Genomic DNA, 288,358 nt, shown 5'->3' on the forward strand with positions numbered 1-288,358 from the left:
CTGCCCGCCGCCCCCTGACGAACACTGACAAGGTAATGAACGCATGTGATGCCGCATAACAACGCATAAAGCTTCACTCAGTACTGCAGAAGTCTCATCTGTTACACCCCCTTTTTGCGTAATACTAGTGTCGATCGTCAATTAAAGCTCATGGTGTTCACATTTGCCACTTGAAGTAAAAATCTGAAACGCGATGATTTTTCTGTTATATAGTTACTGAGAAGCCACATCAGCCACTGTAATTTACGACAAGTGAGATAAGTAATTAAAGATAATTGAGGGTCACTGTAGACCATTTTGATAGTTTTCTCTTTTGTGAAACTTAATTTAAACCTATATTATAGATGTGATATGGCATAGGTCATCCTTCGATCCATTGTAGAACTTGGAAACCCATTCAGGGAATATTCGTTCACATTTTTGTTGAACGCAGTTGGTTTTTACCATCCTGTATTAAAACATTTGCTTTCATCAATAGTGCAATTTATAAACAATGTTTTGTGAGTAGAATAAAATTTCCAGTGGTAAACTTAACTGCTTTTTCGACGTTATTTTACCAGCTAACTAAAAAAAAGAAAGTCTTGAACGCCTTCCACTTAATTTAGTTAGTATTAAGATTATTTTACAGGGAGTGCAGTGGAGCTGACGCTGAAATCATAAAGTATTTAGTTATATCATCGCTAGTCTCAGTGAACTCTTCTGAACTCTACATGTCATGTGTGGTATGGCGTCTCCTTACTAGCAACAGTTCCCAGGTTCAAACTAATCAATTCCCTAAAAAACACGCTCAGAGCGTCGTTGTGCGAATGTGGTAGGGCGACACGACTTAGAACAAGCAGAAACCACGCAGAATGTTAGAGAATGGCGACCCTGCCAGGATGGTAAAATACCATGATTGAAGGTCGACCACATGCCTAACTAGGTCAGAAAAATATCCTGTTAAAATTTTTCGTAATAAATTTTTTTTTTAAAGGCATAAAGAGTTGAAAATAGTAGCTGCAGCGATAGATACTGAGACATTCTAGCAGAGACAATAGCATAATTAAGTTATGAATTTTAAAAATTGTTAGAATTAAGATTTCTCCTCAATGCAAGCGCACAGGTGGCGGATACATCGTTGACAAGTTGGTTCTGACCCAACAAGTAAGTGAATGGATTGTCAGTCCTGGGTATAATATGTGTCAAGTCGTGTGGACAAAAAGTTTATGAAACGCGTGAGATCGTATGAGCGCATGTTGACTCGAAGTAGGGCGTGTGAATTGCTTTTAAAATAGAAAATAAGGGATTCGGAAAGATTAGCAATGGCAAATCGAGACCTTGACCGAATTGAGGTAGAGACCCAGCGTGAAAATGGACAGAGAATAGAGGACAGTACAACAGACGATGCAGTATCGCGAGAAATAGCACAGATAACGCACCATAATGAGGATAATGTACGTCAAGGCATAGAAAACGTAAGTCAGCATACGACAGAGGAGCAGGAAAGTAGAGAGACAGTCGATGACGGTTCTAACTTGCGTCTAGAATACGTAGAACCCATAGTACAAGTAATCAGAGCTCCCTCACCACAGAGTACAAGGAATGCGAGCAGAAACGTGTCACAGCACAGTTCAATGCAATCGGTTGCGAACCAACACTTGGGCGTAAACACAGAGTGTAGGACGTCGGAAGAAAACGCAATAGGACCCACCAATCTGGCAGAATTTTTACAACAAATTACGGAAACCATGACGAGGCAAAATAAAGAAAATGCGAACCAAATTAAAATTCAGAATGCAGAAACCACGAGACAAATGCGTGAGATTAAAGAATAAAACAACAAAATTCAGTTACACCTAAGTCATATTGAAGACGAGGCAAAAGGATCTCGAGAAGTGATAGGAAACTTAATAACAGCTCACAATCAATTGAGAACAGACATTGACAAGGTACAAGCGGACGTACAAACATTGCGTAATGACACTCAGGACGAGATCAAAACATTACGTAACAACACCCAGGGAGAAGTCAAGTAACTAGAGAAACAGATAAACGTAATTACTAGAGAAGCAGCAGGTACAGCACGTGAAATTGTTGAAAACAGTGTGTTACACAAACGTATCACAAAAGCAGCGCTGAAAAGATATGATAACCGCATAGTCAAAATAGAAGCGCAAACGAAGCGACAATTTCAGAAATTGCGAACAGAGTTGTTGCAAACCATTGAAGAGCGTAGTGAACAGGATCGAACAAGCACAGACTCTGCAACCACATCCGTATCTGTAACAGCACCGGAAAAACAAGCAATTAACGAAGATATTACGCATTTGCGATTCCAATCACAGGCGGAAAGTAACATACGTGAAATCAGACAGCCTGCACAGCAACAAACACGTTTCGAAATTCTTGATGTACAAGCGTCATCACAAACATATGCGGAACCACAAATGTATGTGTCAAGACAGTTTGGATCGTGCAATGAAGCGGCAAGGTTAGCCATACCAGATACCGAACCAATACCTGACAATGGAAAGCCAGGTCGCGAAGAGTACAGTGCAATGCATTCAGCTACACGTTCACAACCGATGGAAGAAAATTATTGCGTACCACTCCAACGATACTACGCAAGGGTAGTCGAAAGTTACAGTGGACAATATCCAATGGATCTACCACAACCGGAAAGAACGACGGGATAAATGATCAGAAACAAAAGTGGCGAAGAATCGCGAATTTCATATGGAACTATGACGAAGTACAACGATCATTTCCTCACAGTCAGAAAATTTCAACACTTTCGAGAAGGAAACTCATTACATCCACGAACTTTTATTGATCAATTCCGAGTAGGATTACCAGAACACTGGACGCTAGCACACAAATTAGACTTTATATGTGCACACATGTCAGGAACAGTCGCAGAAACCATGCAAAATGCTGCAGCGACATGCCGATCGTACGAAGATTTCAGAGAGAAGTTACTCTCACGATACTGGTCCAGCGAAGCACAGAACAGAGTGAAGTACGAATTATTACAGAACCCATATTTTGAAAATTCAGGAGAGAAGAGCCCCTTAAATTTTTCGAATTAATGGCAAAGAAAAATCAATGCTTAGATGTACCATACAGTGACGGAGAGTTGATTAAATTATGCGCGATGAAGCTACCATTGAAATACCAGCAATCGTTAGTAGGTCGGGGAGGCAATGACGTCGAAGCATTTAAAGGTATTCTAAGGGAACTAGAGTTCATATTTTCGGAAGATGACGCAAGAAAAAGACGTAGCGCACTTGAAAACGAAAGCAAAAAGCAGTGGAATCCACAAGACACAGTACGAAGAAACCATAATTACGAACCACGTGATAACGTCGCACCAAGAAACGACAACAGATTTCAACAAAGTACCGGTTATGGATTTAGAAGAGAATACGGCAGTAACTACTGTATAATTCACCCAGGAACGGCAACAACTATTACAGAGGGAATAACGACAACCGGAACGGGTACTGGAGAACCAATAGACCGACAAATTATCAACAAAGAAACCACTATCAACAAGCTGAACAAGAAAAGAGAATACAGATAGAAAAGGTGGAGGTAAGACCATCAAACCCCGATAAACGTTCGAATTGACAGCTAAGCGCCCATGCCAAATAGAATGACGCACCGACCCAGGACAATTGCAGCACCTTGAATAGAGAAGTAAAAATCTTATCACGAGAAGAGAAGAAGGAAGAAACAAATCCGCAGGGACTAGATGAAAACGAAGACAAGAAAATAACAATATCGTGTTGGGACGAAATTAATTGGGAGAATACTGACGAGGAAGATGAATTACCAGAGGCATGCACAACGAATGTAGGAGGAAAGGACGAAGTAATGAGTATTGCAGAGCTATTTGAGATGGAAACCAGGGAAAGCGAATTCAATGAGGATAATGCGCAGTCGACAGAAGTTGAAAATAAGTTACGAGTGGGCACACAACCCTACGTACATAATGAAGGAAGTTATGAAGCGATAATTAGAACATTTAGAGGCGATTATGTGGAAGTAGCGACGAAGAAGGAGAAGATAGACGAGGATGAGGAAAAAGTAGAGGATGTTGAAGAAAGCGTAAATGAAGGACGAAATAGAGAAGAGGAAATAAAAGAGAGAGAAGTAGCAGTCGAAGCTTATCCTACAGAAAGTTCGAATTCACAAGGGAAGTTCCTAAAAAGACTCATGTATGATTCAGTGGAGGATTCGTTGATGCAAGAAGAAGAAGAAGAAGAAGAAGAACAGAACCAACCCTTTCAAATTCAACAAATTGTGAAGGCCATGGTAAAGCATATCCCAGTCAGTATTGTAATTGATAGTGGAAGTGCGATCTCAGAAAATTTATTCATGCAGTGTAATGCCAATGAGGAATTGCCAGTTCTGAAAACACGTTAAGATTAAAGTAAGAGGTCCTATTAGAAACAATGCTGCGGAAGTTACGAGACAAACAAGGTTAACTCTTTCGTGCCAAGGTCAAAAGATTGAAGCCAACTTCGTGATTATACCTAAACTAATTGTAGATTTGATTATAGGTGCAGATTTTTTAAATGAGAGACGAGCGATAATTGATATGGGGAAAGGTAGCGTAACATTCGGGAATGTCACACTTCTCTTTGAGCAAAAGCTAAAATTAGAAGAAATACCAGTTATAAACAAACAATTAAGAATCACGCGAGATAAAGCGGATGAAGAATTAGAATGGTATGCACAAAAGGGGGAATCGCCTCAACTCATGTTAGAAGTCCATAAAGAAATCGAAGAAACATTGCAAGAAGTTCAAGGTATTTTGGAACACAGTAAAAGAGAATTAGAGGGTATTTTACGAGATAAAGCAGAGGAATTTTTACCTAAGACTGGCAGTATTAAACACTATCAGTACAAGTTTGAATATTTATTTTATTTTTATTTATTTATTATTATAATCAGCACAATATTTCAAGATTATGTTGCAGATAAGATCGTCAGGAGAAAGAAGAATGAAGAGAGAGTAAGGTGGGAAAAAGAAAGTAGTTTCAATAAAAACAAAAACAAAAATAACACCAATAGGACCATAGATTAAGGTGAAGGGATAAAGTGTAGATAGTCTAACAGCATGAAATACTAAAATGGTATACACCACAACACTACACAAAAAATAAAAAACGAATTTTAGGATTCTTTTAGAAGTTAAGACTCAAAATATCTTAGAATTGTAACATGGAAAGGGCGCCAAAAATTGTAAAGCTTTTTGAGAAGGCGTAAAACAATGTAGGTACTAGACATATGTTAGATGCTTTTAAGTAAAACTTTTTGTAAGAACCATTGTAAAAACTCCAGCAAAGACCAGATGCAACGACCCACAAGTTGCAATGCGAGAAGTATCAAGAAAGAAAAGGACGTAATTAGCAAGACACGATTCCTACAGGGCAGAAACGTCGAGAGAAGGGAAAGGACAGCGAGACCAACAGAAGGCCCTTGTAGCTGAAGTGGGCTGTATATCTGCTGAACCACAGGGTGGCGGAACCCTGCTGGGACAGAACACGGAACCACAGAATGGAGGAACACGGAAGGGACCGGTGCAGGGACTGACAAGCAAACACCGGACTATCACTGCTCGTAAACCCCGGGACGCACCAACTCAGCAGAGCGAGCAAAAAACGGCCCGACGAGAAGATGGCTTGGCAAGCCACCACTGGCAAAAAAAAAAATATGTGTGAAATTCATACTACCGCTATTAAACAGCACGCTGATGCACGAAACTGAAGAAAACGTCAACAAAGTAGAAATGACGTGTCCAAACAATTTATCAAACTGTTACTAAGAGGAGAACTTCAAAGCGACTAGTTATCAATAAATATTTCTATATCCTACCCAGTGAAGAACCAAGAAGCAAATAAGAAGCAGAGATAAAGCAGGAAGAACAGAAGTTGAAAATTCGCAAGATTGAGACCAAGAAAGAAGATGGGTGACGAATAGAGACCAAGAAAGAAGATGGGTTACGAATAGACGACATACCTTCCCAAATCCCTATCCTATTGTAAACTAGTCGTCTGCGAAGTATTACAACGAAAAACGACCGCTTTCAGCGACACATAACGATGACTTTCACGCATACAAAGCCAGTAAACCACGAGATTCTGCACTCACAGCTCCATTCCATTATGGGACCTCCACAACAGCAACACACACTTGCAAAGCCAACAAGGAACGAGAACGAAGCTGTACATCAAATACTTGCCCACATCCATCTCGCTCAAGTCCATCACCTTCGTGCAAAAACATTCGCCAACCTCATGCTTAAACATTCATAGGATTGTGTGAATGTGTGAAATCAAATTATGTGATGTAGGAATTGTGCAAAAGAAACGTGTGAAAAACTAAATAAGTTAAGCACACCAGACAGCTAATAAACTACAAAATAACAGTCATTGACTATGGACTTAAGTAAAAAATAGACTATCGATAAAAATAAGTCATTAGTTCTGAAATGGACAGTATATAAAGAACAAAAGTAAGTCATAATAAACACTAAAACCATATGCCACTTATTTTCTCCTCATACAAATAAAAGAATAAATATATTTTACTTATTTTCTCCTTATAAAAACAAAGAATAACATTTGCACCATTTGTTAGGATAATATCTCAATACTTGTGTATGTATATTTCTTTGTCAAAGCAGTTCTTGGAAATAATTCTTATTTGTTAGTGTAACAATGTTGAAATGAGTGTCTCGGAACAAAAACATTTTACTTCTACATGATATTTAGAAAAGGTGTTAGGAATATATTTTACTTATTTACTACATTTATAAAACAATATTTCTAAGAAAATCGATGTGAAGGGCTCCTCACTTTCGATAACCAACTTCTTAAAAAACAAACTTCGCAATTAAATAAAGAAAGAAAATAATTAAAAAATAATAATTATAATAGAATATAATATTCTTCCCTTGTCAATATAAACATATTTTTGATAATAATGTGGAAGAATATAAAAATATAAATTAGTAATACAAACTAGCATAGAACAGAATAACGTGGCTGAACAGTAGGTAACAAATTTTAGGTAACGGAATAATTTTTGACTGACTTACACAATGATTCAATCATTGCCTAACTTCAGTGCAAAAATTAAGTTCGAAGTGTGGTGATATGTAAGGTGTCAGGCAAATCCAACACCTTTCATGAAAACCCTGACATGATAAGCAAATCCAGTAGTATGTCACATAGCTCCGAATAAATCGTGACATTAAATTAACCAAAGTAATACGAGTAACTAGTGAGCAAATGGAATACCACAGACTAACACAAGAATGCCTAAATGCATGTCATAACTTCCCACCGTGAGACAGACGCAGTTCCTAGGGGAGAAACGAGATCAGAAGCCGAGAGCAGAACCGTGTTAAGCTGGAAGGCCCTACTATAAGGGACGGACTCCCATGTCGTCAGCTAACCGCTAGGACCACCTCCAGCCCATGTTAAAAGCTAGAGCCCTCCAGAAGAAGAGTATAGATCTTACGATAACACAAAAAGGGCCACAAGTTTTAGCGTGAGACTTTCTCGCGTCTCTGTTACGTCAGGACCACCCCCCAGCCCATGTTAAAAGATAGAACCCTCCAGAAGAACAGTATAGATCTTACGATAACACTAAAAGGACCACACCAGCTGCAAGTTTTAGCGTGAGACTTTTTCGCGTCTCTGTTACGTTGCAAACTTTAAAAACATTGCCCCATCACGAAAAGTATAACGTTTCTCATTGGATAGAAAGAATTTTTGTAGGCAAGTTTAAGGTTAACATTGAGACCCTGATTGGTCAGATGAAAACACAGCCAGAAAGTTTTTTAAACCAACTTCGGTAAATTGTAGTAAGGAAAAGTTAGAAGAGAGTTGCTTCTGAGACGGCGAGGTGAGCGGAGCTGTGCTGCCCGCCGCCCCCTGACGAACACCGACAAGGTAATGAACGCATGTGATGCCGCATAACAAAGCATAAAGCTTCACTCAGAACTGCAGAAGTCTCATCTGTTACACCCCCTTTTTGCCTAATACTAGTGTCGATCGTCAATTAAAGCTCATGGTGTTCACATTTGCCACTTGAAGTAAAAATCTGAAACACGATGATTTTTCTGTTATATAGTTATTGAGAAGCCACATCAGCCACTGTAATTTACGACAAGTTAGATAAGTAATTAAAGATAATTGAGGGTCACTGTAGACCATTTTGATAGTTTTCTCTTTTGTGAAACTTAATTTAAACCTACATTATAGATGTGATATGGCATAGGTCATCTTTCGATCCATTGTAGAACTTGGAAACCCATTCAGGGAATATTCGTTCACATTTTTGTTGAACGCAGTTGGTTTTTACCGTCCTGTATTAAAATATTTTCTTTTATCAATAGAGCAATTTATAAACAATGTTTTGTGAGTAGAATAAAATTTCCAATGCGAAACTTAACTGCTTTTTCGACGTTATTTTACCAGCTAACTAAAAATAGGAAAGCCTTGAACCCCTTCCACTAAATTTAGTTAGTATTAAGATTCTTTTACAGTGAGTGCAGTGGAGCTGACGCTGAAATCATAAAGTATTTAGTTCAAAAATGGTTCAAATGGCTCTGAGCACTATGGGACTCAACTGCTGAGGTCATTAGTCCCCTAGAACTTAGAACTAGTTAAACCTAACTAACCTAAGGACATCACAAACATCCATGCCCGAGGCAGGATTCGAACCTGCGACCGTAGCGGTCTTGCGGTTCCAGACTGCAGCGCCTTTAACCGCACGGCCACTTCGGCCGGCCAGTATTTAGTTATATAATCGCTAGTCTCAGTGAACTTTTCTGAACTCTACATGTCATGTGTGGTCTTGCGACTCCTAACCAGCAACAGGTCCCAGGTTCAAACTAATCAGTTCCCTAAAAAACACGCCATAATAAAATCTTTAAAAGCCAAGCATTCTAGTGGGTACGATGAAATATCAACAAAGTTAATTAAGGCATGTTCTTGTGAGTTTAGCACGATTCTAAGTTACTTGTGTAACCAGTCAATTATAACTGGGACATTTCCTGACTGGCTAAAATATGCAGATGTTAAGCCTCTATTCAAGAAAGGGGATAAAGAGATACCATCAAACTACAGACCGATTTCACTTTTGCCAGCATTCTCAAAAATTTTAGAAAAAGTAATGTACAGGCAGCTGCTCAACCATCTGACCACAAATAACATATTATCAAGAACACAGTTTGGATTTCTGAAGGGTTCTGATATCGAGAAGGCTATTTACACCTACAGTGAAAACGTACTTAATTGATTAAATAACAAATTACAAGCAGCAGGTATTTTCTGTGATTTGTCAAAGGCATTTGACTGTGTGAACCACAACATCCTTTTAATGAAATTAGAATTCTATGGTGTCACGGGCAGTGCTGAAAAATGGTTCAAGTCATACCTCACTAACAGGAAACAAAGGGTGTCAGTGCAAGGGACTAGTTAATTAAGTCATCAGTCATCATCAGAATGGGAAGAAATTACATGTGGTGTCCCACAGGGATCCATCTTAGGGCCATTGCTTTTGCTTGTGTACATTAATGATCTCTCATCAGTTACACTGCCAGAAGCAGAGTTCGTTTTGTTTGCAGATGACACAAGTATTGCAATAAATAGTATGTCAATTGTAGTTCTACAAAGATCTGCTAATGATATTTTCATGGATATTAAAAAATGGTTTAAAGCCAACTCACTGACATTAAACTTCGAAAAGACTCACTATATGCAATTCAGAACCTGTAAGAGGTTTCCACCCAGCATATGCATAAAATAGAAAGAAGAGCAGATAGAAGAGGTTGACAGTCTTAAATTCCTGGGATTACAAAAAAAAAATGGTTCAAATGGCTCTGAGAACTATGGGACTCAACATCTTAGGTCATAAGTCCCCTAGAACTTAGAACTACTTAAACCTAACTAACCTAAGGACATCACACACACCCATGCCCGAGGCAGGATTCGAACCTGCGACCGTAGCAGTCCAGCGGTTCCGGACTGCAGCGCCAGAACCGCACGGCCACCGCGGCCGGCCCTGGGATTACAACTTGATAATAAATTCAGTTGGGAAGAGCACACCACAGAACTGCAGAAACGCCTTAACAAATCTGTATTTGCAATTCGAGTGTTAGCAGACATAAAAATGAAAAAAACTTGCATACTTTGCCTACTTTCATTCCATAATGTCATATGGTATAATATTTTCGGGTAACTCTTCAAGTCAAACAAAAGTTTTTAGAGTCCAAAAGCGTGTAATACGTATTATTTGTGGAGTAAATTCACGGACGTCCTGTAGAAACCTCTTCAAAGAACTGGGTATACTAACTACTGCCTCTCAGTATATTTACTCATTAATGAAATTTGTTCTAAATAATATATCTCTTTTTCCAACAAACAGCTCAGTTCATACATACAATACCAGGAACAAAAATGATCTGCACAAGGACTTAAAAGCACTTACTTTAGTTCAAAAAGGGGCCCACTACTCAGGAACACTCATCTTCAGTAATTTGCCAGTAAACATAAAAAATTTAGTTATAAATAAAGATCAGTTTAAAAGGAGCCTGAAAGACTTACTAGTGGCCAACTCCTTCTACTCCACTGACGAATTTTTTAATAGAAACAATTGATGTATTGTATATATTCATACTATTAGTATTGTTATTTCAGCTTAAAAAAATTGACATGTTCCACATCCACGAGGATCTCCTCAGCACGGATCTATGGAACGAAAACTAATCTAATCTAATCTAATCTAGCGTCGTTGCGCGAAAGTGGTAGGGAGACACGACTTACGAACAGACACAACGCAGAATGTTAGAACCTCCTTAAGTTAGGCAGCATGAGAAAATACATAGTCATTGCTGGTACGAACCCATGACAACGAGAGAGGTGTTAACAGTATTAAAACCGAAATAACTATTCCAGTCAGAGAGCAGTTAGTTAACGACTCTGAAATTAATCTGGAAATATTTCTAGCCATCATGGATTCACTACATTTGATGCACGTAGATAGAAGAAAGGTTAGCTCTAGTAACGATACCTCCCCTACGTAGAACGGCGGAAATAACAATACTAAAAACGGCAATGGTAACGGAAACAGAAAAAGGAATTATTAATATAACAACAGTGACCATAATAACGGTGGTTATAAGCAACTATAGCAGAAAGCGGCGTACACGAACTTAAATTGGAGCGGGTACTTCAATAATCCGCAAGGAAATAATAGTAAGATAAGCGGAGTGGTTATGGGACACGTTAGTCCCAACAGCTTATAACTAGTCGACCTAATTCCGACAGGTGGGCTAACAAATCGGCGGCTCAACCGACGCAGAATTGAGGGCCACCTGACGGAAACATTCAGTACGGAAGTAATTCCGAACGCAGTAATGAGCAGCAGCATCAGGACAAACGAGGTATGACAGGAGAGGTTGTGGACGAAAGCCCACCAGGATCGTCCAAGCCTTTGAACTAAAGTCGAGAACTCCATGCCTTCCGGCAGTGGTCATGGAGAACACTGAAGGCACCTCTACAAACTCTGTAAACATGTTACGCTACAACGACGGTAAGATATGCGCAGTGAACTAGAACATTGACCATCTGGCTTTCTTTTGTCGTAATATCGCACAGGTGGCCAATACGTGGAATTTAATTAAAATATTAATTATTGGACTTCACCCTCAAGTTAACGTAATAAATACTTTGAATAGTGATAATAATTTTCAAGCATTAATATCTGCAGAGTTCATTTTATCAGAATTTTTACGGAATTGTAGTAGGCAGTAGGCAACAAGGCAATGAGGCTTGCTTCGCGATATCTGAGTTCGCAATTAAATTTATTTCTATTACGTAAACCTTAACGAAACTGAAGTCAGTAATATAAATGAAATTATTTATCGTGAGTAAAAATCCTTACCCTGCGTCGGTGATTATCTCGCCTCTCTCTTCGCAACGCAACAATTAATTTACCGGGCAATAACAATAATAGTTTCATGCCACTTCTGATTATCTTTGAGCTAGCCGCGAGTTTGTATAACGCCATTAATCCATTGCAAGCTAAACTGTAGCCATTTGTACTAATATTTTAGCCTGCGTAGCAACTTATATGTAAGCCGTATTTACGAGCCGGCAGGATATAGGCGACGCCGAGTATAATAAGTAGCCTTAACTTTTTTCAAACCATCCCGACTACATCTTAGATTAAAATCAAAACACTTAAATATCAAAGGAGAGAGAGAGAGAGAGAGAGAGAGAGAGAGACGGTGTAAACACTGATATCTACTTCACGTAGTGATGCGTGTATTGAATTGATTTAGAACTTCTGCATCGTCCTTTGTAGAAGCATACGTCAAAACGTAGATAAGAATTTGTGCTTTTTTCATTCGTAGCATCTGATGAAAGTTTATTTGGGTTTAGTGAGGCCACTATTGGGAAGGCGACTATTGGGAAGGTGTGGGTAGAGTTGGTTCTGTGTCAGGAAGCACTCTCCAAGTTCGCTCCTGGCCATTTTTTCTCGAAAGGATGGCAGTGACCTGTGCTCGCCGGTACGCGCAGTGAAACACGATTCAGAATTGGTCATTTATTTCCATAAAAATACAGGTAGCGTCTTGACTAGTGGTTGGCATCGTCTGTCAATGCTGAGGAATCGCGTCGTAAGCGACCATCAGCCCGCTCGAAGCAGGTGACACCTCACAGTTCGTTGCGGCCTGCCGCTGCACTAGGCGGTTCGCCGCTTGCAGTGGTCCGGCTCTATCTGTACCGCCACGCTGCGGCAATGACTGACGACGGCGCACGTATTGAACTTAACACACATCGACTTGTCAGGTGCTCTATCCCCTCTTCCCCCCGCTCACCAATGTTCGTCATCTGTCGTACTGCGATGACGGTTGCCGTGTAGCCGTGCAGTTCGGCAATACTGGCCAGCCATTCAGGTAGACCCTATTCAGTCCGCCGGAATGCCAGGAACGCTGGTGTCCTGATCGTGGTGGGGAGGAAAGACCTCCAGGTCCTTCCATCAGCGACAGAGATCGACTCGTTCGACTGGTGTTGAACTCTGCGACTGGCAAGTATGGCGAGGTAGCCATCCCTCCCAGTAGCGGCCGTTGTTGTCTGTTGCGTGCAGGAAATCTACAACAGAGACACGTTACTTCGCTGCAATCAGAGAATCAAGTGCGAACGTCATGTACGGCATCGATCCGTCTCACCGACTGCCTTACTAGCAAAATGCTGGGGTATTTATGGAGCGAAGTAGCGGCTAATGTTTACGTCATTCGTCATGAATGCATAGGGCTTGCTACTACGAAGGTATTAACGGTTTCCCGTCTGTAGCGCTTGCTTAACGAAGCATAGAACTGGCTCCTGGTACAGTTTATTGAATTCGCCTTAGCCTTTTTTTCGTCACATAACGAAGGTGACGTGACCCTGTTTGCCTACTCTGACCCACTACATTCTGCTGAAGTCTGCTGCCTGGTTCGCCAGAAACGCCGAAGTTGTGTTTTGCCCTGACCCACTCTCGGCGGCGAAATGTTTTCATTGCGGCCGCCTCGAGTCGGCATTGCTGTGATGTAGTGAGCTAGCTTCATACTAGTACTTTGAAAATTTTACGCGTTTTACTGCCCTATATAAGATTGGCATGCAACAATACGGAGAGTAATCAACAAGTTTTCCAGCGTTCACCACGAAAGTCTGATCGTAAGCCGCCAAAAGAACTACGAATCCCTCGTACAACAGCACCGGGTACTCCGAAAGCGTCTTCATATGTTTCTCTGAACTTGAATGTATGACTTCGTTTTAATAAACCAAGCCATACACTGTGCCTTTTCCTGTGCGTACTACATTTTACGACTCATTTATGGTGCTCCGGGCAACGTGCAACAACCAAGAAAAAATTTTTTCAGTTACATAGCTTTTGTCACCTGGAAAAGCAAAACATTTATTCACCATATTATACAAAAAATCTGAGGTGGTGTATCGGACAAACTTTCCATTTTTCTCTAAGTTAATTACAAGTTGATTTTGTGACAGTGAAGTTGTAGCGTCCATTTTGGGGCATCCTGTACATTGCTTGAAATACAGCGGAACGAAAACGTTTTATCTGCAAGAAAAGCATGGTTTGTTAGGATTACAGAGGGGATATATTAAAGTGGCAAGAAGAAATTTGTTGTCCTACATGACGAGATATAAATGTTGTTGTTGTTGTCGTCTTCAGTCCTGAGACTGGTTTGATGCAGCTCTCCATGCTACCCTATCCTGTGCAAGCTTCTTCATCTCCCAGTTCTTACTGCAACCCACATTCTTCTGAATCTGCCTAGTGTATTCATCTCTTGGTCTCCCTCTACGATTTTTACCCTCCACGCTGCCCTCCACTGCTAAATTAAATTTGTGATCCCTTGATGCCTCAGAACATGTCCTACCAACCGATCCCTTCTGTTGTGCCACATACTCCTCTTGTCCCCAATTCTGTTCAATACTTCATCATTAGTTATGTGATCTACCCATCTAATCTTCAGCATTCTTCTGTAGCACCACATTTCGAAAGCTTCTATTCTCTTCTTATCCAAACGATTTATCGTCCATGTTTCACTTCCATACATGGCTACACTCCATACAAACACTTTCAGAAACGACTCCCTGACACTTAAATCAATACTCGATGTTAACAAATTTCTCTTCTTCAGAAACATTTTCCTTACCATTGCCAGTCTACATTTTATATCTTCTCTACTTCGACCATCATCAGTTATTTTGCTCCCCAAATAGCAAAACTCCTTTACTACTTTAAGTGTCTCATTTCCTAATCTAATTCCATCAGCATCACCCGACTTAATTCGACTACATTCCATTATCCTCGTTTTGCTTTTGTTGATGTTCATCTTATATCCTCCTTTCAAGACACTGTCCATTCCGTTCAATTGCTCTTCCAAGTCCTTTGCTGTCTCTGATAGAATTACAATGTCATCGGCGAACCTCAAAGTTTTTATTTCTTCTCCACGGATTTTAATACCTACTCCGAATTTTTCTTTTGTTTCCTTTACTGCTTGCTCAATATACAGATTGAATAACATCGGGGAGAGGCTACAACCCTGTCTCTCTCCCTTCCCAAACACTGGTTCCCTTTAATGCCCCTCGACTCTTATAACTGCCATCTGCTTTCTGTACGAATTGTAAATAGCCTTTCGCTCCCTGTATTTTACCCCTGCCACCTTTAGAATTTGAAAGAGAGTATTCCAGTCAACATTGTCAAAAGCTTTCTCTAAGTCTACAAATGCTAGAAACGTAGGTTTGCCTTTCCTTAATCTTTCTTCTAAGATAAGTCGTAAGGTCAGTATTGCCTCACGTGTTCCAATATTTCTACGGAACCCAAACTGATCTACCCCGAGGTCGGCTTCTACCAGTTTTTCCATTCGTCTGTAAAGAATTCGCGTTAGTATTTTGCAGCTGTGACTTATTAAACTGATAGTTCGGTAATTTTCACATCTGTCAACACCTGCTTTCTTTGGGATTGGAATTATTATATTCTTCTTGAACTCTGAGGGTATTTCTCCTGTCTCATACATCTTGCTCACCAGATGGTAGAATTTTGTGAGGACTGGCTCTCCCCAGGCCGTCAGTAGTTCCAATGGAATGTTGTCTACTCCCGGGGCCTTGTTGCGACTCAGGTCTTTCAGTGCTCTGTCAAACTCTTCACGCAGTATCGTATCTCCCATTTCATCTTCATCTACATCCTCTTCCATTTCCATAATATTGTCCTCTAGTACATCGCCCTTGTATAGACCCTCTATATACTCCTTCCACCTTTCTGCTTTCCCTTCTTTGCTTAGAACTGGGATCCCATCTGAACTCGTTCATAGAAGTGGTTCTCTTTTCTCCAAAGGTCTCTTTAATTTTCCTGTAGGCAGTATCTATCTTATCCCTAGTGAGATAACCCTCTACATCCTTACATTTGTCCTCTAGCCATCCCTGCTTAGCCATTTTGCACTTCCTGTCGATCTCCTTTTTGAGTCGTCTGTATTCCTTTTTTCCTGCATTTTTATATTTTCTCCTTTCATCAATTAAGTACAATATTTCTTCTGTTACCCAGGGAATTCTACTAGCCCTCGTATTTTTACCTACTTGATCCTTTGCTGCCTTCACTGCTTCATCCCTCAGAGCTACCCATTCTTCTTCTACTGTACTTCTTTCCCCAATTCCTGTCAATTGTTCCCTTATGCTGTCCCTGAAACTCTGTACAACCTCTGGTTTAGTCAGTTTATCCAGGTCCCATCTCCTTAAATTCCCACCTTTTTGCAGTTTTTTCAGTTTTAATCTACATTTCATAACCAATAGATTGTGGTCAGAGTCCACATCTGCCCCTGGAAATGTCTTACAATTTAAAACCTGGTTCCTGGTTCCTAAATCTCTGTCTTACCATTGTATAATATATCTCATACCTTCTAGTATCTCCAGGACTCTTCCAGGACCTTCTTTCATGATTTTTGAACCAAGTGTTTGCTATGATTAAGTTATGCTCTGTGCAAAACTCTACCAGGCGGCTTCCTCTTTCATTTCTTATCCCCAATCCATATTCACCTACTATGTTTCCTTCTCTCCCTTTTCTTACTCTCGAATTCCAGTCACTCATGACTATTAAATTTTCGTCTCCCTTCACTACCTGAATAATTTCTTTTATCTCATCATACATTTCTTCAATTTCTTCATCATCTCCAGAGTGAGTTGGCAGTAGTACATACTGTAGTAGGCGTGGGCTTCGTATCTATCTTGGCCACAATAATGCGTTCACTATGCTGTTTGTAGTAGCTAACCCGCACTCCTATTTTTTTATTCATTATTAAACCTACTCCTGCATTACCCCTATTTGATTTTGTATTTATAACCCTGTAATCACCTGACCAAAAGTCTTGTTCCTCCTGCCACCGAACTTCACTAATTCCCACTATATCTAACTTTAACCTATCCATTTCCCTTTTCAAATTTTCTAACCTACCTGCCCGATTAAGGGATCTGACATTCCACGCTCCGATCCGTAGAACGCCATTTTTCTTTCTCGTGATAACGACGTCCTCTTGAGTAGTCCCCGCCCGGAGATCCGAATGGGGGACTATTTTACCTCCGGAATATTTTACCCAAGAGGACGCCATCATCATTTATCCATACAGTAAAGCTGCATGCCCTCGGGAAAAATTACGGCCGTAGTTTCCCCTTGCTTTCAGCAGTTCGCAGTACCAGCACAGCAAGGCCGTTTTGGTTAATGTTGCAAGGCCAGGTCAGTCAATCATCCAGACTGTTTCCCCTGCAACTGCTGAAAAAGCTGCTGCCCCTCTTCAGGAACCACACGTTTGTCTGGCCTCTCAACAGATACCCCTCCGTTGTGGTTGCACCTACGGTACGGCCATCTGTATCGTTGAGGCACGCAAGCCTCCCCACCAACGGCAAGGTCCATGGTTCATGGGGAAGATATAAATAGGCCACGGAAATGCCATTAAAATACGCAACGACCTCATCGACACGGCAACACGTTAGCTAAGTTCGACATTTTTTTGTAAAATGCAGCTTCTCGATGACTTTTTTCTTCGTGTTTTGGAACTTGAAAACTAAATTCAGTGAAAAGAACTTGCATCTGTTATTGATTTCGTTACAACACATCAGCACAAAGTTATACTGGTCGTCAGTTGAAGCTTTTTACTTAAATGTAAAATCGCTTCAGAAACATCCACAGTATCACTTGGATTAATTTCAGTGCTGTTTAGTGTGTGAATAGTAGTGTAGTTGTATGAATGGCTATGAGTGATTTTTTCATTGTTATTATTATTGTTGTTATTATTATGTCATAATATTATATGATTCAGTGCTGCAGTGTATTAAATCATTAGACCTACATCAAGCTCCCAACTATCGTCAATGTTTTCTTTGTTTCTAATTTCAAGTTGTCAGTAAGTTTCACGTAAAAGTAAAATATTAGCATCGCGTCTACTTAAAATTTTGTTATAACGCTGCATTGGGTAGTCCTATGCATTCACGGTCACTTTTCTTAAGAATGCAGAATAATTAAATAGTGAATCCTGACGGCTGCGTTATAAGAGGAGGAGATTTATGCATCCTAACAAAGAAAGACTTCCAGGAAGCGTTTCAAAAGCGGCAGAATGGCCAGGACAGGTGTATTCGCTCCCAACGGGACTACTTTGATGGTTATCGCGCAGAAAAAGACCTGTGTAAGACGCAATAATTTTAATTAATACATTTCGGGAACTTCTGGATACTGCCGAAACAGGTTTTGAAGATTCGACCCTACAGGCGACCATTCGCCGATTTAGCAGACTTTAAAAAGGACGCCGCTTTTTAATAAGCAGAGGCACCTACCGAATAGTCGGGCAGACACAATAGCTTTAATACCGCGCTCGTCTGTCTGAAAGCGGCTCCATAAGAAGCCTGCGTCCCTGAAACAATTAATCGGGCGCACAAAGAGAGGCAATTGTCTTAGGAGCTTCCTGTCGGCCAGTTCAGCCAGCGGCGGCTGTTGACTTCTGGGAAGCACGGTACTCGGAGGAGCTGGCGCATGATGGCTCCGGCAAGTGACTCCGCTGATATGGGTTTAGCGACCTCTGCAGAGGTCGGCCTCTCCCTGCACGCTTTGTGTTGCCCCGCAGCAATACTTGCGCGCTCTCCTCCTATCTCCTAGATACTGCGACTAGGTACGCGCTCGTTCCTCAACGCTTGCGGAAGCTTTTTATTAGTCTGCCGTCAAGGTTCGTTTTACGAGACTAGATTAAGGGGGATAGCGGTGAGTGTTTCTCGATAACTTTACGAATCGGGGTCGGCCGCAGAATAATCTCTCTCAGAGTGTCATTCTGTGTGGGATGTTTCGAGTGCACCAGCAGCTTCATAGTTGCGCAGACGGTGCAGCAATGCACCTTCTAAACTTTGTTAGCTTGGCTCAATTTTTCGTCGGAGGGGTCGGTCCTGTATTGTCACTTTTAAGCCCAAGAAAATCACAGAAATATTCCTCAACAACTTAAACAGTAGATACACAAATTAATGAAAACTGAATATTTATATATATAATACAGGGTGTTTCAAAAATGACCGGTATATTTGAAACGGCAATAAAAACTAAACGAGCAGCGATAGAAATACACCGTTTGTTGCAATATGCTTGGGACAACAGTACATTTTCAGGCAGACAAACTTTCGAAATTACAGTAGTTACAATTTTCAACAACAGATGGCGCTGCGGTCTGGGAAACTCTATAGTACGATATTTTCCACATATCCACCATGCGTAGCAATAATATGGCGTAGTCTCTGAATGAAATTACCCGAAACCTTTGACAACGTGTCTGGCGGAATGGCTTCACATGCAGATGAGATGTACTGCTTCAGCTGTTCAATTGTTTCTGGATTCTGGCGGTACACCTGGTCTTTCAAGTGTCCCCACAGAAAGAAGTCACAGGGGTTCATGTCTGGCGAATAGGGAGGCCAATCCACGCCGCCTCCTGTATGTTTCGGATAGCCCAAAGCAATCACACGATCATCGAAATATTCATTCAGGAAATTAAAGACGTCGGCCGTGCGATGTGGCCGGGCACCATCTTGCATAAACCACGAGGTGTTCGCAGTGTCGTCTAAGGCAGTTTGTACCGCCACAAATTCACGAAGAATGTCCAGATAGCGTGATGCAGTAATCGTCTCGGATCTGAAAAATGGGCCAATGATTCCTTTGGAAGACATGGCGGCCCAGACCAGTACTTTTTGAGGATGCAGGGACGATGGGACTGCAACATGGGGCTTTTCGGTTCCCCATATGCGCCAGTTCTGTTTATTGACGAAACCGTCCAGGTAAAAATAAGCTTCGTCAGTAAACCAAATGCTGCCCACATGCATATCGCCGTCATCAATCCTGTGCACTATATCGTTAGCGAATGTCTCTCGTGCAGCAATGGTAGCGGCGCTGAGGGGTTGCCGCGTTTGAATTTTGTATGGATAGAGGTGTAAACTCTGGCGCATGAGACGATACGTGGACGTTGGCGTCATTTGGACCGCAGCTGCAACACGGCGAACGGAAACCCGAGGCCGCTGTTGGATCACCTGCTGCACTAGCTGCGCGTTGCCCTCTGTGGTTGCCGTACGCGGTCGCCCTACCTTTCCAGCACGTTCATCCGTCACGTTCCCAGTCCGTTGAAATTTTTCAAACAGATCCTTTATTGTATCGCTTTTCGGTCTTTTGGTTACATTAAACCTCCGTTGAAAACTTCGTCTTGTTGCAACAACACTGTGTTCTAGGCGGTGGAATTCCAACACCAGAAAAATCCTCTGTTCTAAGGAATAAACCATGTTGTCTACAGCACACGTGCACGTTGTGAACAGCACACGCTTACAGCAGAAAGACGACGTCCAGAATGGCGCACCCACAGACTGCGTTGTCTTCTATATCTTTCACATCACTTGCAGCGCCATCTGTTGTTGAAAATTGTAACTACTGTAATTTCGAAAGTTTGTCCGCCTGAAAATGTACTGTTGTCCCAAGCATATTGCAACAAACGGTGTATTTCTATCGCTGCTCGTTTAGGTTTTATTGCCGTTTCAAATATACCGGTCATTTTTGAAACACCCTGTATATACATAGTGGTCCATTGATAGTGACCGGGCCAAATATCTCACGAAATAAGTGTCAAACGAAAAAACTAAAAAGAACGAAACTTGTCTAGCTTGAAGGGGGAAACCAGATGGTGTTATGGTTGGCCCGCTAGATGGCGCTGCCATAGGTCAAACGGATATCAACTGCGTTTTTTTAAAAATAGGAACCGTGAAAGGTGGCTACACTGAGCCACAGCGCCAGAGATCGCGCTAGAGAGTATTGTTCCGCCGCCTCCACTGGCAGTGATTATTGAGATGTCGTAGTGGGCAGTGCTTGGAGAGCTCGTGGTAGTGAGTGCTGAGATGTCGTAGTGAGGAGTGTTTGTTGAGATGAGCTAGTAGGCAGTGCTTGCTGAGATGTGATACTGAAAAGTTCTTGTTGAGATGTGATAGTAGCGAGCCGGTGTGGAGAGGTTGTAATGTCTAGAGTGCTTTTCATCAATATAAATTAAGGTAACAAACTACTTTTCTTTTCTTTCTCATTATTTCAATGTCCTGAATAATGCGTCATTACAGGTTCAGTCAACAAAGCATCTGGCTTGTGTTCTTGTATTAGAGTGTAATTCTGGTTTTCTTGAGTAATTATGGTATTTCTATTTTCTTTAATTAATTCAGTATAAATGATATTTAAAATTTCTTGTGTTGTTGAAGAAGAACCGTGCCAGATGCGTACGTTGAGTCATACTTCCACACACAGAACAATTACACTTGTGCTTTGGTTTCGTAGGTTTTATAGTTGCTGGGGACTTAATTAATTAATTGTGTTAATGAAAATTTCCATTTCATTCTTTGTTATTGTTCTATGCAGTCAGATAGCGTAATAATACTAGTCAGGGCCAACCGTTACGAGACTACGTAATCGGACAAAGGGCTACTAAATCAAAAAAATTAAAATTATTTGCATTATATTTTAATTAAGCCCCCATGCACGTGGCGACCGCTGCTTCGGATCGTCCCTTGGAATTCTTCTGATTGTAAAAATAGTAGACAGTAGTATTGTTGTAGTAATTTGTAATTTAGAAATTGTAGTCTATATTGCATGTGTAGATTTGGTAATTGTCATTCTTCTAATGGTATTTATTTTGCAAAATTTCATTTCTGTTGTCTTGTCTACGGGTTTGACAATTAGTGCAATTATTTCAATTGTTCGATTAATCGTGTTTGAGGGAAACATTTCGTGTGAATGGTATTGTTGGAGATAAAGTGGCATTGTGTGTAATTTCATATAGTGACGAGTTTTGTATGTTTTGTAAATGATTACGCGGTCGATGAAAAAGGCAAAAATGATGGACAGTGAGAATGACGAAATTGTTGACATGGCGAACTCGCCAACACAGGACAACAGTATCATGAATAATGAAGTGGAAAACAATTTAATAAGTCGGGAAAATAGTCCGGAACCATTTCAAAATTTTTCTCAATCAGAAAATTCACAGAATACGAGATTAACGATAGAAAATTCTGGAATAGTATCGAACACAGATAGCTTTACAGCTATGACGAATGAAACTGGTTTTGCGGGAAATGTTAGGGGCGAAAAGAGTTTCGAACCAGTTACTATGGAGCAGTTGATGAGTGCAATATTAAATTTGGTATCTGAATTAAAAACAGAGATAGGAAGAATTAACACGAAGAGTGAAATTACGACAACACGGATATGTTCAAAAATAGAAACAATTAAAACCGAATTAAAAACAGTGGGATCACAGTTACGATCTGAAATTAAAACCGAGATGGAGACAATGGAAACACAGTTAGGCTCACGAACAGGGACATGTTTCAAAATCACGAAAGATGAATCAAAGAAAGAAATTAGAGAGGAAGTACAACCGATTTTGAATTCTCACAATAATAGATTAGTTGCAGTAGAGATTAGACAAAGGGAACAGGATAGAGAACAGGAAGAAAGAGATCGCGTGATAGTACAAAAATTTTCAGAGTTAAATTTACAACGTGCACACGATAAGGAAGAAATATTTGAGAGAATCGAGGAATCCGTACCAAATGACAGATTAAATAACCTAACACAACAATATGAACAGTTAACTACCAAATGTGTCAACACTGAAACCCGAGTCGCAACACTTACGGAAGACGTAGGTAAACAGAAAGAAAAAATAGGTGACTTATCGGAAAGAGTTGAGGAGATTTCAGACAAATTGACAAATCTTAGTTTAAATGGGGACAGAGATTCGGATGATACAGCTCCATTACCATTTGCTGAAACCGAAGAGTACCAGAACATAAATAAGCATGTTGAAATTCAGGGAAAATTTAATGTTCGCGTTAAAACGGAAGTTGAGGCATTACGAAAGCAAGTCAAACAAATCGAAGGCGAAATTATAGGAAAAGACAGCAGAAGAAATTTAGAATCACAGATAGCAGAGGGCTTTGAAGAAAATAATTTGTTTCATTTACGGGACGCAACAAGGGAGCGCCAGGCGCGCGAACTTGACAATAATCAACATTGGGACTGGAACAGACGCGGTAGGTCTTTGTCGCCGCGAGGCGGAAGCTTTGACTGTAAACACTTCTTGACTGTTCGGAAATTTAAGATCTTTTGCAATTCTAGGAATGACATACGTCCATGTTCATGGTTGGATCGATTTACGTACGCACTTCCGCCAGATGTGCCACAAAGTCACAAACTGAAATTTATGTGCAGCTATTAATGTCCTCAGGGGATTCACTACACTAAGTGAATATGTGCCGTAGCGTTCACAGGGCCCCGAGCTGTAGTGGTGCTATTTCCCTTTTAGTTTTCTGCACCGCTGCCTATTCTTTCACTATTCTTTGCATCTATAAAAACAACTCTTCTACTATCAATCTATCTAGACAGTAGGTAAAGATTAACCGGATATGACGATTTTACCCAAAAGTGACTTTGGAAATTACCGTTTGGAATTACTGTACCTTCAGCAGCATTCATTCGTAATTTAAACGAAATTTTACCTGTTTATCTTCGTGACAATATTACTTCATATGTTGACGATATTCTTATTGCTAAACAATTTTGGAGTGAGCATAACAAAATTTTGGATTACTTATTACGTATTTTTGCAAGAGTTGGCATTACAGTGAACTTGGAAAAATCTGAATTTGGTCGTTCCCAGGTGAAATTTCTCGGTCACATTATTTCTACAGAAGGTATTCTTCCTGATCCAGAGAAACTAGATGCTATTCGTAATTATGCTGTTCCTTCCACAAAACGTGATGTTCGTAGTTTCCTTGGTGTCTGTAATTTTCTTAGACGCTTTGTTAGATTGGATGATTTGGCCACACCTCGTTTACACATTTCAGTTATGCACATTTTGGTCCCAGAAAATGCTTTCATAAATTACGAGAAAATTGCTACTTCAGTAATATGGAAAAACGTATTCGTTCTGTTCTTGCCAAATGCAAATTATGTCAACAGGCTAAGCCGCCAACTATTTCTCACAGAGCACCGTTGTTTCCTATCATCCAGCGAAATTAAAGGAGATGGCTGCAGTTGATTTGTTCGATCCAGTGGTTCGTTCTACTAATGGTTTTGCGTACATTTTCGTAGCAGTGGAATTGACATCAAAATATGTGTGTTTTACACCTTTACGCAAAGCAACAGCTCGTTCAGTATCTAATGCTTTCACCAAACATTTTCTTAAAGAAGTTGGTCATGTTGATAAGGTTATATCAGATAATGGATCACAGTTTCGCTCTAAAATTTGGCTTCGTACTCTACGGCGTCGTAAGATTAAACCAATTTTCATTTCACTTTTTCACCCTCAATCTAACACTTCAGAGAGATGGATGAAGGAAATCAATAAATTGTGCCGACTTTATTGTCATCAGAATCACAGAACGTGGGATCAGTATCTTCATATTTTTCAAAACATTCTGAATGAACTCCCTAATGACTCAACTTCTTTACCGCCTCTATTGATATTAAAAAAATAAAGTACCAACAAATCGCATTTCTGAAATCGTTCCTTTTCCGCCTTCACGGAAACTGCGGCATTCTGAAGTTGTCAACCTGGCTCTACAAAATATTGCATCTGCGGCTGCTAGAAGAGAGAAATCAGCGAAACGTCCTGGTCGTTTAAAAATTTTGTCAGTTGGTCAAAAGGTGTTAATTAAGTCTCACCGTTTGTCTCATAAAGGAAAAGGCTTATGTCGCAAATTTTTTCTGCTTTATAACGGTCCATATAGGATTCGCAAAATTATCCATGATAACACTGTTGAAGTAGAAACTCTTAAATCTCGACGCTCTAAGGGAATACATCATATATCGAACGTAAAAATTTTTGTGGAATGACATACTTTTGAGAAACCAACAGTTATACGTAAACATGCAGAGAATACAAGGATACCGCGCCGTGTTCCGGCGGCGGCAGATACTCAAAAGCAACAGTGAAGTCTGAGCGCCGCACAAGGCAGTCGTTGACCGCAAACAATCACTTTCTACGTCACGCGTCTACAGCTAATCGAGCGCTCAGTGCAAATGCCCTGACAGACGTAAACAAATACACAGTCTAATTTCTCCGACTAAATTCTGTATAAAGCTATGGTGACTTTATAAATTATGTTATTAACGTTCAGTATTTTTCAGGATACGGTTGTGTAAAATATTTAAGACCTTCAGGTAAATTCTGTGTGTGTCCGACGTGAAGAGGACTTACTATCGAGAAAATTTCAGGAAGAATGTAATTTCGAAGATGTAACTAATAAACTAAAAAGGTAATGATTAACTGAGTTTATTTTTCAGGTAACATATTTCCACTTAGGTACGTACTTTAGACGTAATTTGCTGCTTGCGATTACGTGATTCATACTTTGTGCTAAATTTCATGTTCTATGAATTTACTTGTGAAGCGACGTGCTTGTGTACATTTGCTGATTTTGACAATTATTGATTAATGAACAGGCTTGTTATTTGTATATATTATGCATCGCTTGGCTGCACTGCTCTTTTACTGATGTCATATTTTTTTTTTATTATGTGCCTGCTGTGCTTATTTATTTAAATTGTAATTGACAACTGATTAATTGTGCTGACTGTGGTTATGTATGTAAGATATACTTTGTGATTTATCTGCTTGCGCCTTCATATTTACTTATTAAGGTTACGTATGAACATTTATTTGCTTATGCTGATATGATGCTAATGACCTGCTTATTATGTTAGATAACATATGTTTGCTGCTGTGTGTATGGATTGCATATTTACACATTTCTGTTTTGTTGTCATAAGTACTCTTTAATTTGGTATGTAGAAATGCTGATATACTGTGTACAAACGTAGAGTTTAGGTCACACCATGGTATTAATTATAGATTGTTCGCTTGGCAGAGCCTCGTTGTAGGGATTGTGCTACGTCGATTTGTTGACATTCTGTTCTCTACTGGTATATTTACTCGCTGTTGCATGTTTTGTTTACGCTCAGTGCCTTATATTTTTAAGATAAGAAAATGAACTGCTATAATGCTACGAACGACATTAGTACAAGAAACTTCATAGAAGTCACATGAGCTGAAGGTTTTATGGAAGCTGTATAAATTTATGCTAATAGGAAGGAAGCTAACGACATGACATACCAACACTGGGTTTAGACCATTGACAGTTATTACACTGCATTCTTCGTGAGCAATTGCAATAGGAAGTGACACTTGACACAAGAAATACTCCACATGTTTGCTTCTGCCATGATTCTTGAAGTGGTGTACACACTGTGAAATATTATGATCATTCACACTCCGTAATCGTAATTAATTACTGAGAGTTATTCGAACTAAGTATGTTAGAGGTCATGTACGCATTTCTTTTATTTAATGATGGACAAGGTAAACAAAATGCATCTTATAATTTATAATGAGTAGCAGATTTGGATCAGATGGATTACACGAGAGGTTATGTGTTGACATTGTGTCTTCGGATTGTATGAGATGATGAATTGAGGTTTGCATTAGGATTTTGTCTGCACTTGTTCGAGGAGACTGACTAGAGGAAAGAGTTGTTATGGAAGTGAAATGATATTGGCAATGAGGCTTATATATATCGACGTATTGAAGAGGTATGATTGAGGTATTGAGATTATGTGAAGTTGATGATTATTGGAGTTTTCGTGGACAAGAGGTAAGGTAAATGATATTGATGATCGACGTATTGAAGAGGTATTATTGAAGTATTGAGATTATGTGATGCTGATGATTATTGGAGTTTTGGTGGATAAGAGGTGAAGTAAGTGAGGAGCATATTTTTTTTTGTTGGTCTATATGGAACAAGGAGGATAAAGATGGCAGACTAGAACACTAAAGTAGCAGGAAGATTGTCTACACACACACTTTGTTAAATCACTAAGCAGTATATACTTTTTTTTTTGGAGAGAGGAAGTAATTGCATATCTTGGCTCACTGACAGTTGTTCAGCAACTGTACAATTTGATCTGGCTTGGCAAACATTGATCTTGACATGATGACTATGACGCTGACTAACTATTATTGACTGTTATACATTGCTGCCACTACTACTTGATACACATGATGAACATAAAATTTTGACAGAATTGCATTTACACAGTTAACACTATTCAATTACACAGTAGCACTAATGTGGATGAAAGATGAGTGAGTGTTTTTTGTGTGTTTTCCTTTCCCTATCCCAAATTGGTACCAACCTATCTCCTAAATATTATTTTACTTGTTATTGTGGCTTGCACTGACACCCATAAAAATTATAGGTTTACTGATATTTGTGTATTTGTAATATTTAATATGACAATTATCTGATATCATTTGTGTGTTTATTATGATTTGTATGTTTAGTGTAAAAGCATTGTATGTGTATTCAAACTATTGTTCATGCCTGAACTGTCTGATTAGTGATGGTGCTGCACTTTTCAACATGATGTGTGACATTTAGTCATCTTTAATTTCTGCTGATGAACAGTGTGATTAGTGAAAGTGAATATTATGGACTGCGGTCTGCACCTGCTCACCATTGCTGGGTGCCACTGATGGACTGCTTCTACTGAAAAGATGTCACCTGTTGATGTCTGCACCTGCTCAACATTGCTGGGTGCCACTGATGGACTGCTTATACTGAAATGGTGTTACTTGTTGATGTCTGCACCTGCTCAACATTGCTGGGTGCCACTGATGGACTGCTTCTACTGAAATGATGTCACTTGTTGGTGTCTGCACCTGCTCAACATTGCTGGGTGCCACTGATGGACTGCTTCTACTGAAAAGATGTCACCTGTTGATATCTGCACCTGTTCAACATTGCTGGGTGCCACTAATGGAACTGCTTATACTGAAATGGTGTTACTTGTTGGTGTCTGCACCTATTCAACATTACTGGGTGACACTGATGGACTGTTTCTACTGAAAAAATGTCACTTGTTGGTTTTTGCACCTGTTGACCATTGCTGGGTGCTACTGCTGGAACTGTCAACTGCTTATTCTTGAGCTATGGAAAGCGTTTATGTGAATATTTGTATAAACTGATTTTTTTGTGTATTACTGTTTGTGAAAAGTTATGAGATTCTTACCTGCACATATTCGTCATTGCTGACGCTATTGATTGAACTGTTTAACCACATAATACTTGTGTAAACTGTTATGTAAAGTCACATGTATGAAAGAATTTGTATTGCTTACTGTATTTTATATGTTAGGTTATTGAAAGGTCAGTGCAAAGCCAAAATTTTATCTAGTATGTGATATTTACGTATTAATATTATCTTTTATTTTTGTCTGTATTTTTTTGACGAATTTGGTGGTATTTTCACCACCAATGCTGGCAAAAATACCATCAAATTCTAGCCTGTGGAGGAAGGGCATATGAAAGGTGGCTACACTGAGCCACAGCGCCAGAGATCGCGCTAGAGAGTATTGTTCCGCCGCCTCCACTGGCAGTGATTATTGAGATGTCGTAGTGGGCAGTGCTTGGGGAGAGCTCGTGGTAGTCAGTGCTGAGATGTCGTAGTGAGGAGTGTTTGTTGAGATGAGCTAGTAGGCAGTGCTTGCTGAGATGTGATACTGAAAAGTTCTTGTTGAGATGTGATAGTAGCGAGTCGGTGTGGAGAGATTGTAATGTCTAGAGTGCTTTTCATCAATATAAATTAAGGTAACAAACTACTTTTCTTTTCTTTCTCATTATTTCAATGTCCTGAATAATGCGTCATTACAGGTTCAGTCAACAAAGCATCTGGCTTGTGTTCTTGTATTAGAGTGTAATTCTGGTTTTCTTGAGTAATTATGGTATTTCTATTTTCTTTAATTAATTCAGTATAAATGATATTTAAAATTTCTTGTGTTGTTGAAGAAGAACCGTGCCAGATGCGTACGTTGAGTCATACTTCCACACACAGAACAGTTACACTTGTGCTTTGGTTTTGTAGGTTTTATAGTTGCTGGGGACTTAATTAATTAATTGTGTTAATGAAAATTTCCATTTCATTCTTTGTTATTGTTCTATGCAGTCAGATAGCGTAATAATACTAGTCAGGGCCAACCGTTACGGGACTACGTAATCGGACAAACGGCTACTAAATCAAAAAAATTAAAATTATTTGCATTATATTTTAACTAAGCCCCCATGCAACCGCCATTTTTTATTAGATACTCATGTAGTACGTAATATGAATGTTTTAGTTGGACCACTTTTTTCGCTATTTTAGACGAACAGTTGGTAACAGGTAGGTTTTTTAAATTAAAATACAGAACGTAGATACGTTTGAACATTTTATTTCGGTTGTTCAAGAACTTAGCATTTCTGAGAACGTGATTACCTGTAAATACCACATTAATGCAATAAATGCTCAAAATGATGTCCGTCAACCTCAATGCATTTGGCAATACGTGTTACGACATTCCTCTCAACAGCGAGTAGTTAGCCTTCCGCAATGTTCGCACATGCATTGACAATGCGCTGACGCATGTTGTCAGGCGTTGTCGGTGGATCGCGATAGCAAATATCCTTCAACTTTCCCCACAAAAAGAAATCCGGGACGTCAGATCCCGTGAACGTGCGGGCCATGGTATGGTGCTTCGACGACCAATCCACCTGTCATGAAATATGCTATTCAGTACCACTTCAACCGCACGCGAGCTATGTGCCGGACATCCATGATGTTGGAAGTACTTCGCCGTTCTGTCATGCAATGAAATATCTTGTAGTAACATCGGTAGAACATTACATGGGAAACCAGCATACATTCCACCATTTAGATTGCCATCGATAAAATGGGGGCCAATTATCTTTCCTTCCATAATGCCGCACCATACATTAACCCGCCAAGGTCGCTGATGTTCCACTTGTCGCAGCCATCGTGGATTTTCCGTTGCCCAATAGTGCATATTATGCCGGTTTACGTTACCGCAGTTGGTGAATGACGCTTTGTCCCCAAATAGAACCCGTAATTTCTTTTGCGCCCAGTGGCAGAACTGTGCACGACGTTCAAAGTCGTCATCATTCAATTCCTGGTGCATAGAAATACGGGTGCAATCGATGTTGATGTGGCATTTTCAACACCGACGTTTTTGAGATTCCCGATTCCCGCGCAATTTGTCTGCTACTGATGTGCGGATTAGCCGCGACAGCAGCTAAAACACCTCCTTGGGCATCATTACTTGTTACAGGTCGTGGTTGACGTTTCACATGTGGCTGAACACTTCCTGTTTCCTTAAGTAATGTAACTATCCGGCGAACGGTCCGGACACTTGTATGATGTCGTCCAGGATGCCGAGGAGCATACATAGCACACGCCCCTTAGGCATATTGATCACAATAGCTATACATCAACACGATATCGACCTTTTCCGCAATTGGTAAACGGCCCATTTTAACACTGGTAAAGTATCGCGAAGCAAGTACCGTCCGCACTGACAGAATGTTACGTGATACCAAGCACTTATACGTTAGTGACTATTACAGCGCCATCTATCACAAAGCGAAAAAAGTGGTCCAACTAAAACATTCATATTTCTTTACATACTACACGAAGACGTAATAAAAAACGGGGGTTCCTGTTTTAAAAAAAACGGAGTTGATACCCGTTTGAGCTATGGCAGCGCCATCTAGCGGACCAGCCATAGCGCCATCTGGTTTCCCCCTTCAAGCTAGAAAAGTTTCGTTCTTTGTAGTTTTTTCGTTTGACGCTTATTTCGTGAGATATTTGGCCCAGTCACGATCAATGGACTACCCTGTATACACTGATGGAGAAAAAGTCGCAACACTAAAAAACAATTAATGCAGGGAAATGAAATTTCGGAAGTACATTTGCTTGGGTAACATATTTAAGTGATTAACATTGCAATATCACAGGTTAATGTAAAGGCGAGATAAGCCATTGCAAATGTGAAATGCTGCTACATTAATAATAGGTGTAAACGCCAGAATGTTAGATGCAAGGATGCAAACGTGGATGCGTTGTGTTGTACAGGCGCGGGATGTCAGTTCCTGGGACGGAGTTCCGTGTCTGTTGTACTTGGTTGGTCAATACAGGGACGCTTAGTTCTGTTGGATGATGGTGGAGTTGTCGTCCAATGATGTCCCATATGTGGTCGACTGGAGACAGATCTGGTATATCGAGCAGGCCAAGGCAGCAATTCGATACTCAGTAGAGCATTTTGGCTTATAGTACCGGTACGTGGGCGAGCGTTATCCTATTGGGAAACACAGCCTGGAATGCTGTTCAAAAATGGCAGTACAATAGGTCGAATAACCAGATTGACGTACAAATTTGCAATCAGGGTGCGTGGGATAACCACGAGAGTGCTCCAGCTGTCATATGAAATCACGTCCCAGACCATAACTCCACGTATAGGTCCAGTGTGTCTAGCACACTGACAGTTTGGTTGCAGATCATCAACTGGCCTCCTTATAACCAACACACGACCATGACTGGCACGGAGGCAGATCTAAAGTTCATCAGAAAACACAACAGACCTCCACCGTGTTCTCCAGTGATCTCCCCCTTGACGCCGCTGAAGTCGCAAATGGCGGTGGTCTGGGGTCAGTTTAATGCACGCTACAGGGCGCCAGGCTCGGAGATATCCTTGAAGTAATCGATTTGTAACAGTTCATTGTGTCACTATGGTGCCAACTGCTGCTCAAATGCCGGCCAGTGTGGCCGAGCGGTTCTAGGCGCTTCAGTCTGGAACCGCGCGACCGCCACGGTCGCAGGTTCGAATCCTGCCTCGGGCATGGATGTGTGTGATGTCCTTAGGTTAGTTAGGTTTAAGTAGTTCTAAGTTCTAGGGGACTGGTGACGCCAGAAGTTAAGTCCCGTAGTGCTCAGAGCCATTTAAACCTTTCTCCTCAGTAGTGGCAGGTGGCCTTCCGGAACCCGCTCTTCTCGCGAGCGTACGTTCTCGTGACCACCGCTGCCAGCAATCACGTACAGTGACTACATTCCTCCCAAGTATTTCTGCAACATCGCAGAAGGAACATCCAGCTTCTCGTAGCCCTATTACACGAGCTCACTCAAACCCATGGAGGTGTTGGTAATTGAGTCTTTGTCACCTTAAAAGTACTCTCGATTAACATCAACTCACCAGGCCCAATCTCAAAGTTAACCAACAGTGACGTCCGTTGCAGCTTGTTTTTAAAGAAAACCTGATTTTCATCCTAGAAGTGGCGCTACAGGCTCCACTCTTATGCGAATGGGTCGAAATTTGACCAGAGATCATCTTTCAGATGTAGAAACACACATACCAACTTTCGTTGCGCAACTCCTTCTTGGCGTTACGATTTTTTTCCTGGGTAAAATCCCTTGGATTAAACTAGACAGCTGTAGCTCAAAACAAAGAATATTTATTGAATACAGTTTGGACAAATATGGGTTGGGCCTACGGTAGATTTGCTATTTCAAATGAAAATAAAACATTTAAACAATAATAAATTATGCAGTGTAAATTATGTAGTTATGCAGTGCGAACAGAGTGTTGAACATTTAACATGCGCAAATAAAGTTCATATAATAGCAAAGCAGATCTCGAAATTAGCAACGCATACTCAAAGTTTGGTAGCACCGTTATCAACTTACAGTCGGTATCTAAAGTGCGTTATTCTCAGTAGCTAGAGAGAAAATATCCAACAGATTCTTCACACATGAATTTACACGATAACTACAGCGAAATATCACGGTTTACAGCTGCCTCAAATCCCGTAAACCAAATTAAAGTTCGAGTCTCCATGCAAAAAAATCTCTGAAACATACACTCTCACTAAATTATTGCAAGTCCCGTCAAATTTAAAAATATTCAGCCCGCACACTCGTGAAATTATTCAAAGTCCAACGAACGTTAATCTAAGCCGTGACACAACTTGGCCGCACAGTCCACCCACCTATCCAAGTTCAGGGTTTAAACAATCACTACCATTGACTATTATAGTTAAGAACACATAAATACAATACACTGGAACGTAAAGAGAATTCTTACGGGCAGTATGCAGCCTCTTATTAAAATGTTAACTCACAAGGGGACAACCTGGCGATCCGACTTCTGTAACTTTTTATGTTTATGGTATGTAAAGTTCAGAACTCAGATACACCTCTAGCAAAGTACTTAGATGCAGCTTCCAAAAATACTGGCGAAAAGTGACTTTGAAGTTTTCCGACCATTTTTAATATGCTAAACCAAGGCAGTGTTTTTCACACGTAACGTGGCCATGTGATACAGCGTACAGATGGGGAGTCTGAGTTCGAATTCTGGTGGAATCAAAGTTTTAAACAAGATGCATGTTTTACAAGCATTTACGTGAAGCGCAAAACACGAAAGGTATAAAAAATTGTAAATTTTTAGGATTATGCAATCTTGATTAACAATCTTTTGTAAAAGATGGATTGTTAACAATTTTTGTGCACAATGAAAACCGGATTTTTTATGGAATGCATAATTACAAATTAGAAGACGTGCAATTTTCATAAAAATGACTATTAGATGTGTTAATTTTCATATATTTGATGTATTTTATATTTAAATGACCTAAATATTCGAAATAGACGGAAAACGAAAAAATAATTGAATTAGACTCAATCTAGCGATTAGCGCTTTATCTGTTCTACGCCAGACGGAAATGCTTATAGAACATGCATCTTAGTTTAAAAATTTGATTCCTAATGCAATGGAACCAACGTGCCCCACACTTCAAGCGACAACTGTACCACACAGCCACACTGCTCGTCGCCGACCGAAGTGGCCGTGCGGTTAAAGGCGCTGCAATCTGGAACCGCAAGACCGCTACGGTCGCAGGTTCGAATCCTGCCTCGGGCATGGATGTTTGTGATGTCCTTAGGTTAGTTAGGTTTAACTAGTTCTAAGTTCTAGGGGACTAATGACCTCAGCAGTTGAGTCCCATAGTGCTCAGAGCCATTTGAACCACACTGCTCGTCGAGAAATGTGAACCTTACTTCAGCATACTAAACACGTTGAGAGAGCTTCAAAGTCGATTTTCTCAAGAATTTTTGAGAGTTGCATCATCCCCTTTTTGAGAGATATATTTGAGTTCTGAACTTCACGTACCATAAATATAAACAATCACAAAAATCCTGTTGCCATGTGGCCCCTTGCTAGTATTAAATACACTATGAATAAAGTTCATTAATACATGACTACGTCATGCCCTGAAACGTCTTCTGCAAACTCAACTTAAAAATACAACTAATTCTTAAATAACAGGATTGTGGCTGCTCAGCCACACAGAATAATAGATGATGATCTGAGACACTCATGCTGCTTTCACGTTACATATATCAGTGAAGAACTTGTAGTACTTGTACGGTTTGCATATTAATTTAGCAAAATTGTTAATAAATGTCTGATCCTAAAAGTATTAGTCTGTTTTGATTACTGACGTCATCAGCTTTCATATGATGCATCATACGTACAATACGAGCACGAAGAGTCTCTACATTTTGGTACCGGGGTTGCGTAGACAAGAGCTTTCAAATACCCCCATAAATGTAAGTCAAGAGGGTTGAGGTCAGGAGAGCGTGGAGGCCATGGAATTGGTCCGCCTCTACCAATCCATCAGTCACCGAATTTGTTGTTGAGAAGCGTACGAACACTTCGTCTGAAATGTGCAGGAGCTCCATCGTGCATGAAACACATGTTGTGTCGTACTTGTAAAGGCACATGTTCTAGCAGCATAGGTAGAGTATCCCGTATGAAATCATGATAACGTGCTCCATTGAGAGTAGGTGGAAGAACATGGGGCCCAATCAAGACATCACCAACAATGCTTGCCCAAACGTTCACAGAAAATCTGTGTTGATGACGTGATTGCACAATTGCGTGCGGATTCTCGTCAGCCCACCCAGGTTGATTGTGAAAATTTACAATTTGATCACGTTGGAGAACATACTGACGAAACTAAAATGAGCTCTAAGATGGAAATTAATCGTTTCCGGACACATGTCCACATAACATATTTTCTTTATTTGAGTGTGAGGAATGTTTCCTGAAAGTTTGGCCGTACCTTTTTGTAACACCCTGTATACTATCATGTGATGCCATTTAATTTATCTTGTGGTGCATCTGAAGCCAAGGAGTAAACAGGCAAGAACATCTGACAGCATATCCAATGAGGCAGCTCACTCAGTAAGGCAGAAAAAATTATTCAACTACGGAGAAATGCTATCATCAATATATGGAGCAATTTATTTCCACTGTTCAGTTTATATTGGTAATCTCTTCTGTCATTAATTAACACTTGTATTTTCTATGAAATTCTAATCATGCAGCAAGATATTTTAGTTTCCAGTCCTAAAGCGTACAATTTATTTCTGAAAACAAACGGTTATTATCAGACTTCAGTTCACGTAACGATCACTAACAGATGTAGGGATGACTTTGGTCATTACTTGCATGGAAGTAAATTCTCAAATTCAGGAGATCAAAAAATATATATGTAAGTTAAAAATAGGTAACTCAAAATTAATACTTAGAACTCACAAATTATTTAAAGTGATGATAGGCAAAATGAAAACTGGTCCGCATCCAGCATCATTTTTCCAAATAAATCTTCAGACAGCAGTAAAACATACGGGGTTTTGTTATGACTACCGTTATTTAAATAAGAAAACAGTTATAGACGCATTCCCCATGGATTACAGAAGTAAGCAATATGATAACAGTGATGAGGTGTATCCTTACTATAATCTTTACTTTACGAATTTTGGTAGAAAAACTTTTAGACATACTTAAAATTCACTCAACATTATTTCATTTCAACGTTAGTTATTTCAGAGTAGTAGTAAAATATGAAGATGATGCCAGAATACGACATCCAAGATATCGATTCATAAAATTATTGTTGTCTTCCGGATTCAATGGTTTCAACATTACTTTAAAATGCTCTGTTAACTTCAAAAGTCAGTCGTTATTGTTGGAAATGTTACATAACGAATTTCCTTAATTAGCAACGATATGAACTTTTAACGCAAGAAAAATTTAGTTTTACGTTCTAGTAAGTTATTGTCCCCAACATTAAACAAATTATCATTCATAATGTGACACTTGGAACATAGAATAAGAGGACGTAGATCCAGTTCCAGATAACAATCAACTGGCATAAAAATGGTTCAAATGGCTCTGAGCACTATGGGACTCAACTGCTGAGGTCATTAGTCCCCTAGAACTTAGAACTAGTTAAACCTAACTAACCTAAGGACATCACAAACATCCATGCCCGAGGCAGGATTCGAACCTGCGACCGTAGCGGTCTTGCGGTTCCAGGCTGCAGCGCCTTTAACCGCACGGCCACTTCGGCCGGCCAACTGGCATAATGGCGACTGTTGGACTATAATTAAATTCACACAAAAATATAGTGTAAATCATTTACAATACTGGAAAGCCTTTTACAAAGCTGAAAGTCTGAACTGATTCGATCAGGGGCAGAGTAGAAGCTCGGTGGCAACGATAATGTCTTATCTCCAGGCACAAAATAATATTCCGTATACGTGCCGTGGCTAAACAGTACTCTTCCTATTTTTACTGTTGAAATATCATTTTCAGTCACTAATACACTGTTGGCCTTGGAGATAACAAGGCCTCCCGCAACCCCAAGAAACTGCTGCACACAAATTCGCTGCGTCAGGATCCTCTCACACTTGTGTCCTTACTCACTTTTAGCTACAGGGAGCCCTGTTACGGTCTGCTGATGTGTGTCAGAGACAGTTTGTACTCCAAAGAGATTCTTTTAACCAATCATACACTTTCACATATGACTTGACATAATTTGAAGTTCCTAGCATTACCAGTATGTCTACTGTACAAATGTTATGAAATTGTTTTGAACAGTTTCAGATGATAATCCATTTACAACAAATTCATTTCTCAAGTTCATTTCATGACGTTTACACATAAGTGAAAATGATCATACGGTACAAAAAATAAAAAACACTTTCCTGAAAGGAATAAAATTAAATATTTCACCAGTAATGCCGCATGATGGCGTTACATACTGCATTGTAGTGTCACAAGATGACATAACCTAACTGTAGTGCCGTTCTTTTACACGTGGTACTTCGTGTACCAGTACTTTTGCAACATGTTATTCACCTTTCAAGTTAGTTGTTTCAACTCCTCAAGTTAGTCATGTATTTGTAATTTGTTAGTATTTTATAGAAAATAATACACATTCTTGTAACGTCTACACAGGATTGAAGTAAAAGATACATGTTAGAAGCAGTGTGAACGACACACGGTTCTGTGATCTGCTTCGCCAACATGTGATTCTTGCTCTACAGGAGAGAGGTGCTTTGGACTCAGCTGTTTTAATGCACTAAGGAGCTCCACCTCGCGCTGCTCGCGAGATCACGTGCTTCTTGTCTAAACGCTCGGGGATCAGTCCCCAGTTAGGGATCAACGAAGTAAAAGATACATGTTAGAAAAATTTTTATTTGTATGGTACAATTCCCGATCAACGCAACGCCGTAACAAATGAAACAACAAACGTAGATTACCTCCTTTACACCTCCGTTTCGTTACCTGATTTGGCATAACGAGAGTGGCTCCACCTAATAGCTGAAAACAAGCGCCTCTGTACCAGGGAGGAAGGTGTTAGGAAATTGTTGTTAAGCACAGTCCAGTCTGAATCTCCTCAAGACCTTCTTTCATATACCTTCACCCCCTTCCCATTTTAGTATCCTCCCATCCATTCCCTTACACTTGTTCTTTTTATTCCCCTCTTACTACGCCCTCGCTCATCCTCTTTTCGTTTACCATTTATCACTTTTTTCGCCTTCCCAAGACTGGACACCCATGGAAAGGTCGCCAGTGCTCCAGCCCTGCTGTCGTACCCTAATTACGCCAATACCTGGAAACGATTAGTATTTGTAAAAAATGACAAGCAGCACTATGGTTCAGAGTCCCCTATACATGGCTGGGTCATTCAAGGCCGAGAGGAAGGCACTGCTATACCACCCCCAATAGGATCGCGCCCAGTAAATCACTCTGATGCTCAAACCAAACTTTCAGCTGAGACCACCCTTATACTTTCGCTACGGCCAGAAATCACAAGGGTTCAAATCTGGGGATGTTGATAGCTACGCAGTTTGGAACGATCTACCCGTGACTCAGTTTCCTCCAAATGTTTTACGGAATAAGCACGTGATCTCGCGAGCAGCGCGAGGTGGAGCTCCTTAGTGCATTAAAACAGCTGAGTCCAAAGCACCTCTCTCCTGTAGAGCAAGAATCACATGTTGGCGAAGCAGATCACAGAACCGTGTGTCGTTCACACTGCTCCTTGATGTCAGCGTTCCTCGTACGACGCCGTACCAGTACCGTTACCTAACGGCAAGTCGTGAGACTCATATTACTAACTACGTAAATCCAGCAGCACACAGTCGGAACATAATTCCCATAAAATTGGGCACTCATACGTAAATAGTTTTCCATCTACACTGGCACAAGTAGCGAAATGCTAAATATCGCCCTGTATTTTACGTAGTGTTATCATAAATGAATATTTGCTGCTCCGTACGGACCATTTTCTTACAGCAAATAATTCGATGACAAGTTCGGGAGATGGTCAAAGCCTACGCTTTCCATCTTCTGAAGCAGATAGCAGTCACTGCAACGCGCAGTCATTGCAACACGCTACACTAATTTCCGGCTGCATCGCCCTGTAATAAGTAACATGACTGCCAAGCGCATTGTGACGTTATGAGAGACTGGTTCAAGGATCGGAAGGCAGTGGTGTGCATTTGACAGCTGGTAGAGTCGCAGCCCAGAAAGGTAAGCAAGCTAGTCAGGGCTGGCCAGAGCGAGGCGCGAAGACAAGGGAGGTCGGTGGTCATAAGCGGCGGAATCGTAGAAATTTCCCAGAAGGCAGGAACAAGTCTCTGTTCTCCTCCAGGACACAACAAGTGCATCATACAAACATGCCACGAAAAAAACTAATACAGCAGAGAAATCGCAGCGATGAGAAATAAAATGTTGTGAAAATTATAATTGTTTCAATTATAATAGTTATTAAAATTTAACACAAATGATCAAATGAAGCATGCCAGGTCTGCATCAGCGCATCAAAGATTCCATGCGACGGAGGGTGGATGCATGTATCCTCGCTAACGGAGGACATTTTGAACATTTCCTGTAACAAAGTGTTTGAAGTCACGCTGGTACGTTCTGTTGCTGTGTGTTTCCATTACATGATTAACGTGATTTGAAGAGAAGTAATAAAATGAGCTCTAACATGGAAAGTAAGCGTTTCCGGACACATGTACACATAGCATATTTTCTTTCTTTGTGTGTGAGGAATGTTTCCTGAAAGTTTGGCCGTACCTTTTTGTAACACCCTGTATATTGCTTTCAGTAATCTATAAAAGCGAGAACTCGACTAGAGGTTTTCGAGTTTTGCAAGTTTTACAGTCTGGCAATTATTGAAACTCCTTTTTTCAATAACTGTGTCAGGGTTATTGCATTTTTACCGAATTGGGAATAAATTTTCGCCGGCCGCGGTGGTCTAGCGGTTCTAGGCGCGCAGTCAGGAACCGCGCGACTGCTACGATCGCAGGTTCGAATCCTGCCTCGGGCATGGATGTGTGTGATGTCCTTAGGTTAGTTAGGTTTAAGTAATTCTAAGTTCTAGGGGACTGATGACCACAGATGTTAAGTCCCATAGTGCTCAGAACCATTTGAACCATTTGAACCAATAAATTTTCCATAAAAATTGGCTATGGCTAGATATGGTTACAATTCCTTTTCTGTAGTGGTCGTCAGAAATTTTTTTTGCAGCATCAGAAGGTCGCAAATTGTGCATATACCATTCAAGCAGATAGTATGATCGAAGTAACCTACTTCTTGCGACACTGAAATTCTCCAAGATGTGGGTAATTGCATTATATGGTCCTGGATATTCTTGGAGAACAGACTGATACTGCCTAGATAGACCATGCATTGCTACAGTTTTAATCATCGCAATGCACCATCTAACATGCATTACAAAGTTTCTGGCACGTTTTATCCCAAAAGGCATGTAATGATACTTTTAATGACCAGACTGAACTGAAAATATTTTTTTCGATGATCTTCAGGCGCTCTAATTGATGGAACCAACATCATAAGTCTGAACTTGTAAAATAAAGACAACGAACTAGATTATCTAAGGGCTCTCTGTTATACTATGTGTAGGATTGGCGGCTGGAGCTGTTTTCTGCTTTAAATAACGGAAGTCATTACAAAACGTATGTGCTTTACAGTCAGCTGAGGATTTATTTGGAAAAGTGATGATGAGTGTTGACCAGGTGCTGTTACTCTGATCTGTAAACTGTTCCATGACAGTTTGCAAATGCTGCGCGAATCATACAGTTTCTTATGGAAAGTGACCAATTCCCCGTGGGAATAAGATGTTTGGCTGGTGACAGGCAGACAGTTGTCCAGGAGGATCAAATAAGGTAGTATATTCTTCCAACGATCTTTCGATGTCCTTATTCTGTCTCTCTAGACTTCCTCTTCAGTGCAGGTAAACTGACCAATGTGACATTCCTATCTATGACCAATGTGACATTCCTATCTATGTCATCCTTGTCCAATATCTACCAGAATACCACATGCTACCTTTATCTCTTTGGAACTGAAGTTATCAGTGCTGACAGGCATAAATCTGCTTCCATCAACTTTCCGTATGTAGGACAAACTGCATTGTATAAGATATATTTTTTATCTAATTCTTCTTTCCCAGACATAGGCTCAACTCTACACGAGGGGTTAACTGGCTGATCAGCTCCTATGTCAACCGATATTAATTTTACAGAACCTTTTGGTATGATGTCCCTTTAAGGGACTTGGAAAGCAGTTTCGGTGGCTACCCCAGGCCTAGGGCAATCCTTGTGACAGTAATGGTTTTCTGGCCATAAAATTAAGATCAGACTGTGTTACATAAAGTTCTATTGTACTCTGTTCCTAATCAACTTTGGTAAGATGGGCAACTGTGGTATCTAAGCCGAGTATGATTTCATAGCCACTGCCAAGCATAGAGAGAACTTCTGCACTAACACTTCCCCCACTCAGAATCCTATCGCTGATGAACCGAATGAATCATCCTGAGCCCCACCTACGCTGCTTAATCTATAGCATGGCAGATCCATTTCTAGTTTACACAGTATATTTCTGTTTGCCACAGATACTAGAGTCTACCATTGATTTCACGTAGAGCTGACAGATTTTAGCCTTCGCCGGGAGCATTGTACATTGGATGTGATATAGTGGAAGTGGAAGATTAGGGAAGGTAAACATTTCCTAGTTGATGTACACCATCATTAAAATGATCAGTGAGAGATTAAATACTATGTTTATGATGAAGAAATGTATGATATTCTGCATGATGCTCGTGTAATGACTGGCCACGGTGGAGGCGACCGAATGATGAAATGCTTGAAGCCAAAGTTCTGTAATATAGCACACAGAGATGTCCAAATTTATCTTAGCTTGTTTGAACCTTGTTTACAAAAGAAAAAACGTCAGAACAAAGGAACAGTAGTGAAGCCAATGCTGTTCAAGGAGCTAAATTCCGGATGTCAAGTTGATCTCATCGACTTCCAATCGCAATCAGATGGAGATTACAAATTCGTAATGGTTTACCAGGACCACCTCACTAAATTCAGTGTTCTCAGGCCACTGAAGTTCAAAACAGATGAAGAGGTATGCGATGGCATTATTGACATTTTTACGTTGTTAGGCGCTCCCTCAGTATTGCAGTCTGACAATGGTAGAGAGTTCGTTAGCAAAACAATGAGAAGCTTAACTGAACTATGGTCTAATTTTAAGATAGTCCACGGTATACCTGGACACAGCGTAGAGACAGCAAATCAAGACACGGAAAATATTCTAACTACTTAGATGCAGGAGCACAACACCGCGGAGTGGAGCCTTGCATTAAGATTTGTGCACTTAATGAAGAATAGCGCTGTACATTTTGGAACTAAAAGATCTGCGTACGAAGCGATGTTTGGCTGCCCTCCTAAACATGATTTGTCTTTAAGAAGTTTACCTCTTGAAGCATTGTTGAACGTTCACTCTGTGGATGGCTTTGAAAATGTAATGAGTAAAGTGAGTGTTAGCAGTGAGACAGGGACTGAAACGTTGCAGATAATGTTTGCGGTAAATCTCCATTACCAGAGGATAACATACCAACAGGAACACAGGTTGAGAACAGAGAGAAACAAAGTATTCCTGACAATAATGGCTAATGTCTGGCTGATGGGAAGCGGCCAGAGATTCATCAAACGCAACTGCCAGCAAAAATGTGCAGCTCAAAGTGGCATGGTGCACGTCCTTGCTGAAATAAATGAATTTCACATAATAGGACTATGTTTCGTTATTACAGCCATGATTCACATTCCTTACCTCTTGGCGACGAACGCATGTATTCACTAGTGACAGTGCACTATTCTTAGTCAATGTGCATCGTTTGACGTAACTGGAATCGGCAGTCCACTTTCACTAAATGGGCCAGTGAAGGTGCACTATCACCAGTGATGGTATACTTTCCATGAAACTTCCACTATAACAGATACATCGGCGGCTTTCGAGATCCATTCTGTGACCACCTTCCCTCTCTTTGCGAATTTTTCTTCATACAGTCCCGCTCAAAACGTTCTAAGCATTCACATGCCTGATACTGTTCTTCGCTACAATTACGCTTCATATGACCTATACAGCCCTCTCTAACGCATTTAATATCGGTATTAAACAACGATTTCTTTTTCCATGTCTCGGAGACCACACCAATTACAGCTAGTGCTGCCTCTGTTTCTACTGCTTCATTCAGAGCCTTTAGGAAAGCCACACGAAACCCTTGTGACATTTCTGGCGGCAAACGCCGTACAAACGCATCCAGTGCAATTTATGTTCGGTTTCCTGTAATACAGCCTTGTAGCATTATAATAATCAATGAGGTCATGTGTATGGAATTAATTTTGTTGATGTGGTATGCAAAATTCTCTGGCCGTGTTTCTGAAACATCCCTTCAAACTTCTCATGGTAACATCTCCATATATAACAACAAGTCGTTCTTTTAAATGTTGGTAAGAACGAACAATCCACGCAATAATGTCGCTCAAGAATGTATTGGTCCATGCTGAAAATAAGTTGATAGTTCATCTGCTTATTGTCATTGTCATGTCATTTACTACTGTTAACGTTTACCTGGCATTATTCGAGCATTCCAAGCTGCCACTCGGTGTGTTGGCTGATGGAAGTGACAGTAAATGGGCAATGCTTTAAGGTCGTTCGCATTAGCTACCGTGCATTCAGCTTGCAGTGTTCTAATAATAATTGTACTGAACCAAAACTATCGATATTTTGTGTCGATGTTGTACCAAAAATTATGTCAATTTGTGAAACATCGATATTCGTGTGTTAATTTCTTAGATTAGTTTTTGAATGTAAAGGAAAATATCAAAGTGCACTCCCCACTGTTTCAGGGAATGTTGAAAGATTTTGTAATTATAAGCACGATTTGCCTGACAACAGACGCTCTTTCATTTTAGAGAACATCTGCATGCTGACCGATACACTGCAATAGCTCACAGACGCTTATAAGATAATTTTCGTACATCTTCAAAGAATGAGATTTCTTAAAGAAAAGCAGTGGTTTTCAGTTAACTATCGTTTAGGTAATCTCAGTACCAACCTTCTATAAAATATTTCACTACACTACTTCATTTCTAACTCAGTTTATGTATGTTTCATATCATTTTCTATCGATATTTTCAAGTCATTTTAGTGACAATTCTCCAGGTATTTTAGGTAATAAGATCTAGGCTCTGCGATTATAGATCTTTTCGTACTCCTAAACTAAATGAATTCTCACTATAGTCGAAATAAGCGTCTTGTATACGAGTAGATATGTAAGATAGTTCTCATTTATTGTTCCATCTCACTTGCACACTTTTTTAATTCCATTACATGTTTTGATCACTCTGGATCATCTTCTGTTCTGAGTAATTGCATCAGCAACCCGTCTTTTTTTCTACTCAGAACAACATATCACAGTTCTGTGACAGTTCTGTAGTCCTGAATTTTCCTGAACACCTTTATTTCTTCAATTTTTGTAGTCCTTTCTTCCTCAGTCGCTTGTAATGTTACAGTAATTTGATAATTTTTACTTTTGGACCGTCTAATTACAATGAATTTATTCTCTGCAAGGAATCTTCAGTAGCCTGGAGTATGTATGATTTTTGCTATTTAGTTTACATTTTGTGGCAATGTACCTATAGGTTATAAACAGTTCTGGTGGTTCGTTTTTTCCTATGACGTAGTAATATTTTAAATTCTGCTTAAAGGTTGCGTGGACGATTTTCTCACATGTTATGTTTTTGTTTCATTTTTGGTTGTGTTCCTCTTCTTATAATTGCCACTTGGGGTTTTGTTTTCCACATATCACAGCACTAGGAACTGAACACTTGTTTTGATGCAGTGTTTTGGTTTGTGTTTCCGACTGTCGGATGTTATCACCAAAGGCAGATTATTGAGATACCTTTGATCTGTTTCTGTATGGATATATGGGTATGTATGTGTGTGTGTTTGTGTGAAATAGTATTTGTTTTGGTTTCTTTTATTATTATTAATATTTGTGTGTGTGTGTGTGTGTGTGTGTGTGTGTGTGTGTGTGTGTGCGTGCGTTCGACCAGAAGGCGAAGGGAGAGAGAGAGAGAGAGAGAGAGAGAGAGAGAGAGAGAGAGAGAGAGAGATGGAGGGATTGGGGGGGGAGGAGAGATAAAGAGAAAAAGATACGTATGTATTTATTTATTTATTATTCGTGGCTGCATGTGCGACAGGGGTGATTTTTGTTTTATCATTTCTTTTATTAAGTGTGGTGGGGAATATGTACTAATGTGTGTTTGCTCATTTTTCACATGCTTGTTTTCAGCGATGACTTTCTGGATGTGGAAGTTTTCTTGCATATGTGTAAGGTATTTGTCATGGTTGTTTATTGTGTTTCATTCAGTTATAGGTAGACGGTTCAATAGAAAAAATTATCAATATACCGTAATTTTTTTACTTCTTTCTTTCGTCGATCATGTGAAGCATTTCTTCTGTTACCCAAAGTTTATTCGCAGTTCCCTGCACCTATCTTTGACTGTCCAGCTTCTGTGACAGCCCTTTTCAGAGATGTCCATTCCTCTTCAACTAAACTGCCTACTGTGGTATTCACTATTGCAATTTCTGTAGCCTCAAACGCATCTCATCATTCCTCAGTACTTCAGTACCCCCTATGCTTTGCACTTTGATTCTTCAGAATAATTCTCTTAAACTTCAGTTAGCTCTTCGTCATTACTAAATTGTTAACCCCTTTTCCAAGTGTATCTCCTCATATTCTGATTTTCGAATAATTTATTCGCTATTATTAGTTGAAACTTATTGCAGAACTCAATGAGTCTTTTTCCTCTCTCAATCCTACAACCAAGCCCATATTCTCCCGTATGTCTTTCCTCTTTTCTTTCCCTAGCTATTACTTTTGAATCCCTCATTGTTATTAGCTTATCGTCTCCCTTTGTACACTGCATTATCCTTTCAGCATTATCATATACTTTCTCTGTGTCTTTATCTTCTGCTTATGACTTCGCCTTGTTCTTGGAGTTCCTTTGCTGTCGATTCTGATAGCAATAACCCTATCACTGAAACATTCGTTCATATTCATAACAAGTGCTATTCCCGTTATACCATTTTCTGATATTGTTGATAAATATTCATCTGATCATAAATCCTTATCTGTTTCTCATTTCTTGTCATCGAACTCGATTACATCTGGACTGAGCGTTTGCGTTTCACTTTTCAGGTTTTCTATCTTCCCTACCACGTTCAAACTTCTGACATTCCACGATCCAACTCGTGGAATGTTACCTATTCGTTGGTTATCAATGATACTTTTTCCTCTCTCATTCCTACAACCATCCCCATATTCTCCCGTAACTCTTTCCTCTTTTCTTTCCCTTACTATTAGTTTTGAATCGCTCATCGTTATTAGCTTATCGTCTACCTTTACATACTCAAACCTCCATTTGGTAGTCGACTACCGGAGGTCCACTAATGTTATCCATTATCCACTTGCTGATGCTGACGACTATTCTACGAGGGTAATCCAAAAAGTAGTCTCTTATTTTTTATTAGTACATAGACCTGTTTATTTCTACAATGGCTCACATCAGTTTACAGCTTGAAGATTTAGCTATTTTTCAACATAATTACCATTTCTGTCGATGCATTTTTGCATACACTGCGGAAGTTTTTGTATGCCCATGTCATACTAGCTCGCCCTCATGCTGTTCAGAAAGTAGTGAACCTCTTCTTTCACTTCGTCGTAGGAGCTAAATCGCTTTCCGGCCAAACGTTCTTTTAACTTAGGGAACAGGCGATAGTCACTGGGCGCCAAGTCAGGACTATGGGGTGGGTGAGTGATAATGTTCCACTAAACTGTTTCAGGAGAGCAATGGTTTGCCGACCGATGTGTGGGCGAGCGTTGTCATGGAGAATGTGTACGCCCTTGCTCAACATTCCTCTTCTCCGGTTCTGAATTGTCCGTTTGAGTTTCTTCAGAGTCTCACAGTACCAGTCAGCGTCAACTGTGGTCCCAGCGATTCAGCTCCTACGACGAGGTGAAAGAAGAGGTTCACTACTTTCTGAACAGCATGGCGGCGAGCTGGTATGACATGGGCATACAAAAACTGCCACAGCGTCTATAAAAATGCGTCGACAGAAATGGTGATTATGTCCAAAAAATTAGCTGAACGTTCAAGCTGTAAACTGATATAAATCATTGTAGGAATAAACAGGTCTATATACTTATAAAAAATAGGATACCTTACTTTTGGGAATTTCCTCTTATTAGTTCGTTCACAGTAACAAAACAACGCATGTACACAATAAAACTTGTACGATCTGTTAGGAGAAAATTTTTTTACTCAACTGTAACATTTACTGGCATACCATTGATATACATCAGCAAAAGCAATAGATCCGAAACGGAACCCTGTTATAAACCCTACTTCACATGACCCCCTCATAATTCTAATGTTTTCCATATTTCTTCACCCTGAAGGACAACACTCTGTTACCTTTTTTCCATAAGTGAAGAGAACCATTGTCGAACATTTCTGTAATCCCTTAATGTTCCCACTTGCCCAAAGATGTCACACAGAATTACTATTGACGTTGAGAGTGTAGTTCTTGTTCTGCCTAAACGTTTTGTATTGGCTATTGTTGTCATATGAATTACTGACTAAGCAATGCTCTAGTCTTTATTTCCGTTCAGTGATTTTGAGACATAAGCATGGGTTACATTCTTCACTTAAGAAAATATCATTCGAAAAGAATACAGATATTTTATTTTTGGACTTGCATACACAGGTTTTGTCATTCTTTAAATAGTTGTCAACGCTATCAGTCTCAGAATAAATTTATTATTTCAGGAAAATTATTGTCTTCAGTCCATTCCAGTTTGTGAATAGTAGTAAATTCTGCGAATATAATACTAGATCAAAATTCAAATTTAATAGACTTTGTATAATGACAATATTATTAATAATGCTCGAAATGCTCACTACGTTGAGAACGTTAGCCGTCAAAATTGACATCTAAATCATCAGTTGCTCATATTATATAATATGCTAGTCAGAAGACTCAAGTGGTTAACCCTCAAAGCAAGAGCTCCTTTACCGAATGACAAAACTTGCCAAGAGTTCTGTTTGTACAGAAACCAGATGACAGGTAAAAGAGTCGAGGGACATGAAAGGGAAGCAGTGGTTGGGAAGGGAGTGAGACAGGGTTGTAGCCTCTCCCCGATGTTATTCAATCTGTATATTGAGCAAGCAGTAAAGGAAACAAAAGAAAAATTCGGAGTAGGTATTAAAATACATGGAGAAGAAATAAAACTTTGAGGTTCGCCGATGACATTGTAATTCTGTCAGAGACAGCAAAGGACTTGGAAGTGCAGTTGAACGGAATGGACGGCGTCTTGAAAGGAGGATATAAGATGAACATCAACAAAAGCAAAACGAGGATAATGGAATGTAGTCGAATTAATTCGGGTGATGCTGAGGGAATTAGATTAGGAAATGAGACAAAGTAGTAAAGGAGTTTTGCTATTTGGGGAGCAAAATAACAGATGGTGGTCGAAGTAGAGAGGATATAAAATGTAGACTGGCAATGGCAAGGAAAACGTTTCTGAAGAAGAGAAATTTGTTAACATCGAGTATAGATTTAAGTGTCAGGTAATCGTTTCTAAAAGTGTAGTCATGTATGGAAGTGAAACATGAACGATAAATAGTTCGGACAAACAGAGAACAGAAGCTTTCGAAATGTGGTGCTACAGAAGAATGCTCAGGATTAGATTGGTAGATCACATAACTAATGAGGAGGTATTGAATAGAATTGGGGAGAAGAGGAGTTTGTGGGACAACTTGACTAGAAGAAGGGACCGGTTGGTAGGACATGTTCTGAGGCATCAAGAGATCACAAATTTAGCATTGGAGGGCAGCGTGGAAGGTAAAAATTGTAGAGGGAGACCAAGAGATGAATACACTAAGCAGATTCAGAAGGATGTAGGTGGCAGTAGGTACTGGGAGACGAAGAAGCTTACACAGGATAGAGTAGCATGGAGAGCTACATCAAACCAGTCTCAGGACTGAAGACCACAACAAAACAAAGATATATTCTCAGCTTAAGACAGCTGTTACCACTTGTAAAAAATAACAAGATTATTTACCATTAAGGTCGCTGAGAGTGAACTATTGAAAATAGTCTCATGTAATTACATTTTTCTGAAGACATACTAAGTCTCAATTTTGTCTTCAATGAAGATAGAGAAGCTGAAGCAATGAATTAAAATTTTTACCAAGACCAGGACTTGAACCCAGGTGTCCTGCTTACTATGCCTGAGGCACAGACAAAATTTACCCCTTATGTATGAAGCTAGTGTGCTATTCCAATATCAGAGACCGACATCAATATTGACTGTTTAAGGAGAAAATCAAGATGTGCTGAGATGTTCAAAAATCAAATGGCTCTGAGTACTATGGGACTCAACTGCTGAGGTCATAAGTCCCCTAGAACTTAGAACTACTTAAACCTAACTAACCTAAGGACAACACACACATCCATGCCCGAGGCAGGATTCGAACCTGCGACCGTAGCGGTCGCGCGGTTCCAGACCGTAGCGCCAGAACCGCTCGGCCACCAGCGGCCGGCGTGCTGAGATGTGAATTAAAGTTTGTGTTAGGGAGGACTTTGCACTAGAGTATTCCATGCAGCTGTGTTAGTCACAGTGCCAGGGTGTTGTAGATGATAGCACATCTTCCTAGTTACCAGGAGACCTGGGTTCAAGTCCACGCCTTTGCACAAATTTAAATTCATTGCTTCAGCTTCTATGCGGATCAAAGTATTGAAAATTCATTGTAAACATATATAAAGTAATTGTGTAGTCTGTAAACACATCAGATAATTATGTAGATGGTTGAATATCTTGGCAGCTGGAGGTCATGTAAGAAACAATTATGTCACTAATAGGAAATATGATCTACACTGTCCGCTAGCGAATGTAAGTTTCAGCAAAAAACTTATCGAGAACACAACATAACTGAATATGGGTGCGAATTAAAATTGTTTTTCGTAGGGGGTCCATTCCTGAGCAGAAATAGGGAGCCGTATCATAATTCTTATCAGAATGCATCCACGTAGGTTTCAGTTTAATAGAAATATGTAGCTGTAATATGAAGACAAATTACTCACTGCAGAAAATTACTTCCGTCATGCATTCCATTTATGGCTCAAATGGCTAAGTCACAGGTACTGAACCCAGCACCTCTGGTATATAAATCTGCTACTTAGCCCAGGAAGGGCACACAAGGCTATAACTAAACCATAGTCTGTCACTCATACCTAGAATAGTGTCTCATAAATTCTTATGTCTTGAATAAATAATTTTTTCTTGTTTGAGGTGATAAGTATAAGTAAAAGTGTAGCTATTAATTTTCATTGGAAGCCAGTTACTTTCTGGCTACTTTGTGATAGTACAATATTGTTTGAAATTCATTATTTAAAAATTTACGAAAACAGAGAGAAGTGTTAGTGATTTACACTCACATTTTTTCGGTATTTGACCTATATCCATGTAGTTCCCACCAGTGAGGACACTGATGACGTAGCACAGGGCTTTAATCATGAAACCAGTGAAGAATAAATAAACAACTCACAAACACTATCTTAAAACTTTTTATATTTACAGATGAATGAGACATTGAAATAAAGCTCTCATATGTATACATACTGCATGCTCAGTTGGTCTTAATTAGTAGTGAACCTACAAATGCTGCAGTTATAAGAGCAATTTGGTGACAACATACTGCTAGTTGTGAAGATTTAAATGTGAGGTTTACATGGAACTTAATGATAACACATAAACTGTTGTAAAACAACATGCTGTATTAAAGTACCAAAAAATATGAATAACATATAACACAACATTTATTACTGTATTTTATTTTTCACATACGTTTTTCGAGTAGTTTCAGTCTTTCTAATGTCACTTTGAAAACAGCAATCTTATTTTCTTTGATGAGTGCCTTCCCACAGCGCACATAATCTACAGATCATGGCCCTTTAACAGCTCACAATTTGCGCGCTACTACCCTGTCCCAGCTCATGTAAAACAAGTTGTCACTTTGTGAAGTATCTATGATTAGAAGAATACAGTACTTGCTGAAAGACAGCAACAGTAGTCTCCACTGTATTCAAAACACAGAAAGTAAACACACACAAAGGCACATGAGAATCCTCAAAAATTCAATATAGTGTGATGTATGTGTATGTACATTTAGGAGAGTTAACTCCATGGACGGAAAAGAACTTAATAATGTCATGGTATTCTATCAAACGTTTCAGAGGAAGTCTGTGCACAGATTATCCACTGTCCATGTGCAGTTTCTTTCTCTCAGCTGGGGAGTTGGTGTGGTCTCCTAGAAGTCTTCAGTCAGGGTGGGATAACTGACACAGCATGTGGCTGCAATCACATCCACAAGCAGACGGCTGTGCCCCCAGCTGAACACCCAAATTGAGGATCATTCATCACCAAGGCTCGAAAGAGGACTCACGTCCTGATGCTGGCCATGGTGCTGCCAGCAGGCACAGCTGCTGGCTTTGAGTCTTCCGGAAGTCCAGGTGATGTATTGCTCTTTCCTGCACTTGTCGCTGCCCCATTGCAGTCAGAGGCCTGCAACCAGAGAAAAATGATTTTAGTATCACGCAAAACGAAATTTTGGAAAGTCCAGGCCCAGTGGCGAACAGTAGTTCAATTTGCGCCACAAAGTCGTCTAGGAAACTGCAACGACTCTAACAATACTGAGTTCATCTTCATCGCCACCCTATGGCCACTAACAACAACAGTGCACTTGTTATTGAAACTTTATTTGTTTATGTGTTTTGGGCATAGTGCATCATTAGAGTATCAGATAAATGAACTTGATACGGAGCACAGTATCCAGTAGTTTCAGTTCTAAACATCGGTCCTGAAATGAGTAAATACATTGAGTATTAACAATAAGTGGACTGTTGTTACTGGCAGCTGAAAAGCTGTGATGGATATGTGCTCACATGAGAAATGTTTTTGAAATAAATAATGTCGAAATAGAGAGAAGAGGCTTGGACCTAATGAAGAACTGTACTAGAATACAGACTGAGAGTTGATGTAATACAATAACATAAATGTCGTATAAATTTATAAAATTCCTTTTCTTCCCCTTTTAATTTTTATAGTATAGCATATACGTCTATTTTGGATGATGTAATATGCACCACACTCATGATAAGTGTGTACTACACATGTAGAACAAGTAAATGTCTTTTCTCCAAATCCACACTAATAAATATAACTATAATACATAATTAGGCTTTCATGTTTTTTTGTATGATACATTTGATTCCAGAATAAAATTAAAAATAGCTCCCATACCCCACTGCTGATCAATGGTGTTCCTTGGATGTAAGGCAAATGATTTAACTTGTAATCCTGTCCCAAACTACCATCTCATGTGGTATTCGACTGGATAGGGCCTGCCTCTGTAGTGAGCCATTACTCAAACAGTCCACTCTACCTTTAGAGGAAAGGGATGAAAAATACAAAATTTTTAAATGTTGGACTCCACAAGTTTCCCTTTCTGTGCAGCGAGCGTGAAATACAAAATTATAAAGAATGTAGCAACCAGTTACGGAAACATAATTTATTTATCTTGTTGCAAATCGATTTCGACTGATATCGGTCATCATTGTTGCATTTTTCGAACCGATACATGCTATAAGTAGAAGTTCTGTCCTTGGCAGATTACTATCATGAAGTCAGGCTACTTTTACATCTGTAACTGACTCTGCATCAGATAACATGCTGCTTCCTGCCTAGTAACAAACGCCTAATCTAGCCAGAATTTTTTTGATATCCCCATACGATAGTACTTATTAGAAAAAAATAAGGCTGTATACTTGGCCGTAAATCAGGTACTTGACGTGAAGAGCTGAACACTAGGACCATATAGAAGAACAGTTATCTGTGTTGTAGGTAGACCTTTCTGGAGCCAGTGTATAAGCTGCAGGTACTAAGTGAAAACAGAATATCGAAGCACTGGTATATTCGTTACGAGGCAATGTGTTTGACTCCACTGTAGTTTCAGTTCCTTGCTTTCTATAGCATATCTTCGTCGGATGATAAAGACAGGTAGCGGCAAAGATATTAACACATGAAACCCATTCAGATGACATTTTGACTTCCTCAGATGAATTCATTGTAGTAGCCTCTAGAGAACAAAATCTCCAATACAATATAACGACTTGTTGGTAGAGTTGAGGAAATTAGAAAATGAGATTGCTGTTGTGGTCTTCAGTCCGAAGACTGGTTAGGTGCAGCTCTCCACTTGAAGTGCCAACACTTCCGTTAAAGTGTCAGCAAGCGTTATGAGTATCATCTGAAAGTACTGTAACGAATCACGTTTATTACATTATTCTTTCCAACACACATTTCGGAGGATTATACCTCCATCGTCAAGTATATTTATGTGAATTAATAAGGCATGGATGTAGTGTATGTACGAGATTTGTGTAACCTGTGGCACCTACCAATAGACGCAGGCACCTTTGCCAGCCTATCTGCGTCACGTACTGTACACTGAACTCAAAGTTTCTATATTTCTACCAAATTTTCGCAGTAAAAATCAATAAACCTAAAGCGGAAACAAACAATATAGATACTAATTCAGACCTATTATCATCCTTGTCTTAGGTCAACTATGTTCTGAGTAGAGATACTTTATCGTCTTTCTCAGTGAAATGTATTTTTTAAGGCACTGAAGTACTCAAAACAGATAGAAACCTTTTCTATTCATTATTACATGTGGCATTGTGTTCTGTTTTAGAAGGTATACCGATAGCATTTGTGTTACGAAACTTAGAACGTGTATTGTAGGCAACAGAAGTTCTCTGTACATTTCGGGGTTTGTAACTTGGAAGTTTCATTCGAGGTAAAGTGCACAGCGCCATCTGCGAGGAAGGAAGAGACGGTGCCCACTGCTAGAAAGGGCGTGGTTTTCTCTGATAGGAGGTAATAGCTTTCGACAACTGCGAAGCAGCAGACAGGGACACTATCTTATCTCCTGTGGCAAAAGGACGTTTTATCTTTCCTGCAGAGAGTCGAATGACTTGTTTCCTAGCTCGCATGACGTGGAAAATATGTTTATGCATGGAGACGATACGAACATGTTCGCAGAGCAGTACTTGGCTACGCGTTTGATCAGAGGAAACAGTAAACATTCCATGTACAATTGAGGCAACTGAAATACGCAGTCACTAACACCAACCAGAATATTATGAGCAGATTTTCCTAGTCCTCAGTTCAAGACGTATTAATGTCGATAAATTCTGTGTTATTGTGAGGAATGTCTGTGTTAGGCATTTACACTATAGTTACCACCGCTGAAACAGGAAGTAATCCAGAAAACTACTTATTTACGACAACTGTTAAGAGCACTATTGGTTACCTCAGAGTAACACTGTAACTGAAAGTACTCGAGGGAACTAAATTTTGTTTAAATAGTTGTAAAGAGCAGTCTTGGTTGTCCTAGGGTACACATTCGTGAATTTGCTTTAAATTATTTCTTCCTCTTTTTCTTCTTGTTTACTACGTTATATAGACAGATTCGAAGGTAGTTACAAGTAATTGCCAGATTTTCGAGTTTGTAATGCCTCAGGGTGTGTCTTGTCATCAAATCACCTTTATTTATCATCGGGGGGCCATCGGTTTCGTTTCTCCCCAGTTCCATTCACTACCTTTTTTTTAGCTGTCAAATATACTCACCGACGTTTTTTACAGCCTTTTCAATCTATTGGGTGCTTTATGTATGCACTTGTAGGGCTAAGGCAAATAGTGTCAGAATTCTATGTGGACTAAAATTGAACATAATATTTTAAATCAGTAGTCGCATGTGAGTTATCTGTTCAGCACATAAATACACCCATTCATTTTATTGAAAAAGGATACGACTGTATATCGGTTGTAAAACAAAATGCTTTGTGATGCTGTTGTAAGAATTTTTTTAGCGTGTTGAAAAATGCATCCGTCTGTTTACAATGGTTCACGGGGAAGACAGTCATGTAACTTGATTTCTGTCGACATGTAACAAATGTTGACCTGTGAGTTGCGTGCTCTATCTGTTATGTATTGACTACCATTTTACTGTTTTCGACAAGCATAGTAATAGCGATTTAGTTCTTTTTACTAGGAGTGAAATACGATAATTTAGAGGACATAAATGAAAGGAGAAAATATAAAAATGCAGTAAATGAAGCAGGCAAAAAGGAATACAAACGTCTCAAAAACAAGATCGACAGGAAGTGCAAAATGGCTAAGCAGGGATGGCTAGAGGACAAATGTAAGGATGTAGAGGGTTATCTCACTAGGGGTAAGATATATACTGCCTACAGGAAAATTAAAGAGACCTTTGGAGAACAGAGGACCACTTGTATCAATATCAAGAGCTCAGATGGAAACCCAGTTCTAAGCAAAGAAGGGAAAGCAGAAAGGTGGAGAGAGTACATAGAGGGCCTATACAAGGGCAATGTACTTGAGGACAATATTATGGAAATGGAAGAGGATGTAGATGATGAAATGGGAGATACGATACTGCGTGAAGAGTTTGACAGAGCACTGAAAGACCTGTGTCGAAACAAGGCCCCGGGAGTAGACAACATTCCATTAGAACTACTGACGGCCTTGGGAGAGCAAGTCCTGATAAAACTCTACCATCTGGTGAGGAAGATGTATGAGACAGGCGAAATACCCTCAGACTTCAAGAAGAATATAATAATTCAGATCCAAAGGAAAGCAGGTGCTGACAGATGCGAAAATTACCGAATAATCAGTTTAATAAGTCACGGATGCAAAATACAGAAAGCAGATGGCAGTTATAAGAGTCGAGGGGTATGAAAGGGAAGCAGTGGTTGGGAAGGGAGTGAGACAGGATTGTAGCCTATCCCCGATGTTATTCAATCTGTATATTGAGCAAGCTGTGAAGGAAACAAAAGAAAAATTCGGAGTAAGTATTAAAATCCATGGAGAAGAAATAAAAACTTTGAGGTTCGCCGATGACATTGTAATTCTATCAGAGACAGCAAAGGACTTGGAAGAGCAGTTGAACGGAATGGACAGTGTCATGAAAGGAGGGTATAAGATGAACATCAACAAAAGCAAAACGAGGATAATGGAACGTAGTCGAATTAAATCGGGTGATGCTGAGGGAATTAGATTAGGAAATGAGACACTTAAAGTAGTAAAGGAGTTTTGCTATTTGGGGAGCAAAATAACTGATGATGGTCGAAGTAGAGAGGATATAAAATGTAGACTGGCAATGGCAAGGAAAGCGTTTCTGAAGAAGAGGAATTTTTTTTTAACATCGAGTATTGATTTAAGTGCCAGGAAGTCGTTTCTGAAAGTATTTGTATGGAGCGTAGCCATGCATGGAAGTGAAACGTGGACGATAACTAGTTTGGACAAGAAGAGAATAGAAGCTTTCGAAATGTGGTGCTACAGAAGAACGCTGAAGATTAGATGGTTCAAATGTCTCTGAGCACTATGGGACTTAACTACTGTGGTCATCAGTCCCCTAGAACTTAGAACTACTTAAACCTAACTAACCTAAGGACATCACACACATCCATGCCCGAGGCAGGATTCGAACCTGCGACCGTAGCAGTCGCGCGGTTCCGGACTTCGCGCCTAGAACCGCTAGACCACCGGGGCCGGCGAAGATTAGATGGGTAGATCATATAACTAATGAGGAGGTACTGAATAGGATTGGGGAGAAGAGAAGTTTGTGGCACAACTTAATTAGAAGAAGGGATCGGTTGGTAGGACATGTTCTGAGGCATCAAGGGATCACCAATTTAGCATTGGAGGGCAGCGTGGAGCGTAAAAATCGTAGAGCATGAGATGAATACACTACACAGATTCAGAAGGATGTAGGTTGCAGTAGGTACTGGGAGATGAAGAAGCTTGCACAGGATAGAGTAGCATGGAGAGCTGCATCAAACCAGTCTCAGGACTGAAGACCACAACAACAATAATTTGGATTACCTCTATTAAGCATATTGCGGGCCTGTAGTCAGCACGGGACACACGAGGTCACTCGTAACTTAATTTCAGTCCTCATAGTGACCGTGAATAACAGTTCTGCAGTAGATTCTGCAGATTGCTGACTGCAGATTCCTCGTATCGCTGTACATCACGATGTTATGTTTAGGCTATGACCTGGGCTTAGCTCAGTGAGATTAATATTTACGTTTCCGTAAGGTGAGGTTCAAAAGCCGTAAATTGTTTGTAAAAAGCGTTTTAACAGTCAGCTGTTTATTTGTCCCATTTGTTATCTACCGATTTCGGTTATCAACCATCATCTAGGACATAGGGTGCAACTGAATAGTTAAAAGCACCCCATATTATTTTCGAGATTGGTCAGCCTGAAAAGAATGTGGGATGCTTTTAACTAATCTGTTGTACCCTACATCCTGGATAATGTTTAATAACCGAAACCGGAACATGAGTAATGGTACAAATAAACAGCTGACGGTTAGAATGCGTTTTATCAAAAGATCGATATTAAGCTGGAAGGATTGCTCACAGGTATCTCTGCCGGGAAAACTGTGACGGTTAGGGGTATTTCTGAGATGTCAGCAGTCATTATAACTTTCTAGTGACACATTCTCATGTACCTGAAACCAAAATGGTCAAGAGTGGTGTATCAAACGGATGCAGTAATGAATAGATGAAGGAAGTGGCGTTCGGTTCTACAATTTACTTGTGCATGCTGTGTTATTGACACAGAACGACGTGTGGAAAACACAAGTAAATGTAAAATCTTTATAGGTTTCTTCGCTTGCGGCGCCAAAATTTCTTAAGAAATGAACAGAGACGGTCCGCAGTGAACATTTGATGCTGGTGAAATGTAGTGTCATTTGTAGTCATAATTTTGCAAAGGACTCTACCAGGAGTAGATAAACCGTTACTGAAAGGCGACGGGGCACTAAGTTTATAAGTTTTGTCAACCATTTATAATATAAGATCAATCACAGAAGCTCATTAAATTTACCAGTGTTTCGCATGTTTTGTAAATAGTCATGTGTTGCAATGCAACAAACATGTAAATACAGAAAGGAAATGCGTTACAGGTTATGTTATAGATTCGACAGTGCCATTCTTTCCAGAAAATTCTTGTCTGTGAACTGTTAACGCAATTTTGCGTATTAAGTGAAGCGTAGCAATGATTAAACTTGGCCGGCCGGAGTGGCCGTGCGGTTCTAGGCACTACAGTCTGGAGCCGAGCGACCGCTACGGTCGCAGGTTCGAATCCTGCATCGGGCATGGATGTGTGTGATGTCCTTAGGTTAGTTAGGTTTAATTAGTTCTAAGTTCTAGGCGACTGATGACCTCAGAAGTTAATGTTGGGGTTGTTTTGTGGAAGGAGACCAGACAACGAGGTCATCGGTCGCATCGGATTAGGGAAGTACGGGAAAGGAAGTCGGCCGTGCCCTTTGAAAGGAACCATCCCGGCATTTGCCTGGAGCGATTTAGGGAAATCACGGAAAACCTAAATCAGGATGGCCGGACGCGGGATTGAACCGTCGTCCTCCCGAATGCGAGTCCAGTGTGCTAACCACTGCGCCACCTCGCTCGGTGCTTCAGAAGTTAAGTCGCATAGTGCTCAGAGCCATTTGATTAAACATGTTTCCTATTTTTGTACGTAGATTGATTTAGTATTTATAGTGATGGATAAAGGAAGCAATTGCTGAAAACTTTTGTCGCCTTATGACGTCTACAGTTCCACCCCATGCCCCGTTAAGCACAGAGAGACATACACTCCTGGAAATTGAAATAAGAACACCGTGAATTCATTGTCCCAGGAAGGGGAAACTTTATTGACACATTCCTGGGGTCAGATACATCACATGATCACACTGACAGAACCACAGGCACATAGACACAGGCAACAGAGCATGCACAATGTCGGCACTAGTACAGTGTACATCCACCTTTCGCAGCAATGCAGGCCGCTATTCTCCCATGGAGACGATCGTAGAGATGCTGGATGTAGTCCTGTGGAACGGCTTGCCATGCCATTTCCACCTGGCGCCTCAGTTGGACCAGCGTTCGTGCTGGACGTGCAGACCGCGTGAGACGACGCTTCATCCAGTCCCAAACATGCTCAATGGGGGACAGATCCGGAGATCTTGCTGGCCAGGGTAGTTGACTTACACCTTCTAGAGCACGTTGGGTGGCACGGGATACATGCGGACGTGCATTGTCCTGTTGGAACAGCAAGTTCCCTTGCCGGTCTAGGAATGGTAGAACGATGGGTTCGATGACGGTTTGGATGTACCGTGCACTATTCAGTGTCCCCTCGACGATCACCAGTGGTGTACGGCCAGTGTAGGAGATCGCTCCCCACACCATGATGCCGGGTGTTGGCCCTGTGTGCCTCGGTCGTATGCAGTCCTGATTGTGGCGCTCACCTGCACGGCGCCAAACACGCATACGACCATCATTGGCACCAAGGCAGAAGCGACTCTCATCGCTGAAGACGACACGTCTCCATTCGTCCCTCCATTCACGCCTGTCGCGACACCACTGGAGGCGGGCTGCACGATGTTGGGGCGTGAGCGGAAGACGGCCTAACGGTGTGCGGGACCGTAGCCCAGCTTCATGGAGACGGTTGCGAATGGTCCTCGCCGATACCCCAGGAGCAACAGTGTCCCTAATTTGCTGGGAAGTGGCGGTGCGGTCCCCTACGGCACTGCGTAGGATCCTACGGTCTTGGCGTGCATCCGTGCGTCGCTGCGGTCCGGTCCCAGGTCGACGGGCACGTGCACCTTCCGCCGACCACTGGCGACAACATCGATGTACTGTGGAGACCTCACGCCCCACGTGTTGAGCAATTCGGCGGTACGTCCACCCGGCCTCCCGCATGCCCACTATACGCCCTCGCTCAAAGTCCGTCAACTGCACATACGGTTCACGTCCACGCTGTCGCGGCATGCTACCAGTGTTAAAGGCTGCGATGGAGCTCCGTATGCCACGGCAAACTGGCTGACACTGACGGCGGCGGTGTACAAATGCTGCGCAGCTAGCGCCATTCGACGGCCAACACCGCGGTTCCTGGTGTGTCCGCTGTGCCGTGCGTGTGATCATTGCTTGTACAGCCCTCTCGCAGTGTCCGGAGCAAGTATGGTGGGTCTGACACACCGGTGTCAATGTGTTCTTTTTTCCATTTCCAGGAGTGTATGTTTCGATCAAATGTAATTAGCAGGGTCTAAATGCGTTTACGTGAAACTGCTTTATTGCTTGAATGTTCACCACACATCTGGTGAAATATATAAAAATAAGATCAAATTTCTTCCATTCCATCGCCGCGACTGGTTAAATAACCAGTGTAAGATCTGAGATAAAAATAAGCTCTCACGTCAATTCTGTGTCGGCACATGGTCTCATCAATCAGTTCGTTAGATAAAAGAAGTGAAAACATAACATCTGCTGTACAGAAATAACATTTTTAAGATGTTTGATTTCGGTAGATCTTTCACGACGATATATAAACTTCATATGCAAATAGACAGGACAGTTGCGACGCGTAGTATCAGTGAGCAGTAACTGCTTTTATACTGTCAAGCAGAAGAATTTAAGAATTTGCCCTAAGTATCGTGATTTCATGCGCCACAGCTGACTTCACTGTGTGCAGTGTCTGTATTTTAGTAAGTTAAGTGCTACAGAACGCGTTGTTTGTTTGCTGCTGATTCATGTAAACACAGAAACTTAAAAAAAATTTAAAAAAATAAAAAACTTAGAATCACCTACCGAAGCAGTATGTTGCTTTCCCGTCACACCTCACAGCGGATGGATCAAACATTGCTCCGGGGAACACAAAAGTAACTCCCATAGTAACAGCCGACAGGGGTTGTAGCACCACTGAAGCGTCACATGACAGAGTTAGTTACAGCCGGCCGGTGTGAACGAGCGGTTCTAGGCGCTTCAGTCTGGAACCGCACGACCGCTATGGTCGCAGGTTCGAATCTTGCCTCGGCCATGGATGTGTGTGATGTCCTTAGGTTAGTTAGGTTTAAGTAGTTCTAAGTTCTAGGGGACTAATGACCTCAGATGTTAAGTTCCATAGTGCTCAGAGCCATTTGAACCATTTTTGAACTTAGTTACAAATTTACTTACGAATTAACTTAAGACAGGTCGAGTAGTACAGGAATTCATACAAACAACAAATTTTAGTAGAGAGAAAATACACATTCTTGGCCATACATACTTGGCCAGCACGCTGCTATCAGTCTGCCTGGTTCATATTCTCGGAAGCTTGAGATTGCATAGGTATGGCAGCGTGAATGAGATCGGGCGCGTTAGCCAATGCGTGTGCAAGGATGTGGGCAGGCAAGCAGGCGGAGGATACAGCGGCTTCCTGGCCTCGAGGTTACGAAACGGGGCATCGGAAAACGGAGCCGAGCTCGCTGCGATAACTGCCCGCCAAGCTCTTTAGCCGTCAATTGCGGCCGTGTCGCAAGCAGCGCCCTTCCTGCGCAGTTCCTCCTATTACTTCCTCTGCCTTTCGCAAGACGACGAACAATTTGGATAGTGAATACAGAGCAATGTCCTAGACTCTGAAATTCAAGCTCCACCCAAAAAAATTAAAATCATTTTCAGTAAATTTTAAGGTGTTTGGAACTGGTCTCTTTCAAAGTACTTCGGCAGTCTATTTTTCCTTTTGTCCTAGCTGTATTTGCGCCCCGTCATGCCGCCATGGAAAGCTTAATTTTGAATGCCCTTTGCTGACTGTGTCTAATTGCCCATAAAGTCATCAGTAGTGTCGTTAGTGCATCCTGTCAAAGGTTAATTTAATTTTGATAGCAATAAAAAGTCCCATGGAAGAAGAAAGTGACCAGCTGAAATTCTGAGTCAGCCTGTGAGGCGTACTGCGACAGCGTGGCTGGAAGCGCAGTATCCGCCGTATCACGGACCGGGATGTGAATTCTGGTCCATTACGTGGTTTAAACTATTAACAAACGTTTGTCGTAGCGTATACTACAATAAAGATTACGAATTTGGCATATTAGTACATTGTAAAAATTTTAAGGTGTTTGGATCTGGTCTCTTTCAAAGTACTTCGGCAGTCTATTTTTCCTTTTGTCCTAGCTGTATTTGCGCCCTGTCATGCCGCCATGGAAAGACGCACACAGTAACGGCGCATTAAAAATCGCCAACTATTTCCGAAGCGCGACCTGAACCCTCCCACCTTCTCGTTCTCTCCCTATCTCGTTTTAGTGCTACATCACATTACAGGAAATTGGTGAGAAATGTGGAAAGGAATTCCTAAGACTTCAAGTATTGCTTCGATGAAATTGACCTGTCGCTCTTAACTAACTATAAACGGCCTGTAATACTATAAAACCTTAAAAAAGTCTAACATACGAGCGACAGTCACAAGGATTAAATTGTCACGACAAAAAATTTCAGTTGCATAAATATTTTCTTTTTGTTTATAGGTACACGTCTGCAGTTCTGGTAGCCGAGGGCCGGGTATAGTGACGATGGCGGACAAAATGGTTCCGAGAGCTATCAGGGTCAGCATCGCGCGAGAAATGCCTCACCTTCTCCCTGGAGGGCCCGGGGCTTCTATGAACTGAATTTGACACTAACCTAATCGGCTTTTCATTCCATTACTTGCCAATGCCAGAATTTTGAAAAGCCTGTTTATACGTTTGTATACAGATAAACGGCAAATATATATACAAATATAGTTTGAAAAACCGGGCGTGTCTTTGAATAAAGATTTCTAAGTCTCAGCGATCCTTTCTATTCAACATGAAATACTCCGGCCCATGGAACCCTAAATACCAAGTGTCTGGTCTCCCTTTTTAACGGGTGAAAATATCATTATGTGGCAGACATTATTGGGCTGACGATGAGGTGGTTTTTGTGGTTGAACATTTCCTGAACAGACGACTTCTGCAGCTAAGGTAGTCGAAAAATCATCCACCATTGGGAAAATGTGTCGTACTGAAGCTATAGGGAGAGACGGGTCATATACGATATGTACAACAACCAAGAGGGAATAATAAGAGTGGACGATCAAGAACGAAGCGCTCGTATTAAGAAGGGTGTAAGACAAGGCTGTAGCCTTTCGCCCCTACTCTTCAATCTGTACATCGAGGAAGCAATGATGGAAATAAAAGAAAGGTTCAGGAGTGGAATTAAAATGCAAGGTGAAAGGATATCAATGATACGATTCGCTGATAACATTGCTATCTTGAGTAAAAGTGAAGAAGAATTAAATGATCTGCTGAACGGAATGAACAGTCTAATGAGTACACAGTATGCTTTGAGAGTAAATCGGAGAAAGACGAAGGTAATGAGAAGTAGTAGAAATGAGAACAGCGAGAAACTTAACATCAGGATTGATGGTCACGAAATCAATGAAGTTAAGGAATTCTGCTATCTAGGCAGTAAAATAACCAATGACGGACGGAGCAAGGAGGACATCAAAAGCAGACTCGCTATGGCAAAAAAGGCATTTCTGGCCAAGAGAAGTCAACTAATATCAAATACCGGCCTTAATCTGAGGAAGAAATTTCTGAGGATGTACGTCTGGAATACAGCATTGTATGGTAGTGAAACATGGACTGTGGGAAAACCGGAACAGAAGAGAATCGAAGCATTTGAGATGTGGTGCTATAGACGAATGTTGAAAATTAGGTGGACTGATAAGGTAAGGAATAAGGAGGTTCTGCGCAGAATCGGAGAGGAAAGGAATCTGTCGAAAACACTGATAAGGAGAAGGGACAGGATGATAGGACATTTGCTAAGACATGAGGGAATGACTTCCATGGTACTAGAGGGAGCTGTAGAGGGCAAAAACTGTAGAGGAAGACAGAGATTGGAATACGTCAAGCAAATAATTGAGGACGTTGGTTGCAAGTGCTACTCTGAGATGAAGAGGTTAGCACAGGAAAGGAATTCGTGGCGGGCCGCATCAAACCAGTCAGTAGACTGATGACCAAAAAAAACTGAAGAATGAAAGTGAGGGTAGAGCTAACACCATCACTACTTTACCGGTTGCCAATACGATTTTTTTCGAGTTGATAATTAAAACTTCATGAGTACCCTCCGTAAAGGTAGATGAAAGAAAACTAAATTACTGTAATCTAATTCTCTTCTAGCAGGTAGTTTGTTAGCTACAAATAATAAGCAGCAGTATTCGTTTATGATTAAGCTGTCGTAAACATTGGCTGTGGCCAAGCTTAGGAGGTTGTTATTAATAGTGCGAGCGTATTTGTTATTAGTGGTGTAGAGCATAAATTAAACTCTTACCGCATAAAAAAGAAGACATGGGTCCTCAGACGCTGTGCTCCATTTGAGTGAAACACTTTATTCGTTACAAATTGCCAATTTTAATCTCATCACCTTTATCAAGTGGTTGAAATTGAGCAATAGTGATAAATAAAATATTTCATTAAAATACGAGGGCGTGCTGAAAAGTAATGCCTCCGAATTTTTATGTAAGGTATCCTACAGCTTTTTAAATAAAAAATACGTTATTAACATTCTACATTTTTAATCTTCATCTCTGCATATCTTTTCTCAACTTGCTCACTCTGGTGATGAACACATTTCTCTCAACGAGAGATCAGTTTGTTGATACCGTTCCTGCAGAATGTTTCGCGTTGTTGACGGAGCTGCAACATCTCTGCTTGCAACGAGTCATCGTTATCTGAGGGTAGTGCTCGAAGGTAATCATTTAAGTTTTGGAAGCAAGTGAAAATCAGATGGGGCCAAATCGGGACTGAAAATCACATGTATGAAGGATGCTCGATGACAGTGAACTCTTTGAATTCGAAACTCGATATCTGCACACTGTTTCTCACGCACCGACTAGTTCCCTTACACACTGTCATGTTACACGCTACTATTAGGACCCTTCCAACGGAAAATACATAGAAATAGATAGAAATGAAGAATAAGGATGCAGAATGTTAATAAGGTTTGTTTTATTTTAAGACTTTTCACATTAAAGAATCACAGGCATTACTTTTCAGCGCGCCTTCATGTAACACAGCGTCTTCGGAACCAAATTTTCTTTTAATCGGTGTTTGGCGGCTGTGGAGTTGAATATAAGAAAAATAGTTTTAGCATGTACTAGCGAAATGTCATCTCGGAAGAACAGATCGAGCAATTTAACAGGTTCAGACGTGAGAAGTGCACCAAATCCCAGTCAGATGTATTGTCAGACCTAACAATATTCCTTCTCGAGATTCTTTCACTTTAAAGGTAAATCAGCCATCAACGTCAAGTTATTTTGAACACTCTGGTACTGGAGAGTATAAGCCTACTATAAGATTTACTTATTGTACAAGGTGGGGTAAATAAAAGTAACCCCGAAAGCAGAGTTCCGAGATACAAAGAAACACAGCAGAGGGAAGGAAATATAGCACTAACCAGACTGTAGCAGAGTGACTATCATTCATCTCTTGGCATTTTTGGGCCCTGTTCAGTAAGTTGCTGAAGGCGGATCGAAGCTGGACTGCTGGAATTATATGAAAATTGAAGATGGAGAGGGGAAAACAGGAAAGGAAAGAAAAGGTAGGGAATAACTGCTGGAATTACCGCAGTCTCATGCGAAATGTTCTGCTGCAGTTCTTGAAGACTGTGAGGGTTGTTGCGGTACACTTTAGACTTGAGGGCTGCCCACACAAAGTAACAGGCAGATCAGGTGAACTGGGTGGCCAGCAGGGCCGTGACCAGACTGACTGCTAACAATTTTTTCAGAGGTGAAGACTTGTGTAAATGTGCTCCAAAGAACAGGTGTGGATCACATGGCAGGCGTAGACATGGTGTGCGTGTCACGGGTTGTGGTTATATGCATACATTCACGTCCAATCGTATCCACCTGTCTGGGCCACTTTTATCTGACGCGTCCTGTACTATCGCAATATTGGCATTGGACTGTTAGATGACAGTGCTTAACTAATTGTATATCAGATAATTATCATTGTCATACACGGGATCGTGCCTATTACTGGTGACAGATCAGATTAACAAATGTTTCCCGAAGAGAAAATAGTCTGTACGAACACTGCATTTATTGGATTCACAGTTCAAGTCAATAGCAATACCGTCTCTAATGATCTGAACGTTGATGGAACGTTAAATCTTAATCATTTTTCCTTTCTGCAACAGCAGTTGTTTATAACACTCTGTTTAATTTTTATCACAGTTCTCCTTTCATTCTGGTATAAGCCGCGTCACTATATAATAATTTCCAAATTATAAGTCAGGTTCTAGTCCCCCTCTCATGAATCTTAACACTTAACTATTTATCGTCTGTAGCCTAGGCCAAGAATTAAATGTGCTAGTTCTGCTCACACGTGCAGTTTATCAGACATACTACTTTCCTTCATTCATAGCTCCTACCATTTACATCTCTGGACCCTCAGGCATTAATCTTCATTTAAAAGTATGACTCAATACAATACTTCACAAATACGTTGGTCAATGCATTTCGTTCCTCCCACATACTCGATAAACGACGCTCTACGACAGTCGATGGCAGGTAATACCACGTACAGCCTGAAGCATTATTACGCGTTTTAGAAAGCATTCTACAATGTCCTGTTTAAGAAGGACACGTAACCCACCGAAGATCCTCCCAGGAATGCACAACACTAAACAAGCCAACCTACCCAGCATAAAGTAAATATCGTTTGACGGTGTATGTGACTCAACACTTGCAATGGATTGACATTGTAGTACATAATATAGATCATTCAGCATCTATGCTTTGTCAACACAGGCGAGCGTCGTATTACTAGTTAGAGAAAAACTTAAAACTAATCCGGAATCGAAATTTCTTTAGTTCTAACAATCTGCGTAACTGCGTAACTGGGTAACTTGCAACGTGCTAGCATGAGGGACAGGAAGGTGAGCTAAATGTAGATCGAATATGTGCGGCAAATTCACGACCATTTGCTTCAAACAAAGGCCAATTTGAGTGCGATTTTTAGGGGGTTATCCATGTCCATTTAAGCTGATCCTAAATCTCTATGCAGCTAAAATATTATAGCAAATAAAACAAAATTTATACGATTCACAGGCAGCTGGAGCACACGATTTGCCATACTTTACTGGCTATTGTGATTACAGAGTCATCCGGCAATAGTCAAAATAAAAATAATATATTCGCAAAATGACTTAACATTCGGCCCCGTTCGACGGGAAAACACTAGGAAAGACAGAGAGGGATTAAAAAAATCTCTGAGAAAAATTTCTTAGGCGCTTCTGCAGTACATGGGAATTGTATGAATATCTGGCCGACGAAAGATTTTCTAACATGACTGTTATGACTGTATTAATATTAAGGCACACGGTGAAAGGTGGAAGCTATTGCCTATATGTGTGATTCGTGGCCTTGATATTAAGAAATGAAAGAGAGCCTAGAGGAATAAAGTAATACATGTTCCACCTGTTCACAGATTTGCTGTGGAGTAATCCGTTGTTCCCCGAAAAAATCTTCTCTCTGCAGCCTAGTTCACGCAGTTTTGGAAGTTCCTGTCGGATTAAAACTTCTTGCCAAACCGGCAGATAAGCCTCGAGCCGAACGGCAAGGTTCGAGGTTCGTATCACGACCGGGCACACAGTTCGAAGCTGCCAGGAAGTTTCAGCACGCACGGTGTGTGTCAGCTATGAGGGACATTCAAATGAAACTCGAACACCCGCCACAACGGAGCCATGGAATGTTTCATTCAAAAGTAAACATCAGATGGGTTAGGATAGTTACCCCACTGGGAGACGACACAATCAATTCCTGTTTCGTAGCCGGCCGCTGTGGCCGAGCAGTTCTTGGCGCTTCGGTCCGGAACCGCGCTGCTGCTACGGTCGCTGGTTCAAATCCTGCCTCGGGCATGGATGTGTGTGATGTCCTTAGGTTGGTTAGGTTTAAGTAGTTCTAAGTCTAGGGGACTGATGACCTTAGATGTTAAGTCCCATAGTGCATAGAGCCATTTGCACCTGTTTCGCAGAAAGCGCTCGGTCGCTGACGGACTCATTCTTGCATTTCCTCGTCCAGCAGAATCCGATGTCTATGTAAGTTCTTATGCAGGTCGCCAAAGCTATGATAATGACACGGTGAAATATCCAGGCATTACGAAGGACGATACAATGTTAGGTTGTTCAGGCAAGTTCCGACAAGGTCATGACCACCTTCAACTGTAGGGGCCCTCTCTCGTCAAGTTCCTAGAGAGTGGAACCACAAGCATTGTGCAATGCTATAAAGACACGTTGCAGAAACTGCATAGCGCCAGAAAGTCAAAAGATGCAGGAGTGCTGTCGGACAGAATCATCCTGTTGCACTGTAACGTCCACCTCCACAGTGCCAACACTACTTCAGTGATTTGGTTGCGAAAGACTGCAACATCCTCCTTAGAGCCCTGATCTTTCACCGTGTGATTTGCACGCCTCTGACGACCTGAAGAAAGACATCGTAGACGTCGGTTTCAGTCGGACGAGGAAATGCAAGAGTGGGTCTAAACAGGTATTAATCGTCTCGTCTCTCAGTGGGATGAATGTCTTACAACCTGTGGGGATTACTTTAGAACGGAACTGTTTTATGGTCTTGTTGTGTGCGCCCTTTATAAGTCAGCAATAACTCAACGAAAATCAAGAAATTAGGTTAGTACATCCTTTATAATGATTTCTAATTTTATTTTGCAGTAAAATGGAATATCAAATGTTAATACTACTAGGGTACTATACTTCTCAATTTGTGTAGTTGCAAATGTTGGACTGATGACTTTACTTACTTGGCTCGCCCTCCTCCATTTTGCCCTCCTATTCTGGAACCAGGTCTTCACCTGAAACAAAATAACTACAATTAATCTATGGAACTGATCTTGTCGGACAGAAGTAGCTTATCATTTCCCAAGTATATCAATACGATTTGGTTACGCTCAATGTAGAAATGAATTGTATCTCTTTTTTGTGTGAAACAGAAGTATAGCTCCTAATCATTTGTGAAACGTTTTAGTCTCAATTCTTTGCTTTTTTCTTCGATTATGATCAATAATTACATTCTTTTCCGTGTCGTGGAAAGTTGTGGATAAAGAAGCCGCAGTCGTTGCTATTTCATTGAAGTAGATTTAAACACAGCGGTTGAAAAGAGCAAATTGAAGAGAGAACCAGGAAATAAAAGATGAAAGACGTGATTGTTAGTGTGACAGTTCTCGTCACAACGCATCAGGCATTCTACGTTTTTCAGTGCTTTTATTATAAGAAATATTAAATTTAGACGCAAGTTACAAAATCTTGGAGTGTAAGGGATACGAGCAGCCGAGAGGCGCAGCAAGTGGTCGTTCCCGCAGAAAGACGCGGCTGTTGCCACAGATGCTATCGTGACGGAGCAGCGCGGTACGGGGTACGGTGATCCCGAGCGAGATGATCGCTTGGCGCTAGTAACGGGATGGTGGAACGTGTTCTTTGTTTGACCACCAAAACAGAAAACTTGGATAACGATATTAAACCATGGAGACCGCGAAATAGTAGACGAAAAGTAGACAAACTGAAGGTACTCTACTATCTTCGAAACAATATGACATGTGATGGATGAAGCAAGAACGACATAAAAAGAAGACTAGTATAGGCAAAGAGAGAATTTCTGACCAAAAGGATTCTACTACTATCAAACATTGGCCTTCATCTGAGGTACGAATTTTTGGAAATGAACGTTTGGAGCACATCAGTATATGAAAGTGTACAATGGACTATAGCAAACATTGAAAGAAGGGAATCGAAGAGTTTGAGATATGGCGCTACAGAGAGATGCATAATATGAGGTAAACTGATATGGTAAGAAATGAAGAGGTTCTCCGCCGAACTGGCGAGGAAAGGCTCATTTGCGAAACATTGATCAGAAAACTGGACAGGATAATATTGTGTATGTTATCAAGAAATATTTTGCATGATATTCGAAGTGTAATGAAAATAGTAGAATGTTTATAGGACATAAGACGAAATAATATTTTATGTAACAAAAATGTCAGAGGAGCATCCTTTCTCCGCTAAGGTTTCACGAAGATTGTGGCGCTAATGATGTTCAGAGGCGGTGTTCAAACAGCCCTCTGACGAATATTGCTTTAGAGATGCTGTGGGAACTGTCTCTTTGGATTAATGCACAACTACACTGCTGGCCACCGTAAATGCAACACCCTGAAGGAAGCATCCAAATCAAGTGAAATTTACACCATGGGTTTGCAGCGATGAGATATGCAACTGATTAGAATTTCAGCGCAGACGCACATCACGCGCGCCTGTGGCGCCACCACATAGCGCCATTTAAGACTTGGCGATTTCGACGAGTGTACGTTCGGCACGTGTGTTTACCTTGTGGTTGTTTCACAAGACGATCAGTTATGCCTCGTAGACAACAGCGAACATCGTTTGATCAAGTATCCGAGTTCGACAGAGGAAGGATAGTGGCTTACCGAGATTGTGGATTATCATACAGAGAAATCGCTAGTCGTGTTGGACGAAACCAAACAACTGTAATGTGGATATGTGACCGTTGGATGCAGGAGGGTACGACGGACCGACGTGGTCGATCGCATTCACCTCGGTGCACCACTGCACGTGCTGATAGGTAAATTGTGCGCATGGCAGTGACGGATCGCTCAGTGACATCCCGAACCATAGCACAGCACATTGCGTCTGTAACGCATCATCCAGTGTCTGCGCATACCATTCGATGCCGTTTACAGCAGAGTGGTCTGTCCGCAAGACGTCCATTGCTTCGTCTACCATTGACGCAGAACCACAGACGTCTCCGTCGCCAATGGTGTGATGACAGACTGATGTGGACGGCAGAAAGGAATGACGTTGTCTTTACTGACGAGGCACGCTTCTGTCTGCAGCACCACGATGGTCGGATTCGAGTGTGGAGACACTGTGGAGAGAGGATACTGGACAGCTGCATTATGCACCGCCACATTGGTCTTGCACCAGGTATTATGGTATGGGGCGGTATTGGATATTACTCTCGCACGCCTCTAGTTCGCATTGCCGGTACTTTAAATAGCCGGCGCTACATATCCGAGGTGCTGGAGCCAGTTGTCCTTCCTTACATTCAGGGCTCGGCCACAGCCATATTTCAACAGGATAATGCGCGACCACAAGTGGCACGCATTGTCCAAAGGTTCTTCGTCAATAACCAGATTGAATTGCTTCCCTGGCCGGCTCGCTCTCCGGATCGTTCACCGATAGAAAACATGTGGTCCATGGTTGCTCAACGAGTGACCCAGATTACATCCCCAGCTGCCACACCAGATGATCTTTGGCAACGTGTGGAAGCTGCTTGGGCTGCTGTACCCCAGGAACACATCCAACATCTCTTTGACTCAATGCCGAGACGTGTGGCAGCGGTGATCTCCAACAATGGCGGCTACTCTGGCTACTGATTCTGGCAGGAACCACATGTCACAGACGTCTGTAAACGTAATAATTTGATACTTGGTCAACATGTTATCTACAACATAAATTTTGTTGTGCTACCTCTTGTCTTTCTTGGTGTTGCATTTACGGTGGCCAGCAGTGTAGTATCTGTGTGCTAACGATGGTCTAAGCCACTCAGAACAACCAGCTGTTTCACCAACGATGACTGCAACGTCAGCCAGACGGGCAACCTGTTCTTCGGTATCTCGTATACAAATCCATTGGAGCTCAGCAGCATCTCTAATACAAAATTTGTCACATCGTAGTTTGAACACCGTCTCTGAACATCGCGTCGAAACTTTCATGGAGCGGGGAAACCGTGCACCTGTAACGTATCTGTCACATAAAAATGTCTCTTATCCTCCTCTGAATACAGTAAATTCTTTATACGTAGTTTTTTTCACCCTATTCATCCAAGATGTAACTGAGGACATTGGGTATAAGTGCTACTCTGAAATGAAGAGCTTTCCACATTGAACCAGTGACAAATATTGTGGGGAAGGCCAACCAAAGACTGCTTTTTAATGTCAGAACACTTAGAAGATACAACAGGTCTACTAACGAGACCGTCTTCACCCCGCTGGTCCTTCCCCTTTTGGAGTACTGCTGCGCCGGCCGCGGTGGTCTTGCGGTTCTAGGCGCTCAGTCCGGAACCGCGCGTCCGCTACGGTCGCAGGTTCGAATCCTGCCTCGGGCATGGATGTGTGTGATGTCCTTAGGTTAGTTAGGTTTAAGTAGTTCTAAGTTCTAGGGGACTTATGACCACAGATGTTGAGTCCCATAGTGCTCAGATCCATTTGAACCATTTGGAGTACTGCTGCGCCGCGTAGGATCCTTACCAGACAGGGTTAGCGGAGTACATTGACAAAATTCAAAGAATTGCAGCACTTTTTGTACTATTGCGAAATAGTGTCGCATATATGGTACAGGAATTGGGGTGGAAATCAATAAAACAAAGGCGTTTTTTCTTGCGGCGGGATCTCCTCACGAAATTTCAATCACCAACTTTCTCCTCCGAATACGAAAATATTTTGCTATTGTCGATCTCGGTAAGCAGAAAGGAACATCATTATAACATAAGGGAAATAAAAGCTCGCATGCGGGTTCCGCGCGCACTGTTCGAGATTGGAATAAAGCACTCCGTCTTCAGGCCACAAGTGGCCCATCTATTGGAATAATAGAGAATTATTGTGAATGTGGTTCGATGAACCCTCTGCCAAGCACTTAAGTGTGATTTGCAGAGTATCCATGTAGATGCAGATCTAGAAGTAGGCGAAGTCAAGAGAATTAGTAGGAATTGCATTAAAGATGACAACACATTTGACTGCCTCGATATACATAAATGAGTTAACAGATCCCTTTTTATTATTCAGAAGTACTGCACTACACCATAATATTAATCTCGTCCCCCACATGCAAATAAAGCTGTTTTCACCCGATAAGCACTACATCTGCGAGAGATAACAAACGAAGTGGTACATACGTTCCCGAGACCACAGCAATGCCTCCTAGGTTTAAGGACACCTAAGTACCACGTGGTTTCAATTAAAGATCAGCAACTCACGGAGGCCAAAAGTGGGCTGAAAGCATCGCATGGCAGTGAAACATGGTAGATATTCTAATGCGTTAATGCGAAACCGATTTACTCTGGAAAAAAATTAGTTTCAATTTCGGCCACGAGGTGCAAATCTGGCGCTGTGCACTATATATATGAAATTATGACATACACGTTGTCATGGGGCAAACCATAAGGTCAATAAACAGTATGGCTGTCGAGAAGGGAGACTATGCGCTGTTAGTGAAACTGTTTTATGTGAACGGCAGCAGTTACAGTACTGGAATGAGAGAATATCGCCGACTGAAAGGTCGGAGGAGAAGGCCAGTGTCATTAAATGGTTTCAAGAACATTATAACGGAATTCGAAAACACGGGAGAGCTTGGTGTGGCACTTGGAAGGCGTCCTAACCCGGTGGAAGTTATTGACGAGATTTCTGTTGCTGTAACTGACCATTATGCATATGCCGCAGGCAGTGCTAGTGCTCGCGCAGTGTCACGAGAATGGCCCATCCAATGGTCAACAGTACGAAAAATTGTGCGGCCTGTACAAGATCAAGGCGGTGCAGCAACTGAAATATTGTGATCCCCAGAAGAGTTCTAAATTTGCTCTTAGGTTTCAGCCACGGATCGAAATCGGTGACACGTGGACGGGCAGTACTTTATGGGGGAGTGACGAGGTTCGTTTTCGCTACAGGGTCCACTGAATACATGGAACTGCCGAATTTAGGATACTGTTCAACCGTGTGTTGTGCACGAAGACCCACCGCATTCGCCAAGTCTGATTGTGTGATGTGGATTCGTGAGCACCTTTACTGTTGGTCCATTCCTCTTTGAAGAGAGCGCACTCAGGGGTCCTGTCAGGTGTAGCGTGGCGTCTGCGCGCTATCGACACGACCTCATTGTTCACCATGTGAGTTCTGCTTTGGAGGAGCGCAATTGTGCAGAAACTACTGTTCTTACGCAAGGTGGGCAACACGTCTTGTCACCCGCCCAGTGAAAGATCAGCTTGATGCAACCTTCCACGAACGTACACTACTGGCCATTAAAATTGCTACACCACCGTCACACGTTCGAATCCTGCCACGGGCATGGATGTGTGTGATGTCCTTAGGTTAGTTAGGTTGAAGTAGTTCTAAATTCTAGGGGACTGATGACGTCAGCAGTTAAGTCACATAGTGCTCAGAGCCATTTGCAGTTTGCTACACCACGAAGGTGACGTGCTACAGACGCGAAATTTAACCGACAGCAAGACGATGCTGTGATATGCAAATAATTAGCTTTTCAGAACAGTCACACAAGGCTGGTGCCGGTGGCGACACCTACAAAGTGCTAACACGAGGAAAGTTTCCAACCGATTTCTCATACACAAACAGCAGTTGACCGGCGTTGTTGTGATGCCTCGTGTAAGGAGGAGAAATGCGTACCATCACGTTTCCGACTTTGATAAAGGTCGGATTGTAGCATATCGCGATTGCGGTTTATCGTATCGCGACATTGCTGCTGACGTTGGACGAGCTCCAATGACTGTTAGCGAATATGGAATCGGTGGGTTCAGGAGGGTAATACGGAAAGCAGTCGAGATGACAGGCATCTTATCCGCATGGCTGTAACGGATCGTGCAGCCACGTCTCGATCCCTGAGTCAGCAGATGGGGACATTTGCAAGACAACAACCATTTGCACTAACAGCTAGACGACGTTTGCAGCACCATGGACTATCAGCTCGGAGACCATGGCTGCGGTTACCCTTGACGCTGCATCACAGGCAGGAGCGCCTCCGATGGTGTACTCAACGACGAACCTGGGTGCACGAATGGCAAAACGTCATTTTTTCGGATGAATCCAGGTTCTGTTTACAGCATCATGATGATCGCATCCGTGTTTGACGACATCACGGTGAACGCACATTGGAAGCGTGTATTCGTCATCGCCATACTAGCGTATCACCCGGTGTGATGGTATAGGGTGCCATTGGTTACACGTCTCGATCACCTCTTGTTCGCATTGACGGCTCTTTGAACAGTGGACGTTACGTTTCAGATGTGTTACGACCCGTAGCTCTACCCTTCATTCTATCCCTGCGAAACCCTACATTTGAGCAGGATAATGCACGACCGATGTTGCAGGTCCTGTACGGGCCTTTCTGGATACAGAAAATGTTCGACTACTGCCCTGGCCAGCACATTCTCCAGATCTCTCACCAATTGAAAACGTCTGGTCAATGGTGGCCGAGCAACTGGCTCGTCACAATACGCCAGGCACTACTCTTGATGAACCGTGGTATCGTGTTGAAGCTGCATGGGCAGCTGTGCCTGTACAAGCCATCCAAGCTCTGTTTGACTCAATGCCCAGGCGAATCAAGGCCGTTATTACGGCCAGAGGTGGTTTGTTCTGTGTACTGATTTCTCAGGATCTATGCACCCAAATTGCGTGAAAATGTAATCACATGTCAGTTCTAGTATAATATATTTGCCCAATGAATACCCGTTAATCATCTGCATTTCTTCTTGGTGTAGCAATTTTAATGACCAGTAGTGTATTATCTCTGGAGTTTTTCTAATTGCATGGACTGCAAGATCATCTATCTGAATCCACGTGACTTTTGGCTCTTTGGGATATCTTAAAGTACGTGTCTACCACGGACACGTTCGGTCTCCATTTGATCTGAAGGCCAGCATACAGGAACGTGTTGCTCGTATTCCACCAGAGCTGCTGCGTCCTTTCATGGATGCAGCATCTCGTCGGCGCCGCCGGTGGTCATGCTCAACAACTTGTGTGAGCGGCGGTTAATAATAAAATCAACATTATGCCTTACTTGTGTGGCCTTTTCTGTTCACATCCCGCTCCTAATCCATTATACATGGGAACATTTCTATACGTTCCTCTTGCATTCACGAGGTGACCAAAATTTGAACAAATTTTTTTCCAGCGTAAATAGTTCCCACATTAATGCATTAGAGTAACTACCAGTTTTCGATGTCATACGATAGTAACAGCCAATATTGGACCTCTGAGTGTAGCTGTACTTTATGTGTGGCGCATTAAGCACAGAAATTCCACGATTTCGTCAATACCGCCTACATGTAAAGTGGTAGATCTGTTACATAACCGACAAACAGAAATAATACGTAGCACAACTCTTAAGAACGTAAACTAAAAGTATGCATCTCCAAGCAAGCTGCGCGCAGCTAGTGGTCTGGTGGCTAGAGTTGCTGCCTCTGGATCACGGGATCCTGGGTTCGATTGCCGATCGGGTTGGGGATTTTCTCCGCTCGGCGACTGGGTTCTTGTGTTGTCCTCATCATTTCATCGTCATCTGGGAATGTGACGAGACGGGACAGTGAAAAGATTGGGAATTTGTAGAGGCGCTGATAACCACGCAGTTGAGCGCCCCAAAAACCAAATACTATCATCTTCATACAAGCAAGTCGCTAGAGACTCCTCCCCTACTTCTCCTAAGAGCTATGCTTACCTAATGCTTGGTCGATAGATTCTTTTTCAGCAGTTCGGGGAACAAATGGATACCTCGGGACAAAGGCCACAATTACTTGAATAAATTAAATGGCTCTGAGCACTATGGGACTCAACTGCTGTGGTCATTAGTCCCCTAGAACTTAGAACTACTTAAACCTAACTAACCTAAGGACATCACAAACATCCATGCCCGAGGCAGGATTCGAACCTGCGACCGTAGCAGTCGCACGGTTCCGGCCTGCGCGCCTAGAACCGCGAGAGAATAAATTACATGGTATGAGGAATGTTTTGAAATTGCCAAAGTTGTACTGGATGTGTGACCTGTCCTCTTCATTAACTGGCTCTCGCAGATGCATCATGACCCTCAAAGAAGTCCAAAATGTAAAAAAAGCCAGTGATGGGTTACGTACTCATCAGTATAAAGAGAATATTGTCGAGTAAAAATGTTTAAGCGTTTCAGAAGTGAACATGAAGATGACTTGATCGGCTGTTAAGCTGCCGCATTAAACGGGATTACATAAGGTGGCAGTTGTTTAATTCCTGTGAATCAACTGAGCATGTGAAGGTTATTTAGGCCCCTATGCCCCTCCTACGCGTCTTATCGACGGGCGCTGCTTGGAAGCCGTGCCCAAAAAACCTGATTGCTTCACGCTGGCTGTTTATCTTAATCCGCGGTACGGTCGGAACGAGGGAATAACATCTCTGACAATGACGCCAAGATTTACGGCCGGGGTTTCACAAAGGCTGCCGATCAACGTTATCTGCTCGGCCATCGCCGCAATAACACAACGATGGAAGAGCCAGAGAGATCGCCTTAATTGCGCTTGTCAACATAATCCCTGGTCTGAAGGGTGTCTCAGCGGCGGCGCCGCAGCAGCGAGTGTTGCGGTCGCGTGATTCGGACTACACAGCTGATTCTCAGAACGCGTAGTAACGGGAAGGATGGCCGTGTACGGACAATACTCACGATATGCAACTTTTGTGATCTGACTTGTACGTGATATTGAAATACTTCACCAGGAAACACTGTATGTCAAAGTATGCAGAGGTATGATGCAATATGACCGGGTTATTGCATGTATTCGATACTTCAACCAATAGTCAATGCTGCACCATATACTGCTGAGTTGGTGGTGTTGGTGTAGATGGAAGAGCTGGTGATTAAAGGAAGAAAGTAAAAAATTACATCTCTAACGATGACGGATGGGCCATACCCGATTAATGTTTGTCTTGATTCTCCGTACATTTGGCACTTACTAGCCTAATCTCTTATTATATTGACCTAGAACATCTTTGTTGCAAAGAATGTGGATGCTGTTCTTTACTAGGTCGTGGGTGCTTATTTCTAAAATGAAACCAGTTTTTGTGACACGTTAGCCTCTATTAGAATCCTTGAAAACGCTGCATGTAGCTTACTAGCCGACAATCACGACATAGCCCCGGTATCCATTTTGTCATTTTTCTATTAGAAACGAAAAAAAAAACTGAACTGTGTTTGAATACAGTTTAATATCGAAACAAAAAATCATTTCCATGTCTTCGTGAAAACACCTTGAAACTTGTGAAACAGTCGTACAAAGAAATAGGCGTAATGTGCAAATGTATAAGTGCAGTATCCAAATCAAGAAGCACAGCATGCAAAATACAAATTCTCTGTCGTGATTATTTCTGCACGCTGGGCGTAGCTGCTTCGCGTGTCTGCAACATGATTTTGTAAACGGCTCTGCGGCAACGTCCCTTCATAGCTCTATAGACCGCTATTGTTTCCGCCTATAGCCGTTGGCGCTTCGCAGTTAAAAGCTGTTAAAGGCGCTACGAGGTCTCAGGGATTTCCGTAAGTTGACGCGACTGTAGGAGTGTCTTAGTAGTAAAGAAAAAAATGTGTTAAAACTTCATGCACGATGCGGTTCACGCATTTCACTGTTTATGACGTCATATCTTTTGAACAGTATGTCGTACAATAATATAGGTACATTCAGATGCATGAAAAGTCACATCTTGCGTAGCATTTAAATTTATTACTTGTTTGCTACTAACTCTATTCGCAACATATTTTGCAGACGGTAATAAATTTAAACGCCATACATGATGTGACAGATTTACTTGGATCTCAGTATTTATGACGCCATATCCCGAGATATATATAAAATGGTATAATTTTGTAGAAACATTCAGCAGCATATGTGGATACTGGGTGCAAAATGTGTTGCGAACGGAATTAGTAGCAAAGAAGTGATATCTCCTAAATTATCTGTGGTAACATGATATGATATTGTGGTTGCATTTAGCGGCGTATGTGGATATTGTCTGAGAAATTTATTTCAAATAGAATTAGTAGCAGAAAAGTAATAAATTTAGATGTCATCCATAATGCTCTAGATCTTCACGCATATCGCTGGTTTTGACCCCATATCTTCTGAACTATGATTTTTTTAATTTTATTTATTTATTTATTTATTTATTTATTTTTTGCGTTCTGCCAGTTGTTCCAAGAGCATGTCATTTTACCAGATACATGTAATTCGTAGGCTGCCGTAAGCATTTACTAAAATCGTCATTTAATGAAACCTCCGTCAGGTACAGATTGGTTCAAATGGCTCTGAGCACTATGGGACTCAACATCTTAGGTCATAAGTCCCCTAGAACTTAGAACTACTTAAACCTAACTAACCTAAGGACATCACACACACCCATGCCCGAGGCAGGATTCGAACCTGCGACCGTAGCAGTCCCGCGGTTCCGGACTGCAGCGCCAGAACCGCTAGACCACCGCGGCCGGCTTCAGGTACAGAAATTCTGAAATTATACCTATATTTATGAAAGCTGAACAGCCGCCAAAACGGGACCATGGAACGGTTCTAATAAAAGTAATCACCGCTATCATTACGGTATTTATCCCAGTAGGAGACAAGACAATCAATTCCTTGTTTCAGAACGCTATCAACTGCTGAGATTCACAACCGCATCCGTGCTTGCAGTTCCTAGTCCGATCGAAAAGGTCACCAAAAATGTGAAAATCACACAGAGGAGGACCGGGGCTGTATGGAGGATGTTGCAATGTTTCCCAGCCAAATCGCTGAAGCGTACCCTTCATTCAGTCGGCCGTGTGGAGGTGTAAGAGAATGATTCCATCGGACGGCATTCCTGGGTGTTTAAACTTTTGGTGTGTCACAGCTCACTTATTCCATTGCCCCGTTGAAACGGTTTTCCGGTTTTCGTTTGCCCATCCGTTACCTTTAGGACTTGGAGGAACTCCGTGTACATTGTTTTTTGTGGAGATCGCAATACGCCGAGAGTAAGAAGGAGAAACGCCTACCCCCATATGTCTGAATTCGACATCGTCGGTTGTAGAGACTGCGCTCTAGGACCGGTGATTACTGGTGTGGATTCCCGTACCGCGGCAACAAAGAGATGCGTCGTTACAATGGTGAGCCCAAATAACAACAATGGATACAAGAGTGGCAATACGTCGTCTTTTGAGACGACTCGATCATCGCAGTGCGTGGAGGCTTCGAAGAGAACGAACGCTGCCAGACTGCAGTGTCCATCGTCATAATGAGCCTAGCATCTGGTGTAATAATAAGGAATGGTATCGGATACACAACACAATCATCAACGATTCGTATACCCGTCATTTTTGACGGATTAAGGTCTGTGGTTGCACGCTACCTTCGAGGTCCCCTCAATGTTATGTTTCAACTAACAATAAGTAATGGAAGGACACGGGTTGCCGTTGTTGCCCTTATGAACCTCGATACTGAGAGTGTTCGACTGGCGAGAGCGTTCTCTAGATGTTTCAAGAAAAAATGGCTCTGAGCACTAAGGGACTTAACATCTGAGGTCATCAGTCCCCTAGAACTTAGAACAACTTAAACCTAACTAACCTAAGGACGACACACACATCCATGCCCGAGGCAGGATTCGAACCTGCGACCGTAGCGGTCGCGCGGTTCCAAACTGAAGCGCTTAGAACCGCTCGGCCACTTCGACCGCTGATGTTTCACGTCTTTTTAAACATCTTGTCATGGCTTTCCGAGACATTAGCTGCCACCATTCGCTAGCCACCAGAATTAATGAACTCTGGCATAGAAGTGAAGTGCCGGGTGGTTATAGTTAAAGTGCAGTTACTCACAGAGTTCCAGTGTGGGCTGTAATTATCGTATGACAGCGAAACTTGGTAGATATTGTAATGCGTTAACGTTGAACTTATTTACACCGAAAGAAGTATTACTACCAATTAGGGCTACCAGGTCCAAATCTGGCCCTGAGCACTCTTTGTATGACGGTGTGACATCCACATTGTCATCTGGCAAACCGTACCGTGAATGAGCACTGTGGTTACACAGAAGGGAGACCGTGTGGTGGTAGTGAAACTGTTTTATGCGAACAGCAGCAATTACAGCTCTGCATTGAGAGATTATTGCCAACTGAAAAGTCTGTGGCGAGGACTGATATCATTAAATGGCTTAAAGAAGATGGTTATGAAATTGAAAAACTCAGGTAAGCTTGGCGTGGCACCTGCAAGAGGAAGGCGGACTGTCCCGATGAAAATTATTGACGAGGTTGCTGTTGTAACTGACCACACAGCATGTACCCTTGGGAGTGCTAGTGCTCATCCAGTGTCAAGTTTTGCGGACTATTTTACACTGGTACCTCTATAAGATGCAGAAGGTGCAGCAACTGAAACCTCATAATCTGCAACAACGTTATGAATTTGGTCTTCTTTTTCTGGGGTGGATCGAACTTGACGACATGTGGCTGGTCAATATTCTATAGAGTGATGAGGCACATTTCACGCTACGGGGTTCAGTGAATACACAGAACTGCCGAATTTGGGGTTGTGCTAAATCGCGTGTTGTGCACGAAGAGCCAATGCACTCACTGTATGTGAGTGTGTGGTGTGGATTCACGAGCACCTTTATTCTATGTTCGTTCTTCTTTGAACAGAATTCACCCAGAGGGCCTGACAGTGACCCGTGACGTCTGCACCTCTCTGTACAGCATGGGATTCCTGCTATCGCAGAGCGTAACTGTGTGGAAACCACAGTTTTCATCAAAAATGGGGAAATACCTGACGTCTCTCGCCCAATCATAGATCTGCTCAATGCAACCTTACACAGACGCAATACCTGCAGAGGTTTTCTAGATGCATGGCTTGCACGAGGGTTGCCCAGAAAGGAATGCGCAGAAATTTTTTCTTCAACAGTTATTTATTGAACATAATGAGAATTACACACACGAAAGAATGGTATTTTATCTAGACCCTCTATTTTTCCACGTAATCTCCATCCCGCTCTATGGCCTTTCTGCAGCGCGAAACAGGGGAGTGTACGCCCTGTCGGTACCAATCCTTGTCCTGGTGGCCAGTGCTTCACTGTGTGAACTTTGTTTGCTGATTGACACATGCAGCGCCAATTGCCGAGTCGTAATGCGTCTGTCCCCGCGAATAACACAGCTCGCTGCAACATGTCAAGTGTGACAGCCGTGGATGGTCTCCCTGACCGCTGCAAATCGTGGAGCTCCGCCGAACCGCCTTCTGATGACCTCACCCTCGGTGCCCACCAACTAGCTATACTTCTGCCGACAGCAGATATTCCGTAGCAATTGTGAATATTCCCCACAGTTTTTTTCTTTGCAGTGAGAAATTCAATGACGGCACGTTGCTTGTAACGTACATCACCTACAACCACCATTCTGAAACTGTCCTGCAGCTACGCGATCTCGAAAGTGACGGAAACATGGTGCTCTCACTCAGGAGACTTCAAGTAATACATACGCAACGTTTCGCCTTCGAAGCATTGGTTTCGACCGAAAGAAAAAATGTGGGCTTCACTTTCTGGGCAACCCTCGTAGGATCACTTTATCTGAATTTGTTAGTTTTGGCCGGCCGGTGTGGCCGATCGGTTCTAGGAACCTCGCGACCACTACGGTCGCAGGTTCGAATCCTGCCTCGGGCATGGTTGTGTGTGATGTCCTTAGGTTAGTTAGGTTTAAGTAGTTCTAAGTTCTATGGGACTGATGACCTCAGACGTTAAGTCCCATAGTGCTCAGGGCCATTTGAACCATTTTTGATATCTAGAAGAACGCGTTTACCAGGAACACATTCTGTCTCTACCAGATGTGAAGGCCAGTACACAGGATTACGTTGCTCAGACTCCACCAGAGCTGCTGCGAGCAACTGTTGATCACGTCTTTTCACAGATGCAACATCTAGCCGATGTCTTCGGTGCTCATATAGAACAAACTGTGTAAGCGGCGGTTAATAATGAAATCAATAATATGCCTTTCGCACTTGTTTGAGCTTTTCTGCCCACTTCCTGTTCCTCATCCATGCAAGTATTTCTACACGTCTTTCTGGCATTCACAACGCCACCTTTGTTCGTGGTGACCAAAATTGTAACTAATTATTTTCAAGAGTAGGCAATGGCCTTGCCGCAGTGGCTACACCGGTTCCCGTGAGATCACCGAAGTTAAGCACTGTCGGGCGTGGTCGGCACTTGGATGGGTGACCATCCAGGCCGCCATGCGCTGTTGCCATTTTTCGGGGTGCACTCAGCCTCGCGATGCCAATCGAGGAGCTACTCGACCGAATAGTAGCGGCTTGGGTCCAGAATACCATCATAACGACCGGGAGAGCGGTGTGCTGACCCCATACTCCTCTATCTGCATCCTCGTCGGAGGATGACACGGCGGTCGGATGGTCCCGATGGGTCACTTGTGGCCTTTAGACGGAGTTGTGGTTTTTCCAGAGTAAAGCGGTTCCGCATTAACGCATTAGAGTAACTACCGGTTTTTGACGCCATATAACTACATCCCGCATTGGACATCTGCGAGTATCTGCACTTTAATTATAACCACCCAGTAGCATGGAATGACTTACCGGTGTCTGTCATCCAAGCTCAGTTCGACTCTGCCATTATATATCTCCAGATAACTTACAAATCTAACCGAGTGTTTCCCACTGTAACGTATCCGCACAATAAATGAAATTTATCTGCCATCCTTGCTTGCTGGTGCTGTCAGATGTGCAGGTGAGCTGACCTGCCTGTCGGAGAGGCTGAGCTGTGCCGCGAGCACTCGCCGCTCCTCGGGGCTGAGGTACTTGTGTCCGCAGAACCTGCGCTCCAGTGCCGCCGTCTGCTCCGTGGTGAAGCGCACCTGGCCGCCCTTGCGCTTGGCGTGCACGTGCTGGTGCTGGTGATGGTGGTGGTGCCTGGACAGCAGCCCGCCCAGGTGGCAGCTGGCACCCACTGGGCTCCAGAAGCGGCCGCCGGCGTCTGCAACAGACGTCCACACTCAGGCACTACACTGCATCACTACGTCTACAGTTACGAAGGTGATTTGGTAAGTCTGATAATTTCCACCAAAGAACGCAAAATTGCACCTTCATGGTTGGTAAGCTTGTTCCTATAAATTTTAACAATGTACTGCGTGCAGTTCGTTGTTGACTGCCATCTGAATTAGTGTGTCAACTGCGACTGCAAATGGAGAGCCGGCCGGTGTGGCCGAGTAGTTCTAGGCGCTTCAGTCTGGAACCGCGTGACCGCTACGGTCGCAAGTTCGAATCCTGCCTCGGGCATGGATGTGTGTGATGTCCTTAAGTTAGTTAGGTTTAAGTAGTTCTAAGTTCTAGGGGACTGACGACCTCAGTAGCTAAGTCCCATAGTGCTCAGAGCCATTTGAACCATTTTGCAAATGGAGAAAACAGACTTTCCTACTGTTATGAAACATTTTTATTCGAAGGGGTTGCCTGCCACCTAAATCATAACAGAAGTGTATGAAGTTCACACGGACTCTGCACCATCATTGAAGACCATTTACTTTAGGATTAATAAATTTTAACGTGGTCGGACAAGTACCGATGACGAAGCGCGCTCCGGCCGTCCCAGTGAAGTCAGCACAAAGGAAACCACTGACAAAATTCTTGATACGGTAACGCAAGATCGTCGAGTAAAAATTCGTGGACTGATGAGACTGTAGGCATCTCAGCTGAATGAGTACATGGTATACTGCATGCAGAGTAGCCTATGAATAAGCTGTGTGCGAGGTGGTTGCCGAGACTGCTCACAGTCGATCAGAAGCGCACTCAGCACAACATTTCGACACACTGTTTGCCGTGTTTAATCGTAGCCCATAAGACTTTCTGCAGCGGTTTGTGACTGTTGATGATAACTGGATCCATTATTACACATCAGAGTCAAAACAGCACTCAAAACTGCGGATAAAGGCTGGTGAAAAACACCGAGAAGGAAAAGATCATTTTGTCAGCTGGTAAGATGGTAGTCATTGTTTCTTCGGATTTCCATAGATGGATATTTCTCATAGATTATCTGAAAAAACGCGGAACCATAACTGGACCCTACTACGCGTCATTGTTGGATCATTTGAAACTTTGGTTGGCTGAAAAAACGCCAAAGTTGGCATGGAAAAAGTGTTCTTTCTCCAGGATAATGCACCAAGCCGCACATCAGCGACAACAATGACGAAAGTGCATGAACTGACTTTGAATTGGTTCCTCGTCTACCCTACTCACCAGATATAGCCCCAGGTGACTTCTTCATCTTCCCTAATTTGAAACTCTGGCCTGCTGGGAAGAAATTTTCATCAAATTAGAAAGTGATAGTTCCCAAAAATCTCCGGAAAAGATAATCAGGATAACAGTTCAACGTAAACAGGAAAATAGTCACGCACAAAAACACTACACTCAAATTTCCACTGAAGCAGTTCTAATTTGTTGAATTTGATTAAAACTCGCTAAGTTCACTTGGTTTGTTGAACCTACCTCTAGCTAACTGTTGGATGCATTTCTGATAAAAGACCTCTTTCTGCCTAAGGCCGACATGCACACTCACTAAATCGCCCCACTCGCTCAGAAAATCGGAAGAGTCTCGATCACAATTCCATTCCCGCACGCTGGAATGCACTTCAGAATATGCAAAATAATTTGGCTGATCAATAACTATAACTGAATATCGACTTCTAAAGCACACTTGGAGACACCATCTCCACCAGAGATGGAAGAAGACCAGCATCCTACAACTGACGAGGGCTGTTGACCAACTCCTTGATTCGTGAGCTTCTAATAGCAGCAAACAAACAAATACTCACTGCGTAACAACAACGTATAATTACTTATCAGTACCCGGAGATGGAGATGTAAGTGGTGCACAGTACTGGGGCACTGGTTACAAGAGGTGCAGGTTGGGGGAAATGCTGAGTAGGCGACCTATCATTAAGCTAATGATATGTGCAAATATGGTAATAAGTGAATTTCTTACAAGATGAAATTTTTTTGAAAATCCTGAAACAAAATGAACATCCCAATGAAGTTTTGAGGAATAAGACTGGTTTGGCTAGTCACCGTAACTTCAGCATCAACTGGGGCCAAAAAGTACCGCTCCCACCCAGGGGATGATAGATGTATATCATATTTCATGTTAACAGATTTCTTAGAGGAACTATGATTTTCTGCTCTTCGCTCTTTTAATAATTTTACAGGGGAAGATGACGCAGTATTTCAGCCACTGGACTTGCAATTGGAGGGAGCAGATCTCAAGACCCCGTTGCGCCATCCAGATTTAGGTGAAGTCATCCACATGTTGCCTGCGGATCTTGTTGTGATGAAGAACACCTCCACAGTGCACTGTAACTGCTCGCTGACTGACGCACTCTTTATTTTTTTCCGTTGCTTCAACCGCATCGAGTCGTAGTTCCATTCCCATTACCGAGCGAGGTGGCGCAGTGGTTAGACACTGGACTCGCATTCGGGAGGACGACGGTTCAATCCCGCGTCCGGCCATCCTGATTTAGGTTCTCCGTGATTTCCCTAAATCGCTCCAGGCAAATGCCGGGATGGTTCCTTTTAAAGGGCACGGCCGACTTCCTTCCCCATCCTTCCCTAATCCGATGAGACCGATGACCTCGCTGTCTGGTGTCCTTCCCCAAACCAACCAACCAACCATCCATTTCCATTTGTCACTAAAGTCACGCTGATGTCACGGGACGTGACGTCCCACACTCTATGCAGGACTGGGAGACGTCTGGCAGCGTGCTCCCGCACTTTCATTATTTCCACCAAGTAGTTAACATGTTATGTTATTTTATCTGGCTCGTCCTTTAAGTTTTGCAGAGTCGTGTATATATAGAAGATAGGGCGGTGGCTGCCCAGTAGGATTCAGTCTTTCGAGGTACTCCCTCCTGGACAACATCGGTGGGGGCCTTTCTATAAAACTGTGCGCGCAAAATGCCGTGGCTGCTGGGTGCGCAGTCAGTTGGGGAAGTGTGGGGAGAGCGACAGTGGTTGGGGGATCGCTCAAAGCGCTGTAAGGGAAACGCCGGGCGCTGGAGAGGAAAGCGCCGTTCTAAATTGAAGCCTACACTCACATTTTTTGTAAAGATAGTTGCATGGTGACCATTCAAAAAGACCTACTGTCACCTCTGCTTTCGTTAGTATCCGAAAAGAATTCGGCCAAAAATGCAGCTGTTTATTTTCGCCCGGTCTGTTAACCATTTATAACTTTCAGAGAAATATCATGAGTGGAAAATTTTGAGCAAAAACTACTGATTTCTCTAGTTGCTATGTCAAAATTTGCTTCTTTTGCCAAAATACAGCGAAGTTTACACTGTCTCACGTCACTAGTATGTTGTGCAGACAGAGATGCAGGAGACTTCTGAAACAGTGGTTTATTAAGTGAGAAACTGAGGAAATGGGAAGTCAGTAGCTTATGAAACAGCACATACGTGGTACAAAAAAACTTGTTTGTTGTTCCAAAACCCATAGCATTTCTCCTTTCACCAGCTATTGGTGGTCCTTAAAAATTACATTCTTTCACCGAAAAAGTCCGTAGATATTGGAATAAAACGGTAGATAACGAAGTTTTACATAATAACGATATGGTAAAATACTCTCCCCTTTGCCTGCAATTATTTGCCAAAATCTCATTTCGATATCTGAAACCGTTTATGAAATATGGGGAAAGTCGTGGGTATTTCACTCTGGCTTTATCACTGGCGTGGCACGATCGCAAATGAATGTACTACATCAGATCAATTTTCTCGAGATTGGTGACAGATAGACACCTCTACATATCATACACAGCAACATACATTACTGGGCATTAAAATTGCTACACCATGAAGATGATGTGCTACAGACGCGAAATTTAACCGAGAGGAAGAAGATGCTGTGATACGCAAATATTTAGCTTTTCAGAGCATTCACACAAGGTTGGCGCCGGTGGCGACACCTAAAACGTGCTGACATGAGGAAAGTTTCCAACCGATTTCTTATTCACAAACAGCAGTTGACCGGGTTTGCCTGCTGAAACTTTGTTGTGATGCGTCGTGTAAGGAGGAGAAATGCGTACCATCACGTTTCCGACTTTGATAAAGGTCGGATTGTAGCACATCGCGATTGCGGTTTTTCGTATCGCGACATTCCTGCTCGCGTTGGTCGAAATCCAATAACTGTTAGCAGAATATGGAATCGGTGGGTTCAGGAGGGTGTTACGCAACGTCGTGCTGGATCCCAACGGCCTCGTATCACTAGCAGTCGAGATGAAAGGCATCTTATCTGCATGGCTGTAAGGGATCGAGCAGCAACGTCTCGGTCCCTCAGTCAACAGATGGGGACGTTTGCAAGACAACAACCATCTGCACGAACAGTTCGACGACGTTTGCAGCAGCATGGACTATCAGCTCGGAGACCATGGCTGCGGTTACCCTTGACGCTGTATCACAGACAGGAGCGCCTGAAATGGTGTACTCAATGACGAACCTGGGTGCACGAATGGCAAAACTTCATTTTTTCGGATGAATCCAGGTTCTGTTTACAGCATCATGATGGTCGCATCCGTGTTTGGCGACATCGCGGTGAACGCACATTGGAAGCGTGTCTTCGTCATCGCCATATTGGCGTATCACCCGGCGTGATGGTATGGGGTGCCATTGGTTACACGTCTCGGTCACCTCTTGTTCGCGTTGACGGCACTTTGAACAGTGGATGTTACAATGCAGATGTGTTACGACCCGTAGCTCTACCCCTGATTCTATCCATGCGAAACCATACAATTCAGCAGGATAATGCACGACCGTACGTTGCAGGTCCTGTACGGGCCCTTCTGGATACAGAACATGTTCGACTGCTGATGTGGCCGACACATTCTCTAGATCTCTCACCAAATGAAAACGTCTGGTCAATGGTGGCCGAGAAACTGGCTCGTCACAATACACAAGTCCCTACTCTTGATGAACTGTGGTATCGTGTTGTAGCTGCATGGGCAGCTGTACCTGTACACGCCATCCAAGCTCTGATTCACTCAATGCCCAGACGTATCAAGGCCGTTATTACGGCCAGAGGTCGTTGTTCTGGGTCCTGATTTCTCAAGAACTATGCACCCAAATGGCATGAAAATGTAATCACATGTCAGTTATAGTGTAATATATTTGTCCAATGAATACCCGTTTATCATCTGCATATCTTCTTGGGGTAGCAATTTTAATGGGCAGTAGTGTATTATGTAATATGCACCAAACGCAATATCATAGTGACCTCTATTTTTCATTGTCTTACTTTGACGTAACTAACTATGACCATAATGAAATGATGGGCACATCATCGTGAACCTGACATATATAGCTATAAGTAAAGCAAAAATGAATAGTTTATGTAAAATCGTTTGAGAAAGTTTGCAGAGTGCGCGCCTCTGTTCTATTATGGCTGTCCTGCCGAAAGGTGGAAAACGCATATCGGGCTCCCCTTCCGAACAAACGAATGAACTCTCCCAGCGCTTTCGACGTAAACTGGTCATCGCTTTTCGGCCACTGCATCCTGCGCGAGCTATATCTCCCTATTTTCTGGTCCTATTAACAAACAAATTGTTAATTTTAGCCGTTGGTTAACTATTTTTAAGTTTCTTGGTATTTAAAGCTGCCAACTCTGTTAAAACTTCGTAACAATATTGAGAAACCAAATAAGCTTAATTTTATGTGCAATGTAATATTGTGAAAGTAAAACCTGTCTTAGTCACTAGGTGCGATGTCACACGTAAATGGCTCCCAAAGGCAGTGCGTGCGGTGGTCCCTAGGCTGGTAGCAGCGTACAGGCGAGCGCGTCTCGAGAGAGTGTCCGCTTAAACACGGCCTGCGCAGACCCGGCCGGCAGGAAGCGCGTCCACGGCTTGTGAGCGAGAGCGGCGGGCCCGCGCCGCCGCAACTGCTTCCAGCGTCCGCCCCTCCAAACCGAGAGCCAGCGTTTGCGCGAGTCTGCTGTCGAGCTGGGGATGGGAAGCGAGTGAGCGGTGACAGCACTGCGGATGACACAGTTTGCATCTACATCTGTGCAGTGCGAATCCAAAGTCCACCCACAAAATTTCGGAGGTTGTCCAAGGATAAAAGGAACCCGGGGTCTTCGGTGCCTCGTTACAAGGGAACTGCATTTCGTTTGATTTCTTAATCCCCCTTTTCTCACTGTATCTATGCTGCACTGACGAAAGTAGTGCAACATTGCAAATGTCGACGGTATGCTCCGTGCTTCTTATTTGAAAACAGGCTTGTTCCTTTCAACTGATGCTGCTTGCTGCTGAAAACAGTAATGGCGAATTTATTCTTCACCCTCATTCCGGTATTCAGTTCTCCTCGGTTCTGTCTTGGATTTGATTTTCTGGCAGTGTTAGTTGTACATTAATAATGATAAACAAAGGTACACATAGTAAGGATATGGCCACGCGGAGTGGCCGCGCGGTTTAAGGCGCCATGTACGGATCGAGCGGTCCATCCCGCCGGAGAGTCGAGTCCACTCTCAGGCATGGGTGTCTGTGTTGTTAAAAAAAAAATGGTTCAAATGGCTCTGAGCACTATGATGGGACTTAACTGCTGAGGTCATCAGTCCCCTAAAACTTATAACTACTTAAACCTAACTAACCTAAGGACATCACACACATCCATGCCCGAGGCAGGATTCGAACCTACGACCGGAGCGGTCGCTCGGTTCCAGACTGTAGCGCCTAGAACCGCTCCGCCACACCGGCCGGCGTGTGTGTTGTTCTTAGCGTAAGTTAGTTTAAGCAGTGTGTAAGTCTACGGACCGACGATCTCAGCAGTTTGGTCCCTTAGGAATTTACACACATTTGAACATTTTTTTTTAGTTTATTGGTGATGAGTTGGCTGACATTCACCTCATGGATTCACTAAAATTGACCCTAGAGCACAAAAGTGGGGGGGGGATGTTACGTTACATCTAAACCATTGTAAACTTCAATACTCAAAAGTTCAATCAAAGGAAGGCATAATTTATAGGTTGCGCACGAGTAAATAACAATTATTATTAGAATTTGAGTGGTACTTCACATACAAAATAAGTATAAAATGTCCTGTTTTATTCCCTTTACTCTTAAACCTATTAAATTTTGTGAATATTCCTTAGAAATACAGTACCACACCAGAAGATTGACAAACTACAGTGCTTATCCCATTAATTGTTAAAGGGAAACGCAGAATGTGTGACAATTATCAAAATATTAATCCTTTGAAGACTGGATGTAAAATACATGCGAAACTAATAACAAACAAACTAAAGATACTTTCAGAAATATTTCTTACAGAAGAACAGAATGGTTTTTGCATGGGAAGATCTTTAGTGTTTTTTCAGCCCATCAAATAATTTAAAAACACAGAGAATACAACCCTCCCACATACACAGTCTTTATTTGCTATAAGAAAGCTTTTGATAAAGTTAACAGACATGAATTACGGGAAATTTTAGAAAAGTATGGTATACCTCAGTATCTAAGAAGTGTATTTCTAAATATACAGGAACAAGAATATCCTACTACAACAAGAAAGTCAGTTTGCGAGAACCACCCCTCAAGGAATGAGGAACAGGTATCCTTAGTCACCTACATTATGTAATATGTGCGAAAACTAAGTCGTAAATACTTGGCAGAAAAAGAAGTGCACCATTGCTTAAGACTAAAGTTATAAATACACTTTTGTCTGAAGATGATCAAACAATCTTAGCGAACTCTGAAGATTAACTACAGAGCGCAATTTCGTCCTTGCAAAGGTAGCATATAATTATAATGTGACACTATCTAACGATAGACCTACGAGTGGCATTGCATGGGAAGAAGGCTTTAAGAGCAAAGATCATAACTGACGATAAATCATTGAAAGAATTAAATACTTCTAAATACCTGGGATGTAATATTAGACACAATGATCAAGAATACAAATTGCAAAAAATTAACATTTTATAGGTACCGTAACTTACTTTTTCCTCAAAGTTAGGAAAGAGACAGTAGTAAAATTTTATGTAATGGCAGTAGCAGTTCTAACGTATGGGTCAGAGACTTGGACTCCAACCACTAGTCGACGAAGAAGGATTGAAACAGTAGAGATGAGACTCATAAGATCATTTGCTGATTACAGTGTCTTAAATGAGACAAAGAACAGTGAAATTAGAAATGAATTGCGCGTACTTCAGAAACTAGAGGAGTACAGAAAGAAATGGCATGTACAAATTCAAATGGGGTCAGATGCACGAATACCTAAATTACTGTGAAAATATATAACTCAGGGTAAAGAAATGTTGAGCTTCTAGGAAGAGATGGAAAGATGAGCTGCAGTCTACCTGAAATTGGAACAGGCAAGGATGCTTAAACCAAAACTAGATATGATGATGACTGTACATAATAACTGTTGCCACCTAGAATAACTCCGAAAGTATGATAGTAAGTGAAAGGTTTGTGGGACAAATGTTGGCCGGCCGAAGTGGCCGTGCGGTTAAAGGCGCTGCAGTCTGGAACCGCAAGACCGCTACGGTCGCAGGTTCGAATCCTGCCTCGGGCATGGATGTTTGTGATGTCCGTAGGTTAGTTAGGTTTAACTAGTTCTAAGTTGTAGGGGACTAATGACCTCAGAAGTTGAGTCCCATAGTGCTCAGAGCCATTTGATTTGACAAATGTTGCATGGGACAACGGGGGCCATAACATGACGTTGATTTCCTGTTGCTAGGTGGGGTTGCGTCCGAAATATGTAGGTAAGGTTTGTTTCTTTATTTTTTTTTTAATGGGACGTTATAGTCTGGTACTTATTTTCTGATAGCGGCTATCGAGACGAATCCATTGATGCGTAACAGTAAGGTCTTTGAGGGTCAACGAAGGCAAAAACGTGGCATTAAGTCCATTTACAGAAGGTATTCGATACCACTGGTATCAGGGCAGTGCTACAATGTTTTAATCATGGATTGAGTGGTATTCCTTATCACATCGGCACTTATTGTAGCACATGCTCGTATGTCCTGCAAATAGTAAATATTCGCGGAATATGGTGTATCCATCTAACGTGCCATTGACATGTAAACACCACTCCACGGCCTCCCAGTGCAACACTAATAGGAACGGTAAGACTAGTATCGTCGAATCAAGCGAATGTGAATGATGTATTCCTTCGAAGAACAAGTCGATATGCTTCTCGTTTACGGAGAATTCCAACAAAATTAAGTGAGAGCTTGAGACTTATACGCTGAAAGATATCCTCAACGTACTTACCCTTAATGTCGTACACTTAAATATGTCTATGATAAATTGAGAACAACTGGATCTTTACAGCATCAGAAACATATCCGGCAAATGAAAGTTACTAACGAGGAAACGGAAATTTTACTCTTCCCTCTGTGGTTCGAGATCCTTGTGTTGGTGCGCGTCAAATCGCAAGGGAATCTGGCATGAGTCAGAGTAGTGTTGTTTTTGTTCTGCATCGCCATAAATATCATTCTTACCATATCAGTCTCCACCAAGCATTAACTGGTACGGACTGTATGCGTCGCATTGAATTCTGCCGATGCGCTCAACCTCAGATTCAAAGGAATGACACATTTATTAATTTGATTTTATTGACTGACGAGGCTACATTCACGAACCATGGAAATGTTAATTTGCATAACGTGCACTATTGGGCAACTGAAAATCCATGTTGGCTGCGGCACGTTGCACACCAAAAAGAGTAGTCGGTGAATGTATGGTGTGAGATTCTGGAGGACAGAAGTATAGGCCCCTGCTTCATCGAAGGAAATCTTAATGATAGGAAGGACACCACATTGCTGCAAGAAACATTAGGTCTGTTATTGGAAGAAAAACCTTTAGGAACAAGGAACAGAATGTGGTACCAACACGATGGGTGTCCGGCATGTTTTTCGCTGATGGCTAGAAATGAGTTGCAGAGACAATTCTCAAATCGTTGGATTGGACGCGGAGGAGATATGTCGTGGCCGGCTGGTTTGCCATACCTGACGCCTCTGGACTTTCACTTGTGGGGATTCGTAAAAGACATTGTTTATAAAGACGTTCCAACTACACCTGAAGACATGCGAGAGAGAATTGTCAGAGCATGTGTTTCGATAAGTGCCGATGTGATAAGGAATACCACTCAATCCATGATAAGAAGATTGCAGCACTGCATTGATACCAGTGGTCATCACTTCGAACATCTTCTGTAAATGGATGTTTATGCCACCTTTTTGACCTTCGTTGACCATCAAAGGCCTTACTATTACACATCAATGGATTCGTCTCGATAGCCGCTATCAGAAAATAAGTACCAGACTATAGCATCCCATTTACAGAAAAAAACAAAGCTGACCCTCATATCTCTGACGCTACCCCACCTAGCAACAGAAAACCAACGACATATTATGGTCCCCGTTCTCCCATGCAACTTTTGTCCCACATACTTTTCAGCTCCTATCATACTTTCGAAGTTATTCTAGGTGGCAATAGTTAGTGACTAACCCTGTATACCATATTCTGCACTGGTGTTGTTTGATTGAGCTTTTCATTTTCGCTATTTCGTGAACGCATTGTTTACATTTGAAAATTAACAGTTATTTGGTGGATAGTAATATATGAAACATGATAACGTGGTTGCCAAAATGACAAATATCTACAAATGCAAATCGACTGCTCGACCTACGAACGTGTTTCTTTTGTGTCACGCACCAAGATCAGCTATAAAATGGATTATGTCTCTGGTCTGGTTATTAGAAGTAGGTTTATTCTGTCGAGAGAGCTTGTAAGTGACGTAGTTCCGTAGCTAACGTCTGCTGCGTCAACACGGACTTGATTCGACGCAGATACACACTATCGAAACGACAAACAAATCAGTCTGGCATCAAGTGCAGGATTTAAAACTGGATAACCTTTTCTTTGGAAAGTATGCGTCAAACATACTGTGGTGATAAGGCGCATTCCTACCCTCTCGGTGCAAGATTGATGGAGCGGTGTAATCCCGATAAAATGAAGCATCTGCTTGCATTCCGTCAAAATCCGCATGATGGACGAGCTTCGTGCGCGCAGAAGTCACGTACACACGGGGCAAGCACTCGGTCTATATTTAGCGCTTAGTATTCAGCGTATTTGTGTATAGTGAAGGCTGACACAGGACTTCTGGACTCTCGTTTATCTTTGCTCTTTTCCTCCGGGTAGTTGTGAGTTTAGAAATTAATTTTGAAAGCTTCATTTTATATGTATACGTCTTTTGTTAATTTTACAACAGTTTTCTTCAGGACCTTCATATTTCTGCCGTCAACAATTCTCAAACAATTTGGCTCTCTTTTTGACCACATGATCTACGGCGGGATGCTTTAGTTCACTTCACACCAACCTACACATTTGGTGCTATCCTACATCGTGTTTTAGTGTGGTTATGACTAATCCAACGGCATTGACTAATTACCAATATACAGAAATTTATCACTACAGTTATTTGGTATTCATGCGCATGTTTTGACATACACATCTGCTAATTTTTGCTTGGCGTTGATTTCCCTCGTATTTTGAGGCGAATTATTCGATTACTGAACTGATCATATCAGTTCATTCTGTACATAAAAGTTACTTTCATAATATTACTGCGGTGGCGTAGCGAAAGACATCTTTTCCCCTCATTTAATTTGACTCTAATTTTAACCAATTTTTCACTCGCTACAGATTCTTTGGTTCCTGTACGTACGGTAATTTGTATTTACAAAATTTAACGTTGCTAGTAGAAAACACGTGGCTGTATACTTTAAATTGGCATTTACCTGAAATGTGCTGTGTTATGTTTTATATTTTCCTACTGAAGACAATAGATGATCATTACAGAGACAATAGATGATTATTAAGACTGTGGGACACTTTCCTACCCCAAAACTTGGCCAGAACGAAGGTTGGTGTATTCTGCGACAACTGCTAAGGTGGAAGTGCAGAAATAATTATGCAAGTATCAACGTCTACATCTACATAATTACTCTGCAATTCACATTTAAGTGCTTGGCAGAGGATTCATCGAACCACAATCATACTGTCTCCCTACCATTCCACTACTGAACAGCGCGCGGGAAAAACGAACACCTAAACCTTTCTGTTCGAGCTCTGATTTCTCTTATTTTATTTTTATGGTCATTCCTACCTATGTAGGTTGGGCTCAACAAAATATTTTCGCATTCGGAAGAGAATGTTGGTGACTGAAATTTCGTAAATAGATCTCGCCGCGACGAAAAACGTCTTTGCTTTAATGACTTCCATCCCAACTCGCATCTGCCACACTCTCTCCCCTATTACGTGATAATACAAAACGAGCTGCCCTTTTTTTGCATCCTTTCGATGTTCTCCGTCAATCCCACCTGGTAAGGATCCCACACCGCGCAGCAATATTCTAACAGAGGACGAACGAGTGTAGTGTAAGCTGTCTCTTTACTGGACTTGTTGCATCTTCTAAGTGTCCTGCCAATGAAAAGCAACGTTTGGCTCGCCTACCCCACAATATTATCTATGTGGTCTTTCCAACTGAAGTTGTTCGTAATTTTTACACCCAGGCACTTAGTTGAATTGACAGCCTTGAGAATTGTTCAATTTATCGAGTAATCGAATTCCAACGGATTTCTTTTGGAACTCATGTGGATCACCTCACACTTTTCGTTATTTAGCGGCAACTGCCACCTGCCACACCATACAGCAATCTTTTCTAAATCGCTTTGCAACTGATACTGGTCTTCGGATGACCTTACTAGACGGTAAATTACAGCATCATCTGCGAACAACCTAAGAGAACTGCTCAGATTGTCACCCAGGTCATTTATATAGATCAGGAACAGCAGAGGTCCCAGGACGCTTCCCTGGGGAACACCTGATATCACTTCAGTTTTACTCGATGATTTGCCGTCTATTACTACGAACTGCGACCTTCCTGACAGGAAATCACGAATCCAGTCGCACAACTGAGACGATGCCCCATAGGCCCGCAGCTTGATTAGAAGTCGCTTGTGAGGAACGGTGTCAAAAGCTTTCCGGAAATTTAGAAATACGGAATCAACTTGAGATCCCCTGTCGATAGCGGCCATTACTTCGTGCGAATAAAGAGCGTTGTACAAGAACGATGTTTTCTGAAACCATGCTGCTTACGTATCAATAGATCGTTCCTTTCGATGTGATTCATAATGTTTGAATACAGTATATTCTCCAAAACCCTACTGCAAACCGACGTCAATGACATAGGTCTGTAGTTCGATGGATTACTCCTACTACCCTTCTTAAACACTGGTGCGACCTGCGCAATTTTCCAATTTGTAGGTACAGATCTATCGGTGAGCGAGTGGTTGTATATGATTGCTAAGTAGGGAGCTATTGTATCAGCGTAATCTGAAAGGAACCTAATCGGTATACAGTCTGGACCTGGAGACTTGCCCGTATCAAGCGATTTGAGTTGTTTCGCAACCCCTAAGGTATCTACTTATAACAAACTCATGCTAGCAGCTGTTCGTGTTTCAAATTCTGGAATATTCCATTCATCTTCCCTGGTGAAAGAATTTCGGAAAACTGCGTTCAATAACTCCGCTTTAGCGGCACAGTCGTCGGTAACAGTACCATCGGCAATGCGCAGCGTAGGTATTGACTGCGTCGTGCCGCTTGTGTACTTTACATACGACCAGAATTTCTTCGGATTTTCTACCAAATTTCGAGACAATGTTTCGTTGTGGAACCTATTAAAGGCATCTCGCATTGAAGTCCGTGCCAAATTTCGCGCGTCTGAAAATTTTAGCCAATCTTCGGGATTTCGCGTTCTTCTGAACTTCGCATGCTTTTTCCGTTGCCTCTGTAACAGCATTCGGGCCTGTTTTGTGTACCATGGGGGATCAGTTCCATCTCTTACCAATTTATGAGGTATGAATCTATCAATTGCTGTTGCTACTGTATCTATGAATTTGAGCCACATCTCGTCTGTATTTGCATAGTCAATTCGGAAGGAATGGAGATTGTCTCTTAGGAAGGCTTCTAGTGACACTTTATCCGCTTTTTTAAATAAAATAATTTTTCGTTTGTTTTTGGTGGATTTGGAAGAAACAGTATTGAGCCTAGCTACAACGACCTTGTGATCACTAATCCCTGTATCAGTCATGATGCTCTCTATTAGCTCTGAATTGTTTGTGGCTACGAGGTCAAGTGTGTTTTTGCAACCATTTACAATTCGCGTAGGTTCGTGGACTAACTGCTCGAAATAATTTTCGGAGAAAGCATTTAGGACAATCTCGGAAGATGTTTTCTTCCTACCATCGGTTTTGAACAAGTATTTTTGCCAACATATCGATGGAAGGTTGAAGTCCCCACCAACAATAACCGTATGAGTGGGTTATTTCTTTGTTACGAGACTCAAATTTTCTCTGAACTGTTCAGCAACTATATCATCGGAGTCTGGGGGTCGGTAGAATGAGCCAATTATTAACTTAGTTCGGCTGTTAAGTATAACCTCCACCCATACCAATTCGCACGGAGTATCTACTTCGACTTCACTACAAGATTAACCACTACTGACAGACACAAACACTCCACCACCAATTCTGCCTAATCTATCTTTCCTGAACACCGTCCGAGACTTCGTAAAAATTTTTGCAGAACTTATTTCAGGCTTTAGCCGGCTTTCTGTACCTACAACGATTTCAGCTTCTGTGCTTTATATTAGCACTTGAAGCTCAGGGACTTTCCCAGCACAACTACAACAGTTTACAACTACAATTCCGACTGTTCCTTGATTCAAGCACGTCCTGTATTTGCCATGCACCCTTTGAGATTGCAGCCCACCCCGTACTTTCCCGAGGCCTTCTAACCTAAAAAACCACCCAGTCCACGCCACACAGCCTCCGCTACCCGTGTAGCCGCCAGCTCAGTGTAGTGAACTCCTGACCTATTCAGCGGAACCCGAAACCCCAGCACCCTATGGCGCAAGTCAAGGAATCTGCAGCCAACAAGGTCGCAAAACCGTCTGAGCCTCTGATTCAGACCCTCCACCCGGCTCTGCACCAAAGGTCCGCAGTCGGTTCTGTCGACGATGCTGCAGATGTTGAGCTCTGCCTTCATCTCGTAAGCAAGACTGGCAGCCTTCACCAGATCAGATAGCCGCTGGAATCCAGAGAGAATTTCCTCAGATCCAAAGCGACACACGTCATTAGTGCCGACATATGCCACCAGCTGCAGCTGGCTGCACCCTGTGCTCTTCATGGCATCCGGAAGGACCCCTTCCACATCAGGAATGACTCCACCCGGAATGCACACGGAGTGCACACTGGATTTCTTCCCCTCCTTAGCCGCCACATCCCTAAGGGGCCCCATTACGCGCCTAACATTGGAGCTCCCAACTAACAATAAGCCCACCCTCTGTGATTGCCCGGACCTTGAAGACTGAGAATCATCCTCTAGAACAGGGCAGGCAGCTGCATCTGGCTCAGCCAGAGACAGAACCTGAAACCTGTTTGTCAGACGCACCGGGGAGGCTTTCTGATCAGCCTCCGGGGACATCTTTCGCTGCCTGCCACGCCTTGGAACGACCTCCCATCAACCACAGGCGAGGGCTCAGCCCCACTGCGGGCAGCAACCGGGGCAATGCAATAAAACTGCAGTACCTTGGCCGTATCCTTGCTGATTGTTTTATTTCGACAACTATATGCTTCTTTCTCTCCTCTCTTATTTCTCTCTACTACTCATCTGTTCATAAGCACATTTTAATTACCGCTAATTTGTGGCGTACACGATCACTAAGGGTGTTCGTAATTGAAATTACGTTTTACAAACGACAACTGCAAGTGTAAAAATCATAAATCCACACGCCGTCTATGTCTGATTTGCTGTTGTTTAGGGGGAAAACAGCAACTCTGAAATGGAGAAATCACTGAATAATTAACATTAACGCAAGGAAAAGAGAGAGAAAAAATGTTTGAGAAGGGTTTTATCTTTTTGTAGATACAACTGTTTAAGTTCATTCCCTTTGTGAATCTGATGGATAATGGATAACAAAATATTTATGAAAAAACCTTTAACTTTTTCCACTGGCCACAAAGAGGCTGGTGTTTTTTTTTTTCTTTTTTTTTTTTTTCTGTTCGGCGAACAGCCACTTCTCAGTGAACGAAGACCATATCGATCTCTAAACATCCCTCGCAACTTAGAAACCTCCTTACTGAGTGCTCCTGTATTCCATACTTCCGATGTTTCCTTTCTCTGCAGATAGCATTATCTCAGAATTACAGAAATATTACAATAGATTCGCAGATAGTGAACGTAGAAAGGGACAATGTTAAAATGTCTTAAGGTATAAGACGTTTGTTTATTGTCGTATAGGGCCTCCACAACGATTACTCATTTCTAGAAGCTGCGGACGGACACAGCAGATAATATTTTACCTTCTCTGGAAAAGATCCGTTGCAATGCTTCACTGAAACGAAATTGACTATTCCCTACTCTTGAACTAGTGTTCACATTTCTTAAGTACTGCGGAAACATGTATGTGGCACAAATGGAACCTGCACAGTAAGGTGTAATGCAGCGCGGCAAAAAAAAAAAAAAAAAAAAAAAAAAAAAAATCTGCTGGACTGAAATTTACGGGTACGTAACAACACGAACAAGTCGAAACTTTATGACGACCCGCTTTATAGCTTATTGATTCTTCTTTGGAATGAAAGGCACCAGCGATTCTGCGTGGCGTGGATTCGATGAGTTCTTGATAGGTTTCCGGACGTATGTGGCACCAGACGTTTACCGTCAAGCCAAGCAGTTCGGTAAATCACGGACCAGTGGCTTGTAGGCGCGTAGCTGGCGCCCGATAGCGTCTCAAATATGTTACATCGGGTTCAGCACGATTCTAACCTTCTAATACGGACAGCTATCCTTCTCGAAGATGCCATCGTCGTCGGGGAACGCATCGAACAATAAAGGGACGCAGGTTCAAATGACTCTGAGCACTATAGGACTTAACTTCTAAGGTCATCAGTCCCCGAGAACTTAGAACTACTTAAACCAAACTAACCTAAGGACATCACACACATCCATGCCCTAGGCAGGATTCGAACCTGCGACCGTAGCGGTCGCGCGGTTCCAGACTGCAGCGCCTAGAACCGCTCGGCCACCCCGGCCGGCCCAAGGGACGCAGGTGGTTTGCAGTAGTATTGTCTTGCACCACCAGATGTCATAGTCCTTTCGATACAAGGTCCAACGGAAGCCCACGTGAATGTCCCTCCTTGTACAATACGTTTCCCACTGGTCTGTGGCCGTGGCGTGTTGAATGTTTCGAGCAGACGTTCTCTTGGATGACGGCGTAAACGACCACGACCATCAACACGGTCTAGCAAGAAATATAATTCATCGGACCCGGCGATACGTTTTCAATGGTCTACGGTCCAATCTCGATGACACGGCGGCCATTGCTATCGTGACTGACGATGCTGTTGGGTCAGCAGGAGAACACATACGGATCGTCAGCTGCGAAGCAACCGAGCGAGATGGCGCAGTGGTTAGCACATTGGATTCGCATTCGGAAGGACGACGGTTCAAACCTGCGTCCGGCCATCCTGATTGAGGTATTCCATTATTTCCCTAAGTCGGTTAAGGCAAATGCAGGGACGTTTCCTTTCAGAGGGCCTGACCGATTTCCTTCTCGTCTTTAATGACCTCGTTCTCGACCGGACATTAAACACTAATCTCCTCCCCCTGCAGCTGCGAAGCGTTATTTCAACAATATTCTGTGAAGGGTGAGCTCCACACACTTGAGTCTGTACCAGTATTGCACCCTGTCGTCAGATCTGCCACAGACCGTCGCCTAGCCTTCAACAAAATCTTTTCGGTATGCAAATCGCGTCATATCGAATAAACACTCGAGATTTCGATAGCTGTCTCCACCGTCGTCATCAGGAGTTGATTCAGTGATTTCAAATGCTGACGACGATGACGCAGACAGCTATCGAAATGACACAACTTGTAAACTGAGAAAATTTTATTGAAACATGCCACCACGAAAGACTCCGAGGACATGTCGCCTATCCTGCCCTGCAAACCTCCGACCCTGAGGTTTTGTGATGAGACGTGAACATGCCTTGTCACGTACTCGTGGTTTGACTGACATTCAGCCACATTCCATTGATGCTCTCGACAGTAGCACAATAACAACAGACGAGCTTCGCCGTTTCGGATATGGTCGTTCGCAGACGCCGACCGTAGCAATTTTCCCTTTGTCAAAATTGGTTACGATAGTGTATGTATTCCTCCATTTCGAACCGTATTATCACTAGAAGTTTCTCATTGGTCTCTGCTCCACTTATACATGGTGTAACAGATATAAGTGCCGATATTTCTGTTGCTCACAGAGGACGGTGTACTAAACAACATTACATCAGTATTTGCCTTATTTCAGACTAATAACTACATCTTTTAGGAGTAGTACGTTTTTAGGTTCGTAACTTCCTCCAAGAACAGGTAGCCAGAGCAAGTCATTAACGCTTATTTTTCCCTGGGCAAATCAGGTGGTAAAATGTGGACGCAAAACGATTAGTCTATACTGACAGGGGTAGTCCAGTTAGTAGTGCAATTACGACCGTGCAGAAAACCTCAGGAGTAAATTACGACACTTGTTTGTAGGAAGACTGTTAGATACAAAGACTGAGGTGTGTAAAAATTGGTATTCTTTCTTTATCGTGACACGTGTTCACAACGCCAGCAGGAGACTTTGAGTGCAGTGGTGGAGACTGTTCTTAATGTTTTGGTTCACCAGTTACTACTCAGGGAGTAGCGGAGGAACTCGATGTAGCCATTTTTGTCTCATTGCATTTGCATACTCAGCGACAGAAAAAAAATTACGATCTCAGTTCGTCCACCAACGTCTCCGAACTCACTAAGCGAGGCACACGACGACAGGGAAACAATCTCACATTCCCCGAATACCAGTTCATCTAACAGGATTTGGCGACGAGAACAACGTCTCTTCCCTTCCAAAGATTCCCATTCAAGTTTCCGTGGCATCACTGTTATAATTTCAGAAGGGCTACACTGTGCTCCTACAGTAATCCTAGCAGCGCGTCTCTGAATGCTGTCTCTGTTGCCTAATTCATATGGACTCCACACGCTGAAACAATGCTGTCTTTCGTGTAGTTTGCTATAAGATGCACTTCACCTTCGCTGAAGCCTTCCAAGAAATTTGTCTTCAATTCGCCTTACCTAACACTAATTTATTATTACTGTCCGCTTTCATATGGTCTCTTAGTATTAACCACAAGTAAGGATGTGAAGTATCTGGTAATCGGATGCTTCTGTATTCTTTCTATTTGTTATGTACATTTTTTGCCTTATCCACATTTAAAGAGAGCTGCCATTCATTGCACTACGTGGAAATTTCTTCCACCTGTTTCTGCATTTCGCTACTATTGTCCGACGATGATACATTCTTGTAGGCAACCGCATCGCCAATGAGCTATTTCATGATGCTTCTGACAATATATAATAAATAATTTATGTATATTGACCATACTGGACATCCTGTTCGCTTCTTTGCGGAAAACCTGTTGCTACTTTGGTTCCGTTCAACTACCGCCGTCCAGTATAACTCACTGGTTTCTGACTAAAACTGAGCGACACAGGTTCATACACAAGAATTACGAAGTGAATCGTATATCAAAAATCCATCGAGCCAACCGCATCTGTGTAAAGATATTGCCTATGAGCATGCCTTTGGTTGTTATTTGACTATTGTCTCACACGCAGCAAATGTATTTCCAACGTAAAATCTTAAGGAGGGAACTACAGAATCCTTGGCAGCCAAGCATGCGGTCTGTCTCGACCTATCCAATTGCCCCAAAAGTGGGAGGGAAATTGCAAACTGATCAGGCACGCCGTCGTGTACAAAGCGGGGGGCATTACGTGTCATCAGGTGATCGTACCAAGCTAGCTTTCGGTGTAGACAGCCCGTCATACAGGAAAACTAGATGAGGTTCATAAACATTAGCGGGAGAGATAAAGATGTGGCTCGATACAGTTTTCCTTGTAAAGAGAAAACGAATCTTTCCTAACGTATAATTGTGTGTCAGATTTTATCTTGTAAGACCTTCTACAACAGCTATCTGGTTATCTGCGTTTTTCCTCTCAATAACGGGATGGAATGGGGCGGGGGAATAATAATGACAGCTGAAATAAGAAATGCAATCAGTAATGTTCCTTAGTATCATCTACCATTCGTTACAAGAAAATTTGTACACTTACTGTATATACTGCCTAGAAGAGATTAAACTCTCGTGGGTGAACACCATATATTACTCGTACTATTTGGTTTGTGCAGTCAGTACTTTCTAAGTGATGAGTTATCCAGAAAATTGTTCCAGAAGATTTTATTGAATGGAAATATGCCAAACATGCCACAAAGTTGAGTCAAGTTTCGAAGATCAGCAATTATACGAAGAACAAAATTATGTGAACTTATTGGTTTGAGAAGCTCAGTGATACGCTACTTCCTGTTCGACTTTTCATCAATATGTACACCCACAATTTTAGAGCATTCCCATTTAGTGACACGTGCTCATGTGCTACTTCAACAGTTAATATGAGTGTTTGTTGTACAGAAATGAGTATAGTGCTTTTTTTTTATTTAGGAATAATCTCTTTCTTGAGAATCATTTTATAATTCTTTGGAAAATATCATTTACCGTCTCTTCCATTACTTTCTCTCTTGTGGGATTTATTGTGCCACTAGTATCTTCTGCAAAAAGTCCACAAACTTCCTGTGTCAAATCATTTGTCTCGTGTACAACCAGCGTAAGTATACAAGGTGTTCCGAAACTATTCGTTCAAATTAATACAGGAGGTAGAGTAACATCAAAATAAATGTATTTCGATAAGGGACATACGGTCTCCGAAGTCAGCTTATAATGTTAGGGAACATTTTGTTAGTGGTGCTGACGTAAGCTGTTGCGTCGCTGTCGGTGACTGGAAATGTGTACCGACACTGAAAACTGCTCTGTGTGCGGATGACTGGCTCAACTGGGTGGACGTGCCTCGCAATGTTAAACAGAGCATGTACTTCCAGTATGATGGGGCGCCAGCCCATTTCAGCACTGATGTGAGGAATAATTTCGGAGCCGCCTTCTGGAATCGATGGATCGGTTGAGGTGGTCCTATGACATGGCCACCAGGATCACCGGACCTCACGTGTCTGGATTTCTTCCTCTGGGGGCATATGCAGCAGCTGGTCAATGAAACCATTGTGGAAACAGAAGAAGATTCGTCGCTAGAATTGCCATCTCTGTGGGTTGTTCCGTTGCGGGTACAACAATCAATCGACAATGTACTGCATGCATACGTAACAGGCCAAAGGTCGCACATTCGAGCAGTTCCTCTGAATGCTATTTCTGTAATTAGCATGTAAAATATTTTCTGTGCAAATCGTCCCTAGCAGCAGAAACTGCCGTCAGAGACCATATGTCCCTTAACTAAATATATTTCTTTTGACGTTCTCTGCCTCCTGTATTAATTTGACCGAATAGTTTCAAAAAAATGTTCAAATGTGTTGAAATCTTATGGGACTTAACTGCTAAGGTCACCAGTCCCTAAGCTTACACACTACTTTACCTAAATTATCCCAAGGACTGACACATACACCCATGTCCGAGGGAGGACTCGAATCTCCACCGAATAGTTTCGGAACACCTTGTATACATAGGCGCGTTGTAGGTATCACAACAATTGTTGTATCACAATAATCGGTGTTTGCGGTTTCTGTGGTATCAATAAGGCTGTTTATATTTATCAGTAGCTTGGAAACTGAGATTTTTGTACATTCTGTTGCCTTCCGAGGTGCTGAATGGGACTTAACAATAGATTGGACTGACGAGTTTTTTAGACACTTGGCTCGAGAAGTATTGGGGGGGGGGGGGGGAGGGGAGGGACATTGTGATTGTAGCAGACTCACAGCAGGATTCTGGAGGAATTATTAGTGCACTGTGAAGGTGGGTTTTCGATCCTTTAAGTGCTCTCGTGTTCATCAGTGAGGAGTAAGAGCGGTAGAAAGAAGAATTTTCATTACGAAAAGAAAGGTCCCAAAAGAAGTAAGAATCAATTATCGACGTTATTGAAAAAACTGTGGCTCAGTTGACTGAGTGTAGAGGTCATGAGGAAAGTGGCGTTGTTGCTTTTTAGAGTGTGTAGATGCAGTCAGTCCCTATAAACAGGCAAGAGTGTTATACCTACAGAACAGCGTAGCTACGAACACACGATGTCTTCTGGTCGGTAGTTCAGTTCAGCGACTGCTGTTAGAGTCACTGGAAGGAATGCGCACTAGAGACCGCCATAATGTGTAATGCCATAATGTATAGTTTTATTGTTGTTAGACGTGAGGTTGTTTTTTCACAGCATTTGTAAATATTTGGCTTTCTACACATTTGGGTGATGTATAATATAATCTAGCTATTTGCAATATATTTTTAACTCTTGGAGTACAGTACTATACAGTGAGTAAAATGCTGTACATTTTTCGAACTATTTATGTAAGGTGCGTTCAGTTAAGCCATACATCGTCGGTCATGCTCCACCTTGATCCTTGAAGCAGAAGAACATCTTTGACCATGCAACATCTACTACTTTCAAATGAACTGAGTTTCTTTAATGTCTTACCAATTTTACCAATGTTGAAAATAGAAAATTGTGTTAGCTTCCAGTAATGTGGACTTCAAAAAGTACTTAACATGTAATTGGTTTTTATAGTATTTCTGCTTAATTTGATTTCACTTCCTGATTATTGTTGTGGAGCAGACACATAATGTATCAGATTAAGTGTTGAATGCAGTAATTCCAAGATTTTATGGATTGCAACGCCTTTAAATTTCAGTCGAATATTACTTCCTAGGATCGTGACAATTTTGCACATTGGAACATGTTTTCATGTTTGGAAATATCTCAATGTCCCGACGCAATTTTTATAATTTCAGAAAATGCCTATGCTACACAAAAAGTAAAAGCCATCACTTAAAAATCGAATAAGAAAATAAATCAAACTTCTACTACAACGCTGGCTACGGGTGTAAGTTTCAAAAGTGTATGGTCATCATGTATTGCATGCGACCTACAGTGTTGACAAAAAATTTCGGTTTGTTTCTCGTTAGAAACAAAGTTCTTCTTTTTCACAGTCAAATTTTATGTGCCCTTTCGATAGGAAGTATAGTCGATATTCGATTTAATAATGTGTTCTCCAGCGCTTGTCGTATCTTTACACATAGAGACATTCATAGATGGGAATAAAACAAATGTTTATTCATTAGGTGACCCGTTAATACCTATTTTAGAACCAGCCAAGGATAGAAAAGTTAAATATAAGTCCGACACTAAATTAAATAGTCTTCGAACCGGAAATATACATATCGGCATTATCTAATGATGTTTTGGACGTACATTAAACTCTGCAAGCCTTGGTTGATTCTAAAATAGGTATTAACCCCAAACCGGTGACCTACTGAACAGACATCTATTTTATTCGCAACTCTGACTATATTTTTTCATAAAAATTTCAGATTCCTGCTGAAATACGAGACAAAATGGTCCTGATGACTCTTGGGAGGCACACCTAGAATATTGCGGTTTATGCATTTCAGAGTTCACAAGTGAGCATATTTTTATGCCAACACTTTTTTAAAGTGTGTGATAAACAAAGAAAGACGAATTAATCGTGACGTATATTGATAACTTAATATTTGTGAATAGTAAATAGAAATCGTTTCGCTTTGGTTACGAAATTGGAAATTTCCATAATCTGAGTGGGCGTAGTGACTCTCATGTGTTACAACGCACTCAGAGTCTTAATTGTACAATGGTTCGATGTCATTATCTCATATCTTCTGTGTAATAGACAGGACAATGTGTGTCTGACGTGATAATCATCAGTTATAAATTTAGAGCTGTTGATAGATATAGAGTCCACCAGTGTGTTTGACAGATGTGTGGAGGAACCGGTTCAATCATTGGTACTGCCAGGGATTTTTCCTTGGTTGGAAACTGGAACGGAGTGCTCTCGGCTTCGTCACGTCAGCTGAGGAGCCACGTGAGTGAGAAGTTGAGGCTGCAAGGTCGGGTAACTGACAATGCCACGAGAGAGGCACCTCGACATATTCCATTGACGCTGTTGCCAGGGGACGACTGTGCGCGGTCACTGCTAACTGGGCTATTGGTGCCAGTATGCGGAGCTGGTTGTGGGCGTTCCAGAACTGTTGCGACGAACTTCGATGGTTGGTAGAGGGTGTCTTGAGGAACAAATCGAGGACAGCAACCTCTGTCCGAAAACGCTATCCAACGACGCGACAGAACGTAGAAGTTATTGGCACCGGCACCTGCCACTAGGTCACCCCTTCGGCAGTAAACGTGCCTTTGTACCCCGAGGGACCGTAGATGGAATGTCTGGCTATGTTGATTGTTATTCGGTGATTGCGGCTGATTGTTACCATCGATAGTGGAGGTGATGGAGCTAGTTGCTGCGAAGAAAGGCTTTGTCCCCTGTGAATGTGATGCCCTGCTGGATGGCGTTCTCGGACACGGTTTCCTATTCTCGGTTTGTTCCTCCAGACGCCCTCTACAACCCCTCGAAGTTTACTGCAACGTTTCTGGGACACCCTGTATAATGATCAGGCAGATGCAGTAAAAAGTGATATCAGGCCTACCTGATGGTAGCTGTTCAGCAGATCGATACAATTTTCGTGGTTCTCCTCAGCAATCTGACCGAGGGAAATCGCGCACTTGGGCGAAAATGGATTCATGTTCCGGAGGACGACGGTTCGAATCCCCGTCTGACCATCCACATTCATGTTTCCCTAGATCACTTAAGGTGAATACCAGGACAGTTCCTTCGAAAAAGTTACCTCTGCTTTACTTCTACACCCTTCCCCAATCGGAGCTTGTACTCCTCTACTGACCTCTTCTCGACAGGACGTTAAACCCCAATATTTTTTCCCAAATACCTTTTTTCTTTTTGTCAGCCATCTGTCTGGAGGAACGTTTTCCTCAAAATGGCGGGAGTGTCTCATTCCTATTGGGATAAGACGCTAACGATCTACATACATAAATACTGAATACCCTTCCTGTTCCTAGAAACGGATGTCTCATGTCGACCTTGCCCGTCATCTATAGCGGAGTGAGTTCTGACTGGCAGTACGCAACAACAGTTACGAGTCTGTGATTGACAGCGTTGCTAACAGTTGGTGCTTGAATGTAGTATTAATAGTGGAAATTCAAATCAGAATCCATAACTGCACTTATATCTCTAGTTGGGAAAGGAATTAGGGATTTTCACTTAAGGTAGCGATAATACAAGAACAATATTGTCCACTACGTCATTAATTTAAGTGAATTACCTCCACATGACATAAATCAGTGTGTCTAAAGTACACCAACATGGGAAAATAGGTTTTTTTTGTGGAGGAATCAAATCGGGGTCGAAGACCTGTGGCTGATCACTAACATCCACAAAATCTAGTAAAGGGCTACTGAAATTTAATATTAGTGTATACTACACACTTTATTGAGTGCTAGTTAAGGATTTGCTTGATCTCTCCTACTTCTATTGAGTAGATCCTTCCGTTACCGCTTCCAAACGTTTGCGTTTCAACATCAGATCTCGGAAGCGAATGCCTGTACTGTGGTGGCGATGTAAAAAACTCGAGTTTATTGAATATAGCCATGTATATTTCTGATATATTGCTTTTGGGCTAAAAGCATTCCGTGTGACTGACCTGAACCGACCGAACGAGATGGTGTAATGGTTAGCACACCGGGCTTGCATTCGGGAGGAGGACGGTTTAAACCCGCTTACTGCCATCCTGATTCAGGTTTTCCGTGATTTCTCTAAATCACTTAAGGCAAATGCTACTATGGTTCCTTAGAAAGGACACGGCTGATTTCCTTCTCCCCACTTCCCTAATCCGAGCCTGTGCTCCGTCTCTAATGACAGCGTTGTCGACGGAACATTAAACACTTATCTCCTCCCCCCCCCCCTCCTCCTCCTCGTCTTCCTCCTCCTGAATCGAGCCGCCCTAACTTCGTGTGCCATGTGACATAAAGGAATGCAACTACAGCACGTGAAATGAACAAGTTTCAAGGTATAATTGTTATAGACTATGAACAATAACCTAATCATCAAGGCAATTCCATAACATTTCTGAAGGGTTATGAAAGGTATTCACAAATTGCGAATATGACCGTACACCGGTTATATAATTTACAAGTAACATATAAAAAATCCGAAGGAACTTTGAATCGAACGGTACAGACACTGTAAAATACAGTGTAGAATACACTGCAAAATACAGGCACTGTCCTACTGTACATCTGAAAGAGTTTGTCAATATGTGCTATCTACGAGAACTCATTATCTGTACTCACACCCAGAAATGTGACGCGTTTTGCCTTGTGTAATCGTGTGCCCATTGTAGAAATGTTGAATGTCAATAAGATCAAAATCGAGTGTCAGAAACAGGATGTGTTGTCATTCACTGCAATCGAGAATGACTATTAGTTGTCAATCAAGATCTGCTTCTCTGCAGGACACATTCTGTTACCTTGGTTCTTGATCTCAGTGCTGGCCGCGGTGGCCGAGCTGTTCTAGGCGCTTCAGTCCGGAACCGCGTGACTGCTACGGTCGCAGGTTCGAATCCTGCCTCGGGCAAGGATGTGCGTGATGTCCTTAGGTTAATTAGGTTTAAGTAGTTCTAAGTTCTAGGGGACTGATGACCTCAGATGTTAAGTCCCAAAGTGCCCAGAGCCATTTGAACCTCTTGATCTCAGTCTGTAACCGTTAGATATCTATTATCTGAAAACAAAGAAGATTTAGTTGTACGCTATAAACCAAAGAAAATCGTTAATGTGTGACGTAAATTAACGTAATCATTGGCTTTGATGTGGCTCATGGTGTGGGTTCCTGTAGTCATGTCCTAGTTCATGAACCACGGGCAACGTATGAGTGGCCAAGTAAGTGGTCCCGACAGTCGGGATACCAGTTACTTTGGAATAAGGCTGGGCATCTCGGACATATTCTGAGTCGTGGTCACCTTTGTGCTCATACGGCAAAGACTACCAAATCCACCGGTTAGTCCCTCAGCCGTTAGGGGTAAAACCCAATGGGACTCGGGGCAAGTAAGGCTAGCAACCTGCTTCCCTGCTACTTTAAATATGATGCTGGCAACAATCAGAGCAAAATGCCTCGGACCTTTGGAGGTGACGGAGTCCCACCTCTAACTGACAAACCAGGGACTCCTAAGATACGACTTGGAAAACAAATGGTAATGAGATGGGGAGCTATTAATATCAATGGGGGCTACTCTGGGAAGAAGGTAGAGCTGGAAGAGGCTGGACGTTTTAGCTGTTAGTGACAATTGGGTAAGGGGTGAGAAAGAAGAGGAAGTTGGAGAATACAAGGTCTACCTGTCAGGAGTCAAAGCAGGAATAGCACAATGAGGTGTAGGGCTTTACATCAGGAAAGAAATGGAACCCAGCGTAGTTGCAATAAGGTATGTAAACGAACGACTGATGTGGATAGATTTGACAGTGTCTAGCAAGAAAATTAGGATTGTGTCAGTATATTCGCATTGTGAAGGGACAGATCAAGATAATATGGATAGTTTTTCTGAGGCACTCAGTGATGTAGTTGTTAGAGTAAAGGACAAGGACAGTGTTCTGCTCATGGGTGATTTTAACGCCAGGATTGTAAATCGAACAGAAGGGTATGAAAAGGTTGTGGGTAAATTTGGAGAGGATATGGAGGCCAACAGGAACGGGAAACAACTCTTGGCTTTCTGTGCCAGTATGGGCTTAGTAATCACAAACTCCTTTTTTTAAACATAAGAACATTCATCGGTATACTTGGGAAAGCAGGGGAACCAGATCTGTCATTGACTATATAATAACAGATCAGGAATTCAGGAAGGCTGTGAGGGACACATGTGTATTCAGGGGATTCTTTGATGACGCTGATCATTATTTAATCTGCAGTGAAATTGGGATTGTGAGGCCGAAAGTGCAGGAGGTCAGGTCCATATGTAGGAGGATAAGAGTGGTGTAACCTCCCCACAGAAATTTAAATAAATAATACGAATAATATGATTATGATTCTAATTTAGTGTAACCTCAAAACAGAATTCTTCTCCACAAAATTCGTTCCCATTTAATGTAAGCTCAAAACAGAAAAATTCCTAAACCTCTCAACAGTAAAAATTATAATTATATCATTCACATTCAGTGTAACGTCCCAATAAAAAAATGAATTCAGTAACCTGGTAATAAAACAATGTAACTAACCTCTCAATTAAATTGTCACTCACTTATGACATTTCAATAATTCACTGTGAATTTAACCTGGTAAATTTTGGACGACAGCAGTGCTGCGTCATGGCCCTGAAAGCACAGAGAATAGAGTAGGTAATATTGGCATGGATCAAGTTATGGCATCAGTGCTACAACTTAATGAAAATTTCAGATAACAACTTAATGAAAATTCCAGACAACAGAATGAAAGACAAGACACTACTTCAAACAACTTAATGAATCGTGCAAACAACTCAATGAAAAATATGACAGGTCGATCAAAAAATTTAATGAAAGTTTCAAACAGACGAATAAAATACACGACAATCTTAATGAGCAAAACAAACAACTTAGTGAACAGATTACAGCCGTTACCGTGCAACGCCTTGATACTAAAGGACAATTATGTGAGGAAATTAAGGCTTGTGCCAGTAACAATAGTGAAGAAATTAGATCTGTTGCACAAGAATTAAGTAATACACATGCAGCCACAACAGAATCACTTAGAGATGAAAGTAGTGCAGTCACTGAACAATGTTCAGAAAACGCAACACAGATACGCGATGAGTTTAAATTAATGTCAGCAGAAGTTTCACACACGCTGGATACGGAAGTCGATAAGAAATTTGACCAACAGATCACCCAAATTGACGAACGTTTTAAAGTGACAGAAATGAAAAATGTTTCAGTCACTAACACGTCACAGCTCTGTGCAATGCTGGCCGACCTATCTGTCATTTATGAAAGGAAGCAACTGATTTTTCTATTTCAATAATCGGGATGATCATGGATGGGAGAAATTAGTAAATTCTTTAAATTGAAATGAATGGTTGTTAAAAGTGACTTTTTATGAGAAAGATTATTATTACGAGATTTTTAAAACATTTACATGGGACTTACATTAATACTCAGGCTCCGACATCGCTGCACCGCGACCGGCCCAGCCAACACGATACACCATACCAGACCAGAGCAGACTCCAGACTAGCAACAACTTACTGCTACAGCTACACAGTTCCTATTGCAGTCAACACTGCTCTCTGGTCAGAGATTTTCTTATACCTTGCATATTGCAGGAGCAATACACCTCTTACAGTGGAGAAATTTCAGGATAAGGAAATCAGGCACAAGTACATAACAGCGATCTCAGAAAGGTACCAGTTAGTTGAATGTAGTCAATTACAGTCATTGGTAAAGGAATGGACAAGGTACAGGGACACAGTACTAGAAGTGGCTAAAGAATGTCTTGGAACAGTAGTGTGTAAAAGTAGGAGGAAGCAAACAGCTTGGTGGAATGACACAGTCAAGGCAGCCTGTAAAAGGAAAAAGAAGGCGTATAAAAATGGCTACATACTAGAACTCAGGCAGACAGAGAAAGTTATGTTGAAGAAAGAAACAAAGCCAAACAGATAATTGCAGCATCCAAGAAGAAATCTTGGGAAGACTTTGGAAACAGGTTGGAGACATTGGGTCAAGCTGCTGGAAAACCATTCTGGACTGTAATTAGCAGTCTTCGAAAGGGAGGTAAGAAGGAAATGACAAGTATTTTGGACAGGTCAGGAAAAGTGCTGGTGAATCCTGTGGATGCCTTGGGCAGATGGAGGGAATATTTTGAGGAGTTGCTCAATGTAGGTGAAAATATGATCAGTAATGTTTCAGATTTCGAGGTAGAATGGGATAGGAATGATGATGGAAATAGGATCACCTTTGAGGAAGTGGAGAAAATGGTCAATAGACTGCAGTGCAAATACAGTGGAATGTCAGATCTTAAATGGCTACACAGGATAATTGAAATGGCCTGGGAGTCGGGACAGGTTCCATCAGACTGGACAAAAGCAGTAATCACACCAATCTTTAAACATGGAAACAGTAAAGATTGTAACCACTACAGAGGTATCTCTTTAATCAGGTTGTGGGTAAAATCTTCTCAGGTATTGTTGAAAGGAAAGTGCAAGTATTAGTTGAGGAGCAATAGGATGAAAATCAGTGTGGGTTTAGGCCTCTTAGAGGTTGTCAGGACCAGATCTTTAGCTTACGACAAATAATGGAGTAGTGTTATGAGTGGAACAGGGAATTGTATCTATGCTTTATAGATCTAGAAAAGGCATATGACCGGGTTCCTAGGAGGAAGTTATTGTCTGTTCTACGAGATTATGGAATAGGAGGCAAACTTTTGCAAGCAAATTGACGGTAAACTGAGTTCATGGTTCAGAGTAGTTTCAGGGGTAAGACAAGGCTGCAAGCTGTCTCCACTGTTGATCATATTATTTATGGATCATATGTTGAAAACAATAGACTGGCTGGGTGAGATTAAGATATGTGAACACAAAATAGGCAGTTTTGCATATGCGGATGACTTAGTTGTGATGGCAGATTCGATTGAAAGTTTGCAGAGTAATATTTCAGAGCTAGATCAGAAATGTAAGGACTATGGTATGAAGATTAGCATCTCCAAAACGAAAGTAATATCAGTGGGAAAGAAATATAAACGGATTGAGTGCCAAATAGGAGGAACAAAGTTAGAACAGGTGGACGGTTTCAAGTACTTAGGATGCATATTCTCACAGGATGGCAACATAGTGAAAGAACTGGAAGCGAGGTGTAGCAAAGCTAATGCAAGAAGCGCTCAGCTACGATCTACTCTCTTCTGCAAGAAGGAAGTCAATACCAAGACTAAGTTATCTGCGCACCGTTCAATCTTTCGAGCAACTTTGTTGTATGGGAGCGAAAGCTGGGTGGATTCAGGTTACCTTATCAACATGGTTGAGGTTACGGATATGAAAGTAGCTAGGATGATTGCAGGTACTAGTAGATGGGAACAATGGCAGGAGGGTGTCCACAATGAGGAAATCAAAGAAAAACTGGGAATGAACTCTATAGATGTAGCAGTCAGGCCGAACAGGCTTAGATGTTGGGGTCATGTTACACGCATGGGAGAAGCAAGGTTACCCGAGAGACTCATGGGTTCAGCAGTAGAGGGTAGGAGGAGTCGGGGCAGACCAAGGAGAAGGTACCTGAATTCGGTTAAGAATGATTTTGAAGTAATAGGTTTAACATCAGAAGAGGCACCAAGGTTAGCACTGAATAGGGGATCATGGAGGAATTTTATAAGGGGGGCTATGCTCCAGACTGAACGCTGAAAGGCACAATAAGTCTTAAATGATGATGATGATGATGATGATTGGCTTTGATTTTACAAGAAGTCACTCCAGTTGACACGAGGTTTCTCGTTGCGCCGCAGGTGACGGTGGTGCTGTTGCTGCTGAACATGACAAAGAGGTACAGAAGGGTGATATTCTTGTCTTGGCGTTGGCAAGAGTGTAACAGGGCCACTACTTGTTACCGATGTTCAAAGAATAGGATGATGATGGAAGATGTATTAAATACAGTGATGTGTTTACCTAAGTTAAAAAGGAAGCATATGAGGAAGCGATATGATGATTTTACTGGTAAAGAACATATACGCATCCCAGCAGTAAGGATAAGGATACAGACAGAGTAGGAAGAAAATCACTAATGTGGATTTAACCTGTCGATACACAGCAAAATGGCTGCTCGCATTACTCAGGACCGATTGTCAAGGATACTGATTGCGTGGCTGCTTTATGACCTTTAATTGTATCCCTCTCTTTTTGTCTTTCTTTTAGCATAGACGAATGGGGAATCATTCTAGTGAAGATACGAGAGAATAATGGGGAAATGCACTGACGCAACCGACTTTGACGAAGGGAAGAATGCTACAGTCTGGCGCCTGCGAACGAACGTCCCGAAATGCTTAAACTTGTTCTGTTGTCCACCTGTGCTGTTCTGATCATCTTGGGAAAGTGATGGATGGGCGGAGAAGCCACGAGTGGGCGACAATGTGCTGGACGTCCACGCCGTGTCACTGACCGTGGAGGTCTGCCCACTTTGTTAAGCAGAATAACGACGGTCTGTGGCATGCCTGACAACAGTGCTGGTACGGGCAAAAGTGTCTGGATCACCCTGTTCATGGCACATTGTTGAACATGTGACTATGATGCCGATTGTCTCTTTGTGATCCCATAGTAACCCAACGACATCGTCAGTTAAGATTGCACTGGTCACGGGATCATCGAGACCGAATAGTAGATCAACGGAAACGTGTCGTCTAGTTGGATTAATCGCGTTTCTTTTCACACCACGTCGAGGGTCATGTCCACGTACGCTGTCATCCTATCGAACGGCTGCTAAAAATATGTCCAGATGCGTACTAACTCTTGCCTCTGCACGATACACCACTGATTGGAGGAAACGTGGTTTTCCCAAATGAATATACGGGTTTTAAGGGTTTGTATGGTTTGTTACATTAAACTTATAATTATAAAGAACACGTCAAATGGGAGAGCACCTCAAAGCTTTCCTTACAAGTGTTCATTGTGAGCACCATTCATCACACATAGAGTCGATAGGTGAGTTCTTCCCCAACGTTGATCAGTGTTTGTGAAGTAATTGTTGCAACACTGTTGTTTCTAAAGTCCGGTAGATCAGCTGGTAGTGGAGCCACATAGACGTGATCCTTTATGAGCCACCAAAGGTAAAATAGTGTGGCCTCAGATCGTAAGTGAACGTGGATGTCATCGAAAACAAGCTGTGTCATTTGACCACTTGCTGCTAATCTACGGTCGGAAAAAAACGTCGTTTAACCAATAGGATATTGAATTATTCCAGTGAAGTGGCCAATAAAAGTTCTGTGTTTCAGTTTCTTCCAATTGTGGAAAGAGTTTTATCTCATCGGGATGAGTCCACCAATTACAGCTGCTTCGTCGAAAAAGCATGGCGTGTAAAATTTCCGTCGGGATATGGTACAAAAACATTCAGTTTAGGGGAGTCCCAATGCAGCCGTACCACCCTGAGGGGATTTTCTGACCCCCAGATGCGTTCATTGTGTGTCTTCGGATTTCCATGCAGGTGAAATGTCGATTCATCGCTGAAGACGATACGATCCATAAAAATCTTCATTGTCACGCAGCAATATTTAGTTTGCAATGTTGACACGTAAACGTAATCTGTAGGCTTTAGGACGTAGCTATAACAGTATTCTTAAAAGTCTCCACACAGGAATTGCTAATTCTGGACCAGCCGTCCGAACTGACTTCTTTGCGCTATACGTCCTTCAGTCACTCTTGGTCGTTCCATATTCTTCCCTTTGCGCACAAGTGTACAAAAAATCTGTTTTTTGAGTAGCTGTTACATTTGACGTATTATTTGTAATTGTAAGTGTATTGTAATAAATGCCTCAAAACCTTAAAATATGTATATTCATTTTGAAACACCATTTTGGAATTGCTGAGAGCGAACAGTTTGTAGCTACAGGGCATCTCAAAGGAAAACGACATGAAGCAGTCTTCTGGTTAGGTACAGCGATGGATGCAGACGTCTGGGTATGCAAACGAGTCTTACTGTGAAGGCAATCGAACTAATTCAAAGACTTTGGTAAGCACACAGTTTGGGGAAATTTTCAGATTGCCTTAAACATACGACAGCTGCAATCCGTTAGTCACTTAGAGTGCCATCCGTGCACAAAGTGTGATATTTCTTTCGTCCATAAACTTGTAAACAGCTTCCAAGCGTAACCTGTACTTAGCTAAAGAAGTGAAATTTACTACGAGACATTGTTACAGCTTAGCAGAAATCCACCTTTCGCCGATCCCTTTCAGAGAGAGTACGTAAGATAATAGTTACAATAGTTAGCACGATTAGTCACACTCAACTTTTATTATCAAAGAGCAGCAACCTCTATTAAACACATCATAACTAAATCACCTTGTGCTTTGCTATGTAATCAAATTCCAATACTTAATTCAGTACTGCTCAGTTTTCTCTGATTTTCCTATTCAGTGACTGTAAAAGCGTTCTGTATTATATCTGTAAAACCTAAATTATACTGCAGTTTGTTAGAACTTCAACGTCAGGAAGGACAGCAAATAACGAATTTTGTTGTGTAGAAAATTATAGGACGAAGAGTGGATGGTAAATTTGTACGTGAATCTGGGGTACATAAGATGCGAAATTTAGTACACGGTGCTGCCACCTCTGACATCAACAATGGCTGTAGCATTGCTGGGCTTAGATGACAGATTCGGTTATGTAATTTCGTCCAGGTTCACTCTGTGACTAAGTTTATCAGTGGTAATGGCTGGCAAGTGGTGGCACGGCAGTCTATCGGAGAAATTCGTGACTAGATGTTTTCAATAGACGGCAGATCTAGGTAATGTTCTGGCCTGGGCAGTAGTCGAACATCATATGTATCGAAGTAGGTCAGGACGGAAAGGGCAATATGCGGGTTTGCTCTATGTTGTCTGATGCTAGTCGAGCGATGCACGTGAGATCCTGTATGACATTTATTACGGCCCTCCTGAACCCACAGATTCCTCATTTGCATGGTAATCGTGAGATCCCGACCTTTGCAAACAGTAATACAGCGAAAGGCTTCGATTCTACCGCAGTCGAGAATTGCGAAACGTGCTAACATACGTTTTTCCATCCTGCCCTAGGTATACCGTGATTTCCTTACAGACAAACAACATCTAGATGAGATTTCTGAATGAGAAATTTACGGCACAATGTTGCTTATACAGAGAACTAGCTCAGTACCTGGCGTTGGTCAGGTATGTTTTTATTCCAGTCTTCCTCTCCTGGTAAATCTCCTCGTCCCCCCCCCCCTTCCCCTCTCTCTGTCCACCTCCTCCATCCCCACTCATTTCTCATCTCCTTCTCATCCCTTCTAATCACATCTCCTCCCTTCTCCTCTTTCCTTTAGCCCACAGTATTTCTTTCGAGATCGTAAGTAATATCTGTACCAGATATGACTGAAATTTTTGCAGGGCTGTAAGATGAATGTTTTATCCGTTTTTTGCCCGCTTACGCAATGTCAAATACATTTAACCTGTTTCACACATGAAACTTCCTGGCAGATTAAAATTGTGTGCCGGACAGAGACTCGAACTCGGGACCTTTGCCTTTCGCGGGCAAGTGCTCTACCAACTGAGCTACCCGAGAACGACTCACGCCCCGTCCTCACAGCTTTACTTCTGCCAGTACCTCGTCTCCTACCTTCCAAACTTTACAGAAGCTCTCCTGCGAACCTTGCAGAACTAGCACTCATGAAAGAAAGGATATTGCGGAGACATGGCTTACCCAAAGCCTGGGGGATGTTTCTAGAATGAGATTTTCACTCTGCAGCGGAGTGTTCCAAAACGTTTGGAAGGTAGGAGACGAGGTACTGGCAGAAGTAAAGCTGTGAGGATGGGGCGTGAGTCGTGCTCGAGTAGCTCAGTTGGTAGAGCACTTGCCCGCGAAAGGCAAAGGTCGTAAAATGATATAATTTTGGAGGTACATTCATCGAAGTGTGTGCATACAGTTTGCGAAATCGTTGCGAATAGATTAGTGGTACAAAAAGATGCACATTAAAACGTCATGCATGATGCGACAGTTTTTCACTCATCTTACTGGTTATGACGTCATATCTCCTGCATTTGTGTCACACAATGATATATTTTTGTAAGTACATTCAGCGGCATGTATGATACTGTCTACGAAATGTGATGCGAACACAACGAGTAGCGAAGACTTGATAAGTTTAAACGTCAATAATTAAGCGGCAGTTTTTCACGCATCTCAGTGTGTATGAGGTCATATCTTCTGGTGTCGTACTGCGATTTAATTTTGCTGGTACGTTCAGTGGTATATGTGAATACCGTCTCAAAAAAATGTCACGAACACATTTAGAAGTAAAGAGGTAATAAATTAAAACGTCATGTTTTAATGATGGATTAGCGAAAGTGTACTAACTTTTTCGTTTCATCATTTTGTGTGCGTTGTTATCGAGAAAGAAGTTTGGTAAAAGTTTGAAATTATGTGTAATGTTTGCTGCAAGTCACTAAATGCTCTCATTCTGATATATTGGATGGTTAAAACATGGGTTTTGGTAGGTGATTCTCACCTCTACAGCGATTTTTTCCAGACAGTCAGCTTCGGCTGACATTGGTCTTGTGGTTTAGGAGGAGATGGGAAAATAGATGCACACGTGTAAACATGCATACACTGATCAGTCAGAACATTATGACCAGCGACCTACTATCGATCTGAACTCGCCCAGGCGATAGGAGCGTCAGGCCGACCGTTATGGCCGAGCGGTTCTAGGCGCTTTAGTCTGGAACCGTGCGACGGCTACGGTCACAGGTTCGAATCCTGCCTCGGGCATGGATGTGTGTGATGGTTCAAATGGCTCTGAGCACTATGGGACTTAACATCTATGGTCATCAGTCCCCTAGAACTTAGAACTACTTAAACCTAACTAACCTAAGGACAGCACACAACACCCAGCCATCACGAGGCAGAGAAAATCCCTGACCCCGCCGGGAATCGAACCCGGGAACCCGGGCGTGGGAAGCGAGAACGCTACCGCACGACCACGAGATGCGGGCAGGATGTGTGTGATGTCCTTAGGTTAGTTAGGTTTAAGTAGTCCTAAGTTCTAGGGGATTGATGACCTCCGATGTTAAGTCCCATAGTGCTCAGAGCCATTTGATAGCAGCGTCAGCTGGCGAGAAATGACCGCTAGTGTGATAAACGCACGTTACATGTAGTATCAGTGGGCGCGCTGTCCGTGTGTAGAACGAGGAAGGCCCGAGATCTGTCTTAGTTTGACCGAGAGCAGATTGTGATGGCCCAGAGACTCGGCACGAGCATTTGCTGTGGTGAGTGTCTTCAACACGAGGCGAAACCAAGGTGAAACCACGCCCAGGCGTCGTGGGATTGGGCGGTCGCATCTCACTACGAATGTCGGACGTCGTAGCCTGAGTAGACTATTAAAACAGGACAGGCGGCGAGTTGTTGGCGGAACTAATGTCAGACTTTAATGATGGGTAAGAGTACAAGTCTGAACACACAGTGCACCGACCACTCCTAACGATGGGCCTCAGCAGCCGACGTCCCATGCACGCGCCAATCTTAAAACCGCGACATCGGCAACTACCACTGAAACGGTCATGTGACCATCGACACTGGACGTTGGTGCTGTGGCAGAACGTTACACGATTTGATGAATCCAGATACCTTCTTCATCATGCGATTGGAGGCCGCGTATCCGTCTTCTTCCACGGCAACAGCTCCTTGACACCTGTACTGCGGGAGGGAGGCAATCTACGGCGGCTCCATTACGCTCTGGGGAACATTCACGTGGGCATCCATGCGTCCAGTGGAGCTCGCGCAAGGCAGCATGACGGCCAAGGAGGATCGTACACGCCTGAGACGGTCATGTTTCCCGACGGCAGTCGCATTTTTCAACGAGATAATGCTCCATGTCGTAAGGCCAGGAGTGTGATGGAGTGGTTCGAGGAACACAATGGCGATTTACAACTCGCCAGAATCTGAGCCCCATGGAAGACGTCTGAGATGTGAAAGTTCCTGGCAGATTAAAACTGTGTGCCCGACCGAGACTCGAACTCGGGACCTTTGCCTTTCGCGGGCAAGTGCTCTACCGACTGAGCTACCGAAGCACGACTCACGCCCGGTACTAACAGCTTTACTTCTGCCAGTACCTCGTCTCCTACCTTCCAAACTTTACAGAAGCTCTCCTGCGAGCATCTGTAAAGTTTGGAAGGTAGGAGACGAGGTACTGGCAGAAGTAAAGCTGTGAGTACCGGGCGTGAGTCGTGCTTCGGTAGCTCAGATGGTAGAGCACTTGCCCGCGAAAGGCAAAGGTCCCGAGTTCGAGTCTCGGTCGGGCACACAGTTTTAATCTGCCAGGAAATTTCATATCAGCGCACACTCCGCTGCAGAGTGAAAATCTCATTCTCGTCTGAGATGTGATTAAACGTGGCGTCAGAGCTCATCGCCCCCCTCTCCGGAATTCACGGGAATTAGGTGACTTAAGTGTACAGATGTGGTGCTAACTGCCTCTAGCCACCTACCAAGGCCTCATTGATTCCATGCTACGACGCGTTGCTGCTGTTATCCGTGCCAAAGATGGACATACCGGCTATTAGGCAAGCATTCATAATTTCAGGCTGATCAGTGTAAATGCGTGGGTGAAATGGCGTTGCTCTTACGGACTTTGTGTCGGTGAGTTGAAATGCAAAGCAAGCACATATCCAAGTACGTATTACACCTATTCCATCATCTTTCAGGTGTGCATCCGAGATGGTATCTTCAAGAAACACATGTAATACTCTTCATGGTAGTTTGGCGTTTGCTGAATCCCGTCTTCACGTTGTTGCTATTTTAATGGACAGCAGCGTAAAAGGTAAGTCTGAATTGAAATGTACGTAATGTGACGTCACGATAAAAGTAGAAACATGTGGAAAAGGAAGTGAGGTTTAAAATTATACCGGTTCTGTGAAATAACAATAAGCCCAAAATTACTTCTCGATGATACTTTACTGCTGGGACCGTTGTCACCATTGTCTAGGACGTTTTATATTGTCGTTTCTATCCCCTGCCATTCCTAATTCAACAAACGACAGGAAAAATAATCCAACAGTTGTTAGCTCCGAGAGAAATATTGAGTAATAACTTAACGGAACCCGTGGTCGGAATCTAGTAGATGTGCTAAGTACACAGCTCGGACGCGGGAAGTCGTGATGGGCTATTTTCGCGGACTACTTCCTGCAGGATGCGGCCAACACTGGCGGATGAGGTTCGCCGTTCTGCGGTACTTTCAGGGAAGTGGAAATAGCGCGTACACACGTTTCTGCGCTACCGGAATGTTTAAGACTCTCGTTAACTCAAACATTAAAATTTCTACTGTCTTCCTGAACAGGAATTGCTATAAACTGTAAATTGTGTATCCGTAGCAGTAACCGACAGTAAATTTCTTCTTAATCGCGACGCTTTCAAGCCAAGAACAAAGAGAACCCATCCTGATATGTCTGATCCTCAAATCAAATGGCTCAAATGGCTTTGAGCACAATGGGACTTAACATCTGAGGTCATCAGTCTCCTAGAACTTAGAACTACTTAAACCTAACTAACCTAAGAACATTACACACATCCATGCCCGAGGCAGGATTCGAACCTGCGACCGTAGCGCTCGCGTGGTTCCAAACTGAAGCGCCTAGATCCGCTCGGCCACATTGTCCGGCTATGTCTGATCCTATCATTCTGTTTAATCTGTTCCACACAGTACTAATCGTTTTATCTCTACATATTTTCTGTAACCGGGAACCCATCCTGATATGTCTGATCCTCAAATCAAATGGCTCAAATGGCTTTGAGCACAATGGGACTTAACATCTGAGGTCATCAGTCTCCTAGAACTTAGAACTACTTAAACCTAACTAACCTAAGAACATTACACACATCCATGCCCGAGGCAGGATTCGAACCTGCGACCGTAGCGCTCGCGTGGTTCCAAACTGAAGCGCCTAGATCCGCTCGGCCACATTGTCCGGCTATGTCTGATCCTATCATTCTGTTTAATCTGTTCCACACAGTACTAATCGTTTTATCTCTACATATTTTCTGTAACCGACGAACTCGTTATTTGATCTACCTAGAAATTGTTCCCCTATTTCCAAAATATCTTTGTTTTCATTGTCTTAGAATACACCTCACCAGTCTGTCATTTCTTCTCTTTTTCCGCATACTTGTTCATCTAGTTCTTAATTTGTGTCCCTAATCTTTAAATACCCATGTAACACTGTACTTTAAATACTGCATTTTGTTTTCTTCGTTGTGTCTCTATCCCAGTTTTGTTTGTACATATTTCTGGGTGACAAACTATTTCATTTTTTCTTTATTTTTCGTGTTCTGGAATCAAGTTTTTATAGTTGAAATACTGGGTTAAATCAGTGGCAAATTTGTTTCCCACAGCTCAAGGGTGCAGGGTGCAAAGGTGCATTGGAATATGCTATGCTGCATGTCTTCGACTTGAGAGCAGATGTGTCTTCCTCATCCCTCACAGTCCATCTTCGTTTGCTCGTCTTTACGTATTAACGGGACCACGCCTGTCCGTAGAGGACTGAAAATTCTTCATGTGACACACAGAAGTTTAATGCTAATAGACTCATCCTCTCGAAGTGTGTATCATCTTCCTGGGACCACCCGAAGCTGCCTCGTGAGTGTCCTTTTTGATTTTAGTGATAGTGGTACACCGAATCCACTCCACGTCCACCTCGGTAGCTGCACGGTCGGCGCGACGGATTGCTAATCGGAGGGGTCCGGGTTTAATTCCTAGCCGAGTCGGAGATTTTCTCCGCTCGGAGACTGGGCGTTGTGTTGTCCCTACATTCGTATCGTCGTAATTGATAAGAAACTCGTCTCCAGTACACTATGTTATCGTCTTTCCATTACTAAAATGACTGAATAGGCACGACCCGAAAAAAACCACTATACAAGACATTCTTTTCTTAAAAGAACTATTCTCACTGTATTCATGATCTGCTCGACGTATTATTAGAGCAGAAGAATCGGCACCTTTATATAGCTTGCCCAAACTTATTTCTTTCATTCAGCAAGTCGCTAACCGGCATGTTGAATTAAAGATTACATCTATTTATTTCTTGTGGACGATGTTACTTTGGGATTATTCAGCTGCTAAGAAACTGAAGCCAATATCAGTTTATAAACTCCGTCCATAATACAAAGGCTATATTTTACACAACAATATCTGTTGAAAAAAGTTTTCTTCAAAATGCTGTTAACATTTTTCTCGGTTCAGTGATCTTGTGTTAAGGTTTCCTAAGTTAACAAAGCTTTCAACTTCATACATAACGCTATGGATAGAATAGGAGTCAGCTGCCATTGGTAATGTAATCGATGTACGAGTTATATGTTCCGATTCTTAGTGATCCTCGCAGATTTATTTCCAAATTATCCTCCACCAAACACCAGCAAACTATCACTGTTCAGTCAATTCGAGAATGCCAGGTCATCTGGAATTTTAAGTTTATGGAGGCGTTTTGATATATGCTTTCGGAGGTGGAAGTCGAGATTTTGCACAGATTGATAAGCAGTCATCTGTGACAGGCACCTGAGGATCGAGCCATTTACCCCCAAATAGATACATTTGCAGCACTGTAGTGAACAACATAATAAGTTGTGATTATTGTTATTCTGCTTCATGTTAGTTCACTTAATTTTGTCTTCGTTTTAACCTCAAACACGGTTCTGTACTAACTAGCCGTTAACAGGTCTTCTTTGCCGTTGATTGGTATGTGATTGACTTTCATCTTTAGATATATTCTAAACTTTCTCTTCAGTTCCTTTATTAATTCTCATATATGTAAGTTAAATAGCAAATATTCAATGCATCCCTCCTTTATGAGAAATTTACCTGCAACGGTTCAACTTATATGAAAGCAGATACAGGGCGAAAATTATTGAACTATATGAAAAAAAAAACGTGGATTGGCTACAAACTACGACGTGCACACACTTTATGCAATATGTAAGCCGGCCAGGGTGGCCGTGCGGTTCTAGGCGCTACAGTCTGGACCGCGCGACCGCTACGGTCGCAGGTTCGAATCCTGCCTCGGGCATGGATGTGTTTGATGTCCTTAGGTTAGTTAGTTCTAGGGAACTGATGACCTGAGAAGTGAAGTCCCATAGTGCTCAGAGCCACTTTTTTGCAATGTAAACATCAATACAGACATTTAGATTTAGGTTATGACATGTTCGATATGCCTGCCATCATTGGCGATTATGTGGCGCAGACGAATAGCAAAATTCTGCATGACCCATAAAAGTGTCGGAACATCGATGTTGTCGATGACCTCCTGAATGGCTGTTTTCAGCTCAACAATGGTTTTGGGATTATTTCTGTACACCTTGTCTTGAATATAGCCGCACAAAAAGGAGTCCCATGTGTTCAGATCCGGAGAATATGCCGACCAATCGAGGCCCACACCATTGGCCTCTGGGTACCGTAGAGGCAGAATGCGGTCCCCAAAGCGCTCCTTCTGGACATCAAACACTCTCCTGCTTCGATGCGGTCGAGCTCAGTCTTGCATGAACCACATCTTGTCGAAATCAGGGTCACTTTGGATAATGGGGATGAAATCATCTTCCAAAATCTTCACGTACCGTTCGGTAGTCACCGTGCTATCAAGGAATATCGCACCGATAGTTCAGTGACTGGCCATTGCACGCCACACAGTCACCCGTTGAACGTGAAGAGACTTCTTGATCGCGAAATGCGGATTCTCAGTCCGCCAGATGCGCCAATTTTGCTTATTGACAACCCATAAAAATGAAAGTGTGCTTTGTCGCATGCGCATACAAATTTCCATCATGCCCAGCGGCCAACCGTGCAACGTGAACTTCCTAACGCACAATGTCCAGAAGTTATGACGATTACATTTCATTAGTTCAGTAATTGTCACCCTGTACATGACAAGCTATCCTCTGTTGAGACAGTCGGAGAATCGGTAAACCAAGGAAGTCGCCTGAACTTGTCTTTGTGTTGTACATTTCCTTAGGGCGGTCCCTGTAAGACGGGATATTATGGCTTGTTTTCAAGCACCAAAATATAGTGTACGAATAAGTAACACATAATATTGTGCTCTCGCAGTCTTTCGCGCCTGCATGTCCGTATAAATATTTTTCGGTTTTGAAGCTGTAGTTATCGATGACTATTTAATATAGCATAAGAGCGACTGGGGAACTGAAATTTTCGTGTTTTCTGGGATGTAGTGAAAGTTGGTGGTACCGATCAGTGAAAGCAGAGTGATCTATATTCGTACTAACCCTGTCTCACAAACAGTCCGTCAGAACACTTCGTTTCGTAACAGACTCATTTAACTTTTGCGTTATCGTTATACTGGAAACAGCGTTTGATACTGCAAAATGCGAGCTGAGCTGGATGTATGTGTGACAGCTATTGTACGTAGCCTACAGTGCGCTACAATTGCAGAAGCGGAGCCGATGCTCCTCTCGACTAACAAGGAGAAGTTCGACTTTTTGAAACCATCTTTACGGTGATTTTAAGTTCTAGATATCTCACCCTGCAGTCATTCAGCTTGGTCGACCCTCGTTTGTAAGTAATCGAAAAAAATTGGGAATTTTGCGTGTCGATTAATAACTGGGAGAAAGGAGTATAGAACTGACAGGTTGTATAGCGTTATGGATAGGGTAAAGAAAGGTACTACAACAGAAAATTGTGGATACGACCCTCGTCAGGTACTTTGAATTTTTTAGAACTTTTAAATCTTTATCGAAAGGACTGTGCTCATTATTATTACCCAATTAATTGGTCTAAATGTACTATTTTATTTTTATTCCTTTGTCGTATCATTTTAATCATCGTATAATTTTTTTCATTTGATCTCATTTTTTTGCTATCTTTCTTTTTCCGCTTGGAATCTTTTATGAAATGAATTTTATTTATTAATTTCGATTTAATTTCTTTTGTTTTATTATCATGTATTTTCATCTGCATTATTTTGTCCATAGTGCAACAGCAATTTATGATTTAAATATTTGTATGAGCATTACCATCCAAAAAAATGCATATCCTGTACCAAAAATTACATTTTTGACGCCATTGCACAGTCAACATAAGTAGATTATTCAATCTTTTGTTTTTTAAGCATTAGGTCGGCGTTTTCAAATATTTTAGTATTATAATAGATAAATATAATTAAATTAACAGTCACAGAAATACCAGTTGGAAAAAGAAAGACAGGAAGAAAAATGAGAGAAAATGCAGAGGTTGATACGATAGTTAAAATGATGTGACAAAGGAATAGAAAAAACAATTACATTTAACTCAATTAACTGAATAAAAATGTGATGCATATGGTGAGATTCGAACCACAATCTTCTGAATCTATGATCCTTAACCTAACCATTACGCTACGCAACCAACCTACACTGCATTCTTCGTTTAAGACCATTATGGGTGAAGTGAAATTCATAAATTTTTGTCGTCGATTAGTCCCGAACTAGGCCCCACCCGGGTGAATGGCTGCAGGGTGTGATACCTGGAACCTTATCGTAGATCACCGTACAGATTGTTCCCACTGCTGGGGACCTCTCCTTGTAAGTCTTTAGAGAGGCGCCTTCTGCCAGCCGCGCCGCGCTGCAACTCAAGTACACCGCACTGTGCTGTGCCGGAGCCGCCAGTAGATCCCGGATTAGAACACGGTTTTCCGCACACAGATCTTATCTATACAACACACGCTATCGGCCGCAATTAAACCGCCCGTAATCTATTTACCTCTCAAAGAGCCGATGCGAGACTTGATTGATCGTTGGCGAGTTAATAACGCGGGCTCAGGCGTTTGATACGTGAGATTCCTTTGAGGTCGCGCGCTGAGACGTGGGACTGGAGACACACCCACGCACGGCGCCCGCCGCTTAGGCAACCCTCGCAGCTCCCCTGCTGCTCGTGGTGCCCAACAGCCAGTAGCGAAACGTTTCCTCCGGCGTGATGAAGCACAAATAAACTTGGAGAGGGGAGAACTCACCATGAAAAATATTATCCGAATGGGACACAAATCGGTATATGTGATGCACAAGCAAACACATTATTATAATTTCACAAAAATTGGATGATTTATTCAAGGGAAAGGACTGCACAAATTGAGCAAGTCAATAACGCGTTGGTCCTCCTCTGGCCCTTAGGCAAACAGTTATTCGACTTGGCATTGATTGATAGGGTATGAAACGTCCCCTTAAAAAAATTATGAATTACTGTGCTGGAAAACCTCTTACGTTCTTTGCTTTTCAAACAGCTGAGCAAAACTGAACGTACTCAATACTCTTTACTTGTTCTGATCAACACTAAACTGACACACAATATTTTTAGCGCAACGCAATCTGACTTTCAAAAATCCCTACAAAAGAATGGCCCTGACTAACAATAACCTATAACTTTCATGAATCACATACCTCACAAAAATCTTCATTACTCGAACTACTGCAATACAGCGAGCGCCAATACTGCCAGCTTAGTAATGTTCAAAAGTAATTATATATATATATATATATATATATATATATATATATATATATATATCATGACATCCAGTCTTACCAATTTACTCTCTCTGATGGACTGATCATCCGCTCTCAAAACTCCGCCATCTCACTCCCCAAATCCGCCACTGCTGGCGGCTCACCTCCAACTGCGCAACGCTACGCGCTGTTCACATCCAGCTGCCCAACACTACAATAGCGAATATTACAACAATGTAAACCAGCCGCATATTGCACACAGCAGTCAGTGATTTTCATACAGAGTGCTACGTGGCGTTACCAACATAAAAACCTAAACAGCCTACTTACAATGGTAGTTCATATCCTCCTGAGGGATGGCGTGCCAAATTATCTTCAACTGGCTAATTACATCGTCGAAATTCCGAGCTGGTTGAAAGGCCATGCCCATAAGCTCCAAAAGTTCTCAGTTGGGAAGAGATTTGGCGACCTTTCTGGAGAAGGTGGGGTTTGTCAGGCACGAAGACAAGCAGTAGAAACTCTCGCCAAGTGCGTGAGGGAATTACACTCCTGGAAATGGAAAAAAGAACATATTGACACCGGTGTGTCAGACCCACCATACTTGTTCCGGACTCTGCGAGAGGGCTGTACAAGCAATGATCACACGCACGGCACAGCGGACACACCAGGAACCGCGGTGTTGGCCGTCGAATGGCGCTAGCTGCGCAGCATTTGTGCACCGCCGCCGCCAGTGTCAGCCAGTTTGCCGTGGCATACGGAGCTCCATCGCAGTCTTTAACACTGGTAGCATGCCGCGACAGCGTGGACGTGAACCGTATGTGCAGTTGACGGACTTTGAGCGAGGGCGTATAGTGGGCATGCGGGAGGCCGGGTGGACGTACCGCCGAATTGCTCAACACGTGGGGCGTGAGGTCTCCACAGTACATCGATGTTGTCGCCAGTGGTCGGCGGAAGGTGCACGTGCCCGTCGACCTGGGACCGGACCGCAGCGACGCACGGATGCACGCCAAGACCGTAGGATCCTACGCAGTGCCGTAGGGAACCGCACCGCCACTTCCCAGCAAATTAGGGACACTGTTGCTCCTGGGGTATCGGCGAGGACCATTCGCAACCGTCTCCATGAAGCTGGGCTACGGTCCCGCACACCGTTAGGCCGTCTTCCGCTCACGCCCCAACATCGTGCAGCCCGCCTCCAGTGGTGTCGCGACAGGCGTGAATGGAGGGACGAATGGAGACGTGTCGTCTTCAGCGATGAGAGTCGCTTCTGCCTTGGTGCCAATGATGGTCGTATGCGTGTTTGGCGCCGTGCAGGTGAGCGCCACAATCAGGACTGCATACGACCGAGGCACACAGGGCCAACACCCGGCATCATGGTGTGGGGAGCGATCTCCTACACTGGCCGTACACCACTGGTGATCGTCGAGGGGACACTGAATAGTGCACGGTACATCCAAACCGTCATCGAACCCATCGTTCTACCATTCCTAGACCGGCAAGGGAACTTGCTGTTCCAACAGGACAATGCACGTCCGCATGTATCCCGTGCCACCCAACGTGCTCTAGAAGGTGTAAGTCAACTACCCTGGCCAGCAAGATCTCCGGATCTGTCCCCCATTGAGCATGTTTGGGACTGGATGAAGCGTCGTCTCACGCGGTCTGCACGTCCAGCACGAACGCTGGTCCAACTGAGGCGCCAGGTGGAAATGGCATGGCAAGCCGTTCCACAGGACTACATCCAGCATCTCCACGATCGTCTCCATGGGAGAATAGCAGCCTGCATGGCTGCAAAAGGTGGATATACACTGTACTAGTGCCGACATTGTGCATGCTCTGTTGCCTGTGTCTATGTGCCTGTGGTTCTGTCAGTGTGATCATGTGATGTATCTTGATGTATCTGACCCCAGGAATGTGTCAATAAAGTTTCCCCTTCCTGGGACAATGAATTCACGGTGTTCTTATTTCAATTTCCAGGAGTGTATCTTGCTGAAATGTAAGCCCAGGATGGATTGTCACCACGATCAACAAAATGGGACGCAGAAAATCGCCGACGTATCACTGTAGTGTAAGGGTGCCACGGATCATAGCCAAAGCTGTCTTGCTATGAAAAGAAATCGTATCTCAGACCATCACTCCTGGCCGTTGGGGCGTATAGCGGGCAACGGTCAAGTTGGTATTCCACTCCTGCACGGGGCACCTCCAGGCTCGTCTTCGGCCTGGAATCCCACTGACTGTAGTAGAACTGTCTTCACTGATGAGTCTCGCTTCGAACTGAGCACTGATGACCAGCGAAGATGTGTCTGGAGAAGCTCTGCCCAGCGGTAGGATACCACTCTGTCGTCCGCCATACGCCCTGACAATTGGGAGTGATGTTATGGCGTCTAATTTATTTGCACAGCAGGACCCTTTTGGTTGTCACCCGCGGGATTCTTACAGCACACCAGAAAAATGAGTTCAGTCTTACTGTAAACATTTTCCTGTCCAGTTTTATTTTGTCCACTTTGTACATGCCGCACCTGCGTCGTTGAGGCACTTACGAAAGAAAGAATTTAGAAAGAATATCTGCAGGTTGTTATCAAACAACACTTGAGTAATGGATGAGACACACTGTTTGAGGTAAAACGAAAGCTACAAAGAAATGTTTAGAAGTATTAGAGGTGACCCACGTTCTAGCTGTTTCTCTTAAACATCTACATCCATACTCCCTAAGCCACCTGACGGTGTGTGGCGGAGGGGACCTTGTGTACCTCTATCGGTTCTCCCTTCTATTCCAGTCTCGTATTGTTCGTGGAAAGAAGGATTGTCGGTATGCCTCTGTGTGGGCTCTAATCTCTCTGATTTTATCCTCGTGGTCTCTTCGCGAGATATACGTAGGAGGGAGCAATATACTGCTTGACTCCTCGGTGAAGGTATGTTCTCGAAACGTCAACAAAAGCCCGTACCGAGCTACTGAGCGTCTCTCCTGCACAGTCTTCCACTGGAGTTTATCTATCATCTCCGTAACGCTTTCGCGATTACTAAATGATCCTGTAACGGAGCGCGCTGCTCTCCGTTGGATCTTCTCTATCTCTTCTATCAACCCTATCTGGTATGGATCCCACACTGCTGAGCAGTATTCAAGCAGTGGGCGAACAAGCGTACTGTATCCTACTTCCTATGTTTTCGGATTGCATTTCCTTAGGATTCTTCCAATGAATCTCAGTCTGGCATCTGCTTTACCGACGATCAACTTTATATGATTATTCCATTTTAAATCACTCCTAATGCGTACTCCCAGATAAATTATGGAAATAACTGCTTCCGGTTGCTGACCTGCTACATTGTAGCTAAATGATAAGGGATCTTTCTTTCTATGTATTCGCAGCACATTACACTTGTCTACATTGAGATTCAATTGCCATTCCCTGCACCATGCGCCAATTCGCTGCAGATCCTCCTGCATTTCAGTACAATTTTACATTGTTACAACCTCTCGATATACCACAGCATCATCCGCAAAACGCCTCAGTGAACTTCCGATGTTATCCACAAGGTCATTTATGTATATTGTGAATAGCAACGGTCCTACGACACTCCCCTGCGGCACACCTGAAATCACTCTTACTTCGGAAGACTTCTCTCCATTGAGAATGACATGCTGCGTTCTGTTATCTAGGAAATCTTCAATCCAAACATTAGTGTATACCTTTTATTCTGCGAACACGATACATAAATGGTAGGATGTGTTTTCCGTACTTCTCTAGTTCTGAAGAAGAGCAGAAGTAGTTAGAAACGGATCGCAAATCAAGAAGTTTGAAGAATTATGTACACACACACACACACACACACACACACACACACACACACACACACACTTAGAGAAGTACGGAAAACACTATCTTGCTATTTATACTAGAAAGAAAACCATTGGCTGAATTAAAGTGAAGTCGGTTATACTATTCCTATTTTGTAGCTCTTTGTAGTCAAGAGATTCGGACCACTAAATCCGCGACAACTGCAAAGAAACGTAAATGTTTCAGGAAGACGTATTTCTCACGATTCCAAACAAGATCTTCCTACCAACAAAAGGGAAACAAATTCTTGTTGCTTTAGTCGACAGGATTTCTTTCCACCATTCTGACGCCTGTGGAAGGGCACCAATAGCTTGAAACTCCTCTTTGACAAATAAATATGAAAATAACTGGTTGAAATTTTGGCTGATCTAGAACTTATACATACCTGAAAGCATAGTCAACTTCCTCATTGCAGAAACAATGTAAAACAACTATTACTAGGACGCAATTACTCATGCCGGCTTTTATGTGTTTTGTGGTGTTGATAAAATTACGCTTGCGTAAAAACTTGACCTTAAATTTATTATTTTATAGAAGCATCTGATATTTTCAAAACTTAAATACGAAGTCGTGCCAAGTGATGCAAAGTTTGCGACGTTGACGTACATTCGGTAGGAGCGTAGTTCAAGACCCTGCCAGGCCATTCAAATCCAATTTTTTCGTGGCCGTCCGAAGTCGCTCTAAATGAACGCCAGGATTCTTCCTTTGAAAAGGACACCACCGAGTCTTCCCCATCCCCCCCCCCCCCCCAATCACAGTTCAAGATCTATCGCTAATGAGCTTATCGTCGACATGACACTGAGTCTTAAGTGATCCTCACTGTCTTTATTTTTAAATACACTTCACTATAACATCGTCATTATTTCATTTATGGTACACTAAATTAGAACAAGGATTTCGGCAAATCACAGTACGCAAAATAAAAAGTACGGTAAAAGTAGAGTAATGCAGCAGAGGACAACAATCACAGCGTAACACAACAGCAGCTTAGTCAGAAAAACCGACATTACTGGTCTCACACAAACACGTTCGCTTCGCAGGGAAATTTCCGCTCCATCTTAGCTGATTGGTTGTCGATTTATGACAGTATCTCCATAACGGTGAGCCTCCGACCTGTGGCTGTTCGGAAACTTTTGCTCGATTTGACTTCCCGTACCCAGTACATGCTCGGTTGTTTTCAGTCAATTATCAGGCGAACTGGTGGTGAAGAAGAGAGGTTCCCGTTGGGAATGAATGGGAGGGGAAAAACAGTTTTGGAACTTGACTAATACCAAGAAAATCCTCCCGAAAACCTCCGTTAGGACTGGTAATGGAACAACTTTTCATTTTGTTTCCGGAACGATCTTATCATCCCAGATAAAAACAGATGTGCGTGAGCGTCATTGTGTTTTTCTTTTTTCTTTTTTTTTTTTTTTTTTAACACATGTCAGTGACATACATGACATAATGATCACACGTAGTGAAGAGATCTCGTTTCAGATCTCTTTCTGCACCAAGCATTTAATCCTCAACGAACTGTTTACTTTTTGAGAATGAGTCATGACAGTAATTCGTCCAAGGAATGTGACGAGTGAGCCGGGAGGCATCACTTCACCCGACGGCCGAAATCGACATCACATCACGCGATGGCCGAAACGAGAGTCTCAAGGAAGTAATCGGAGGTTATCCTGCCTCGATTGTCGTCAGTGACACTGTGGAAATCGACGATGCGTAAAACAGTCAGCGATAGCAGTACGACATCGATAACGGTGATCTGCCTCAGTTTTGGAATTACAAGTGTCGCTACTCGATACGCCGATCTTATCAGAAGACCTGAAAGGCTTGACCTGTAGATACAAATGAATTCACTTAGCACTTGGCGATGTTATGTGACGAATCAATTATCGTATCAGAAATGCCACATGTATCACCCTCGCTCCTCCTCCTCCCTTCCAGCGGCCTTATTAAATTCAAATGACGAAATAACAATTATAAGATAAATACGACGCCACTCGTACATTTAACAATTATAAGATAAATACGACGCCACTCGTACATTCTCGTCACAGGAAGCCTTTTTCTTGCAGTTTTGTTTTATCCTCCCGACAATAAATCTTTTCATACGAAACGATCAAGGTGGCACTGTGGTTAGGACATTGGACCACTTTCTCTAAGAAAAAGCTCAAATTTCAGTGTTGCCCTTTACTGTGAATCTCTAAAATCGTATCTTTCAGATTCCGGGATGCTGGAGGATGGGAGAAGGGGGGGGGGAGGAGAAGGGGCGAGGGGGAATGAGGCTTTGTAAAGACCATCCCCGGATGACTTCATTTTGCCCCTCTCTTACTGTCCAGGCTTTTGTGCTCTCTGTAATAACGACGATGTCTTTCTTCCTTTTCTTTTTCACGTGAATTTCGAGATGTAAGACACAAGACAAGTAGACAGTGCTAAAAGGGCAGAAAAAATAAGCAGCTCCAAGAAGATTGCATTATCTTTCGTAGTACTCGGGAAAAGATAGCTTCGTTGTTCAGACATCTGTTAAGTGACAGAGTTGTGATAACAGAGTATAGCTGTTGCAATATAACACGGCCATAAAACACAATAAGACACCGCCATCAGTCACGATTACAGCTTTTTTATTTACCGTGTGTCACTCTGCACACTTATCTTCTCTTACTCAAACGGAATTTTGTGATATTTGCGCATCAGATGGGAGGGCCTTTAGTAAACCTCAAACTTTTGGCAAGCAAAACAGCGTCACTCAGTTAGGGACGGGAAACTATGCACAGCGGACAATATTCATCTCCAGGAGATGGTTCAAATGGCTCTGAGCACTATGCGACTTAACTTCTGAGGTCATCAGTCGCCTAGAACTTTGAACTAATTAAACCTAACTAACCTAAGGACATCACACACATCCATTCCCGAGGCAGGATTCGAACCTGCGACCGTAGCGGTCGCTCTGCTCCAGACTGTAGCGTCTAGAACCGCACGGCCACTCTGCATCTCCAGGAGATGTCACACTAAAAGCTTCTAATACCGCCTCTATTCTTGATAATCGCCCAAATTCGGCAAAGTCTGGTCCACAAGCATCTTCAGGTACGTCATATCCATCTGAAGCCACTTCAGTGGAGCTACCAGATTACAGGAATGTTGACTGCTACGTTTCATCCGCTGTTCCAACCAGTCCCGGACGTTTTCCATAGGATTAACATGCGGTAATTCAACGGATCAATAGCAGAGCAATAGGGTACAGAAGTGTTTTCGTCAAATCTGGACCGTATGCGTACTGCACTGTGGACAACGCTGTCATCCTGGAAGACGGGAGCGTCCACAGCATTCTCATCATGAAAGTGTACAAGAAAGGGTGAAACTTGCTTGCTGAGAATGTTGAAATAAACATCCTGGTTCATGTTTACGTTAACCTCAGTAAGTGGGCCCAAATTCTTGTACAAAACAACCTCAAAACAGTACAGTCAACACCACGCATATTAAGGGGGGACGTTTATGAAAGACGCACACTATTTAAAATATGCACAAAATCCACAATTTTGAAGACATGGCAATGAAAGCTAGTACCATGCTTTACATGGAATTAACACATTAACTATATATATATATATATATATATATATATATATATATATATATATATATATATATATATATATATATATATATATATATATATATATATACAACTTTTTTATGCAATTCAAAAATTTTATTTTCAAAAAATAATGTCTTTTTTTCCGGAACTATTCAAGAGACTTCTACAAAAATTTCTGTTCATTCTCTTTGCAGGCAGGAAGTTCCTCTCATGAAGTTTTTTGAATATATCAAATAGGAGAATTTTTTGATAATTTTTTAATTATAACCTGTAAGTAGAATCTAAAAGTAATGAAAAGTTCCAAGCACTTTGCCCCATTTGTCAGCCTGCAGTTAGAATTTCAAAATTTATTTTGAGACAGAATCTATTGGGATTATAGAAATAAGAGTACAAAATTTCGTAATTCTAGCCTTTATAGATCCTACGAAAAAGTTAGATAAACTTAAAAAAAATATATAATTATTAGTAAATGCACTTTAAACTTCAACCTAACGTTTTTTCTTATGCCACCTTTTCAGGAGGTCCCAGATTTGTATTCAGGGTCCTTTTCCGTTTCAAAGATTCTCTCCTAGTTGTTTTTTGCCTTCTTGCTTTTACCAGGTCTTCAGTTGACTTTTCAACTGCAGATAGACGCTATAAATCTATTTTTCTCAAGATGTCCAAAGCGAAATTTCCTATCTTAGAGTCTGTTCTCTGTAATACCTTCATCCTCCCTACGTTCCCATCATTAAATGCAAGAACTGCATTATCAGTTGCAATTCTGACAAATGTAGCAGTTGGAAACGTTTTATGGCATCGTTTCCATATGACTGAATTCAGACTCATTTGAATTGTGAGGTTTTGCCCCGAACACATCGTTTTAACAAACCTGTATGTGTTCTTGACGACATCCAGGACACAATTTGGAACCTTCTTCTTGTGAATTTAGGGGTTGTTATCCCTCTGAACCTGTAGATATTTACACTAGCTAATGTGGTACAGATGATAAAAGGGATATTCATTTGTTGACATTACACAAAAATATGTAATCCATGCTGCACTTTTCGTGTCACTTACACTGGATAGTTTCTATCTGACAGTCTTGCCATAATACACTTGAAGAGTATGTGTTATCTTATTTTTAGAGTCTGTCGTGTTCGCCAGTGCCCTTTCCATCTTCCAGCATTTTGCCCTTTATGTCACTGACAAGTTTCCTCAGTCTAGAGAACATTCTCTTCTGGATGTGCCCAATGCATTCAAGTTTCTCAACTGAAGTTCTCCATGAGGTTTGCTCTCATTCACAGTTTCAATCCCTGGGACTCGCTTATCTTGACAGACATCTTAAGAATAGTTGCATATCAGCTCACTCTATTCCGCCACTAGAACCAGAAAATGTTTGACAGCAATTATGGCTTTTTACCTCTCCTTCACTTTCTTCACCAAGTGCACAGTGCACAGAACAAAATCGACAGATGTAATTGTAAACTGGGGAACACCCCAAGGAAGCGTGGTAGGACCGTTACTGTTTACAGTGCCTATAAATAATGATCTGGTAGAGAGTGTCAGAAGCTGTATAAGGCTGTTTGCAAATGATGCGGTTGTCAATAAGAAAATAGCAGCGCCAGAAGACAGTAACGTTCTGCACAATGACCTACAGAGAACTGATGAATGGTGCAGGCTCGGGCAATTGACTCACGCTACTGGTGACAAATTGCTGGAAAACGTAATGAAACGCCTGGTTATATCCGCGGGAGAGACAGGTAGTTATAATTATGGAAAGGGGCCAAAAATGAGCGGCTCTCAGTTACATTCAAACTCATATAACTTTATTTCAGTATATTGATAATTTTTACTTATGGACCGTCTGACAGCAACTGAATAAAACACAATTTTAGCGCCATACACGTTTTGCCTTTATTTTCTGCAAGGCATCATCAGTGGCCTGGAATATGTACATATGTTAGCTATTTAATTTACATTTTTGTCACTGTGCCTGTGGTTGGTATTTCCTATTAAGTAGTAATGTTTCAAACCGTACTTACAGATTGTGTGGACAATTTCTTACATATTACGCTCCTGTTGCATTTTTGGTGTTGTTCTTCTTCTTATGAATGCCAATTTGCGGTTTTTTTCTCCACAGTCCACAGCACTATGTGTGTGTGTGTGTGTGTGTGTGTGTGTGTGTCCAGATGGTGTGGGAAGAGTTTTTTTTTTTATGTTACCATTTCCTTTATTAAATGTAGTAGGGAGCCTGTGCTGATGTGTGTTCGTTCATTTATCACATGTTTGTTTTCTGATATGGCTTTCTGGATGTGGAAGTTTTCTTGCATTTGTATAAGATCTTTGTCATGGTTGCTTATTCTCATTGTTTTCATTTCTTGTTCCGTGTTTGTAGGATGATGATTATGGTGTTTTAAATGCTCTGCAAATGTGGAATGGCTTGTTTCATACTTCCAACATCTGATGTGTTCTTTGTATCTTGTTTCAAAATTCCTGCATCTCATACGTATGTGTACTGCATCACAACTTTGACATTCAAGTTTATATATTCCTGATTGTTGGAATTTGTCCCACTTGGTAGCTGGCTGGCTTAGGTGTGATTGGAGGGTTTGCCCAGGCTTATATGCTATTTTGAAGCACTGTCTCGTTAGGATTTTTGCAACTCTGTGTGTTAGTTTATGTGTGTAGGTCATGGTGTACCATCTGGCTCCTTTCTGTGTGGTGTTGTCATTGTGTGTGTTTGTTGAGTGTGTTTGTAAGTTTTCATCTTGTATTCTGGAAATGTTGTGTTTGTTTTGTATTTGTGTTTTTATTTTTTTGATTGAGCCTGTGTACCACATGTGTGTCATACCCGTTGTTCCTAGCTATTTGTATGATTGTACTCATTTCTTGTTCATAGTTTCTTTTGCTGAGTGGGATTCTGTTTAATCTATGTAATATGTGTCTTAGTGCTGCAAGTTTCTGGCTTTGGGGGTGGTTGGATGTGGAATGTATCATTGTGTCTGTGGTTATTGGTTTTCTAAAGATGTTAAATGTATGTTTGCCATTTTCTTTTTTTATTGTAATGTCAAGAAAATTTATTTGATTTTATTTTTCTTTTTCAAGTGTGAATTTTATGTTCTGATGAGCTTTGTTTATTTCTGAATGGAGTTCATCTATTTTTTCACTTGGCTCATCTACCAGACAAATAATGTCATCCACGTATTTGTACCAATATATGATTATGAAACTTTCATTAGTGGTTATCTTTTCAAGTATCTGATTTTTTAGGCGACTGATGAAAATGTTTGCTAGTGTTCCTGATATTGGGGATCCCATGGGCAGTCCATCATTTTGTATATAATATTCTTTCTCAAACTGAAAGTAGTTTTGTTCAGTCGTCAGTCTGAGCATAGCTGTTATTTCTTTTATTGCGTCTGTGGTGAGGTTGCTGTGGGATGAGAGATTTTGTTCTATGATTTCTATTGTTTCTGTGATAGGGATGGAGGTATACATATTTTCCATATCGAATGAAATCAGTGATGCTGTGTGTGGTACCTGTATGTTGTGTATGTTTTCTATTAGGTGTCCTGTGTTTATCACTGTTCTGTTGTTTTCTATTTTATAGTGTTTTGTAATTAACTTTTGGAGGTGTTTGGCTATGTGGTACGTTGTCGCTTTCTTGAAGTTAATAACAGCTCTCATTGGCATTCCGTCTTTATGTACTTGACTGCGGAGTGTTGGTGCTTGTCAGTTTTCTGTGTCATGTAGTATTTCTGTTTGTCTGTGAGTGTGTGTTCAATGTTTTTTAGTGTTCGTTTCACGTTTGCCTGGAATCGTGTAGTTGGGTCTGACTTCAGTTTTTCTATGGCATTGGTGTTTATGTATTCCTTGGTTTTTGTGATGTTTTTCTCTGTATCCAAGAGTACTGCTACATTTCCCTTGTCTTCTGTTGTTATTAATATGTTATTGTTTGTTAACTTTTGTTTTAACCTTTTGATAGTGGCTGCTTCTGTTTGGTTGTTCTTATTATGTGTCTGCTGTGTTTGTTTTATTATGCCTTTTATTTCTTCTTTTACTAGTTCTCTTGTCAGTCCTATGTTTATTTCACAATTATTTTATTGTTCTTCACGTGTAAGGATGTGTTCAGTTTCTACTATGAGATTTTCTATGTATTTATTTTTCACTTTGCTATTGGTGCAGTGTTTCAAACCTTTTTCCAAGAGCATTTTTTCATTTTCGTGTAGTTCTGTCTCTGTTAGGTTAACTAAACGTGGATGGAATGTGTGTTGGTGTTCATGTGGTTTCACATTTAAAATGTAAATGTATTTTTGCGTCTTTCTTACTGTTAGTTTCATTATCTTCTGTTTATGTTTGTTTTGTAAATGTTTCATTACTGTGTATGTGTTGTGTTCAGTTTTTTCTACTAGTGCCATGAAAACTGTAGCGTTTCCTACGTTTTTTGCCAATTTTAGATGAGTCTCATAGAGCATCATGTTTAGTTGCTGTTTTTTCGAATAGAGCATCTTAATTTCATGTACTAACCCATATCGTTCTGCAAATGATTTAGACTTTTGTGCCACTGTAGAACTGTTTTTAACCTTTCCATTAATGTAACTTGGAATTAAATGGTCTTTTTGCGTGTCTTGTTCAATTTTATGTGCTATATCGTCTTATGGACTCTCAGATGTATTTTCTTGAACCTGTTGTACACGTTGACAGGGAATGCTTGACATAGCTGTATTGACATCTTCAACTTTTTTAGTCCTATCTTCCTCAGTTGCGTGTAATATTACGGTATATTGATAATTTTTACTTATGGACCGTCTGACAGCAACTGAATAAAACACAATTTTAGTGCCATACGCGTTTCGCCTTTATTTTCTGCAAGGCATCATCAGTGGCCTGGAATATGTACAGACGGTCCATAAGTAAAAATTATCAATATACCGTAATATTACACGCAACTGAGGAAGACAGGACTAAAAAAGTTGAAGATGACATAACTATATTTACCTGCTCAAACATTACAGCCCAAATTTCCGAGCTTAACTATCGACTGAATATGTCGCACAATCTTATGGCTTAAGGGCACAACCTCTTTAATTTTTAAAACAGCTGAAGGCCCATGATTTAAAACACAACTGAAATAAATATTCAAAAGCAGAAAGCGCAAGGTTTTATCCTTAAATAATATCTCAAATGAGCTGAAGGCCCAAACAATGTAAGACTTGACAAGTAAGGAATTTTAATTTTAAAACTGCTGAAGGCCCATACTTTAAAAACACAACTACAAGAAATTTTCAAAGGCAGAAGGCCCAAAGCCTTATCCTTGAATAATTTTAAAAAGAAGGCTGAAGGCCAAGCAATCTAAGACTTAACAGTAAGAAATTTTAAAACAGTTGAAGGCCCGTGATTCGAAACACAACTACAATAAATTTTTACAAGGCAGAAAGCCCAAGGCTTTATCCTTAAATATATATTTTTTAAATGAGGCTGAAAGCCGCAACAATCTAAGATTTAACAAGAAATAGCAAAGACAAGATCCAGTTATTAGCCAACAGTGGGGTATACAAAATCACCTGTTCTGATTGTGACAAATTTTACATTGGTCAGTCAGGCAGAGACATATCAACTAGGCTGGCTGAACATGAACGCGGCTGGAGGTTGCAGAATTCAGACTCTGCATTTGCTGAGCATGTACTGAGTGAGGGTCACAACTACCAGCCAGTGTCCCATGTACTTCACTTAGCAAACAAAGGCCATAAACTCAACCTGCTGGAAGCCCTGGAAATTAACAAACATCTTGCTCACAGTCCAGATCTCATCCTAAACGACCAGACACAACTCAACACTTCCCCTCTCCTAAACTTCATATAATCATCTTTGTTGTTCAATACTTCCCACACTCTCTCTTCCTACATATTCCCATTTTCCTGTAGTCATTAAGTTGTTTTATTTGTTGCAGTTGTCTTTGTATTCCACATATGCTGTAGTTTCAATAGTTAAGGGTTTGCTTTTAACTTGTACTTGTATTACTGTCCATGTTTAACTCCCCTTGTAGTTGTCTCATCAAATACTGTTCATATTTTACTTTGCTCATTTATTTAATGTAAACTGGTATACAGCCACTGCTTTGATTATAGTGTTAATGTTAAAATGCAGTACCACCACACTCTCAAACTGTAGGTTCCCTCAAACACTTCAATTTTCCTGCATTTACTAATTTCTGTTTATCTTATTGATATTGTTTAAGTTCCTCGTGTACTCTGTATTTACATTGACAACTGTCTCTTCTTTTTTAATTGGTTGTGTATCACTCTCCATGTTTCATACCTCTTGATGCAGCCTTGTCTAGTACTAATTTTATCTTATTTCATTAGTTTTGTTTATTAATAGAAACTGTTATGTAGGCATGCTATTCCTATTTTGTGCTAAAGGTTTTCCTGTCAACTCCATTGTTATTTATGTACTGTTCAGTTTTTACTATTTCGTTGCAAAGATGTTACTCACTGTATGTTTCTACTTCACTCTAGATGTGTTACTTCTCTTCCAATGTTGTCTGCTAACATTTAACTTCTTTGGTGATAATACTCAGTAAATGGCTGAAGATGGCCTTGTAAGCCGAAAACCTGTTAGCAATAAAAATAATATTGTAGAACAAAAGCAAACTGGTGCTTTTATTATTAACAAGAAAGGAATTTAAATTTGAAGACGGCTGAAGGTCCATGATTGAAAAACACAACTACAATAAATTTTCATAAGTCAGAAGGACGAAAGCTTTATCCAAAAAAAATTTTAAAAGAGGCTGAAGGCCCAAACAGTGCAAGACTTGACAAGTAAGGAACTTTAAGTCTTAAAGCGGCTGAAGGCCCATTATTTAAAACCCCACTAAAACCATACAAATTCAGACCATCAGCTATGTGCCATTAAAATACTCAATCAAACACCAATAAGAAAAGGCAATACAGCTAGCGGCGCTCAGAAGTTTCCGGGGGTCGGTCTGCACTTGAAATATTAACGCTCGCTTAGGGGAGACAAGTAGTCGGCCCGACTATATCCAATCCGCCGGCAACCCAACCAAGAGACAGTCAACGGATCCACCGACAAGACGACTTCCTTTCCACCTGACCAGTACACAAGGAACTCCAAAACCAAAACGTAAAAGGCATAGTCGCCCACAACCAAGTATGCATAAGTTGTCAAAACTACACACACGTGTCGGATAGCGACAACATGGTCAGGAAAGGACACTGCCTGAACTTTACGTCAGCGACCAGGGCAGGTAACTGGAATGCTAACGGCCACAAGGCAGAAAATTCCGCTGGTGCACTTGGACTTCAAATAACCAAAATACAGTTAAACTCCACCGGATGGTAGCCAAACTTTCGCCAACTCGAACACTCGCTGTTGCTCACGGGAATACCCCCAACAGCCAACCATGAAAACCAACGGCACAATGTGAACAGACTGGCTTCGGTAATTAAATCACCACTCAACTTTGATGTCCTGGGTCGGTGAGCCACGAGCCTCGTAGAAATCGGAACACCTCCTACAAACTCCGACAATGCGTAGAGACAGCCAGCGGGCCAGGCCCACTGGGCCGCGGAGATTTCCTGGCTGATCAACACCAAATGACCGACTGCCGCACACCGGCTAGCCGGAAACTATAAGCACCAGACTAAAGATAGTACAGGGTGCGAATATCGATACACACCGCTGTTGCCACACGTAGAAAGAGGAATAACAACGGCATAACCGCAATAACCGCGGGAAACGAAACGCAGAGTAACGGTCAAGTTTCAAACCAACGCATAAGCCGGGGCCAGCACGGCTCACGTAACTAACTTTAAAAATCTTAGAGTGTATATCCAGAGCGACCTTAAGTGGACTGACCAGGTAAACGTTGGAAAAGCAGATGCGAGAAAGATTTGTAGGTAAAATCTAACGAAATGGAACTCATACATGAGGGAAATGGCTAGCAAGGGGCCTGTTAGACCATTCGTGAGTGTTATTCATCAACTTTGATCCTTATCAGTCAGGAATCGTAGAAGAGATAGAGAACATCCAACGAAGTACGGTTACAGACACACACACACACACACACACACACACACATACATACACACACAAAACACACACCCTCTAGTGGCAGGCGTTACAAGAGAGGCGTTGTGCATCACGGAGGGCTTTACTGCTGAAATTTCGGGAGAGCACTTCCTGGGGAGAGTCGAAGAACATATTACTTCCTTTCACATACATCTCGCTAAATGACCAAGACGAGAGAATCCGAGAAATTACAGCTAACACAGAGGCTAATCGACAGTCATTCTTCCCACGCGCTATTCGCGAGTGGGACAGAGAAGGGGCGGGGGGAGAATCAGTAATGGTACCATAAAAGCCTCCGCCACACACTGTTAGATGTCTTGTGGAGTATGATGTAGACGTACAGCGCCGCAGGGCAACAACTGTGCTCTTTTAAATGGCCTGAATAATATTTCGTTCGTTGAGCTTACCTATCTGATCTAAACTGCATTGTCCCCGAATGTTATGTACTGGCTTCTGGGACAGTATTGGGCACAAGCATAAGTAATTTGTCACTAATGCCACTTGCGGGCCAACATAATGACATAGATTTCTAAGTAAAAAGTAAGTAGAACGAAGCTGTTTGGTTAACTCAGCTACGTGTTGGTAATAACCCACTTTGTGCATTTGATGCCTCCTATAACACACGCGGAGTTTCATTTATTTTCTGCCTGATGGTCCATCTTTAGCATCAGTAAAGAATTTTTTTTTTACTTTTTATTTATTTACGCTTACACTCTTAAATTACACACTTATAAAGAGATTTCCCGTCTGCTTATCAGCTTTCTCGAAAACTGTTACAGCTACATGTTACATCATTTCGGCTCAAGATTGCGACAGAAGGGATTTATTGTATATCATGTTTCCCTTGTTTCTTTTCTTGCTTGTTTGAGCTGGGTATGCAAGTGCATCTTAAAAGATACTTCGCTACTTACTAAGTGGGAAGCAAGATTTGTATAAAGTTTTGTACAAATTGATACGGTAGTTAAAAGGAGACTAATATGGACGCTGCAATCAAGAAATTAAAACAACATTGCGACAAGGGATATCAATGTTTCAATCAAATCATAATGACTTTATTCTGTGTCTTGTTAAGTGGTTTGACAACCGTTAAAGTTCGATATCATTTGTACGTGGAGTAGCAGCCGATATCTAGCGGTGCGACTGATGCAAGCAAGCTATTTCAGGAATAAAGATACAAGGTTCGTGAAATGTTTCCGACGAGTTTAATTTGCCAAGTGAGTCACGACATACTGCATTTTCCGACGCATTCGTCACGAATCTCAACGCCTCTCATAGCGTAGAGGAATGCAGGATTGTAACTTTTCGCTGCGAAATTCCTCAACAAAATTCTCGCGGTTTTCTTGGCGCTATAGATTTAAATGGTGTCTCAGGTGTTATAACTGTTGAGGAAGATCTCCAGGAATGGCAAAAGTTTCCTCGTGGAAAAAGCGGAATCCAGGTTTCCCAGCAAAGTAAGAGAAGTTTACCACCAATCAAAAGGCACTTGATTCACTTCGGTAGCTCCAGAGCAGTTTATGATGGGTTCTCGCAGTAATGCGGAAGAAAATATTTTGTTATGTAAACGATCACACACTTCGAAAGCAGGTACATCTGCATTCGGTATTCTGCCATTACACTTTGACACATAGGTGATATCGCGTTAAATTACACTTAATGCTCTGCTCCATTTTATAACACAAGTCATACCCAAACTGACCTAAGAGCACAATGCCAAAAGAAACACAGTCTGCGACATGGTCGCGTTTTGAACAGTGGTCCGAATACAGAATAAATTTCCTTTACTTCACTTTTATGGTCACAAATTTTTTGTCATCAGACTACCGGTTTCGGTCTGTGATGACCATCTTCAGATTTGCTTTATAAAAGCACGTCCTGATGTACTGGAGTCACAGTGGCATCGTCAAATGCTAAACACAAAATCAGCGCTAGTATCGTGAAATGTGTGTAAATAACAGTACATACAAAAAGTCTCTTGTCAGCAGCACTCAGTGAGCGTAAAATGCAGTCGTCTAGCTTTAGGTTTGCCTATCTGTGGGAGGCCAGCCGCAGAAAACATGAAGGTAATAGTTGCCAGTTTAGGCTCTATATTACTTTTTAAGACGATTAATTGACAGCTAATAGTGCAATAATAACTGAATTATTTTTGAAAACCTATCATCTGAAGAGTTATCCTACCATTATGTTCAAAACCCCACATTTAGTATGTGCTTATTTGAACACAAAAAATGAAAAGTTTAATGATTCAGCTCTACCACTGTGAAAAGTCGGAAAAAGAGCATAAATGACTAAGAAACAGCAAAATTTCGTTTAACATTCGCCAACAGTTTTATCTTGATGGACAATAAGTTTACAATATTGCGTAACCTGAAGGGAAGCTTTCCTCAACGTATCTTTTGATATTTAGTATAGACAGATCTGACTTTTGCAAGGCACGCGATCAGAAAGATAGTTATTAGCGACTTTCTTGCTGACTTTCATCTATAGAAAGATTTGAGAACATACCTGCAAAAAGAATACGCAACTGTCTGTAACCTAGGTGCTGAAGTTATCACATGACCTGCTTAATAGACAAACCTATTTCCAGTTACATATTCCTTTTGTATGGCACAGGTTCCAAGTGGTTGTAACATACAGATCAATCTGAGAAGAAAGCAATTTTTCGAGCGTTGCATCGTCTGACGATTTCTGCTGTTCACACCAAGAGAATATTTCGTCATAAAATATTTTGTTATAACGATATGGTCCGAGGAGATCATGACAGCTTTTACCCGGCAGACTTCAGTTGCCCGGTACCTGAAGTCTTAACAATTACAAAGATTCTCTGCTAAAGGCATCCAAATCACATGTAAGTGACAGCTGAAGAATTTGCATTTTCGCACCAGTCATTATCAAAAATGGTTCAAATGGCTCTGGCTTTAACATGAAAGTGACAGCTGAAGAATTTGCATTTTCGCACCAGTCATTATCAAAAATGGTTCAAATGGCTCTGAGCACTATGGGACTTAACATCTGAGGTCATCAGTTCCCTAGAACTTAGAACTACTTAAACCTAACCAACCTAAGAACATAACACACATCCATGCCCCAGGCAGGATTCGAACCTGCGACCGTAGCGGTCGCGCGGTTCCGAACTGAACCAGTCATTATCATAACACTGCAGAAATCTGCTATTTGGAGGATGCATGGGCAAGTGCCTAACGGTCCAAAATATCGGGAAGATGCTATACTCACTATTTATTTGGCTTTAACATAACGTTCAAATATTAAACAGCAGGTCTATTCGTTAGTCAAATCTGCATTGTTTCCAAAATTAGCCTTTTCACGTGACTGAAATGAAAAGTGGCCAGTTTAGACCTGTGGCAGTGCAATAAGAAATTTTAATGGATAACCCAATCAAAAACTGAGGAATGCTCATCAATCAGTGGAAAAATGTATTCAAGCGATTACTGGGGGAGACGGGAAAACAAGTAAGTGGTCCAGGCAGGAGACGCGAGTGGAAGACGTAGTTACGACTATAATGAAAATGAAATGGCCATATAACAAGGTAAATGGATGCTGCTGGTTTTCAAAAGATAAGAAAACACCGACACGATGACCTAATGAAATGTGGGTAGGTGACATTAGTAAACATACAGGAGCAATAAGAATACGCGTAGCGGAAAACTGTAACGACTGGAACAGTCTAGAAGACATCATCAACCAGTACTGGACGTCGAGTGGTTGATGATGATGACCATGCATCGATGTTCCGATTCACAGCATTATTCAAGAATCGGACGAACGAGGGTTTTTTTAAGCACTTATTTCGTGGATGAATTAAATTTTCTTAATATTCTTCGAAAGACTTTCAGTCTTGCAGGTGCTTTTCCTACAGTTAGTTTTGTGTGGTCATTCAGTTACTGACCGATCCGGAAATTACTGTTAAGTATTTACGACTATTTCCAACAATTTTTTGCCACTGGCTTAATTGAACAGTAATGGATGCCTTCTCCTGTTTATACGCAGTACCTTACATTTATTTAAGATCAGGGTCAATTTCAAGCCTCTCTATCATATGTCGATCACCTGTAGGTTTTCGAACGTTTCTTCAAAGCCTTATGGCCTGGCAACCTTCATATAGGTAACAGCATCTTCAACGAACGCATCACTGAGGTACCGGCATTTCGTAGTAGTTCATTTATATAAACAGGGTGTACCGGTAATTCACCGGATAACCTTTAGAGAGTGTAGTGCTGACGAAGGCAAGAAAAAATATGATGTAAAAACAAATCTGTTATGTTCTGTCATACATTACAAATGCAGGTGTGTTATAAAAGATTTATTGCACTGCCGTAATCTGTGCACACAATATGTTTGAAAATTTTCTATTTCCTGTTTTGTTAAGAACAATGTACCTTCTAATGTAGGTAATGGATCGAGTATGAGTGAACATGTTCAAAACTAGTCAGTAGTAAAAATATTATATGCAACTGTGATGCAAACTTTGATGAATAAATTACAAGGAAAAAATTTAAAAACTATGGGCTCTGAACCGCATACCTTAAGAACTCTGAGTAGTTGTTTATCTGCAAGCTCTTCACTTTCGGTACTTTCGTAGGAGGTAACATGGAGCTAAACAAGAAAATAGTGTGCAGCAAACATGGGCTATGAAATGCATATCTTGAGAATCATGAACACTTATACAGTAGGAGATATGTTTCACAGTAGCGAAAATGAAAAAGGGCTCCTACCTCTTAAGGTATGCACTCTAGAGCCCATGTTTACTCGACGTTTTTTCTTGTTTTAGTCCACGCTACCCCCTCCGAAAGTTTTTCGGTATTCTGATTCACTTTGTAGTACCTTTACATGTGTTGATTTCGTCCCATAAAGAAGAACTTGTTGAGCTCTGATCCAAGTGACGTCCTGAATCCTGTCGTAATATGGTCCGATTCTTGGTAAGCTGGGATTTTGTCCATTGCTGAGAGGTTCGTGTTAAACCCAGATTATTTGTGTGTAGTGTGGGGATCAGCAATTCTATTTAAGCATTTCTTCTTTCAGTCATGATTCAAAGAGAAATAATTCCTTGTACCATCACCCTAAAAATCTTCCGCATCGATTACCTCTGGATCACCATGTGACTAAGCGAGTTTGGACACAGAGAAAGCGTTATGTCACTTCAGAATCTTAAACCAATCCTACGTCTCGCTATCGATGTCATTAAAATTATCGGTACAATAAAGTATATTCATTTCTGTCTGGGGAGTGCACCGTAACCATACGAAGCCGGATGGCCGCAGTGCCTCTATGCAAAGCTCCGTTGATTGCGTCCTTAATTTCAGCGCATCTCGTGGCGCCAGAAGAGAACCGGAATGTTTAACTTCCGTAGTGCGCGGCGGTAATTGTGTTTAGCCTGCGCCTACAGCCGTGTCTGATACTCGCCACGATACGAGGTTTGTACCTGCAGTTCGTTCAACCCGCGCGCTACAGTAATAGCTAGATATAAACGAGATAAACATTTACGATTGTGCGTGAGTGACGGTTTGATGGCACAACACGGGTGCAGTTAGTGGCCGCTGCACACTCGTCCGCCTGCCTTATAAATTTCATTCAAAGAGGATGCTTAGCCATACGCCCGAAATGTGTTCTGTTCTCTTTTCAATTAACTGGAACGTTCAAAAGTACGACAAGCAGAACTATTCCCTTTGGAAACAGAGATGATTTGTCATCATCGTCATCAGCAATATTTTCACCAAAAACTATTAACCCACTATTTATTCGACCTAGTCTCAGGAGTCATGGTATATATCGTATAAGGAAAATTTGGGGGACTACCGGACGAAGATAATTTCAGCTTCAAAGAAGATAAAGAAACAGGAGAAACATTTCGACGCATTGTGTTTCCTAATAAATGGAAGATCCGAAACTAACCGTTAATAATGAAGTTTGATGTAACATGTACGAAAGCTTGACATGAGCAGGAGTCAGACTGACACGTAGACTAATAGCCCTCAGTATGCAGCACAATTCAGAAGAATTACTGAAGGTAAAAAAGACAAGGAAGACAAGGTCGTGTTAAATTGTAATAATGCTATATTTGTATTTTATAGCCACTGCTTTTTGATTTTTGCATCGAAAAATCAAGCAGAGAGCTTCTGTATTATAGTTCTAAAGGGGAAAGACATCAAAGCTGAAGACCGTAGCATAAATACAGGTTTTTGTCTGAAGGTAGAGAAAAAATTCAGCTTTATAGTACACTTGAAACAAAAACTCAGATAAAAGCGGCCAGAAGAATGGCACACATATAAACTGGATAACGGACAGCATGATAGAAACTAGAGTTCTCGCAACAGCAGTGATACTCCAGTCCGTTATCCAACTGTTCGAGGTAATTTCAAGAAAAAACTCTCGCATCTACAGAAGATCCTGTCCTCGGCACTTGTTACTGAATAAAATTTTTGTTTATAGTCGTCGAAGTGAAATCTGAAGCACAACAAGGAAATTTAACAGAAATATTGAACAACTTTTCTGAAGCATTGCCGCGTGGGATAGCCGCGCGGTTTAAGGACGTCTTGCCACGGTTCGCGCGGCTCTCCCCGTTGGAAGTTCGAGTCCTTCCTCGGGCATGGGCGTGTGTGTTCTCCTTAGCGTAAGTTAGTTAAAGTTGGATTAAGTAGTGTGTAAGCCTAGGGACCGATGACCTCAGCAGTTTGTTACCATAGGAACTTACCACAAATTTCCAAATTTTCTGAAGCATTGTGTCACCTCAACCCCTGACGCACATAGTCTATAAAAGCGTTCGACTACAGACCCACCTTCGACTCTCCATCTCATCCGGACTATTTTACATTCAGAATCTGTAGCATGCTCTCGGGTTCGATTCCCGGCCAGGTTGGGGATTTTCTCTGCCTGGGGACTGGGTGTTTGTGTTGTTCTCATCATGTCGTCATCATCATTCGTGACAGAGGCTGGTTTGGATTGTGAAAAAAATTGGGCTGTGTAAAAATTGGGACTTGGTACGGACGCTGATGACCGCGCAGTTGAGCTCGCTCCAAAGTAAAACATCATCATGTAAAATGCTCGCTAACTATTATCGAATTTCTATTCTTTCGACATACATATTACAGTCGATACCCAAGATTTCGCCAACATTCACTTCTGTTTTCAGCCAGAATTCTGTATATCGTTCTGCATTGATATGATAAATCTCAAACAGAACCACCGGATGTAGCGATAAGCCTATATCCGTAATGTCAATCTGTTTGAGGAAAGGCGTCCAGAACGGTGGACTAACCACATGAAACTAATTGTAGGAGTAACAGATGCTAATCTCAGAACAGTTGAGGGGCTAAAAATAAATTACGCGAGTTGTAGTTTCTAAGATCTTAGGAGATAGAAAGAAATTGGTGTTGTTGATGTAATCAAGGGACAGAAAATCTTAAAGTAATTGATAATAAATTACATGCATATTCCTGTAGATCCAATATGGACAAATAAGGAGTTGTCACATTCATAAGAAAGATATATAAGTATACTAACAAAAAAAATCGCAGCACCAAGGAGGAGTTGTGCGTCGTAAACGAAAGTTCGTAGGCGGTTTCACACGTGTAAAAGATGTATATTCAAATTTCACGCCAGTCGCTTAAGAGTGGCACTAGTAGCGCCACTGTGAGGTAGCAAAGCAGGTTTGCTTTAAATGCACCCTGTAACGGTCGTGAGCGTTAGTTACCTTTGGTTGGACGTCATGACTTGATGCTAGTCAATAATGCCTTTAAAGCGGCAAAGACACCATTACCAATAACTCAGTTTGAACGAGGTCGTGTAATAGGACTACAATAAGCTGAATGATCCATCTACGATATTTCGGAAAGACTTGGCAGAAATATAGTCCCTGTACATGAGGCAGCGCAGGGCACGGGAATGTACGGTCATTTGGCCATTTGGTGGTCCCATGAGGGAAGACCATCGTGTTCGGGGAATGGCTCAGGTGCGTCGTACTGCTCCTGCAACAATAACTAGAGCAGCAGTTGGCACCACGGTGACTCAACGAACTGTTACAAATCAGTTACTCGAAGGACACTTCCGAGGCATACACCATACAACGTGCATTCTGCTGATCTCAGACCAGCGTCATGAGCCACTTCAGTGGTCGAGCGAGAGCTCACTGGAAGGCATGTGGTTGTCTGTTGTGTTTTCTGATGAAAGCTGGTTCTGCTTCGTGCCAGTGATGGGCATGCATTGGTAAGAAGGAGGCTAGTTGATTGCAGACTCAACCTGTTTGCGTGCTGGACACACTGGACGTACGCCTGGAGTTAAGGAGCACTCTCGTGGTTATTTCACGCACCATGACAGCAAAATTATAAGGCAGTCAGGTGAATCGACCTTTTGAGTTGCTATTCATGAACGGCATTCCGGGGCTGTTTTCCAACTGGGGAACGTTCGCCTACATACCGCTGTTGTACGCCAACATGCTCTGCAGAGTGTCGGCATTTTGCCTTGGCCTGCTGGACCACCAGATCTGTCTTCAATCGAGCACATTTGGGACATAATCGGACGACAACTCCAGTGTCTTACACATACGGCATTAACAATCCCTGTATTGACCGACCAAGTGCAACAGGCATGAAACTTCAGCCCACAAACTGACACCCGGCACCTGTACAACACAATGCATGTACAATTACATGCTTGCATTGAACATTTCGACGGTCACACTGGTTATTAATGTACCAGCATTCCACACATTCGCCGCCCAGAGTGGCCGAGCGGTTCTAGGCACTTCAGTCTGGAACCGCGCGACCGCTACGGTCGCAGGTTCGAATCCTGCCTCGAGCATGGATGTGTGTGATGTCCTTAGGTTAGTTAGGTTTAAGTAGTTCTAAGTTCTAGGAGACTGCTGACTTCAGTTGTTAGGTCCCATAGTGCTCAGAGCCATTTGAACCATTGCACATATTTCAAATGGTTTATCTCGCGCTTGTATTAACTTGTGATCTTGTAATGGTGGTCAGTTTGTTACTTAGGCAAATGTATTCCCGTAATTTCATTACTCTACATTATTTTTTGATATTGCGTTTTTTCGTTAGTATACAAAAATGTAGAGATAATTAAATTCTGTATCTATCAAGATACAAAGGATGTGCCTGTAAACTAGTATTGGAAAATTAATATTTATGATTTTTATAGTACACAGGTCTCAACAATGTAATTGCGAAATTTTCATGAAAAGTTTTGTTGGCTTATTGTGTCATCAGATAGAGAAATGGGAGAGATTATTAATTTGTGGCAATTTCAGTGCAAATTTCTTGTAGGTATTTGACAGAAAAAGTGATCAATAGGTGCTGTTAGCCAAGTATAATTTAGTATGTCATAAATTTCCCTTATATGTGATGTATTCATACAACTAGCGGAAGATGGAGAGAAGCATGAACGGTTCATCACGTAGCGTTAAGGAACATTCTAAGAAACAGTGAGGCTTGTTAACGGCAAAACTATTGAAGATTTTAAAGGAAGCTGAAAAGTGATGAGTGGGGTGAAATTTAAAATGAGCCTAATGATTGATGAATTCGTATCCATTTTTGAAAACTGTTCTCCAAAAAAGATAATTAAATGGAAAGTAATTAAATAGATCTAACTACTGGTCTCAGACTTTCTGCAGAATGAAAAAAGACTTGTAAAAATTAGAACATACTACAAACTTACTGAAACGTATTAAGAAAAGTCGTAAAAAACTCCAAGAATATGCACATCTTGTCTGAAATTGACAGCTCGGACAATAAAATCAAATCAAAATGGGATATCGTTAAAACAGAGACAGGGTAAGAAGCCATTTTACTATACAGAACGAGGGCATAAAAAGACGGTTCATTTTTAGGAGATATTTTTAATAATTACTGTGTAAAAAACGGGAGGAAGATTGGTGCAAGTAGTTCAGAAGAGAGAGCGAAACGGTATACCAAAGAAACAGTACAGAAGGTATTTAGTGAAGTAATAACTAATCTCATATACCCATCTCAAATAACGAAGGTTATTGTCACTCTAAAAAGTAAATGATAGCTCCATCAAAATATTAAAAACTTTTTAGCCTGTAACATGCAATACCCTTAGTCACTTACGTAATGCATCAAGGAAGCTCCCTAGACAAATTAATATGTTTCGTTGTTAGGCAGTCCTTTAAGAAGAGTGACCCCACAGATGTTGAACTACACCTAGTTTAACTGCACTTCATGAATACATGTACATTATGAAATTGGTCTGACTTACCATGTGACTGTATATCAAGTGTATATTAACTATTTGTGTATTGATTGTCACCTGATCAAGCAGTATTAGTGCAGCTTTAATAGACCTGACTTTGAAATGAACTTTGTCGTTCGAAACTAGAAGCCAGCATAATGAAACGCAACTACAACGGAAATATTATAACTTATGTTACCCAAGTTGGTGCTCCAGTACTGACTTCGTATTGGAAATGCGTAAATAATGCAATCCATTGCTCCGCGGTACTGCTGTTAGCATTAGAATTATATATTAATACCTTCAGCTGCTGACGGGCATTGATATATATCAACAGGGACAGGTGAAAATGTGTGTCTCGACCGGGAATCGAACGTGGTATTTCCGGCTTACATGGCAGACGCTCTATCCATCTGAGCCACCGAGGACACAGAGAATGGTGTGACTGCAGGGACATCTCGCGCACGCCTCCCGCAAGACCCACATTCTCACCTTACATGTCCACTCACTACCTTCGTTGTGTCCCTACCCAAAACACTCATTACTCGTGGAAGACATTCTTACCAAGTCACCAAGTCCCGTAAGAATTCGGGTAGTATGTGTGCATCCGCACGGAAGAGGAAGGTCATGGCCGGTATTACCAGAAGTATATACTTATGTGGATATATAAGCGTATGCTGTTAGCAGCCGGCCGAAGTGGCCGTGCGGTTCTAGGCGCTACAGTCTACAAACGAGCGACCGCTGCGGTCGCAGGTTCGAATGCTACCTCGGGCATGGATGTGTGTGATGTCCTTAGGTTAGACAGATTTGTTAGTTCTAAGTTCTAGGCGACTGATGACCTCAGAAGTTAAGTCGCATAGTGCTCAGAGCCATTTGAACCATTTTTTTGCTGTTAGCATTCGTCGGGTTATCACGGCCGCCGTGTGAATATGGAATCGATGGGTTCAGGAGCGCCATAAACATTGACTTGCAGGATCTGATTGGCTCCCTACAATTAGCGACCTAGAGGACAGACGTTTTATTCCTTCTGCCGTGCAGGGTCGTACGGCTTCTAGTCAGTAAACGAGATTGTTTGTAGAAAGATAAGTACCCACACGGACATTGTGACTATGTCTGGAGCACCACAAAGCGTCAATTCGCCACTATTCTTGTGTCTATCGCCGACACAGCAGTAGAGACAGGCCCGCCGACAGTGTTGCGCTAAGGTGGTACTTTTTGCCGATGATGCAAGTATAGCTATCACACCCAACAGACAAGAATTAACTGGTAAAATTGTACACGATGTTTTTCAGAAAATCATTAAGTGGTTCTCTGCAAATGGGCCCTCATTAAACTTTGACAAAACACAGTATATGCAGTTCCACACAGTAAATGGAATGACACCATTAATAAATATAGACTTCGATCAGAAATCGGTAGCTAAGGTAGAATATTCAAAATTTCTAGGTGTATGCATTGATGAGGGTTGAACGGGAAAAAACACACTGATGATCTGCTGAAACGTTTGAGTTCAGTTACTTGTGCTATCAGGGTCATTGCAAATTTTGGCGATATACATCTGAGTAAATTAGCTTACCACGCCTATTTTCATTCTCAGCTTTCGTATGACATCATATTCTGGGGTAACTCATCATTGTGTAAAAGAGTGTCCATTGCACAAAAGCATGTAATCAGAATAATTCCTGGAGCTCATCCAAGATCATCCTGCAGGCACTTACTTAAAGAGATAGAGATCTTCACTGTAGCCTCACAATATATACACTCCTGGAAATTGAAATAAGAACACCGTGAATTCATTGTCCCAGGAAGGGGAAACTTTATTGACACATTCCTGGGGTCAGATACATCACATGATCACACTGACAGAACCACAGGCACATAGACACAGGCAACAGAGCATGCACAATGTCGGCACTAGTACAGTGTATATCCACCTTTCGCAGCAATGCAGGCTGCTATTCTCCCATGGAGACGATCGTAGAGATGCTGGATGTAGTCCTGTGGAACGGCTTGCCATGCCATTTCCACCTGGCGCCTCAGTTGGACCAGCGTTCGTGCTGGACGTGCAGACCGCGTGAGACGACGCTTCATCCATTCCCAAACATGCTCAATGGGGGACAGATCCGGAGATCTTGCTGGCCAGGGTAGTTGACGTACACCTTCTAGAGCACGTTGGGTGGCACGGGATACATGCGGACGTGCATTGTCCTGTTGGAACAGCAAGTTCCCTTGCCGGTCTAGGAATGGTAGAACGATGGGTTCGATGACGGTTTGGATGTACCGTGCACTATTCAGTGTCCCCTCGACGGCCGGCCGAAGTGGCCGTGCGGTTAAAGGCGCTGCAGTCTGGAACCGCAAGACCGCTACGGTCGCAGGTTCGAATCCTGCCTCGGGCATGGATGTTTGTAATGTCCTTAGGTTAGTTAGGTTTAACTAGTTCTAAGTTCTAGGGGACTAATGACCTCAGCAGTTGAGTCCCATAGTGCTCAGAGCCATTTGAACCATTTTGTCCCCTCGACGATCACCAGTGGTGTACGGCCAGTGTAGGAGATCGCTCCCCACACCATGATGCCGGGTGTTGGCCCTGTGTGCCTCGGTCGTATGCAGTCCTGATTGTGGCGCTCACCTGCACGGCGCCAAACACGCATACGACCATCATTGGCACCAAGGCAGAAGCGACTCTCATCGCTGAAGACGACACGTCTCCATTCGTCCCTCCATTCACGCCTGTCGCGACACCACTGGAGGCGGGCTGCACGATGTTGGGGCGTGAGCGGAAGACGGCCTAACGGTGTGCGGGACCGTAGCCCAGCTTCATGGAGACGGTTGCGAATGGTCCTCGCCGATACCCCAGGAGCAACAGTGTCCCTAATTTGCTGGGAAGTGGCGGTGCGGTCCCCTACGGCACTGCGTAGGATCCTGCGGTCTTGGCGTGCATCTGTGCGTCGCTGCGGTCCGGTCCCAGGTCGACGGGCACGTGCACCTTCCGCCGACCACTGGCGACAACATCGATGTACTGTGGAGACCTCACGCCCCACGTGTTGAGCAATTCGGCGGTACGTCCACCCGGCCTCCCGCATGCCCACTATACGCCCTCGCTCAAAGTCCGTCAACTGCACATACGGTTCACGTCCACGCTGTCGCGGCATGCTACCAGTGTTAAAGACTGCGATGGAGCTCCGTATGCCACGGCAAACTGGCTGACACTGACGGCGGCGCTGCACAAATGCTGCGCAGCTAGCGCCATTCGACGGCCAACACCGCGGTTCCTGGTGTGTCCGCTGTGCCGTGCGTGTGATCATTGCTTGTACAGCCCTCTCGCAGTGTCCGGAGCAAGTATGGTGGGTCTGACACACCGGTGTCAATGTGTTCTTTTTTCCATTTCCAGGAGTGTATATTCACTTATGAAATTTGTTATTAACAATCCGAATGAATTCAAAAGTAATAGCAGTGTACATGGCTACAACAATAGGAGAAAGGATGATCTTCACTATCCAAGGTTAAATCTAACTTTGGCTCAGAAGGGGGTAAATCATGCTGCCATAAAAGTCTTTAGTCACTTACCTAATAGCATAAAAAGTCTGACAGATAGCCATATAGCATTTAAAAGGAAATTAAAAGAATTTCTTAATGGAAACTTCTTCTACTCATTAGATGAATTTTTGGATATAGTAAGTGGGTAATTTCCCCAACGCCCACAAAAAAATATTAAGTCTCATGTAATATTTTGTGTAATGTAATTTCTTGTATAGACACGTTCCACATCATTACGAAGTGTCGTATTCATGATCTATGGAACAAGTACTAATCTAATCTTAACAACGCTGAAAACATGGGCACGTCGTCTTTTAAGGAGACTCCTGGATCTGCGTACAACATCACAATGGAAGATTCGCCTGTGTACACGCCGAGGCGAACGAATGTTGTCAGACTGCATTGCCATCGTCATACGGGCTCAGCAATGGGCGTGATGGTATGGGGTGTCATTGGGTACACAACTCTATACATTCTGGAGCACATAGCTGCCAATTTTGACCGCATACATTACGTTGCTGACGTGTAAATTTTAGCGGTTGTGTCATATCTTTGACGTTTCTGTGACATTATATTTCAACAAACTAACACAAGAACTGTTTTTACCCGTAGCGTCCTGTCCTTTCTCTACAAAGAACGTGTTCAGCTACGGCTCTGGCTGGAGTGTCCTCCAGATGTCACACACAGTGAAAGCAGGTGGTTATGGCTTACTGAGAGAGTGGCACGCTACGACTTGTCAGCTACTACGAGTAATTAATTCTGTCACAGAATTGAAGCACCATAGAATGATGTACCCACACTTGTTACCCAAGGTTCTTTCGGCTCGATATTCACCCGAGTTAGAGCCAAGTTTTTTTGCAAGAAGTGGCAGCTTTGTGTAGTAGGCTTCGCATACTGTACACACCCAAAACATCCACAAGTTTAACCACGTACTATCCCCGTTATAATACAGATGCACAATAAGTAAGATTACGTTATTTGCTATCCTTCCTGGATTTGTAATTATAATTGACATCAGTGTAATTTGCACACAAAAGAAGTAAATTGATACTAGTGTTAAACTTTAGCTAGTTTACAGTATTGATTAAGAGAGGGACTAGAGAAGAGGATCATGGAGTTGTTCATCGAACTCTTCTGCCAGGTGTTTCGAGAGAGGCGCTGGATATCACCGAGTGGCTTACTTCTAAAATTCCAAGAATACTCAAGGAACATATATTTTTCCCCACACACATCTCGCGAAATGACTATGGTTATAAAATCAGAGAAATTCAAATTCATATGGACGTCTGTTCTTCCCACTCACCAGTCATGAATGAAACATTAAAGGAGACAGTTGATAGTGGGACGTAAAATAAAATGGTTTGCACAGTATTGGTGTAGGTGTAAATTATCTGTTTTACATAGATTTGCACCAATTACCAATTCTCTGTACCAGACGGGTCACAATCAGTGAGCGATATTATTTTATTTTCTCCCACTATTGCGTAGTTATTGTACGTATTGTGAGAACTTGATCTGTGCTTGGGAGAAAAGTAGTTTTCGAGCTGGAAGGTGCACTCCCAGTATGTTCTCAGGGTCAGGCAGTCAGTGAACCTCATTAGGAAAAGCAAGTCTTCCCAGGGACGCAGGCAGCGTTCGTGGAAGTGAGACTGCTGCTTCTTTCGTGCTTGTTATGACGGCACAGGCGCCTGGCTAGCTGAGGGCAGGGGGCGACTCGCCACCACTGGCACCCTTACAGAATAACTGAGTACTTGTCATTTCTGAATAAATATCAAAGGCCGAGATGCCAGGGCACTATCCGACCAGCGTGAGAAATATGGCTGCGTTTGCTGGAAGAGTTTGGTTATTCCACCGAAATAAGTGACCCCACCACTGCGCTTGACTCGGAGATCCCAATCAAAGGAAGAGACACTGCTCCAGGGTGGTACCAACCTTTAATGTGTGTTTTGTACCCAAGAGTGAGGTGTTTCTGCTGTGTTCCCCCAATTTGTTCGTGAAATAAGCGATATTATCATCCACCAGAATAGCGAGAACATTGATTCGTCCTATCCATGTATAGTGGATGGTTGAGGGCTGTGGACACAGGTTCAGGGTGATTCATCTCCGGGCAGCTGTCTGGTGCTGATTGGCGCACACTAGATGATTTGGGGAAACGTAAGCGTCGCAAATTGCTGTAGCGCGATCCGTACCTTGAGCAGCTCGTTGGTCCCTTGCTTTACCACACAACTTGTCTTGGTTAATCGGTTACGACTTGTGGCCTCTTCTTGACTCGTTTACTGTGAATTCGCGACCTGCCCAGGTGAGATCATGCTGTGTTTTCTTCATGTAGACTTACGTATAATTTGGTACCTCCTGACAGTTTTAGCGTCATTTCGTAATATCATTTGTTTTTGAAAACTTCGTTCTCTTTTAATGTGAATTTTGTCAATCTTTAAGTGCAAAAATATCTGTTAGTATTAGTCTTGACTTAGATTTCTAGAGCCCTCGCTCCCCAACAGCTTTTCCGTGGTTAGGCGACATACAAATAACAAATACAACCTGTTGTATACCCCAGTTGTTTTTCTCATTGTGGTAGTTTTTTCGTTGTGTGTAGTGGCCGAACTCAACGGTTAGTGATATTAAAAATTCATGGAAAAGAACGAGCATTCCACTCGCTTGTCTTGTGTGATCAAAGATTTGTTTTATAGCGAGGATTGAGCCGCCCGTGTGGCCGTGCGGTTCTAGGCGCTTCAGTCTGGGACCGCGTGACCGCTACGGTCGCAGGTTCGAATCCTGTATCGGGCATGGATGTGTGTGATGTCCTTAGGTCAGTTAGGTTTAAGTAGTTCTAAGTTCTAGGGGACTGATGACCACAGATGTTAAGTCCCATAGTGCTCAGAGCCATATAGCGAGAATTGCACTCACTCGTCTTACCAGATCACATGCACACACACACACACACACACACACACACACACACACAGGGTGATGATGAAGTCCCATATTCCTTGACAGGGCGTAGGGGAACGATGCGGGAGACCTGCACCACTGTACTAGGCAAGGTCCCAGTGGAGGTAGTTTGCCATTGCCTTCCTCCGACCGTAATGGGGATGAACGATGATGATGAAGATGACACAACAACACCCAGTCATCTCGAGGCAAGTGAAAATCCCTGACCCCGCCGGGAATCGAACCCGGGACCCCGTGCTCGGGAAGCGAGAACGCTAGCGCGAGACCGCCGAGCTGACACACACACACACACACACACACACACAGAGGAGCGAAGACTGTGGTGGTATCATACAGCCCTGGGTTAACGCTCTGTCTGTTAATGGCACACCCGTGGCACTATACCGCCAAGTGTATCGTGAAGTGCACTTGGAAGCGCAGGTGCTGTCGCCGTGCGACCGAAGAACTGCTCTCCTTAGATACGTGGGGACATGAAGAGTGCAGATCGCGCGCCGCAGTTGCGGCAGGAATTGGCCATGCTGCTCTGGCCCAAGCACCGCTTTACTGCCGCCGTAAAGCCGGCCCAACAGCCGATTGGCGTGCTTGTTCTCAACTTAATGACCGTTATAAAGAGCGATCTCCGTGGCTGGCAGAGGGCGCTCTCCGCTTTGCTTAAGAAAGTGAAGTAGGAGCAGCAAAGCACAGGCGACCCTTGTTACTTGTCTGTTATTTCACGGCCTCCGCTGAAAAGAGCTCGCTCGCCATTCTCTCGGCCGACGCTGAGAAGTTTTATGTGGGTGAACACAAAGCTCTCTGTGGCCGGGACAAGTATGAATGTGTCTGTTGCGATCAAGGATTACGTAGACAACAACCTGGTTCGAAAACTCAGCTTCAGCGTGCCGAGAGGTTACTGCGTCGCCTCCTGTTACACACGAACCTGTCGTCTACACCTAAACTCGATGTCGAGCTGCACGTGCCACCGTGTCCCGCCAAAAATTGTCGTACTGAGCTACAGCCAAACTGCAGTTACGCAAGAAAACAAAATGCTGCAGAAAATACTTTCCGCGCCTCCATCCACACGACTCTACTACAGAGCATTTTAGGGTATCTGAAGAAAAACAACACTTATAGGTTAGTGGAAACAAATGTGACAGTTCTACTGTACCACATGATTAGAACACTGACAATTCAAACGGTAAATTTATAGTGATATGTTGTCACTTAGTGCATTTAATTACACTACTGGCCATTAAAATTGCTACACCACGAAGATGACGTGCTACAGACGCGAAATTTAACCGACAGGAAGAAGATGCTGTGATATGCAAATGATTAGCTTTTCAGAGCATTCACACAATTTTGGCGCCGGTGACGACACCTACAACGTACTGACATGAGGAAAGTTTCCAACCGATTTCTCATACACAAACAGCAGTTGACGGGCGTTGCCTGGTGAAACGTTGTTGTGATGCCTCGTGTAAGTAGGAGAAATGCGTACCATCACGTTTCCGACTTTGATAAAGGTCGGATTGTAGCCTATCGCGATTGCGGTTTATCGCAACGCGACATTGCTGCTCGCGTTGGTCGAGATCCAATTACTGTTAGCAGAATGTGGAATAGTTGGGTTCAGGAGGGTTATACAGAACGCCGTGCTGGATCCCATCGGCGTCGTATGACTAGCAGTGGACATGACAGGCATCTTATCCGCATGGCTGTAACGGATCGTGCAGCCACGTCTCGATCCCTGAGTCAGCAGATGGGGACATTTGCAAGACAACAACCATTTGCACTAACAGCTAGACGACGTTTGCAGCAGCATGGACTATCAGCTCGGAGACCACGGCTGCGGTTACCCTTGACGCTCCATCACAGACAGGAGCGCCTGCAATGGTGTACTCAACGACGAACCTGGGTGCACGAATGGCAAAACGTCATTTTTTCGGGTTAATCCAGGTTCTTTTTACAGCATCATGATGGTCGCATCCGTGTTTGGCGACATCGCGGTGAACGCACATTGGAAGCGTGTCTTCCTCATCGCCATACTGGCGTATCACCCGGCGTGATGGTATGGGGTGCCACTGGTTACACGTCTCGGTCACCTCTTGTTCGCATTGACGGCACTTTGAACAGTTGACGTTAAATTTCAGATGTGGTACGACCCGTGCCTCTACCCTTCACTCGATCCCTGCGAAACCCTACATTTCAGCAGGATAATGCACGACCGCATGTTGCAGGTCCTTTACGGGCCTTTCTGGATACAGAAAATGTTTAACTGCTGCCCTGGCCAGCAAATTCTCCAGATCTTTCACCAACTGAAAACGTCTGGTCAATGGTGGCCGAGCAACTGGCTCGTCACAATACGCCAGTCACTACTCTTGATGAACTGTGGCATCGTGTTGAAGCTGTATAGGCAGCTGTACCTGTACACGCCATCCAAGTTCTGACTCAAAGGCCAGGCATATCAAGGCCGTTATTATGGCCAGAGGCGGTTGTTGTCGGTACTGATTTCTCAGGATCTATGCACGCAAATTGCGTGAAAATGTAATCACATGTCAGTTCTAGTATAATATATTTGTCCAATGAATACCCGTTTATCATCTGCATTTCTTCTCGGTGCAGCAATTTTAATGGCCAGTAGTGTGTATATTTAAACGTTATTATATCGCGAAAAACATTATCATGAGATGCAGCAGGCATCAAATTAGACGCTAAATCAGCTACATCTTCACGTACATGGAATTCATACAATTAATTATACCAATTAGATTCCTTTCGGAGTATGCTGAAATAATAGTTGTACACTTAGCCATTATATACAACCCTGTTCGCTAGACGAAAGGTCCGTACCTGAAGACTGCACAGGTCACACTAATACTCAAGAAAAGAAATAGGAGTAATCCGCTGTATTAGCCCATGTAACTGAAGCAGAATGCCAGAAGTAGTTTGGAACATGTATTGTTCATTATGAGTTACTTGGGTGAACTCGAGCTATTGACACATAGTTCGGATTCAGAAAGTATCATTCTTGTGCAGCACAACTGAATCTTCACTCTCATGAAGTAACGAGTGCTATCGACAGGAGATCTCAAACTGATTCCTTATTTCTAGATTTCGAGAAGGATTTTGATACCACTCATCACAAGCGGCATCTAATAAAATTCCGTGCCTGTGGAGTATCGTCTCAATTATGCAACTGGATTTGTGATTTCCTGTCAGAAAGATTAAAGTTCGTAATAATTCACAAGAAGTCATCGAGTAAAACAGATGTTTTTTCTGACGTTCCCCGACAAAAATGTTATAGGCCCTCTGCTGTTTCTAATCTATATAAACGATTTGGAGACAAGCTGATCAGCCATTTTAGATTGTTTGTAGATGATGATGCTGTCATTTAGTCTAGTAAAATCATCACAAGATCAAAGCAAATTGCAAAATGATTTAGACAAAGTATCTGTAGGGCGCGAAAAGTAGTGATGACCATAAATTATGAAAAGTGGGAGGTAATCCAGGTCAGTACTAAAATGAGTCCGCCAAATTTGGGTCACACAATGAATCACACAAATCTAAATGCTTTCAATACAGCTAAATACCTAGAGATAACGATTACGAACAACTTGAACTGGAACTGTCCACAGAAAGTGTTGTGAGGGAAGGTGAACCAGAAACTGAGTTTTATGGCAGGACACTTAAAAAATGCAAGAAATCCAGTAAAGAGACTGCCTACACTGTGCTTGTTCATCCCCTGGAAAATCAGTCGATAAGTTCAAAGTAGGTCGGCTCATTTCGTATTATCGCGAAGCAGGGCACACAGCGTTACGGATAACGGAACTGGGGTGGCGATCATTAAAACAAAGGCATTTTTGATCGCGGCGAGATACATTCGCGAAATTTCGTTCTACAACTTCCTCCACAGAAAGTGAAAACGTTTTTTTTTGGCGACCACCTACACACCATCGTAATAATACAACAGAAATCAGAGCTCCCATCGGAAGATTTAAGTGTTCATTCTTCCCGCTCGCTGTTCGAGAGTGGAACGGTAAAAAAATAGTGTGAAAGTACGCCGATGAACCCTCTACCAAGCGCTTACGCGTTAATTACCGAGTACTTATGTACATGTAGAAGTGTTCCATTCAATACAGACACTTCTTGAATAACTTTGGCATCGTTTCGTCAAGAATGCCACTGCTGATTATGAAAATTAAGTAATGAAATATACAAGAATTCCTTAAGTGGAAAAATCATTAACATGTGCGACGAGGCCTGTACATCTCGGTGTAAAGCAAAATACATTTTACACAGTTGTTATCCAAAAAACACGCACTGCCTGTAGAGCATCACTAGTTTTTAAGAAGGTGTAGACCATGTACGGCATGTATAAATAGTGTGGTTGCATATAGCATAGAAGTTCAAAACTATAAGCGCTTGCGGTAAATAACAGAATTAACAAAAACGGCACTCCAAATAATAACTAGTGTGGAGTTCTGGTGCTGCGACGATCGCAGCTATGAAATTATCGTCACTACCATTGTCGTGACCATCTACATCGATCAATGTTTAACCCTTTACGAACTTACCTACAGCTTACCGACTGCTGGTAGCATTAAGAAGAAGCAGTGTGCAAACGTTCCTGCAGTCATTCATATTTAATTTTTCCACGGTTTTGCTGAAGCGCTTAAGGAAAAAGCTGCGCCATTTCTGCTGCAACAGAGAATAGGAATTTTTTCCCTCAAACTTGTATGGTCCAACTTCGATTTCCGTCTCTAATGACCTTGTCGTCGACGGTGCATTTCGCCTTAACTTTCCTTCCCACCGATGGGATGTCCAACTTCTGTCTGATTCGTCAGTCATGCACAGGCTTCTACACAGGTATTTTCGTTCCCACTTACGTCCCCCTTAGTTGCATTTAAAGCTGACCGACGAAACAGTGTTTCCGAGAATTACAGATACATCCTACTTTATTCCTTATGCAAAAGTATCGATGATTCAAACCTACTTATGCTTCATTCTAACGCCACAGTATTTCTTCCACTTACGCAGCCTGCCGCAACTTCCTCTGCGGTGCCAGTCTCTTCATTTCGGTGTAGCAGACACAACGTCCTCAGTTATATGTAGGATGTATTCCCGTTTCTGTCGTACTACGTCGGTTTTGTCGTGGATGGCTCCCTATAGTAGTAACATGAATGTTATTCTCTGATGCTTTGACACTATCCTATCATCCTGTCCCTTCTACTAGTGAGTGTTTCCCATATTTCCAATTCTTCGCCAATCCTGGGGATAACCGCATTTTCTACCATATCAGTCTTCTTAATTTTCAGCATCCTTCTGTAACACCACATTTAAAACGCTTCAATACATTTCTTTTCTGCTTTCCCACAATCACCGATTCATTTCCACACAATGCTATGTTCAAGACGAACATTTCCAAACTCTTCTTTCTCAAATTAAGGCCTATATTTTGCTGATGACGCCGTGGTGTACGGTAAAGTGTCGAAATTGAGTGACTGTAGGAAGATACAAGATGGCTTAGACAAAATTTCCAGTTGGTGTGATGAATGGCAGCTACGCCTAAATGTGGATGAATGTAAGCTGATGTGGACTTGCAGGAAGATCAAACTGATAATGTTCCTGGTTGACGCAGTCAAACTGTTTAAATATCTGGGCGTAACGTTGCAAAGCGATATGCATGTTAGAACTGTGATAGGGAAGGTGTATAGTCGACTTCGGTTTATTGGGAGAATTTTAGAATTTTAGGAATGAGTGGTTCTCCTGTAAAGGAAGCCGCATATACGACGCTGGCGTGACCTCTTCTTGAGTGCTTCTTGAGTATTTGGGATCCGTACCAGATCGGATTGAAGGAAGATATCGAAGAAGTTCAGAGGGGGGCTGCTAGATTTATTATCAAGTAGGTACGAACAACACTTAAGTGTTAACGGAGATTGTTCGGGAACACAAATGGAAATACTCGGAGGGAAAGCGACGTTCTTTTCGAGAAACATTATTGACAAAATTTAGATAACCGGCAGTTGAAGCTGAGTGCCGAACGATTCTACTGCCGCGAACATACCATGCGCGTAAGGACAGCGAAGATAAGATAGATAAATGAGAGCTCATACGGCGGCATACAGACAATCGTTTTTCCCTCGCTTTGTTTGCCAGTGGAACAAGAAAGGGAATGACAAGTAGTGGTACGGGTTACCCTCCGACACGCACTATACGGTGGCTTGCGGAGTATCTATGTAGACGTCTTTTAGCCATGAGTTCTCCCTTTTCCTATGCTAATCTGATATAGTCTGATTCTTATATCGTCCTGGCCTTGTCCGTCATGCATGTACAATTACATCACTTCGTCTAATACGAGTTCTTCCATTTTGAAGTTAAGTTAAACGTTACTCTCATTCATGATCAGCGTAATAATCTGACTCCTGAGCGGTTCTTATATTTCCCACGTTTCGTTTTCGATATGCAGGTTGTTCGGTAGCGGATGGAGACTGTCTTCCGCTGTGTTCGATCCAAGTACCTATCTACTGGCTATCCATTCTTAGTGCTCCCACTTCACTAATATGCATCCATCTTTCCCTACAGCTCATACTAATTTTTACGATAATGTAGAACGTCTTTCACAGTATTACTTTATCAAATTTAGATTATCAAATCCTATGAAGCTGTATTGTTTTTCTTGAGACTTGCCTCTGCTATCAAGCACAACTTCAGAAATGCGTTTCCCAAAATAAAATTGTCATCTAGTAGACCCTCAGTTATTCTTTTCCATTCTTCTGTCGCATTTTTCTTGTCACCACCTTGGATGCATGAGCTAATTGTTGGGTAGTTCTTTATGCCTTTACTGTAATTGGGATTTTGTGAATGGTGTTCGTCCGGTTCCGAAAGTGTTGTAAGCAGCGTCATAGATCTGAAACATTAACCTGAATCATCTTTAGTTTGATATTTTCCTCAGTGATGTTAGAACTTCTTTGCATTCTGCCACATTTGACTGCAAGTCTTCCAAAGCTCTGTTAAACTCTTAGTACTGGATCTTGTACGTCTTACATAAAAACTCTAATTTTTCTTCTGTCACGTTATTAGACAGTTCCTCCCCCTCGTAGAGGCCTTCAAGTAATTTTTCCACCTACCCATTCTGTCATTTGCGTTTAACAATGGAATTCCTTTCGCCTTTAATTTCATAGAGAGTAATTTTCGTTTTCTGTGTGCTGAATCTCTTCTTCTGACGACCGTTCACACTTTTCCTGCAGCCATTTCGTTTTGGCTTGCTTGCGCTTCCCACTGATGTCATTACTCTGACTTGTATTGCTTTATTTTCCTGAAAATTTTTGTGTTTTCTTCGTTTACCGATTATCTGAAATATTTTTACCCAGATTTTTCCCCCGCTATCTTCTTTGTACCTATATTTGTCTGTCCAACTTGTATGAACGAATTTTTTTAGGGACGTCCACTCGGCTCTTAAACTGAACAATTTACTGATATATACCACTCTGCTCTTAAACTGAACAATTTACTGATATATACACTATTGCAGTATCCACAGCCTCAGGTAAGTTAAACGCACAGAATCATTTCTCAGTACTTCGTTATCTCAGTGCTACAGGTTTTCAAAAGTTCAGAATACTTTACTTTCCTTACATATTTCTTTGAGCTCTACTTACTATACTGTATGTTTTTATAATTTCTTTCTTTGTTTAGATGTTTAGTAGTAATTTTCTGAGTGCTGGGTGAGCAATCAAGGGGCCAAATATTTTAAGCTGTTTAATGCATTAACTGATCACGAGCAACTTTGATCTAATTGGAGACCAGCAGCTGTATTCCATGGATTGCATTTCATTCAGCGAAATCTCGAAATTTTATTAGTCGATTTTCTTGTCTATTTGAGAAAAACCTCGTTACATGAGTGCTCCAGCCGAAAATTGCTGTCGTTGTTAAGACTGTAAAACGAACAACATAGGAAAACTGATAATGTAGGACGTATTTACCCTATGCCCACGTTAATGCATTCCAAAATAGTTTCTGTTGGTATTTTCTTTTCATTACATGACTGACTCATGTAACAGAGCCTTCAGAATACTAGATATGACGATATCCCTGTTGTATTCGTGATCTCTCAGAACTTGGTTGTAAATACTCTATTAACTGTTCTGAGATTGAGCACGAGTGAAATTTTCTTCTGTTAGATTTTCTTATATATTTCCTTTTTGTTGAAAATGTTCGCGTCACAGGACCTTTATCTGTAGAATTAACTCTTCTCTTTGAGTGATCTAAAGCCACAACTCGGCGAGGAACGGCAGGCGGCTAAAATGTATAAAACTTCTTACCTGAGATAAGGCACCTTGATTCGTCCTTACTTTCTGGGACTTGCCATTCCTGTTTTTCTGATTTTGTAAACTGTAAGTTTTTGCTTTGCTTTCAGTAGCGGCTGAGAATTCCTTGCAGCCTTCTTCCTTCTTCAGGCACGAATTAGTTTATTTCATGGGCGTACCCAAGAAATGGTAGAGGACGCGATCTTTCCTTCTCCCCCCCCCTCCCCCTCCCACCCCAGGAGATAAATTAGGATCTTCACAAACCGGCAGAGAGCTCAGTTCACTATCTGTCTGGAAACACTACTAGTCGATATTGATTATATGTTCTACCGTTTTTTAGAGCCATTTGTTGCGAATGTCGTCTTTAGGTGCTATTCTTCTTTCAACTGAAAATCCCAGGTGATTCTAGGACCTAAAAGCTTCAAGTAAAGTTGTATCTTCAACTCGTAATGGTTCTTAATTTTTTTTTTGTAGTACATATCGATGCCAAAAACTATGTGCGAGTGTACTATTCCCATGACTGACATGAAAATATAAAAATATCATACAAATTATACTCTCTGTGTTAAATATATTTTACATACCTGTTATAAAATGGCGGTTTAGCACGTTAGGAGATTATTAAACACTGTTTTCCGGATGTTTCCTCCGTTTCTTTTCCTTTCACGAAACTAGCTTCAGCCGCCTCTTCCCATCCTCCTCCTCCATCATCTACACTAACTTTGATCCGGACAAGTACGGTCTTCGCCTATTTCCGATTTATATGCCGTAGAAGTTTTCTGTTATGATTGTTGTACACTGAAACAATGGCCCTATTTGCAATGCCTACCTTACTCTCTAGTTTAGGATACTGTGTAGGCAATTTTGCTCTGCCTACCATATCTTCTAGATTATAGACGAGTAATGTGTGATCTCTATGGGATTTCTACGCAATTACAGTGGCTCATAAAGGTATTTCATAACTTTAGTGGAATACTCGCTGTAAACACTCTGCGTATTAAATGTCTTAATGTTAAATGAAATACACTCCTGGAAATGGAAAAAAGAACACATTGACACCGGTGTGTCAGACCCACCATACTTGCTCCGGACACTGCGAGAGGGCTGTACAAGCAATGATCACACGCACGGCACAGCGGACACACCAGGAACCGCGGAGTTGGCCGTCGAATGGCGCTAGCTGCGCAGCATTTGTGCAGCGCCGCCGTCAGTGTCAGCCAGTTTGCCGTGGCATACGGAGCTCCATCGCAGTCTTTAACACTGGTAGCATGCCGCGACAGCGTGGACGTGAACCGTATGTGCAGTTGACGGACTTTGAGCGAGGGCGTATAGTGGGCATGCGGGAGGCCGGGTGGACGTACCGCCGAATTGCTCAACACGTGGGGCGTGAGGTCTCCACAGTACATCGATGTTGTCGCCAGTGGTCGGCGGAAGGTGCACGTGCCCGTCGACCTGGGACCGGACCGCAGCGACGCACAGATGCACGCCAAGACCGCAGGATCCTACGCAGTGCCGTAGGGGACCGCACCGCCACTTCCCAGCAAATTAGGGACACTGTTGCTCCTGGGGTATCGGCGAGGACCATTCGCAACCGTCTCCATGAAGCTGGGCTACGGTCCCGCACACCGTTAGGCCGTCTTCCGCTCACGCCCCAACATCGTGCAGCCCGCCTCCAGTGGTGTCGCGACAGGCGTGAATGGAGGGACGAATGGAGACGTGTCGTCTTCAGCGATGAGAGTCGCTTCTGTCTTGGTGCCAATGATGGTCGTATGCGTGTTTGGCGCCGTGCAGGTGAGCGCCACAATCAGGACTGCATACGACCGAGGCACACAGGGCCAACACCCGGCATCATGGTGTGGGGAGCGATCTCCTACACTGGCCGTACACCACTGGTGATCGTCGAGGGGACACTGAATAGTGCACGGTACATCCAAACCGTCATCGAACCCATCGTTCTACCATTCCTAGACCGGCAAGGGAACTTGCTGTTCCAACAGGACAATGCACGTCCGCATGTATCCCGTGCCACCCAACGTGCTCTAGAAGGTGTAAGTCAACTACCCTGGCCAGCAAGATCTCCGGATCTGTCGCCCATTGAGCATGTTTGGGACTGGATGAAGCGTCGTCTCACGCGGTCTGCACGTCCAGCACGAACGCTGGTCCAACTGAGGCGCCAGGTGGAAATGGCATGGCAAGCCGTTCCACAGGACTACATCCAGCATCTCTGCGATCGTCTCCATGGGAGAATAGCAGCCTGCATTGCTGCGAAAGGTGGATATACACTGTACTAGTGCCGACATTGTACATGCTCTGTTGCCTGTGTCTATGTGCCTGTGGTTCTGTCAGTGTGATCATGTGATGTATCTGACCCCAGGAATGTGTCAATAAAGTTTCCCCTTCCTGGGACAATGAATTCACGGTGTTCTTATTTCAATTTCCAGGAGTGTTTATAAAATGCTGCTCCAGATCAGTCACAGTACTTGGGAAACTTTAGCTTTTCTCGTATTATCTTCCGTTTGGTGTGAGTATGAACAACAGAGGACTTGTAGGTAGCTTTTCCTGTCAAAATTATCCATAACAGAAGTTTCGAGTTATGTTACATTCTGGCTTTGGAGTATTTCTTTTTCTTGATTGTAGGACAGTTTCTGGCCTAGACAGATCACCATTTAATCAAAGCTGCACGGAACATCACAGCGCAACGTTTAAAACTAATAATAGTGATGTGAACTACGCCGATACAAATAATTACATATGGAGCTACTGCGCATAGAAGTCGGGATAGTCGTATAATATGAAGCTGGCCATAGACAAATGGATTTTTTTAAAGTGGTGTGAAGGGATTATGTACTGACTGTATAGTTATTTTATTTGTATAGCAGTTAGGCTATGCTATGGATTTACAACTCCCTGCTGATGCGTGCTTAATAGATCAAAGCTGCTTTATTATCATTTTAGGTAACATGCGGACGGACTGTACTTACAGTACAAGACAATGCATTTGTACGAGTCTGGACTCTGATTCGCGAAGACAGCAGATCGTATCTCCATCTGATCATCCAGCGTTAGGGTTTCCGTGGTTTCCCTAAATCGCTTAAGGTAAATGCTGGGATGATCTGGGATGATTGCTTTGACAAAGACACGCCCGATTTCCTTCGCTATTGTTCCCTAGTCCGAGTTTGAGCTTTGTCCATGATGATCTCTTTGTTGACAGAATGTTAAACAGTAATCTTTTTTACGTCATTCAGAACTGGGTGATTCCAACGTATTCTTAGAAATAATTAATGTGCGGCTCGTAAATATTTTTCATAGATGGTGGGTGTTGAGGGATAATGTGTATTTTGTAAAGGCGAGAGAGATTCCATCCACTACTGCAGATGTCGCAAGTGTGACATACTTCTAAGAAACACTTGGCCAATTGTTATTCTCTCATGACTAACGCTTCTTTGGTCCGAAGACATCGATGAGATCAGGTGATGATAAGACGGTACACGTTTCCACTTCATCTATATTTCTGGAAGCCTCGGATGGTGTCACTTGTCATAATCTGAATAATTCTGCTGTACGAGGAAATGCCAGTTGTGGGCTTAAGTCAGGCTTTGAATCGATCTCTGTCACCATTCTCCTATTCATTAGAGCTGCCGTTGCATCAACACGTTTTGATAGGCGAGCCACGGAAACAAAGGATCGGCGGAGCTTTTGATGCACAATACGGTCGTCCGCTTGTGACGAGGTCACTCTTTGGTCCTCGAGCACAAATGGGGTGTAGCGGAACGTGCGACGCAGCTCTGCGAGTATCGGAGTGTGTCTAGCCTTCTCTTACCATGTAATCCTCTTCACAAATTTATATATTTCAAAGGGTAGCGTATACACTCATCACCGTATTATTACAAACTTTGTGGTCCTATATTCAGTCCGGGTATTAACGTAGAGAATTATCCCTATTTACATTGTGTTTTCTGTAATCGGTCCAATAAATTTGTTTTCACTTAACTTTGCTTCAGATTTGTCATGCATATTTGACATTCGATGCTCAGTGGATTACAGCTTATAATAATGAAGATCAGAGAATTCTCCCGAATTTCATAACGAATATTGTGTACACGAATAATAACAGTGCACACCGAGCCACAGGAGAAACAGTGAAATGTATGTAGTGTAAGTTGTTGTGTAAACGTTCCACAAAGAAGTACGCATGGATTTTCATTGTCACCCGAAAATACTTGAGGCAATGACATGGATGGTTTCTTCAGTGAATTCACAGTCCGGTCTCCCTACTTGCTGGTATACAGGAAAGGAACACTGTATTTTCGTCGATGGAAGGGCCTGCCTTTAGAAGCGGATATAATTCAACGGATCCTTGCAAGTCTCGAAGGAACGCTCAGAACGGAGCAATGAGTATGAATTATCACTAGGTTGAAACCATTTTGTATTAACATTTTAGATATATATCAGATATGTCTGTCGTTGTAAACCAGTATATGAAACATAAAAATCTTATAACGAAGATAGGCACACTCAATAGATGTAATGACGTAATATAACTATAGTAAATATAATCGATCCGTAGTGTAAGGTCACCTTGACAGTACGCTGATGGTCGATTATGTTAATTTATTATAATTGTATTATATCATTACAGCTGCTGAGGGTGCCTATCTTTTCTGTATTTTTTATGTTTTATTTATTACCCGATGATGATAGTAAAGACTGAAAAGAACGAGGCTGCAACCAAAGCGAGTTTTGACCACTGTGCCCTCCAGTGTGATGAAAGTAACATTACAGCGAATTACGTTAATGTGCAGAAGAGTATATGAGTTCAAGCTTCAGCTTCCATTGCTCATCAGTAAGTTAGAAACTTAGAATTAAAAGAGGAATGAGGGAGATTTAATGTGAGAAATCTATTCTCAGCATTTTTAGAGGACCTTTGAACTGGAAAATCTCAGAAGAACTACATATCAGTGACACATAACTAAGACGCATCCCGTTTTCTGGTAGAACTGTACTATTTGCCTCTACTGCAGAGACATTTCAACAACCAGTGGAGGACCTTAGGGATAGAACGAAAGTATGCTTGAAAATCAATTACAGTAAGACTAAAATAACGCACAGTGTGACCCAGAAACCTAACAGCAAATTTTGGAGGTTCTTCACGGGTCGTTTCTGAGTGTTTTGAAATAAGGTTCAAAAATGGCTCTGAGCATTATGGGACTCAACTGCTGAGGTTATTAGTCCCCTAGAACTTAGACCTAGTTAAACCTAACTAACCTAAGGACATCACACACATCCATGCCCGAGGCAGGATTCGAACCTGCGACCGTAGCGGTCTTTTGAAATAAGGGATCCGTGGAGACCCGTGGAGACCTGTGGTCTACGACGGCTCCTTCATTAGTAATAATATAATTACGATTTATTCGGTTTGTTATCCCGGTCACTTTTGATTCTGCGAAAATACCGTGGAAGGAGTGAGAGAGCCTACGACATGAAACATATAATAATGCAGCAGCCCTAGTATGCAAGAACAATGTGATGTGATGTAGTTGGTGTCGCTGTGGCAACAGCACCACATTACGTCGTTGTAGCGCTTTTTGGTGTTTTCAGTAAAGCGAGACACGATGTTCATATCGGCCAAATTCTTAATCAGTCATTGTCAACGAACAATCGACACTGTCGGAAAAACAGGCCCGAGAGAGAACTGACCCCTACTGAGCGCAAGTTCTATAATAGAGTGCAAGAAGTTTGTTACAAACAAGACGCAGAACATACCGTCAACTTTTGCACTGATGTTTAAACAGACACAAAGATGAATGGGGGTAGGGAATCAAACGAAACGCAATTTCTCTGTAGCGAGCCACTGGAGACCAACAGTCGCCTGTCCTTCTCAGTTCTTAAATGTGCAATGCTCAGAAAAATCGACGTCGAACACTTAAAAATTATTGAAATAATGCCACTGGAATGTGAAAATTGCGGGACAGCAGACCAAGTGCTACATCGAAACAAATGTATTGCTTATTGTTTCGATGAATTGAACAATCACTTATTCGATAGCGGAGTGTATTTGAAGTTCACCGGACACATACTGGATGTTTGGAGTATAAGTACTAATATTTTTATTTGCGACTGAGGGCTGTGTACTGAACAATATTACATCAGCATTTACGTCATATGTAGCTATTACAAGTCGTTCGTTTTTAGGTTGGGGAGTACCTCCAAGTATATCGCAAGAGCAAGCCGTTATTACTTACTTTCTCCTGGGCAGCAGGTCAGGTGTTGAAGTAAGGACACATGGACGCAAAATGGTTAGCTATATTGACAGGGCCGGCCGGAGTGGCCGTGCGGTTGTGGGCGCTACAGTCTGGAGCCGAGCGACCGGTACTGTCGCAGGTTCGAATCCTGTCTCGGGCATGGATGTGTGTGATGTCCTTAGGTTAGTTAGGTTTAATTAGTTCTAAGTTCTAGGCGACTGATGACCTCAGAAGTTAAGTCGCATAGTGCTCAGAGCCACTTATATTGACAGGCGTAGTCCCCTCAGAGGTACAGTTACGACCGTAGAGAAAACATTAGGTCTAAAAATTTGAAACATGTTCGTGGGAAGACTGTTAGAGGCACGGAGAAAACGACCAACACACTGATCTGTGTACGTATTAAGGTACCACGTATAAAAATATCTGCATGTATACCCATTGCACCTTGCATACTACGAGGGTCATTCTATAAGTCATGGCAACTATGGTATATCCTGCTATAATGACCACGATGCGCATTGAACAGTCACGGCAGTTGGTTTCTGACAGCCAACATAAAGCAGAAGTCCATGATAGTATGTTACGGGAAAGGTTGAAATGAATCACTAGCGTTGCAGCTCCGTGTAAAGTTATTGTGCACGAGTAAATATGGAACAGAAATGAATCAGACTCAACTACTATGCTTCAGAATAGTCCCCCAGTGCATACACATAGCGTTGCCAACGTTTGGGAAGGCATTGCCATCAAAGTGTGCCACCTGTCATCGAAACGCCTTAAGGACCGTCGCTCTGTTTGCAAAGCGCCACCCACGCAGCGGTTTCCTCAGTTGTGGAATGAGGTCGAAGTCACATAGACTAGGTCTTGTGAGTACATGGATGGAGACGGATCCATCTTGTGGCACAGCCGACTTCATACTGAATGTTCCACGCGCTGGTACCGAGCCATCAATACATGCGGTCGCAATCTGTCGGTTGATTTTGGTAATGTTTGCTATGGGCTTCCGAATGTGTTTACTGCTATTACAGTTTTGGCATAAGTTAGCTGCCATGCCGTATGGGATGTCATACTGTATATGGGGACTGAGGAGCTTATACAAAAACTCTTAGAAAACTGTATCAGTTGAGTTCGGTTTCACTCTGTACAGGGAAGACATCGACAAGAAAATAGTATTAAATTAAAAACGTAGTGACAGAGGTTCGTGATGAGTTTCTGTATTTATTGCAATTGAAGACAACGACTGGGTTAACAGAAGAAGAGATTAACAAGAGTCCTAATGAGCTACAGTGCTTCCGGTACACTAAATAGCGTTTTGCAAACAAAGCTTCCAATGAGGCTGAAAAGGGAAGGTTGTAACCATTATAATCAGTGTTGGTTGGTTGATTTGGGGTAGGGGACCAACCAGCGAGATCATCGGTCCCATCGAATTAGGGAAGGAGGAAGAAGGAAGTCGGCCGAGCCCTTTCAAAGGAACCATTCCGGTATTTACCTGAAGCGATTTAGGAAAATCACGGAGACCTAAATCAGGACAACCGGACGCGAGTTTGAACCGTCTAATTCCCCAGTGGGAGTCCAGTGTGCCAATCACTGCGCCACCTCGCTCGGTTATGATCAAGTTTGACTTACGGCAGACACAAATTTGAAACGCGAAAATTGTTCATAAATGAGGTTTTGCCAGCGTGTAATGGAGAGATAAAAGTTGGGAAGTACGGCGAGAGACAGGGAAACAAACAAATGAATAAAGTACCAGACTGGATTGGAAGACGTACCTGCGAATTTAATGGAAAAAATGGGAGTGGCTGAGCCGTGTAGCCAGGCGAATCGATGATAGATGGGCCTCGGAAGTTCTTTGCTGGATTCAGAGAGATAAAATTCAGAAGATGACCTAATGGAATGTAGACGTCATTAGAAAACCTTCAGAGGAATTAAGAATCGGATAGCTGAGAAACAAATTCAAAGAAGAGTCTCGATGAGGCCTTTATAGAACAAAGAATGTCATATGGCACCTGCTACTGATGCTATGATGACATGTGCCGTAGAATTAATGGTTTGTCCCCAGATGGATGTCGACAGGCTTCCTTTAGAAGTAACGGTGTACTTTCTAACTAAATAGCGCTTTACAAACAAAGCTTCCAATGAGGCTGAAAAGGGAAGGTTGTAAGCATTACTATCAGCGTTCGTTGGTTGGTTCGCTTGATCCACGTAGGTACAGATGATTTATTTCTCAAATACATACACTGTCTTACAAAAATGTGAAACACTCAGAAGACATGGATGGATATCAATGTGAGTTCGATTATGTACACACCATCAATAGATAGGTAAACGATTAGAGATGCAATTATCTGTGAATGGTAGAATGGCCACCAGAGTTCATTAGTGTTGTCCGCGTTTAATGTTGTGACCAGGCCTGGTAGGGTATATAAGGGACGTGAAAAGCGTGGGATGTTGAGTGAAAGACATGCCATGTACTCGTGTCAGACAGCGTTATCTGCACGCGAAAGTATTTTAAAGGGACCTCATTGTGAGTCCCCATTTGGCCAGCTGATTGACTGGTGCAATATCCAGATTTGTGGGGCATTTGGATATGACTGTGGTCCGATTCTAGACTGCAAAGGAACTTGAACCACGAAGGTTCTGGGCGAACACGTCTTGCCACCATACGTGACGATCGCCGCAGTACGCACCAAGACCATTGTAGTCCCTTCGTATCGGCAGCTGCCATCCGGGAACAGGTAACCGACTCCTTGGAACATTCTGTGCTGTCCCACACCATTGGTCGCAGACTAGCAGAAGACGGACTAGGGGGCCCCATGAGTAGGCTGCCATCAACACCGCAACCCAGACGGCTGCATTTGAAGTGGTGTCGTGACCAGGATGCACGGACTGTTGATGAATGACGTGACACTGGGTTCAGTGATGCATCACGGTTCTGCGCTATCCTGGATGACCATCGTCGACGAGTAGGGCTGCGACCTGGGGAGAGGTCCCATTCTTCCGATGTTTTAGAGAGGCTTGGCGGTGTTACTTCTGGCATGATGGTGTGGGGAACCAATGGGTATGACTTCAGGTCAGACTTGGTACTGATTCAAAGAACTCTAAAGCCACACCGGTGCGTCACAGACGTTTCGCCTCCTCGAGAGTTACCTCTCTTGCGACAGCATCATGGTGCAATTTTACAATAGGACAATGCTTATGTCTCTACTAACTGGCTGTGTGATGTTGAGGTATTCTCGTGGCCAAAGGGATCCACATATACGACCCAGAGAGAACAAGTCTGCGGCCAGCTCAGACGTGAACTCCGTCCTAGTGTCAGTATCTAGGAGATCAAGGAGCAGTTGATGAGCTGTGGGACAGCTTGCCTCACGCAGGGATCAAAGGTCTTTATGACACCCTTCCCAACCAAATCAGTACAGCCATCCAGGCCAGAGGTGCATACTGCCAAGATGTTTGTAAATTTTACTCGATTTTGTAATGACTGAAATAACATTACATACCCTCTGAGCCAGTAAAATTTCATTTGGTTCTCTCTTCACCTTATGGGTGCTTCACATTTTTTGTCATATAGTGGTTCAAAAATGGCTCTGAGCATTATGGGACTCAACACCTTAGGTCATAAGTCCCCTAGAACTTAGAACTACTTAAACCTAACCAACCTAAGGACATCACACACACCCATGCCCGAGGCAGGATTCGAACCTGCGACCGTAGCAGTCCCGCGGTTCCGGACTGCAGCGCCAGAACCGCTAGACCACCGCGGCCGGCATCTTCATATAGTGTATTTTAGAAGTACAGTATTCGTCGTAAATTGATTCAATAGCCGAGCGACGAAAACAGAAACACTATGAGGTGCGATAATAAACTACGGATGCTTAAAATTGAATTGTGTTCTTCGTTTGGCCGGCATCCGCCAGCCGATAGTTTATTCATTCCTCTCTAAGCTCCTATACACAGCGTTTATTTTGTTGGAGATCAGATGACTGTTTCCTGTTGTTGGTTTTTTCCTTTTTCCTGTCTGCTCGCAGCAATAATGGAATAGGCTAGTTAATATTGCGTGCCAGAGGGACGATCGCGGAATTGAATTTCAGACAGACAATGCGTCTAGTGGAGCTTCGGGTAAACAAAGTTAACGGCAGCTTTGTTTTGACGCAATGTTTTGATTAATTTCTGCGCTGCAGTGGGTTCTGCATGTGAATGCTTCAAGAAACTGACCACAACCATCTCTCTGCATTGTTTGGCAGCGGTAATTCGCATACTACTATAATCGTTGTGGAACAAACCGTTGAAACCGAGACGACGATATTATCTTCGCTTTACTATTTCTTTTTCCTTTTTAAAATTTCTCCCCCTTTTCGACGGAAGTCCAATCCAGTCAATGATTCCATACTTGAACATAACGTAACACAGTCATTACAGTACGGTATGCGATGTCTGGCAAATTTTCGGGTGGAATGCGGTTCAAACTCTCGTCCTGAAATCCAGATTTAGGTTTTATATCTTTAGCCTCAATCGATTATGAGCAATGCTAGGATGATTCCTTCGGAGCATTACGTCTGATTTCTTTTCCCCCACTTTTCCCATACTTTTCTGCTCGAATCTTCGATGACGGTATACCTTGTTCTTCCCTCCTTATTCATTTGTGATTTTAACTAACAACGATAAACTGGCAGAAGTTCGTACATATTCATCTGCTGGTATCAACTGACCGATGATCACTGGCGATGTCGACGAGAATAGAACGCTGTACTGTCGCGAAAACTCGTCCATCTGCGAGCACCGCCTCGGAAGAAAATTAAAAACCTCTACGACTGATTTGTACATTGAACGGATGTACGAGTAAATGTTGTTGTTGTTGTGGTCTTCAGTCCTGAGACTGGTTTGATGCAGCTCTCCATGCTACTCTATCCTGTGCAAGCTTCTTCATCTCCCAGTACTTACTGCAACCTACATCCTTCTGAATCTGCTTAGTGTATTCATCTCTTGGTCTCGCTCTACGATTTTTACCCTCCACGCTGCCCTACAATGCTAAATTTGTGATCCCTTGATGCATCAAAACATGTCCTACCAACCGGTCCCTTCTTTTTGTCAAGTTGTGCCACAAACTCCTCTTCTCCCCAATTCTATTCAATACCTCCTCATTAGTTATGTGATCTACCCATCTAATCTTCAGCATTCTTCTGTAGCACCACATTTCGAAAGCTTCTATTCTGTTCTTGTCCAAACTATTTATCGTCCATGTTTTACTTCCATACATGGCTACACTGCATACAAATACTTTCAGAAACGACTTCCTGACACTTAAATCTATACTCGATGTTAACAAATTTCTCTTCTTCAGAAACGCTTTCCTTCCCATTGCCAGTCTATATTTTATATCCTTTCTACTTCGACCATCATCAGTTATTTTACTCCCTAAATAGCAAAACTCCTTTACTACTTTAAGTGTCTCATTTCCTAATCTATTCCCTCCGCATCACCCGATTTAATTTGACTACATTCCATTATTCTCGTTTTGCTTTTGTTGATGTTCATCTTATATCCTCCTTTCAAGACACTGTCCATTCCGTACACCTGCTCTTCCAAGTCCTTTGCTGTCTCTGAAAGAATTCCAATGTCATCGACAAACCTCAAAGTTTTTACTTCTTCTCCATGGATTTTAATACCTACTCCGACTTTTTCTTTTGTTTCCTTTACTGCTTGCTCAATATACAGATCGAATAACATCGGGGAGAGGCTACAACCCTGTCTCACTCCCTTCCCAACCACTGCTTCCCTTTCATGCCCCTCAAGTCTTATAACTGGCATTTGGTTTCTATACAATTTGTAAATAGCCTTTCGCTCCCTGTATTTTACCCCTGCCACCTTCAGAATTTGAAAGAGAGTGTTCCAGTCAATTTTGTCAAAAGCCTTCTCTAAGTCTACAAAAATGCTAGAAACGTAGGTTTGCCTTTTCTTAATCTTTCTTCTAAGATAAGTCGTAAGGTTAGTATTGCCTCACGTGTTCCAACATTTCTACGGAATCCAAACTGATCTTCCCCGAGGTCCGCTTCTACCAGTTTTTCCATTCGTCTGTAAAGAATTCGCGTTAGTATTTTGCAGCTGTGACTTATTAAACTGATAGTTCGGTAATTTTCGCATCTGTCAACACCTGCTTTCTTTGGGATTGGAATTATTATATTCTTCTTGAAGTCTGAGGGTATTTCGCCTGTCTCATACATCTTGCTCACCAGATGTTAGAGTTTTGTCATGACTGGCTCTCCCAAGGCTGTCAGTAGTTCTAATGGAATGTTGTCTACTCCCGGGGCCTTGTTTCGACTCAGGTCTTTCAGTGCTCTGTCAAACACTTCACGCAGTATCTTATCTCCCATTTCTTCTTCATCTACATCCTCTTCCATTTCCATAATATTGTCCTCAAGTACATCGCCCTTGTATAAACCCTCTATATACGAGGTGTGGCTGGAAAAAAACCGGACTAGTACTGGTGAAACAATAAAACGAATGCAATAAGGCTGAAAGTCGCGTGGCTTGTCACGTGACTCTCGCTCCGCCTACTGCTCGAGTTTCATCTGCCTCCTGCACTCAGTCTGCCCGTGGCGTCTGTTTTAAGTAGTTGACGTTTTGTCTGTGCGTCGGAAAATGTTGAGTGTACAGGAAGAACAGCGTGTTAACATCAAAGTTTGTTTCAAACTAGGAAAATCTGCAAGTGAAATGTTTGTAATGTTACAACAAGTGTACGGCGATGATTGTTTATCGCGAACATAAGTGTTTGAGTGGTTTAAACGATTTAAAGATGGCCGCGAAGACACCAGTGATAACACTCGCACTGGCAGACCATTGTCAGCAAAAACTGATGCAAACATTGAAAAAATCGATAAACTTGTTCGACAAGATCGCCGTTTAACAATCAGAGCAGTGTCTGAGTTAACAGGAGTTGACAAGGAAAGTGTCGAACAAGTTTACCGGGCAGACTGAGTGCAGGAGGCAGATGAAACTCGAGCAGTAGGCGGAGCGAGAGTCACGTGACAGGCCACGCGACTTTCAGCCTTATTGCATTCGTTTTATTGTTTCACCAGTACTAGTCCGGTTTTTTTCTAGCCACACCTCGTACTCCTTCCACCTTTCTGCCTTCCCTTCTTTGCTTAGAACTGGGTTTCCATCTGAGCTCTTGATATTCATACAAGTGGTTCTCTTCTCTCCAAAGGTCTCTTTAATTTTCCTGTTGGCAGTATCTATCTTACCCCTCGTGAGATAAGCCTCTAGATCCTTACATTTGTCTTCTAGCCATCCCTGCTTAGCCATTTTGCACTTCCTGTCGATCTCATTTTTGAGACGTTTGTATTCCTTTTTGCCTGCTTAATTTACTGCATTTTTATATTTTCTCCTTTCATCAATTAAATTCAATATTTCTTCTGTTACCCAAGGATTTCTATTAGCCCTCGTCTTTTTACCTACTTTGCTTCCTTCACTAGTTCATCCCTCAGAGCTACCCATTCTTCTTCTACTGTATTTCTTTCCCCCATTCCTGTTAATTGTTCCCGTATGCTCTCCCTGAAACTCTGTACAACCTCTGGTTTAGTCAGTTTATCCAGGTCCCATCTCCTTAAATTAGCACATTTTTGCAGTTTCTTCAGGTTTAAGCTACAGTTCATAACGAATAGATTGTGGTCCGAGTCCACATCCGCCCCTGGAAATGTCTTACAATTTAAGACCTGGTTCCTAAATCTCTGTCTTATCATTATATAATCTATCTGATACCTTTTAGTATCTCCAGGATTCTTCCATGTATACAACCTTCTTTTATGATTCTTGAACCAAGTGTTAGCTATGATTAAGTTATGCTCTGTGCAAAATTCTACCAGACGGCTTCCTCTTTCATTTCTTCCCCCCAATCCATACTCACCTACTATGTTTCCTTTTCTCCCTTTTCCTACTCTTGAATTCCGGTCACCCATGACTATTAAATTTTCGTCTCCCTTCACTACCTGAATAATTTCTTTTATCTCATCATACATTTCATCTATTTCTTCATCATCTTCAGAGCTAGTTGGCATATAAACTTGTACTACTGTAGTAGGCGTGGGTTTCGTGTCTATCTTGGCCACAATAATGCGTTCACTATGCTGTTTGTAGTAGCTTACCCGCACTCCTATTTTTTTATTCATTATCAAACCGACTCCTGCATTATCCCTATTTGATTTTCTATTTATAACCCTGTATTCACCTGACCAAAAGTATTGTTCCTCGTGCCACCGAACTTCACTAATTCCCACTATATCTAACTTTAACCTATCCATTTCCCTTTTTAAATTTTCTAACCTACCTGCCCGATTAAGGGATCTGACATTCCACGCTCCGATCCGTAGAACGCCAGTTTTTTCTCCTGATAACGACGTCCTCTTGAGTAGTCCCCGCCCAGAGATCCGAATAGGGGACTATTTTACCTCCGGAATATTTTACCCAAGAGTACGTCATCATCATTTAATCATACAGTAATGCTGCATGCCCTCGGGAAAAATTACGGCTGTAGTTTCCCCTTGCTTTCAGCCGTTCGCAGTACCAGCACAGCAAGGCCGTTTTGGTTAATGTTACAAGGCCAGATCAGTCAATCATCCATACTGTTGCCCCTGCAACTACTGAAAAGGCTGCTGCCCCTCTTCAGGAACCACACGTTTGTCTGGCCTCTCAACAGATACCCCTCCGTTGTGGTTGCACCTACGGTACGGCTATCTGTAACGTTGAGGCACGCAAGCCTCCTCACCAACGGCAAGGTCCATGGTGCATGGGGGGGGGGGGGGGTGTACGAGTAAATACATTAGGTTAATCTACAGAAAAGTTGCATGCTGTCGAAAACAGCTTCTGTAGTTAATATCTGAGGAAATTTCTCAGGCAGGATTGGCATCGTGATAGGAGCGTCAGCTCACCAATGAGATTTCCGAGGGGACTGTAAAACACGAAAATTTAGTAACCTTCACCAAAGCTCACCTAGCTGGAGAGCAGATTGTCATTTTTTATCTTGCAGGACACATTGTCGCCATCTTAATGAAAAATAATAAGGGTTGTTCGGTACAGGAACTTCTACGCAACTGAGGTTAGTATTTCACAATCTACGAAGAACACCTACATGGTCCAGTCTCTAAAACGTCACTGTTCTATGTTGACGTGCAGTAACCACTCACAGACGGCACGTGGCAGCACTAGTGGTGGAAGGTATGTAAACAGCGTCGGGGGATGCGGAAAACAGTTCAGTAGTTGTCGTAATGTGAAAACAGAGCGATTTAGCTGATGTTTATTAAAAGTGAAACTCCTCCAGCTGTACTTAAGATTTCATATTTATTTGGCAACTAGTTTTAATAAAAATAATACCAGTTGATTTCCCACCATCATCCAATTTAAATACAAATGTACGACGATTTGTCTGATCCACCGAAACCACCTCCTCCCCAACACCCAATGTGGTTTTCGACCTTTCTTCTCTGCCAATGACCAACTCCTACGACTCACTCCTCTCCTCTCCCTCCAGCTTAACCCCCGTCGCTCCGCCATTTTTGTCTCTCTCGACCTCAAAAAGGCATACAACTGTGTCTGGCATCCCGGTCTCCTGTTTAAATTCCAGACCTACACCCTTCCTGTCAACTATGTCCGTCTGATTGCCTCCTTCCTCTCCCACCGCCCCTCCTATGTTACCATCCATAACGCTGATTCCCACACCTTCTACCCCTCTGCATGTGTGCCCCAGGGCTCTGTCCTCTCCCCTCTCCTTTACCTCCTGTACACTGCAGATATGCCCCAACCCCCCCCCCCCCCCCCCCAGTACATGTCCTGCAGTATGCTGATGACACCACATTCCTTGCTCTCACTCCTACCCTCCAACGGTCCCAACGCCTTCTCCAGGATCACCTTGACCTTTTCGCTTGATGGTGTAGCCAGTGGCTCCTGAAAATCAATCCTTCCAAGACCAAGGCAATCATCATAAGTCGTACCACTCGCTCCTTCCGGTTCCTGGATTTCTCCCTTACCATCTGCGCCCATCCTGTTCGCCTCTCCCCCACCCTCACCTACCTTGGCCTCACTATTGACCGTCACCTCACCTGGATCCCTCATCTCCTCTCCATCCAAAGCCCACAACCGCCTCAGACTCCTCAAACTCCGCTCTGGCCGGACATGGAGATTGAACCCCCCTACCACCCTCCACACCTACAAATCCTTAATCCGTCCCATCCTTTGCTATGCCAGTCCTGCCTGGATATCCGCCCCCCCCCCCAAATTCTATGAGTCCCTCCAGATCCTCGAGTGCCATGCACTGTGCCTCACCTTCTGTATACGCCTCCCGTCCCCCACGTGGATCTTCTATGACCTGATTTCTTTCCCCCATCTGCTCCTATTCCTCAAACATATCCACATACTCTACACCTCCCGTCGCCTTGATTCCCCTCATCCCCTGGTTGCTCCTCTCCTCTCCCACCCCCGCCCTCTGCCGCGCCTTCACTGTTGTGCCACCCCCGCTACCCTCCATCTCTACACCCTTCATCTCCTTTCCGAAGGTGGCTTCCGTCAACTCCCCCTCCCGGATGATACCCTCTCTCCATTTATCCTTCCTGTCAACTCTGATCCTCATCTCCCCCTCCTTTTCCTCTGTCCTTTCCCTGGGCTCCCTCTTCCCCCCCTCCCCCCTTTCCATCCTGTTTTTCCCCACCTAACCTCTCTCTCCCTTCTCCCCCCCCCAAGTCCTTTTGCATTCCCCTTCTATGCCTTTCTCCATTCCCTCTCGCGTCTGCCCAGCCCCCCCCCCTCCCCCCTTATGAGTCCTTGTCCTCCGTCAGCTCCTTCGCCCCTGCGCCCTCCCATTTCGTTTTTCCTCTCCTTCCCCCCTTTTCTTTCCCATCATCTGTCCAGGTTCCCCACGTCTGCCCTCGGATGTGATGTGTCATATTTGTGCAGACTTTTTAGTGCAGTGTTCAAGTGAGTGTTCAGTGTTGCGAACAGAAATCATGCTGTCGCTGGGTGTGATTTTTATATCTGTTTCGAACAGAAATCAGACTGTCGCCGTGTTTTTTAATTGTCAGTCTGTCTGCTTCCTGTGTATTTTATTAGCATCACCAGTCCTTTGTTTTACGTTATAAGTTCCACAATTTTCCGTAATTTTATCATTTAAGTCACCGATTTTATCGCCTGCTTTTATTATTTATTATCTTCACTTTCTTAAAACAAATTTTGTAGGCTGAAGAGCGGCGTAGTAAGCTGCTGCCAGCCCACCCCATTCGGGGGGAATCGAAACTCAATAAAGGAAAATAAAAAAAGAAGACTTATCTGACGTCTGAAAGGGCATCATCATCAGCTTTCAGGCCAAGGGTGGGAGCACTTTCGAAACGGCTAAGTTTCTAAACTGCTCGCGTGCCGCAGAGTTTAAAGTACAACGTGAATGGTAAAATGGAGCTATCGATAACCGGCGCCGAGGCAACAGTGGTACACCACGGGCCAGCAATGACACGAGAGCACGACAGCTCCGGGTATGTATACGGGCAAATACACGTGAAACTGTTAAGCAACCGACCGTCCAGATGAACTGAGGGGCTGCCAACAGTGTGTCCTCAACGACCGTCCAGCGAACGTTGCCCGGCATGGGACTCTGCAGGAGGCGCTTCGTTCATGCACCCATGCTGACAACTGTTCACTGGCGACGAATGCTGGAATTTGCACGCCGTTATCGCAACTGGACGTCCTCAGAGTGGCTAAGGTAACCTTTCCAGAAGAATCATGTTTTATGCTCCAACAGACAGATGCCTCTGGCGTGTACAGCCTGCAACAACCGTCTGAAGAGTCCATACCGAAATAGGGAGCATCATGATGTGGGAGACGTTTTCTTGGCATCTCTTGGGTGATCTCATCCTCAGTGATACAATTGATCAAGACAAACATGAATCTGTTTTGGGGCAGTCTGTCCTCCCTGTATGCAGTTTGTTTTCCCGGAAACTGTGGCATCTACCAGCAGGAAAATGCAACGCAGTTTCCTTGCGTGGTTCGAAGAGCAGCAGGATGCGTTTAGCGTACTCCCCTGGCCACCAGTCCCCCTGAAACTAAACCCAATCGAGAATCTGTGGGACCACTTCGATCGAGGTATCTGCGTCATGGATGCCCAACCGAGAAACCTAGCGCACCTGGCCATGACACTGAGTCAGCATGGCTCCAAATCCCTGTCGATACCTTCGAGAACATCACTGATTCTCTTCCTGGGCGTCCACTCTTCAAAAGGGTATACAGGCTTTTCACAGTGACAGTGATTGTGGCTGAACCGTGTAGGTGTGATGCGTTTTGCCTTTGAGAAACGAAACGGAAAGTGGATGATGGGCAACGTTTTATGTACTGAATTTTCAAAAAGGACAATCAAGTGTAAATCTTACATAAAATCATTTACTTTATTTGAAATCATATGTGCAACAATTTGTAAACGGTACAGAAACAAAGAGAGCAGATGTGGGTTGAAATTCTGAATTCTATCGCTGAAGAAATCTGTAGGAGAATTCACAACTGTTAATTGTGTTACAGAAACTATAATACTAAATAGGGTGGATAGTGTATGAAGAGTTTAAATTCCTTTCAAGTCATTCGACAACGGCAAATCCAACAGGCCTCACGGCGCATCTATTAGATTTTATATTCATTAGACTGTCTTACAAGTTAGCGTCGTACAAAAGCTCTCTGTTGTATGGGAGGATACCATGTAACTGTGAAGAGAAGCAGTTCATTGCAGTTAACAAGAAATGATTGAACAGAACTACAGAAATACGTCGCTGACGTCGATGTCATTTTTGAAGGTCTGTGTCTTGTTCCCGTTAATTTGGTTATTTCACAATCAGAAAAATGTTAATGTTATTCTCTGACTAGAAGAGAAAAATTTAAAAAAAAAATATGCGTTGTGTTTGCATTACATATTCAGAAAACATCGAAAGATTGGAAATGGTAGTTTTATAGTAGCCGTTTCCCGAGCTGTTTGCAAGAAAAGATAGAGGTAATCTGTAATTTTATTACTGTTCCATTAATTCTACGTGCTTCCAATTAATACTCACGATAACAAGGAATGGCATTCAAGATGTGTGTCTTCTACGATTATCCAGTACCTTTCCACTTCGGACGTAATCCTCGGTTGGCTAACGCTGAGTTGTTGATCTGTCCGGTATTGTAATAGGTCGGCAGGGATCGGGTGATTAATGTTCAACTGAGTACAGACTGGATCGCAAAGCAAGTTTGATAATAATTAGAAACCTTTCAGCGCGATGAAAATTATTTAAAAAGTTGTAGAATTGTCGTTTAGTCTATAATGAATGTATTTGTCCCTCACAACCTCATCTTACTATTCAAACGAATTTTTAATAAGGAAGTTGTAGGATATATACAGTAATGGATAAAAATGTTATTAGGTTTTCAGTACAGACTCACTGGTGTATGTAGGCAACTTGCAACGGCAATAAGTTAGAGATGAATGCAGAAAGAGCTGTACACGATGGACGATTTCTGCACTCGTTCGCAGTTGACCCTCAATATAAATAAGAGAAACATTTTACGAATAAATTTGCGGAGATACCCATTACTGTTCGACTGCACAATTCCAATCAGTTAGTGGAAACATAAGCAACCACAGACTTTCTAGGAATGTGCATGTGGCCGGCCAGAGTGGCCGAGCGGTTCTAGGCGCTACAGTCTGGAACCGCGAGACCGCTACGGTCGCAGGTTAGAATCCTGCCTCGGGCATGGATGTGTGTGATGTCCTTAGGTTAGTTAGGTTTAAGTAGTTCTAAGTTCTAGGGGACTTATGACCTCAGCAGTTGAGTCCCATAGTGCTCAGAGCCATTTGAACCATTTGAGCCACTATGCATGTGAAGGTACCTAAAAATGGGATTATCAGTTAAAACTAGTTACATGTGGAGTAAATTCCAAACTGGAATTCATTAGAAGTAGGAGCAGCTTAGAAAGCCCTCGTTTGACCGATTATTGAGTACTGCTCGTCATTCTGAGCTCCTTACAGGAAACTAACAATGGATTAAATACATCAGTTACAAAGAACAGCGGCACGCGAGCAAGAGTTTAATTTCTTTTAATGTAAAAAAAATATGCCGAAAAGTTATATACTCAGACAACACAGGTAAGCCATATAATGTTGATACATGTGCATGCCTCATATCTTCAAACTTTAACAATTGCTAAACCATCACATTTTTGTTGTGTTCTTCTTGGAAGTACCTAAAGCCCGAAATTGCGGTACTGAATTTTAAAAATATGTAATTTTTAACTTCGGCTGCGACTATGACGTCTGTTCAACAGCGAACCTCACCTAAAAAGATATTGCAAATTATATGTGGATATTTAACTAAGTTTACTAATTCATTTGACCTCTTTTGAGTACTGGATTGAATACACAAATATCGGAGCACGTCCATTTATGTTTGACCTCTTGTTGAAGTACACAATAAGTTACTTTGCGAGCTTTTTCGCCGGCATATGTTCGTTTGATTTAACAATAACAGTTTTATCTCATCACTAGGTACTAACGACCAATGTGATTCAATAGTCATAAAACATGATTGTCTCATAAGTAAGATTTAGAACACCTTGCGATACTGCGCTGTGTGGTCCACAGAGTTTTTCGCAGAATCTTTGTCACTGCTGCAGAAATAAGTGATTTTTAAACAAAGCGATTGGCTGTTAGTGGCTTCTTACCATTATCTATTTGTGTACAGCATTAGCTTTGTTTTCTGGGCTGCGTGATGAAATAAGTCATGAACGACTGTTGAACTACTTTTACTTGCGAACAATGATAAATCAATCAATTAAAAGACTGACATTTCAGATCAAGCCAAAGTTTTGGTAAAAACTGATAATTTCACGAAACCTGTGTTTTCAGTGATGGGCCATTGTCGTCCAGGCTCCATCAACTTAAGTGCTTGACTAAAAATATGACAAGAGGAAGTATTTCATTATTTAATATACTTCCAGACTACTAAATGTCTTGCAAACAAGCGACCGTAAAAGAGGTAATCTTTTGCAAGTGCAAGCTTCTGCTGGCGTGCTCAGAACCAATAAAACTTTCAGTATACGTGATCGCGTCGTCATGTTCTTATACAGGTTGAGGCGGCCAAGAAAGACCACCCCAAATATATCCAGCATGAATAAGCATATCGAGGTGCGGTTTTCGCCAAGTTACCCAAGTTACAGCGGACAATATGGCGTATTTATCGTCTTCCCCAAGTAACTTTTATCCTTTATCGTCGCCGAGTTACGACACCGACTTGATTTTTTTTCTAGAGGAATTAATATTTTTTCTGTGGGATTTAAAAAAATTACTAAGGAAAGTTCAGTGATATAACATGAGCGGGACTTGATCAAATAGTATCAAACAACAGCACTGCAAACCACTGTCCCTCCTTCAGGAGAAGAGGACAGACAAACGTCCGTCCTATTATACCAAACGCAAGAAAACACGAAACTCAGGTGCGATTTGTGTGTTTATTATCACGGCTGTCATACAAAGTGCCATAAATGTTGACCTTGAGCGATGGTACAATCTATAAAGTGATTCTGGAGATGCAATACCTCATGTCGAATTTCATATTGAGTTAACGGCAGCACAGACTCGTCTTAAAAGACATTTAATGCCTTCGGGAGTCGTCAGTGTTTCCTAACACACTTCTTGTTTTAATTTTCGACACAGGCAAAAGGACAGAAGTGTCAAGTTTAGCGAATGAGCAGACCATTTTGCATTTTCTATACGACCGTTCCGATGCTCTCCAAATATTCTCTTCAGAGGATCTGGCATTATTTATGCGGAATGGCAGGAATATCCTTCTTGTTGGTACCACACTGACTGCCTTATATCCAGTGAGGTCTTCCAATAACTGCGGCAGCGTCTTGCGAGTTCGAGATATTTGAGTGTATTTAGATTCTCATCAATAAAACAGAGACCAATGATCCGGGTCTTCAAAAATACGAACCAAACGTTGATAGACCAAGAGCGTTGATTTTACGCACTTCTTTGAGTCAGCGTGGCTTTTCAGTTGACGATTAGTGCATATTGCGAAGGTTGACTTCCTCATAGTTTATAAACGATGCTTCTTCCTTAATTTTTTTTTAATTTTTTTTATTTTTGCAGAGGTACTCCGCGTCGCTTTGCATTTTTCGTAGACAACACTTAGAGAACTGTAACCAATTTGGAAGTCATTGCCGGGAAGCTGTAGATGCAGCGAAACGTGATGAGGTCGAAATGCGATAGTTTGTAGTGTTGGCAGAACACTTGCTTGGTTGATCGCTGTAATACTTCCGAGATGCATCTTACAATTAATGACATCTACATTGTATGTTACTGTTCCTAAGATGTTAGTTTTCACTTCTTTCATCAGTTTTTCTCATTTTTCCTTGGCGTATTGTAGTCTCTTCACTTCCAGTTTGTAGAATCGTTTTTTTAATGTTTGCAAAGACAGATTGTGAGTGCTTGGCACGATATGGATACTCTTCAGCATACAACTGCACCACTGTTCTAACAGTTTGGCGACGTTCGCCATAAACGGTATTCACTTTTTCGACTGTCGTATATGGTGAAAGTTTAAGTAGCTTTACGAGCAAGTAATGTGATTACAACAGCAGAACACTGACTGATAGGCGACAAGTGCTCAGGTAAACACAAGTATCATACCTGAGTTACGTGTTTGCTTACATGCGGCTAACGGTGGGCCTGTGTTTTGCGGCGCTGTTATCTTGACACTGTTTGACCAAGTCCCATACATATTATATTGTTAAAGTTCTCTTAAAAGTTTATTTCAGCTGCTACAGGAAAAAGTATATAGTTCTAGCAGGAAAAAACAAAGTCGGTGACGTCATTCAGCGACTATAAACGATAAAAATTACGTGAGAACGTCAGAATATTCGTTATATTGTCCGCTGTAATTTCGCGAAAATGCCATCACGGTATTTTTTCATCAACGATATATCCGGGGAGGGCTGTCTTAACTGCCTCATCCCGTACAGGCCAACGGTTCGGCATCTGTTTACAAGTGACATTGGTTCAAATGGCTCTGAGCACTATGGGACTTAACATCTATGGTCATCAGTCCCCTAGAACTTAGAACTACTTAAACCTAACTAACCTAAGGACAGCACACTACACCCAGCCATCACGAGGCAGAGAAAATCCCTGACCCCGCCGGGAATCGAATCCGGGAACCCGGGCGTGGGAAGCGAGAACGCTACCGCACGACCACGAGATGCGGGCTTACAAGAGACATTCATCAGGTTAGTGTATTGAAGCAGTGACACTTCAGCGGTGATGTTTCATCCAGCTCCTACATTAGTTATCATGAACGTTATAAAAGCCGAATTTGGATTGATTGACAGGACTGAAGAAGGAGAATGACATCCTTTATTGACAGTGCTTTCATTATTCCAGGTCTGTATATGGGATAATGTACATATTCGATTTTTTGTGTAACTCAGAACTTACTTTGTTAGGAAGAACAGTTCTCTGACTGGTTTACGCGGCCCACCTTGATTTCCCCTCCCTTCAGCTCAGAGTATTAGTTAGGCCAAACGTCCTTAATTGTTTGTGTCAGTGATGTTAAATGGAAAGACAAGGATTTGTGGTCAGATGAATATAGGGTAACATCAACAACAGCAGAAAATGGTATAACGAGTGTAGGATTTATTATGAATGGGAAGGTAGGGCAGAGAGTGTGTTACAGTGAACAGTTCGGTGGTAGGGTTGTTCTTGTCAGAATCGACAGCAAGTTATAGAGAAAGTGTAGGAAGATATTGAATGGGTAACTCAGTACACAAGGGAAGATGAAAATCTAATAATAATGGCAGACTGGAATGCGGCTCTATGGGAAGCAATAGAAGAAAGGGTAACGGGACAATAAGGGTTGGGTAATATAAATGAAAAAGGAGAAAGACTAATTGAGTTTTACAATAAATTTAAGCAAGTAATAGCGAATACGCTGTTCATGAATCACAAGAGGTGAAGGTATATTGGAGACGGCCGAGAGATATGGGAAGATTGAGTTATGTTACATCATGGTCAGGAAGAGATTCCGGAAATAGATTCTGCATTGTAAGGCGTACCCAGGAGCAGATATAGACTCAGATCGCAATTTAATAATGATAAGGAGTAGGTTGAAGTTTAACAGACTAGTCAGAAGGAATCAATGTCCAAAGAAATGAGATATGGAAGAGTTAAAGAGTGAAGAGATGTGCTTGAAGTTCTCTGAAGCTATAGATACTACGATAAAGAATAGCAGTTCAGTTGAAGAGTTATGGACATATCTGAAAAGGGCAGTCGCACAAGTTGGAAAGAAAAACATAGTTACAAAGAAGGTAACTGCGAAGAAATGCGGGTAAGAGAAGTACTTCAGTTGATCGATGAAAGAAGGAAGTGCAAAAATATTCAGGGAAATTCACGGAATACAGAAACACAAGTCACTTAAGCATGAAATAGATATGAAGTACTGGGAAGCTAAGGTGGAATGGTTGCATGAACAATGTGAAGAAGTCTAAAAAGAAATGATTGTCGGAAGGACTGACTCAGCATATAGAAAAGTCAAAACAACCTTCGGTAAAATTAAAAGAAGGTAACATTAGGAGTGCAATAGGAATTTCACAGTTAAAATGCAGAGGAAAGAGCTGATAGCTGGAAAGATTACATTGAAGGCCTCTATGAGGGGGAAGATTTGTCTGATGTGATAGAAGAAGAAAGAGGATTCGATTTAGAAGAGATAGGAAATCCAGTATTAGAATTCAAGAGAGTTTTGGAGGAGTTAGAATCACATAGGGCAGAAAGTATAGATAACACTCCACATTTTTTAAAATCATTGGGGGAAACGGCAAAAAAAGAACAAACCCAGACTATTTAGGTTTGTGGGTAGAATACATGAGTCCGGCGATATACCATTTTGCTTTCCGAAAAACGTTGTCGACACAGTTCCGGAGATTGCAAGAGCCGACAAGTGCTAGAAGTGCACGATCAACTTAACAGCTCCGTATTCAAGGTCCTGTCAAGAATAATATGCAGAAGAGTGGAAAGGAAAATTGAGAGTGTGTCAGAGGACGTTCAGTTTGGCTTTAGGAAACGCTAAAGCACCAGAGAGGCAGTTCTGATATTGCGGTTGATAATGGAAGCAAGACTAAAGAAAAATCAAGGCACCTTCATAGGATTTTTCGACCTGGAAAATGCGTTCGACAATGTCAGATGGTGCAAGATGTTCGAAATTCCGATAAAAGTGGACGTAAGCAAGCATAACCTAAGCTAACCTAACCTAAAAAGAATAGTAATGTACAATATGTACAAGAGCCAAGAAGGAACAACAAGAGAGGAAGACTAAGAACGAAGTGCTTGGATTAACAGGGTGTAAGACAAGAATGTAATTTTCTGCCCCTTTGTTCAGTCTACACATCGAAGAACCAATGGCGGATATAAAAGGAAGGGATCATTAGTGGAATTAAAATTCAGGGTGAAAGGATATCAGTGATAATTTTCGGTGATGACCTTGCTATCCTCAGTGAAAGTGAACGAGAATTGCAGGATCTGCTGAATCAAATGAGCAGTCTATTTGCTACATGGTATGGATTGAGAGTAAACTGAAGAAAGACCAAAGTAATGAGACATAGCAGAAATCAGAAAAGCGAGAAACTTAACATCAGGATTGGTGATCACAAAGTAGACGTAGTTGAGGGATTGTGCTAGCTACGGAGCAAAATAACCAATGAAGGACGGTGTAAGGAGTACATGAAAAGCAGACTAGCACTGGCAAAGAGGGCATTCCTGACCAACACAAGTCTACTGGTATCAAACATAAACTTTGTTTAGAGTACAGCATTCTATGGTAGTGGTACATGGACTGTGAGCAAACCGGGACAAAAGAGAATCGAAGCATTTGAGATGTGGCGCTAGAGAACAATGTTGAAAATTAGACGGACTGGTAAGGTAAGGGATGAGCAGGTTCTCCAGGGAAATGGCGAGGAAAATAATATATGGAAAACACTGATAAGAAAAAATGTGTGTGAAATCTTATGGGACTTAACTGCTAAGGTCATCAGTCCCTAAGCTTACACACTAATTAACAGAAATTATACTAAGGACAAACACATACACCCATGCCCGAGGGAGGACTCGAACCTCCGCCGGGACCAGATGCACAGTCCATGACTGCAGCGCCTGAGACCGCTCGGCTAATCCAGCGCGGCTGATAAGAAGAAATGACAGGATGATACGACATCTGTTAAGACATGAGGGAATGACTTCCATGGTACCCGAGGGAACTGTAGCGGTTACAACCTAGAGAGGAAGACAGAGACTGGAATACATCCAGCAAACAACTGAAGACGTGGGTTGCAAGTGGTGCTCGGAGATGAAGAGGTTGGCACAGGTGTGGCATCCGTGACAGACCGCATCACATCAGTCGAAAGAGTGAGGACCCAAATGAAAAAAAACTTTGTCTGTTTTATAATTTGAAACGCAGAAGGAACAAGCTATAATTCCTGAGTTCCCTCCCTCCTAAATCCAAATGTTGCTCATCTACACCTGTCTGGATGTCTGTGAGCGAAGTTTCCACTTTTGTGCCAAATGGCGCCCGCACGTCCAGATTACCACATATTCAGCTTTATCTTCTCTCCCGACACCTTGTTAGAAAGCTCTTTCTTTCGGCTTGGACCGTATTGATAGTAGTAGTCGACTACCATCTGTGGCAATTACCCAGTAATGAGATCGGCCGCTTCCTGTGAGAGGGAGCCAACTGTGCGCCTGCAAGTGTCCTTCAGAACTCAGCACGCAGGCTGGGATTCATTTTCTTTTGGCGTTCGGACTGGAGCGGATGGGAAAGGGAGCGCCAGCGCTGTGCAGATTCCCCAGTGGAACCGGACGTGCTGGCGAGACTGTATTCTACGAAAATATGTGGTACTCCGAGCGCACCGATTAGTAGCCGGCAGGGCCTGAAGGGAATGAGGAACCTTCTGCTGCCTACTCCAACTCAAGCGTCGACTGCCGACACCAGGGCAGGAAAAATTGGTGAGCACGTTTCTGAACATTTACTTCCGACGTTGCTGCTTTTTTCAAACTGTGCCTGTTTACATCCTCGCCAGTCTGGTTTAGTAATCAAGCTTCGTCAATAGCTGTAGTGACTGTTTCTGATATTGTATGAGGTGCCTGACACTTTCGTTATAGCACAAGCCTGTCAATTTGGGTTAATTGAGATCTGTTCTGTGATTTGAAGCATGAGAAACGAATTAACTTTATCTTGTGTGTTCCTAGGGTTTAAAATTATTACTTCATTAATTTAGCTGCGTGTTCTTCAGCTTCACAAACCGATTGATCATAGTTTGTGTTTTCCCAAAACAGAAACTGTAACGTCATTTGTTTGGCTGGGTATTTCCTGCGGGTTAATCACTCTATAGATTACATTAATTAAGATAAAGCACTTTTATTAATTTTTATTGATGCTTCATTAATTTTTAAATACTTCATTGTCTTTAGAGTTCATGAAGGAGGTCGCACTGTTTGTTTTTTGTTAAACTATTAAGTCTAGGTTTTAAGGTTTTTTATTATTCTGATGTCACAGTACGTCCATCTTCTGTGGGGACTTAGCCAGGGAGTCGGGCATAGTGCACATCCAGTACCTGACAATGGGGTCGGCTCGTCTTGTGTGGATTATTCCACCTGTTGTCAAAGTATTTTATGTCTCTTTGTAACTATTAATTATTCTTATTTGGTTAATTCAGTGCTGGTACGAGAAAATAAAAATTTGGTCTCTTTCGGGGAATGATGTTTCTTTTTGGCCTCCCAACTTCCGCTCCTAGCTCCTCGCTTCCTAATTTTCATGCTCTGTCCCCCATTGTGTCATAAAAGCAACTTTCCACTCGTCAACGTGCTGAATTGTGTTGATATTGTGCAGATGAGGCAGTGAAGTCAGGAATGGCTCTGTGTCAAGATACCTGCCGTTAATCAGCCTGGGCAGATGTGAGGTCATTACTGAGTATCGTCTTGTGTCGGAAAAAAATGCTTAGTGAACGGCACCATCTCCCACTCGCAAGTGGATGCGGATGGAGGTGGAACCGGTCACAGAATTTGGGCGAGGTATCCGTTCTGGTGATCGAGTCGAGTGATTGGCTGGACTGCAAAACCTAATTCACACTTTTCTAAGTTCTCTTAAAAAAGAAGGGTCAAGTCAATAATGCGTTGGTCTACCCCTGCCCCCTGTGCAAGCATTGGTTGATATTGCTGGATATCCTCCTGAGGTATTTTATGCCAAATTATGAGCAGTTGGTGCGTTCGAGGGCACTTTCGGCAGTGCTCCAAACGTTCTCAGTTGGGGAGAGATTCGCTGACCTGGCTGGCAAAATTAGGATTTGGCAAACGCGAAGACAAGCAGTAGTAACTGTCGCCGTGTGTGAGCGGCCATTATGCTGAAATGTAAGCCCAGGATGGGTTGTTACGAAGGGCAACGAAATGGTGCATGGAATATCGCTGACTTACCGCTCTAAGGGTGTCGCTTATGACAATCAAAGGGGTCCCTGCTGTGAAATGGAAAGGCACCCTAGACCATAACTCCTGGTTGTCGGGTCGTATGGCGGGTGACAGTGAGTTTGGTATCCAAACACTGTCCAGGGAGTCTCCAGACATGTCTCCGCTGGTCATCAAGGATCAGTTCGATATAGGACTCATCACTGAAGACAATTACACTCCATTCAATGAGATTCCATGCACTGATGATTAGCGGAGACGTGTGTGGAGACGGCCTGGACAGTGGTGGGATACCAAACTGACTGTCGCCCATCATAAGGTGGTGATCCAGGGCGCCGTTTCATTTCATAGCAGGACCATTTTGGGTATCATCCATGGCACCCTTGCAGCACAGCAGTAAGTCGATGATATTTTATGCTCGTTTTTATTGCACTTCATGGCGAGCCATCCTGGGCGTATATTTCAGGAAGATATTGCCTGCCCGCACAAGATGAGAGTTTTTATGGCTCGTCTTCGTGCTTTCCAAACACTACCTTGGCCAACAAGGTCACGGATCTGTCCCCAATTGAGGTCCGTCTCCGTAGCTGAGTGGTAAGCGTGGCTGACTGCCATGCAGGGGGCCTTGGTTCATTTCCCTCAGGACATCCATCAGCTCTGTCTATCACTGCTAAGCTAATAACGGCTTGCATGAGGGCCAGAGGTGGACCAACTCGTTATTCACTTACTCACCTTGTGAAGCTCTCTTTCTCTTGAATAAATATTCCAATTTTTCTGAAATTGTAATCGTTTTCTGGTCGGTACATTTTCATCACATCTGCCGATTTTCGTCCCAGCCGGACAATTCCTTCGTGGTACGTCGCTTTTTTTGTTTGTTTTTTTATCAACTTACAGTCGCCTCTGAAATATAGAGGCGGAATGTTGAGAAAGATTACCGAATGAAAGATTACCGAATTCGTTACAAATAAAATCTTTGCCACCATTAAAAACTGGTTTTGACAATTAAATTGAATTTGATCGAGAGTCTGCGTGCTTGTAACCTTTTTTTTTTCTCTAAAGAAAAGAACAAAGAAAGCATAGCTGAGTAGTTACAATCGCAACTGACACCAGAGACCACGGTTTCATGACGAGAAAAGTGATTGATTGATTGAGGGAGTTTGGGAATAAACGGTGAGGTCATCAGTCTCGCGATTGCAGATTTACACACGGCAGAGAGAGGGTCCGCTAAAAGTGGAGAGCAGTCAAACTGTAAAACGAGGAAGTTAAAACACACACAGTAAAAGGTAGAAAAGGGTAGTCGAAATCTAAAAACTGAGAAAACAGAGGCATAAAAGAATGGTCTTTGCAAGGGGGAGTGGTCCCAGACCGAGAAAACATGAAGACAGGCCACAACCACAACCACTCTGCCGTGGCTACAGGAGTAAAGCAAAACCTTATATCTGAAAATAAAAACCACTTTCACGGAGGAAACTGAGAACCAGTTCAACCATCCATGCAGCATCTGCCAATATTAACTTTAAGGAATCTGGAAGACGATACTTAGGACGAAGGGCCAAAAGAGGGGGATACGACCGGCGTGGCTCCACAACGACATTGTGGAGGTGGTCCATTACGTAAGAGGAAATAATGAGTGAGCCTCGTATGACTAGTGCGGAGACAGTATAAGACATTAGTAGACTCCTTTATTTGCTGAGTTTATCACCGCAAGCAGCAGTGCATCACATGTCATTGTATTTTTGGGCAAAGAGAGATTTTGCGTATATCTGCATATCTGCAGCTGGAATCAAGAAAGGGAATGGGAGTAAGTATCTGTTTCTCTAGCCAAATGGTCAGCCAGTAGATTCCCTGGGATGCCCACATGATTGGGACCCACAGAAAGATAACTGAGCAGGCAGCACGGCCTAGGGTAGAGAAGAGGTCGTGTGTAGCAAAGACCAAAAGGTGACGTGAGTAGCATTGGTCTATAGCGTGCAGGCTGCTCATTCAGTCGGTACAAATTAAAACACTGTGGAAGGAGGCCTCTGAAACAAAATAGAGAACTCTGTGAATGGCTAGGAGCTCTGCTGTAAACATGATCCCGGCAATAAATGGTGTTCTAAGCCAGTAGGAGACATGAAAACATATCGCGCCTTATCTGTCGTCTTAGAACCATCAGTGTAGAAGATGGTGGTACCCTGGAACTGTAACTGCCCAAGGATGGAACGTACAGGACACCGAAAACCATAGGGGTGGCAGAGACCTTAAGACCATGGAATAGGTCGGTTCTAATCCGTGGTCTAGGCTCCATCAAATGGGGGGGTGGGGTGGGGGGTGGGGGGAGGAAATACATGGGGTGCATTCCAGTGAATGGAAATGGAAATTCTGACAGGGGGAAGTGAGATGCATTCCAACTGGCAATCCCACCCGTGGGCGGTTATTAGGAGGAAGACATCCCTCATTTCCACAGAGGACAGGGTACACAGAATGATCAGGGAATTGGCGAGTGGTGATTGCGTAAGAGACCAGGAGTTTGCTCCGCCGTATTTTTAGAGGGCGAATCTCCATTTCCGCGAGAAGATGGTCAATGGGACAGACACCCTTAGCCAGATGCACCCCACAACGGTGCAACCAGAGCATGGCAAAGATGGAGAAGATTGGCACGGTGTGCACCCCAAGATGTGTGGGCCATGAGGTGGACAGAATTAAGCTTCTGCATGCATGTAGTCTTTAGGTGGTGGATATGGGGTAGTCACATCAGCTTTTTATAAAAAATAAGGAATTGTTCTACAACACTGAGGAGCTGGTCGACTAAATAAAGTTCTCGATCACGGTGTACTGTGAGTCGATGATTCGAGCACCCAACGTAACTCTGAAGCAAACCATCCTCTCGACCTGATAACAAATTACATTCGTCAGGCTAATCGGGTGGTAGCTGTGGAGAGACGTTAGGGTCTTCCCAGGCTCAAGGACAGGGATAACTATACCGTCCCGCCAATGCATCGGGAAAGCACCTGTGAGCCAGATATGGTAAAGACCCTGAGGAGATGTTGCCCGTGGGTAATGTCCAAATGTTGGATCATATGCTTATGGATAGAATCTGGGCCTGGGGATGTGTCACATGAAGAGGTAAGAGCCTGCAAGAATACATTCAGTGAAGGGTTCATTATAGGATTCAGCGAGGTGTGGGTTGAAACAGAAGGGAGGTCTGTTCAACTCAGCTTTTCTGCTGGGGAAAGGTTGCGGGATAGGAAGAGGACTATGATGCCATCGAAAAGTGTGTCACGAGGTGTTCTGATAGGACCAATGGATCAGTGCACAGAGCATCTTGGAGGTTAAGACCCTGAACAGTTGACTGTCGCTGGCGGCCCAGAAGGCTACAGAGGTAGGGAAAAACCTGTGATGGAGAGGCATACGTCCCCAGGGAGGAAACATAGCGTTCCCAGCTCTGCTTCATATGGTAACTAGCCTTAACAAGGAGACACTTAAAAAGCGAGGAGGTTGGTCTGTGAAGGGTGTCGTTTAAATCACTGCAGCGCCTGTTGGTGGTCCTGGATAGCGACTGCTACATCCTTGCTTCACCACAGTACCAGCCAACGACGAGGGGGACCTGTGGATAGGGGGGACAGCAATTCCAGTAGCGTGAAGAATAATGGCAGAGATGCATGGCTCCATTAGTGCAATTGGAGAGGAGGTGTCGAAGTACACAGGAGATGTATATAAAGGCCAATTGTCTTGCAGAATGCTCACCGTGGGGGTCTGTCTGCCTGGCAGCAGCAGGGAAACGATATAATCACCGGAAAGTGCAATTTGGAGAGCACCACCTGCTAAAGTGGCATTCCCCTCACAGCTGGTGGTGGGCGTTGAAGGCTCCGAGGAGGAGAAACGAGGGCGGGAGTTGCTGTATTAAGGTAGACAATTCAACATAAGGAAGTGGCCTACCTGGAGGGACGTGGACATTGCCAGATTCGTTTGGCACTCTAACCACTATTGCTTCCAGGTTGGAACGCAGGGAGATTCAGCTACTAACGAGACACTGGAGCGAACCAAAGTGCAGACCCCGCCAGATGCTACACCATTGCTGGCACGGTTCTGACAGAACGCCTGATAACCACGGAACATTTGGAGAGTGGTCGTCACACAAGTGCGTTTCTTGAAGAGTAAGGCAGAACGCGGAATAGAAGGAAACAAGATGTATATCCGGTAGGTGATGATAGTATCCGTTGAAAGTCCTCTGGATGATCCTGTGGCGAGAGTCCATGTTAGACATAAAGGAGTTGAGAGGAGGTCATGTCACTCCGTCAGTGCTTGTCACAAATAAGATGTCAGGCTCAGGATTGCGAGGGGGGGGCAATGGCACCTCTGGGAGCACTGCAGGGTCACCTTTTCTTGGGACTTGAGTTTCTTCTTCTTCTCGTTTGAAGGTGGATGAGGGCAGGACACAGTTGTAGTACAGGCATTTGCAAGATGTAGAACTCGTGGCCGAGTTGTGGTAGCAGGCTTCCGGTCTGGGGACGCCAGGGAAAGGGGTCCCAGGGGGAGGGGAGGAGAGACCCATCAGGGTGGCAAGTGTCAAAGAAGGGAGGCGGCTCTTGGAGAGGAGGTCATGGGAGTTGAAGGGGAGTGGGAGGGGAGGGGACATGGTGCTGGACTGAGGAAGAGAGGTACGAGCGGGAAGGATGTAGTAGAGGCCAAAGTTGAAGAAAATAACACTAGATGGAGTCTCTCATATTTTTGGGGAGCCTAAGCATAAGACAGGCGATCCAGGGACTTGTACTCTTGGATGTTCTCTTCTCTCTTGTAAGCTGGGCAATCCGGCGAGCGAGGGGAGTGACAGTCATGACAACTCACACAAACAGGTGGCAAACACAGGAGCTTCCCTCATGAGGTGGGGTCCACAGTCACCACACAGAGGGTCTGCCATACAACGAGAAGACATATGCCCAAAACGCAAGCAACGAAAGCACCTCATGGGTGGTGGGACGTATGGCTTCATGTCTCATCTGTAGCACACAACCTTGACCTCTGTGATGGTATCCTCCACAAAACCCAGAATGTAGGCACCGGTATTGGTGCGGTTGTCTTTGTGACCCTTCTGCACATGTCGAAAAAAATGAACGCTGCGTCGCTCCAGATTAGCCTGGAGTTTCTAATCCGTTTGCAGCATGAGGGCCCTATGAAGGATCACTCTCCAGACCGTGTTCATTGGTGAGGGGTAACAGACACTTGGACATTGCCAAGACGATCAAAAGAACAAAGAGCTGCACATTGGGCGGCAGAAGAAGCTTTGCTCAACAGGGAGCTTGGCCGCATCTTACTGAGAGACTTCACTTCACCAAACTTGTTCTCGATATTCTCCACAAAAAACTGCTTTGTGATGGTGAATGTGTCTCCTTCCGTCCTAGTACAGACGAGGTAGTGGGGAAAGTGTTTCATCCCAAGTTGGCGAGCCAGGCCCTCCTTCCATCGCTGAGAACGGCCAGAGTTTTGCAGTGTGATACGCTTCATGCACCAAGCATTCGCCCTGATACCACCCACTCCTATCAGGGGCTCTTCCCACGGCACCGCCAGGCACGCCGAGAGCCACTTGGCACAGCGGCTGTTGCTGGGAGTTCCGATGCTCCAGGAAGACAACCAAACAAGTCAACCAAGCAATCCTCGGCATACATGGGGAGGGAACAGTTTAGGTAACACTAGTGTGATCCCTGTGTTGTCAGGGGTTCAGGCAGATGTATACGTCACAGCCCCGTCACAGGGATGGCTACACGTGCTGGTGACCTAGTAGGGTGGAGTGGGGCTACAGTGGGGAAGGAAGACGGGAAGGAAGGGGGGGATAGGAACCCACGCCTTAGGCGCTAAGGAGGGAGTTTTTCCCCAAATGGCTCACACTAAAAACAGAAAATTAGGAAGTGGAGGTCAAACCTCAAACAGGGACTTAAACTCAAAAAAGGATGAAAAAGAATAGGCAGATGGAAGAACACTTAAGCAGTATAAATCAGAACACCAAGAGAGGGAAAGGAGAGGGCAACACAGAAAGAGCGAGAAGAGGGAAGGAGGGGCAGGGTGAAGGAAATGCAGCCAGGGAAGAAAGAATGGGCTGCAATAGCTCGGGGCCATGTGTGAGCCACGCACAAACTCATGAAAGAATCATGACAACCATGAGAAAAGTGGAAGAATGGAAAAGAAACTGAAGTTCGGCCTTGAGAACAAAGTACATTTATTTGCAGACGATGAAGGGAAAACTATGGTTTCATAGGCGAATATCTTTGCGAATTAAAGAGTCTAGGATTTACGGAATGAAAGATGTATCAGAAAGACGTAAGACGTCGAGTTAATCAAGGACGAAGTGCAGCACAACTATTAAAAAGTGTTTGCTAGAGCAAATTACGCAGAGATAATAATAAGCATAGAGCAGATGATAATTAAGGGAGTTGTGCTGTATGACACTAAAATTTGCGTGGATAATTGAAAAAAAAATAGTTTTAGAGAGAGAGGTGGTATGAAGACTTGACAGAGTAGCGAAATTAGAACATATACTCAACATATTTAGAAGAGAAAAATATGGGGATTGTTGAAAGTGTCACAGAACTAGACAGGGTGACCATTTTGCAATCTTAAAATTTTGACTGACAAAATACTATCGTTAAAACGTGGAACTGGTTGCCCAAGGAAAGACTAAAAGGAAGACATGGAGAACATAGGAACAACCTGTCCACAGAGTTGCAGAGGACAGGCAAACCATTGACAATCTTATCCGAAACAGAGAACTCAAACGAGAAGAATGGCGAAGAACGTAAAACAAAAATGGTCCAAATGAAAAATGAAAAATAGTGTCGTAACATGTGACTCTAAATAACGCAGATTTTTTTTTCAGAAGAAATAATAATTTTAATTCAAAACCATTTTAGAGCGTCTCATGGTAACACGATTGACTTTAGAGTACTCTGATTCATTTCTTATTATATGCAAAAATGACCTTATATGTGGAGTTTGTATTAATTCGTGTCTTTTACTTCGATTACATAATCACTGCTGTTCTAGTAATTTCCTTGTGCATTTTAAGGACAGATTTCGGTCTTTAACATTTAGTATGGCATTAGCGACATTATGAATAGTTTTCTCTACGTTGGAGTCCACAGGATCTAGGAATTTGTTGAAGTTGTCCCAAAGTGACAGTTAACTGTTTGCCAAACTTAAAAAAAAATTATTAACATCGAGTACAGACATTTATGGGCTTTTAAGTTACTGTAATGTGATAGTAGAGTATAGATGTGCTTCAACAACATTTCTGTATCACCAGGTTTTCATTCTGGTATCAACAGCCATCTCAGGCACAGGTACATTGGTGGACATGTGTCACATATGGACATGTGTAACATATGGTCAATCTCTAACATCGTGTACCCTATGTATTCTAAATGAGGTGAAAAATGAACTAAATTAGATTTAAATTGAATTAATTGCAAAATCCAGAATTTATTGCAGATCTATATATCGGCTGTAGCATAGCCATCATCGGTGCTTAAATACAAAACTGGTAGAAACAAGAACAGGGGACAAAACATGTATACAACACAGTTACAGGAATCCATATAAGTGGGAACACAGCAAAGTCATACAGGTCCCAACGTGTCAGATCATAACATATGACAAAATTATAATAGCCTTTGGATGGCAGACACAAAACTAACGTCGTTGCTTAATTCCAGCGCAGATGGCATGAATTTACGTTATCTAAGACCGACAGTGCTCTCCAGTGGAGTATACAATCAAATAATATATTTTAGAAGAATGTTAATCGGTAAATGGAACTTATAATACGATGTGTCTGGGATATGGAAATTACGCAGAGACTATATAGTTTCATAAAAACTAGTAGCAGAATTTATATGTAAGTAAGTCCGCAGAGCGGGGCCCGCCCGGCTAGCCGTGCGCTCTAACGCACTGCTTTCCTGGCGGGAAGGCCTGCCGGTCCCCGGCACGAATCCGCCCGGCGGATTAGTGCAGAGGTCCGGTGTGCCGGCCAGTCTGTGGATGGTTTTTATGGCGGTTTTCCATATGCCTCGGCCAATGCGGGCTGGTTCCCCTTATTCTGCCTGAGTTACACTATGTCGGTGGTTGCTGCGCAAACACTGTCTCCACGCTCGCGTACACCATAATTACTCTACCATGCAAACATATGGGGCTACACTCGTCTGGTGTGAGACGTTCCCGGTGGGTGGGGGGGTGGGGGTGGGGGGGGGGGAGAGGGGTATCGGTGCACTGGGTGCTGAACCGCACAGTAACCCTGGGTTCGGTGTGAGCTGTGAACCACTGAGGGCTACGGCGGGACGAAGCCTCTCCGTCGTTTCTAGGTCCCCAGTTCAATACAAGATCGTAAAGGACATGTACGGTTATACTGCGACAAAAGCACAGAGAATTTAACATAAGACCATTGGATTAAACCCCGTTTACAAAGGCTTCATACAACATTCTTTGACTTAATGTCTGTCGAAAGGAACAAAACATTGTAAGACATAAGAAACGTAGTGTGAAGTAACACAGCATTAAAATCGTGCCATGAAGGTCATGAAGCGGCTTCTCTGGGTCAGCATTTAAGCGAAGAGGTAATCTGAAGAGCTTCATACTAGAGAACGAAAAATATTATGACAAATATACATTATAGCCTCTCACATTCCTGTCATGAAAGACACCATTATAAACATTGTAACAACTTTTTCATTTCTTTAAGAATATTTGAAGAAGAATATGGTAATGTGAGAATGTGCAAATCATTCTAGTCTCATTTTATTATGTGTTACGCTGTGCCACATTGGGACCTATATGACTCTTTGGTAATGGTACGTTATTGGTAAGTTCCCACTCTTACGGATTTCTGTTTCTGTGGAACATATATACACTCCTGGAAATTGAAATAAGAACACCGTGAATTCATTGTCCCAGGAAGGGGGAACTTTATTGACACATTCCTGGGGTCAGATACATCACATGATCACACTGACAGAACCACAGGCACATAGACACAGGCAACAGAGCATGCACAATGTCGGCACTAGTACAGTGTATATCCACCTTTCGCAGCAATGCAGGCTGCTATTCTCCCATGGAGACGATCGTAGAGATGCTGGATGTAGTCCTGTGGAACGGCTTGCCATGCCATTTCCACCTGGCGCCTCAGTTGGACCAGCGTTCGTGCTGGACGTGCAGACCGCGTGAGACGACGCTTCATCCAGTCCCAAACATGCTCAATGGGGTACAGATCCGGAGATCTTGCTGGCCAGGGTAGTTGACTTACACCTTCTAGAGCACGTTGGGTGGCACGGGATACATGCGGACGTGTATTGTCCTGTTCGAACAGCAAGTTCCCTTGCCGGTCTAGGAATGGTAGAACGATGGGTTCGATGACGGTTTGGATGTACCGTGCACTATTCAGTGTCCCCTCGACGATCACCAGTGGTGTACGGCCAGTGTAGGAGATCGCTCCCCACACCATGATGCCGGGTGTTGGCCCTGTGTGCCTCGGTCGTATGCAGTCCTGATTGTGGCGCTCACCTGCACGGCGCCAAACACGCATACGACCATCATTGGCACCAAGGCAGAAGCGACTCTCATCGCTGAAGACGACACGTCTCCATTCGTCCCTCCATTCACGCCTGTCGCGACACCACTGGAGGCGCGCTGCACGATGTTGGGGCGTGAGCGGAAGACGGCCTAACGGTGTGCGGGACCGTAGCCCAGCTTCATGGAGACGGTTGCGAATGGTCCTCGCCGATACCGCTGGAGCAACAGTGTCCCTAATTTGCTGGGAAGTGGCGGTGCGGTCCCCTACGGCACTGCGTAGGATCCTACGGTCTTGGCGTGCATCCGTGCGTCGCTGCGGTCCGGTCCCAGGTCGACGGGCACGTGCACCTTCCGCCGACCACTGGCGACAACATCGATGTACTGTGGAGACCTCACGCCCCACGTGTTGAGCAATTCGGCGGTACGTCCACCCGGCCTCCCGCATGCCCACTATACGCCCTCGCTCAAAGTCCGTCAACTGCACATACGGTTCACGTCCACGCTGTCGCGGCATGCTACTAGTGTTAAAGACTGCGATGGAGCTCCGTATGCCACGGCAAACTGGCTGACACTGACGGCGGCGGTGCACAAATGCTGCGCAGCTAGCGCCATTCGACGGCCAACACCGCGGGTACTGGTGTGTCCGCTGTGCCGTGCGTGTGATCATTGCTTGTACAGCCCTCTCGCAGTGTCCGGAGCAAGTATGGTGGGTCTGACACACCGGTGTCAATGTGTTCTTTTTTCCATTTCCAGGAGTGTATTAATGCAAGTATAGGTACAGTTTCTTAAAAGAACACGGCTGATACCACTCCTATCTTTGTTGTCTCTGAGGTTGTGCAAGATCTGCAATGACGTCATCGTTCACTGAAGACAACTCACTAATCTTCTTTCATTCCGCGTCTACGATAGCTGTTAGCACACCCTGGATACCAAGGTAATTTCACTGGGATTAACATCTGGCTTCAGCTAGGTTTCCATCGATAGTAGTATGTTAGCACTGTTATTGATTGTAAGAAATATTATTATTCTTTTTTTTCAAAAAAATGGCTCTGAGTACTATGGGACTCAACTGCTGAGGTCATTAGTCCCCTAGAACTTAGAACTAGTTAAACCTAACTAACCTAAGGACATCACAAACATCCATGCCCGAGGCAGGATTCGAACCTGCGACCGTAGCGGTCTTGCGGTTCCAGACTGCAGCGCCTTTAACCGCACGGCCACTTCGGCCGGCTCTCTTTTTTTTCACTAGATGATCCGCATACTGCTGATTTGGTGATAGAGTGAGCCAGGGCGGAAAACAGCACAATGTTCCTGTCTGAGGAAACGCCGTTTGAGGAACCGCAGTAGGGGAAAATGTTACAGCTCGGCGGATCTTGGTCTCACCGGTAACACCGGATATGGCATTCACGTATGTGATAGGGATAACCTCAAACAAGGTGACAAAGTGGAGCCGTGTGACGACTACTCTGGTTTACACGTATGCCTTTCGTGCTATCACTACCGTTATGAGATATGACGTTGCACTTACACATAAAGAGGAGCTGCTTTTGATGATTGTACCGTGTTTGCTTTTTGGTGCAGTTTTATACTGTTCAGATGAATTGTTTGCAAATTGTACGCTTCTGGCCATTAAAACCCCAACACCCTGTTTTTGAACATGACGTCAGCAGTGAAACACGTCATTAATTATTGATATCACTCTTATCACCTTTGATATACAGTGCTTTCATTTAATCTCTCAGAAAAAAGTCTCGTGATACACTACATTTTTCAGATAGGAATGTACTTCCTACGTGAGAACAGCTCTTTAGAATTTTGCTCGAAGTTCTACTGAGTCCGCATCTGATTATATTTTTGAGAGAGATTATGACTTTCCTCATTTTATTCGGGGAAGTGGATGGGATTACCATTTCACTAAATTTACCCGGTACGCCATCGAGCGAGGCCTGCGCATCTTGGACTCAGGAGAGTCTCTGTGAATTGTGCCTGTTAAGTGGCTCTACGATGTTTGAGGTGTCTCCTGGAATCCATCTGACGCGTCGTCAACGTAGTTATCTGTAAGACAGGGTGTGGTTCACGATAGTCAATACTCGTGTCTAATTTTATTGCTTGTCACTGCAAGTAAAACAGAAAGTGAGGACTGCCTACAAATGAGAAGTAATTGATAGAAAAAATAACCAAAGTGTTTTTGATAACAACGTTTATTCTCAATGAGAACTAATCTTATATGCGGCGTGCTACAGACTTTCTGACAACCGTTGTGTAATGGATAATCAGCAGAAACAAATTCGCTTACTGCAGAAAAAGCGTCACTTCAGAATTTAATGCGATTAATGGGCTCCTCGTAAGTTCGTGGAAGCAGAAAGCTGTGCTGTGAGTCAGAGCGACTGCTCGCTGGATGACGCACGCTTCATTGGGCGTTCGCCGTAAACCGTGGATAGCGGGTGGGCTTACGGCTCTCTGCTTACACCGCAGCTGTGGTTCACTGCTCGTGGCGCAGACTCCACCTTGCGTCTCAGCGACACAACTCCATTTCAAAATTTTTACAGCACCCTTCTTAGATTAATTAAGCGGGAGCACTGACAACCGCACTGTTGAACGTCTAAAACCCATCACCACCACTCATCATCGTCATCATCATTATCGTCATCATCACCTTCATCATCGTCATTTACATCACAATCGAGACAAAGTTCCCTAGACACGATAAATTTCTTGAGAATCGCTTTGCCCGTAAGAAGTCTGAATCTTGGGAACACAAAAGCTATTAAGTTTTGGCAGAACCTTTTTCTTCTTCATGGTAAAGTAGAAATTGTCGCCTAGTAACAGATTTGTACATATCGTCAACGAAAAGCTGATTCAGGACACTTTACTTCTACATAATTAGTGCTAAATATTCCAATCCTATTTATTCCATAATTATCACATCTTGTAAGTTAGGTCGCCATATTGACCAAGATAAGCTGCCAATTGAGTGCAAAAACGTACTAACAGTGTCAATCACACAGAAAATCGTAAGGTGTAAGATGTCAGTCGATAGAAAACCATACCGATACTGCCACAAAAGAGACTAAAGTGGAGAGCTACATCAAACCAGTCTTAGAACTGAAGATTATAACAACAAAAATACCGAGTTCAAATTTTAAAATATTGTACGTACGATTTTATTACGGTGGTAACAAAAAAAGTCAATGGCCCAGGTCATATGTTATGCACGCTGGAACTCATTCACAGTTTGTGACAGATGAAACTGGTAGCAATTTTTGTTGTTGTTCAATGAGTAGCTTATATTGGTGAACTTGACGTTCTACAAGCTTTTTCAAATGTTCAAATGTGTGTGAAATCTTATGGGACTTAACTGTTAAGGTCATCAGTCCCTAAGCTTACACACTACTTAACCTAAATTATCCTAAGGACAAACACACACACCCATGCCCAATGGAGGACCCGAACCTCCGCCGACAATCTACAAGCATGTACAATTATGGACTTCAGTGAGCGAGTCCCATTTCTTCCTCCGTCGGTACTGGCGTTCTGTTTTCCTTTTCTGCGCCGCTAAATTTAATGACATTAAAAGGGGGCCATCAGTCGCGTTGACTAAGACGGTTCGCCGGGGATTGCTTTCCTGCTTGCACTGCGAGATACGTGACGCACGTCTTCGAACTCAAAAGTATCTGCCTTAAATCTTTTAATCACGTCAGTTACGGCTACTGTCAAAACATCTGTCGAGATTAGACATAATTTGTTTCATCATCTTCAGATGGAATGTACTGTTCTAAAACGGGTTGTATGGGCACTGGATAATCATTGTATATTTATTAAGCTCTTTCCAATTTTAGCATACGTCAGCACAAAAACAAAATGCAATTCGTGAGTCTACCCTGAACTAAACACTTCGTTTTACTGGTACTTACGGTGATAAGTCCGCTTTCATCAGCGACTTCTTTTCTTAATCTTGTAAGTACATAAAATATGGGTATGCGCTGTTGTGATTAATTGCATGCTGATGTTTCAGTAGTATACCTGTCGCTGTTCCTTCATCTTACATGTCATAATTCTGTGTGAATTTACGACGTTATGCTACGACTACCTCTTCAACTCGCTGTTTCATAACACAAATTTTATTTCAGGTTAAAAATAAATTACGCCTACAATAGGAGATCGTGTTGCACACGACATGCTGCTCGAGGAGAAAAAGCAGGCTAATAACGATCCGAAGCGTAAGGAAGGGAAACAGAAAAGGTATCTAACTGGAACATGAGGATACAACTAATCGCAATAACATTTAAAATTTACAGAATTGCGCTGTGTAATAAACTACGTCTCGTTTTTTCTCTGGAATCAAGAGAAATCCACTGATGATGGCGAAATTATCACTGAAACTGTCTTGGGGATAAAACAGCAGAAAAACAAAATGCGATTTGTGAGTCTACCCTGATATAAACACTTTGCTATTACCAGTTACTTAGGGAGAAAAGTTCACTTTCATCACAAGTCGCATATCAGGCTCAACACTGCGTACGGCGAAAGACGAGACCCAACAGGTGGCAGAGCAAAACGCTACTGGCGATACCGAAACAGCGTGATTTAAAACAACTGAAAAGTGATAATGCCAAACGCATTAAGTGCCATTTTTCCGCAAAACGAGTTTTCAGTGCTATTGTGTTTTAGGCACTCTGTTGTATCTCCCTACGCTTGTTACGGTTGCTGTATCACGCAAAAAATGTTTCAGACAGTCATTGTTAGATGGCGCGTGGTGTTTGTGCTAAGCAACGTTTCCCATTGGAGTTCCAAGCGCCATGCGTCAAGGTCCCCTCCATTTAGATGATGCACAGTTTATGTAGTAAGCAGAGTGCATGTAAACCTTTGTTTGAATAAATAAAACATCTTTGAAATGGAAGGAGAAAATTTAGGTACCAAAAGCAGAAAAAAGTAAAAAAACGATATGATCAAAATGTCTCATACTCATCTATCTCAAATAGCTATTAAAGATTCAGGATAATGGAAAAAATCAATGTTGTAAAAAGAAGAAACACCACAGCTGACATACGCAACGCCTAACTTAATCTGAAGAGCTGTCATGTTTATAGGTTTCAAAACAGAAAGACTCGTTGATGATGCTGTCATTTTTGCCTCAACAACACAGCGAATTCTACAAATTTGCTACTTCTGATCTCAAGTATGTAATTATGGGAGGAACAGAAGTCAATAATGAAAGATTTTCCCCTTGAATTTAATTTTATTATTTTCTCGCAAAAGTTTAAAAATATGTGAGGAATGACTTTTGCTGACTGGAGTTCTGCTGCTCAAAATGTTATTGCTGTATTAGGGTGATTGCATTACCAAAAATTAAAAAGTAGTGCCTCAGTATTAATGACTCTTGAAAGAAAAACTTGCTAATTGGTGCTTAGAAACAGCCAGTTTCCTGGTGAGGCACTTAGAACGTTCTTAATAAATTACTTATTTTCTAATTTGTGTTACTTTTTTGCAGCGATGGGATGAGTAACACAATACTGTGGTATCAGAACACCTTCTAAATATGTGGATAGAAATAAGTTACGTGCAAAAACAGGTTGATTCTCCTAACACAGGTGAGCACAGGTGGCACCTACAAGGGGACCGTACGAAATTCCCGCCACCGATTGGATTCTTATTGACAGGCTGCGTTGGGCACTGCTAGGACTTCGACAGGTTTGTAAGTAGGAAGACACAACTCTCAAACGTTTTCGGGAAAATAAAGTGTGAATATTTTACACGTGTTTAGTATATTTCGTATTTCGCTTTAATCAAGGATTCCGCAGCCAACCGAGTAAGCCCTTAGTTTCATGAGCGCAAGGTCTGTGGCTCGAAACAGGCTTCAAGTACCATTTTTTTTAACTTCATTCATACGTATTACTAACAACAGATGTGCGTGGTACGCCGCGAAATCTTTTGATGACCGAGCGTCGCTTACGAATGTAATCCAAGTTTGTTTTGTAATAGACACACTGAAAAATTCATGCACAAGCAAAGGTGGCTCTTTCCGCCTTCCCGTGGTGCCAGATGTTAAGCTTGGCATTCTGCCTTGCGACAAAAGGGAGAGCTGCGACCCAACCCGATGCGAAAGCGAAGGGTGCGTGGCACAGGGGGAGCTGTGTCGAGGGACAGAACACCAGTCCCTTTCTGTTCGCAGGGCACAGACCAGCAGGTGCTCTGCATGCCGGCGACCTCGTTTGTCGGCGTGGGATCACGGCGCGAGTCGGCAAGGGTGCTTCGCCGCGCCCCTGGGTAACCGGGGCGTGTTCTGCCAAACCCAGGAGGTGGTGACATCGCCTGGGCTAGGTTAGATGGGCCCAGACCGCTGAACGACTGGGGGACCGACCCACCACCTGAGTAGGAGTGGGTCCTTGGCCTTCAGGTGGAAACTCGGGCAAGTAAGCGGCGAAGGGCGAGAGGTGCATCCGCCTCTCCGGAGTGCGGGGTGCAGTTGCCGAGGAGCGTCGTGTGAAATCGTCGACGACGAGGCCATCGATGGGGACCAGTGCGCTGGCGACGGCGTGCTGAACCCGGCAGCTCTGGAGTGCCCTTGACCTAGGGGCGAGGTCGGTGGGCGAGCTGCAGAAGTCCCCCCCCATGCCAGAGGAGCCGGTCCGGGGCAAGAGACGGGCTCCCACCTCTCTTTTTTATCACTCGTTAAATATGGAGACGCCAGAAACGAGTGATTTGAGTGCGCTATCGAGAGCTTCGCTGATGCCTGTACCTGCTCCCCAGGACGAGTCAGGGCAGGCAAATGAGGAAAATGTCTTGCAAAGGCATACTAGAATCACATTGTTCCTTGAACAAAACATTAAAAATGGTAAAATTAGCCAGTCGGCACTAACAACCATTAAAAATGAGCTGGCAGCGTGGGCCATAGCAAACGCCAAGCTCGAGGGCCGAGTTGAAGAACTCGAAAAGGAAAATGAAAGACTGAGGAAACAACCGGCCAAGACCTGGGCAGGGGTGGTCGCACAAGCGCCGCCAAAATCACATACAACTAGAGACACAATCGCTAAGATAACAAAGAGAACTGACACAACGGTCTTCCTAAGGACCCTACCCGGCCAGGACACTAGTGTAAGGAAAATACAGGAGCTACTTACTACCACCATTAACCCAATAAAAGACAAGATCAAGATAAATAGGGTTAAACCAAGTAGGAATTCAGTAATAGTAGAAGTGGCCTCTGAAGAGGACAAAGTCAAATTATTAAATAATACTAAGCTAAACTCGGTGGTAAAATGTGAGCCGCCAAGGAAAAGAAACCCGTTGGTCATCCTATATGATGTACCGACCGTATTAACTAATGAAGAGATACATGAAACCACACGGGCACAAAATTTTGAAGACATGACAGAGGACGAATTCAAAGAAAACTTTAAATTGAAATTTAAAACAGGACCTCGGGACCGTGACGTGGTTCACCACGTCGCAGAGGTGTCTGCTCAAATGTGGAAAAAGATAACTGCAATGGGCAAACTCTACATCGGCTTCCATGCCATAAACACACGTGACTTTCTTGTGGTACCGCGTTGCCACAATTGCGGAGATCTCGACCACGTTTTGAGGCACTGTACCAGGGGGTCGGCTTGCTCGAAATGTGGCGAGGACGGACATGTCCGTAAAGACTGTAAGTCTACAGCAGTCTGCATCCCATGTAAAAGAAGGGGCAAAAAACCTTGTGGCGCCACTGGGCGGAATTGCCCCACCTACAGATTCCTGGAGCAAAGGTTGATCTCGAGGATAGACTATGGCTGAACAAGCCAAAGAAAACAGGATGACCAAAAGAAAATCCCCGAGCAAAAGGAGGAGGGATGCCATGAGGGCAAGTGCCTTTAAGATGTTTTTGAGGTCGCTCACTGACGCCTCAGTTACTACAAAGGATGCGAGCACCCAAACAGAATCCAACACCACTGATAGAGGAACTCAAACTGAGCCTCTTATAGTCAAGTCTCCCTCCTCCCAAAGCCGGAGGACAACGCCGACTAAAGATCAGCGGCAATGGCATCCTGTAACAGAGACGGTGGCAGTCTCAACGAAAGAAAACAATAACATAAAACAACCACTACAGGAGAACAAAATAACTAGTTCCAGTGAACTAACCACGCAAGATTCAGTCGTGAGATTGCCACCTGTCGACCCAGTCAGGGTCTATCCTAATCTCGAATTTACCATGCAATTAGCGAGACTAGAGCAGCCGACTACCCTGACCACTGCCTTAAGACACGTGGTCCGGGTGGGACACGAAAATGGTAGAAGAGTCACCTTCTCGGTAATGGAGGCCGTAGACAGAATTCAGCTTAAGTCAGTGAATCTCCCCACCGACTTCGGAGCCCTGCGAGATTTACTAAAGAAACTGTTTGAAAGACGCGGGGAAAAATTTGACTTGAACGACATATACGAACAAGCAGTCCTAACAAATGGACGTATTATACTTGACCCGAATAAGACCTGGCCATACGACAGAATACACACATACTATTCATAAATTAAATGACAAAAATCACCATTGGACAACTAAATGCCCATAACAGCAGACTGGTGATGCAGGAGCTGCGCAAGGAAGTGGAGGAGAGGAGACTGGATCTGATCTGTCTGCAAGAGCCGTACTCCCTAAATGGGAAACTAACATTCACAGCTACAACATGGCAAGTTATAAGCAGAGGAGATAACCCAAAATCGGCTATAATAATAACCAATAAAATTCTGAGAGCCATAACTCTGACACAGTTTACAACCCGCCACTGCAACGTCGTGGAGTTGCAATCTCCATCTGGCACCATCGTTCTCATTAATATGTACTTCCAGTATGGAGACGACATCGAAATACACTTAGCACATCTCACCACAGTCATCACGGCGTTGCGGGGGCGGAAAGTAATCATAACTGCCGACATAAATGCTAAATCCCCCCTATGGTACAGCGGCACCAGGGACCCAAATGGAGAGAAGGCAGAAGAGGCCATCATGGCCTTGCAGCTGGTGGTGGTAAATAAACCTGGAAATCCTCCGACTTATACGGCGGGAGGTGGCCAAGGCACAAACATAGACGTGACCTTGGCTACGCCCAACACGGCGCACCTAATTCAGCAATGGAAAGTGATAGAGAACGCCACCACCAGTGACCACAATCTTATCATTTTCAGTGTGGGAAACAGGGAGAGCCGCTGGGCCATGGGGTGGGAGGTGCAATACAATTATAAAAGAGCCGACTGGGAGAAACTTGCCAGGGAGTGCGATATTCCTGCACTACCAGAAGGTGACGGACTTTTGGACATCGACATCGACAAAAGAGCTGAAGAACTGACTACAGCAATAACTCGAGCGGTGAAGGCTGCCGTACCTACTAGGAGGAAGGCCATAGCGGCCTCTCCGTCACCATGGTCAGCTGAACTGGAGGAGATGCGTCGGTCTGTCAGAAGGCTCAGGAGGCACTACCAGCGCAGTGTCGTCTGGCTTGAGAGGCAAAGATGGCTGCAACTATACCGGGAAGCTAAAGAAAATTTCCACAAACACTTACGTGAAGTACGATCAAAAAGTTGGGAACACTTTGTTTTAAATCAACTAGCTCTCGATCCTTGGGGAATTCCCTATAAGCTTGTCCGAGAAAAAATCCGCTCTCCGATGGAGCTCTCAACTGTCAGGCGGGGGAACGGGATGACAGAGTCCTGGCAGGAAACTGCCGAGGTTCTTCTCCAGTCCCTACTGCCTGATGATACAGCGGAAGAAGAGACAAATGAACAACGGCAGCTGCGAGAGCACTACAGAAGCAATGAATACGGAAATGATACGGCAGTCTACCCATTCTCTGAAGAGGAGGTAGCTGCCCACATAAAAACCCTGAAGATAGGGAAAGCTCCCGGGCCGGATGGCATTGTGGCGGAGGTGGTGCAATTCCTGGCTCCCCAGATAGTCGCTCCTCTAACTCATCTATATAATGAATGTCTGAGGCAGCAAAAGTTCCCTCAAATTTGGAAGAGGGCAAATGTAGTCATCATCAAAAAAGGAGCCGACAAAGACCCAGCAGAAACAAAATCTTACCGGCCAATCTGCCTGCTCGATCTGCTTGGGAAGGTTCTGGAGAAACTGCTGGCTGACAGACTGGCTGCGCACCGAGTGCTGTGCGGGATGAGCGACAGGCAATTCGGCTTTAGACCGGGGCGTTCGGCATCTGATGCAATCGCCCTGGCGGCTGAGGTCTGTGGCTCTACCCTGTACAAGTATGTTGTCGGCATCATGGTGGACATAAGTGGCGCCTTCGACAACCTATGGTGGCCTTCGCTCTTCTCCTGTTTACGGGAAAAGGAGTGTCCAGGGCCGCTGTATGGGTGTCTGAGGAGCTATTGTGAGGATCGGGAGGTCTGGTTGTCATCCCCTAGCACAAAAATAAGAAAAACAATCACTAAGGGATGTCCCCAGGGCTCCGTACTAGGTCCCCTGTTCTGGGACATCCACATGGAACCGTTACTGGATAACTTACAGCAAACTGATGAAGTGCTAGAGGTGATAGCCTACGCGGATGACCTCCTCCTACTGGTTGGCGGCCGAAGCCGTGAAGACATAGAGCCTAAAATAGAACGAGCAATAGAAAAACTACAACTTTGGTGCCGGAATACCAAGATGACAATTTCACCAACTAAATCAACGTATCTCCTTCTAAAGGGACAACTTATCAGAAATCCAACAGTTAGGATAGAGGGCGTACCTGTTCTTAGGCGACATGAGACTCGATACCTAGGCATCATCATTGATGAGAAGTGGTCATTTGGCAGACACATTGAAACCGTAACACAAAAAGCTTTACAAGTACTCAATAACCTCATCTCCATTGGTCATAAACGCTTTCACCTCCCTCCACATCTCATCAAATTATATCATAACAGCATACTCACTTCCATAGTGGGTTACGGTTCAGGAGTCTGGGCACACAGGCTCACGAGGGTGGTGCCCGCCATGACAGTGAGAAAAGTGCAGAGAAATATGATTATGAGATCAATGGGGGCTTACAGGACCACACCGGGTGGAGCCCTGTTAGTAATAATGGGACTCTCCCCACTGGATATCAAAATTCGGGAGCAGGCCGCCTGGTATTGGGCAAAAAAGGGGAACTTGGATAAAATAGAGGAAATTCTAGGGAGTAGAACTGAAAACAAAGTAGAGATCAGGTTAAGAGGGGAACAGCTGTGGCAACTTTCATGGGAAAGCGAAGAAACAGGGCGCAGGACTTTTGACTTACTACCAGATGTCAGGGAAAGAATAGAAATGAAATTTTTCGAACCAACCAGGGGACTCATCCATTTTCTCACTGGACATGGACCCTATTCGACATATCTATATCGATTTGGGAAAAAGGCAACACCTGCGTGTGACTGTGGTGCTCCGGAGGGCACTCCTGACCATGTGGTCTACGAGTGCCCACTCTTCAATGATGTGGCCTCAGACTTACGCGGACAACTACCTCATAATAACACATATAGACTGCTAAGACAACAAGACACCTTTCAGAGCATTAACAAACTGGCTAACGCGATATCACAAAAAGTCTTAAGGGACTACCTGAATGAACCAAATTAGCTCATGATTAGAGAATAATTGGAACACCGATAAAGACAGCACCCTATTCCCAATCCGCCCGGGTACGGAAAGGTCGACTCCTCAGTCTAGAATCCGCCGAGCCCCGGGATTAGGGGGAGTGGGGTGCAACCCCACCTATCTGGACAATGCACCCGATTGTGACTTTAGATTAAGTTTAGTTGTAGACCTAGAAATAGATACTTCTTTTAGGAACCTGCAGCGACCAACTCCATGGCCTGCCCAGTGTCAGGGGCACGCTCATTGGGGTTAGCTCAATGAGCAAGGCCAAACAGTAGGTTTATAATAGTAGCTGACACCTCTGTAACGCTGCAGGCTTAGTGACTAGTATAGTTAGTTAAATAGGTTACCACTTAGTCCAATAATTTAATATATAATTGCCCATTGTAGTTTCCATTTACTTTGCTAGATACTAATAACTAGTTACTGACTTATATCTAGAAAAGCTGCAACTGTATAAATGTATGAGATCTTTGGCCCACTAATTAAATAAGGTAGTGGGCTACATTGTATAATCATTATTAGATGGAAATAAAGATTTTTTTTAAAAAAAAAAAAAAAAAAAAAAAAAAAAAAAGGTTCGGCGTTTTTTACAAGTTTGTGTGTCGCAGTAATTATTGTTTCCCATGTTTCTATGATCAACATCATCGTTCATCGTACAGTGTTCCATGGGTTACGCATTATACTTGCCACATATGTTGACAAAATGACATAAATAAAATGACTATTCTGATTTGATTGAAGGTACTAATGTAATAATTTTTTTGCAGTCTCATTAGGAAATTGGTTTTATCTTTTTTTCAGGATAAAATAATAAATAAATCATTCAATAATGACAGTTTTTAAGGGGCTCCGGAAAGGCTCAAAATCATGAAAAGTTCAATTTTTACTGTTTTACGTTTTCTGAATCTGCAGACTATTACCTTTTAATAGATATATGATTCATTCAATTCCGAAGACTACAACTATTTTTAATTTTTTTTTGAAATGTGTTCTACATGGGCGTGACCCACTGTGGCGCTGTTAAACTGCTGTCAAATGGTGTTATTATTAACGTCCGTGTTCATCAGGTACATTTTAGTGATGTGAGATAAAGTATAAAACCTATTTTCAGAGACTTAGCAGCACCTGAACTGTTGAAAAAGTGTATTCACGGAAAAACTCAAAACCCCAATGAAAGTGTAAATAGTGTTATATGGTCGAGAATCCCCAAGACTGTATTTGTTGGAATAGAAACACTTCACTTTGGTGTGTATGATGCTGTTGCGACTTTCAATGATGGCAACATTGTAAGGTGCAAGGTATTTAGAAATATGGGAATGAAGATAGGTTCTAACATGGTACGAGCGATGCTTGCTTTAGACAAGGAACGCCTTCGGGCTGCAGACAGGGCTGTAAAGAGTCTAGAAATACAAGCAAGAGTAAACAGGAGGAGGAACAAGAGGAAGCTGGAGGAGGAGTTTGCAGAGGATGAAGATAATCCATCCTATGGACCTGGAATGCACTAAAAAGTTAATCCAATCTTTGTCGCTCGATTCCCAAAACTTTTATTTTCTCATACTAATTACATGTTTTCTAAGGATCTTCCAAACATATTTGTTTCAAACTTTCAGTAAATGTTACACAGTACCTTCTGCATGATTTAACACAGCCTTTTTCCAAAAAACTGTATATTTTTGAATATAGAAATAAAAAATTGCAAGAAAATGTTGTGAATTTTCATTACAATTGAAAAAAAATCATCTTTAATAACTGAACTAAAATTTTGTAAAATCCCTGTGTTAAGTTGTAGCCCATATTCCAATAAATAATCTGTAAAAAGTTCAACTTCCTACCTCAAATACTTTGTGAGGAAAGATGTAATTTATAAGCGTTATTTTAACATTGCAAGTATAGGGCGTTCCGGAGCCCCTTAAGGCAAGGTTATTAGATCCGTAGACCTCGCGCTCCTGTAACCAACCGTTAACACGCTGGACTGAGACGATGTCTGGTTTGCAGCGCGCTCAACTGCGCGGTCATCAGTGCCCGTACAAAGTCCCAATTTTTACACAGCCGAATTTATACTCAATCCAGTCCAGCCACCATAACGAATGCTAATGAAATGATGAGGAAAACACAAACACCGAGGCCCTGGGCAGAAAAAAATCCCCGACGCAGCCGGGAATCGAACCCGAGGCCCCGCGATCCAGAGGCAGCAACGCTAGCCACTAGACGACGAGCTGCGGACCGTATAAAATACATAAATACGTGTAAAACTTTCAAACTGTATTTCCTCGGAAATCTTCCAGTTGAAGTAGAAGTCGTGCCCTACACATCCAGTCAATAGTCAATATGAATCAAATCGGAGGGGGGGTGGGGAGGGGGTTGTACGGTCTCCCCGTTAGAACGTTTGACATTTCCACTCTTCAGTTGTAGACAGAGGTGGAAACAGTGAAGTGTTGTCATAGGAAGTATACAAAATTGCGTTCCCTGACTACAGACGCTCAAGTCCATTTTAACTGTCGCGACCCTTTCTTACCCGTATAGACTAGAGATGCTAATAAGGGCAAGCTTTACCTTTGAGTGTAGATGGTGTCTTGGGTGTCAAATAGTTCTCGATGCAGTATTGGTGAAGAGTGGGCGCACAGCAGTTGAACATACCTTTATAGACGGCAGCGGCCGCTGCAGCAGCTGCGGCAGCGGCAGCCGTTGGGTCCAACAGGTGGGCGGTGGCGGCGGCGGCGTACGGGAGGCAGTAGCTGTGCGCGGGGCCGTACACGTGCGGGGGCGGCGCCCCGGCGGCCGGCGGCGGCTGGGGATGGTGGTAGAGCGGCAGCGGCCTTTCCGGCCAGCAGCTGCCGTACCTCTGCAGCACGGAGGCGGGGACGGGAGGGGGCAGCGCCTGCCGCAGGTCGCACGGCGACGGGGACGGCGACGCCGACGCCGACGCGGACGCCGCCGAGCCGACGGAGACGACGTCGAGGCGCTCGGCGTCGGCGTCCGCGGAGTCGTCGTCGCCGCAGGAGTCGGCGGCGGGCGAGCGCGTCTGCAGGATGTCGTCGATGAGGAAGGAAGCCTTGGCCCGCGGGCCGCTGCACACGCCGCCCGCCATCGTCGCACTGCGAGATGAGGACGCGGCGTGGCGCGGTGCGGCGTTTCCCCGCCGCGGCGCAGACCGGCCGGCTGGCCGATAAGATACGCCAAAACATCATCGCCGCCTTTTGATAGCGCATTCCTCGCGGAGATGCGGACCGCCTCCCCGCCGCCGTGGTGGGGGAAGTCCCGCGGCTGCGAGCTGCTGCTGCCCGGCCGGTACCGCCGCCGCAGCGGCCGCTACTCGCTCCTCCCGCCGCCGCGTTGCCGGAACGCGGACGCAACAGGTGTTCGTCAGCGATCTAACCAGCTAGTGTCGGGCGGAACAGGGAACACTTTTTCAAACCAAAAGAAATCCCATAACTCACAGGGGTGCAATATTACTCGTTAATATACATGCCAACTGTGATTAGGTACGAGGTGTAGTCATAAAGAATTAACAGTCACACACGGTTGGAGAAGTCAAAACAATAGAGTAGCCTGCCTACAGTGGACCAACGGGTCATTTTACTGTGGCTCCGGTAGCGGTGTGCTAGGGTCTTCCGATGTGTACAGGACTGCAAAATGTATTTGTAAACAAACAAAAAATTAATTACGTAACTTTTTTTCGAGAGTGATAAATATACACTACTGGCGATTAAAATTGCTACACCACGAAGATGACGTGCTACAGACGCGAAATTCAACAGACAGGAAGAAGATGCTGTGATATGCAAATGATTAGCTTTTCAGAGCATTCACACAAGGTTGGCACCGGTGGCGACACCTACAATGTGCTGACATGAGGAAAGATTCCAACCGATTTCTCATACACAAAATGCAGATGACCGGCGTTGCCTGGTGAAACGTTGTTGTGATGCCTCGTGTAAGGAGGAGAAAAGCATACCATCACGTTTCCGACTTCGATAAAGGTCAGATTGTAGCCTATCGCGATTGCTGTTTATCGTATCGCGACGTTTCTGATCGCGTTGGTCGAGATCCAATGACTGTTAGCGGAATATGGAATCGGTGGGTTCAGGAGGGTAATACGGAACGCCGTGCTGGATCCCAAGGGCCTCATATCACTGGTAGTCGAGATGACAGGAATCTTATCCGCATGGCTGTAACGGATCGTGCAGCCACGTCTCGATCCCTGAGTCAACAGATGGGGACATTTGCAAGACAATAACCATCTGCACGAACAGTTCGACGACGTTTGCAGCAGCATGGACTATCAGCTCGGAGACCAGGGCTGCGGTTATCCTTGACGCTGCATCACAGACAGGAGCGCCTGCGATGGTATTCTCAACGATGAACCTGGCTGCACGCAATCCAAAACGTCATTTTTTCGTATGGATCCTGGTTCTGTTCACAGCACCTTGATGGTCGCATCCGTGTTTGGCAACATCGCGGTGAACACACATTGGAAGCATGTATTCGTCATCGCCATACTGGCGTATCACCTGGCGTGATGGTATGGGGTGCCATTGGTTACACGTCTCGGTCACCCCTTGTTCGCATTGACTGTACTTTGAAGAGTGCACGTTACATTTCAGATATGTTGCGACCCGTGGCTCTACCCTTCATTCGATCCCTGCGAAACCCTACATTTCAGCAGGATAATGCACGAGCGCATGTTGCAGGTCCTGTACGGGCTTTTCTGGATATAGAAAATGTTCGATTGCTGCCCTGGCCAGCTCATTCTCAAGATCTCTGACCAACTGAAAACGTCTGGTCAATGGTGGCCGAGCAACTGTCTCGTCACAATACGCCAGTCACTACTCTTGATGAACTGTGGTATCGTGTTGAAGCTGCATGGTCAGCTGTACCTGTACACGCCATCCAAGCTCTGTTTGACTCAATTCCCAGGCGTATCAAGGCCGTTATTATGGCCAGAGGTGGTTGTCCTGGGTACTGATTTCTCAGGATCTATGCACCCAAATTGTTTGAAAATGTAATCACATGTCAGTTCTAGTATAATATATTTGTCCAATGAATACCCGTTTATCATCTGCATTTATTCTTGAGGTAGCAATTTTAATGGCCAGTAGTGTAGTTGATGGTCATGAAGTAATGGAATTCTGCTAGTTAGCAGCAAAATTATGCATTACGGGCCGAGCAAGGAGGACGTAAAAAGCAGACTGCCACTGGCAAAAAGTACATTCCTGGCCAAGAAAAGTCGACTAGTATCAAATATAGGTTGTATTTCGAGGAAGAAATTTCTGAGAACGCACGTTTGGAGCACAGCATTGTATGATAATGGGATATGGACTGTGCTAAAATTGGAACAGAAGAGAATCGAATGTTGAAAATTAGGTGGACTAATCAAGTAATGAATAAAGAGGTTCACCGTAGAATGGGCGAGGAAAGAAAAATACTGACAAGGAGAAGGGACAGCATGTTAGGACACCTGTTAAGACGCCACGGAATATCTTCCATGATATTAGAGGGAATTGTAGAGGGTAAGAACTTTATAGGAAGATAGAGATTGGAACACATACAGCCAATAACTGAGGACGAACGTTTACAAGTACTACTTTGAGATGAAGAGGCTGGCACAGGAGGGCAATTCCTGGCGGGCCGCATCGAACCAGTCGAACCCGGGATATCTGTTGAGAGGCCAGACGGATGTGAGGTCCTTGTAGATGGGCAGCAGCCTTTTCAGTAGTTGCAGGGGTAATAGTCTAGATGATTGATGGGGGGCCAGAGTTTAGATGATTGACTGATCTGACCTTGTAATACCAACCAAAACGGCCTTACTGTGCTGGTACTGTGAACGGATGGAAACAGGGAAAAATTACAGCTGTAATTTTTCGCTAGGGCATGCGACTCTAAAAAAATGCTTCAAATGGCTCCGAGCGTTATGGGACTAAACATCTGTGGTCATCAGTCCCCTAGAACTTGGAACTACTTAAACCTAACTAACCTAAAAGGACATCACACACATCCATGCCCGAGGCAGGATTCGAACCTGCGAAGTAGTTGTCATGCGGTTCCAGACAGAAGCACCTAGAACCGCACGGCCACATCGGCCGGCGGCATGCGGCTCTACCGTATGGTTTAATTATGATGGTCTCCTCTTGGGTAAAGTGTTCAGGAGGTAAAATAGTCCTCTTTTTGGATCTACAGGGAAAGAGATAAGTTTAAATTAGATATAGTGAGAATTAGCGCAGTTCGGTGGCAGATTGAATAGAATTTCTGGTAATGTGAGTTGTTGTTGTGGTCTTCAGTCCTGAGATTGGTTTGATACAGCTCTCCATGCTGCTCTATCCTGTGCAAGCTTCTTCATCTCCCAGTACGCACTGCAACCTACATCCTTCTGTATCTGTTTAGTATATTCATCTCTTGGTCTCCCTCTACGATTTTTACCCTCCGCGCTGCCCTCCAATGTTAAATTGGTGATCCCTTGATGCTCTATAATATGTCCTACCAACCGATCCCTTCTTCTAGTCAAGTTGTGCCACAAACGTCTCTTCTCCCCAATCCTATTCAATACCTCGTCATTAGTTATATGATCTACCCATCTAATCTTCAGCATTCTTGTGTGGCACCACGTTTCGAAAGATTCTATTCTATTCTTGTCCATACATGGCTACACTGCATACAAATACTTTCAGAAACTACTTCCTGACACTTAAATCTATACTCAATGTTAACAAATTTCTCTTCTTCAGAAACGCTTTCCTTGCCACTGTCAGTCTACATTTTATATCCTCTCTACTTCGACCATCATCAGTTATTTTGCTCCTTGCTCCCCAAATAACAAAACTCCTTTACTACTTTAAGTGTCTCATTTCCTAATCTAATTCCCTCAGCATCAGCCGACTTAATTCGACTACATTCCATTATCCTCGTTTTGCTTTTGTTGATGTTCATCTTATATCCTCCTTTCAAGACACTATCCATTCCGTTCAACTGCTCTTCTAAGTTCTTTGCTGTCCCTGACAGAATTACAATGTCATCGGCGAATCTCAAAGTTTTTATTTCTTCTCCTTGGATTTTAATACCTACTCCAAACCTCAAAGTTTTTACTTCTTCTCCATGGATTTTAATACCTACTCCGAATTTTTCTTTTGTTTCCTTTACTGCTTGCTCAATATACAGATCGAATAACATCGGGGAGAGGCTACAACCCTGTCTCACTCCCTTCCCAACCACTGCTTCCCTTTCATGCCCCTCGACTCTTATAACTGCCATCTGGTTTCTGTACAAATTGTAAATAGCATTTCGCTCCCTGTATTTTACCCCTGCCACCTTCAGAATTTGAAAGAGTCAACATTGTCAAAAGCTTTCTCTAAGTCTACAAATGCTAGAAACATAGGTTTGCCTTTCCTATCTACATTCTAAGATACGGCGTAGCGTCAGTATTGCCTCTCGTGTTCCAATATTTCTACGGAATCCAATCTGATCTTCCCCGAGGTCGGCTTCTACCAGTTTTTCCATTCGTCTGTAAAGAATTCGCGTTAGTATTTTGCATCCGTGACTTATTAAACTGATTGTTCGGTAATTTTCATATCCGTCAGCATCTGCTTTCTTTGGGATTGGAATTATTATATTCTTCTTGAAGTCTGTGAGTATTTCGCCTGTCTCACACATCTTGCTCACCAGATGGTAGAGTTTTGTCAGGACTGGTTCTCCCAAGGCCGTCAGTAGTTCTAATGGAATGTTTTCTACTCCCTGAGACCTGTTTCGACTCAGGTCTTTCAGTGCTCTGTCAAACTCCTCACGCAGTATCGTATCTCCCATTTCATCTTCATCTACATCCTCTTCCATTTCCATAATATTGTCCTCAAGTACATCGCCCTTGTATAGACCCTCTATATACTCCTTGCACCTTTCTGCTTTTCCTTCTTTGCTTAGAACTGGGTTTCCATCTGAGCTCTTGATATTCATACGTGTGGTTCTCTTTTCTCCAAAGGTCTCTTTAATTTTCCTGTAGGCAGTATGTATCTTACCCCTAGTGAGATAAGCCTCTACATCCTTACACTTGTCCTTTAGCCATCCCTGCTTAGTCATTTTGCACTTCCTGTCGATCTCATTTTTGAGACGTTTGTACTCCTTTTTGCCTGCTTCATTTACTGCATTTTTATATTTTCTCCTTTCATCAATTAAATTCAACATTTCTTCTGTTACCCAAGGATTTTTCTAGCCCTGACTTTTCACCTACTTGATCCTCTGCTGCCTTCACTACTTCATTGCTCAAAGCTACCCATTCTTCTTCTATTGTTTTTCTTTCCCCCATTTCTGTCAATTGTTCCCTTATGCTCTACATGACACTCCGTACAACCTCTGGTTTAGTTAGTTTATCCAGGTCCCATCTCCATAAATTAGCACCTTTTTGCAGTTTCTTCAGTTTTAATCTACAGTTCATAATCAATAAATTATGGTCAGAGTCCACATCTGCCCCTTGAAATATCTTACAATTTAAAACCTGGTTGCTAAATCTCTGTCTTACCATTATATAATCTATCTGAAACCTGTCAGTATCTCGAGGTCTCTTCCATGTATACAACCTTCTTTTATGATTCTTGAACCAAGTGTTAGCTATGATTAAGTTGTGCTCTGTGCAAAATTCTACCAGGCGGCTTCCTCTTTCATTCCTTAGCCACAATCCATATTCACCTACTACGTTTCCTTCTCTCCCTTTTCCTACTACCGAATTCCAGTCACCCATGACTATTAAATTTTCGTCTCCCTTCACTATCTGAATAATTTCTTTTATTTCATCATACATTTATTCAATTTCTTCGTCATCTGCAGAGCTAGTTGGCATACGAACTTGTACTACTGTAGTAGGCGTGGGTTTCGTGTCTATCTTGGCCACAATAATGCGTTCACTATGCTGTTTGTAGTAGTTTACCTGCACTCCTATTTTTTTATTCATTATTAAACCGACTCCTGCACTATCCCTATTTGATTTTCTATTTATAACCCTGTATTCGCCTGACCAAAAGTCTTGTTCCTCCTGCCACCGAACTTCACTAATTCCTACTGTATCTAACTTTAACCTATCCATTTCCCTTTTTAAATTTTCTAACCTACCTGCTCGATTAAGGGATCTGACATTCCACGCTCCGATCCGTAGAACGCCAGTTTTCTTTCTCCTGATAACGACGTCCTCTTGAGTAGTCCCCGCCCGGAGATCCGAATAGGGGACTATTTTACCTCCGGAATATTTTACCCAAGAGGTAATCATACAGTAAAGCTGCACGCCCTCGGGAAAAATTACGGCTGTAGTTTCCCCTTGCTTTCAGCCGTTCGCAGTACCAGCTCAGCAAGGGCGTTTTGGTTAATGTTACAAGGCCAGATCAGTCAATCATCCAGACTGTTGCCCTTGCAACTACTGAAAAGGCTGCTGCCCCTCCTCAGGAACCACACGTTTGTCTGGCCTCTCTACAGATACCCCTCCGTTGTGGTTGCACCTACGGTACGGCTATCTGTATCGCTGAGGCACGCAAGCTTCCCCACCAACGGCAAGGTCCATGGTTCATGGGGGCGGGGTAATGTGAGTAAAGGGCTATAAGTACAAAATCCACTATGGGGAATACAGGAGTGTGTTTAATAATGAATAAGGAAACAGGAATTATGGTAAGCTGCTGTGAAGAGTATAGTGAATGCAGTATCGTATCCAAGACAGCCACGAAGCCGTGTCCCCCACTAATAAGCCAACTAGCTCCACAGATGATGGAGTGATTGACGAAATGTCTGATGAGATATAAGATGTTATTCAGATAGTTAAACAGCACTACAATTTAATTGTGTTGGGGGGGGGGGGGATCTAGTGGAATTTGGTAGTAACAAAAGGAAGAGAAGTAGAAATAGTAGGTGAATATCGACTGGGGGAAAGAAATGAAAGAGCAAGCCTGCTGGTAGAATTTTGGGGAGAGAATAACTTAATAACTGCTAACACTTCGTTTAAGAATCATAAAAGAAGGCTATATATGTGGAAGAGGCCTGGAGACACCGGAAGGCTCAAAATGGTTCTGAGCACTATGGGACTTAACATCTGAAGTCATCAATCCCCTAGAACGTAGAACTACTTAAACCTAACTAACCTAAGGACATCACACACACCCATGCCCGAGGAAGGATTCGAACCTGCGATGATAGCCGTCGCACGGTTCCAGACTGAAGCGCCTACAACCACTCGGCCACACCGACCGGCACCCCGGAAGGTTTAAGATTGATTACATAATGATCAGACGAGATTTCGGAACCAGATGTTAAATTGAAAGACGTTGCTGAGAGTAAATGCGGATTATGACCTCAGTTTTTGGGTTATGAACTAAGGATAAAAACTGAAGAAATTGTAAGAAGCTTGGAAAGTACGAAGATGGTACCTGGATAAGTTCAAAGAACCAGAGGTTGCTGACAGTTTCAGGGCATTAGCCAACAGAAAGGCAAGGTTACCGGAATCGGCTATTGCAGTGTTAACACAGCCCAGGGGTCTTCTCGCCAGAGGCTCCGTCGTTGTATTGTATGCAGTAAGAAGATGGACCTTCCGTACGGCATCAAAGATACAAGGTACGCTACAATTGTTGTAACTACATTCTTACTTCAGTAATATCAGAAGGTGCTTAGGATAACTATTTCAAACGTGCGTATGTACGCGCATTTAAGTGGGCAGTTTTTGTGGGAACAACAAAAGTGTCGAAAGCCGCGTATGAGAGCTCGACTCGACAGTGTCTACAACGCAGTAGCCGATTCCACGTACTTTTCCTTACAACTGTAGCTCATTTCACGGTTATCGTTTTGAAAAGTTCAACACCAACGCTAACAGTAGTTATATCACGGTTGGAGCGGACAAAGGCTCGGGTCACCGTTTTCCCTCTGGGTAGGGGACCACCCATAAATGCCAGCAGAATCAGGAACTATCAGTGCCATGAGCATGCAAAAGGCAATGGAAAGAAGTGCATTAAAGACACAAAATGTGTATCAACAGACATAAGCGGTGTAATTCAAAACGTTTCGTGATGACCTCTCCACTGCAAAAGATTGCGGGTTAATAAACAGTCAGATTTGAAGGGACTACCAAGTGGGAAACGGGGACGAGAAAGAGATTGTATACTCGATGAGTCGGAGAGTGGAATGTCGGAATTCTGAATGTAATAGGGAAACCAGAAAACTCGAGAAGGGTAACGCAAAGGCTGAGCGTAGATATAGTGTGTGTCATTTGAGTGAAATGGAAGGTAGATAAGGATTTCTGTTTAAAAGAATGTGGGATGATATGAACAGCAGCAGAAAATGGTGTAATGGGGAAGGATTCCACATGAATAGGAATGCAGAGCTGAAATTGATTTACATGATTATTTTCATCAGAATCGACATCGAACCAACGCCAACAACACAAGTCCATGCCAACGTAAGAAGGGAAGGATGAATAGATGAAGAAGGTATATGAGGATATTGAATGTGTAATTCAGTACATAAAGGGAGATGAAAACGTAATAATCACTTGTAATTTGAATGCTGTGTTAGGGGCAGGAATAGATGTCACACTTTCGAGATAATATGGTTTCTGTAGCAGGAATGAGAGAGTAAAAAGATTAATCGAGTTCTATAATAATTTTCAGATACTAGTAAAAAAAATAGGCAGTTGCGAACTAATAAGTGGAAGAGGAATAAATCGGAAAAGTTGAAAGATAAGGGCAGAGTCCAGATGGATTGTGTCATAGTAGACAGTGATAACGAAATCAATTATAGGATTGTAAGCCGTACGCAGGAGCGAGTACAGACTCAGATTAGAATTTAGTAATGAAGGGTAAACTGAAGTTTAAAAGAATTGCGCGGAAGAATTACGGTGTAAAGAAATCAGATACTGGCAGTGAGACACTGACGAGTGATGAGGTGCGTTTCGTGTTCCCTTAAGTCGTAGTTACTGAGATAATGAATACTGCAGTACGTAGTTCATTTGAAGAGAAAGGCGATCTCTGAAAAGGGCAATGACAGAAAACGGAAAGTTAAACGTAGCTACAAGGAATTAACTGCGATAAAACCCTGGGTAACAGGAGAAATACTCCATTTGAGCGACGAAAGTAAGAAACGCAAAAACTCTTAGGAAAAGAGAGGAGCACAGAATGCTGAGTAACTAAGGAATGAAGCAAACATGAAGTGTAAGGATGGCAAGGCAAAATTGCTGCAGGAAAAACGTGAAGAAATTGAAACAATAATGGTCGTCAGCAGGACTAGTTCAGCGTATAGAAAAGTCAGAATATCCTTCGCTGAAATCAAAAGCAAAGGCATCAACGGTAATCTATGGCGCTGCAGTCATGGACTGTGCGGCTGGTCCCGGCGGAGGTTCGAGTCCTCCCTCGGGCATGGGTGTGTGTGTTTGTCCTTAGGATAATTTAGGTTAAGTAGTGTGTAAGCTTAGGGACTGATGACCTTAGCAGTTAAGTCGCATAAGATTTCACACATTTGAACACATTTTTTTGCATCAACGGTAAGAGAACGATTTAGTCTTTCGCCTCTACTGTTCAATGTATACACTGAAGAAGCAATAATGCACATAAAAGAAAAACTCATAAGTGGGATCAGAAATCGATGTGAAAAAAAATGAATAATAAGATTCGCTCAAGGAAAAATGGTGCCTTCACTGAAAGTGAGGAAAAAATGAAGTAATGTTGTTGGGAAGAGCATTATAATGAACTCATGTTATGGACAGAGTACACTGAAAAACGGCAAGAGAAATGAGTAATAGCATAAATGAGATTAGTGACACACATAATCTCGAAACTAGGAACCAAAGAAGCAGACGAAGTGAAGGTATTTTGCTACCTCGGAAGCAAGTAACCAATAACGGACGTAGCAAGGAGAACATACATAGCAGACTTGCACTGGCAAATAGGCAAGCATTGGTCAAAAGATGTTTACTAGTATCAAACATTGGCCTAAATATCAGAAAGAAATTTCTGAGACTGTACCTTTGGAGCTCAGAGTTATACAGAAGTGAATCATGGATTGTTGGAAAACCGGAAAATAATAGAATGCAGTGCTGTAGAAGGATGTTCAAACCTACATGGATTGATAAGACAAGAAATAAGGTTTCCAGCAACTGGGAGAGGAACTTGTGAAAAACACTGACAAGAAGAAGGTGCAGGATGATAGGACATGAGTTAAGACATCAAGGAATAACTTCCCTATCACTGGAGGGAGAAGTAGAGCGTAAAAACTGTAAGAGGAGGCAGAGATTGGGGTACATCAAATAAATGACTCAGGGCGTTGGCTGCAAGAGACATGACGAGGTTGGCACAGGAGAGGAAATCGTGGCGGGCGTATAAAACCAATAAGAAAAAGAGGTTTCTAATGGCGTCAAAAAGTATAACGTTGCATTTATTTATTTACTTATCGTATGGCAATACATATAGAAAGATTACAAAACTACTATACGTCTACATTTAAGCACAGCTCTCCAGCATAAAATAAGACAAATAACAACAGCTATAGATGGATATCAAGATCTTTTATATATTTTATAACATAACTCGTCGCTGTAAGGAAATCTTCGGAAGCCGCGCGTGATTAGTCGAGCGGTCTCAGGCGCTGCAGTCATGGACTGTGCGGCTGGTCCCGGCGGAGGTTCGAGCTCTCCCTCGCGCATGGGTGTATGTGTTTGTCCTTAGGATAATTTAAGTTAATTAGTGCGTAAGCTTAGGGACTGATGACCTTAGCAGTTAAGTCCCATAAGATTTCACACACATTTGAACATTCTGAACAAATCTTCGGAAGGACAGTTGTAGGAACGTGTGGGACATGTCGATACAACATAGGCAACTGTCTGTCGTTCCGCAACACAGTCACATGATGGTGATGAAGATTTTCCTCACTTGTACAGGACGTCTGTATATCGGCCATGGCCCCTTCGGATGCGGTTCAGGGTAGTCCAAATTGCCCGAGGCTAGTCTAATCAAGGGGGTTTGTTCTGGATGCATGGCAGCTTCAGGCATTGTGGGGAACAGACTTGCTGCCAGCAGCGTTTCCATTCATCGATGGAATTGAATTCAGTTTCCTTGAGAGTCCTGGTTGTGATGAGAGTGGGATGTCTTGATCTTAGTCTTTTTTGCTCGGCAGGGAATATGTCGTCCATTACTGGAAGGTTGGTGTTATTAGCAATCTTGTGGTATTCACACAGCAGCGTGCACTTTCGTCTGATACCAGGAGTAACGTGGCTCAAGATAGGTAGCCAGTATGTAGGAGTACAACGTATTGAACACCTAATAATGCGCATGGCTTCGTTAAGTTGTTCGTCTATCCTTTTTCACGTGCCACCTATTAAGCCAGACAGGCTCACAGTAGTCTGCTGCTGAGTATACCAAACCGAGTGCTGATACCCATAGAGTGTCTGCTGACGAGCCTGAACGAGAGCCGCAGAGTTTATGGAAAATGATGTTTCTGGTTTTGAGATTATCGGATGTTCGTGTCATGTACTCCTTAAAAGAAAGTGTCCTGTATAACGTGATCTCAAGGTATTTTGGGTGCATATTATAATGAAGTCTGTCTTCTTCTAAACAGACATTGAGGGCTCTGTGTGTCAATCTGATGGACAGATGAATACATGAAACTTCTGTTTTATTTGAGTTTGGTTGTAACCTCCATTTGCGGAAATAGCCGCTTAAGATATGTAGATCAGAAGTTAGGATTTCTTCAGTTCTTTCAAAAGTTTTGTGATGGGTAGCTATTACCCAGTCGTCTGCATAGCCAAACTTTCTGGACTGAGTTGGAGGGATATCAGATATAATAGATTAAACAAGAGAGGAGCAAGGACATACCCTATGCCAAGCTGTTATTCAATACTTTTGGGCAGCTAGTGTCTTCTTCTGTAGCTACAGTAAAGTCCTTCCAGTTAACGTGTTGCCAATGTTTTGTTGTCCATTTGCAGGGGACAGGTCGCAATAATTTATAAAGCAGTCCGTGCCTCCAAACTGTGTCATACGCTGCACTTAGATCGAAGATAGCAACTGATGTTTCTGCTTCATTTGGCATTCTGCTTCAATAAACGTTATTAAAGATAAGACTTGATCAACGCAGCTCCGTCGTGGACGGAATCGAGCTTGCTCAAAAGGTGTATTCTGAAGCATTACTGGACTAATCCGATTGTATAGAATTCTTTCAAGGAATTATAAATATTGCGCAATACTGCGACTGTGCGGTAGTTATTAGGCTTGTCTGGTGCCTTCCCGGGCTTGAGTATTGCTATGATTTCTGACTCCGTCATTTTTCGTGGGACTGGACCAGATATCATAATGTCAGAGAAGAAATCCACCGCCATATTTTTGCGTAGTTCCCATTACGCAGAAGAAATTCTAGGTGGATTCCGTCACTCCCCGGTGCCTTTTCCGGTTTTAGAGTGCAGCTGTATACAAAATTATTGAAAAAGCAATGTATTCAAGAGCAGCATCACATATTTGTAAAAATGAAGTACTAACAAAATGTCAGTTTGGTATTCAGAAAGACTTTCCGACAGAAAATGGTATATGTGCTTTCACTGATCAAATATTAAATGTACTGAATAATTGAACATCACACATGGGGATATTTAGTGATTTCTCAAAAGCTTTTGATTGTGTGAATCATGAAATTCTTCTAGATAAGCTTAAGTATTATAGTATGAGTGGGACAATGCAAAAATGGTTTAATTCATACTTAACTGGAAGAATGCAGAAGGTTGACAGTCTGCAAAAACCAGCAGAGTCCTCTGACTGGGGAGGCATCAAGAATGGTGTCCTCCAGAGTTCAGTCTTGGGTCCCCTATTGTTCTTAATATATATTAACGCCCGTGTGGGGTTTCTAGTCCCCCATCGGGCGCCTCCCCAGGTGGCGGATAGGGGAAAGCCTCCCAGATATGGGTGGCACCGGGGAAATGAAATACCCGGGGTGGACCAAAACTAGCAGCGTGGTGGCGTCTGTACTCTAGTGGAGCGGCCTACCAAAGCCGTCTGTACCCCATGTCAGGGGCGGCCTGGAAATTATATCGCCAATCCGTTCTGAAGCAAGCGTGGCGATTATGCTTCTCACCTTCCAGTTATGTTGTGTGACATTAATATATTAACGACTTGCCACTCTATATTCATGAAGATGCAAAGCTAGTTCTTTTTTCTGATGATACAAGTATAGTTATCACACCCAAGAAGCAAGAATCAGCTGAGAAAATTGCAAATAAAATCTTTCAGAAAATTATTAAGTGGTTCTCTGCAAATGGACTCTCACTAAATTTTGAGAAAACACAATTTATACAATTCTGTACAGCAAACGGCATAACACCATCGATAAATATAGACTATGAACGGAAGTCTGTTGCTAAGGCAGAATACTCAAAATACCTGGGTGCGTGCGTTGATGAGAAATTGAATTGGAAGAAACACATCGATCATTTGCTGAAACGGTTAGGTTCAGCTACTTATGCTATTAGGGTTGTTGCAAATTTTGGTGATAAACGTATCAGAAATTAGCCTATTTTCATTCACTGCTTTCATATGATATCATATTTTGGGGCAATTCATCATTAAGGCAGAAATTATTCATTGCACAACATCACCTTGCAGACTTTTATTTAAGGAACTCGGTATATTCACAGTACCTTCGAATTACATATATTCCCTTATGAAATTTGTCGTTAATAACAAATCCCAATTCAAAAATAACAGCGAAGTGCATAGCTACAACACTAGAAGAAAGGATTATATTCACTATTCTGGATAAATTTCACTTTGGCACAGAAAGGGGTGAATTATGCAACCACAAAAATCGTTGATCATTTGCCAAACAGTATTAAAGGTCTGAGAGATAGCCAACCAATATTTAAAAGCAAATTAAAAGAATTTCTGAATGACAACTCCTTCTACTCAATAGATGAATTCTTAGATATGAAGTAGTAACTGTAAAAAAATTAATTAATGAATTAATTATTTTGTGTAAAGAAAACTTGTGTTAAAGTGACACATTCCACATCATTATGAAATGTCATATTCATGATCTACGGAACAAGGATTAATGTATGTATGTATGTACGTACGTAAGAGCAGCAAAAATTTCAGGTATAGAGAATGTTCTTAAGAAACCAGATTGTTCCTTCGTGTCCTGTTTGAGCAATATAATTTTGCGTCTAATGTATCTTGTATGGGTTTTATCCTTTGGTGCTCCTGATGTAGGCAGTAGATGTGATGCATATTCTGTTAGCTGGTATGAGTGTTGTTCCTTACGTTAACTTTGTTTCTATCCAACTTCCTTCGTAAAGACCACGCTTTTCTAATTGACTTTTGAAAATTGAGCGACTCAGCAGTTTCTTGTCACCTAACTCGTCTGGCTGTATTGAGGTTATGAAATAGATTATCCTCTATCTCCGGGTTCCCGCTTTTTAGAAATTGATCATATTGTTTCTCAGTAGTTCCAGTTCAACCTGGAATATATTGTTTCCGGTAGCCCCTAGGGATTGCCTTCTTTGCTGCACTTATCATAGCTCCAACATGCCTCTCACAGTTTTTTGAATCTGGGGAAACCCAAGCAAGACATAAGTTCAGATTTTTAGCAAATACATCCTACTTTGCTTTTTTGAAGTTCCGTCTGGGTCGCGGAAAGGATGAAACGAGTGGGATATTTGTCAGTATTTCAATTGAGATTGGACGGTGTTGGCTGTGTGGGAAGTCTTGTAATACGAACCACGAACTCGGAGAGGTAATTTATTTTCATTAGTTGTTACAAAACATAGATCGGGATTGTACTCCTGTCTTCAACCTGCTGATACGAACGTTCCTTTCTCCTTTGTGTCAAACAGAAAATATAAGCTTTTGTCCTTTGCACAGTAAACGGCTTCGTCATTTCCATCACTTTTCTTATACTTCCATTGCGTATGACGGCTGTTGAAAATCTCCCAAGTATGTGGCGGGGTGTTGTGATACCGGGATGACCTGTGGGGTTTGTGTACATTAATTATTGTTAGTTCTCCTATTTTTATGGTAACTTCGTGCATGTCATTGAGAGCAGATACGGAGCATATATGTGCACTCTTGATTGAAGATCGTACGTATGTTGCCACTCCCTTAGCACGGTGGTACATGAATCCTAGTGATTCAAAGCCAGGAATTTTTCCTCTTTGATACATTTGCTCTTCATTTTCGGTATGAGTTTCCTGAACAATAATAACGACATTGATGTTATAATTTGACAAAATCTTCTGTACGGCATGGCATTTGGATTTACTTATGACTTCAATGTTGGTTTGACATATCCTGATGATCGGTCTAAAGTTTATAGCTGGAGGTTCCTGAGAAGAACCGTGTGAGTCCATGTCTTGTGATAAATTCATTTTAGCCAGTAGGACTTTAAGATTATCTGGCTGCCTCTGCTTCTTGGCTTTAGATATTTGTCTTGAAGTGACTGTTGTTCACCACCACCCAGAAGATATGTGTGACTTGCGGAATATCACGAACGTAAACAGTCATTGCATTAAAAAAAGTACTTAATACTATACCGCAGTTTATGGGAAATTTAAGTCGTCTAAACGTGCAACAAAATTACTTACTCTTCTGCGTACTATCACATGCTGGAAATGTCATTCCTATTTTTTTAACGGCTTACGAAATATAAGGGGCGATCAAAAAGTTACCGTTTGAGGGCGTTGCTGCAGCGCACAGGCAACGTAGTGCGACTCTGGTGCGGGTGTATAACCACCGACATTTGGGGTTGAGTCTTTTGGGGGAGGAAACCAGAGAGCGAGGTCATCGATCTCATCGGATTAGGGAAGGATGAGGAAGGAAGTCAGCCGTGCCCTTTGAAAGGAACCATCCCGGCATTTGCCTGGAGCGATTTAGGGAATTCACAGAAAACATAAATCAGGATGGCCGTACGCGGGATTGAACCATCGTACTCCCGAATGCGAGTCTAGTGTGCTAACCGATATGTAGGCAAGGGATTAGTGTGGCATTCGTGGCTTCCCGACAGGTGGGCGGTAAATGCGAAAACGTGAACTATGGTGACGTTATTACCAAATGCGGCCAAACAGGACCAACGTGCTGTTCTTCCTTTCTTGGCTGCCGAAGGGCGAACACCGGTAAAAATCCATCGCGGAATAAAGAATGTGTATGGGGAAGCATGTCTACTGAAAACCGCCGTTGTACAATGGTGCTCCAAGGGGTGCTGCTGCTTCATGATAACGCACGTCCTCTTATTGCAGCGGTCCTAACGCAGAAGTTACAGCAACTCAAGTGGAAGACACTCGAGTACCCGCCCCATAGTCCTTCGACCGTTAAAAAAGGCCCTGAAGGGTCGACGATTCATGTCGGACGAGGATGTGCAGTGGGCAGCTACGGACTCCTTCACGCAGCAGCACACGGTGTTTTACAAAACGGGTGTCTTTAATCTGATACGTCGGTGGTATGATTGCCGCAACGCTCACGACGATTTTGTCTGAATGACATACCGATACTCGAATGTACGGCTTTCGAACGGAAACTTATTGATCGCCCTCCTATAAGGTGTCCAACTATACGATGATTCCCCCGGTAGTTTAGAAACTTTTATGAGCTCAGTCCGCTATAGGTGATTAAATCGTCACTCACTGAGTGACATACGAAAACAATATGGTTTCCATAATAAGCTGTTAGTTGTGTTGCCTAGTCTCTGAAGTAAGGCTTATGATTACCCAGTCCGCAGCTCGTGGTCGTGCGGTAGCGTTCTCGCTTCCCGCGCCCGGGTTCCCGGGTTCGATTCCCGGCGGGGTCAGGGATTTTCTCTGCCACGTGATGACTGGGTGTTGTGTGATGTCCTTAGGTTAGTTAGGTTTAAGTAGTTCTAAGTTCTAGGGGACTGATGACTATAGCTGTTAAGTCCATAGTGCTCAGAGCCATTTGAACCATTTGATTGCTCAACTCATCACGTGATGTTACAATTCAGCATCTCGTAGAATGATCATAAAGTTCGTGTGTCGAGGAACTACTTCCCAAACACTATCTCCAGTAGTATTCTTCTGGGTGACCTCTCTCCTCCGCTCAGAGTTGAAGAACAAACAACCTTATGTCATTCGATAATTTAATACCGATGATACTTCGAGAAGAATTCACCAGCTCTATTTTGTCTCAGCAGTGTCCTGCGCGCGTAATACTATAAGCGCGGTGGCATCTCGCGAGACAGGTTGGTGAGCCACAGTCGAGCCGGAGTCACATTCTGCGGCAGTGAGCACCCGACTGGCGCACGGGTCAGCCAGGATGTGGCTTTTGGCCGGTTTTCCACATCCGTTGAAGCTAGTGCCGAACGAGTTCCTCATATTCCTGTCAAACACGCAACACAAGAACGATTAAAATTTGATAGCATACGGCATACTAGATTCCCTGACGCAAATCTAAACGATTCTCGCTATCGTAATTTAGCATGAACACACAAATGTGAGGAATGTAACACACATATACCCTTTTCGGAATCATGTTGCCATCACCTGACTGTCTGCGTTCAACCCTTCGAACACATGCCCTTAAAAAGTAAGAAGTAGCAATAAAATTAGAACATAATAAAATATTCAGGCACAAATTGCACGTTTTACTTTAAAAATCGAGAACAAATGAGTCTCTATTTCGCCTCTCCGTTGTATCGCCGATTCACCGGAGCGTTCCTTTCCTGTACTGCGAAAATCTGCCACATCTGCTTCACGTGGACTGGCTATTTCCGTAAACAAGTACACGGCTCCAAATTATTGCACTGAGCCATCAACTGTTCCATAGCAATCCTAAGACGTTACAGAGGACACGAAGAAACAACACACCAGTAGTTGCATTTGCTAACTGCTCATATATATCGTACTACTGCTAACCTAAAAAAAAAATCCACAAACCCGCAGAAGAAAGCGTTACCACTCTCTCCAGTTTCTAAGTATGTTATGCACCTTATCGATCCGTCTCTGTGAATTGCTATTTCGAATTCTTCAGGTAGGTCAAGCTTTCTTTCTTTCTCCGCTACGTGCATTTCCTCTAAAGCTCCTTCTACCCCTTTTAGCGGCTGACCTGTCTCATATGTTTGTCTATCACCGTTTTACAGTAATTTTCCAGTCTAAAAGCGTCTGTGTGCTCTTTATACCTTGTCGAAAATTCTCTCCCGGTCTGTCCTATATATTTCGCTTCACGTGAAGCGCATTGTATCTTACATACACCACTTATTTCAGTTTATTTATCCTGTTCCCAACATCAGGCCTTAAACTGTATCTGCTTAAGGTTTTTGCCTTGAATGCCAGTAGGACATTATATGACTTAAATATGTTCTACATGAAATGTATTCGCAGTTGCAAATACGAACAACCACAAACTGCGCAACAAAATAACGACAATGAAAATTTGTGCCGTAATGAGTCTCGAGCTCGAATTTTCCACTTTACGCGAGCGATCACCTTAACTGCTTTGGCTATCCGTGCAGAACTCACGGCCACATCCAAACTTACATATGTTGTCGTTCCTGTGTTATAGCCTGTACTCGTAGCCACATAATATAATTTTCATGCATGGGAGAACATTTATAATTGAAAGTCGCTGCCTGGTATGGGTGGATAAATACGGTGTTTCACTGCCTTTGTTGTTTAAAAGAACAATGCATTGTTCCTTCGGACATGCGCGCATGCATGTCCAACGCAACATTTCATCGTTCTTCCTAACAATACAGGCACTGCAGTATCAAATAAAACATTCATGCCAGATATTTTCTCAAATACGGCATAGTAACGTTCTTTTTAACCTTAGCAAGTTCCTCTTTTGTTTTCTTTTCTCCCCTGTGGATTACTTTTTTTATGACTACCTCGTGCATTTTAAGTGCGTGAATATGAAGGATTGAATGCAGATAGTCATACTATAGGAGCTTGACTTCCGAAACGCACAGCTGTGGATGACACTGCTCACATTTCTATGTTTCATGCTAAAAAAAAATATAACCGTTATCTTCACATCCACTCCTCAAATCCTTAAAACTAATAGTATCGTAATTCACTTAAGCGTCGGTGAGAGTAAATCTTTTCTTTAGGTTATGCTTTCCCTAGCTATTCTTTTAACGATACCATGTCGAATGTCCTACGCTATATTTCTTTCTTTTCAGGTATTTTATGCTCACTATGTCACTAGAGTTTTAAGTTTTACTTTTCCAAAAAGTCTTCTTCAGTTCTGAAACACTTCTTTCCCATGCTCATCAAAGTAGTTTACTAGCTCTAGGTGTCGACTGTTGCAATATAAATCGCAACTTTTTTTAACTATTATGGTTATTACGGTCTGTCTTCATCGTGTGTTGAGGCTTTTGTTATTCTACCGTAACAGCTTTGTCGTATGTGCTTGTAGGGAAGCCCATGCGGGGATACTAGGGAATGGTTCTTTACATAGAGCTGACATGAATGATAGGGGTGTGTGGTGGAGACGAGGAAAAACACAGTACCTAATCCTGCTTTCGCATATATTTTTCTCTTTATGACAGATAACGACCTGGGTATTTATTTAATACGTCATGTTAGTCTTCTCGTAGTTCTCACTTACTGCAGAATTTAACAGTTATAGGCTGTTAATCAGTTGTGGTTGTGTAGCATATTGCCTTCTAATCTTATTCCTGGATAGTGTAGCCACAATTATATGTCTACACCTTTAGTCTTCAAACCACTGTGAAGTGCATGGTAAATTATTCTTCATACTGTACAGCTTATTAGAGCTTCTTCTCGTTACGAACGATTGTTTAAACGTCTCGGTGGGCGCTATAATTAGCCTAATCTTGTTCTCGCTATCCCTATGGGAGAAGTACATAAAGTGTTCTAGTTTATTCCTGAGTTCCTCACTTAAAGCTGGTTCCTGAAATTCTGTTTCATTCGCGGGACACTTTGCGTATACCTCCAGGCGTCTTTCTGTTCTGGTTTTGCAGCATCTGATTGATGGTTTCCACAAACTTGTGACCATTAGTGATGCCCATTATTAGATGCTTTCAGTATCCCGTGTTAAATCTATTTAGTGCGGCTCCTTAGCTACTGAGAAATATTGTAGAATGGGTTTCATGAGTGTTTTGTAAGGAGTGTCATTTGCGGACTGACTGCATTTTCCCAGTATCATACCAATGAACTGAGTTCTGCCAAGTGCCTTACCTGCGACTGTGCCTTTCTGTTTGTTTCATTTCGTATCTCTACAAACTGCTCCACTGAGGCATTGGTATTAGTTGATAGATTCCAGTTGTGAGATATTGATATTATAGTATTAGGATACTGTGGTTAACCATTTAATGATGTGCGTAATATTACGTTTATAAATACAGGATGTTCAAAAAAGGTGTCGAATACTTTGAGAGATGGTAGTACTCATCTAGATAAGAAAAATAAGACCAATAAACATGGATCCGGAAAAGCAAAATTTCCAAGATAAGCAGGTGTTTATAGGAAGAGCTGCACGACGCTTGGTTGCAGATATTAGTACAGTCGCTGCATTGGTTCAAAATGTGTGTGTGAAATCTTATGGGACTTAACTGCTAAGGTCATCAGTCGCTAAGCTTACACACTACTTAACCTAAATTATCCTAAGGACAAACCACACCAATGCCCGAGGGAGGACTCGAACCTACGCCGGGAGCTGCATTGGTGCTCCGTTAAATGTATCGGCAGCGTATTATGATATCTTACTCACAGTACTCCACCTACCAGTCGGTGGTCTGCAATCAGTTGTGCGGTTCGAGTCAAGTTGTACGCTACGTTAGTTTCCGACGTTTTGATGTGCGTTATTGTACAGTACTGTCAACCCTGGATATGTATCATGATGTTTTACTTTCTCCCAAACCCGGATTCAGTTATGTGTTTAATGCTATTGCACTGTTTGTACTTACAAATGGTGTAGTAGATTTACATTTTCTTTCTTCGACCACTTGTTAGGAATGGAAGCCTCCTACTCGACAAGTGAAATGGCGGATGTAATATACAGCTACGGTTTAGCAAAATGACGTAGCCTGCGAGCTCGTGCCCTCTGTGCTGAAAAATATCCACAGTGCAGAGTGGCCTTTGGTAAGCTGCCCGGCAGATTTTTCCTGCGTCTCAGGGAGACAGGTACCCTTGCACTTCGGAAGGCCGACACTGAAAGGCCCAGTACAGTGGGGAGGGGTACTTCATGCACTGTTGCTGTAGCCATGTTATCTGCTACACGTTCCGGCCCTAGCGCCACAGGAGTGGCCGAGCGGTTTCCAGGCGCTTCAGTCCGGAACCGCGCGACCGCTACGGTCGCAGGTTGGAATCCTGCCTCTGGCAGGGATGTGTGTGATGTTCTTAGGTTAGTTAGGTTTGAGTAGTTCTAAGTTCTAGAAATGGCTGCAGGAAAAATGTGAAGACATCGAAAAAGATATGATTGTCGGAATGACAGAGTCAGCATACAGGAAAGTCAAAACAACCTTTGGTGACATTTAAAGCAACGATGGTAACATTAAGAGTGCAACGGGAATTCCACTGTTAAATGCAGAGGAGAGAGCAGATAGGTGGAAAGAATACATTGAAAGCCTCTATGAGGGTGAAGATTTGTCTGATGTGATAGAAGAAGAAACAGGAGTCGATTTAGAAGAGATAGGGGACCCAGTATTAGAATCGGAATTTAAAACTGCTTTGGAGGACTTACGGTCAAATAAGGCAGAAGGGATAGATAACATTCCATCAGAATTTCTAAAATCATTGGGGGAAGTGGCAACAAAACGACTATTCACGTTGGTGTGTAGAATATGAGTCTGGCGACATACCATCTGACTTTCGGAAAAGCGTCATCCACACAATTCCGAAGACGGCAAGAGCTGACAAGTGCGAGAATTGTCGCACAATTAGCTTAACAACTCATGCATCGAAGCTGCTTACAAGAATAATATACAGAAGAATGGAAAAGAAAATTGAGAATGCGCTAGGTGACGATCAGTTTGGCTTCAGGAAAAGTAAAGGGACGAGAGAGGCAATTCTGACGTTACGGCTAATAATGGAAGCAAGGCTAAAGAAAAATCAAGACACTTTCATAGGATTTGTCGACCTGGAAAAAGCGTTCGACAATATAAAATGGTGCAAGCTGTTCGAGATTATGAAAAAAGTAGGGGTAAGCTATAGGGAGAGACGGGTCATATACAATATGTACAACAACCAAGAGGGAATAATAAGAGTGGACGATCAAGAACGAAGTGCTCGTATTAAGAAGGGTGTAAGACAAGGCTGTAGCCTTTCGCCCCTACTCTTCAATCTGTACATCGAGGAACTAATGATGGAAATAAAAGAAAGGTTCAGGAGTGGAATTAAAATTCAAGGTGAAAGAATATCAATGATACGATTCACGGATGACATTGCTATCCTGAGTGAAAGTGAAGAAGAATTAAATGATCTGCTGAACGGAATGAACAGTCTAATGAGTACGCAGTATGGTTTGAGAGTAAATCGGAGAAAAAAAATGGCTCTGAGCACTATGGGACTTAACAGCTATGGTCATCAGTCCCCTAGAACTTAGAACTACGTAAACCTAACTAACCTAAGGACATCACACAACACCCAGCCATCACGAGGCAGAGAAAATCCCTGACCCCGCCGGGAATCGAACCCGGGAACCCGGGCGTGGGAAGCGAGAACGCTACCGCACGACCACGAGATGCGGGCTAAATCGGAGAAAGACGAAGGTAATGAGAAGTAGTAGAAATGAGAACAGAGAGAAACTTAACATCAGGAGTGATGGTCACGAAGTCAATGAAGTTAAGGAATTCTCCTACCTAGGCAGTAAAATAACCAATGACGGACGGAGCAAGGAGGACATCAAAAGCAGACTCGCTATGGCAAAAAAGGCATTTCTGGCCAAGAGAAGTCTACTAATATCAAACACCGGCCTTAATTTGAGGAAGAAATTTCTGAGGATGTACGTCTGGAGTACAGCATTGTATGGTAGTGAAACATGGACTGTGGGAAAACCGGAACAGAAGAGAATCGAAGCATTTGAGATGTGGTGCTATAGACGAATGTTGAAAATTAGGTGGACTGATAAGGTAAGGAATGAGGAAGTTCTACGCAGAATCGGAGAGGAAAGTAATATGTGGAAAACACTGATAAGGAGAAGGGACAGGATGATAGGACATCTGCTAAGACATGAGGGAATGACTTCCATGGTACTAGAGGGAGCTGTAGAGGGCCAAAACTGTAGAGGAAGACAGAGATTGGAATACGTCAAGCAAATAATTGAGGACGTAGGTTGCAAGTGCTACTCTGAGATGAAGAGGTTAGCACAGGAAAGGAATTCGTGGCGGACCGCATCAAACCAGTCAGTAGACTGATGACAAAAAAAAAAAGTTCTAGGGGACTGATGACCTCAGAAGTTAAGTCCCATAGTGCTCAGAGCCATCATCGTGGCAGACGGCAGTTCAGCTCTGTCAATGGCTCTTGCGGAAGTGTGCCGCAGATCCACTGTCCACATCCAAGATTTTATTTACCTATGAGGCAAGGTTCACAAGAGACTGTGTTGTGAATTCCCATAACCAGCATGTGTGGGCAGTTGTAAATCCCCAAGCAGTTCAGAAAAGAGGGCATCAACAACGATTCTCAGTTAGCTTATGGGCAGGTGTACATGTCAATTGATTAATATGGCCATACGTGCTACCACAAGGGTTAACTGGGTGTCATTATCTGGACTTTCTCATTAATGTAAAGCTTACCTTGCTGGAGGCTGTGCCCCTGCAGCAACGAATACAAATGTGGTTCATGCATGATGGCGCAGAACATCTGACGCTGACATTTCAGGGCCACTGGATTGGTTTGGGGGGGGGGGGGGGGGGGCACACCTTGGCCTGCTCGTTCCCCATACCTCAATCCCCTACACTTTGGGTTATGGGGACACTTGAAGGAATTGGTGTACACCACGCCAATCAACGCCGTCCGGACAATACGGGGTCGCTCCTTCAGTGCATGCCAACAGGTACAACAACAAACAGATGTAGTTGAAAGGGAGCGTCATTCCTTACGCCGGAGGACAGAGGTGTCCATTGCCATAAATGGACGCCACTTTGAACACTTTCTGTAAACACGTGTCTAGCGCAAAAAGTATGCATTTCCGGACCCTTGTTTACTAGACTTATTTTTCTTGTTTCGATGAGTACTACCACCTCTCATAGTATTTTTTGAACTTAGTATATTTAATGCAAATTACATATGTTTGTGCAACAGTGATTACTCATCCAGGTCAACTTAATATTTGTGATAGTTTGATTCCAAGTGGAAAACTGTGAAACTTTTGTCAGACAGTATTTTGTTGAAATATTGCGGCATAGGCGCTTATGTATCCTATGTTACATGCTGGCTTATTCTGTCTACAGAGTAGCTTGTGTGGGAAGCTGTTGTATGTGTTCTCCAATACTACAGCGAGCGTAGTCAACAATGCATACTTAACAGGAATATTCGTTATTGCTCACCTTGGCGTCCCTGCTCGACCACTTCAGGTCTCGTTGAAATTTTATGTGAACATTTGCACATGTCGACAATGAACATTGGTTAAGTTTAATGTTCATGGAAGCAATACTGGCTGAAATATAGTCACTTGTTTGAGTCAATGAGCGTTAATTTCTAGCGGCTTTGAACTGTTGTATGTAGAACAATATGTTTGTGAAAGAAATGAACTTTGCCAGTCTTGCACAACTCTATACTTTCTCTAAAGAATAGTAATGAAAAGAGTTTTACTAGCGGTATTCAGCTGGGAAACGTAATACAAAATCGCTCGAGAAAATAAGCGACCGAAAAACTTTAATAGTTTGACTTCTTATATCTCAGAGACTAAAGGTATGACTATCGTGAAACTTAGAGTATAGTAACCGACTCTCAAATATGAAGTTTCATTTCCGTACCACTATCCAGTTCCGCTGAAAGCTGAAGAGTCTGTAAAAAGGTAAAAAATGCGGTATTTTCTACCTGATTTTGCAAATAAACTGTGTTCTATTGAATCGTCCAAACTGGACTCATTAGAAAGACCAAGGGATTAAAGGCGAAACTAAGTGTATTTGATTACCCAACGCGGGCTAACAATTCTAGATAATTTGTCGAAATTGGGGGCGAAAATCGCGGCATGAAAAAGATATAAACTTCGCACTCTTAGATCTCGTATAGAAAAAAACATGAAACCTAATATCCAATAGCTCGGTAGCATAATAGTGTGGAACATAACATTTTATTCACCTACTGCTTTCTATTAATCTACAAATTCGTAGAAAAAAATGATGATTTTTGTGGAAAGGCAAAAATAGGGCATGTTCACAGTTCATTTATAAATACTGTTTTCTATTAAAGCTTCAAAACCTGTCTCATTCGAAGCAACATGTTTTAAGCCGCCCCCGAAATAGTGGGTTTAATTTCCAACAAGGGCTAACAATGAAGCACAAACTGACGCAAAGTATCCGGAAAAATCGTGAATGAATAAAGTTTTAAGTTTTGTTTCTCGTATCTCGTGTTTAAAAGCATGACAGACATGAAACTTAAGAACACAACAACTTAGCAACACAAGGTTTTCCAATATAGCACATCATTCACAACTGCTTTCCGAGTGTCTACAGAATAAGTTCAGAAATGATTTTCGCAAAAATTTCAGAAAAGAACAACTAATTTGCTTTGAGAAAATTTTTTCCATACTTTATTTTGAACTAATCTCAGTTGGAAACAGCATGATTCCACATATCAAGAAAATTACGTTCGATTTTCCAATGCTCACTACCAATGTCGGACAAATCTGAGGGTGTGTATCACAGCAACAAACTACTACTCAGCAACCTGTAGTCCGCGTTTCGTTGCATTTGGTTTTTATTTTTAAATTGACGAGTGATAACTGACTATATTGCCTTGTCCATGGTGAAATTGTCGGTACCGGCATCCCCATCGCCATAGCGATCACGCAATACCAGGTACGGTGGGGTTCTTCATCCAGGTTATCTCGCCTTTAATTTGGTTTCTTAATTTAGGTTCCAAAGCCTTGTGGTGGTATTTGTGTGCTTACAGCGTCATTTGCGAAGTGACTTATCTGCGAGTCTCAAATATGTTTGAATATGTTACATAGGTGGCAAGCAAAAAGGAATATCAATATTTATTTTAAACTCCTCAACATTGCAATTTACATTTATCGAAATTTTTCAGCCACTTTCTACAGCTCATTTCCTATAAACTAATACTGTCGACCAGATTATGATATTGAAGGAATGGAGAGCGTGGTAATGAGGCGATTTTCTGGTACCCAACAGGCATCCTATCTATCGTCCCAATAAAATGGCTGGACATGGCCTTGAAGATGCATAAATTTTAGCAGAGCATCATTATTTTCCGTCGACATGCCAGTAATGTTGACGACCCGCTATTCAGTATCATACATACAGGCAATGTAACACCCAAGTAACAACTCCATCATTTCAGAATTAGCATGGCCGCGCTAGCTACTATGTCAGAAAAATTTATTGTGTCATTAGAAACTTTGCTAACGAATCGAACTCGAGTGGAATGGTACAAATTGATGATGTTGATCATTTCGGCAATCATGCTTTTTGCTTTCGTAGAGTTGGTTTCTTAGATTTCTTGTTTTGGAATGTACACTCATTTTTGGTGCCACGCATGTTTCGGTCCCAGGAACTGAACAGATCTTTCAGCGTCAGTATTTAATTTGTTGATGCCATCGCAGGTTTGCGTGAGCAGCCAGTCGCTTCGTTGTGCCACCGACGCATTATACGGAGATTCTCGGCGGCCGTTACCAAAAGAGTTCCATTTTGTGTCGATGGTGAAATCATTTATCTAGCTACACAGATTCATAAAATTATTATAATTTTTACATTGTGCAGCTAAGACGTCACTGAAATAACATCTTTTGCAGATCTTAGTTTGAGTTGATAAAAGTCGATCAATTTTCAAAATAAATACTTGTACAGCATCATGCTGCAAGTGATCTGGAATAATGCAACGACTAACAGTTTGCAACATGCCCTCGTTGGCAGAATAGCCTGCAAAGGGATGTAATGTACACACATCAAAAAAAGTTTTGCCTCGCCCCGGTTCCCAGAACTCCTGAAGACAGGCGTTGACTGTGGATATTGTATCACAGACACAGTCCCTTTGACTGTTCAGAGATATCACTAAACCAGACCAAAGATGTAAACAACCATGCATAAGCAACACCTGTTAGACGGAGGGGACCCGACAGCTGATCAGTTCCAGTTATTCCACCAGGAAGGAGGTACACGGCTCGTGTTGTCTGTAGTTCAACCATGCCTAGACGGCCAATACAGCGTTTCGATAGCGTCCGCATTGTTACTTTGCACCAGGAAGGGCTCTCAATAAGCGAAGTGTCCAGGCATCTCGGAGTGTACCAAAGCGATGTTATTCGGATATGGAGGAGATACAGAGAGACAGGAAGTGTCGATGACTTGCCTCGCTCAGGCCGCCGAAGGGCTACTACCGCAGTAGATGACCGCTACCTATGGACTATGGGTCGGAGGAACACTGACAGCAACGCCACCATGTTGAATAATGCTTTTCCTGCAGCCACAGGACGTCGTGTTACGACTCAAACTGTGCGCACTAGGCTGCATGATGCGCAACTTCACTCCCAACGTTCATGGCAAGGTCCATCTTTGCAATAACGACACCATGCAGCGCGGTACAGATGGGCCCAACAACATGCCGAATTGACCGCTCAGAATTGGCATCAAATTCTCTTCACCGATGAGTGTCGCATATGCCTTCAACCAGCCAATCGTCGGAGACGTGTTTGGAGTCAACCCGGTCAGGCCGAACGCCTTAGACACGCTGTCCAGCGAGTGCAGCAATGTGGAGGTCCCCTGCTGTTTTGGGGTGGCATTACGTGAGGCCGACGTACGCCTCTGGTGGTCATGGAAGGCGCCGTAACGGCTGTACGATACGTGAATGCCTTCTTCCGACCGATAGTGCAACCATATCGGCTGCATATCTGCGGGGCATTCGTCTTCATGGACGACAATTCGCACCCCCATCCCGCACATCTTATGAATGACTTCCTTCAGGATAATGACATCGCTCGACTAGAGTGGCCAGCATATTCCCCAGACATGAGCCCTATCGAACATACCAGGGATGGATTGAAAAGGGCTTTTTATGGACGACGTGACCCATCAATCACTCTGAGGGATCTACGCCGAATCGCCGTTGAGCGGTCGCGACAATTTGGACCAACAGTGTCTCGATGAACTTGTGGATAGTATGCCACGACAAATACAGGCACGCATCAACGCAAGAGGACGTGCTACTTGGCATTATAGGTACCGGTGAGTACAGCAAACTGGTGGTATAACATGCAGTTTGTGGTTTTCATAAGCAATAAAAATGGCGGAAATGATGTTTATGTTGATCTCTATGCCAATTTTCTGTTCAGGTTCCGGAACTCTCTCAACCGAGGTGATGCAAAACTTTTTTTGATGTGTGTAGTTTGCGAATTTCCCCAATGAAATCCCTGAGGTGCAACTTGAACGATAAACTAAAAATTTTCAGCAAAGTCTTCAGCACCTAAATTAAGAAACCAAATTACAGGCTTCGGAACCTGGATTAAGAAACCCACCAGTTCCTGGTATTGCATGAGCTACTTGCGCTAGCCTACAAAGGCCATCAACAGACCATACATTCATGCCGAAATATCTGTTCGACTTCTGCGACCAAAGTATACCCGGCATCAAATACAATTATTTCTAAACAAGAAATCTAAGAAAGAAAAAAGTATCGAGAAATAAAATGGCGAGAAAGATACAAGGTTGCTGGAATGAAACAACACCATCGTTTGTACCACTAGAGTCGAGCTCGTTTCATATGAGCAATGTTCCTAATGAGCAAATAAATTTTGCTGCCATAGTATCTAACGCGCCCAAGCTGAGCCTGAAACAATGGAGTGGTTACCTGGCCGTTTACCTGTGTGTATGATAATGAGTATGGGATCGTCAACATTACAGACATATCAACGGAAAATAATGAAGTCTGATGAAATTTATGCATCTTCAAGGCGCGGTTCAATCATTTTATTGGCTCGAAATGCAAGCAGCTTGTTGGGTATCGGAACACCACCTTATTTCCACGTTCTCTTTTACTTCAGTACCATCATCTGGCCGACAGTGTCAGTTTACAGAGAATGAACTGCAGAAAGTGGCTGAAAAATTCCGAAACGTGCAAGTTGCAACGTTGAGAAGTTCAAAATAAAATCTAATTCTCCTCTTTGCTTGCTATCTGTCGATCTATGTAAGATAGTCATACAGATTTGAGACTCGCTGATAAGGCACTTAGGAAATGGCTTAGTAAGCAGACAAGTACCACCACAAGGCTGTGGAACCTAAATTAAGAAACTAAATTACAGGCTGGATGAATAACCCCACCGTGACTGGTATTGTATGAGCCCTATGGTGATTGGAATGTGGGTTCATGTTCTTGAACCGGTAGTGGCAATGTGACCACGGACTAATGCGATTTTGGATGCGTGAAAACATGCTCATTCTAACTGTGATTAGTTCGTAATAAGTTACGGAGACAAATTTCCTAAAAGCAAATTGAAAGTGATCTTTCTTTGTAATTTTTACGATACTCAAGTCTGAATTGAATTTGTAGATATTTGGAAGGCAGTACGTAAATGATATGCTATATTGGAAAACTTTGTTGCTAAGTTTTTGTTCAAAATGGTTCAAATGGCTCTGAGCACTATGGGACTCAACTGCTGTGGTTATCAGTCCCCTAGAACTTAGAACTACTTAAACCTAACTAACCTAAGGACATCACACACATCCATGCCCGAGGCAGGATTCGAACCTGCGACCGTAGCAGTCGCACGGTTCCGGACTGCACGCCTAGAACCGCGAGACCACCGCGGCCGGCTAAGTTTTTGTATTCTTACTTTGCCTCAATTTATGCAACACTGTTAGCCCATGTTGGAGATGAAACCTACTGGTCTGGGGGGATTAAAATATATTGTTTCGAATGAGACTAGTTTTGAAGTTTTAATAGAAATCTGTATTTATAAACGAAGTGTCAAAATGCCCTATTTTCACCTTGTCACGAAAATTATCTTTCCGACAAAATTGTTGGTTACTGAAAAATAGTAGGTGAATGACATTTTGTGTTCCGTATCCTTGCACTAGCGGGCAAACAAAATATTTCCCGGATGTAACAGCTCTTAAGTCTCAGAAATGGAAACAAAACAAGTGACTATCTCATCTAGTATTGCTTCATTGAGTACATGTGCGAATATTTCCATAAAATGTCATCTAAATTCGGGATAGTCGGGCAGCAAAAGGTTCCGAAATTAGGCGATTTGACTTGTAATGACACATTCACTTCAGTGCCAGCAATTCAGAAGCGGGCTATAGCTAATAGGCAGCTCGTAACTTTGCGCCGTTGCTTACTTGTTGACACTACTTTTTGAGGGTGGAGCTGCTTAGCTGTGCAGCTGACCTGTGAGTGGCACAGACACTGAACCAGTCGAATGCAAGACGCTGAACAAATCTGCGACCGGTATTGCTGTGAGCATTTACATTGAGATGACAAAAGTCATCGCATACCTCCTACTATCGAGTCGGACATAGTTTTGCCCAGCGTTGTGCAAGACTCGACATGGCACGGACTCAACAAGTCGTTGAAAGTACCCTGCAGAAATGTTGACCTTTGCTGCTTCTACAGCATTGCGAAAGTGTTGCCGGTGCAGGTTCTTGTGCACGAAGTGACCTCTGGATTACGTCCCATAAATTTCAGATGGCATTCATGTCGGACGATCTGGGTGGCCAGATCATTCGGTCGAATTATCCCGAATGTTCTTCAAACCAATCCCGAGTATTTGTGGCCAAGTGCCATGTCGCATTGTCATCCATAAAAATTACATCGTTGTTTGGGAACATGAAGTCCTGATGAGGTCTCCAAGTAGGTAAACGTAACCATTTCAAGTCAATTATTTATTTAGTTGGACTAGAGGACCAAGCTCATGGCAACAAACACAGTCCACACCATTCTGTTCACCCTTTGGAGGATGATGCGATCGTCTTCATCCACCTGTTCATACATGTGCCTTGAACCACCGGCCAACACATTCTCAGGCCCTTAATACTGCAGACATCAAACTTTAATGTAAGAATCCTGGTAGCCACCTCACATTTCATCCTGTCTTAAGGGACCTAGTGAGTATCCAGCTCAGGGCTTGATTATTTCTTTCCAGGAAAATTTTCTGGTGTTCCAGGTATTATTTAAATTTACCCATCCCAAATAGAACACCAACTCATTAAACCCCCTTGAAACATAAGAAATAGCCCTCCGCTCCTCTTCCTTTTTGTAACAGATGAAACGTCCCCTTTTTGAACAATTATACACGACTGTCCTTAACCTGACACACAATATTTTTTTTTGCGCAACGCAATCTGACTTTCAAAAATCCCTACAAAAGAATGGCCCTGACTAACATTAAACTATACCTTTCACAAATCACTAAATCACTTACTTCACAATAATCTTCGTTTCTCCAACTACTGCAATATAGCAAGCGCCACTATTGCCAGCTAAATAAAACATTCAAACTATGGAAGGCACTAACTACTGATAGGGATAGTTAGCAAATGAAAGATATTAATAGAGAACAAACAATGTATTTACCTTGATATCATCATATATAAATATAGCAGTTCATGACAAATTTCAAAACTCCGCCATCTCTCTCCCCACATCCACCACTGCTGGCGGCTCACCTCCAACTGCGCAACGCTACGCGCTGTTCACAGCCAGCTGCCTAACACTACAATGGCGAGTATTACAACAATGCAAAGCAGCCACAGCCTGCACACAGCACAGCCAGTGATTTTCATACAGAGGTGGCGTTACCAATAAAAAACCTAAACAGCCTACTTACATAGCCCCCATGCTCCCCAAAAAAAATTTTTCAAATTGTTTTGGGCACTGGGCAATACATATTTGTTAAAATTTTTCATAATCGTAATTACAATAACAAAGAAATCAAATGCCCACACTTATTGATACAATGTTGGTCAAAAGCTAAAATTTTCTCACAGTGTTATTGTGTGTGTACATTCTTGCTTGTTAGTTGCACGATTACATAACGACTATAAGGCTCACATACTTAGAACATATACCGGCACTGCTAATGAGATTTTCATGTAACATTTTGGTTTACTTGAAAAGACATTCTTTATTTGAAGTACTTTCTGTGGGATTAAAGATGACTTAGCACTTGGTTTCTTTGACAGCTACACAATTATATCACGACGCTACTAATGTGTGACACAATTTACATTGTTGCTTTTGTGCTGTATCTGCTTTATATCTGCACAGTTTTTTTGAATTCTTCTGGAAAGTAAAATATGTTTTAGTAGTAACTTTTGTGGTATAGCAACAATGAGACAGCCTTTTTCGTGGCACAACATTACGTTACAGCACAGTACTTTCCTCATCATGGCAATAAGCGTAATAACTAAGATATCTATACGCAAAGCATTTCACTTTTGTGTATCATGAGGTAAGTACATTGACTTCTGCAGAACTTAGCTTTCGGAGGACGATAACTACGACACTTCCACAGAATTATCTTACAGCAAGACGCACATTTAGCGTTACAGGACACGCATTTGAGAGATTAATTTTGTACTTAAGCCATTTATTTTTCAAGATTTTTGAATTGCAAAGAAGGTTTTCCGTGATACATTTCATTCCATTGCAATAATCTATAACACCTGAGGGTATAATTACATTAATCCTCAGGGGGGTACACGCTTACTTTGTGTACCATGTGTGTGGCAACCACAAGGAACCCTAGCTAATGTGGTATTTGCTTATACAACTTTACACATCAATATAACATTTGGTACTGCAGTATTTTGCGAACAAAACCTTTTTTGTTCTTGGAGATCTCCCTTCATTCATCATTATTCCCAAAAAGTCCTATCTATACCTCCTTTTTGTATTCCAACCATATTTCTTTCAAAATAATTATGGCTCATTCTACAATACTCATTTTGGCCCAAAACGTTTTCATATACCTTCAATGCATTTCTTTCCATTCATCACAACTAGTTTCTTATATAGTCTACCCCCTCTTAAGCTAACTTAAATCTACTGAGCTCAGATGCTAAACTAAGGGACGAGGCAATGCAGCAGCACATAAAACAATTAACGCAAACAGCAATGACAAAAAAGTGCAGATTTGCAAAGGAAGCAGCATTTTAGAAATTAGCGAAGCAATTGCAATATTACAACTAATGTAAGGCAATGTGCAGCAAACAAGAAAAATAAATCTGACTTAGCAGAGTAACACAAATTAAAATTCAGTAGCACTATGCCTGGCAAACAGCATAACTTATACCTAAACATGGCAAAGTTCAAGCAGAAAAAGTATTACACTAAAAATGGCCATGTCTAATACCTATGTCACATCTTAACACTAGAGTGATGCATCACGAGAACTTACACTAGCAGATAAGTTACCAAATCGTAAAGAAATTATTTATGCAATTCCTGTGAAGGGAAATGTCTATTTATGTGCCCTCGTTTTCTTGGAAGTAGATCATAAATTTCTTATTGACTCGATCTGTAGGCATAAAATAACTATATTAGTACATATATTAAATTTTATTTTAACCAATGCTGCAGTGCAGATAGAAACTAGATATTAAACAAAATGAGTAAATATGTACAAAGGAAGGCATGAAACATCATTCATTAGCCATAGGGCATTTCATAAGGTAGTACAGAAAATCTCTCAACTCTCCTAGAAAGACGCTTGTCATAATCAGGTGTGCAGATGTAAAAATGTTTCCAAGTTATTATTAGCGTGTCGTATTTACGATGCTTTCTACAAAGGAATGTCAATAGCGAGGATAATGGCCTCCCCTTTTTTTTTTCTACCACCTAATGGCTTTTTCTCAAGGCGGCTGGCACACCTGGCCCCTCACAACGAATTACGTCACGGTCACTTACCTTTCATACCGAAATATTGACGACAGCAGTTTTCGCTACAGTGACAGTCTCATATAAAAAAATTCACAGGTTGAGAATTTGGTTACAAATGTGAAGAAACAATATCTTATGAATATAACAGTGTCCAAAAAATTTTCGCCGGCATTGTGATACATTCACGCATTTACACACATTTCCTACCTCTTAAAGTACGATTCTTGGTTTCCAACATCCTTTTTTACAAGTCAGAGTCCCTAATTCATTACTCCTTACCTTATTACACATATACAAATTCGTCGACGCTCCTTCAATATTTCCTGATAATAAATATGTAGCATAATTAGCATAATCAAATAACTCATATAGCATCAGCTTACTGATCATAAACATACCGCAACAGCATAATACACATAGTCATCGTAATAATAACATCATAACACCTCAGTCAATTCTCAAAATCGTCGTAGTTTCCTCCGATAATTTCAAAACCTAAAAAAAATTCTCTGCTCATGTCAGTAGTGTCATTTACCTCAAACGTACTTTAAAAATCATGCTCCCTTACCAAATACATCATTCAAAGCTCTCATAGTATCACAATGGTTCCAGAAAAATATGAGCATTTCACAAAGTACAGACAAAATACAATTTCGTAAGTGTGAAGTTATCCAACGGTATAATTACGTAAACATCTGTCACTGAGGTAGTAAAAAAAATGTTTGTTTCTTTGTTAAATAATCAGATAGCTGTGTAATTTATGTGTTAGAGAAATATGGTACCGATGTGTAAAGTTGTATAAGCAAATGCCATATTAGCTAGGGCCCCTTGTGCTTGCCAAACACATGGTACACAAAGTAAGCGTGTACCCCCCTGAGGATTAATGTAATTATACCCTCAGGTGTTACAGATTACAGCAATGAAATGAAATGTATCACGGAAAACTTTCTTTGCAATTCAAAAATCTTTAAAAATAAATGTTTTAAGTACAAAATTAATCACTCAAATACGTGTCCTGTAGCGCTAAACTGTGCGTCATGTTGTAAGATAATCTCTGTGGAAGTCTCGTAGTTATCGTCCTCCGAAAGCTAAGTTCTGCTGAGGTCAATGTACTTACCTCATCATAACGAAAGTGAAATGCTTTGCGTATAGATATCGTAGTTATTACGTACCTTACCGTGATCAAGAAGGTACTATAATGTAGCGTATTGTTGTGCTACGAAAAAGGCTGTCTCATTGTAGCTATACCACAAAAGTTACTACTAAAACATGTTTTACTTTCCAGAATAATACAGAAAAACTGTGCAGAAATAAAACAGAAACACTGCAAAAGCAACATTGTAAATTGTCACTCATTAGAAGCGTCGTGATAAAATCGTGTAGCTGTCACATAAACTAACCACTGTGTCATCTGGTATCTCACAGAAAGTACTTTAAATCCAGAATGTATCTTCAAGTAAACCAAAATGTTGCATTAAAATTTCATTAGCAGTACCAGTATGTGTCCTAAGTATGTAAGCCTGATAGTCGTTATGTAATCGTGCAACTAACAAGCAAGAATGTACAAATACAACACTGTTTCGTCTGTTCACTATAACAATGCATTCGTAATTTCTGTTTAAAAATGTTCCCTAGGTTCTAGACTGGATATTTGACTTCAAACATTGTTGCATGGTAACAGTTTCTAAGTCTGACAAAGCCTACTAGCAATGTAAAGTGAAAAGTTATATGGCAAAGACAAAGTTAAAAAGCAGATTATCTTTCAATAAACGGTTTTACATTTGAAATGTGGTACAACCTTTTACTCTTCAAAGTACTCAGAGTTTCAGCTTTAACGAAATTATCATGCATTATACGTCGGTAAAGAACACTGGAATTTTTCTCTAGGTTACCTTCTATGTTATTTTTCTCTGAGCCAGTCGGCGCACGTGGGTGCCTGCGGCGTGAGTCATTGTCTGTCTCTTTGTTGGCGCGCGTTGTTATTGGGATTAGGAGACCTAACTTCTACAAATTCGCCTTGCCGAGAGGGCCCAGCTCTGTTAGAATCCCGCCAGTTCTGATGAAATTCACGTCTGTCGTTATGATTATATCGTCTGTCGTCATGTCGGTAGTTTACATAGTTTCTTGTTTGTCGGTCATGTGGTGGAGAATTTCTCCCGGAATCGTAACTGCGCGCTGAACTGTTGCGTCTGAAGTTATTTTGACTCCCTTGATAATAATTGTTTTGGTTACCATATTGTCTGTTTCTACGGTTATCTGTGTCATATTCATAATTACGGAAGCGCGATCTTTCTCTGTAACTATTACTCTGCCAGTGGTTGTCATACGGGTGGTGTCTGTTTTGGTCACGATTTACGTTGTGAGAATAGCCTCGTCGTGTCCAGTTATTATTTCTGTCATCGCGGAATTGCGACGGATGTGACCTGTAATTGTTGTGTTCCTGTTTTCGCATCCCGCGACTGTCTGTGTCAATTTCTAATTCTTGTAAGAGTCCCTGAAAAGCTTCAATGTCGTCTTTGCAACGTCCTGCAAAAATAATATTTCTTAAATGTTCAGGCAATTTCATTAAGCAAATGCGGATGAGTTCTGAAGGGCTGTATGGGTTTGAAAGATACTGATTCTTATGCAACATGTCTTCAAAATATTTCATAATACTGGAAAATTCAGATTGTTCGAAACGTTTCATCATTATGATGCTATGTTTTACTCGGTCTTGTGTGGCTTGAGACCAATATGCTGAGAGGAAGGCATGGTAAAAATCTCCTTCACTGTGACAATCGTGAATGACCGATCGCATTCTTACAGCTGGTTCATTCTCTAAGTAGCCACACATAAATTCTAATCTGTGTTCTAACGACCAGTTGGGAGGAAAACAATGAGAGAATTGATGGAGCCATGCTTGTGGATGAATGTCGTTGGCAGAATTCTTAAATGTTTTATATTTACGTGTAGTAATGACAGCTTATAGTCAAAATCATCATGTCGGCGAGTCGCATAGCGGTCATTGTTACGTCGTGTCGGCGGTTCCATCTCAAAATTCGGTCTGCCTTGCCAATTTCTTTCATAATTTCCGAAGTGTCTTGTGTTATTATTTTGTGGTTGTTCCGTATTTCTATGTCCCTCTTCCCGTATTGGGGCGCGAGTGTCCTCTGAAATACGTAATTCTTGTATTACCTGTGTCAGCTGATCTTGTACTTCGCGGATTTCTCTTTTGTACTGTGTATTGATTTGATTTTGATTTTGTTTGAATTTTCTAATTTCTTCATACTCTTCAGTGTCAGTGAAGGCTACAGGTGTTGTGTCATTCAGATCATCATCTACCTTTGTAGATAAGTTAGTGAACTGATCCGAAAGTTCGGCTACTTTGTCCGATAGTGTACTTATTTCCTCAGTGTGTTTTTCTGAACCAAGTTTCAGAGTATGTACTGTGTCCTTTAAGTTTTCCTGAGTTTTTGCAAGTTGCGTAACCGAATCGGTAGATGCAACTGAGTCAAATTTAGCTTGCAAGGTCTCATGATTTTCATGAACAATAGTTTGCAGTTCTTTTATGGCTGCTTCGTGATTCTGTAGTGCATTTTCATGACGCGAAAAAATAGGTTGGAAATGCTCACAAATTTGGGTTTTTACGTCATTACAGACTTTTTGACATTTCGATTCAATGTGATGTAACTCAGTAGTTAAATCCTCACGTGTTTGTTCAAGAGTTTGCTCCAATGAGTCTAACTTTTGAAGCTGTTGCTGTGTTTGTCTCTGATTTTGTTCCACTGTGTCTAACTTTCGAAGATTTTGTCCCATTTGTTGCATTAATTGCAATAATAATGTATTAGTGTCTGGAATCTGTTTCTCTATGCTTTTTTGCAGTGCATTTTCACCGTCAACATTCACATTTTGACAAGCAGAAAATGTGTCTTGACTCATTTGAGAAAACGGTGAGGACCCAAAACCTGAGTCTACAATATTTGAAAAATTGTGTCCTGTCATTCCCGATTCCTGAGGCGAGCTGTTGCCGACCGATCGATCGATAATGCTTCCCTCTTCACTAATTGTTTCACTGTCCACGCCATTGTTTGCCGCCCGCTCCATTTCCCTATGCACAATTACCAAATTACTACTTTGAACATCAGTTAATTCATTACTCGGTGGCGCTAACACACTGCTTTCGTTTTCACTGTCATTTCTCAGTTTACTTTGGAGCCTAGTATTACGTTTTTCACACGCCATTATTTTCACAATATTTCACACGACAACACAGAAAAACACAATTTGAAGAGCAAAAATAGGGGAACACATTAACATAGCACTGAAAATAATATCTAGTTAATTGCAAGCGCAGCTGCGAAATACTTGCTGCAAATCTACATGCATGCCACAACTGCTTTACTGTACAACAATGAAAGACTGCAACTACAAAGGAGATTCTCTCTACAATTACGCGCTAGCAATAAACAAAATCTACACTAATTACACAAACTACAAGAAAAAATCAGAAGATTCCAGTGAGGTATCCTAAGCTAAGGGTCGACATATGAAACGTCCCCTTTTTGAAGAATTACACACGACTGTCCTTAACCTGACACACAATATTTTTTTTTTGCGCAACGCAATCTGACTTTCAAAAATCCCTACAAAAGAATGGCCCTGACTAACATTAAACTATACCTTTCACAAATCACTAAATCACTTACCTCACAATAATCTTCGTTTCTCCCACTACTGCAATACTGCAAGCGCCACTATTGCCAGCTAAATAAAAGATTCAAACTATGGAAGGCACTAACTACTGATAGGGATAGTTAGCAAATGAAAGATATTAATAGAGAACAAACAATGTATTTACCTTGATATCATCATATATAAATATAGCAGTTCATGACAAATTTCAAAACTCCGCCATCTCTCTCCCCACATCCACCACTGCTGGCGGCTCACCTCCAACTGCGCAACGCTACGCGCTGTTCACAGCCAGCTGCCTAACACTACAATGGCGAGTATTACAACAATGCAAAGCAGCCACAGACTGCACACAGCACAGCCAGTGATTTTCATACAGAGGTGGCGTTACCAATAAAAAACCTAAACAGCCTACTTACACAGAACCGCACCAAGTCCTTGTCCCGAGATATCAATTTGTAAAATAAATTCTTCGTTAAAATCCAGTAGAGTTAACACTGTAATGCCTGTTTAAGCGCTAAGAATGCAGTTTCTTGAAAAGGACCTCAAGCAAATTCACACCCCTTCCGGTGTAATTCATTCAGAGGACCGCTTTCTCAGCAAACCTCTCAGTGAATTTACGGAAGAAATTCGCCATCCCCACCAACCGAGGAATCTATTTTACATTACGTGGTCAGGATCGATGTGGATCCACCCTCTGGGGTCAATATGTCACACTAATTTCATCTAAGAAGAGACAAAAACCACTTTCTCAGAAATTACCATGAGGCCCGCCTTTCGTCACCCTCCAAACACTTCCTCCAAACGTAGCAGGCGCTCTCGAATCCGGTTACTGTATATCACTAAGTAGTCTAAATAGTTGTACACGAACTTGAACTTCGTATCAGAAAATTTAACCTCTATCAATTGTGACAGGACAGCAGTCTCTTTCTCCAGCCCAAAAGGAACTCTATTAAATTCAAATAAATTACAATCCGTGGCAAACGTAGTGACTGGCTTGGATTGTTAGTTTAAAGATATCTGGTTGTCAGCCTGGTTAAGATTTAATGTGGTAAAAACACGGACCTCTCTAAACCACCCAAAGCATTACTGAAGGTCCGACAAAGGTACGGCCTTACCACCACTTTTTTATTTAAGTCCAGATAAACCACTAACGGCCGATATTCCGCACTTGATTTAGGCATCAGAAATTTTGGTATCGCTTAAGGTGACATAGATGCACGAATGACACCTTGATCCTATATTTTCATAATTTTATGTCTTAATACCTACATCATAGGCAGAGATAACCTATACAGTGCCGCCTTAACTGGCACCTGGCCCACTAGCTTAATGCCATACTCGAGCATGTGGGTGACTCCCAGTTCCTCTGTTAGCGCATCCGGAAATTGGGAACAAAGAGCTTCGATTTTGTTCTTAACAAACGAATTCAAATGGTTTAATGAATTATTACATGTACCCGACTACCATGTAAGAGTCCTGCTTACCTAGGATTGATCCTTGCCGACTACACTGTCAACCTGAACAGAGTTTCCGATTTAATTTTGAAGTAAAAGCTCCTCGCAGCCCAATCGAGAATTAAGCGCACCTTCCAAATGAAGTCAGCTCCAAGTAAGCCCACCTTCTGAGCGAAGTCAGCTCCAAGTATGCAATTTTCCACGAAAAATCTTCCAAGGCCATCATGACCAGAAAGCTATTTTTAACCGTTAAACTTGTTTAGCCGCCATCATAAACAACTGTTTTTCCAAGAACAATCCTTCTCACTTACATTCACCTCGATGTTGAGTGAGCCAGTCATTAACAGTTGTGGTACTCCCTAAATCCAAGAGCGCACAAACTGGCCCGTTATTTACGACAGTTCATATAAACAGCAGTTGTTTATTCGACGCATCCCTAATCGCACATAATAGTTTATCCTGTCCGTGATACAATAATTGTCATAACTCAGGTTGCAAATGTTAAATCCAGCCTAGTCGTCAAATATGGGGTGTCTAGGAAACCTGCTTTCTCGGATCCCTAGACAACATTCAAACAAATCGGATTAATGAGTTTTATTAGAAAAGGAAAATATTACAATGCTTAACTTTGACAATTACGCAGAAAGTGTCGAAAGCAAAGGGCGACATTCAAAATAAGCACTGTCCTTCAGTATAAATAATCCTAAGTCCGTGTTACATAAACAGTACAAGCAAAATAACGAGCGTTGACGCTTCTATCGCAGCGCGGAGTGGCCGCGCGGTTAGAGGCGCTATGTCAATAATCGTGCGGCCCCTCCCGTCGGAGGTTCGAGTCCTCCCTCGGGAATGGGTGTGTGTGCTGTCCTTAGCTTTAAGTTAGTTTAAGTAGTGTCTAGGGAACGATGGCCTCAGCAGTTTCAACTCTTCTAACAAGTGTTTTAGGACCTATTCCTCCATGTGATCCAGATCAAGTGCCAATACGCTTTCATTAACTCTGGAAACATATTCCACTAATTGTTCATTAGAACTCTTCTCGTTTCCACACCGTTAGTTAACAATTTCTCTCAAAGTTCTTTAATTAATTAGTTAATTTAATTAACTAATACTTTGCCAAGTATCCTTATGCTGTATAGCTTGCGAAATCTCCTCGCATAACCTATCTTTCACAAGTTACGGCAAATAATATTAAGCCATCAGTTTCAATTTCCATGGACAAAGCCTTCTGCTGAAATTATAATGACAATTACAAAAACGTCGCAGTTGAATCCACCGACTCAAGTGCCATGTTAGCGCAGTGCTTTAAAATATCTTGCAACGGATTTTGCAACTTGGTAAATATAATATTCAGGACCGTCCCCTTCATGTCCGCACTGTGGGCCCCTAAATTACTGACACGGTACGCATCCTGCACATCTGTCCCCCTATAATTCCCGCACAACCACACCCGAATATTTCCACTATAATTCTGTAGCTCTTTGCCTGTCCCGGATCAACAGGGCAATTAAGTCTTTCATTGTATTGGGATAGTGATCGAACCGGGTGTGTAACCTGCGAACCTGACTTACCACACAACTCTCAGAGCCCTGGGTAATTTCTACGATCTCGACCTACACGTCACAAATAGCAGCAGCGGCCAAGCTTATTTCATTGAGTACGGTCACTTTACATACCACCGGCAGATGACTGTGCTGACATACTTGTTCAGTCAATTCTTGTACCGTACCCTTGGATTCAAGCCCCCGTCGCTCAGTGCGCCTCGGTCGAGCCACATCCTTAACACTGACAGGCATTCTGGAAAGTACAAAAAATGAGAATCCACAACTTTACATCACCCCCTCCCCTTCTACCGCTCAATCAATCGAGCTCGCTCTTCCACCAGGTCTGAAAGAGGAAGGAGGATGTAAAGGCTCAGAACGATAGACTGAGCGTGGGTTGGGATGCGATCTCGAAATAAATTTATTAATATATACCAAGTAAAGAAAATCTTACAAACACAGTAATAGAATACCTAATTTTCTAAATAAAGACTAGACTCGAACAGACTGATGAATACCGGAACACATATAAAAACATTTAAACTAATAGCCATTGATATAGCAGATCCAAGGTATCCGTCAATACATGAATCATAAGCTTTCTCAGAAACGCACCGATAACTGAACAAACACACATGCAGCAGAAAATTAATCACTAACTGACATTAACAAGAAATTAGCCAACAGGCCATAAAATTACTCAATGCTCATCTCTGAATTAATGTCAAAGCATGATAAATGAATTTAACGAACCCTTTGAAATCAGCAAACTGGAAAACTAATAATTAGCATCAGTGCATTAGAAAAACTGTTACGAAACTTATCATGTCCAGCACTCAGCAAATTAGTCTTAGCCAAATAATTGTACTTTACGACCGTCACTTCAAAATGCACCGCCTTCAAGATTCCATGAAAGGCAAATAATATGGTTGCACTAAATCGATTGCGTCAAATACATCCTCACCTTGAGTACTTCATGAATTAGACTTTTCAGAATAATCACACACTAAAAAAATACCCTAAACTTTAAAAGAGAGAACATATCTTCCCTTATTTTCGGCGTGGTTATAGGAGGCCAAGTTAAAGGTCAGAGTCACAACAAATCCACACCATTCGGGTCTCACGGAAGTTACATAGCTTTCGACATATCTTACTTTTCCAATATGACGTGCTTACACCTCTTACAAGTTTGCAGGACGACAGAGTGCCCTACCATCTAAACGACATCATTTCAGCCAGGTCTAGTGCATGCCTCTGAGTGCAGCCGTCACACACAGTCCTCGGAGGTGTTCCAACAAACCACAAGGACTGGTAGACAGCTTGGACACGTGATTCCTAAGACCAGCAGTACGGGCACACCGCATAACCCAGAGTCCTCCGAAGTTCGCTGTCGCAAAACTGTCTACCTCTGTCCTGATCTCACTCCATGCTACACCACCGCCACGTGACCTCGCCGCGGCATTGAGCGGCGTAGACCACTAACTCCGCTCTTACAGAAGGAAGAAGACAGAAAACAGGTGGCACCAGTGCCGACATGGCACATTGCGACGGCGACCCTGAAGCTCGTCCCACAGTATTTCCAACCCCCTTGTGAGAATTCGGTACCCAAATTTTCGGCTGCTGACGAGCCTGAATACTATTAAAACGTCATGGCAGCAGTGTGTCTACAGTTTTCCCCTGCCCACGTGGAGCACTCTTTCGCACACCACTCTTTATGTTACGAGGCCTGTTCAGAAAGTAAGCTCCGATTGATTGCCAAATTGAAACCACAGTGAACATCAGAAATGTTTTACTTGTAACAATTAGCTACATCTTTCAGCTACTTCTCTACGTAGTCGCCGTTCTGACTTAGACTTTTGTCATAGCGTTGTACCAACTTTTCAATAGCCTCATCATAGAAGGCAGCCGCCAGTGCTTTCCGCCAATTCTCCACGCTGGGCTACACCTCGTTGTCTGTGTCAAAATGTTGTCTTCAAAGACAGCGGTTCATGTGACCAGAGATGAAACTCAGGGGGAGACAATTGCGGACTGTATTGTGGGTAATCTCACATTTCCATTTGAAAACGATGCAGGAGCATCTTCATTGCCCCTGCAGAATGCGGCTGAGAATTGTCTTGAAGAAGAAACAGCACGACAGTTATGTAATGTTAGCTGCATAGCTTCAGGTGAAATTTCTCACCAGGCCCTCGTACTTGGCGGCAGACACTATTTTCTAGACATCTTTACGCACTCACTGCGAGCTCAGAAATGAGAAGAGCGACGTGATGCTAACTGGGGTTATACTAGAGACACTATCCAACACATCTGTGCAAAGCTTTATCGGATTTTCATAGTCGTTTCCATTTCGCGACCGATCGGAGCTTACTTTCTGAACGCCCCTCGTACGATGTGTGCCACTGGATACGCAATGAGAACATTGTCAAGGCAAACAATGTAGAATAGTTTCATGTGAATGCTAAAGAACGTGTCTCCTTCCTTGAGTTTTGAGTTAAGTTTTGAGTTACATACAAGGAAATCAAAGAAAGATTTAGTGACCAAAGCCGGCCAAAGTGGCCGTGCGGTTAAAGGCGCTGCAGTCTGGAACCGCAAGACCGCTACGGTCGCAGGTTCGAATCCTGCCTAGGGCATGGGTGTTTGTGATGTCCTTAGGTTAGTTAGGTTTAACTAGTTCTAAGTTCTAGGGGACTAATGACCTCAGCAGTTGAGTCCCATAGTGCTCAGAGCCATTTGAACCATTTAGTGACCAAAGGTCACAATAAGTAACAAATATTGAAATCTAGCAGTACTTAGCTGACGTAAGCCCAGAGTCTCATGAGAGGAATGTCACTTCCTGAAGCTAGGTAAAAGTTAGAAGACAAACGCTGCACGGTGAGTGTCTAACGATGACTGCTTAGACTGACTCTTGCGGATCCAGGCAGCACCCAGCCCAGAAAACTCGAAGGATTCACTGATTAAACAGCTGAGACCGAAATACCGATCCGTGGTGGAGCACTGGCCTAAATACTGTTGGTGCGCACAGAAACGTCACGAGTTGCTGAAGTCTATGTGAAATAAACACTAAAGAGCCAAAGAAACTGGTATACCTGCCTAATATCATGTAGGACCCCCTACAGCACGCAGAATTGCCGCAGCACGACGTGGCATGGACTCAAATAATATCTGAAGTAGTGCTGGAGGGAACTGAAACCATGAATTCTGCTGAGCTGTCCATAAATACGTAAGAGTATGAGGGTTGGAGATCTCTTCTGAACAGTGCGTTGTAAGGAATCCCACATATGCTCAATAATGTTCATGTAAGGGGAGTTCGGTGGCCCTCGGAAGTGTTTAAACTCAGAAGAGTGTTCCTCGAGCCACTCTGTAGCAATTCTGGACGCGTGGAGTGTCGCATTGTCCTGCTAGAATTTCCCAAGTCCGTCTGTATCAACAATGGACATGAACGGATGCAGGTGATCAGACAGGATGCTTACGTACGCGTGACCTCTCAGAGTCGTATCTAGAGGTATCAGGGCTCCCATATCAATCAAACAGCATACGCTCCCCACCATTACGGAGCCTCCACCAGCTTGAACGGTCACCTGCTGACCTGCAGGCTCCATGGGTTCATGAGGTTGTCTCCATAACCGTACACGTCCATCCGCTCAGTACAATGTGAAAAGAGACTCGTCCGACCAGGCAACATGTTTCCAGTCATCAACAGCCCATTGTCGGTGTTGACGGGCCCAGGCGAGGCGTAAAGCTTTGGGTCATGCAGTCATCAAGGGCACACGAGTGATGACATTTCGTTGAACCGTTCGCAAACTCACACTGTTGATGGCCCAGCATTGAAATTGGCAGTAATTTGCGGAAGAGTTGCACTTCTGTCACGTTGAACGATTCTCTTCAGCTCGTCACTGGTCCGGTTCTTGCAGGATGTTTTTGCGGCCGCAGAGATGTCGGAGATTTGATATTTTACGAGATTCCTGAGATTCACGGTACACTCGTGAAATGGTTGTACTGGAAAATTCCGACTTCATCGCTACTTCGGAGATGCTGGTCCCATCGCTCGTGCGCCGACTACAACACCACGTTCAAACTCACTTAAATCTTGATAACCTGCGATTGTAACAGCAGTAACCGATCTAACAACTGCGCCAGACACTCATCTTGCACAAGCATTGGCGACCGCAGTGCCGCTTCTGCCTGTTTACATATCTCTGTATTTAAATGTGCGTGCCTATACCAGTTTCTTTGGGGCTTTAGTGTAGTAGGTAAATAGTGATCGCGTTCGCAACGCTGTCGTTGTGGAAGCTTGCTGTGCTGGCAGTAGACTTGAGGCCTCTTGTAGTGGCTGCATGAGACTGTGGGTAAAACAAATCGGCTTGTTGTTGTTGTTGTTTTTAATGTTGTTCTCTGGAACGTTTTCTTATATATACACTGATAAGGCAAAACAGTGTGACCACTGCCCACCACGACGTGGATGTCTCCTGGTGGCACTGCGGGCACGTGACGGGGTAACAAAGGTATGCAAGTGGAACAGACACTTATGGGAGATCACCCTAGCGAAAATATGGGCTGCAAATGGGGAAATCCGTTGAGATAAGCGATTTTGACAAATGACGAAATATTGTTACAGAGCCCCTCTGAACAAGTATGTCGACAACGGCGAAGCTGGTCGAATGTTGACATGCTTGCTACTGTCGTGAACATATGGGAGGAAAGAGGTGGAAGGACTCTTCACAGAACGTGGGGTTCGGACACTTGTCTGCTCTGTAAAGTTGAGTAAATGGTGATCTGCGGTGTCTCTGCCGAAAGAGAACAACGATGGTATGCGCAGAAGTGTTTGGAACACACCGTTCATCGTACGTTGTTGAACATGGAGTTCAGCAGCAGACCACCCCTAGGTGTTCACATGTTGACCCAAGGACTTGGTCAATTACGATTGCAGTGGACACAGAACCATCTGGATTTGACTGTCGACCAATAGGAACGTGTCGGCTCCTCGGGTGAATCACATTTTTACTATACTGGGTCGATAGTCGTCTCCACAAACACCTTCTTAGAGGTGAACGGCGGCTCGAACCTGCAGCACGTTACGGACGCAGGCTGGTGGGGGCAGTAGTATGCTCTGAGAGATATTCTCCTGCTCTTGCGTGGGACCTACGTTAGTAATCGAAGACACTCTCGCAGCTGCGAGCGATGTGCATCCCTTCATGCTTGATGTCTTCCCCGACGGCCGTGTCTCGGAGCCAGAGCCGTGTTACAGTGGGTTGAGCAGCATTTTACTCACGTTGATGTCTCGGCGACCAAATTCGCTTAATGTAAATCCTATAGAACCAATCTGGATCGGTATCGGGAGCCATCAATACGTCCACAAATCAGCGGCCCGTTATTTACGCGAGTTACATGACCTGTGGGTAGACGTCTAATGCCACATACCTCCACAAACCTACCAACAAACTGTCAGATACCTGATACGCAGAATCAGTGATGTATTTCGTTCCAGAAACGGACAAACTAGCCATTAAGCAGGCGGTCATAATGTTTTGGGTCATCAGTGTATGGAAGGCAATGTTCTGGCTGACTGACTCATCATCGCCCAGCCTAAACCGTTAAGATTAGAAACTTGAAATTTGAAGAGGATGTTCATCTTGTAGGCGTCGTTTAAGGAAGGGTTTTTCGAAATTCCACTCTTCAGGGGGTGAAATAATGGATGACAAAGCTTTTCGAAAAAAGTCGTAATTTTATAGCTGGACCTACGAAAATTGGTATTTGATTTTTCCATCAGAAATAAAGAAACAATTATTTCAGAAATTTTAGAAATTTAACTCCTATAGGTGTGAAATAGGAGATATAATGCTTTAAGAACTTTTTCTATTATGAAAGCATTTTTAAAGCTAAATCTACGAAAATTTGAATTTGACTACTCTGTTAGAAATTAAACAAATACGGGTTTCAGTGTTTCTGGAAGTTCAGCCCCTATGAGGGTGAAGTAGGGGATGAAATTTTTTATGAAAATATTAAATAATTCAAGCTGTTTAGAAGTTAAATCTATGAACATTTGTTTCATTGTTTTTGGAAATTGAACCACTAGGAGGTGCAATAGCGGGTGAAATGTTATGAAATTATTACATTGTGAAAGCATTTTTATTAAAAATTAGTATTTGGCTCCTCAGAAATACAAAAAATACGTTCCACTGTTTTTGGAAAGTCAACCGTTAACGGGGTGAATTAAGGCCAGACTGAGTCACTGACTTAACATCTCCTAGCTCAAACCGTTTAAGGAATAGGAATTTGTAATTTGGAGATGGCGCGGCTCTTATAATGTACGCATCGTTTAAGAAATGGTTCTTCGAAATTCCACTGCAAAGGGTGTAAAACAGGGGATGAAATGTTCTTTGTAAATACGTCGCTATTAAGACAGTTTTGAAGCTAGAACTACGAAAACTGGTATTTGGTTTCTTAGTGAGAAATAAAAAAATACACGTTTCCGTATTTTTGGAAATTCAACCACCAAAGGATAAAATAATCAGCGGAAGCTTTTTTTGAAAGTAAATCATTATTTTTTAACCTACGTCAATGGAAATCGGTGTTTGATGTTCAGTTAGAAATAAAAAATACTTATTTCATTGTTTTTGGAAATTCAGTATCGTAAGGGACTGAAATAGGGGATGAAATGTTTTATGAAATTATATCATAGTGAAACATTTTGAACACTAAATCTATGAAAAAGTATATTTAGATTCTTTGTTGGAAATTAAAAAATATATGTTTCACCGGTTTTGGAAATTCAGCACCTAAGGAGGTGAAATAGGAGTTGAAAATTCTTAAGAAAATTTTTCGTTACATTAAAAAATATTAATTTATTAATTTAACACAAAATCTACGACAACCGGTATTTCAGATATCATTTATATATAAAGAAATATGTGTTAGTGATGAAAGTTTCTGTGGGGATATCACCACAAGAATGAAAAAGACATGATTAACAAAAACCTTTGCCTCTAATTACCAGAATCGCTGTTTGGTTAGAAGTACATTCGGAAAAGACCATACATCTATTGTCTTAATTATTCCGAAAAGTTTAGAAGGTGAAGAAATTTGTTAGCAACATGAAAATTCGATTTAAAAAAACAAAACAAAAAATAAAAATCTGTGCGGACCATGGAGTCTAGCCGCGCGGGATTAGCCGAGCGGTACTAGAGTTGCAGTTACTCACCCTCGCACTACGTGGTGCTAAGCTTCCTGTAATCCTGCTACTTTCATTTGAGCGTTTTTCAGACTGTCACTGATGGAGCGCAAAAATCACTTTAAGCTGTGTGTCAAACAACCTTAGTCTTCCTTCTACAGCACTCAAAACCTGATGCACAGTGTTGGATGCCTTTTAAAGTAGCTTGTCAGCACTGCAGTTGGCCCTCTTTGTAATCTAGTGTTATTTTACGCTCCCTGTTCTGAATTACCCAGCTGGCTCGTATAATGTTGTCCTCTGTTTCAGCTTACATATGCGTTAACCTGTCGTTCAGTTCCCTCATATCGAGTGTAAGCAATGAAAACCTGGTAACTATAACTGTCTGTGAAAACCTCGTAATTCCAGTAACTAGTAACTCCTTCACCAAAGAGAGATTTTAAAGTGCATGGAATTCGCTAGTCTGCCAATAACGAGGCTCCTGCCGTATAGTTACATATGTAGCAATATTATCCGTATCACTTTATACATTTTTAAGAACCATTTTTTCTTCTCCTGTGAAATTTAAGAACATGGAGTTACGAGGTTTTCTCCGCCTACCATCGATGTTATCGGCGCCAGCGCTTCCGAAGACAGTCTCTAACAGTCTTGCATTTATTTACACTTCCTCAAGATGTGTCGCACTGGACCCATGGTCAGATGTAATTATCCCACAGTAATTGGTGTTACTCAAGAACTTCGTTCAGCATGCTCTTCTCCTTAACTTTTTGGTTTTGATTTGTCTGCATGGTTGTAACCAGGAAATCCAATATTTGGTCTGGCTACAGAACCAGACAATCAAACACATTAGTGATGAATGTCCCTCGAGTTCCTATCAGGGGAGTTGGAGCGACCTCATTAAACCTGAAGATACAGCTTTTTTATGGATTAGGAACTTAGATACTGACATTTAGTTAGTTTATATGCAGTTTTGTCTTTCAGGATTCTTGTCATAAATATATACTAAAGTTACATACCTTTACTTTTACACTGCATGTGAGCCATACAAATAAATAAAACACCTTAACTCCCTGATGGATCACCATGAGGGTTACGTCTAGCCTCCGAACCTCGTTTCTTAAAGGCCACACGTAATCAGTCAGCTTCACTTCTCACCAGCGATTTGTCATAATGATGTCTTCTCGCCAGGTGAACAGGATCCAAGCGAGTAGTGGTCGCCCCTACAGGTCGTCCACTGCCCTGTGGCTGCAGAGGTGCTGCAGCACCCTTAGCGCGACCTCCCTCGGGCCATCCCCATTGGTGATATTCCTCTGATCACCCTCCTCCCTTTTCTATGTTGGCCTACCTCTTGCTCTTAGTGCATACGGCGAGGTATTCGCAGACATTTTGAGAGTGTCTTGGTCACTTTTTGTGCCACTTTTACATTCTTACTCGGGACTCGAATGGTCGAATACACTTACAGTAGTTGTATCGAGAGGGCAGCTGTGAAGTCATCTCAACCACTTGGTATGCACCTTGGTGAAGAGTATGATGTTTTATAATTTTTCCTTTCAGAGTGTGAGGGCATATTGTAACCATCTCAATACAACGTTATTTTTACGCAGTCTCAAAGGCAGTAGCACCACATTTCGAAAGCTTCTATTCCCTTCTTTTCTACAATGTTTATCGTCTACGTTTCACTTCTATACAAGTCTACACTCCATACAAATACTTCCAGTAAAGACTTACTGACTTTGAATCTATACTCGATGCTAACAAATTTCTCTTCTCTTCTTCAAAAACGCTTTCCTTGCCATAGCTTGACTACCTTTTACTTCCCCTCAACTTCGACCATCATCAGTTATTTTGCTCCCCAAATAGCACAACTCATTTACTACTTTAAGTGTCTCATTTCCTAGTCTAATTCCCTCATCATCACCTGATTTAATTCGACTACATTCCATTATCCTCGTTTTACTTTTGTTGATGTTCATTTTGTATCCTTCTTTCAAGACACTGCCCATTCCGTTCAGTGGCTCTTCCAGGTCCTTTGCTGTCTCTGACAGAATTAGAATGTCGTCGGCAAACCTCAAAGTTTTTATTTCTTCTCCATGGATTTTATAAATTTTGTTTCTTTTACTGATTGCTCAGTATACAGATTGAATAACTTTGGGGATAGGCTACAACCCTGTCTCACTCCCTTCTCAATCACTGTGTCCCTTTCATCCCTCTCGACTCTTCGAACTGCCATTTAGTTTACACATTGTAAATAGCCTTTCGCTCCCTATATTTTACCCCTGCCACCTTCAGAATTTGAAAGAGAATATTCCAGTCAACATTGCAAAAGCTTTTTCTAGGTCTGCAAATGCTAGAAACGTAGGTTGGTCTTTTCTTAACCTGTCTTCTAAGATAAGCCGTAAGGTCAGTATTGCCTCTCGTGTTCCAACATATCTACAGAATCCAAACAGATTTTCCCCGAGCTCGGCTTCTGCCAGTTTTCCCATTCGTTTGTAAAGAATTCGTGTTAGTTTTTTGCAACTATGACTTTCTGAACTAATAGTTCAGTAATTTTCACACACGCCAGGTCCTGCGTTTTTTTGGAATTGGAAATATTACATTCTTCCTGAAATCTGAAGGTATTTCGCCTGTCTGATTCATCTTGCTCATCAGATGGAAGAGTTTTGGCGTGGCTAGCCCTCCCAAGGCTATCAGTAGTTCCAGTGGGAGGTTGTCTACTCCTGTGGCCTTTTTTCGACTTAGATCTTTCAGTACTCTGTCAAATTCTTCACGCAGTATCATATCTCCCATTTCATCTTCATCTACATCCTCTTCCATTTCCATAATATTGCCCTCAAGTACATCGCCCTTGTATAGACCCTATATATAGTCCTTTCGCCTTTCTGCTTTCCCTTCTTTGCTTAGAACTGGTTTTCCATCTGAACTCTTGATATTCATACAGGTGGTTCTCTTTTGTCCAAAGGGCTGTTTAATTTTCCTGTATCTATGTTACTTCAAGTGATATATGCTTCTACATCCTTACATTTATCCTCTAGCCGTCCCTATTTAGCCATTTTGCACTTCCTGTCGATCTCAATTTCAGATGTCTGTATTCCTTTCCACCTGATTCATTTACTGCATTTTTATATTTTCTTCTTTCATCAATTAAATTCAATATCTCTTCTGTTACCCAAGGATTTCCACTAGCCCTCGTCGTTTTACCTACTTGACTGTCTGCCACCTTCACTATTTCATGTCTCAAAGCTACCCATTCTCCTTCTCTTGTACTTCTTTCCTCTGTTCTTGTCAACCGTTCCCTAGTGCTCTCTCTGAACTTCTTTACAACCACTGGTTCTTTCAGTTTATCCAGGTACCATCTCCTTAAATGCCTACCTTTTTGCAGTTTCTTCAGTTGTACTCTACAGTTATTAGCCTACAAATTATGGTCAGAGTTCACATCTGCCCTTGTAAATGTCTTACAATTTAAAACCTGGTTCCCAAATCTCTGTCTTACCATTATGTAATCTATCTTAAACCCTCTAGTGACCCTAGGCCTCTTCCACGTGTAAAACCTTCTTTTATGTTTCTTAAACCAAGTGTTAGCTATAATTAAGTTATACTGTGTGCAACACGCAACCAGGTGGCTTCCTCTTTCACTCCTTACCTCAGTGCATATTCACCTAATATTTTTCCTTCTCTTTGTTTTCCTGCAATCAAATTCCAGCCCTCCAAGACTATTAAATTTTCGTCTCCTTGAACTGTCTGAATAATTTCTTTTCTCACATCATACATTTCGTCATTCTCTTCATCATCTATGGAGCAAGTTGGCATATAAACTTGTACTACTGTGGTAGGCCTCAGCTAAAATATTGCTTTCACTAAGCTGCTCATAGTAGCTTATCTGTGTTCCTATTTTTTTATTCATTATGAAACCTACTCCTGCATGACTGTTATTTGATTTTGTATTTATAACCTGTATTCTCCTGACTTAAAGTCTTGTTCCTCCTGCCACCGAACTTCACTAATTCTCACTACATCTAACTTTTATCTATCCATTTCCCTTATGTGCTTATATGCTCATCTATCACAAATTCTGATTTACAGTTTTTCTTCATATAAACAAATATTTCATACAAGGAATAGTTTATGTAATGCGCTGGCACTATTTGTCTTAACAAATATTACTATTATTATAATATTATAATGTTATTATATTATAATATTATTATGTTATATTTTTATCATTATTAAACTCTAATTAAAACAGTAATCTTGAATATTTAAAATTACATTATGTGACCTTTCTACTTATTGCTCCTCTGGGTGTCTACTCATAATGTTCTCAGCTAAAAAGCTTCAATTTCATCGTACTGAGGCTGAATAAACATAACAATTTTAATGTTAAGTGTCCAATACCACACTGTATTATCACATGCTAACATATGGCAGTCCTAGATGCAGTCTGAGGGAAGTGTTAGTGTCACTATAAAAGTATCTCACGATGAAAGTACCTGGTCATCACTCATTGAATCAGAGTTCTGTGCCACAATGTAGCCAATATTTTTTATGTACCCATCGTGATATGTGCCAATTGCCTTCTATGGTAGGTTTTCTTGTCTTGATGAGTACTTCACTAGTGCATATTATTTGTGGTCTTTAAGAGGACTGTTGTAATAAGAGCTAACAAAAACACTATCACAAAACCCACTAAATTCGAAACAAACTCAATCCAAGTTATTTTAAAGTATTCTCTTTAGGGGAGTGAGAGAATATTAATATTTTTTGAGGAGTAAGTGATTTTGGAACAGGCATCTAACAAAGTTTTATATTTCAAAGCTTGTATCTCAAATGTAGGACACAGTAAGTAATCGAATCATTGTTCAGTTCTTTGGCACATATGAAACTGGTAATGATATACTTTCTTTAATGTTACACACTCAAATGTAAGCCCCAAGCCCAACAGTAATCCTTTTGTCCTTTTTTTCAGGATCACTATAATTCACTAAATTCGCAGTTTCGAAACCAGTCGTGTCTAGAAGGCAGATGCAGTACAAAGAATCATTAAGATTAAATTGAATAAGAGAAGATAAATGTTTAAGATGAGCTCATAAATTTTGACCTCACAGTAAAATTACATATATGCTCTAAAAAGAAGCTCAACTATTCGGCTTAATGGATCTGAATAAGACTTCTAAATTCTGTCAGACAATTCTTATTAAAATACAGAAGGACATGTATAATCCGAGAGGGATAAGTGGGTACGAAAATGCAAGAGTTTCCATTTGACAGGATAAGTGAGTGTATTTCTAAGGTAATTTTTCAGAGAATATAAGACTCAGTAATTTCGGTGGACTGCCGGTATGAAACTACAAACACCAGATGACGGAATGCACTGCTCTTTGTCCATGGACTAACAATTTAATTTGAGAAAATGACTATTTAAATTCTGATTTTACATTGTTTTTAATTTACCCAAATGAGACTGTCATTGCTGAAAGGATTTTAAATGGAGAGGAAAGGTTCCTATTTTGAGAGAATTAACCAGTGGGATACAGCTAGATTCCGACTCAAGTAATTTCTCATCTCAATTGGGAAGTATCAGAACTCATTTTTCACAGTGCCTGAGGTGCACAGCAGTGACAGAAAGACCATTAGGGAACTAGACACTGTCGAGAATCCTTGATTTTAAAAGTGTTGCAAGATGGCTTATTGCCTAATATGAGATACAGCAGGTATCCTAATACGTGACAGTACAGCATATTAGGATATGCAGTCTCATGTTAGGATAACTGCAGCTTGTCACCCTAATAGCTGGCTCACATTTTTGCGAAGTAGTGAACTGTGTGAAGACATCTAGTTATGGTAATACTTGATGAGCTTGATATTATGTTTCTGTGATAGACAAAGCAAGAGGAAACTGGGTTCACATCATTGGTTATCACCCAATTCCATGTTTAAAATGAAGACTCTGATGTGGAATTCATGGGACCGTTTAAAATACAATGTTCCCAAGAAATATGAATTTGGTGGGAAAATAATCCAGGTCAAGCAGTAACAACATTTTTGATTGGAGCAGCCTACTCGAGAGCAATAACAGTAGAAAACGCAATAAGTGGTCTCTGCAAAACAGGACTCTTCTCATGTAATAGGCATATACTTAGAGACAATGAGTTTGCAATACACCAGTAGTTTGACTAATAAAATGTAAACAAAGAAATAAATAGGAGTCAGTATGATATGCAGCCAGCTCCCACCATTAGCCAGCCTCATCAAGAACCACCAGCCCGAGTAAAATCAGCAAGTTCTGAATCTGTTAAGCAGCTAACATCGTCTGCATTCAGGGAATGTTTGAAACAGTTTAAAGAGAGGAATCTAAGGAAACAGAACCGAGAGTTCTGTTTTCGAAAAAGAAAAAGAGAAAAACGCAGGAAACATACTCCTCCAGTCATTTGAAGTCCGATACAAATGTAATTGAAGATATTGCTTCAGATATGCAATCTCAAGAAAAAGATACTGAATGCATATTCTGAAGTGATCGGTTATCTGAAGACTGACATAGAGAAGTGGGCACAGTCCAGGGACTGTTATCCTTGGGCTTCCGAAGAATGTTAACTTTGAAAAGAACCTGTTTATTCCCCGACAGCACTTGTTTTGCACCATTAACTGAGAAAATGTTGGAGCATCAGTAAATGAGAGGATATTATTATCTTAGGGCTTACCTCTTCTTATATTGGTCGATATTAAATTGAAAGTATGTAACCAAAACTGTTTCCTTTTTAATTAGTGATAAAATTGTTCCAAATTAATTATTCAACAAACCTGCATCTAACTGCGTCTGCGAACTTGTTTCTTGCACTCCCCCATTTTGCCAGTTGTGAAACATGTATTTGACTCAGCAATCAAGTTGAAGAGAATAATGCCGTTTCTACAATGGCATTAAGATGGTACTGAAAATTTAACTTTTGGCCCTGATGTTTACTTAATGAAATTATATCGTGCGTTGAATAATGCCAGTTGTGCAATGGCATAAAATTTGTTACTTGAAGTAACTTTGTTCTGATAACTTTAGTTACACCAAAATCGATTTCAAACCATGAACTGCACATATATATTGCATACAGGCCTCGTTTTCTGTACGTTCTTCCATCGGTGTTTAACATTACTTTTCTACTCATTTTCATATTCAATACAAGCAAACGATGTGGATTATGATTCAGGTTGTTAGATTTAAACACAATGTTGATCTCAATATATATATTGTTAAAATTTTAAGTCATACACAAACCGTACCATTTCCGGCATTTTTGTAGCACGTATCACTCCTATAAAAATTTTTACAAAACGCTTACTGTGTCAAACATTGGTCATACAAATCCTAACTCTGAACATTATGTAACAAAAACCATTTTTGAAATAATTATTTATCTACTCTCATTTTTGTGCTAAGGTGTGCTCAGTGTAACAGTGCAGTGAGCACGCGTCCTACTATAAAGCTGTCACCACACGTCTGCTTTCTCCAGACACCTAGCTGTGACTCTCTGAGTTTTTTACTGAGCGCGCCCAAATCTCTTAACCATCAAAGATACTCCTATTCAAAGATATTATACTCATTCCACCTTGCGGTTGGCAACTACTGACTTTATTTTCTGGATCTACCCTGATGGACCTTGCCGTTGGTGGGGAGGCTTGCGTGCCTCAGTGATACAGATAGCCGTACCGTAGGTACAACCACAACGGAGGGGTATCTGTTGAGAGGCCAGACAAACGTGTGGTTCCTGAAGAGGGGCAGCAGCCTTTTCAGTAGTTGCAAGGGCAAGAGTCTGGATGATTGATCTGGCCTTGTAACAATAACCAAAACGGCCTTGCTGTGCTGGTACTGCGAACGGCTGAAAGCAAGGGGAAACTACGGCCGTAATTTTTCCCAAAGGCATGCAGCTTTACTGTATGATTAAATGATGATGGCGTCCTCTTGGGTAAAATATTCCGGAGGTAAAATAGTCCCCCCTTTGGAACTCCGGGCGGGGACTACTCAAGAGGATGTCGTTATCAGGAGAAAGAAAAGTGGCGTTCTACGGATCGGAGTGTGGAATGTCAGGTCCCTTAATCGGGCAGGTAGGTTAGAAAATTTAAAAAGGGAAATGGATAGGTTAAAGTTAGATATAGTGGGAATTAGTGAAGTTCGGTGGCAGGAGGAACAAGACTTCTGGTCAGGTGACTGCAGGGTTATAATCACACAGTCAAATAGGGGTAATGCAGGAGTAGGTTTAATAATGAATAGGAAAATAGGAACGCAGGTAAGCTACTACAAACAGCTTAGTGAACGCATTATTGTGGCCAAGATAGACACGAAGCCCACACCTACTACAGTAGTACAAGTTTATATGCCAACTAGCTCTGCAGATGACGAAGAAATTGAAGAAATGTGTGCTAAAAAATAAGAAAAATAATCAGATAGTGAAGGGAGACGAAAATTTAATAGTCATGGGTGACTGGAATTCGAGTGTAGGAAAAGGGAGAGAAGGAAACATAGTAGGTGAATATGGATTGGGGCTAAGAAATGAAAGAGGAAGCCGCCTGGTAGAATTTTGCACAGAGCACAACTTAATCATAGGTAACACTTGGTTCAAGAATCATAAAAGAAGGTTGTATTCATGGAAGAATCCTGGAGGTACTAAAAGGTTTCAGATAGATTATATAATGGTAAGACAGAGATTTAGGAACCAGGTTTTAAATTGTAAGACATTTCCAGGGGCAGATGTGAACTCTGACCACAATCTATTGGTTATGACCTGTAGATTAAAACTGAAGAAACTGCAAAAAGGTGGCAATTTAAGGAGATGGGACCTGGATAAACTGAAAGAACCAGAGGTTGTACAGAGTTTCAGGGAGAGTATAAGGGAACAATTGACAGGAATGGGGGAAAGAAATACAGTAGAAGAAGAATGGGTAGCTTTGAGGGATGAAGTAGTGAAGGCAGCAGAGGATCAAATAGGTAAAAAGACGAGGGTTAGTAGAAATCCTTGGGTAACAGAAGAAATTTTGAATTTAATTGATGAAAGGAGAAAATATAAAAATGCAGTAAATTAAGCAGGCAAAAAGGAATACAAACGTCTCAAAAATGAGATCGACAGGAAGTGCAAAATGGCTAAGCAGGGATGGCTAGAGGACAAATGTAAGGATGTACAGGCTTATCTCACTAGGGGTAAGATAGATACTGCCTACAGGAAAATTAAAGAGACCTTTGGAGATAAGAGAACCACTTGTATTAACATCAAGAGCTCAGATGGAAACCCAGTTCTAAGCAAAGAAAGGAAAGCAGAAAGGTGGAAGGAGTATACAGAGGGTCTATACAAGGGCGATGCACTTGAGGACAATATTATGGAAATGGAAGAGGATGTAGATGAAGATGAAATGGGAGATACGATACTGCGTGAAGAGTTTGACAGAGCACTGAAAGACCTGAGTCGAAACAAGGCCCCCGGAGTAGACAACATTCCATTGGAACTACTGACGGCCTTGGGAGAGCCAGTCATGACAAGACTCTACCATCTGGTGAGCAAGATGTAGGAAACAGGCGAAATACCCTCAGACTTCAAAAAGAATATAATAATTCCAATCCCAAAGAAAGCAGGTGTTGATAGATGTGAGAATTACCGAACTATCAGTTTAATAAGCCACAGCTGCAAAATACTAACACGAAATCTTTACAGACGAATGGAAAAACTAGTAGAAGCCGACCTCGGGGAAGATCAGTTTGGATTCCGTAGAAATACTGGAACACGTGAGGCAATACTGACCTTACGACTTATCTTAGAAGAAAGATTAAGGAAAGGCAAACCTTTCTAAAGGTGGCAGGGGTAAAATACAGGGAGCGAAAGGCTATTTACAATTTGTACAGAAACCAGATGGCAGTTATAAGAGTCGAGGGACATGAAAGAGAAGCAGTGGTTGGGAAGGGAGTAAGACAGGGTTGTAGCCTCTCCCCGATGTTATTCAATCTGTATATTGAGCAAGCAGTAAAGGAAACAAAAGAAAAATTCGGAATAGGTATTAAAATCAAGGGAGAAGAAATAAAAACCTTGAGGTTCGCCGATGACATTGTAATTCTGTCAGAGACAGCAAAGGACTTGGAAGAGCAGTTGAACGGAATGGATGGTGTCTTGAAGGAAGGATATAAGATGAACATCAACAAAAGCAAAACGAGGATAATGGAATGTAGTCGAATTAAGTTGGGTGATGTTGAGGGTATTAGATTAGGAAATGAGACACTTAAAGTAGTAAAGGAGTTTTGCTATTTGGGGAGCAAAATAACTGATGATGGTAGGAGTAGAGAGGATATAAAATGTAGACTGGCAATGGCAAGGAAATCGTTTCTGAAGAAGAGAAATTTGTTAACATCGAATATAGATTTAAGTGTCAGGAAGTCATTTCTGAAAGTATTTGTATGGAGTGTAGCCATGTATGGAAGTGAAACATGGACGGTAAATAGTTTGGACAAGAAGAGAATGGAAGCTTTCGAAATGTGGTGCTACAGAAGAATGCTGAAGATTAGATGGATAGATCACATAACTAGTGAGGAGGTATTGAATAGGATTGGGGAGAAGAGGAGTTTGTGGCACAACTTGACCAGAAGAAGGGATCGGTTGGTAGGACATGTTCTGAGGCATCAAGGGCTCACCAATTTAGTATTGGAGGGCAGCGTGGAGGGAAAAAATCGTAGGGGGAGACCAAGAGATGAATACACTAAGCAGATTCAGAAGGATGTAGGTTGCAGTAGGTACTGGGAGATGAAGAAGCTTGCACAGGATAGAGTAGCATGGAGAGCTACATCAAACCAGTCTCAGGAATGAAGACCACAACAACAACAACAACCCTGATTAGACCTTAGCACATACCTTTCATATACCCCTGGTCCGCTGGACCAGAATTTTGTGGGGGGATCTGTGAAGTTAGCACAGGTTTCCGCACGAAATTCGGAAAAAAAAACAATGTAAGATACAATACAAAACATGCATAGTATTCCAGTTAAAAGAGTATTACACAGCAATAAAATTTACCAATAGAAACATAGAATGTGAAGTAAAATGCTTAATTTCATTAGACTGTCAAATTGCGGAGAATCAAAGAACACCAAAATGTACAAAACAGAATCACATAAATGTAGGGCAAAGATATAAGACATTTAGATTATTAAGAGAAGTGTATCAAATACCATCAAAATTTACAAAACAGAAGAAAACAATGTGAGGTAAAAACATAAGGTATTTAGATTTCGAAGTTGAATTGTATCAAATAACATTAAATGTTATAATACAGAAATGTAGAATGTGGGTCAAAATGCAGAATATACTTAGATTTCTAAAGAGAAGCGTATCAAATAGTATTAAAAGTTAGAAAATAGAAGCATAGAAATGTGAGGTAAAATACCTGAAATAACATCAAACTTTATCAAACAGAAATGTAGAATGTTAAGTAAAATACGTAAAATAGTTAAATATTCGCTAGACGTTAATCATATAAAATGAAATGTGGATAAATGTCTCATAAAGAACTCTTAATGCCAGTGAAATAATGTAATAAAATACTTTAAGAAATAGTAGGATTAAATACAAAATATGTGTCACATCAGGTGACAGCATATATTGACTTTCAGTTACAATAATTATCTTTTAGTAGACGCAGAGTACACGCCGAATTTCATTGACAGTAGTAAATTAAGAAGACATGTTATGTTTACATTGAGTCTAATTGTAAACTGCAGTAAAATCTGGAGCCTCAGGTGAAGAAACACACTGAGCCACAACTAGTGTCAATTGTACAATTCATGTCTCGTCAGGTGACAGTTTACACAGATTCTAATTGTAAACCATAGTAAAATTAGGGCCTCAGGTGATGAAACACACTGAGCCACAAATAATGTCGATTGTACAATAGATGTCACATCAGGTGATATGACACACTGACTTTAATAGTGATCAGTAGTACAATAAGATTGAAGAAGAATGGGCATCATGTGATGGGACACAATGAGCCATGGTAGTATCGATTGTAAAATATATGTCAAGTCAGGTGACAACACACACTGACATTCCGTTGCAATTATGATATTCTATCAGTCATAGAACACATGTTATGTCAGGTGGTAGCTCACACTGATGTACACTTCAAGTCGTGTTATTCAATTTTTTATAGGACACCTTTTATGTTGGAAGGTAGCTCACACTGACTTTCGTTATATTCTCGTAGACTCAGACCAGTTATTATGTCAGGAGACAGTTCATCTGAGTTTCATGTATATTTATGTAGACTCAGGCTACTTGTTATGTGAGGTGGTAGTCCACTCTGACTCTTATACACAATCATGAGATTCTCGCAGATGCAGAATGTATGTCCTGTTGGCGACAGCTTAGTCTGATGCTAAGTTAAAAACAATTACAAAAGTACGTTTGTCATAGTGACAGAAACGTACATTATTATTGTACAAGAAATTAATATTAAAAGTAATATACAATAACTGTATGCAATGGACATTTGCTGCAAAAATTTTTATATATCTTGAAGGTAACAATAATGTCACATACTCTGTAGCAATAACAGTGATTAGTTTTATATAATCTATGTACAAAAAAAATTCCTGCTAAGGTAGTATACCATAATAATAACACTATGGAGCGGATATTTGCTACAAAATAAATGTTTGTGTGTCTTTAAGGTGAATAGAACCTCACATAGTCAGCAACAATATTGTATTGATATCGTCATTAAGACTCTATTTACAAGTGATTCACAGTCATATATAATATTAATGCATACAATAACCTGCACTATTGCAGTAGTCATTTTAGTCTTAACTTTACATTAAGTATTGACAGGTAATGGCTTAACGAATTTTATACAACTTTCTTAAATTTCTTTTCACTACAATTATTAAAATAACCGATGAGGACAGTTACACACATATCTTAGAAAAATTTGAAAAATATTTAGAACAGAAATAAGAGTAGACTGAGAACTCAGAAAGGAAGAATGAGTTCTACAGAGGTCAAGGATACAGGGCATCAATGCCACATGGTGTGTCAGTTAAAGAGTAACCAACTTTCTACCCCATTAAGTTTTTGTGTAGACCACAAGGATAATCTGTTATCAAGTGTTGCAATAATGTCAATAATGGAAATTATTTGTGAGAAAAACATGAACCAAAGTTACTTAAAGAAATGATAAACATAGACAATAAAGAGGATACTAATTACTGTAGCTGAAAATAATGGTAGTTATAGTACACGAAAAACATTATTGTCATTGTAACAAATACACAATAATTTTAGATTAATGTAGAATGAAAATACTGTCACACTTAAGGAACAGGCATTAGGAATGGACAAAACCCTGAGCTCAGCTAAGGAGAGGTACTGTCATATCTCAGAAAATAATAGTGTGACAACAAAAGTGTGCATAAATATAACAATATATGTATAGTATGTGGCAAGATAATTAGCGTCACAAAGCACAAAGGCAAAAACATTGTTTAAAACATCCATAATCAGTACAGCACAAACAAAAAATAATAAGCATTCAGAGAAAGTCTGGAAATAACTGTAACAAAATGTAACATGTCAAATTCAGATAATAAAGCAAAAATAGCAGGTCAACACAAAACCAAAATTTTAACTGAAAGCATAGAACATAATATTATCTTAATCCTGAAATAGGTTACATTACCAGAAAATACAAGTGTAGAGCCACATAAAGCAAAGCATAGCACAAGTGATAAACAATGAGATAGTAATAGATGATTATATCATTACTTGAAAAACACGTGAAAAGAGAAAAAGGCAACACAGAAGGTAGCACAGAGATATCATAAAAGGTAATAATTATGATACTTGTGGTGCTGTAGGTAAAAAATGATTAAAGAATGTTTGTAGTATGTCATGAACTAAGTTCTGAGTGGACCCTCAACAGTGAGTCCGAAAACAATCCCAGATGGACTCTAGTAATCCCAAGTCATCATATTATTTCATTAATGGCATCTGAAAAATAGTTGAAAATTAATAAACACTATATAATCGGAGACAAATTGTTAAATTTCCAGAGAAGAGTATTTGCTTATTATAAAAAGGAAAGGGTCAGAAATGAAAGTTACATGGTACATCGTAAAATAGTTGATACTTGTTCTTAAAAGCTGTGGAGAAAATTAATTGTTAAATAGTCTTAAAGTTAATTATGAAACTCATCAGAAAATCACCATCGACATTTCTGGAAAATGTAGAACAACATTGCTCACACTCCATGTTGCTATAGTCGTAACTGCAGCACACCGTATTTGCTAATCATCACTTGTAATATCCAAGCTTCCAAAATCTCAAAACTTAAATCTAACAATATCTCATTCTGCTCATAAGTTTCAAATCTCATCTTAAAAACACGTATGAACACACCCTTTCTTCAAATATCTTAAAACAATCAAACTCATTAGTCTCATCTTCTTATATTCATTGTCAATACTCATATTACATCCTTTAGAACGAAAACCCTAAGTAAACTTCAGGAAAATTGGAACCACTAGCATAACATCAACATACAAAGTGGTCTTCGTTATCGCAAAATCTTGTTGCAGTTAGTGGCATTATGTAATATAAATATAGTTCAATGCAGTCATCGCAAAGTAACAGAGGTGATCAACCAACAAAAAATAGGAGCAAAGATATCATGTTGAAAGTATCAACATCAATTTGATGACTGAAATTCTCAACTGTAATGTCAACTTCAAACGCCAGTATGAAAAAGAGTTTCACAGAAAACGATAATGTAATTCATCAGCAATGTACTGAAATTATCCCAGGTTATTACAATACGTAACAAACCTATAATGCTACGGAACGAAAGAAGGTAACACTACTAAGCTGTCTCCAGAAAATATGTTTCTGAACTCATGTCTTTATCGTAATGCCAGAACAGACCACAGATGGTCTTATTTGGAGCTTTTACACGGAGAAATATTATGAATGTTTGCACGCTGGAAAAGAAATGCGCTCGACACAGGCCTAACGACGTGAAAGAGGTCTGTCCCGCCAGTGGTGTGTATTGTATCCACTGTGGCCTACCGCCAGCTGTGACAGGAACTTGTGCCACACAGGCCCGTAGGAGGGCTCCAGGCTGCCGCCGCAGAGGCGTTACACGTCCAAAAACCATGCCCGGGACAAGGAGAAATAATATAAATAAAATAGCTGGACATACGTAGCTGGAATTTACTATAATAAGCCGATGTAGTGAACCCTAAATGTTACCAACGAAAACTGTCTATTCAATGAAATGTTTTCAGTTTGTGATACGATGTACAACACGTGATTTTTTTGTACGTAATGTTTGGATTTCAACAGCATTAGGATGTGCTATACGGACTACTCGATATGGACCATTATATAAAAGAAAGAATTTGTGGCATAGATTGCGGGCTTTATGGGATAGCGTGTGGGAGCGGACCATAACTTTGTCTCCTACTTGAAAAGAAATATTCCTCTTTGGTGACTTCATTTGGCGCAGCCGTTGGTCAGCAGCTCGCTTAATATTGTGTAATGCAATTTGAATAATCTCGTGATGCCGTAGGCAGCGAGACTACGGGAAACGTATGCTTTCTTTAATCTTGTCAGGCGGGTGTTGATTCTCTAAAACAAGATGTGGAGACAACTGTGTGGAAGTATTTGGTAATGAATTTATTACATCCTGAAACATGTGAAGGTATTTGTCCCGATCATTGCGTTTGCATGACAAAAGATCTTAAATAATTTCACCAATTCCTTCATTAACCTTCTTACTGGATTCAATGAAACATGGTATCTGGAGATATAAATGGGGGAAATTTTGTGAGTCTGAAGAGTACATCGCCAAGTGCGCGAACGTAACTGCGGCCCGTTGTCGGAGATTATTGATGCTACATGACCCACTTCTTTCAGAAGATGTTTAGTAAAAGCACGTGAAACAGTGCAGGCCGTAGCTCGACGTAATGGGGTGAAAGTGACGAATTTTGAAGTTAATTCAACGCAGACAAAAACATAGGCGTAACCTCTGTTTGTAGTGGGAATTGCGCCAAATAAATCAGCGTCCGATAGCTGACGAAGACGTAAAGGGATGATGGGGAATGTCTGAGCAGCAAATGATGCAGTGGGTGGTTTTGCTTTTTGACAAAGTCTGCATTTTGAGAGGACTCGGCGAATACGTTTTTCCATGTTGAAAAAGTAAGATGTTTGTTTGAGCAACTGAAAACATTTGTGAGGTCCATAATGCGCGTAGCTAAGGTGAATATACCAAAAGAGTTTGTTAATTCGGTCTTCTGGGATACAAACCAGCCAAATTGTCGTATCAGGCTTGATACGGCGGAAAAGAATATTGTTATGTATTAAGTAATACTGTCACAGAGTAGTGTTATTAACATCGCACCATTGTTGTTTCACATCTTTCCAGATGGAATCCTTATACTGTTCTGAAGCAATGTTGTGCAGGGTATCGGAAACAAAGTTTTCAAATGCGACCTGGCGCATATATAGTAAACTGAAGTTGTTATGGCAAAAGATGTTGGCTGGATCAGTATTGTCGGTGTCTAAAGTGCGTGACAAAGCGTCAGCAACGACATTTTGAGGTTCTGGTACATACACAATGGAAAAGGAGAATTCTTGTAACAAGAGAGACCATCTCGCTAAACGACCATGAGATAGTTTAGCTGACATAAAAAATTCTAGTGCTCTATGATCTGTGTATACTGTGGTGTGTCTACCAAAAAGAAAAGGTCTAAATTTGGAAAATGCCCATACAACAGCCAAAGTTTCTAATTCCGTGATGGAATAGTTTCTTTCTGAAGAAGATAATACTCGGCTAGCAAATGCGATGTTTTTTTTTTTTTTTTTTTTTTTTTACCTTAGTTTCACCTTCAATGAGCTCTTGAAAGAGATGAATTCCAAGGGCTGTGTTTGAGGAGTCTGTTGAAATGCAAAAATCAGTAGTAAGATCGGGGTGAGATAACAGGGGTGCATCTATAAGAGACTGTTTTAGTGTCTCAAATTCCTTTTGAGCAGTATTATCCCAAGTCCAGGGAGAATTTTTTCCTGTTAATTTAGTTGGCGTATCAAAGCTTTGCTGGTATTAAGTCTGCGAAAAAAGTTTATCATTCCAAGAAAACTGCGAAGTTGCTTTTTAATGCGACGAACTTGGATGTCATGGATTGCTTGTAGCTTATCAGGGTCCGGTTGAATTCCGGATGATGAAATAAGATGGCCTAAAAATTTGATTTGAGCTTGTCCAAAATGAGACTTTTCTAAATTTACTGCTAGAGAACGAGTGAAGAAGTTGAGACAATATTTCATTATGCTGTTGCCAGGAAGAAACGGCAATGAGAATATCGTCCACGTAAGTGGTAATCCTGTCTTTCAAATGAGGTGGCAACACAGTATTTAATCCACGGATAAAGGCTGCAGATGAGATTGTTCACCCAAAGGGGAGTCTGCAAAATTGGTAGCACT

General features: G+C 42.3%; 1 protein-coding gene and 1 pseudogene across 1 annotated transcript; one reads left to right on the forward strand and one right to left on the reverse strand.

Moving 5' to 3' along the window:
• Window positions 1–50,480: 50,480 nt before the first annotated feature.
• Window positions 50,481–222,186, reverse strand: LOC126260651 (hematopoietically-expressed homeobox protein HHEX). The gene is made up of 4 exons (XM_049957988.1): window positions 221,736–222,186; window positions 83,270–83,505; window positions 68,519–68,569; window positions 50,481–51,353 (listed from the first exon to the last, which is right to left on the reverse strand). The coding sequence occupies exons 1-4, from the start codon at window positions 222,184–222,186 to the stop codon at window positions 51,231–51,233; spliced, it is 861 nt and encodes a 286-aa protein (XP_049813945.1). The 3' UTR covers window positions 50,481–51,230.
• On the forward strand, window positions 82,648–82,765 carry LOC126261131 (5S ribosomal RNA; annotated as a pseudogene).
• Window positions 222,187–288,358: the final 66,172 nt, after the last annotated feature.

Source organism: Schistocerca nitens, chromosome 5 (assembly GCF_023898315.1).
Source record: "Schistocerca nitens isolate TAMUIC-IGC-003100 chromosome 5, iqSchNite1.1, whole genome shotgun sequence".
Lineage (NCBI taxonomy): Eukaryota > Metazoa > Arthropoda > Insecta > Orthoptera > Acrididae > Schistocerca > Schistocerca nitens.

Excerpts from the sequence above, each read along its gene's own strand:
- LOC126260651 (XM_049957988.1), bottom strand. The coding sequence starts at position 222,186 with ATGGCGGGCGGCGTGTGCAGCGGCCCGCGGGCCAAGGCTTCCTTCCTC. Across the intron at positions 83,506-221,735 it reads GGCCGCTGCCGTCTATAAAG|ACGCCGGCGGCCGCTTCTGG; the intron begins GTATGTTCAACT and ends CGTCTGTTGCAG. Across the intron at positions 68,570-83,269 it reads TCAGCCTCTCCGACAGGCAG|GTGAAGACCTGGTTCCAGAA; the intron begins GTCAGCTCACCT and ends ATTTTGTTTCAG.